Source organism: Manis pentadactyla, chromosome 2 (genome assembly GCF_030020395.1).
Source record: "Manis pentadactyla isolate mManPen7 chromosome 2, mManPen7.hap1, whole genome shotgun sequence".
Taxonomy (NCBI): domain Eukaryota; kingdom Metazoa; phylum Chordata; class Mammalia; order Pholidota; family Manidae; genus Manis; species Manis pentadactyla.
In genome coordinates this window covers 228,540,334-228,824,848 of record NC_080020.1, presented here as the reverse complement: position 1 = coordinate 228,824,848, position 284,515 = coordinate 228,540,334, and the positions used below count along the sequence as shown (strand labels likewise).

Below are 284,515 nucleotides of genomic sequence, written 5' to 3'. Positions count from 1 at the left end.
TGGACTCCACAGAGTCGCTGGTCTGGCGCTGGCCTGCCAGGAGCACGGGCTCAGAATCAGCCAGGACACTGTCTCATTTGGGTTGTAGACACAGCATTTTTGGGGGTGGAGGGTTACTGACATCAGTTGTGAGCTCTGGCCCTAAATCAGGGGACATATGAATCTCAGCTCTGCTGTTTATTGGCTGTGTGAGTTGGACCAGTTCCATGTAGGCCTCAGTTCCTCCATGTGGAGACAAAAGACTCTGCTCTATCCCTGTGAAAACTTCTAGCAACAGTTTCCTCAGCCTGGCAACAGTTTGGTGCATGCACTTTTTTCATGGGGAAAATGATTTCCGTTTTTTGGCTGGAGGCCCCCACTTCTCTCTGGCCAAGATGACTGAGCATCTTAAACTAGCCACGTAGTCAGCACAAGTGTGTTGCCTGAGGGTTTCAGCTCTGGGCAAGTTCACTGGATTCAGCAAGACCGAGGAATGACAATGGAACGTTCTTGTGGTAGAAGGCCTTTATACCTGGCTTTATTCTCCTGGCAGTAGGCCAACCACTAGAATCACGTCTGCATCCAGAAGCCTGCAGGTCCATAATTCACCTCCGTCTCTGCCTCCTTGCCTAGTACTGGGCAGAGCTCTCAATATAGTGACTCAGTCATTAATAGCTAATTGCCTATGGGTGTGGAAGCAGTAGCCTAGCAGGAGGCCAATTACATCATCAAGTAGTTTAGGTGAGGATCCTGGCCATAGGAACTTCCATTTTCCCCACAAGTAGGTCAGGTGAGGATCCTGGCCATAGGAACTTCCATTTTCCCCACAAAGAGGCAGGAGTACTTGCAGGGGGACTTGAATTCGAGTTGGGACTCTGCTTGAATTTGCTGTGTGACCTTGGACAGGGCATCTCCCCTCTCTGGCCTCAGTGCCCCATCTTTACCACAAGGGGATTGGACTTGCTGCCCTCCAGGGGTCCACCACTACTGCTTTTCGTAACCAGGGTTCTCTTGGCTGGGACTCATGTCCTGTGGTTGCAGCCTGCCAGGCCCCGGTGGGGGCCTCAGGATATGGCCACCCTGAAGCATGTCTCAGGAGGCAGGGGGGCCCAACTGGCTCCTCCCAAGAACAGCTGGTCATGAAAGCGGAAGATGGGGGTCTTGGAAGCGCAGGAGAGCAGACTGCACTCCTGCAAGTAGGGCCCTGGGTCCAGGGCTCATCAGCTAGGCAGGTAATTATGAGTGTGCTTTGTTCCCCGGCACAAAGGAGCTCTCAGAACTTCCGAGAGGCTCTGCTCCTCGCTGATTTGATTTTTTCAGAACTGGAGTGTGAAAGCCAGGCTGAACCTGCCTAATTGTGCCTGCGAAGGCTATTCAGAGAGACATTCTTGGAAGGAAATCAGGACAATTAGCTCTTGGCTGCGGGTAGAGGGGAAGCGAGCTAATCATGGTGAATGTCAGCCTGTTCCCGCAGGAACCAAAGGGCACAGAGTTGGGAGAAGAAATAGGAAAAGAGGCGCATCTGCTGGCTTGCCTCTCTTGGCTGGCTTAGGATCATCAGGTGGGAGCAGAGGCTGGACCAGGACGCGGAGAGCCTGGCCATGCTCACCTCAGGGCTCTAGGGCTGGCTGTGTGACTCGGCACGTCACTTAGCCCGTGGGGCCTCAGTTTCCCTGAGTGCTCTGCAAAATGAGCAGATGGAGCCCATTCACATGGAATGACAGGTGGGAACTGTGGGGCCCAGAGCAGATGGTGCTGGAAGGGCCTGGAGTGAGCATTCCTGCAGCCAAGTGCAAGCCCTGGTCCTCTGGCCAGTTCCCGCCACCTCACCCTGCCCCCCACCCCCTGACCCTGTTTTCTGCCTGGACTGAAGGAAAATTTTGAATTTTAATGGGAAGGCATCATCAGGCTTCCATGTCAGAGAGATGACAGTTCACATCTCAGCTTTGCCTCTGCTGAGCTCTGCGACGTTAGGGATACTCCTTAGCCTCTCTGAGTCAGTTTCCTAACTAAACACAGTACAGTACAGTGGTCTGACCCCCAGCCAGTGACACATGCTCAATGTCATTGCTCAGTATCAGGGAACTGGGGTCCATGTAAGTTCATTTTCCCCATAACCAAAGCTTGTGTGTGTATGCATGTGCATGTGGCTATTTGGACAGAAGTGCTTCTAAATGGGATGTGTGCTTCTCTACACTTTTTGAATGGATTCCAGGGAGCATATTCCAATATTTTTTTCTTTTTATTAAAGAGGAACAACAGTGTTCTAACAGTCTGAGTCTGCACCCAGGCTCTGCCCCTCACCAGGTAGGTGGGTGTGATACTCACTTTGAGCCTGGTTCCTTATTTCTCAATAGAGCTAATGATCACACTCACTTCACAGGTGCATTATGGGGCTTAAACTCTTTAACTCAGGGAGTGGCACTTAGTAACTGCTCAATAAAGTCTAGCATCCTCTTCATTATTACTTGATGGCTCGAGGTCATGCTGTGAAATCCACATGTGCCAGCAGGTGATAAACCATCCCGGTGGGCTGAAATGAGAATCAGGGCTCAGGTTCAGCCTGTGCTCACTGGCAGTGCTGGCAGGCTGGCATCCACTGAGATTGGCCTGTGTAAGTTGTTAAATGTTTTGGATACCCCACCCCGGACAGAAGAGACAGAACCCTTGGGGCCACTTCCAAACATGGGAACTTAGGAGATAGATCTGGGAGCAGCCAGAGAATTTGGCCCAGGGATAATACAGTTCTGCTGTGAGGGGCCCCTCCTCTTGAAGCTGCTCCCTGGTCCCAGCTGTCCCCTGGGAAGTGACGCTGCTATGCCTGCCTCAGCCTTTTCAGCCAGGCACACGGGGGACAGGCTGCCATGGCCACAGCCAAGAGAGGAAACCTCCTTGTGTCAGTCCTTTATCCCTGGCTGCTCCTCTAATCAAAAGCTTTACGTTCTGCTGGCTCAAAGGGAAGCCCAGGGCCGACTGCCCCTGACCAGGAGCCTGGGGAGAGGGGTGTGTGGAGCTGGCTGGGCTCAGGGACCAGCAGGAGATGAGCTTTCCAGTCCCAACCATTCCAACAGCCCCTCCCTGCTGCCCACCTGCAGGGAGAGCACGATTCCATCTTAATGCCTTTTCAATAGTCTTAAAGATGGCAAGCTCCATTCCCTGAGCAGAACAGAACAGTTATTTTACACTTCATCTAATTGATTTAAATTGCTCCTCTAAGTTAACCAGGTCTTGCAGAGCTGAGGAGGGGGTGGTGAGACCCGGAGACAGGGCAGCTTGCCTGGGAGAGATGCACTGAGGGATCAGGACAACATGGGGGCTGGTCAGAAGCCCAGTTGGAGGTGGTGGCCATTCTCCTTGGCCCTGCCCCCTCCCCACCCCCAAGTGCCCCCACCCCAGCCCTCGGATAACCTGCAAACCTGTCAGCCAGCTGGCTCCCGGCTCCCAGAAGGCTCCGTGACCTCCCTTGGGGCCAGGCTGTGACTAATCAGGACTCGTGTCTCTGGGTGGGGCGGGTCAGGGACAGGCAGCCACTTACTGCCTGGCGAATGGGCCTGCGTTTGACATCCAGGATCTCTTGAGTCCTCATTTAATCCAAACTGCCCAAGGAGGCAGATCATTAGGATCTGATTTTACAGCTGAAGTTGCTGAGGCCTGCTGGGAGGGGCTGGGGACTGAGGCTCACGCTGTTGTTTGTGGAACCTAAGCCATCACCACTCCTCTGCTGTGCCCTGCAGAGGTTCCGGGGCAGGAAGAGGCCCCTTGTTCTTGTGTGTTACCCCTCAAACCCTGATGCCCTGCAGAGTTCCTGACCCTGGCGGTGTGCTTTTGATTATCGTAGCCTGTCCTGGGGAAGCCTTCAGGAACTGTAAGGCAGGGCTCCCAGGACAGGGCTCCTCCGCCATGAGGAAATGGGTGTGTCTGCATAAGGACCACCCCTCGCTGTGTTGGGGCTGATGTCGGCAAACTCAACAGGAATGAGAGGTTGTACCTCCGCGAGATGAATGTAAAATTCTGTTTGATGCACGTGTACGGACACCTGTCAGAGGCCTGTCATGGGCTCCTTCAAGACGGCTCCGATGCCACCTCTGTGAAGTGTCCTGGTTGTCAGCCTTGTATTTGCCTCCCCCAGACCATCTCCTCGGCTGTGGACCTGGTTACAGGGAGGCCCCCCATGCACCCACCCCCAGTGTGTTGTACTTACCTTGGTTTCCCCGGACCTGCCCCGTGGTAGGCACCCAGTAAATGACTGTTAGATAAAAGAATGGACAAATTAAGGAATAGAGGAGCAAGGGAGTGAGTGAGAACCAAATGAGGGATGTGAGTGGGCCTCTTCCTGGAGCTGGGACCAGGCTTCCCTCTGCGTGCTCCCTGCAGGACCTCACGGCACAGCTCCGGAGACCTTGCCTGCCAGCCGCAGGGGGCTGACAAACACCTTTCTACCCAGGCGCAGAATGTAAATGCCATGCCGACAGTGCCCTTGACCATGTCGGACAGCTGGCAGCACTATGGAGAATGGCAGGGTCTGGGGCTCTCCCAAAGGCAGGCACCCTTGTCGGCAGCAGGTGGTGTGTGTCAGTGCAGGTCTGTGTTCAGGGTGGGGCTGCGTCAGGGCGTGAAAAGGGTCCACCTTGTCGGTCTTCTATACCACAGGCTCTGCCCAGTCCCGGGCGGGTACCAACAGGAGTCCTGGCTCTGCTGTCTCCTCTCGGACCTGGGATGGGAGGAAGTGGAGGCAAGAGCCGAGAGCCTGGGCAGGAGGCCTGGGGAGTGCGGTAGGGCAGGACGGGTCCCCATGGGGAAATGGCTGCAGCCAAAGTCCTCCCCTGCGGACCTGAAACTCAGGGCCCAGAGACCAAGCCCCAGACCATAGTGGGTCAGGCAGGGTGTGGGTTCCAGGGGGATGCAGGAAGCGGCCTTGCTGGCCAGGCCCAGAGAAGGCAGGTTGGCTGGCTCTCGGGTGAGGCTGGGCAGGGAAGGGAGAGTTGGGAGCAGGGCCAATGCCCCCAGCCTCTGAGCCAGTGTATCCGACCACCGTTTTCCTGGCTCAAGTTCTTCATGGCAAATATTTATGGCCTGCCCATTCCCATTTTCCAAATTGAAGATGATTGTGGCTGTTCTGATTTCTCCTCCAGTCCCACGTGAGGCCTTGGTGCCACGTCCTCTGTGCATTTCATCAGCCCTTTGGCCAAATGCCTACTCACCGAGAGAAACTCCCTCCCAGGCTTTCTTGGAAACAACTCTCAAAGCCACACATCAAACTGCTGAGAGGAAAAACTTTTCCTCTATGGATTTGGATTCAGTGATGGGGCCTGCCAATTTAGCAGATATTGACGGAGGAACAGGAGAGAGTGAAGTGCACACGTGTGCAGATGAGGCCTCAAAAGAAGTGCTTCCGTAACTGGGAAAGAGTTTACATACTTGGCAGCAAGGGCAGGGGCAGAAAGACCAAAGGGGCTTTTAGGGGAACAGCAGGAGATCAGGCAGTGGTGACCGCGTTGTTCATGCAGGTGGTGTTCTGTCTTATTTTTGGTGGGAAAACCTCTGCCAGGGGTGGGACTTACGGCAGTCCCATTTCTGGACGTACCTGCCTTTGGTCAGATAAGGGAAGCTCCAAAAAGGCTTCATTGTGCCCTGTTCAACCTCAAATGTCTTTTGTCTAAAATCTTCATACCAATTCTGGGGGTCCAAGAGGGTCCCCATACCACTCTCCCCTTCCTCCCCCATCCCTGTTCAAATGGCTGTAAAGGTCGTTGGCCTCCAGGCTGGCCTTGGGGGTCCAGCTTCCAGCCCTGTGCTGTCACTCATTCCCACCCTGTATTCTCTCCTCTTTTCCCATTCATCATCCAGGCATCCTTCCTTCCTTCTACCTATCCCCACCTGCACCCCCACCCAGTCATCAATTTACTCCTTCATCCTTCAATCCAACCTTTCCCCAGTAGCCAACATGTGCAACTGCACATGGGCTCCTCAGGCACAGGCTCCCACTCCCCGTCACAGAGCCAGGCACAAGCAGGAGCTCAGTATAGGCCCCTATTTCATTTTTTGGCCATTGGTAAGCCTTCTAAACCTTAGTCACTGACTTTTCTTTATGAATTATCCAGTTGAAGCCCCCTTTTAGGTGTAATTATAGATATACAACAAAAAGGAAAGATGTATTCAATTAACTACTGTGTCCAGAATTGCTCTTAAAAAGGGGACTGTCTTTATTCTAAGAAATGCTCTCATATATGCTGTGGAAGCATAGATGTCCCTGGTACCAACTCAACACAGAAGATTGAAAAATGCTCTGCCTGAGACCAGCTCTGGATTTGGCAGCATAGACAGTAAAAGATGAAAAGGCCAGTGTGAAGGGGGGTGGCCGCCGTGCCCCCTGCAGAAGGCATTCTGGCACTGGTACACCTGCTGCTCTTCTACTTTTAATCTTGCTGGCATGGCTCTGTGCAAACTCCCCCTCCACTGCCCCTCCGTGTCCACTGACTGCTGAACACTCTGTGTGTACGGACTTGAAGTGCAAGCTCTCTGAGCTTTGAACTCCCAGGAACAGGGACGTGTGAGTCAGTTTCCCACAGCTCTGAATCCTGAGAGGCCTTGGCTGACATCCAGTTTACAGAGTTGGGGTGGGCCCCACCTGCCCACTGCAATCCAAATTCTGGCTCCCAAGGCCAGGGGGCATCCTCAGCCCCATGCTGAGGGCCGCCTGCCTGGCTCTACCCTGGCTCCTCCTGCTGTTAAGGTCACCTCAGGGGAGATGGGAGCTCAGACTTGGAGGGAACAGGGTGGGGCTGCCTTTCTTTGCAGGTTTCCAGGCTCAGGGGTGCTTAGGAACCCCAGACTGCCCAGCTGTGAGCTCTTGCATCTGCCAGGACCCCTTGTCTCTTTCCACTGTCCAGAATGACCCATTTGCAATTTTCCCAGTTTTCCAACTGTCACATTTCCATCTTGGCTGAAACCTGGAATTTGTTTTTGAGGCTGAGCAGGTGGCTGGAGACAGAACATAAATATATCATGATTTGGGATTTGGCTTGCTTATCATGGAAACAAATGTCCTCCCTGCCAAGAAGGGGTTGCTTGGCCAGGTTGCTGAATAATCTTTTTCTGGCCTTGATCTCAGCCTGTGGGGGAACCAGGCAGCCCCCAGCCCAGCCAATGGGTGCTGGAACCAGATGGGGAGTTTCAGCATGAGTCACTGAGGCCGGGAGCGGGGAGCTGGATATGCAGTGTTGTCAGTCTTGTTTTCCTGTCTGAGGTGTGTGTGTGTGTGTGTGTGAGAGAGAGAGAGAGAGAGAGTGGAGAGAATATGATGCCAAGGAGATGATGTCTGGCTAGCAGATTAGCTCAGCTACCCTTGGTGGCTGCAGTCAATTTGGGCCTGTAATGGGGACAGACTGTGAGGTGGGTCCTTTAAGGCCTGGGTCTCTCCCCCTCCCTGCTCCTTCCCTCCAATCTACCTTTCTGCTAGAAAGAATCATGAGGCTTGAGCAGCAAAGAGAGCTGGTGACTTGGCCCCTGCTCCCTGCCAGCTGCAGCCCCCTGAAAGCCCGGAGATGAACGCCCGATTAGAAATCAGATGCCGGGAGGAAGGCTCTTCTAACACACCAGCCCAAAGCAGAGTGAGAGGCCGGTCGAGGCGACCTCCACCGCAGCGCTGCAGGGCTTCTTTGAGAGGCAGGGCCCAGACCTCATCAGGGGAAAAGAGGCCATCTAGAGCACTTTCTGCTCTGAGCAGACATGTGGAACCTCTCGCTACAGGCTGCGGGGATGCATGGACCCCAGGCAGTGAGTCTGCGGCAGGGCACTGCCGGGCATTACACGCAACCCGTTCGCTGCTCGCCTGCAGCTGGACCCAGCTTCCTCACGGGACCCTCAGCCTTATCTCCCCCAGGGCTGTTGAAGGGGTCAAATGAGTAATATGGAAGCGCTCTTGGGAGAGAGAAACACCACCCTCTGTTGATCTTCATGTAATAATAGGGCAGATGCACCAAAGCGAGAGAAGGGAGCAGGCTGAAGCGGGCAACTCTGCCCTGAGAAGCTGGGACCTGTGTGCTGTGTCTTCATTTTCTGACAGCTGTCAGTCAGGCCTCCTGCACGTGCTGCCAGGCCAGCCCTCAAGTCTCTCTTCCTGCCTTTGGCCCTTCCTGCAATTGCTCGTAAAGAGAGGCCCGTCAGTGACACAGGCAGGGGCTGGGCAAGGCGTCGGGCATGAGCTGGCACCGAGGCTCCCCACATGTGACCTGAGAACGAAAGAACGACTCGGGGAGCCACAGAGGACCCACCCTGGGCATTGAGTCAGAACCAGTGAGGTGACATCCCAGGTCCCTGGACAGCATGGGCCACGCAGCAGTTCAGGGGGTCAGTGGGGGCAGAGGCAGGAGCAGGCGCCGACCCTTCCCCAGGGCCAGAATCACTCCAGTTGTCTTTCTCATTAAAAAATATTGAGTATCAGCTGTGTGGCAGGAGCTGTCTGGACCCGGGTCATGGTGGCAAACCAAACAGAAACCCTGGCCTCCTGGAGTTAGGGAGAGGGGAGCGTGGGGAGCCATGGGGAGTCCTCAGGAGGAAGCTCTGCTTTGGTGATAAAGGCGTGGAAGACAACCTGGTGAAGGGCACAGGTTGGGGGGTGGGGGGGGTTGAGGTGCCCCATTGGCTGTGTCCAAAGATAAAAGGCAGCACCACTCCTTGGGGGGGTTAAAATGTATTTTAGTGTGAATATATTGAGAGAGGTGCACGGTGAGTAGCAGGACGTGGGTTTGCAACCAGGTGAATCTGGGTCCTGACCTTTGACAAGTTATTTACAGCTCCCCGGCTCTACCTGGGGGTGCAGATCCCTACGTCACACCATTCTGGGGAGGATCACAGGGACGATGGAGGACCGAGTGGACGGGCAGCAACGCACTGGCAGGTGATCAGCCCTAGGTGGAGCTGCTTCGTCTGCCCGCCCTGGCCCTGGAGGACCCGGGCGGACAGCGGGAGCAGAGCTGAGCCAGGCGCTCCTCTCCCCACTTGGCAGTGACTGATGGGAACCCAGCTCGACTCAGAGCTCGGGGAGAACACAGTGAGTGCCCTTTGGTTTCAGTTCAATTTTGTGAGCAGAAAGCTCCTGGGGCCGATAGATTTTTCCAGTAATGAAATTGTAAAAAGAATTGAGTTATGCCTCTCCAGCTTTAAAGGACAGTCCATGCCCTTTCCCCAGTCCTCCGCCAGCAGATGCTCACTCCCTGTGCTACGGCCAGGCTCTGTCCCCTTTTGACTTGCCAGCTGGCCTGTGGACTATAATCCTGTGGGGAAAAGGATTTGGGGTGTTGGCTTCATTACTGCACCCAGGACAAGAGATACAACTTGTGAAATAAAATGTGGCGACCCTTGTTCAAGAATTACTAAGAGTCTCAACACGATGCCAGCCAAATGCTGAGCCAATCATTGGGCCTTGGGCGGTGGCATGGGTCGCATGCCCATGGAGCTGCTCTCACTGTACCAGGGCCTACAGTGCCTGGCAGGGCTGTGGCTCCAGGACAGGCCAGCTGGGTGAGAGCCTGGATCTCCTCCCCTCTCCCGTGTGCACCCCTGCTGTCCCCCCATTCTGCCTTCTCTCTCCTCCAGGTGGCGCTCACGTGCACGGACTCTGGATGCCTGGGTTCAAATCCAGCTCTGCTACTTAGTCGGGTTGACTCCTGGGTCAAGTGACTTAGGCTGTGCGCCCGGTTTCCTCACCTGCAAAGTGGGAGAACAGTGCACACAGCCCACCCCCTCCAGCGTGTCAGGAGAGCCGGCTGGCCAGCAGCTGCGTGGCAGCCCTCTACAGGTGCTGGTCGGGATGCTGTCCTTTCTCCTCTCTTCTCCCTCCCCTTTCAGCTCCTCCCTTCCTTTCCTCTGTCTGAACTGCCCTTTCTCCTTCACTGCATCCCCATCATGCGTGATGGTGGCTAATCCTGGTCTGTTACTGCTGCCAAAAATCTAACGCTGGGGTCAGTGGGTCGCTGTGAGTGGGCTGGGCCTTGCTCTGCAGGGAGGCCAGCCCCAGCTCTCAACTCTGACGCCCCACCTCTCCCCTCCTCCCTCTGGCGGGGGCCTCGCCTACTGCGGGACCCTCACTGGATGTGAGCAGCCCTTCCCACCACCCCCGGGCGCTCTGGGGCACTTTGGGGCTCCCTCCACAATCAGTCTCCCACCTCAGGTAGAGGTGGGGAGCCACAGAATGATGGGGGCCCCCACCTGCTGATCTATTGCCTTCTGTTCTTGAGGCACAAACATGTTTTCTTATTTAAAAAGGTACATAAGGTATAATACAGCAGAGTATTTACATGCAGAAATATTAAGTGTTGGCTTGATTAAGTTTTACAAATACACACACCTGTGTGCCCCGCCGACCCTCCCAGGACGTAGGCAGAGGCTGGGCGCCCCGGCCATCCACTCACTCCCTTGGGGAGCCACTGTTCTGACCCATCATTATAGAATAGTTTTGCCTGTTCTAGAACTTCATGTCACTGAACCCTACAGGCTGTGAGTCTGGCTTCTTCTGCTCATCGCCACGTCAGGGAGGCACCAGTGTTGTACAGAGCACTGAATGTGCTTTCTAATTGCCACGTTATTGAGTCCCTGAAATGAACATAACACGACATATTAGTTCTACTACTGATGGACATCCAGATGGTTCCCCGCTAGTGGCTGTTATGAAAGAAGCTGCTTTTAACCCTGTATGCATTTTCTGGTGGTTCTATCCACCCACTTCTCTGGGGAATGCATTCAGGAGTGGGATTGCCAGGTCCTGGCACAGGCCCTTTAGCTTTAGTGGATCAGTGTAAATTTCCAGGTGCTAAAATAGTCCTGATCTTGATCTTCATGCACATTGTGTTACGTGGTCTGCCCTCTTCACTCAGCATTGCCTCGTAACTGTCTTATTTATTTAATTAAGGTGTCATTGATATACAATCTTACGATGGTTTCACATGAGCAACATTGTGGTTATGACATTCACCCATACTATCAAGTCCCCCCCACACACCCCATTACAGTCACTGTCCATTGGCATAGTAAGAAGCTACAGTCATTACTTATCTTCTTTGTGCTGCATTGCCTTCCCCGTGCCCCTGCTATATTATGTGTGCTAATCATAATGCCCCTTAATCCCCTTCTCCCTCCCCACCCCCTTTCCTCTGGTAATCGCTAGTCCCTTCTTGGAGTCTGTGAGTCTGCTGCTGTTTTGTTCCTTCAGTTTTGCTTTGTTATACTCCACAAATGAGTGAAATCATTTGGTACTTGTCTTTCTCTGCCTGACTTATTTCACTGAGCATAATATCCTCTAGCTCCATCTATGTTATTGCAAATGGTAGGATTTGTTTTCTTCTTATGGCTGAATAATATTCCATTGTGTATATGTACCACCTCTTCTTTATCCATTCATTTATTGATGGACACTTAGGTTGCTTCTATATCTTGGCTATTGTAAATACTGCTGTGATAAACATAGGGGTGCATATGTCTCTTTGAATCTAGAATCTTATTTTCTTTGGGTAAATTCCTAGGAGTGGAATTCCTGGGTCAAATGGTATTTCTATTTTTAGTTTTTTGAGGGACCTCCATATTGCTTTCCACAATGATTAAACTGTATTACATTCCCACCAGCAGTGTAGGAGGGTTCCCCTTTCTCCACATCCTTGCTAACACTTGTTGTTCCTAGTTTTTTCAATGTTGGCCAACCTAACTGCTATTAGGTGATATCTCATTGTGGTTTTAATTTCCATTTCCCTGATAATTAGTGATGTGGAGCATCTTTTCATATGCCTGTTGGCCATCTGAATTTCTTCTTTGGAGAAGTGTCTGTTCAGATCCTCTGCCCAGTTTTTAATCGGGTTATTTGCTTTTTGGATGTTGAGGCATGTGAGTTCTTTATGTATTTTGGATATTATATCCACATATATCCCCTTGTCAGATATATCATTTATGAATATATTCTCCCATACTATAGGATGCCTTTTGTCCTACTGATGGTGTCCTTTGCTGTACAGAAGTTTTAAAATTTGATGTAGTCCTATTTGTTCATTTTTGCTTTTGTTTCCCTTGCCTGAGGAGATGTGTTCAGAAAAAAAGTTGCTCATATTTATATTCAAGAGATTTTTGCCTGTGTTTTTCTTCTAAGTGTTTTATGGTTTCATGACTTACATTCAGGTCTTTGATCCATTCTGAGTTTACTTTTGTGTATGGGGTTAGACAATAATCCAGTTTCATTCTCTTATATGTAGCTGTCCAGTTTTGCCAACACCAGTTGTTGAAGAGACTGTCATTTTTGCCATTGTATATCCATGGCTCCTTTATCATATATTAATTGACCATATATGTCTGGGTTTATGTCTGTCCTCTATATTCTGTTCCATTGATCTATGGGTCTGTTCTTGTGCCAGTACCAAATTAATTACTGTGGCTTTGTAGTAGAGCTTAAAGTTGGGAAGCGAGATGCCCCCTGCTTTATTCTTCCTTCTCAGGATTACTTTGGCTATTTGAGGTCTTTTGTGGTTCCATATGAATTTTAAAACTATTTGTTCCAGTTCGTTGAAGAATGCTGTTGGTATTTTGATAAGGATTGCATTAAATCTGTAGATTGCTTTAGGCAGGATGGTCATTTTGACAATATTAATTCTTCCTACCCAAGAGCATGGGATGAATTTCCATTTATTAGTGTCCTCTTTAATTTCTCTTAGGAATGTCTTATATTTTTCAGGGTATAGGACTTTCACTTCCTTGGTTAGGTTTATTCATAGGTATTCTTTTTGATGCAATTGTGAATAGAATTGTTTTCCTGATTTCTTTTTCTGCTAGCTCATTGTTAGTATAGAGAAATGCCATCTGTGTATTGATTTTGTATCCTGCAACTTTGCTGAATTCAGAGATTAGATCTAATAGTTTTGCAGTGGATCCTTTAGGGTTTTTTATGTACATTTGCATGTCATCTGCAAACAGGTACCTTTTAACTTTTTCCTTATCAATCTGGATGCCTTTTATTTATTTGTGTTTGATTGCTGTGATGAGGACCTCCAGTACTATGTTGCAAAAAAGTGGGGAGAGTGGGCATTCTTGTCTTTTTCCCTATCTTAGAGGAAAAGCTTTCAACTTTTTGCTGTTAAATATAATATTGACTGTGAGTTTGTCATATATGGCCTTTACTATGTTGAGGTACTTGCCCTCTGTACCCATTTTGTTAACAGTTTTTATCATGAATGGATGTTGAATTTTGTCAAATGCTTTTTCAGCATCTATGGAGATGATCATGGGATTTTTGTCCTTCTTTTTGTTGATGTGGTGTATGATGTTGATGGATGTCTGAATATTGTACCATCCTTGCATCCCTGGAATAAATCCCACTTGATCATGATGGATAATCTTTTTGATGTATTTTTGAATCTGGTTTGCTAATATTTTGTTGAATATTTTTGTATCTATGTACATCAGGGATACTGGTCTGTAATTTTCTTTTTTGTGTGGTGTCTTTGCATGGTTTTGGTATTAGAGCGATGCTGGCCTCATAGAATGAGTTTGGAAGTATTCCCTAGTCTTCTACTTTTTGGAAAACTTCAAGGAGGATAGGTATTAGGTCTGCACTAAGTGTTTGATAAAACTCAGTGGTGAAGCCATCTGGTCCAGAGGTTTTGTTCTTAGGCAGTTTTTTGATTACCAATTCAATTCTGTTGCTGGTAATTGGTCTATTCAGATTTTCTGTTTCTCCCTGGGTCAGTCTTGGAAGGTTGTATTTTTCTCGAAAGTTGTCCATTTCTTCTAGGTTATCCAATTTGTTAGCACATAATTTCTCATAGTATTCTCTATAATTCTTTGTATTTCTGTGGTGTCCATAGTGATTTTTCCTTTCTCATTTCTGATTCTGTTTATGTGAGTAGACTCTCTTTTTTCTTGATAAGTCTGGCTAGGGGTTTATCTATTTTGTTTATTTTCTTGAAGAACCATCTCCTGGTTTCGTTGATTCTTTCTATTGTTTTATTCTTCTTGATTTTTATTTATTTATGCTCTGATCTTTATTATGTCCCTCCTTCTACTGATTTTGGGTCTCCTTTCTTCTTCTTTTTCTAGTTTGATTAATTGTGAGTTTAGACTGTTCATTTGGGATTATTGTTCTTTCTTGAGGTAAGGCTGTATTGCAATGTACTTCCCTCTTAGCACAGCCTTTGCTGCATCCCACAGATTCTGCAGTGTTGAGTTATTGTTTTCATTTGTCTGCATATACTGCTTGATCTCTGTTTTTATTTGGTCATTGATCCATTGATTATTTAAGAGCATGTTGTTAATCCTCTGTGTGTTTGTGGGCTTTTTTGTTTTCTTTGCATAGTTTATTTCTAGTTTCATACCTTTGTGGTCTGAGAAGCTGGTTGGTACAATTTCAATCCTCTGAATTTACTGAGGCTCTTTTTGTGGCCTAGTATATGATCTTTTCTGGAAAATGTTCTATGTGCACTTGAGAAGAATGAGTATTCTGCTGCTTTTGGGTGGAGTGTTCTGTAGATGTCTGTTAGGTCTATCTGTTCTAATGTGTTGTTCAGTGCCTCTATGTCCTTACTTATTTTCTGTCTGGTTGATCTGTCTTTTGGAGTGAGTAGTGTGTTGAAGTCTCCTAAAATGAATAGATTGCATTCTATTTCCCCTTTAATTCTGTTAGTATTTGTTTCACATATTTGGGTGCTCCTATGTTGGTTTCATAGATATTTATAACAGTTATATCCTCTTGTTGGACTGACCCCTTTATCATTATGTAATGTCCCTCTTTGTCTACTTTCTTTGTTTTGAAGTCTATTTTGTCTGATACAAATACTGCAACTCCTGCATTTTTCTCCCTATTATTTGCATGAAATATCTTTTGCCATCCCTTCACTTTTAGTCTGTGTGTCTTTGGTTTTGAAATGAGTCTCTTGTAGGCAGCATATAGATGGGTCTTGTTTTTTTATCCATTCAGTGACTCTGTGTCTTTTGATTGGTGCATTCAGTCCATTTACATTTAGGGTGACTATCAATAGATATGTACTTATTGTCATTGCAGGTTTAGATCCGTGGTTACCAAAGGTTCAAGGGTAGCTTCTTTACTATCTAACAGTCTAAACTCACTTAGTATGCTATTTCAAATGTAATCTAAAGTTTCTTTTTTTTTCTTCCTTCTTCTTCTTCCTTCTCTACTCTTTATATATTAGGCGTCATATTCTGTACTTTTTGTGTATCTCTTGACTGACTTTGGGGGGTAGTTGATTTAGTTTTGCATTGCTTAGTAATTCATTGGTCTACTAGCTTTACTGTGGTTTTATTTTCTCTGGTAATAGCTATTTAGCCATAAGGAGCACTTCCATCTATAGCAGTTCATCCAAAATACACTGTAGAGACAGATTGTGGGAGGTAAATTCCCTCAAATTTTGCTGATCTGGAAATTGTTTAATCCCTCCTTCAAATTTAAATGATAATCTTGCCAGGTAGAGTATTCTTGGTTCAAGGCCCTTCTGTTCCATTGCATTAAATATATCATGCTACTCCCTTCTGACCTGTAAAGTTTCTGCTGAGAAGTCTGATAGGTTTACCTTTGTATGTGATCTTTTTCCTCTCTCTGGTTGCTTTTAATACTCTATTCTTATCCTTGATCTTAGCCATTTTAATTATTACATGTCTTGGTGTTGTCTTCCTTGGGTCCCTTGTGTTGGGAGATCTGTGTACTTCCATGGCCTGAGAGTTTATTTCCTTCCCCAGACTGGGGAAGTTTTCAGCAATTATTTCCTCAAAGAGATTTTCCCTTTTTCTTTCTCTTCTTCTGGTACCCCTATAATGTGAATATTGTTCAATTTGGATTGGTCACACAGTTCTCTTAATATTCTTTCATTCCTAGAGATCCTTTTTTCTCTCTTTGCCTCAGCTTCTTTGTGTTCTTATTCTCTAATTTCTATTTCATTTACCGTCTCCTCTGCCTCATCTAATCTGCTTTTAAATCCCTCCATTGTATGTTTCATTTTGGATACTGTATTTTTCAAAGTTTCTATCTCTTTCTTAAAGTCCTCCCTGAGGTCTTGAATATTTTTCTGTAGATCCATGAGCATGTTTATGATTTTATATTGGAATCTTCATCAGGAAGATCGGTGAGTTCAGTATCACTTGGCCCTCTTTCTGGTGTTTGTAGGATTTTGGTTTGTACCAGGATCTTTTGTCATTTGGTATTTGTATTGATTACTCTGGAATAATAACTTTGTGTAGGTGGTACCCTCTAGTACCCAGAAACTCTCCTCTCTAAAGCTGCCCAGCACCTGGAGTGATGTCTGGGGTCACAGATGAGTGGCAGCAGTACTGTCCAGAGAAAAGAGCTCTTTCCTGCTTCCTGGCTGCAGTGCCTGCCTCCACTGCCAGGGCCAGTGAGCCGAGGTCTCAGGGAGGAGCCTCTGCATTATGCCCCTGTAGCTGCCATAGGCGGAGCTGCCCTCTTACTGGCCTGGTGCAATGGTGGGGGCAGCAGGTTTGCAAACCAATTCCAGCCTGGTGGTAGGAGCGGCAGGCTGTGTATCTCGGTGGTGGGCCTTGGTGCATGTCACCAGCCAGGGAGATGGAGCGCCTGTAGCTCCTGAAAGTTCCCCACCTGCTGGGTTAGTGTGCCAGGATGATTTTGTCCACTTGTCCTTTCTCCTGACCAGCAAGTTCTGTGTAATCATTGCCCCTTTAGCAGCTCTCTCACTGTTAGTAAGTCTTTCAAAGCACCTACCTTTCTTTTGCCCTGGAGCAGCTGGTTGTGGGTACCTGTTCTCCACAAGTGGCTGGAATCTCAGTCTCTCTGAATATTCCACCTGTCTTTGGTTTCCAACCCCACTAATCTCCAGAGTACCATGTAATGTGGGTTTGTGCTCCCAGAGCAGATCTCCAGAGCTGGGTGTTCAGCAGCCCCCTCCCTGTTCTGTTTCTCTTCCTCCCACCAGTGAGCTGGGGTTCGTGGAGAGTTTGGGTACTGCCAGATCGCAGCTTTGCTACTTTACCCTTTTCTGTGAGGTCTTCTCTTTTACCCAGATGTAGGCAGTCTGTCACAGTCTTCTTTCTGGTTGCTTTTTCAGGATTCATTGCATTTGCTGTATTTTCATATTATATGTGGTTTGGGGGAAACGTTTCTGTCTCATTTCTCATGCTGCCATCTTAAAACCTCTCATCTCCTCATAACTATTTTTTAAGTTAAGTCTTTTATTTGGAGAAAATTGTAGATTCACATGCAATTGTAGGAAATAAGCTATAGTCTGGTGTACCTGTTACCCAGCATCCCCCAGTAGTAACATCTTTCAAAGTGCTAGGACAATATGACAACCTCTGGATTAACCCCTGCAGTCATTCGGAGTTCCTACTTTAATGGTACTCATTCGTGTGTGTGTGTGTGCACACGTGTGCATGTGTGTAGGGGTGTGTGTTCAGTTCTGTGCATTTCTACCACCTGTGTGGGCTGTGGACCAACCACCACAGCCAGGACACTGGGTGCTTCCCACAGTACCAGGGTCCCTCCAGCTGGTTTTTTATAACCATACCCACCTCCCTACCCCCACTGCTCATCTATTTTCCATCTTTCCATTTATACTTTTGTCATCACAAGAATGTTTTGTCAATAGACTCAAATATTATGTAACCTTTGGGGACTGGCTTTTTGCACTTTGCCTCATACTCTCTGCACCCAGGTTGTGGGTGGATCAGTATGTTCCATGGCATGGATGTGCCACAGTATATTTACCATTCACCCTTTAAAGGACATCTGATTGTTTTAACTTTTTGCCTGTTACAAATAAAGCCACTGTGAATATTTGTGCACAGATTTTGTGGGAGCATAAATTCATACAAGAGTGCAGTTGCCAGGTCAGATGGCAGTTGCTGCATAACAATTTTTAGAGGATTCCAAAGTCATAGGTTACTCTGGCAATAACATATTCCAATACAGATATTTTCTGTGACCCTGAAGTCTTTATCATGACCTCCTCAGGGGACCCCCATCTCCCATTTCAGGGATTAGCACCACCCCTGTTTACCCCACGTCTGGAGACATTGCTTCTCGGGAGGGGGTATGTCATCCTATCAGCCTCCTTCTGAGAGTATCCCTACTGATGACCCTCCTGGGGTGGCAGAGCCTACAGGTTTGGGCAGATGATAAAGTGTGTGGATGCCCCTTTCTCCCTGGAGGCAGGACCCATGAAGTTTACAAGGTCCAGCTGTTCCCAGTTCTCTACCTGGGAAAATGTAGAGGGTGTAATGACCTGTTGTGTAGACTGAGGCCTTTGAGGAAATGAATAGTGTCCCACGAGAACTCCTTCCTTGTGGGAAGAGCTGACTTGGTCTGTTGAAAACTTGCTCACTTGCTTCCAACAGAAAAGAACATCTCAGTTAGCCTGGAGATTACTATAATCAAATTGTTTTCTTAACTATATAGATAGGCTGGGTAAGACCATTGTGATTGTAATAACCTGTACAGAAACCAGTAAGCAAATGGTTAAAAAAAATTCGAAGTCATTCATTATTTGTCTTTTCCTGCATAATACATGGAGTCCATGGGCCAGCCCATTTATATTCTCAATACTGGCCTCAAATGCCAGTTCACTGCTTCATGCAGCCACCCACCCTCAAAGGGGATGTGTCACTCTACCTTGACCCTTCCTCCCTACACAAGTTGTATTTTATGGGAAAGGGACAGACTTCATGCCTCCAGGTCTCCTGTGTCCTGCTCACTATGCTCCCAGCCTGGATGGTCTTCCCTCTTAGCCTGGAGATTGCTCCTCCCTGACTCCTCCCTGAACAGGAAGCTGCCCTCCTGCCCCCAACCCCTGTAGCACTTTGGGGCTCTGATAAAACATTTACAACTACCATCACCACCATGACAGCTATTATGATTTATTTAGGTTTACTATCTGTAGGAACCTTAGCACACATTATCACTTTAGAATTCTCATAATTGCTGATGAGGCAGATATATTTCTCAATTTCAAGGTGAAGAAGCAGGCATAGAGAGATTGATTAACTCCCCCAAAGACACCCAGCTGGTAAGAGGTAGATTGGGATTTGTCTGCAGGATGATAGGAACCCTCATCCCTCCTCTTGATCATTCTCACCAGAAGTTCGTTCAGTCTTTTCAAGAAACAACTTTAGATCCTGTTGCTTCTGTGTGTTTCTTAATTCATTAATTTGTATTCTTATTTTTCTTCTTCTCTTCTACTTCCTTTGGGTTTATTTTGTTGTTCCTTTTGTAACTTCTTGAGATGGATCTGAGTTGGTTACTTCTCAGCCCGTCCTCCTTTCAGCACTTGAGGCTAGGAATTTCTCCATCAGCACTGCCGTGGTTGCATCCCACACTTTTGGCTCTGTAGGAGTTTATTATGCTACTCAGAATTTTTTCTGATTTTCATACCGATCTCATGCTGGGATTATACTCATGGTGGAAGGACTCCACAGCTTGCTTTTTATGATACTTTTTTGGCAATGAGCAGCTCATTTTCACACCCATCCCTCCCTAGGGATCATGGTTCCCATTGCTCCCAGTCCCATAGCAGGGTGGCTCCCAGTTGCCGGGCCCTCCCCTGTAGGTTCGGCCAAGTTAGAGGCCATGAAACAGTAAGTGGGCTCAGGTTGCATGCCTCTGTGCCACCTCAAACTAATTTCCCACCCAGAGGTCATAAGGACAGCAGGGTGAGGACAGATTTATCATGGAGATGCCATGGAATCTGTTCCAATTTATCACAAAAATAAGCAATTCATAACTTTGGTGCTTTAGACATTGCTGCTCATGTATTCTGAACAGGGACCATATAATTTGAGACAGTGATCAGCCCACCACCTATGCATTTATGTTTTCCAGGGAATAAGGGAGGTGGTGATAAAGAATAAGTGGAGAGGAGCTGTGTGGATTACCTGCTCTTTGCTTTATGGTGGGAGGATATGCTTTACCTATTGCACTCAGAAGGCACAGGGTCTGTGTTTTGAGTGTAGTAGGCAGACTACCCACCATCTTGTCATTCTTACCCGCGCCTGAGCATTTCAGGTCCTGGCAGGCACCCTCACGGTGGGCGGAGCTGAATAACCTCAGACCATGGCGTCTGGGAAGCTGGCAGGCCAAAGACAGCATCAATGGTGGCAGAGCCTTCTGGGCTGGGGTCTCCTTGCACCTGGCCCACCTGGCTAAGCCACTTGTCTTGCTCTACACACAGAGCAGGGCTCTGTATCTCATTGGCTGATTGACTCAGAGAAGCAGGATCCTTCATATCAGTTCTGCTGACTTTTCTGGCTGAGAAAGACAAAGTTTAATAATATTAGGAATGCAAGCGTTCTTGCAGTCAGGTCTCACTGACCAGCACAGGCCTGGTGTTTTGCTATTTTAATCCCAGGACTCATAGTTCATAAACAGCCTCTGTTTTCCTCACCTGCCCAAACTCGGCAATCCCAACCAAACTTAAACCTAAAGTTTCTCCCTTTCCAAGGTCCTCCTTACTAACAATGTACACAGCCAACTTGCCTGGGAGTAGGGTGACCAGCTGCCCCGGTGGACTGGGACTGTCTGGTTTTAGCAGTGGAAGTCCAGGGTTGTGAGAACCCCTCAGACTGGGCGAACAGGGACAGCTGGTCGTCCCACCCAGGAGGCACCCACTCAGGAATGTTCAGCTTCTCCTGTGGTCTGAGGCAGGCAGGAGTGAGAGGGACCCAGACACAGCTGAGCCCAAAGGTTTGGCCTCGCGGCACCAGCCTGACATGGGGCTAAGATGCCCACCTCTCTTCATGGCTCTGTGCAGTGAGCTGGGGGCTGTGTTTGGGAGACGAGGTCTCTGTGTCCCAGAAGAGACCCCACCCTCATAAGGCGAACTGCTGCTGGAAAGATAGTGTTGAGTAGCATCACATCCAGGGCTGGGAGGGGCTTGGTGACCATCTCACCACCCAGTTCTTTTACATATGGGGAAATTGAGTTAGGAAAGGAAGGAATCCCCAGGTAATACTAATGGCAACCAGGCTTTGCTCTGTAGCATTTGTGGGCATTAGGATAGCATAGGTCTTCAGACAGGAACTTGGCTGTTAGCCATGAGAACCAGGTTGGAGGCTCAGCCAAAGCTCACCGGATGAATGGCCATGACACCAACCCGCTAATTTATAGCAAATTGTGCAGAGTGGGGTGGATTTGGAAGGTCTCTTTGAATTTTTATTTGACTAATAATTAATTTTTCCTTTGTATCAGTAAACAAATATTTTGGAGGAAAGATGGGAGAATGATTTGCAGCTGGTAAGCTTGGCTGCTGACTCCAGGATGAGACAGAGAGAGAAGCAGACGTTGATAGAGGAGAGAGAAGACAGACAGACAGAGACGGGTGGGGCGGCTGAGGGCATTAATTCATTACTCTTATTTTAAAGAAAATTAAATTAAAATTTTTAATTTAAAAATTCTGGAATGCATTGACTATATGCTTTTTAAAAACTTTTTTATAATGGGAAATTTCAAACATTACACAAATAAAGTAATGTAATTGGCCCAACTCACCATGTGCTTCTCAACAGGGATCAATGCATGGCCAGTCCTGTCTTATCTTTATCACCATCTATTGTCTCCTCTCCCAAATCTGGATAAATCTGAAGTAATTACAGCCTTATTATTTCATCTGTACATGTGATTGATTATATTCTCAAGTATACTGAATACATTCTTAAAAATACCCTTGGATATGTTCTTGAGAATGCAGAATTCTATAAATATGCATTTGGGTGCCCCGAGTGCCCTGTTCTCGCCTCTCAGCCTCCTTTCTCTGTCCCTTTGTCTCCTCTTCCTCACCCTCAGCCTCTCCTGTCTGTCCTCCAGTCTCTCCTAACCTGCAGACCTCCACCCTGACCCTCAGTCTCGTCTTCTGGGGGGTGGACGGCGCAGCCTGTGCTGAGCTGTCTCTGCCCTTCCTCCTCTCGCAGTGTCAGTTTCGTCCAGCTGAAGCAGCAGCAGCCGGACAGGGCAAGCTCAACATCCCTTAAATGTCCTTATGCAGTCAAACACAGAAGAGTTAGCCTAGATTTGGCAGAAATCTTCAAAATCTTAAACCCATCTGTTAGGAATCACTATAACGTATTAAGTCATTGGAATCAATGGTCATGGTGATTGAATTGCATTTTGCTGTATTGACTGAGAGCTGTGTGATCTTGGACAGGTCACTTTACCTCACAGAGCCTGTTCCCATGTCTGTAAAGTGGGGAGGTCAGGCTGTAACAGTGGTTTTCAAACTGCTTTTGGAGCAGAGTCCTTTTTTTCACCTCCAACCAAAGCCGAGGTGACCTCCAAATGTATAATAGTCAAAAGCAAGACCAGGGCCCAAGGGAGCCGGCACTGAAATCGGGCTCTCTGGGCTCAACTTCCAGCCTCTCTGCCTCAGTTGCTCATCTTTCTAATGGTCTGATGAGAGTTGAGAGCTTTCCCGGGATCAGATCCGTCTGTGGGGCTCAGCCCAGGGCCTGGCACATAGTCGGAGCTCAGTGAATGCCCGCCATCACCATGGCTTCTTGTGTCCTATCTGAGGCAGGATGGGGTCAGGGCACTGGGGTCCTTGCACACCATCCCTCTCCTCACCTCGAGCCAGCCTCCATCCTCCCCGGGGGACTGGGGACACCAGTCTTCTGCACTCCCTGTTCTCAGGTCCCAGAGAGGTGGTCCTCTGAACCATCCACGTCAGATGAGGCCATGGGCCTGGGTTCTCCGGTGCCACGACTCTACCCCTGGCTCCCAGACCCCCAAGGGGGGAGCTCAGAGGAGGTAAATGCCGTGCTCAGTGGCAGGGCCACTGACAAGGTCCCCATACAGCCGGCTCTTGGGGGTCTTTGCCCAGCCCGGTGCTGCCCACCCAGCCTTGCATGGCCCGCCCCTCCTGAGTCACTGAGCCTTCCCTGAAGGCTCCAGGACCAGAGGTGACTCAGGATTAGATAATCAATCCCCCGTGCTTCCCACTGCTGTGGAGCCCCGACTCCTCCTTCTCACCCGAAGGGTCCAGGAGAATGATCAACTCTGAAGTTAATTATAATTATGGACAACTGCAGCCTGGGTTGTCATAGAAACCTGTGGCACATGGCTTAGTCTGGGACTGCAGCTTCTCGACCTGGCAGCCACAGCCAGGGACCCACACCTTCCTTCCCACCCAGGCTGCATTTAGACAATTCTCAGAGAGAGTTTGAGAGGAGACCGTAATTTGCAACCATAGGTTCCTCTAATCCCAGTCATTTAAAACTAGCAGGAAATGCCTAGGCCAAGTGATCAGAGAGGAAGGCCTTCTTTGTGTTTGGATCTTGTTTTTGGCAGCTATGCAGGGAAATACAGGTGCTCTGAGGCTGGGGGATGGCCCCGTGTGAACCAGGCCACATGATGGAGGGTCACCGGGAGAATGGAACAGGCAGAGCTCTGGCCCCATGTGTATCTGCGGGACCCCAGGCAAGTCATTTCCCCTCTCTGAGCCAGCTTTCTGTCTGTAGAGAGGGGATGGTGAAGCCCCTATCCTCAGTTTGTCCTGAAAGATTCAGTGGGCTTAGGCACAGGCCAGCCACGTCACAGGGGCTTGACACATGTCAGGACCCCCTGCCTCACTGCTGTTCTGGTCCCTGCCTCTGACTTCAACTATTTGACTCAACACTCCCTGATGTAGTGATTCTCAAAGTGGGGTCCCCGTAGTGGCAGCATCTCCACACTCGGAAACTCACTAGAAATGACAGGCTCAGGCCCCACTAGACCCACTGAGTCAGATATCCCAGGGGTGAGGGGCCAGGTGATTGGCATTTTGACGTGTTCTCTAGGGGTCCTGAGGCCCCCTCATGTAGGAGAACCGCTGCTCTGACAATCTGTGGATGATCCCCTCTTGCCTCTCGCTGAGGAATGGCCTCCTCACGTCTGCTCTCAGCCCGCTTTGGGTGAGGCTGGGCTGGGTCCAGGTATGGGGGGCATGACAGCTGCTCTGGGGCCACCTGGGGGGCCTGTTTGGGGCCTGAGGCTCCCTCCGTGGCTTGGCTCACGCTGCTGTACAGAAGGCACAGCAGACATTTCTGTCTTGGTGCCGGAGGCTGGAAGTCCAGGGTCATGGTGCCGGCAGATAGGTTTACAGAGGGTGGTGTCCTCAGGCTATGTTTTCTCTTCCTCTTCTTAGGGCCCCAGTCTTATGACCTCATTTAACCTTAATCACCTCCTTAAAGGCCCCAACTCCAAATAGTCACCCTGGGGGTTAAGGCTTCAACATGTGAATTGTGGGGGGACACTAACATTCACCCACACCTGGCCTCCCCAGGCTCCATCAGTTCCTGGCACCTTTCTTCTTGAGGGCACCTGGTCTCAGGGCCTGGGCCTTGGGCTGGGTATGGGGAGGAGGGCGTTGTGGGTTGGGGCTTGGGTGCTCTACCATCCCCCAAACATGCCAGTTCTCTGACGAGAGACAGAGGCTCGGGCAGGAAGACAGCAGGTGGGCTGCCAGGGGCTTAGCGATGTGTCCCCGGCATCCCCGGCAAGAAGGTGTCTGTAGCGGTGGGTCCTCTGGAGGCTTCTGCTTGAAAAAGTCAAAGGCCCCAGTCCTGGCCACATCAGGAGGCTTTGTCCTAACCTGGAAGCACTAATCTCCCTGAATACCTGTATTTGTTGAGCATTTACTATATTACCATGATAGACACGTATTTCCTATGTCACTATGGGGGCTTTTCAGGCCTCAGAGCCACGAGGGCGGGTCCCTGGTACATTCCCCATTCCTCAGGTGGTGAACACTGGCACGGAAGGGCTGGGGAGGGCCCATGGCAGTGCAGCCGAGCCTCAGCCCAGGCACCGGCTGGCTCCAGAGCTCACCACCCCATCCTCTGGCCGCTGGGCTCCTCCCCAGGTGGGCAGAGTGCAGCCTCAGCCTCCTCCTTCCGCGGGCAGTGGCCCACTTCCGGGCACGGGCACAGTGATGGATTCCACCTGCTGAGAAGGTCGGGCAGATAAACAGTCTGAGAGGGAAGAGGGGTTTGAGGAGCAGTCCTGGAGGAGAGAGGAATGACTCATTGCCATTAAGCCGGAGCAGACTGGCGATTGGAAGCTAAAGGTGACAACGCCACACAAGGGATAATGGCACGGGCTTTGGATTTATGATTTCAGGACTTGAGCATCTCCTCAGCTTGGCTGGGGGCCAGTGAGCCCTGCTGGGGCAGAGGGCTGCAAGCAGACCCCTCGGTGGCTGGTGACAGCCTCCGGCACAGCCACTCTGTCCCTCCACCCGGAAGGCAGCTGTGTATGAGGAGCCCTCTGGCTGTGTGATCCTGGGCCGGGCATTTAAGTCCTCCTAGGTTGCATTTCTCATGTAAAGGGCTTGCAGGTACTGACTTCACATGGTGAGGACTGAGGGAGATGATGTGTTTAAAACAGCTGGCTCAGGGCTTGGTAACACAAGACAGGCTCCTGGTCTGACTCGCTTCCACTCCCAGCCCCTTGCCCAGTGCCTGGCAGTTGTGGGCGCTCAGGAAGTGTCTGTTCTCTGCCCTTTAAAGGGGCTTCCAGGAGGGCAGTGTCTCCAAGTCTCAGATGGAGCCTCCGCAGGGACAGCTTAAGCAGCTGGGTGGTGAGGGGCTGCTGAGCCAGGATGGCCCCTGCAGGGAACAGAGATGGCAGGGTGTGGGGACGAGGTCTGCAGCTGCAGCACTCACTCGTGGAGTGGCCTTGTGCACCCTGAGCCCCTGTGTCCTTAGGTAAAATGGGGCTGATATTTACAGGGCTGCTGTGAGGTGTATATGAACTGGTGCACAGGAGAGGGGCCCGGCACTGGCCCTGCAAGAACTCAGCCTCCAGAAGTAGGGCTGGTGGTCAGGGAAGCGAGGGGAAGGACCAGGGCAGCTTGGGGGCAGAGGCTGACTTTTTTCTCCCCCTTTGGGGGGCTTGTGAAGTTCTATTTACTGTGCTCAAAGGAAGCCTGTGGCTGTGGAGGGCTGTAGGGCCAGAAGGACAAAGGCCCTGGTTCCTGGAACTCTACCTCCATTTCCAGATCTGAGCTCCACTTATCCCCCTAGCTCTCTGTCGGGAATGACGATGAGGCCAGAGGGATCTGGTGGATTCCCAGGGACAGCTGAAGAGTGGTGGCAGATGGGACTGTGTTTTGGAGGAAATGTAGGACAGTACGAGGAGCTTGGGCTCAGACCAGGGGCTCGGGTATTGTTCTCGCTTGGTGCGTCCTAACTATGGCCACAGTGATGGGGGGACGGTGGTGATGGTGGTGATGACACACGTTCTCCCGCACATCTTTCCTGTTCTCTGTAGGTCTATCACTCACTTGCTCTTGCTGAGCAACGCTGAGGCCTCCCACCCCTGACCATGAGGGCTGTTTCTAACTGTGGAGGGAAAGTAATTCTGACATTTCCTTACAGAGAAGAAACCACTGGGATCCCCAGGCACACAAAGGCATGTGGGAAGGGCACTCTGCCTCCTGGGGCCCTGGCATTGCCCTCTGAGCTCCCTCCCAGCAGTGCTGAGGCAAAGAAGGCGGCACGTAGCTTGCTGCAGTCAGCTCAGCGCCTCCTGTGCCTGTCACGCCTGTGGGCCCCCCAGGGGGACCCCGAGACTCTCCAGGGGCAGAGTGTCCGGGTCAAAGCTGAGCTCTGCCAGCTGGGCTCTGCCATTTACAAGCTGTGTGACCTCAGGCATGTGCTTAACTACTCTGAGCCTCCCATGCCACCACGGGAGACTAAGATTGTGTCTGAAAGCAGTCACAGGGCCATAGCAATCTGTGTCACTGATGGGGCAGTGACTGGACCGTGAGCTAGACCCAGAGAGGCCGAGCTGGTGAGGTGCTGGGCAGAGTGGGAAGGGGTGCTGCTGGCCAGGTGCACGGGCAGGGGTGAGGTCACTGCCCACAGAGGGAAGGCTGGCTCCCACCATCTGAAAGGGGTGAGGAGAGAGAATGGGGCCTTCTTGGCTTTAGGGCACCAGGGAGCCCTGGTCAGGTAGACTGTACACTGATCAGCCACAGCCAGGCTCCCACCGACCAGGTTTCCCTGGTGGGTCTGGAGGGCAGGAAGCCAGGCACCTGCATACTGGGACTGACTAAGCGGCCTGCTTTCCCCAGGCCTGGGTGTGGGAGCTTCAAGCACTTCCGGGGCCTGGCTGCTGCTCAGGGTGGGGGCCTCGTGCTCCCCCCCAGCTGAGAACTAGGGGTGGGGTGGGGGCCTTGGTGCTGACAGCAGGGGCACGCAGGACACACCCTCAGTGTGGGGGCCCTGTAGCATAGAGACAGGAGGATGGCAGAAATGACCTTTTCTGACTCATTGACCCCTGAAGAATCTGCCTACTGCTTTGGGCTCTCTTCCCTGAAAGCTGCCTCCGCTGAGGATCTCATTAAGGCCAGAGTGAACACACCTGGAGGCGGGCCCCTGAGAGCCGCCGAGAGGTGAGTGGGTGTCTGTGGGCCGCTGTTTGCATGACCCAAAGCCCCCTGAGGCCGCAGCTCTCCCCCGTAACCCAGAAGAGGGGGCTGGGAGAGTGAGGGGAAACCGTTCCCCTGAGGTTCTCTCAGTTGTCTATTCTGTGAACCCCCAGGCCCCGGGCGGAAGGGCAGCGGGCTGACTGAAGCCTTGATGGGGTGGGGGTGCTGCGAAGGGCCGTGTGTCGTGTGTCATGAGGCTGCTGTGAAGGAGGATGAGAAGCACAGGGCAGGTAGGCCCCTAAGCTGGGCCTCCCAGGCTAGGCGTTCCCGGTGGGGAGACAGGTCCCCTCTCTGCAAGCTTGGCGGCTGGTGCCCCAGGCCCCGAGTTGCTGCTCTTCCCAGGATGAGAGGTGAGGGACTGCTCCCCATTCCACCCCTGGCCACCCACCAACCCAGGAGACCAAGAGGCAGAACGCACAAAGGGTCTTTGAGACCTTGAGGGCCTGGCTCAGGGACCTCCCCAGTCATCCTTAAGCCCCCTCCCCACCCCACACCCCGTCTGAGAGGTGCCCTAAGCCTCCATGGGCAACGAGGCAGCTGTGTCTGCCCCTGGCCCCTGGCCCATGATGCTGGGCCAGTCACCGTGAATTCCTTGGTGACAAGGAAGGGGACCAGGGCCCTAGAAGAACCCAGAGCTACTCACCCTGCAGTAGGACCCCAGGCCGCCCTCCAGGATAACAGCCGCTCTCTGCAGTAAGAGCCATTCCTGACCTCTGGGTGTAGAGTAGGGAGATGCCCATGAGAGGGAAAACCAGGTTCCCATCTCAGCCCTAAAAATTCTCCAGGAGAGTCACCTTCCCTTACGGCCTTACAAATGCTGCTGCCCACAGTCCACACGTGGCCCAGAGACACAGCTTTTGCTCATACACCTCAGAGCCAGTGGGTCTTTGCTAGAGGCCTGGGGATGACAAAGGTAGGCAAACACCTGGGTGAGAAGGGTCAGGCTGGTGCACAATGTCTGGTAGCTCCTCTTCAGCTGGGGCTCCTCTGAGCAGCAGGGCCCAAAGAATTTACAGCTGAGAGCATTCTGTGGACAAATATCTTCTGAAAGCTGCAGCTCAAGAGTTTAACAAGTTCCCCCCAAACTGCCACCCTGCAGGACTTATCAGAACCTTTAATGGGCCAGGACCTCTGTGACTCTCAGGTGGCAGTAGAGTAGGCACTGCTTCTCAAACCTAGGTGACTGTGGAACCCTCACCTCTTACAGCACTTGTGTGCTCTGGTTCTGGGGGATGTGCTTTGGGAAACCCTCCCACACCGCAGAGAGGTCATGTCTGGCTCCTAGCCTCGTCCACTTGTCACTGGGCGTTTTAATCCCTGCAGCATAGGAGCAACCTCAGGAAGCCCAAGTGGGAGAGACGCTCGGGGAGTTGAGCCCCCCACATCTGGGCCCTGGGGCTGGGTTCCTGGGTCCCTGCTTCCCGCCTGAGGATCCGGAGGAACCCTAGTTCCACCGCCACCAGGAAAGCCTGGGACTCAGGGTGACTGTGCCTTCCTGGAGTCGGTCCTGTGGGGGCTGCCCCCACCCTGGCAGGAAGTGCCTGGAGGTGGTGCGGTCAGAGCCTGACACCCCAGCTTCATGGAGCCTGTCCTCCCAGGGCTTGGCTTCTGACCCAGTGACTGACAGCCTGCGTCCTCCAGCGTGGGGCAGAACTGGCTCCTGGCCTCTGCCTCTGTGGCCCTGCTGCTGTGCAGTCCCCACACAGACCTGCCCCAGGCTGCCCTGTTGGCCCTGACTGCCCCTAGACTTATGGGGCTCTGGCAGAGTCCCTTCTGCAGAAGAGCTTAGGGGACAAGCCAGAGGTCTCAGGTGGGGGGCTCATGTCAGCCTTTTGCCATACCCCCCAACCCATGTCCATTCTCTGTTCTTCTCTGCCCTTCCTGGATCCTGGGGGCTGCCCTGTATGGACTTATCAGTGTCTCACCTGTCCCCCAGCACCGACTAGGTTTGGCCAGTGGGCAGCCCTGGCCAGAGACACAAGTGCAGGAGGAGAGGCTGGAATGTTCTTCGTCCCCCCTCCCCACCTCAGAGTGGCCATTTGGGCAGGGGCTTCTCGCTCCTGCTGGCCTTGAGGTGGCACCAGCTTCCCGCAGAGCTGGTCACCAGGAGCCTCAGCATCCCTGTTGTCCCCTCCATGCTGCTACTCCTCTCATTCCATGCTTTTCAAAATGCCAGCCAAGTGCCCTTCCTGCTCAGGGCTGGGGGACTCCGTTAGAACTGTGTGTGGGCACAGGACTGAGAATATCCTTCTAGCACATGTTCCTGAGGCCCTGCTACACGCCAGGGACTCACAGGCACTTGTGAGTCACAGACATGACCAGGCTTCCAGGATCTTCTTCACACCCAAGTTCAGGTTACATATGTCCCATACCCTGGCTGGGCAAGGCTGCCATGGGCAACAACAGACCTGGGACTTTGATTTCTCAGGAAAGCAGGCAGGAGTCACAGAGCAATCCCTTCCCATCCAGGGACAGGGCTGGGATTTATAAGAGCAACCACGAGATTGAAGCCACAAGACCGGATCTACTGTCAAACAGATCAGGGAGAAAGACACCCTGGGGGTCAGCAGGGACGGACAGCAGCTCTGGTGCCCCCAGACATTATATCATGGCCGGTCCTGGGCTGGATTGTGGAACCAAGAGGCATTTCACAAATTAAGATAAATCCTGTGAATCCTCAGCCCATTTCAATGCTTAATGCAAAACATAAACACATTAAAGGCATTTCAGAATCTGGAGGAGTTTGAATAATTCAGTCCCATCATCATTTACTCCAAATGCCTCATTTCATTTTGTGAGTCATCTTTGAAAGGAAAAGAAGAGAGAAATGAGAGAAATGTATGGTGGCAGATAACTTGGGATTAGAAACGAGAGCTGGAAACCTGGGCGCAGCCCCAGGCCAGTTTTGGAGTCAGTCCTAGAGAAAGCCTGCCCGGGAGGGTGCAGAGAGGCCTCCGGGACAGCACAGCCATGAATCCAGCTCTCTGCCTAGCCTGGGCCTCATCTGTGGGACAGAAATGGCGATTCTTGCTGCCCGGCTGCTGTGAGGCTAGAACGACACGGTGCGTGTGGATGAGAGTGGGCACGGGGCGCGCAGAGCGGCTGTTATTAGTGGCGCCCAGGACGGCCGTGTCCTCCTGCGGTGCCTGGAGCCAGCAGCGCGCTCTGCCTGTTTCACTGTTTTCCAGTTTCTGATACGTGTGTCCATTTCCCCACCCAGCCGTGGGTGAGGGCCACGGCTTTATCACCGTGCCCAGCATGGGCTGTGGTCTGAGCTAGTGCTGTGGTCCAAGTGTTTTCTCTTTTCTGATCACCTCCTAGAGCAGGGTTCAGGGGCTCCGGCTCAGGCACCAGGGCTTGTGCCCACATTCTGGTACTCAGGGCCCCCTCCCCCCCGCCGCCCCTGCGTCCTCATCCGTCCTGCCTTGTCACAGACCTGCCTCCTCACTTTCCTCCCTGCCTCCCTCATGTGGTGGGAAGGCCCTTGGTTTGGGAGTCGGGAACAAACCTGAGTTCGGGTTCTGGTTCTACCCTGTGTGTGACCTGGGGCAAGTTACTTACTTAACCTCTCGGCGACTCCGTCTTCAGTGGTGAATGGGGACAACAGTGTCTGTGGGAAGATTAGCGCTGGTCTCTGTGAGGTGTGTGGCCCACCAGAAACCCTCCCAAGGTGCTGGCAGCTGTGGTCATTGTTTCTATCTGCCATGTATTTCTAATCTTTCAGCCTCAGGATGCTTGTAGAGGCCTTAGGTGGGAGAGGCCCTTGTAGCACTGGCGGGGGGCTACAGAGGAGAATGAGTTGTGGTTTGGGCTCCCAGGGAGCTCGCCAGGTATGAGAGGTATGCACTGAAATGGCTGCCATACGGGGGAAGGAAGAGAGGGTGTGTAGCTCCGAGAGTCCTGGAGGTCTTCTCGGAGGAGGGAGTGATTCAGGTGGGCCCAGCAGATGGGTGCGTTTGGAGGCAGAAGGCTGGATATGGGAAGGAGGAAGAGAGGGAGCAGAGCTCTGCGGCGAATGGCATGGGAGGAGCCCTGGGGAAGGCGGGGCTCTGGCTGGGCTGCACCAGGAGCATCAGAGGGCTGGCAGAGGTGAGGAGGGGAGAGAGCTTGACCCGGTCAGGCAGTCATGGGGAGCAGAGTCACCTTAAATAAGGTCAGCAGGATGAGCACCTTGAGATGGGCGAACAGGTGTGGGAGGGCAGAGCATTCTGGGAGGAAGGAATTATGTTCAGCCCGAGATGGACGGGGAGCGAGGGAGAAGCTGGGTCATCAGGAGGCTTGGCTGAGCCCGTGCGGCGGACTCCCTGGACACCCCCAGCAGCCGTCTGCCTGTCCCTGGTGTTGCCCAGCAGCAGTGTGCTCAGGCCCAGGAGATGAACTGGGACCGGTCTAAGGCCGTCATGGCCGTCCTGTGAAGACGACCGGTTGAGAGCTGAAGAGGTGGCCTGGTCTGGCCGATGAAACAGTAGGGGGAACCTGCTGAGAAGGTTCTGGGAAGGGGCTTCCTCCCTGATCAAAGCAGGGCATCATATACATCTGGGTCCCCAAAGCTGCTCTGCTCCCTGATCCAAGGCCGCTCACCCTTGTGATTCTCTGAGTACCCTGCCTTCCAACACAGTCCTCTTTCCCCTACAACTAGGCGGACTGGGTTTCTGGTGTGTGCATCCCAAGGCCCTAACTGTGCCGCCCTCTGTGGCCAGACCATCTCACATCTGGGCTTTGGCCTCCTCCTCTGGCACCAGAGCCCAGCCCCTAGGGGAGACTGACCAGTGATAGATGTGGGAGCCTGGAATAGGGGCCCTCAGCTAGCCTGTGGGGTTAGAGAAGGCTTCCTGGAGGAGGTGATGCCTGCAGCATGTGTTAAAGGAAAAGTAGGCTCAGCCAGTGAAGAGAACAGTGGAGGGGACTCCAGGTAAGGGAGACATGGAAGGAAATCAGGTGGAGTGAGGTGACCTGGTGGGAGGGCTGCCGTCACTCTGTCCCTCGGGGCAGGAGCCAAGGCCCTGAGGGGGGCACTGGCGCAGCCAGCAGGCTCCCCAGCAGCCCTGCTCACACCATTCCCAGCCCAGGTCCAGTGCGGGGAGGTGGGGTTTGACTCTCAGAGGAGCGGCCGAGGCCATTAGGGACAGGGTGCGAATGGCTCAGTGCCCACTGGAGGTTAGACCTCAGGGTCCTCTTTCTTCTTCAAAGGGGAGTGGCACTGGGAATGGAGGCCATGGCCTTTCCGGATGAGATCAGAGGTGTCACCACATACCACTAACACTCACAGGCCCTGCTGAGGCCAAACACGTGCAGACCTTGGGAGGCCCTGTGGGGCCCAGAGGCGACAGAGGCATGGTCCCTGGGGAGGAGGCACAGCCTGAGCAGAGTCAGCTGAAGTGGTCAGCAGCAGCCCGGTGCCATCCGCTTAGAGTCCAGCCAACCTTCTCACGCACTCCTCCTTCCACGGCTCCTCTGTCCACATCTTCCCTTCTGGTCTTTCCGCTTCTCCTGAGTCTTGGCTCTTGTCCTGCTGAGTCCAGGCTGGCAGTGAGGAGTCAGAGACCTAGGTGGGATGGGAGAGAAGTTGGGGTAGGAGGTTGAGGTCTGAGCTGCAAGGAGGGGGCTCAGAATTGCTGATCATGTGATTATGGAACAGTCTATGCTGGGTGGAGAGTAAGCATGAAACGGGGCTGGTTTCTCCAATCACTGCCCTCAGATTCTTCTGCTCACTCTTCCTTTCCTAGCTCTGAACAGCATTTGGGGCAAACCCAGAGGTTTCTCAACACTTGCAGACACTAAAGTCCAGCTTACTCAGAAATAGTCTGACACTCAGTCTGGCGGGACTTCAGTGATGACCTTCTCCTCTCCCCCCTGTACCATGGACTTCAGCCGGAGGGACACGAAGTGGGGGGAGGGACTGTGCTTTTCCTTTCTGGATCTAACTCCTCAGGGAATGAGGCAGGAAGAGAGAGGTGAAAAGGGAGACGTGGGCCTTTTATTTTGAGGAATACAGAAGTTTGGATGTCTGAAGGAGCTGTGACACAGATGCTGGGTGAAAACCAAAGTGTGTGTGTTTTGTAAGTTAAACACACCTAACCTGTGACCCAGAAATCCTACTCCTCAATATTTATCCAGGAGAAATGAAAATGTGTTTTCATAAAAATGACTTAAACAAGATTGTTTAACAGTGCATGCATGATAACTAGAAAGCACAAATAACCTAAATATCTGTTAACATGTGAAAGAATAAACATGGATTGGAATATACTTGGCCATGAAAGATGTATGAAAGGAAGGTAGCTAGAATGCAGTGCCTGAAAATGTAAAAGAGGTAAAAAGACATGGGGTGATGTCTCATAGAGGATTAACTCGAGCTCCAGGAGGAGGTGATGCAGAGAATGGGGAGAAGCAGTCTTCAAAGAAAGACACCAACCCTCCCGTTCAGGAGCCACAACAATTCCCAGAGAGAATGAATTAATAGAAATCCACACCCAGATACCTCAGGGAGAAACTGAGGATCACCAAAGACAACGAGAAAGTTTCAAAAGCTGTTAGTATAACCAGACAGATTGCCCTCAAACAGCAGCACATTGATAGCCAACCTCTCAGCAGCAATAATGGAAGGCATGGTGCTGAAAGGAACTTAGTGCCAATTTGAATCCTAAACCCTGCCAAAATATTCTTCAAGGTTGAGGGCAAAATAAAGACATTTTCAGATAAAAACTGACAGCACTAAATAAAACGGACTCACTGAAGGGACTCCAAAAGTGTACTTTAGGAAGGAGGGGAAAGAAGGAAGGTCTGAGATGCGAGAAGGAATGGCTGTCCCAAAGGCAACTCATCATGTCCAAACTGAACTCACAATTGGTGCCCCTGCCTCGCCACCTCTGGGGTTTCTGCCCAGTGAATGAAGACTGTAAGTACACAGGCCAGAAACAAAGAAGTCATTGGCTGCCTCCCTCACCTCCCCATATCTAATCTCCCCCAACACCCGTCACCTTTGCCTCCCATCTCTCACCCGTCTGCTCCATGGCTACCCAGCTGCACCACGTGTTGCTAACAAACTGCAGCCAGGCTTCCAGCACCCAGATGCCCCCTCTGATTTGTTCTCCACGCTGCAGCTCGGGTGATCTTTATGAAATGCAAATCTGATCATGCTTCCCCTCTTTAAAACATGAAATAGCAACCCATTTTCTTGGGATAAAAACAAAAAAACTTTATCAAGTCTGCACAGTCCAGTCCCCACCCACTTCTCAGACTCATCTCTGCCTTCTCCCACTCCCAGCCCCTCTGGACTCCCTCAGTCCCTCATACGGGCCGTCCGTTCTGCCCACAAGGGCCGTTGCCCGTGTGTTTCCATTACGTAGAGGGCCCTCCCCATCTTCGTTGCCCAGTTAATGACACTCATCCTTCAGATCTCTGTTTAACTGGCACTTCCTCCAGGGAGCCTGCCTTTATCTCCCTGGTGAGGTGTGATCTGCCCCATTAAGTGCACTCACAGAGCAACAGTATCCTCATCTATGACACTTGTCACAGGAACAATCTCACATTTATTCATGTAATGAATTATGGTCTGGCTCCCCCACTGGGCTTTAAATTCCAAAAGGTAAAAGCCTCCCTCCTTTGCTTACTGATGTATCTCCAGGATTAATACAACTGTGGACACATAGGAAACATTCACCAAATAATTGTTGAGTTTATAAATAGTGAATGGTGTTTTCCATACTGGAATGCCCCTTATGTGAAAGTCTAGAATATGCAGATTCACTTCTCTTCTACATCCATAAAAATGCTGGTTCTTGTATAAATGAACTGGGAGTCTGTGCTATAGGAAAAAATTAGAAAAAGGAAGAATTGGGAAGAAGGAGGAAAACTTAGCAAAGCTAGAGTTGTGGCTTTTTGCAATGAAGCTTGGGGGAGATGCTGCAAGTCAAGGGGAAAGTAAGTGGGTGGATGGCAGGTGTCTGGGCTCCGGGGTTCCCAGAGCAGAGATGAGGCCACCGAGCCCTGGGGGGGAGGGGCCGGGACACTCAGCTTCGCCAGGCAGGTGAAATAAAGACTAACAGGAGCCTCTCCCATTTTGAAAAAGTACATCTCTCTGTGTTTCTGGGACTGGTGAGACCCAGGAGGAAGGAATAAACAATTCTGAGTCATAAAATCATTAAGGCATCAAGATTCCTCAAGGGAGGAACAACCTAAGACAGGCACAGTCGCAGGGGGCCATCTGGTGAGAAAATGGGGAGCAGCAGAGGTGAGGCTTAGAACCTCCCCCCTCATGTGCTGAGAAATCTTCTGCATACATGGATGTTTATTGCCCTCGTCTAGCTCGGATTAACACATAGTCTACAGGCACACACCTGATCATCTACATTTGCTCTCTTACAACACTAAACTCTGTTTTCTACCTTTATCTCGTATCTACCTACCACTTCAGCATTTTATTAAAAATAATAATAATAGAGAAATGTGGTATCCACATATAAATTAAGTTTAAAAATCAAATGAATATTCATATTTGAACTGACTGTTTATAGTTCATAATGCATGAACAAAACCGAAAGCTTCTGTGATGACTGCCCTTGCACTGTTCACCATGTAACTTATTCACTATGTAAGAATTTGTTCTCCATGTAAGAATTTGTTCGTTATGCATCAGAAGATTGGAGACTGACGAAAATTAGGCTTGGGGTGGATTAATGATTGTGCATTGAGTATTGACCCCCCTATACAGAAATTTATTGTTGTTAACAACTATTTGATCAATAAATATGAGAGATGCCCTCACACACACACACACAAAAAATATATATATATATATATATATAAACAGACTTCCAATTGTAAAATAAATAAGTAACCGGGAGGTAATGTATAGCATAAGGAATATAGTCAAAATATTGTAACAACTTGGTATGGTGATACCTGGTACCTAGAATTATCATGTATATAAATGTTGAATCACTGTGTTGTACACCTGAAACTAATGTAATGTGATACTGTGTGTCAACTACCCTTCAATAAAAAAAAAAAAATCATTAAGGCATCAAACATTTGGGTAGAGGCAGAGACACCCAGAAACATGCCCTCTATGCGCAGGTCACTTGCAACAAAGCCTAGTTCTTTCTGCAAGTATCTCACTGGCCCTCTTGGGGAGAGGGATTCTGAAATGGAAAGTAATTGGGCAGCGCTCATCTTTGTTAATTGAAGAGGAGTGAAAGGTTATTGATTCACTCTTTGTTTTATGAGCTGGTTTAATATTTTTGGTGACCAAAAATATTTTTATAAGGGTTTTCATAGGTGCACTTGCAAGCTTACTCTCCCCTGAGCTGCACAAACGTATACGCAGCTGCCTGTGGATAGCTCTGCATCCATGTTCCCAGACCCCTCAGACCCAATCACTCCAGCCAAGTGCTCCTTCTGCCGTGTCCCCAGCTCCAAATCTAGTCACCTAGTGCCAAGCCAGATGCCAAAACATGATCCTTGATGACTCTGCACCCCACCCCCATCCACCTGATGCCCAGACCACATGCATCCAAACTCCCTCCCAGCTCACCACGACCTGGCCCATCTCCTGCCTGGTTGCCAACCTGGTCTCCCCAACTCTGGTCTTACTCCTCCAAGGCCATCCTCCCCCCTGGGAGGAAGGGCAGGATCTGAGGGGAAGCTATTTCGAGCAGGAGACCCAGAGGTGTGAGTAAGAGATCAGGCTGGAATTTCTGGGCGGCCTGGTGACCCCCATGCCAGGCCTGCTAGGGGTTGGCTTTATGCCTCAGTCCATGGAAGCCCTTTTTCAGGTTTGGGGAAGTCACAAAACTTATTCATTCAATGAATATTTATCAAGCACCTGTTATATGTGCCAGGCTCTGGGGACATAGAGACAAATGCCTTACAGAAGCATTACAGAAATTCTGTTCCTTGACTTAAGTCCCAAAATTCTCACAGAGATCCCAAGGAGCCATGTCAGAGCGTGTCCATCAGTGTGGTGGCCCGCTGGTGTCCCCTGCAGGGGTAGCCAGGCAGTCAATCCCTGGGGGTGCAGCCAGGGCTGGATATTCAGCGATTGCCCTTGGCCTTCTTTAACCTCTTCCGTGCCTCTGGGCTGGAAGCCTGTCAACTACACAACCCAGGCTCCCCGGCCAGCCAGGTTCCAATCAGAGGCGGCCAGTGGGAGGCCCTGGCACCGGGTTAGAAGGTGGGTGTACTGGTTAGCTAGCGCTGCTGTAACAGAGGGCCACAGACTGGGCGGCCTATGCCACGGACTCCTGTGTCTCACAGTTGGGCGGCCAGAACTCCAGGGGGCTGGTTCCTTCTGAGGCTGTGGCGGAGACTGCGGCAGGCCTCGCCCCTAGCGTCCCGTGGTCTGCTGGCAGCCTTTGGCTGGAGAAGCGTCTCCCAGATCTCTGCCTTCATCTTCCCAGGGCATCTCTCTGCGTGGGTGTGTCTGTGTCCAAGGTCCCCTCTTTATAGGGACACAGTCACGTTAGATTAGGGCCACCCAACTCCAGTATAACCTCGCCTTAACTAAGGACATCTTGAGGATCCTTTTTCCTAATAAGGCCACATTCGCAGGTCTCGGGGGTTAGGATTTCAATATGGATGATTCTATTCAGGTTCAAGAACAGCAACACTGGGCTGTCCTCTTAGACGTGGGGAGAGCGTTTGCCCTTGGAAAGGGACTCTGGGACCCTTGGGATTCCAGCAAGGTTTCATTTTTTGATCCAGGAGTGGTTCTCAAGTGAGCTTGCTTTGTGAGAATTCAATTGAACTGAACTAAATTGTGTATGTTTCAAACAAAAATATTATACCTTGTGGTTTGTACTCTATTAAACTCTTTAAGATTTTACATACAAAATAAAACTCCAAGTGATTGCATGAGTGACAGAACTGAAGTGACTCAAATACCATACTTGGCTTTGAAAATCACCCCAGGTCCACCCCACACCAGGCCTCATGCACACACATGGGCCCCCAGGCAGCTATCCAAGCTCGGCTTCCAGCCTTCAGCAGCCCTCTCTGGACAGGGATCCCCATGGCCAGGGTGCCCCGGGGCTGGTCTGGAAGGGACATAGGCCCAGAGCAGGAGGGTGACTCGCTGCATGGGTCTAGGGGCGGTAGTGAGGGCCGCCAAGGCTGCTGGCCTGGGATTGCTTGCCTGGGAGCAGTGCAGGTACCAATTCCTGTTTCCTAGAGGGTAGGGCACCCCAGGGAGGGTGTAGGGCAAGGAGGCAGCACCTCCGTTGGGGGTTCTGGCTGTGGGTCTGGCTGTGTGTTTAGAGGCAGGTATGAGGCCAGGCCACCCTGCCTCCACCCGTCTTGGAGGCCAGTGACCATCCTTAGCCAGTATGGCTGAAGGTGGCATTCTGGTCCAGTCCAGGCCTCTGGCTTTTTTCATAGCTCTTTGCCTCTCACAGATGGTCTTTGCCAAGACATATCACCTTTAGCTGTAGGTTCTTCTCACTCTTCACAAAGACTTCTTGGCCTTTGCTTATGTGTGTGATCCAGCCCGGAGTCTCCAGGGCAAGGCTGGGCTCCCATGTGGCCTCCTTGCTGGGGGGCCCAGGAAGGTGCTCTTCCTGCTTGGGATCTGAGTGGAAGGAGATCCCCCCATTGGAGGGGCACAGTCCCGGGCCCCTGTGGTGCATTGGATACCCCAGAGAAACCACAGGTCCTGGGGAAAAGGGACCACATGCAGAGAGGAGGGGACAGAGCCTGACAGACCACAGGCTGACCTTTCCACTGCGGTCTGGGCCAGAGAACAATTCTGTGCTGGATAACCAATGTTGCATGTAATTGAAACCTCTGGTACATTTTCTAAGAAGTCATCTCTTTCTGTGGGACCTGGGCTCTGGTTTGTCTGAGCTTCGGTGCCCTCATCTGTTAAAGGAGGGTTGTAAGACCTGGCTGCCTCCATCTAGTATTGCTGGGAAAGTCCTCTGAAAAAACAAACCAGTCAATATGAAGACACATGACTTTCCTTACCTATGTATGGGCACTTCCAGATGTGTTCTGTGACGTGTGTGTGTCTCCATAGATTAATAGGTCTTCATAATTTAAAAAAAGATCCCTTGTTAATTAAGTTCATGAAACACTAGGCTAAACACAATTAAAATGTTATTGCAGGACTTCTCAGGGCCTTTAAAATGTTAATGTGTGTTGTAAATTGTCAGGAGAGGGGTATTCTACGGTGATATACCTCAAGCATAGCTATACAAAGAGGGGTGTGTGTGTGTGTATGTACCTGTTTGCGTGCGCACACGAGTGGATGTTACACCTCATGGGAAAAGCTCAAAGAAATCCTGTGGTGACTTTTAACAGAAAGTTGAGAATGCTGTTCTCACATGAATACTAGCATTTCCAGTAATGCAAATTTCACCATGCAAACTGAATACAACAAGATTCATTAGCTAGGGAATGTGCATTGGTCTGCTCTGACAGCCACTGCGTATACTGCCAGAGTGTGGGGGGCAGGCTGTGGCTCCCAAAGCACCCCCCACACACATGGCCGCTTTGAAGATTCTTTTGCTCAAGGGCTTGGTGCGGAGGGGGGTGGGAGTGGGGGTTTGTGGCTTCCTCTGCTTAAACTGTGCTTAGAGCGAAATTGCACCATGGAGACCAAAAGTGACAGAGGTGCCTCTGCATGCGGCGTGCAAAGCGCTGATGGGAAATAGGTCCATTTTCGTGGATTCTTTGGTTTGCTTTTGTTTTTGGTGAGTTTTGATCAATCAGTTTACTATTTCTAGAATGCAATTCAAAGATGCTTTTAGGGGAAACATTTAAATTTCTGTAAGAAGAAGACTATAGTATGTTGTTGTAAATCTGTAACATTCCAGCTCTTCACTCCTTATTTCCTGGAGAAACTGTTGTTTTCCTAAGGTGCATTCAATTACAGGAGGTTCCTTGGGTGCATACTTTGCATGATTCGTCATATTACAGCAGAGCAGACTGGGTGCTTGCCTCTTTGGGCTGCCAGGAAACTCAGGTTCTCACCGCTGCCTGCCAAGGCGTGGCCCTGCGTTCGTTCTCTCTCTCCACACCATTCTGTCTGCTTCTTCATCCGAACGAGTGGAGCCTTTCATCTAATTTTGTCACCAATACTAAATGGCCTTTCTATATTTTGACACACTGAATCACCACGTCTGAATTTGTTCCATTATTTATGATGGCTCGTGTTCGGGGATGATAAATCATGCATTTTTTTCAAGCCTCTGCCTCCTGGCAGGGTGCCCTCCTTCCTCTCCTGCTCACTCCTGTTTGAAGCTGGACCCCTGGGTATGGGGTTGCCCACTGGGAGCTGTGCGAGGGGTGGAAATGCAGATGAAAAGAAAGTTCTGGGATCTCCCAGGCCTGCAAGCAGGCACCCCTACTTAGCAGACAAATGGTGCTAAATGGCAACAAGATTCTGCAGGAAAACAGCATCGCTGGCAGCTGGGACAGAAAATAAGCACACTCGGCTTGAGCCCTGTGACCCAAGGCACAGGTGTGCCAGAGGGCAGTGCCCAGCTGCAGTCTCTCCTCTGGTTGAACCTCCAGTTCCAGTCTGGGGCCCAGAACAAGTGGCAAGTCTCCAGGGAAGATAAGACATTCCCACAGCTCACTGCCCACCTCCTCCACTTCCATCCCTGCTGTGCTGGGGCAGCCTCCCCGGGGACCCTCGACTCCCTTATGCTCCTGCAGCCATGGGCTGGTGGCCGGCCGGGCCTGGCGTGCCTGGGGCAGCGCCCGCCAGTGTCAGGGCCTCTCTATAGGAGAGGCTGTGTGGCTCCACGTTGCCTGGATTTGGAGAGCTCATTGGATGCCATACCCCGCCCAACCCAGGAGGTGCCCCTCACCAGCCCACCCCTATTTGACTTGGCGACCAGCTGCTTTTACTTCCCGAGGTCCTCCCCCAGGAAGCCTTCTGGGACCCTTAGGCTGGAGCAGGGCCCTCCCTGTCCCCTCTGCCCCCTGTCCCAACAGACACCAAATTATCTTTTACTGTCACCATCAGTCTGGGTCTGCCTGCCCCGCTAGGCTGGGAGCTGGCTGAGCGGGGACGGAACCTGACTCGCATCGCATGCCCCATGCCTCAGAGCACCCACATCATCACGGTTCTTCCAGAGCAGGCTTCCCACCCCCGGGAGTGCCCAGCCCACGAGGCTCTGCCCAGCACTGCCTGCTACTTCAGGCCACCCCGGCCAGAGCGAGGGGACAGCACCTGATGGAGCAGGATGGGGTCATCCCGATGGAAGGAGCCGCCCTGCTGTCTGACCTGAATTCGCTGAGCCTGTCAGGCTGGCCCCCTCCGTGCGGGACTCCGAGTCCCTGTCCGCCTACACCCAGCAGCTTCACCTCCAGCAAATGCTTTTCCAAGTGCCTCGGCCTTGCAGCACCTCGCAAGCCAGTCATGCTGAGGAGCACAGGCACTGGGCGTGGCCTTGGACCCCCAGCGCCGGATGTCATCCCAGGTGCTTTCAGGATCCTGGTGTCTGAAATGCTGGCTGGTCCTCCCAGCACTGCCCCTTGCCCCCACGAGCTCCCTATTTAGCTTTGAGCTTTGCTAAGCACTGACCACTCCTCTGTAAGCGTGTGGGGAATGAGGGCATCTCCCAGAATGACCTGCCATCTGAGACCCTCTCAGCTACCATTTGCTTTGGTCTTCATACATATCACCTCATGTAATCCTTGCATAAATGCAGCAAAAACTGGTTTATATAGGAGGCAATTGGGGCCCAGACGAGTTCAGGGCCCAGAGGTGGTGAACTTCAGAGCTGGATTCAAGCCCACATACATCTATCTCTGGTTGAGTGCACATGTCAGACTCCAGCAGCTTTCTGTGTATTATCTCTCTGATGAGACCTCACCACACCCTAGGAGGGAGGTACCATTACTGTCTGCTTCACAGGTAAGGAAATTGAAGCTCAGAGAGGTCGAGTAATTTGTTGAAGGTCACACAGCTGAGAAGTGGCAGGGCTAGGACTCCATCACAGTCCATCTGGTCAGAACTCTGTCCGCACTCCCTGCTGCCTCCAGCCAGTTGAGCAGCCTGAAGGGCTGGCAGCCACAGGCAGGCCTCACCTCTGACTGTTGGATGCACTTGGCACCACATGGTGAGCTGCATGCTCCTTTGGGGGGAAGCCCCGTCCGCCCCCAGGAGGAGCTAGCCCTCTTCTTGGCGAATCTTGAGCTCTGTCTCCCAGCTCCCCACAGGGCCGAGGCCAGGCTGCGCCAGGTGCAGGCTTCGGCAGAAGGGAGTGGTGAGGTTGTCCTGATTTCCCTGCGAAGCCATCGTTAGCATCAGGGTGAGGCAGGCTTGGGGGAGCTGTTGGTTCTGCGGATCAGCAAAGTGTGAAGGGGGTTCTGTTCTTGGTAAACAGTTTGGCAGTTTGAAGGGCAAACTGAGGCTTGACGAGCCAGAATAGGTCCAGGCTATTCCTCTGGAAACACTGGGGAAGGAAGGGCGGGGCGGGAGGTATGGGCTGCGGGGAAACAGGTGGCGCCAGCACACAGCGGGACTCAGCATGAACCGACTGTCCCTGCCACAAACGTTCGACCCTGTGGCAGGCGGCCGGACGGGCTCAGAGGGGCACTGTGACTGGGATTTTGGTCCAATGGGAGACGGGTACGTAGGCAGGTCCTGGAAGAGCAGTGGCAACACCCACAGTGAAAGACCACCCCACACCCATGAGGATGGCCAGAGAGGACAGAGCACGTGGGCCGGGGTCTGGAGATACTGGAACCTCTGTGCAGAAAACAGTACGACGGGCGCCAAAGAGTCCGATGTAGCTACTGTGTGATCCGTGAACTGGAATGGGTCTCTGCACCCCTGTGCTCACAGCGGCAGTGTTCACAGTAGCCCAAAGGTGGAAGTCACCCCAGCGTCCATCAGTGATGAATGGGTGCACAACAGGTGACATATACACAGCATATTATTCAGCCTTAAGGAAGAAGGGACTTCCCACACCTGCTACACATGGCAGCACCTTGGGTACACTATGCTGAGCGAGTCACCAAAAGGTACTGATTCTATTTCTATGAGGTCCTTAGAGCAGTCAAACTCATAGGAGCAGAAAACAGAGGGGTGGGGGTGGGGAGTGGGGAGGCCTTGTTAATGACCAGAGTTTCAGTTTGGGAAGATGAAACAGTTCTGGAGCTGGATGCACAACAGGTGAATGCAATTAATGTCACTGACCCGTGCACTTAAAAATGATTAAAATGGTCAGTTTTGTGTTAGATATTTTTTTTACCACAATACAAAGTACAATAGTGCTTGGGTGGCAATCTGAGGACAGGTTAATTCATTAATAATCCAGCGAGCATTGACCACACCTTATTGGGCACCCAGAGACATGCCTCCTAGGTGCCCCCTGCCCCGAAGCCCTGGGAGATGGTGCAGGCAAGGACGGAAGGCAGAGGGAGGGGCCTCCCAGGCCTGGGGGGCCAGGGAGCCCAGCTGCTTTCTGGGGATTTTTGCCTTTCCCATCAGGCCTCCATCAATAGCGCAAGTAATTTGGGGTTTGTCTGAGAAGAATGCCCTCAATCAGCCGGCGTCTATCATTTCCAGTAATGACTGTGTACTGCTCTCACCGCGAGATGCCCTGAAGCACTTATTTTCTCCACTTGGAACAGCTGATGGCTGCCTGCCTGAGCTCCTGGCCAGAGGTCACGGTTCCGGCTGCTCTTTTTCCTGCAGGAATTTAGCTGTCAGCGCCCGAGGAATCAGGGCCGTGTCGGGCTCTGTCTTCCGGGTCACCTGCTTGGCCTGTCAGGTCAGAGGCTGGCTGTCCCCTGTGGCCTCCCTCTGAGGAGAGACCGTCAATCAGGATGATGGCAATGAGGATGAGGATGACCCCTTCGAGATGGCACAGCCCTTTACAGTTTACACTGCATGCTCCCCATCAATATCTCATTCCATCTTCACAGCTGCCCTGGGGGTTCAAGGATTAGCCTGATTTGATTGTCCAGGTGAGGCTCAGAGAGGGTCAAGAATTGTGTCACCCAAATGGCCACTGGTACAGATGACACTCCACCCTGATGTGACTGGTTCTAGGATGGAGCTCACCCTGTCACAACGTGGTTTAGGGACTTTGAGTCTCAATGATGCACCTTTTGTCCTGCACAGAATGGTGTGACAAAGCCTTCCCTGCCCACCTCATGGCACAGTAAGATGGGCAGGAGGGGGGTGGATGGGACAGGCAGGTGCAAACTGTGGAGGGCCAGGAGACCCGCGAGAGGGTCAGGGACAGCATGGCTGTGCCTGTGCGGGGGGCAGAGTCAGATGCTGTGCTCAGCCTCACACAGGAAAGGGGGCTGGGGCCGGGACAACAGAGCCACACAGCAAGCAGTCTGCGTTTGTCATCAAGGGATGAGAATGAGTGGCTCCTTCTGGTCTAATCAAGTGAATTTCAAGTGGAAGCCAGTGTTGCCGAGGGCCCGAGTGGGGCCATGGTGGGGGTGCTGACCCAGCCTCTGGGAAGAGGCAGGAAGCCTGGTGAGAAACACATACCATTGCAGGGTGCCCAGCCTTGGGGTGCACAGCCGAGGGGTGTCTGGCCATGGTGCCTGCACCCTCCAGGGCTGGGGCTCAGCAGAGCTGCTCTCGTCCTTTGCACAGACCACAAAACCTGGCGTCATTCCGCAGGTTCCTCTGGCTTCCACATGGGTTAAATATGACTAAGCCGTTGCACTTGACTCATGGTTCATGACCGAGATAAATCCAGGCTGGAGGGAGGTGTAAAGGAGAGTTCCTAGAGGCCCCTGAACCCGGGGCCCAGGGCCCAGGCGCTTCCTAGTGTGGCCATTCCAGAATCCTCCCCATCCTGGGGACCGGCCCTCACACACTGTGGTCCTCATGCTCCACTCAGCTCAGAGTGGCCCCAGTGCCGCGAGAGGAGGCATGGAACCCGGCCTGCCACCTGGAGCCCCCAGTCCCCGGGTCAGGAAGGGCAGAACCCAAGCCAGAGAGTTGCCCCTTCAGCTGGGCCAGTGGGGAGAAGGCACGTCCCTCCCCGGGGGTTGCTAAGTGGTGCATCTCGTGGGCTCCCTGCTGAAGAGTGGAGCAGCTGCTGGAGGCAAACCACCCTCAGGGCGCCCCTCATTTGAGCTTCCCAATCCGGCTGTATCTGAATCCCACCGCCCCTGGACTTCCTGGCATCACAAGCCAGTGAATTCCCCTTTCGGCTTCAACTAGATGGAGCTGGGTTCCTGTCATTAGCAACCCAAAGTGTTCCAACTAAAAATACACTAGGTATTTTAACTTCTTTAAACCTTGTTCTAAATTATGTATCGCTCCTTTAAATATAATCATTAGTGGTTGGTAATAATTTATCTTCAGGTCTTTTAATAAAATGTTCTGTTTCATTGAAAACCCTAATTGAGTGGAACAGCGTTTAATAAAGGTGGCTTTTCTCCGGCAGGCCTCGGGAAGGCCTAGCTCACAGAGGAGGGGGCTTCAGCCAGGCCCCTTGGAGCCATCACAGCGCCTGCTGGGAAAGAGCCTGTGGGTGGCTGGCCTCGCAGGCTGGTGATGGCGAGTGAGAAGCACTGAATCCCACGCAGGAGGGCTGTGGGGCTCGCTGGGGCTGATGGTCCCAATCCAGTAGGAGGGGGAGGAAGGGGCACAGCTCCAGGTCTCAAGCATCCCTGTGGGTCAGGTACCATGCTGGGCCCCTTCGATTCATTGGGTCTTTTCATGCTCAACAGCTAGGCTACAGGTAGGTGTCATTGTCCCTATCTTGCTGCCAAGAACCAGAAGCTTGGGCCCTGTTGATATCTTTCCCTAGTCAGTGACAAAGTAGGGATGCAAGCCCCGGTCTCTTTGTCCCCATCGTGTCCCCCTGCAGGTTAAAGGGACATCCATCATCTGTCTGAGGCAGCAGGAAAGGGCTTGCAGTTCTCAGCCTAAGGCTGGTCAAGCTGAGGACTAGAGGGCTAGGTGCCTTGTCCAGGGGACCCAGGATGTCCTGGGACCCAAGTCTCCCTACATTCTGCCCTGGATTGAATGGGGTTCCCCTCCCCCAAAAATCTGTTGAAGACTTAACCCCTGGGACCTTATTTGGAAATTGGGTCTTTGCAGATGAAATCAAGTCAGAAGACATCACACTGGTGGGCTCTGACCCAACTGGTGTCCTTAAAAGAAGAGGAGAGAGACGCTGACGCAGAGGGAGACCATGTGAAGATGGAGGCAGAGGGAGGTGGCCTAAGCCTCAGAATGTCCGGGGCCCCCTGGAGCTGGAAGGGGCGGGAAGGATCCTTTCCTGGAGCCTGGGAAGGAGCGCAGCCCTACCAGCCCCTTGACTGCAGACTTCTGAAGTCCAGGCGACACATCTTGGCTGTTTGAAGCCACCCAGTTTGTGGCACTTTTGTTAAGGCAACCCTGGGAAACGAACACACTCGATATGCTCAGCATGACCTGGCCACCCGGATGGGCAGCAAGCGGACAGCAGGGCCAGGTGAGCAACGGGCATCTGGGGCAGAGGTGAGCTGCCACTGCCCTCCGCCTTGGGCATGGGCACGCTGCTGTGAAGATGACAGAGCGCCTTCAGCTGCCTAGAGGCTGGTGAGGCTCAGCCCACGGAGGAAGTAGTCACAGCAGCTGCCCCTGACCTTTCCTGCTGCCCCTCCCCAAGTGGCCCTTGAATTGTGAGCCCAGAGCGCAGGCACGCTTTCAGAGGTGGGAGGTGGTAACCCCGAGAAATACTCAGATGTTCATTAAGTGGGTATCCATGCATCTGGGCTGCCAGGCAGGGCCGCTAACCCCCCAGGAGTGTTCAGCTGTAAGGACCGCATTCAAGGCTGGCTTACACCCCATGCAAATGTGCCAAGGGGCACAGGCACTTGGCAGGGTGACAGGATCCCCTCTCAAGGGAAGTGGGGCTAAGACGACCTCTCTCTGCAGCTCCGCACTCAGAGAGCGATCTCGGTACCCCTGGTCCCTGAGCGCTGCAGGCTCACCCTCGCCCTCCTGACCAGGATCTGCACTGTCGTGGGTTCTGCATTGCAGACGTGCTGAGAACCAGGGAGGTGCCCTAGCATAAACTTTGGAGGTCCTGGCTAACGGAGGGCAGAGGGGGACAATGGTTAGCGTCGATCTTTGAAGGACCCTCTGGGGTAGGCACGGGGGATATTTATCTTCACTTTGTCGATTGGCAGACTCAGAGGTCAGGTGACATCCCAGCGGTGCTGCAGCCACAGGGTGGTGGCACAGGCCCTTCAGCTTCCAGCCCATTGGCCCCTCCGTGGGAACCCACTTAGGACCACCCCACACAAACCTTGGCTCTCCCCTGGGCCCTTCGCTGAGGAGTCCATGCCCACGGCTCACAGAGTGGGCACCACACACTAGGAGACAGGCCCGATTACCAATCCCACCTCACAGCCCAGGAGACAGGTCATGGAGCCCAGTGGTGAGTGGCCGAGTGACACGCAGACCCAGGCCCGTCTGACATTCCATGACGGAGATGTGGGGGGTCCTCTCAGTGGGCCTCCTTCCCCAGGCCCCGTGTGAGGGACTACCAGAGAGTGGGGGACAGGCCAGCGTGAGGACGGGGAGCTGGGCCTGGGTGCGGCCACTCTGGGCTCTGACACCAACTGAACTTGCACCTGAGGGAGAGAAGCTGACGCCGAGGAAGGAGGAGGGATTAGGGCTGCTCAGCTCCCCCTTCCCTTCCTTCCTCTGACTCCGGATGCCCCTGGGGAGGCAGGGTGCATAACATGGCAGGTCTGGGCTGGGAGGAGAAGGCAGAGAAGGGGCTCTGACCCCAGCTCTGCGGGGCGGCACATGGGAGCAGGCCCCACGAGTCACGTGGGAAGTCAGACCGCAGATCTGCTTGACCCCCCAGAGATGGAAGGAAACGCACCATGACTGGACAAAGTCATATCCAGATTATGGTATGAATTTAAAAGTGATTTTCCTTAGCTTTGAATTTCCAGAGTGGCCCCCCCCGAACAATGAGTCCTTCCCACACCAGAGGCTGTGGCTGGTGCCCATCCGAATGGGGCCTGGCAGTTCTCACAGCTCTGGGGGTAGGTGTTACCCCTCCCCCAAGAACAAGCAAGGAAATTGGACCCGAGAGGTTGGGTGACCTGGGCAGCCTTGAGCCTGGATCCAGGCCCAGGCTGGCTGACCCAGAGCCTGGTGCCCCCCACCTTGTGCCTCTCTTGCCCCCTGTGTCTCCCCTGCCCTTGGGTAGGTTAGGGAGCCTGCAGCTCTCTGGTGACCACTCTTGACCAGAGGAGCAGGAGGGAAGCAGGCCACTTGGAATCTCCCATTGGCTCCTCCTGGGATGCCCTGTGGGCCTGTCCAGTTTCACCTCACCGAATCCCATTCTCTTTCTCTTTCTCTCTCGGTGGTACATGAAGAGGGTTTTCTGTAGGTCCATTTTGCTGGTTGTGAAGCATGAGTGTCTTAACACAACATAATCGGGAGGGCCAGTCTTCCTGCGGATGTGTCTAGCCCTGGTCCTGGGGAACTGGGCCCACCTGCCCTGCCCCCTCATGTTCCCCCCTCCCCCCGGGCCGCCAGCTATGCTTTGTTCCAAGGCCACCTTATCCCCAGCCCAGATCCTGCTGTTTGGATGGGAGGCCCTGGGCTGAGGCCCCTGCCCCACTCACCTGGAATCTTTCTCCCATTTCCCCTGCAGAGCTGGGGACTGTTTCTTTGCTCAGTGGACACCACAGCTCAGGGACCTCCCTGAGCCACCTCTCTGCTCTGGGTGAGGACGGCCAAGACACAGCCCTGTCACAATCCAACCAGGTTTGCTTTACCTTGTGACACTCCTAGGCCTCCCCAGCTCACGAAGGTCAAAGGGCAGCTGGGGCCCAGGCAGGCTGCTCCCCAGCCTGACCCCATGGCCTCCTCCATGCCTCTAGAATGTAGTGGACTACCTCATGGTAGTCCAGCTGGGAGACATTATGTATGGCCTTGAACTTTGCAGCCTCTGAAACACCATTTCAGCCATGACCTAGAAATTTCTGAACTATTACAATCTTGTAAGCATCCTGACTTTCTCCAGTGCTGTGGTGTCCAGTGACTTCCTCTGGTTTCACAGTTGATTTTGGACGATGGCTGTTCACCTCCCTTTGCAAGGTGGGACACAGTGAGTGGATGTCCCTCCTGGTCTATCACCGGCCCTTGGCCCTTGGCTACCGCCCAGTGAGGACTCCCCAGTCGTCTCCTGAGCTGCCCTTGCTGCTCACTTGGCCACAGCACCCTGGCCAACAGTTCTGGAGCAGCAGACTCCACAGGGCGCATGGCCTTCATCAGTGGGCACCAGTCCTGGTAGGCTTGCCCAACAGCATTCTCTTTCGCCCAAAGTCCTCTGACTTGGGGTTTCTGCCATCATTTCACAAGTTACACAAACAAGGTGTTCCAGTTTTCTATTGCTGTGTGAAAAATCACTCCAAAACACAGTGGCCTACAACACCAACACAGTTTAGAACACCATTGATCATTCTATGATCTCTCATGGTTTCTGTGGGTCAGGAGTATGGGAAGGGTCCAGCTGAGAGGCTCCAACCTGGGCTCTCATGTATCTGCAGTCACACATGCCTGGAGTCAGAGCAGCAGAGGCTGAAGGCCAAGGGGGCCAACCAGGCATCTCCCTCTTTTCTTGAAGTGTCAGGGCCTCTCCATGTGGTCTCTCCTCACAGGCTGGTGTGGGCTTCCTTACAGCATGGCGGCCTCATGGGAGTCCAGCTGCTTATATGGTGGCTGAGAGCTTCAAGAGCAGATATTCCAGTGAGCAAAGGGGAAGCTGGCCAAGGAGATGGCTGGAGGGGTTCGAGATGAGGTAGGTGTACATTGTGTGAGGCGGGCTTGAGCCCAAGGTGACCCGCCTGGACAGGCCGCATAGCCCCTGGCCTCTCAGCATCCCCCTGGGATAGCCGCCACTGACTCTCTGCTGGGGAACAATGGCATGTGTCGTTCCTGCCACGTGTGGCTCTCTCTCCACTTACTCCCAGGCCTCTGGAACGCTCTTCAAGCTCTGCTGCCACGGGCTGGTTTATGGCGCTGTTCAGTCATCTTCTCCTTCCTTATCTTCTGTTTTGTTGTTCTACCCATGATTGAGAGTGGCGTACTGAAGACTAAATTATTATAATTATTGTGGAACGAATATATCTTTTTGGGAGACAACGTCAATCCACAACGCCCCCAAAGATACCAATATCAAAATCCTTAAAATCTGTGAATATGTTACCTGAGGTGGTGACAGGGACTGTGCAGATGAGATTAAATGAAGGATCTTAAGAGGAGAAAATGATCCTGGAGTGTCCAGGTGGGTCCGAGGTAATCCAGGGATCCTTATAAATGAGAGGGGGCAGGAGAGGCAGAGGCAGAGAAAGAGATGTGCGGACAGAGGAGGTCAGAGGGCTGCGGGGCATGAGCCAAGAGGGCAAACCCCAGAAGCTGGAAAAGGCAGGGAAGCTGATCCCACCCTGAGCCCCCAGAAGGAGCGCAGCCCCGCCGCCCATCTCTGCCCTCCGCCTCCCAGAACACCAAGAGACTGTGTTGTCTTTAGCCACTACATTTGTGGTAATTTCTCACAGCAGCCTGTGGAAACCGATCAAATGCCCATGGCACCAGGGCCCCTGGGATCCGGAGGAGGCCCTGTTCCAGGCTGTGAGGAGTTCTCCATGCGACCTTGGGCAACCTGCTTCCTCTCCACCGTGTCATCTGTCTGTAAATGAGGAACGTGTCCAGATTCTGGGGCTCCCAGACCATAACACCCCCTCTCCCAGCCAGCCAGGACCCGCAGAGAGTCACCAGTTTCTCGTCATGTCAGGGAGGACATTCACAAGGTAAGCAACTGCCATGCATTCTGCACGGCTTCCTGAAGGAATGGGCATGGTTATGCGTGTCCACACGGAGGTCAGAACTTTACAGCAGACACACTTCAGGAAAAACTCACTCCACAAACATCGTTCTCACTTTGGTGCAAGCCACCAAAAACCCCTCTTTCTCAGGCTGGAGCAGGTCGGGGGCATCTCCCAACCAGAGCCAGCTGCTGCCCGGTTCCCTCTTGCCCCCAGGAGAGACACACGGGCTTGTTAGGTTCCCTCACCCTCAGTCGGGTTCTGTTGCTCCCTCCCAACCATCAGATACAGTCAAGGTCACCAATTGCAGCAGACGGAAACCCATCCAGAACTGTGGGCCTGACTTTGCGGGAGAATCGGGGACTAAAGATGTGGGGCCTGTCAGCTGGGAACTTGCTCCCCTGGCCCCTGCTAGCCTGAGTCTGGGGATCTTGGGGATCTTCCAGAACATGCCTCCCACCTGACTCTCTCCCTAACTCACCCCACCCCCCAAGGCACTGCCTGGCCCGTCAGGGCTGGGTTAAGCCTTCTCTCTGCTCTACAGCTGACAGCTTTTTGCCCCTGTAGTAAATGATCCCACTGCCTGGTTTGTCCCCTCTGCTTCGAAAGCCCTTACTGTCTGTCTGCCTTTTCTTTTTAATTGGACCTCCACTTCAGGGCCTGGGCTTTGTAACTGGTTGCCTGGAGGCTTCCTCACTGTGCTCTGCGCCAACCAGGACAGGTCGCTGTACAGGTGCCCTACAGGTGATGGGATCGTGCTGCGAGGGCCGGGTAGGAATTTGAGGTGTTTTGAAGGCTGGTTGTTCCAATGTGGTAGCTCACGGTGCGTTTATAGCAGTGAAACTGACCCGCTCCAGGTCTGGCCCTGTCCCCAGGTAGGCTCCTCTCATCCTGGGCCTTCCCAGCTTAGCTCAGGGGGTCTCAGCCCTGGTTCCTGTGGGCGTCGCCTGGGACCCACCGTATACCAGCTGAGTCAGCCTCTGGGGCCGGGGCCTCTGTATTGGCATTTTTCATTTCCTGGTGATTCTCGTGCACAGCCAGGCTTGAGAACCAAGCCTGGAACCTCCTCTTTGGGGACTCCACACCCATTAGACAGATGCACGGACTGCCTGACCAGGCACCTCTGCCTCCTGCCCTCAGCAGAGTGGGAATCTATCCAGGGAGGCAAGAAACGGTTGCTCCTGAATTGAAGAAGCCTGCTTGTGCCACAGACCAGCCTCCGATGGGTATTTACCCACAACTTAATTGGCTCTTTATCTCTGGTCAAAAAAAAGCACCATGGAAGGAACAAAATAGCAGCAGAGTCAGAGACTCCAAGAAGGGACTAGTGGTTACCAAAGGGGGGGGGGGGGGCAGGTGGGGAGGGAGGGAGAAGGAGAATGAGGGGTATTATGTGTAGTACACATGGTGTGGGGGTCACGGGGAGAACAGTGTAACACAGAGAAGGCACATAGTGGATCTCTGGCATCTTGCTGCACTGATGAATAGTGACTGCATTGGGGTATGGGTGGGGACTTGATAATATGGGTAAATGTAGCAACCACATTGTTTTTTCATGTGAAACCTTCATAAGAGTGTTTATCAATCATACCTTAATAAAAAAAAAAGCACCATGGGAACGCTGCCTGGGGGCAGGGGAAGGGCATGCCTTTCTGCTTATGAACTCCCGTGTCTGTTAACCAGCCTGTTGACCCTCCTTCCTTCCCTGGGCCTCCGCCCTTGGGTGTGAGTCAGGACTCCAGGTGGCACCAAGGTGCCCTCACTTTGCCCCCGTGGACCGCTCAGCCTAGAGCAGGCCACGTGCTCTCTTCCCAGCAGAGGCTCTCAGAGACAGGACTCAAGCCCGAGGATCCTAGTCAGGCTCCAGAAGGACTGGGCCCAGAGCCAGGCCCCCTTGGGACACCAGGCCGCCCAAGAGGGGTGGGTTCCCGGGCCCCTGCTCAGACAGGCTTTGCCCCAAGGCTGTGACTGCAGGCAGGAAGTTGGGGGGAGGGCTCGGGGGCTGGAGCCCACCATTCTCACTGGCAGAGCCTCAAGGGTGTGAGGGGGGCCAGCCCCACCTTCTTTGTGAAGTGACCTGGTCGGGGTGGGAGACTGCACTGGGGAAACGGAGGTCTGGCTACCCCCAGGCAATTGTGACCCACGGTTTGCTCCCAGTGAAGAGCTGCACCCATGTGAGTATCAACCAACCATTGCTCCTACCGCCTACCTCGAGTTGCTCAGCAATGTGAGACACGATCACTGCTGGGGTCCAGCCAGGCACCTTTCTCATGGCCCCCCAAGCACCATGCACCCTCTGTCCTCTGTGCAGCACCCACTGGCTGCCCAGCCAGCCCTGGGGCTCACATCACTCAGTCTTCCTGCTTGGAACTTCCCATTCCATTACGTTCCATCCAGAATTGTTCTCCCAGTGTTTAGGATTCTCCCTATGGGACTTTTAGTCCCACAAGAAGAAAGGCCACTTGGTGTCATCCCAACCACCTATTTGGGCAGCATGGAGAACGTGTGAGTGATGCGGGCTCAGACACACTGAGTCCAAATCCGGATTCAGTCCCTTACCAGCCCTGTGAGTCCCTTGTTATTCATCTTACGGCAAGTGACACCCTCTGTAGGGGACACTGCATGCTGGTCCCCAGATCTCTTTCCTTGTCTTGGCCCTACACTTCCCAGCCTCCTTGCAGGTCAGTGTGGTCACGTTGAGTGGGTTCTAACCAGTGGAATGTGAGTGGGTGTGATGTGTACAATTCCCATGTCAAGGATTTCAGGAAGCAGGTACGCCCCCGCCCAGCTCTGCTGTCCTTCTGCCAGCTGAATGCAGACGACTTCGAGGCCCTTGTGGCTGGTGGAGCCCCAGGATGGAAGGACTTGGGGTCTCCGAGCATCCACCTTGAGTGGGTGTAAGTGAGAAGTAGACTTCTGTTGCCGTCAAGCCATTACACATTTTGGGTCAGTTTGTTATAGCAGCTTAGAGTTGTCTTAACTAACACACTGCCTCATAGTGATGCCGGGGTTCTTGTTTGCGGAGTTAAAGAATGAATTTAGCAAACACCCAAGGTAGGAGACCCAGGGAGAGGCTTTTATTGAGAGATACAGCGAGAGGACAGAGCTCCTGGCTCACGCCAGGAGGGGACTAGAGAGCCCGAAATGGTGCGATGCCTAGGGAATTTATTGGCAGTTGAGGATTTTTGGGAACTGGATAAAGGGCTTAGGGATGTCACTTGTTAAGTGGTCCCTGAATATTCAGAAATAACTTAACACAAGCAACTCCCTGCTCTGATGGTTTCTCCCTGAGATACCAGGGTCTTGGTCTGGGAGCATATCAAACAAGGCCGCCTGCCCCCCAAGGTGGGCTGAGGTATTGTTTGCTAAAGAGCAATTTAAGAATCTTATTTCTTAACTCCCTGGGTGTTAAAATGCAATCTTATCTTTAAGGTGGAATCCTTCCTGCCTTTTACTATGTTGTTTACAGCTGGGTCTGCGTGTTAAATTAGTTGCCAGTTTACAAAATCACCTCATCAGGTCTGAAGGAGGAAAGACAGCACATAGGCCTGGGCCTTTTAGCATGCTAAAGTGAATCTTACACATGATTACAAATGATTAGCATAATAAAAACATGTGCTACTCTTCTTTATCTGGAGAATATTAACTGATCTTACTGAAGAATGACTCTAGAGCTGAATGTTTAACACAGAATTTTGGTAGGGGGTTTCCTAGCATGTAGTTACATTGCTCTGACAGCAAATATCGTGCCTTGCTTTCTCCAGAGGCCCTGACCCCTACTCTGTCTTAAGCCCATGGTCCCTGTCTCAATAGCATTGTTGGGAAGATGAAATGAAGCATGTGAAAGGGCCTGGCACAGAGCCTATAACACAGAAAGTGGGGCTACTTACTAGATGTTAATCTATTTCTTTCCCAATTAATAGTAATTGTTCCCAAGTACATGGATAGACATAGCCTCAGACCTTTCCTATGACTCTGGTTGATGGCTTAGCTTATTTTATAGTTATATTATTAATTAATATGAATAATATGCATGAGTATATTTATTCTATAATTCATATGCTTAGATACTGTTAGGAACCCAGTCCTTAAGGTGCCAGTATCAGATATTCTGTGTTCAAAAAGCAGTACCAGTCAAAGAGCTTTGGGCTGCAAGTGACAGAAAACCATTTCAAACTGGCTCAAGCAAAATACACAGTTGAATGGTAAATAACTACATGAACAGGGATTGGTAGGCTCACAAGGTGTCACGCAGGTATGGCTGTACCCAGGCACTCAGCTGCTGCTTCAGAGGTCTTTTCCCACCTCACAGCTCACCTTCCCTCTGCTGTGGTCACTCTGCAAAAGTGTTCTCATGTGCAGGGGACAAGCTGGTGCCAAGGAGTCCTGTGGTCACAGCCTCCCACTCAGCACCCAGCTCTGAGAGAAAAGAAAACCCCTCTCCCAAACATTGCAATCTGAGGGTGGATATTTAAAATTTGAGTTTTATACATTCTGCTGCAGAGATTGAGGCTCTGCCATTATTGTCATGAAGCAATACACTGAAGTCTCCAAGCTCCTTACTGAAAACCCACACACACCCTTATTCTTGTGCCTCAGGCCAGCCAGCCAGAAAACCAGGTCACAAGGGCACAAGCTGAAGGAACTGGAAAGTTCTAGGCTGGAGAAGGGATGCTCGAGGAGGTCATGAGGACTGTCTTCAGTCTGTGGAGAAACAGCCCATTTCTATGTGCTGTGTGGTTCTGGAAGGGAGCAGAGGATGCGCTCAAGGAAGCAGAGGAAGCAAATTTCTGTGAGTCGTCAGGTCATCCCAGTGCCGGAAGGGCTGCCTCAGGCTGGTGAGTGTCTGTCAGCAGCTGCGAGGGTGGGCAGCACGGAGGGGCACTGCAGCTGGAGTCAGGAACCGGGGGCGGGATTCGAACCAGGGCTCTGCCATGGACCTCCCGAACCCAGAGATTTTATTTGTCCAGAGACTAATAACGCCTTCCCTGCAGGGAGATCGCATGAGGGTAACTGGGATGGAGCTCTGCAAACAGTAGCACACTAAACAAAAATGATTCTACTCAGCCCAGGGAGCTGCAAGGTGAAAGGCAGCAGGGGCTCAGGGTCAAGCTGTGTGTGCGCGTGGGCACGTGTGCATGTGGGGTGGGGGTGGGAGGCACACGTTGTGGGGAAGTCAAGGATGCTCAGGCCAAGAAGGGGCCTGCTGGCCTGTGAGCTTTGGGATGCTGGTGGGGTGTCATTAGCCAGAACTCTCTGGAGGCCTCAGATGAGTGTCTTTAGACTCCTGCAAAATGCCAGGGCTGGCTCCCTACCCTCTGCCCTGTGGGGTGGGGTCACAGCCCCCACAACAGGAGGGGGAGGGGGCAGAGACGGAACCACGGTCACAATAAGGGTCAGTGCAAGAAGGAGATGAGTGCTACGGGGGAAGCGTGTGCAGGGGGTGTCACATACTCACCTGCCCAAGGAGAAACCAGGGCTCCAACAGGCACTCAGAGGATGTGGAAGGATGAGTCCCAGTGAAAGCTTCCAATCAGAGACGATGCCGCTGGCCTGGCTCCTGTGGACTCCCCTTCCCCAGCTGTGGGGAGGGGACTAGTGCAGCGGCCACTGGGAAAAACAGAGGCGGGTGGGAGCGGGGGAAGTCCTAGTACAGGAAAGTCAAGGCCCAGGTTGTGCCAGGAGGAGAGAAGTCCTTCTGTGGGAGACCCGACTGAGCCACACCCTTGCAGGCAGAAGCCAGGTTGCCTGAGGCCTGCCGACTTCATTTTATCAAACTCTCAGGAAGCACGAATTCATGTGGGCGGCCCTCTGGCTACTTCCTGTTGTCTGGGCTGCAGGCCAGACCCTGTCTACATTCCTGGGAACGTCCTAGAATGGGGCTGTAGGCTGTTGAATCAGGCAGAAGGGGGTTCTGATACCTATTTGGCCCCAAAGGTGGACATTCAGTGTTGGGGGCCTTCGATTCCTTCTCTGAAAATGGAGAACATGACACATCCCCTTAGGGTGAGGGTCAAAGGGGACAACCACTAAGGCATCCAGCCCGTGCCTGGCTTGGAGGAGTTGCTGAGAAATGCCCAGTGTCTGGGGATGTGGATTAGAGGGAGTAGACCTTGAAGCCCCTCTGGACGTCTGGATTCTGGCCCTGGCTCAGCCATGCACGGGTTGGGGTCCTACAGGTGAGCCCTGTGATCTCTATGGGACTAGGTTTCCTGGTCTGCAGCTTGGGGGCGGGACGGGGAAAGAGGCACCTGCTCCCAGATAGCCGGCTGCCCCCTGCCTTCTGCTCCAGGTGGACGGTTGTCCATTGGGCATTTTCCAGTCCCAGAAGGGCACTTCCCTGCTCAGCCTCCCTCTGCTCCTCCCTTTCTCCTCCTGCATCCTCCCAGGATCCCTACAGCTCTGGCCACCTGCTCCCACAGCTTCCGGGAGTCCAGGCAGGCCCTCAGCAATGCCCGCCTCTGGGCATTCTCCAGGGGTAGCTCTGTCTAAAGATATCCACATGGGCCAGCTGGTCCTGATCCGCACCCATCTCTCACCACTGGGGACCCATCTTCACCCAGATGCAGAGATCCAGGACCCCCAACCAAGTACCTCTGTACCCAACCCCCACTGGGTACCTCTCCCATCTCTCCTTTCCAGCCTTGTCCAACTAACTCATGGCACCCACCACACAGATGGACCATCAGGGGGATGTTACAAGTCCAGGGAGGGCTGGGGAGAGGAAAAAGCAGGCCTTCCGGCTGCTGGGGGTGTAAGGGAGCCGGGTGCCCTGTCTGCCGTGAAAGGTGCATCCCAAATCCAAAAAGCATGATGCGCACAAACGTGGGAAGGTCCTGTGGAGTGTATGGCTCCTGCTGAGTGCAGGTAATGGGCTGACGTGGGTGCGGATGAGTCACGCACGGCTCCGGGACAGATCCTCAGGAGTGTCCTGGAAAAGCACAGAGCCATTATTTACAGGGCAGCGTGACGCCAGCTCTCTGTGACTTGGTTTGTTGTTGGGCTGTGGCTGCTGCATACATTTCTGAAAATGCCTCTGGGAGGTGACATTTATCAAATCAAGTGCTTTCTCATTTTATTCCCCAAATACATAGACAATTCTCTTTGTAGATAATGTTGCCAGCATGCCGGCCTTGCGGCTGAGCGATCTGATTGGAAAAGGTGCCTTATCTCCTGCCGACAGAGGAACTGGCGGCGCAGCTTGTGTGATGTAAAAGCAGGCCCGACCCCCTTCATCTTTCCTTTTCTAACGGAGGCAGTGCCAGTGGTGCTGCGGAGGCGGTTGGAGGGTCCAAGTCCTGTTGGTGTTGAGCACGGGTAGGAAAACCCCAGCCACCTCGTCTTCCTGCAGCACAACCCACCCGTGTGCAGGCAGCGAGCTGGAGGCACTGGGCTCCTCAGTGGGAGGGGTCTGCCGCGGGCAGCCCCTGCCCATCCACGGCTGCAGGAGGGGCTGTCAGCCCTGTGACCCCACCCCAAGCTCTCCGTCCCTGCCACCGTTTGAGGAACAGCTGGCGAAAGGGAATGTGCAGGAGTGTGAGCCTGCTGCCCTCCTATGCTCTGGGGCTATTCCGTGAACGACACAATGGACATTTACTGCACTTCCTCTGTGTGCTGAGCCCCTGGGCAGGCTCTATATGGTTGTCCTGCTTACACAAAAGGAGTAGATTTTGGTCTCCTCCCTATTTATGGGCAAGACTCTTTCCTTGCCCAGGGTCACCCACCTGCTGTTGGGCAGAGCCGGTGCTGCACCCCCTCCTCTGCACGCGCTGCTCAGCACTCAGCCTTCACACGGTTGCACTGCTCCTCCTCCGGGCTCCCGGGGCTGCTGACTGTCCCCTGGAGGGCTGGGGACCCCACGGGGCTGACCCTGGACCTCAGGACTTGCTGAGGGGCCCTTGGCAGAACTTTGAGATAAAGGGAACCAAGCTGTTGAGACTCGACTTTCAAATTCCTCACCCCTGACCTTTGGGGAGGCACCCCTCTTCTTTGGACTCCTCCATAGGAGGGGCCCAGAGGGATCAAGATGGCCTTGACCTCTGGCTCCTACTCCCACAGCTGTAGGGTCTTGTGATGTTCTGTGAGAGGCCAGAGGCCAGTCCTGGGAGGGAAGCTGGCTCCTTCAGAGCCGCCTCTGAATGACAAGGGCAGCGAAGCCCTCTGTCCTCTGGACGGCCCCGCGTGATGGAGGAAGATCGGCCACACACCCTTCACTCATTGGCTGCTCCTCACCTGTGCTCGCTGAGGCTGCCGGGAGGTACAGCCAGACCCGAATGCCGGGTCGGCCATCAGAGACCGGATGTGAGAGCCGTGCCCGCTGCCCCTCCCGGAACCAGAGCCGCTCCCTCCTGCCTCTCAGCGGGGAGTGGTGAGAGCTGCGGCGGCGGCGGCGGCACAGTCGGGGCCGCCTGAGGCCTTCCTCTCCCTGCTGGTGAGAGCGGCCAGGCTCAGGCTGGCGGTGACTGGGCCGGGGCCTTCAGAACCGATGGCAGAGTCATCCAGAAGTCTTGCCGCCTCGGACGCGCCTGTTTCTCACGTGGCTGGGTAGGTGACGGCGATGTGCCCTGGGGGGTGCTGGCGGCCAGACACCTGGCCTCCTCCCACCACGGACGGCGCCTTTGGCCTTGGTTTCCCTGAGGCTCCCTCATCCGGCCTGGGTCCGGGAGAGCCTGAGCGTCCGGCCTTCCTCGGGGCTGCTAAGCCAGCCCCCGACCCCACCCTGCAGAGGAAGGTCAAAGGGTGTTCTGGGCCAGGCAGGAAGGACCGGGCTCCTGCGGCAGGGCAGGCCCCACCCAAACCATAAGGCCAGGTCTTCACACAGCCCAGCTGAGGGGACAGCTTGCTGCCAGGCTGAGAGGCCTGATGACACATCTTGGTCCCCAAAACAAGTTATCCTTTTTGGCCAGTTCCCAGAAAGCCCCATGAAGTCCCCTTCCTCCGCAGCCCAGCCCTGCATAGGGTCTTCAGGTGATCCAGGTGGCAGGGGTGGCTTCCTCGGGGGCCCTTCAGATCCGCCATGCGGGAGGCAGGGGGCACGGTGCCTCCATGGGCTCCCACCCCACCCCCACCCCAAGGTGCTTGGGCTTTTTCCATACCTGCTTAATTCTCTTTCAAACAGAAAGGAAAAAATAGCAAAGCTAGGGTCCCAGAAGCTCTAAAAGGTTTTCACAGGCTCTGAGCAATTAGGTGGCTGCGCTGTGGGAAGTGGCCAGAGCTCTGGAAGAAGGCGCTCAGGGAAGGAATGGTACAGGCAGAATTTTCCATTACATCCTGGTCCCCAAATGGTGTGTGTCCATGCGAGTGGGCCCCTTGGAGCAGGGCTCACACTGACCCCCATGAAGGCGCCCCAAGCATGATGGCTGAGGCGATGGCCACCCACTGGGGAAGCACAGTGGGTCGCTGCTGGCAGGAGGGGGTGGGTGCACCTGGCTCAGCCCCTATCACGGCCTACTGCCTGCCAGCTGCAGAAAGCGTGGGGGTCAGAGGTGGCAGCATGCCCTGCCCTGCCAATCCCCACTTTCCTGGGGGCTAAAAGAGGCGGAGAGCCCACCCTGAGAGGTAGCACCCTGGGGTACTCCTCACCTCACAGGCAGGCCCTCGACCTCACAGTGCAGGTTTCACAGCCCAGTGGACAGCTGCCCGGGCCAGGCTCAGAGCAGCACATACCCACACCCCGGCAGGACAGACCAGGGCAGCCTGAGAGTGAGAGGCCGGCGGCAGCGTCCTGGCAGATGAAACTGGCCACATCCTTTCTCAGCCTAGCGTGAGTGTAGCCAGGGGGTGCCTGGCTAGAAGGAGCTGGAAAGGGCAACTAGTGCCATCACCCCCACGCGAACACACACCATTCACTGTGCGGACACACACCATTCACTGTGTGGACATACACCATTCACTGTGCAGACACACACACACATTTTAAAAATCCCCACCAGGGAAGGAGAGGGCTGAGCAGAGGCTCTGCAGGGAGGAGCGGACGGAGCCCACTTGGGGACCTGGGTCAGCATCTCCCGGTGGGAGGGAAGAGGGGCTGAGAGCTGGCGATGAGGGCCCAGGAGCCTGCAGGGAGTGGCTTGAAGCTCCCGCCCTCCCTGGTGAGGAGCCACCCTGGACAAGCTGAAGCTCTGCAGCCCCAGGCCTCCCTCTGAGCCCATTTTCTGCCTGTGTGTCCTTGTCCCCTGAGCCATCCTGGGGCACCACCCTCCCACCTGTCCAAGTGGTCAGGATCAGTTCTAGGGGGGGCAGTAAACAAGCTGTCCCAGCACTAGGCCCTCCCCGCCCCCCAGGCTCAGGTGGGGTCAGGTGGGGCAGTGGTGGAGAAAAGCCCCAACAGGCAGCCCTGTGGATGCCAGGCCCTTCCTGGGGGAGTTTGGCCTGACTGCTCTGCCCTCTGGTCCTGTTAGTTGCTGGGCACTACATTCAAGGCTAGGCCGGGAGGGTCCTGTCCCCTAAGCCTCTGGCGAGACCCCCTACACAACCAGCCTGGGGTGAAGGGCCACAAGTCTCTGGGTGGGGATGTCCTAAGCCTGTTCCCGGGGAATGGATGCCTCTTCCCTTTTAAATGTCTCCAGTGATTAAAAGCCCAGCCTGAGGGCCACAGTTTTCCTTTTCCAGAGCCCTGGCCTTGGAGATGAGTCACTATTTGCAAGCATTGTCGACTCATGCTCATGGCAGGGCTTGGAGCACCACTTCAGGCAAGGCAGGGGGACTGGGCAGAGGCCTCAAGGGTGGGCAGCCTCCCCCAGGGCAGAGGCAGGAGACCTGGTCCGCAGGCTCTGAGCAGGCTGCCCAAGGCCACCAAAGGTGCCCGGAACAGGCTGGGATGAGGGTGAAGAGAACTCCGGGACCGGCGAGCCTGGAGCTCTGGGGCTGTGAGTTGCTGGTCCTCAGGGCCACTCCAGGGGTAGGGCTCACAGAGGGGTGATGGGGGTGCAGATGTTGTAGGTGAGCTAATCCACGTGCAAGCCCACTGGGTAAAACCAGTGCCCTCAAGAATGTCCCCATTGACCTGCCCTCTAATCCCCGTCCCCCAAAAAGTATCTTTGTATCCACTCACATGGCCTCTTCTTTAGACACCTTGTAAACCAGAACAACAAGGGCACTTCCAACTCAACCTTGTATTTCTAAGAAACACTCAAATTCATGTGTAGCGTTTACCAACAGCAGATCAGACCCCACCTGCGCTGCTGAGCACATTGCCATTGATTGCCTCGCCCAGCCCGGCCTGCAGCCATGGGCTGAAGAAAATAAAAGGGGTTTCTACATCTCCCAATTATTAAACGGGGTGTTGTTTGCTGTGCATGTCAGTGTGTGCTTGATGCTGTGATGTATAGACAGGGGGTGACCCCACTTCCCTTTCATTCTCGGTGCTGAATTGAGGGATCCAGGGTCAAATTTTAGTTAAATCTTGGCCTCGTTGTACAAGCCCCTCTGCTTCCCCTATTACGAGGGAGAAGGCTGAAGCAGAGACCACTCAGGCCTATCCCAGCCCTGGACCTTTCTGAAGGACACCCAGGCCAGTATTCAGCAGCCAGGACTCCAGGAGGCATCAGCTGAGCAACTCCTTGCTCGGTATGGGCCCCACCCACCCCCACCCTAAGTCCAGAGCCAGACCTGCAATATGTGGTGCGGCCTGGCTCTGCAAAGGTGGGTGTCAAGAGAGGGGGCTCTCCCAAGAAACTCCATTTGACCTTCACTAAAATTAGGTCCCAAGTCCCTCGGGGCAATTGAAATGAGGATGAAAATGAGAAAGCAAATTGAGGGCATTGGAAGGTGTTAAAAATATGTGTATATATTAATGGAAGCCACAAAACAAGGGCTCCAACTGGCCAGTGAAGTGTTCACGCGACTGTCAGTAGCAGAATTAGAGGGTGTGGGGCGAGAAGGGTCCCGAGGAGCACCTGCATGTCCCTGCCCCTGTCCTACAGACAGGAAAACTGCCCACAGAGGGTGGCGCTATGCCCAGTGCCACACACACAGTGCTGCTAGAGCTGGGGCAGATGCGGGCTCACCCCCCGCCAGGAAGTCGAGCAGTAGGAAGGACCCTCCGGCCCAGCACACCCGTCCCAGTTCCTGAAGAAGACAGGCTCCGGTGGGGGAGGAAGGGGATGTCTCTGCAGACCCTCCTGGCCCCTCAGTGAGGGCCACAGGGGCCACATAGTAGGTACCCAACACACCTCGGTTATGGCCTTCATTATTCGTATTGATCAGTGGAGCAGAGTGACATGAGAATGGTGTTTGCAGATGGCTTCTCCTCCCACACCGAGTAGGGGCAGAAAGGCAAGCCTGGCCTGGCATCGGGATCGTGTGGGCCAGGCAGGGGCCAGGTGGTGCTGTAGAGGAGGACAGGGGCAGCGTGGAGGGGCTGGCTATGGGCGAGTGGGTGAGCAGACCGAGCGGCACCTGGGGACATGGACACGGCGGCCACCAGGGCAGTGAACGTGACCTCTAACTGACACCTGCCAGGGCGGCACTGGGCTTTCACTCACACTGTCCCCATCAATCCTGACAACAACCCAGCCACCATCCCTGTTTCACAGACAAGGACTGGGGGCTGGGGTCCCTGTATCTAGCCATTCTTGGGTTCAGCAGCCCTGGCATTCCTGAGCCTGGGAGCGCCTACCACCCTGGCCCCCACCCCACCGCTCAGCCCATCCCCTATCATGCTGCCCTTGATCTGAGCCCATTTCCCTCCCACTGAGGCTCTGGGTTCAGTCTTTCACCTCCTGCTTGTCTGCAAAACCACCCCTGAGCGGGCCCCTCTCCCAGAAGCCTCACAGGGGAAGGGCCCTGGCAAGCAGTACCCCTGCCAGCTCACCTGGCCCGGGAGTGAGGCTGGGCGTCAGGCCCCTGTACACCTCGGCTTCCTTATCTGTGAAGAGAGCTTATGAACAGTCCCCAAATGCTCTTCTAGCTATTCTCTGCAGGTCTCTGGGCTCCGCCCTGCCCGTGTGCTGGCACAAGAGGGCTGCTCTCAGCTGCCGGGGTAAGCGCATCCCCACTCTCTCCCTGGGCTAAGACAGGCTTTCCCGCAGCCTGAAGGGGGCAGGGCCCCCACGAGAGGTGTCCCCCGCGGCCTAGGACAGCTCCCTGGGCTGCGCGCCCAGCTGGGCCTTGTCCCCCTTGCCTCCAAGAAGGCGCAAGGAGCCCTGGTCGGGCTGCTCCCTGGGGAAGACGGTCACGGCTGGGATGACACGGGAGCTCGGCCACTCCCAGGTGGGACCTGCACAGCGTGACCACAGGCACTGACAAGCTGGCAAGATGCTTGGTCCACGTGTCCATCCCACAGCATAGATGGAGCTCCTGCCGGGCATCTGGCCCCAGGCTGGCAGGAGGGAGAAGCAGGGCAGCACAGCCCTGGGCCAGGAGGTCACAGCCTTCTGGAGAAAGAAACTCAGGGAGAGCCATGAACCTGGAAGAGCCACAGAGGGAGGGCTGAGGGCTCTGGCGACCAGAGTAGGAGGTCATTCCAGGGTGGGGCCTGGAGGGCTTCTCAGAGGAGGTGGTGGTGGCCTCCGGCGCCCTCTCCAGATGTGATCCGTGGCTCAGGCAGGACAGAGATTAGTTCCCGTTAGATTCAGAGAGGTCGTGGGACTTTTGCAAGGCCACACAGGCAGGAGGAAGACAGCAGAGCTAGAGCCTGCAGCCCCGCCTCGCCCCACCCTGAGATGGGGGCATCCTAAGGCATTCTCCCCCCTCACTGCCCCTGCCCCCACATCAATCACAGACTCCTGCCAGGCCCACTGCCGAAAACAAAACTAAAACCACGCCTCCCTCCCTCCCCGTCCTCGCCCCCACCTGATCATTGGCTCCCAAGAACCTCCCTGCCTCTGCCCTCGCCTCTCTGCCGTCTATTATCTCCACAGCAGCCAGTGCACCATGTCAACATCCTAAATTAGATCGCCTCCCTTCCCTCAGGCGTCTTTGATCACAGTAAACCCCAAACTCCTCACAGCATCCTGTAGGCGGCGCCTGGCCTGGTCTCCCCTCCCCAGCTCCTCTCCCGGCTCTGCCTGCTGTCTTCCCAGTACCCAAAGCTGCCTCTTCCTCAGGGCTTTTGCACTGGCTGTTCCCTCTGGCCAGAATGCTCTTCCTCCCTTCACAGGCTGGTCCTTCCTGCCAGCTGGGTCACAGCATCACCTCCAGGGAGGGCTTTTCTCTGACAGGATCTGTAGGGCTGGAATGTATGGAAAGCATGGACAGTAAGGATGACTGAGGGGAACTGCAAGAAATGTGGCTGCGGGAAAGTCCAAGGAAGCCCCACCCATGCCCTCCCCGCCCCCGGCGTTAACATCTCACACTACCGAGTAACAGCAAAGCCAAGCACCTGTCATTCACACAATCCATAGAGCGTGTTCAGAGTTTACCAGCTATTCACACGCTCAGTGTGTGTGAGGGGGTGCACACTCTTTGTGGGCATGTACACGATTTGTCCCCTTGCACGTCCACCACCACAATCAAGATACTTGATGGTTGCCATCTCTTGTAATGTCAGTCCTTTATAGCCACACTCAGACCCTCCCCGGCCCCAGGAAGACACAATCTGTTCTCCATCTCTGTAATTATATTATTTCACAATTGCTACCCAGCTGGAATCACATGCAGTGTGTATCCTTTGGAGGTTGGCTTTTTTCACTCAGCGTAATTTCCTTCAGTTCCATCTACATTGTCCTGTGTATCCACAGTTCATTTCTGTTTATTGCTGCAAAGTATTCCATGGTGTGGATGTAGCCAGTTCAGCCATTAACGGGTTGGTTTCCAGTGTGAGGCCACCGTGAATAACAGAAGGTATTCTGGGGACAGTCACAGAGGCTGCTGTACGAGGAGCGGATTCACAGCGTGCCTTGGGGCGGGTCCAGGGAAGGAGGGTGGTGGGTCGCAGCTGGCTGCTGGTGGGAGACCAGATCCAGGTGAAGTCACTGCGGCTTGCTGAGGGGGGAGTGAAGAATAGAGAGGAATCCTACAGCAGGCAGCAGAGCCCTGGACTCTTCCATTTGTTTGAGCTCCTGGAGGGCAAGGTAGGACCCAATTTTTAACCCAGGGAGGCGCTCAAGTACAGATTTGCTGACCGGGCAGAGCTGGGAGGTGTGGGGGAGGCAGGGCCTGTGCTCGTGGGGCAGGAGCCTGCAGGCCTGAGTGGCTGTCCACCAGCTCCTGTCGCCGTCCCAAGTGGAGGTTCTCATGCTCGAGTGCACATGACAGCCGCCTGGACGTCCAGACCCGGTCCCGCGGACTCTGATCCAGAGGCTGGACTTCCCAGGCCTGGGGCCCCGGAGGCCACCTGGCCAACAAGGTGGGTCTGGTACCCGTGGGCGGAGGTGCCCTGGCTGGCTACAGAGGCCTGGGGGGTGGGGGGCACGAGGGCCCAGGCACCAGAGCCTGCAGGCTCATGTGGTGGTGCCCCGGGCACAGAGATGCCCCCACAGGGGTGGCTCCGGAGGGAGGTGAGGCCCCCTGTCTGTCCCTAGTGGAGAAGCCCAGCACCCAGGGAAGGGCGGGAGCAAGGAAGGTGCGGTGCTGGCGACATTCACTGTGAAGGAACCCCGCTCCAGCATGGCCGCTGTGTTCTACTCGCCTGGGGAGCAGGACTGAGCGCCTGGGGAGCAGGAGTGATCCATTGGCTCCCAGCTTCCAGGATCTTCCTGCCAGTGGCTCGTCCGACCCGTCTCACGACCTGTACCAGAGCACGTGTTGCACTCCACATTGCAAGCAGGGTGACAGTGGGGGACGGCTGGGGGACTGGCTGCAGGACAAAAGCTTACTGGGCAACAGGGCCGAAGGCTGTGCCAATCCCAGGACAGGAGGGACCCTGCCCACCCAGTGGGCCCTGCACCTCCTCCGGGAGCGCTGCTTTTCTTGAGAAGGTGCCAGCAGGTGGTAGGGTTCAGACCTTGTCACCACTGGGTCATGGGCACAGCAGGTCACTGGGAACGGGAGGGGGAGCAAAGGGGCAGAGGTCAGAGTAGGGGGCTATATACAGGGTAGCCAGAAAAAAATTGAGGATGCCTAGATAAACTTAAGGTTCACATAAACACCAAGTATTTTTTTTGTATATGTCCCAAACAATGCATGGATGTCCTGTATTTTTATTTGCTAAATCTGGTAACCCTGTGTGCAGGACACCAGCCAGGGCATCTATTGGGTGCCTTTTGTATTGCAGATACTCTGCTGAGTAGACATTTTCAACTATGCTCTTTATTCTATTAATAAATATTTATGGAACACCTATTACATACTGGGTCCATTCTAAGGGGAGATAGGTGTTCAGCAGTGAGCAAAACATACATAAACTCTGCCTTCTTGGCACTTGCATTTGAGGAGAGGGGCAAGAAATAGACAAAAATTGAATATGTCAGGGGGTAAAAGGGCCAAGCAGAAAATACAGCAGTCTATTGAGGAAGAGGGGTGCTCTGTTGCCAACCTATGCAGGGCAGAAGGAAGCCTTCTCTGATCAGAGACAGGCAGGAGGTGAGTTGGCCTGGGGGAGGCACTGCAGTTAGATGGAATAGCAAGTGCAAAGGCCCTGAGGAGGCCGTGCTGGGAGAAGAAGTCAAAGCACAGAGGCTGGAGCAGAGTGAGTGGGAATGGGTGCTAGGAGGCAGCTTGGAGCAGGGGCCAGACCTTGTCAGACTTTGTGGACCGTGGCAGGGAGATAGGCTCTAAGCACGATGGAACCTGCCGGAAGGTTTCAAGCCAAGGAGCGGCAGGACCTGCCCTACAATTAGAAGGCTGATCGCAGTCAGTCCTCACAGCAATGCTCTGCTCACTTTACAGCTGCCCACATGAGGGCTGGGTACCCCGAGGGCATGCGTGCCCTCCCTCCTTGCCGAGCTCCAGAAGCAGGTAAAGGGCAGGGAGTCCAGGGCAGCGGGGATCACTGGCAGCGGGAAGGAAAGGCTTGCCTGAAAGCTGCTCATTCAGAGTGAGAAAATGTCACTGCCCACCCTTACCAAGTTAATGGGCGCAGGGGCAGGGCCGGCCATCCTCAGCAGGGCCATAGCACCAATGACAGGGCCCTGCCCGTGCCACCCCTACGCCCGCTGAGAGCAGTGTGGGCTCCTGTAGGGTGGGCGTTGCTCCCACCTTCCTGACCAGGTGATGGTTCAGGAGCCCCTGCAGCGTTGGCCCAGACCCAGCAAGGGCTCTGCAGGGCTCTTTCTTCTCCCTTTCATTTCTCACGCATTTTTAAAAATTCATGTTTTTCCCCACAGACGTTTACTGAGGGCCTGATAGGTGCAAGGTGCTCGGCTAGATGGCACACACAATAAACAAGATCATTTCAGACCACGCCAGTAACTGCGAAGCAGCTGACAGGGTGGGTGACCGCAGATGGGAGGGTGTCAGGCGGGGTGGGTCGGGGAAGCCCTCCAGGAAAGGGAGCATCTAGAACAAGGGAGGAGCCGGGACAGGGCAGCAGGGAGCAGGCCCTGCGATGAGGATGCAGGCGTGAGGCCCAGGTTCCTGGGGAGGAGTGGGGCAGTGGGTGCCAGGCTGAAACTGGCCTCTGGGACTGCAGTGTTCACTCCTGTGGGTGATCCCACGAGAGGCAGGGTCACCTTGCAGTGGCCAGCAAAGCCCAGATCGCCCAGGCCACCTTGCCCTTCGTGCCCAGTGCTATTTCTGCAGCCCTGTTTCTGGTCCTGCTCAGCCTGCCGATGTACCCCTAATCTCCCAGTGAATGCCCCTGGACTGATGAGAGCCTTCCTCCTCCCGCAGGGGTGCCAGCTCTGACTTTGAACCCCTCCCGAAACATCTGCTTTCCTGGCCCTTTCCCGGCTTGGTGGGAGTGTAATGAGTAGGCGGATGCCATCCCTGCAGGGCTGGGGTGGGGCTCAGAGCAACCTCTTGGCCACTCCCACTCTGACCCCCAGGCTTGGCCAAGCAGGCTGAGGTGGCCAGGATGGTCTTCCTCGCCCTTAACTGGTAGATTCACCGCCAGCTGCGGCGGGATGAGTCACTGAGGGGTGAGAGTTGGGGAGGCTGTATCCACCAGCCACCTGCCTGCAGCCCTAATGCTGAAAGGGCTGCCCCCTGCCCCCAAGCGGGCCCAGAAAGGAGATGTGGGGAACTGCTCAGTTTCCCTTGAACTCTCTGGGAAGGAGCTGTTTGCTAGGCTCTGTGTATGAGGTATGTGCGTGCAGTGTGTGCACATCGTGTGTGATGTGTGTGTGGGGGGTGGAGTTTGTGTGATGGTGTATGTGTGGTATGTGCAGGCAGTGTGTGGTGGATGATTGCATGTGTGCACGTGTGTGTGTCTACCTGCTGTGTGGCCCATAAAGGTGGCAAGCATAGTCCCTGAGCTGCAGGCCTCTGGAACCCTGGGGTGGACCAGGGGGTCTGTGCTGGCAGACAGGTCGGGGCCTCCTGGGTTCCCCAGCCGGAGGGCACGCAGGCTTGGAGCATTAGCTGGATTCTGAGCGCGTGCCCAGGAGGGTGTTCTGGCAGGCACAGAGGGTTCTCTGGAATGTGCCAGAGGGGCATTGATATTCCTCGGTGAGTGACTCCTCCCCAGTGCTCGCTGGCTCGCTGCCCCACACACTGTGTCCTTGATCCCCAGGTCACCCTGGGACACAGATCCTCGTTTGCTGATTGAGAAACAGAGGCTCGGGGACTCAGAGCCTGGGTGGCAGAGCCCAGACTGGCCTTTCCCTCTGTCACCTCTGCAGAATCTGGGTTCCTACTCAGCTGCCATCATCACCTTGTGCCCGGCTCTGGGGTGGGCTTCCGCCATCTGAGGCCTCCTCACCGTCAGTTCGCTTGACTGGTGAGAACACGAGGTTAAGGAAGCCAGGGAATCTCTTCAAGTGACGCTAGGGAGCGGAAGGGCCAGGACTCAGTCCCTGTCCAATTAACTCTGGTTCCCTGGAAGCTCTCCCGGAGGACAAGTCACGTCAGGGTGGGCTGAAGGCTGAGTGCTTCCGTGGCGGAGCGCAAGGTGGGAAGAGCAGCCCGGGAGAGGACAGCAGTGCGGAGCCAGTCCTGGGGCAGCCCTGCTGGGTCGGCGGCTAGAGGAGGGAGGGTCCCCGGCGCTGAGCAGCCGTCGCTGTGGGCAGGGGCAAGTCAGAGCTGCAGCCAGGAGCATGGATCCTTCCACATGTGGTGCTACACTATTTTGCTCCTAAGAAGAAAAGGAACACTTGCTCTAGTCAGCTGAGCGTGCTCCTGGGTAATCTGCCACACCGGAGCTGGGAGGCACCTGCCGGCACCCACGGCCCGGACCAGAGCCCACGCTGCCCTCTGTAAAGCTGGCCCTACCTGGGCAAAGCCGGCTCCCCCATCAGCCTCTGGCCAAAGCCTGATGCCCCCAGTTTGCCCAGAAACAGTCCCCCACCTAAGGGAGGGATGGGGAGAGCATCAAAGTGGGGGTGGAGCTGAAAGCAGGCCGGGGAGGAGAGAGGCATGATGGAGAGAGGGCATATCCAGGGCCATGAGGGGCAGGAGTGGTAGGTGGCATGCAAGGCACCCCCTTTGTTCCTGTGCTGCAGGTCTGCCAAAAATTGAACTCGGTTTGTTCCCTGGCAGCCCAGGGAGGGCTGGGTGCAAGCAGCACCAGGAAAGACCAGGACTCCTGCTCGCATGTCTCATGGGGGCTCCACCACGGAAGGGGTTCCACTCCCAGCCCAGGATCTGGGACCCAAGGCTGTCCTGTGCTCACTCAGCCATTCATTTCTTCATTCAGAAGCCATCTCCTCTGAGCAGCGCCTTGTGGAGCCCCGGAGGTCAGAGTACCAGGAGGCCAGGGCCAAGAAGGTGGGTGCCCCTCACTGTGATCTCAGGAGAAGCCAAGTGCAGGTGGACCCAGTGTACCCCTAATGCAGCTGGTGGGGCGAGAGAGGGAGGCTGAGGATGAAATGCCTCCACCCCAGATAAGAGGTAACAGGAAGGAGGTTCTGGGCCTGGAGCTGAGCAGGCAGAAGACCCTGGGTCCCCTTGCAAGAAATTCCAGAACTAGCTTAGGACAAAGGAGCAAAGACTTCTGGGTCGAGCTGAGGTCCTGGGAGGAGGATGCTTACAGGTTTGCAATGATGGGTTGGTGGGAAGGTAAACTAGGTGAATAGTGGAGCGCATAGACACCTCCGCTTTTCTGCATCTGTGTCTCAGACATGTATTAGGGCTGTCCAGGGAAACAGAACCAATAAGGTGTGTGTATGTGTGTAAAGAGAGAAGGGCTTACTTATTTTGAAGAATTGGCTCATATGATTATGGAGGTTGGCAAATCCAAAATCTGCAGAGTGAGTAGGCAAGCTGGAGACCTGGCAGAGCCAATGTTCATTCAACTCTGCAGGCTGTCTGCTGGCAGAATTTCTTCTTGTTCAAGCAAACTCAACCTTTGTTCTTTTCAGGCCTTCAACTGATTGGAGGAGGCCCACCCACTCCATGGAGGGCAATCTGCTTTACTAAATTTCGCTGAGTTAAATGTTAACATTATCCATACAAAACTCCTTCACAGAAACATCCAGAATGTTTGACCAAGCATCCAGAGTGTTGGGCACCATGACTCAGCCAAGTTGGCATATGAAATTAGCTGTCATGTTTAGATGCAGCTGTGCTCTGAGATGGAAATCTGATTGACAGGGAGACAGACCAGTATGACTGAAAGGGAAGCTAATAGGCTTGATGCTGAAATGTACCCACCAGCGGGGCGGCTGTCGTCATAGGGGGAGCAGGAGAGCTGCAGGGAGGGTGAGAAAAGGGGGCGGAAAGCCACAGTGAGTGCAGACCCACTGTGTGCGGCTCTTCTGCAGTTCAGCAGAGACTGTTACCCATCTGTGGCCCATGCAATAGTGCCCAGCCACAGGGTGTCCCCAACACTGCCTCCCGCCACCCCCAAGTCTGGGTCACTGTCACTCTGCTCAACCAGCCAGCTCACAAGCAGGGAGCCCACAGCCCCATCTGCAGCGCCATCGTGGTCATGCCCTGCCAGCCCTGGGCCCCCTCGCCTCCCACACCCTCCTGGCCCTGGGGCCCTGTCTCTGCCCTGTGCTGACTGGACAGCTGAATGTGAGGCTGACTTCTCTCACTGGCAATCCCACTGGATGTTTCCCCTGCCCTGGTCCCACAGGCATGTAGACAAGGGTGGGGGATAAGGGCAGGTTTAGGGGTCGATGATTCTCCAATCGTAATGCCTGAAGCTGAAGACATAGCCAGAGGCCAGTTCTGGGGTGCCAAGATGGAAGTCTGGGCCTGAGGCGGCAATCCGAGAACCCAGGCGGGGAGCAGGAGCAGGTGGCTTCCAGGTGGACAGGGATGCAGGCAAGTCTAAAGCACGGAGGAACCTGCTGGGGAAACAGGCTGGCTAGGGTTCTGCAGACAGCTGCAGGTGCCGGCTGTGGCCTCAGGGTTCCCAGGACAGCCCAGGCAGATGCCCCGGGGCCTGGGGAAGGCCCAGGGAGACCCTCCCTGCCCCTTGTCCCTCTCCCTACACCCACACTAGGGATCCAGTGTCCTTGCCCCTGCAGGGTTTGCCCCAGCTCTCCATGCCATGACTGGGACCACGGAGCAGCTCCCAGGTGTGGGGGGCAAGGTCACCATGGTGACCAGCAGCCACGAGGCCAGAATGCTGAATTCCCCAGACCCACTTGCCTGATGGTGCCACTGGAGCCTTCTAGTGGAAATGTGCTTTGTGGCAGCTCAGCGCCCAACCAGCTCTCCAAGGCTAGGAGTCCCCGGGCTCCCCCCCCACCTAATAGATGGGCCATTGTAGGAGGTGAATGCGAGGAAGGTGTTCTGATCTCTCAGGGGCGCGGCTGTGCATGCTACCAGGCGCTCACTCTCCGCCATGCCCACAAGATCCCCTAACTGGCTGAGGCAGTAAGCCTCAGGGCTTGGTACTCCGCTCTTATTCTCTCCTCATGCTGTCAGTCCAAAGGCCCCAAGTGGCACTGCATTCTTCCTAGAGTTTTGCTTTTATGATCACGGGTAGCATTTGATGGGATGGATGGAACCAGGCTTGGGGTGGAGAGTGACTGTGCCAGTGATTCTGGAGCTGGGTGCATAAGTGTGCTAGAATCTGTAATGAGCTTACCATCACAGGCCCAGACCTGAAATACCAAGAGCAGACCTGCGTGACTTCGTCCACAGGCTGAGAGCTAGGACTCCTGGTGCCACGAGCATTACTGTCTCCACCCCATCCAGCCCTTCATCCCTCCCCATGGTCATCACCTTGCTCTCGTCCTCTTGTTTTGGGTGGGCATGGCTTTGTACCCTCCTACCTTATCTTATCCGATGTGACCCCAAGTGCATGCACGTGCACACACACACACCGGGACAAGATACATCCAGTGACATACAATGCAACCGGAGCCTCACTGGATGCACATCGCATGGGGACAGCATGGGCTGCCTGGCCTGCACGGAGGCTGCGGGGAGGTGCACAGAATGGAAGGCAAGTTCTGCCACAGAGCCTTGCAGCCATCATGCTGTTCGCACCACTCTGGGCCCACCCTCAGCTTGTTTTTGAACCCCACACAGAAATACATCAACATCCTACACGGTGTTTCTGTCCTGAGCTAGGATCCCCACATCCAGCAAATGCACCTTCTTAGAAGCCTGTGTCTGGCACACAGTGTGATGGGCCTCACTACCCTGACAGCCCTCTGAGGATGTCTGGAGTATGCGCCCCAGAGTTCAGGGAAGGGTCTTACCTGCCTCTGTGTCCAGGAAGATGACAACCCTCTTCCTACCTGGGGCCAAGTTCTCTGTGGGCCAGGAAGGCCCTGTGCTTCTGGGGAGGGGACTCTGCTCTTCTGGAAGAGAGGGGCTCCATCTGATGGGGTCACTGTGATTACTGCTGACCATGTCCTAACCGCGAGCGAGTGCGCTCATAGCGCGCACAGAGGGGAAGCAGTTTCAATCTCTGCTGAAAGCGGAGTTGTCCAGGCTGTGCTTAGAACTTCCGTGGTGTCAAAACCAGAACTTCCTGCTCCCAGATGTGGGAGTTCGAGCGTCTGGTGAAATGTGTCTGTGCTCACACTTGTTAGATGCGAGTTCCTGCCCATCTCCTCCGGTGCCTGTGGTGGCCCTGTGGGCTCCCCTGCAGCCTGCAGAGCTGCCATCTTCTCTGGGACCCACTCCCAGCTCCCCTCTGCCAAAATGCTTTCAAAAAATGTTAAGGGGAAATGTACCTCATGTGGCCTCTTATTAAAAAAGAACCAGATGCCTGAGCACGTCCTAGAGGAGGCCGTTCCGCACAAGGAAAGGAAGGGCAAGACTGTGAGGCTCACGATTCCCTCAAGGCCTTGCCCTTGTCCTAGAGCCGCCACCTGCCACCAGCAGGCTGGCCTCGGGGAACTCACAGGTGGGAGGGCTCTGGTCCACGAGTGATGCCTTGACCTTTAGCTTCTCTGAGCTAGGAGGCAGGCATCAAGGACCTTGGCTTCCTTCTGAGAAACACCTACCTTTCCATACCCCTAACTGCCTGATTAAGGAAGACCAGGAGCATCAGGTGGACAGCATGACCACAAAGCTTTACAAACTCAAACAAAACAGGTGGCATTGTCATGCATCTGTCCAATACAAGTCTGCTATGTCAGACGGGATTTAACTGAACTAAATGGAATTTATTTATATGTGCAATAAATATTTGTTAAATGTCTACTATATATGTATTCCAGACTGACCAAAGCAACTACTATCCTGGTTTGCCTGGGACTGAGGGATTCTGCAGGACCCGACTTTAAATGCCAAGACTTTTAAGGCAAACCCTGGCTGAGGGAGAGGTCTCCAGCCTAATGGAGTTTCCATGGGAGCGGAACAGTAGGCAGGAAGAGAGGAAGCCTGGACACCACCAGCAGTCCCCACCATCCCTACCTTTTAAATGTGATTTTTAAGAGGAAAGTGTGCCCAGTCATCCTTCTGGGCTTGGCATGCTGTGGCCAGGCAGGCAGGTTCCTGGTACCACCTCGCACCATACAGCACAGGAGGAAACAGGACTTCAACTGCTAAGTTGGTCAGCAATTTCTATTTCTTAAGCCACCACAACAAACCAACCTGTGTCAGCTTTGAAGCAAATGTGCCCCAAGGTCACACACCTGGGACCCCAGAGCAAGTCCACCAGTGTCTTCTCCCAACCAGAACGTTTGCAGAAACAGCCTGATGAAATGGTCTCATGCCAAATATCGTGCATGTGCTGAGTGAGGTGACGGAGTTTGCCTGGAACCCCAGAACCTTCCTGCCTGGCAAGGGGCTGAGCCATCTTTAGTCCAGGTCTGACTCGGGGCCAGACCTGGGGGCCCCAGTGTGGACACAATCACCGCCTCTCCACCTGTGGCCCCAGGATAGGCCCAAGGAAACTGCTGATGCCTCTGTCTCGCTCTCCTGCACAGCCCACAACCCCACTTCACTTCCTGGGTCCCCACTTTGAGCCCCAGGAAAGCAGACTGTGGGGTCCGGGAGGTGGAAGGCTGACTTTAGGATGGTCCCTCCTGGCCTCAGGCACCTGCACATGGACATCTTGGGAAACTTGAGGCCTGTGCCGGGGTCACTGTGTCCCAGGCTTGTGGGGAGGGCCGGCAAAGTGCCTTATAGGACTGTCTCTGTGGATCCTCACAGCAGTGCCCACGAAGGAGGCACCATCAGCACCACCTTTTGGAGGAAACAGTCTGAGCGTGCTTGCGCCAATTGCCCCGAGGTGACGCTAGTATTGGGAAAGCCAGGATTTGAATCAGCTCTTGCTTAGTCCAGAGAACCTTCTGGCGTGAGGCTGTTGTTAAATCTCAGAGCCCAGGCCCAGCTGGAGAGATCTCAGGAGGCACCTGAGGGCAACAGAGAAGCCAGGATCTCCCAGAATTATGTCCCCCAAGTGCAGTGGACTCTCTCTGCCTCAGTCTACCCAACCAGGGACATCAGCTTTGAAGATGTGTAAGAAAAATAAAGTGAGCCTTCCAAGCTGCATAGCCACTTTCTGGAAGGATGCTCAATGCCCATATTTTAGTGCATACCTTGACTGTCTGCTACCCAGGGGTGGGGTAAATGGTGTTGGGAGGGGTGCCATTAAAACTGTTATTGCTCCATTAAATTTCTCTAGGAGCCCGAAGAGCTTACATCAGTGGAGAGACCTGCAATTGCAGCTGAATGATTTTATTGCCTTTTAAACAATCCTACATTTCTGCAAAGCCCCATGGAATGCTTTCCCTGTCTATAAATCATACCATGCCTCAATTTTCCTATTTCCCCATCCCAATTTTCCTCTCTCCCTTTTGCCATTTTTCACCACCCCTGACTGCCTTTGGACATTTTTGTTGATTTTGTAGTAAAGCCTCAATGAACTGCACTTTGCTGAAAATACAGGCTTTGGGTTTATTGATCAAAAATTGGATCAAGGTAAAAAGCAAACTGGACTGGAATCAGAATCAGGAGACCAGGCCTGAGGCCTCCCCCCACCTACTGTGTCCTGGATTTTCCTACAAAAATGCTCTTCAACCATCAGTCATCATCACATCCTGTGTTTTTTCTGGGTGAAGCATGTAATACTGGACAATACTTTCTGATTGCACACCTATTGTGGAAAACTTAACACACATTGATTAAGCAGGTACTGTGCTATGCCTTGGAGATACATGGGTAAATTAAGCCAAGTCACCGTCGTTGAGAAAGCATAGAGGGAGTCCAGGAACATCTTAAAAGCCGGGATCCTTTCAGCTGCCTGAGGGAGAAATCCAGACCAAAAGGCCTCTTGCTGGGCTCACGTGACTGGGGAGCGCGGGGTGCCGGCCTCCACCAGCCTGTCGGCTCTCAGTCTTCTCCATTCTTCAGCTCTGCTCACCTCCTTGGGTCAGCCGCACTCCCTCTCACCTCAGACATGCCCTAGATGTAGAGCGAAAAGTGGCTGCTCCCAGCCGTAAGTCAAACCAAAAAGGAAAAAGAACCTCTCTTTCAGCAGGCCTGTATGACCCTCATAAAAGAGGCCTTGTACCAGTTAACTATTGAACCTAAGCCAGCTTCCATAAAGTTCAGGGGCTGGAGGGTGTGCATCAGCTCCCCTCTGAGCCCGGGCTCAGGGCTGCTCCCTGTGTATGTGCTCTGGACCCGGGGACCCCATGAGAGGGCAGAGGCCCCAGGGGGGAGATCTCTTTGTGGTGGTGGGGAGGGGGTGCAGGAGCCTGGATGGGAGCACAAAAGATCTCTCAGCCAGGGCTCAGAACTGGGGCCTCTTTCTCCCACCTAATTCCATGGGCCAATGCAAGTCACCTGGGGCCACAGTCTGCATGTGCCCCCCGACCCCAGTATTTACGTTGAAATCCTAAACCTCATGGTATTAGGAGGTGGGGCCTTTGAGGTGGAGTCCTCATGAATGGGCTTAGTGCCCTTATAAAGGGGGCCCCGGAGAACCCCCTTCCGCCGCGTGAGGGCACAGAGGACAGACGGCCGCCCAAGAACCAGGAAGCAGGCCCTCACCAGACACTAACTCTGTCGGCACCTTGGTCTTGGGCTTCCCACCTCCAGAACTGTGAGAAATAGGCCCCTGTTGTTTAAACCACCTCGTCTGTGGTGTTTCTGTCATAGTGGCCCAAATGGACAGACACACGCCAAACCCAAATTTAATGTGATTGCAGAAACTGCAGTCACCTGGCAAAAGGTATGACTAAGGTGTGACCCTAAGGTGAAAGATTGAGGTCACCTTAATGGGTCAGGTCAGGTCTGAGTCACAAACCCACCCTGAGGCAAGGGAGAGGGGCAGACGCTCTGATATACGGGCCCCCAGAACTGCATGAAAGAGGGAAAAAGGGGACAGCTCCTGTGGATAAAATGAGAGTTCCTGTGGCCAGGATTCTCACCTGGCCCTGGCTGACTAGCTCACTGCACACCTGTGAGCAATACATGGCTGTTGACTCTATATAAAGAGCTCCACCCAGGGCTCTGGGCGCAACACGGTGGCAGGGCTGCAAGGCTGCAGGAGAGCAGAGCAGAGGCTGGAGTGGTGGCAGCACCAAGGACAGAGGCCCAGAGGACGGCTGTGTGGGATGACTGAGCAGAGAGGCCCGGAGGACGGCTGTGCAGGATGGCTGTGTGGACAGAGGGGCCCAGAGGACCCCAGAGGACGGCTGTGTAGACAGAGGGACCCAGAGGCACAGACCAGCTTGCTGCATGCAGACCCCCTCTGAGTGAATGGGATTTTAGTGACTGACCTGCCACTGTGAGAATAAAGTTGGGTATAACCCTTTCACCCCGAGAACGTTTTGCTGTCATTTTCTTTGGTCACACTGAATCCATAGTGAACTTGCCCAGGGCTGAAACCTATTGGCAAGACAGCTCCCCAGCTGGAAAGGGGTGCTGGGCAGACAGCCCCACAAACGTCATTTTAGCAAGGGAAGTAATGGCCTCCAGGGACTAAGGGGGACATGAATTTGGGGCTATGGGAACTTGGGGGAGGCAACCTGGAGTGTCCTGGGAGGCCCCTCTGGAGTGAGACCCTCACACCCGGTCTGGACGGTGGGAGGAGGGGACATTTAGACAGAGGCAGCCAGGTGTTCCCACGCGTGAAGTAATCTCTGTCCAGGGAGAGTGGGCGCCTGGAGCCGAGGGTGGTGTGGTGGTGAGGAAGGAGACACAGGTTGGCAGGTGGCAGGCAGATCACAGAGGGGCCATGGGCCAGGGGACGGGGTTCAAAGGTAACGGAAATCCCTAAGGGGTTTCAGGTGGGGTGTGACGTGGTCCCCCAGCGTGGAGGATCGTGGGGGTGGGTGCTGGGGTAAAGCCTGGGGACCAGCTGGGGGCGGGGCGTAGGAGGCCACATGCAGGGAATAAACAAGCACCACCGGGCCTGAAAGTGGCAGGAAGCAGCTCCTCTCTGACGGGAGGTGAGGGAGCGGGCGGAGTCCTCACTGACCTCAGGTGGGAAGATAAGGAAACATTAGCTGCTCTCGCAGTTGGCCGGCAGCATCGCAGCAGCTCATGCCAAAAGCTTACTTGTTCATGCAGTTCAATGTGGGTGTCCCCAGGGGCAGCTCTCTGGGCAGCCAGCTGTAAGCCACGCCTCACAGGCCTAACCTTCTCCCATCTTGGTGAGCTACCCTTTTGGACCTCCCCAAGCTCACCCTGCCGGTCGCCTCCCCTCCAGCCCACTAGAAGGACAAAGGAGACTGGAGGAAGAGGAGGAGAAGGCTTTCATGCACCAGGCCTAGAAGAGCCATAAATCATTTCTGCCCACATTCTCGGGCTCCACCCCCTGTGCATGCCCACACCCACTGCAGGGGAGCCTGGGAAATACCATCTGACCACGTGTCCAGGACCAAGAGGAAATGGACTTGGTGGCCAGCCTGCAGCCTGTGCCACACCAGGTTTTTGGCTTGGGGAGCACTAGAGCAGGGAACACCCGAGGGGCTGGACGTGGTGGGGGATGAATCTGAGGATCAGTGAGGTGCCATCTGGGTGAGGACATTGGCGGGAGTGAGGCCATGGAGGTGAGAAGAGCAGAGGGAAGAGCCCAGGACTGAAACTTCTGGGGCAGCTCTGAACCGAGGAGGGAGCTTTCGTAGGAGACTGAGTCCAGGGAGCGTGGGGACCCTGGGAGCCACTGCAGGTCTTGGAGCAGAGGAGTGAGTCAGCAGACCCCTTGGAAGGAAGAGCACCCCTGGGGGCACTGGACGGAATGGAGGGAAGGGGGTCTCAAGGCCCAGACTCGTGACACAGGGAGGGTTTGGGTCTCACTAGTCTTGTGTGGGAGCTTATTCCTTTTATTGAAGCTATTTTTGTTTCCTGATTAAAGCCAAATCCACTGAAAAGCTTCTCATTAAGAGAAAGCTCCAGACTTTAGAACTGGAGAGAGGACAGTGCGTCTGGACTCAAGTTAATGGAGGTTTCGCTGTTTCGGGTTTCTTTACTTTGTCAGTAAAATATGATGGTTGATGTTTTAGCTTTCAGTGAGAGGGGAGAATAATTGATGAACTAGTCGTAAAATCCATCTTCTTTGTCACTAATTGAGACCTGACCTATATTTCCTTTCATTTTCATTCCCTCATTTGTCATACACCTCCTTTTTCTATTTTTGGGTTCTCTGGTTTGTCCTTTATAGGCCTTTTGGGAAGCCAGGTCCCCCATTCCCACATGTGTGCCTCACATCGCTCTCCTTTGGCCATGTTTGGGCCCCCACAAGCCCCCAAAAGGGGGGAATCGTTGGCTTTTAGAAGTTGAACTCAAAGCCGCCAAGCTCCAGGCAGGCGCAGAGTCACCCTCTGAGGAAGTTCCAGAGCCCAGGTCAGCCTGTGGGCCCAGCGCTGTGACCCGGAGGCCACGAAAGCTCTGCTGGCCCACGGTTTGAGGCATCTGGGGGTGGCGGGTAAAAGACTAGAGTCCAAAAGTTACGGGATTTCTACAATCAGCTGGGAAGGGACTTACACGCTCCAGATCTGCCCTGTTTTGAAGGTCTCTGGTTAGGGCCTTTTTGCTCTCCAGTGCAACCCGATTCCAAGCCTGACAATTGTCAGACGCCTTCCAGGGGCAAGAGGGGCTGGAGTCGGCCTCTGGGTGAGCAGCGGCTCTGCCCCTCATGGTTTTGCTGGCACCGCCTCCTCCAAAGGGCTGCTTTGTTGAGAGCTGTTGGTGTCGTCCTCACTGGACCCTCACTTCATGATCCACTCAGCCCGTCACATTGGCCCCTCCAGAGCACAGCAGTGTCCTGAGTGGGGACACGTGGGCTGTGGCTAATCATGGCTTTTCAGACCTGGGGGTAATGTCTCCATGGCTAATGCATTTGTTTTCTATAGCTGCCATCACAAATTACCACAAACTTGGTGGCTTTTACAACATGCATTCAAGAGAATGAGAAGACAAGCCACAGGCTGGGAGAAAATATTGGCAAAATACATGTCTGATAAAGGACTGTTATCCAAAATGCACAAAAACTCTTGAAAGTCAACGATAGGAAAACGAACAGTCTGATTAAAAAAATGTGCCAAGGACCTAAACAAAGAATATATGCTGATGGCAAATAAGCAAATGAAAAAAGGCTGCACATCATAGGCCATTAGTGAGTTATAAATCAAAACCATATTGAGACACCACTATGCACCTATTTAGAAAGGCTAAAATCTAAAACCCTGGTGGGACTAACTGCTGGGGAGGATGTGGAGCAAGAGGAACTCTCGCTCATTGCTGGGGGCATGGAAAACAGTACCGCCACTTTGGAAGACAGTTTGGTGGTTTCTTACAGAACTTACAAAACATACTCCAAAAACATATGGTCCAGCAACTGCACTCCTTGGTATTTACACAAAGGAGTTGAAAACGTGTCCACAAAAACCTGCATGGAGATGTTTATAGCAGCTTTACTCACAACTGCCAAAACTTGGATGCAACCAAGAAGTCCTTCGGTAGGTGAGTGGGTCAATGAACCGTGGTACATCCAGACAATGGAATATTATTCAGCAATAAAAAGGTCAAATCATGAAAAGACATGAAGGAACCTTAAATGCATATTCCTAAGTGAAAGGAGCCACTGTGAAAAGGCTACATATGTATGATTCCAACCACGGTGTATGACATTCTGGAAAAGGTGACACTATGGAAACAGTAGAAAGGTTGGTGGTTGCCAGGGGTTTGGGGAGGAGGGGGAGGATGAATGGGCAGAGCGCAGGATTTTTTTGGGCAGTGAAATGACTGTGTACGATATTATAATGGTGAATACATGTCATTACACATTTGCCCAAACCCACAGATAGTGCCACATCAAGAGTGAGCCCTAAGGTGAACTGTGGGCCTTGGGTGACAATGATGATGAGGTGACACATGTCCCACTCGGGGGGATGTTGATCGTGCAGGAGATTGTGTGTGTGAGGGCGGGAGTCTGTGGGAAATCCCTGTACTTTCCTCTCAATTCTGCTGTGACCCTAAAACTGCTCTAAAAAAGCAAAGTCTATAAAAAAAAAAAACCCACACATTTATTCTCTATAGTTCTGGAGGCCAGAGGTTTGAAATGAGCTCCACGAGGTAAAACCAAGGTGCCGGCGGGGCTCAGGGGAGCCCCGTTTTCCTGCCTCCCCATCTTCCCAGGCTGCCCGGCTCGGCGCGGCTCCTTCCCCCACCTTTGAGGCAGCACAGGGCGTCTGCCAATCTCTGCTGTCTCCGCATCACCTTTTCCTCTTGGTAAGGGCTCCTCTGCCTCCTCTTACAAGGAGACGGGGGCTGTATTTAGGGCCCACTCCGATGATCTGGGATAATCTCACCTCCAGATCCCTAACATCACCACACTGCGAAGGCCACTTTCTCATATAAGGTAACATTCCCAGGCTCTAGGGATCAGGGGGCGGACACCTCTGGGAGCACAGATAGATGGGGCCCTGGGGCCCCACAAAAGCCTTCCAGCAGGCCAGGCAGGCCAGAACCCCCCCTGGGGCAAGAACCCCCTGCCCTTACGCACTAGGGTCAGTTTACAGCTCCAGGACCCCGCCCTGCCCAGTTCCGGCCGATCTAAGTTTGGAGCCCAGAGTTCCAGGGCTGGGAGGACTGTGGAGGATTTCTCTTCCGACCACAGAGGACACTGAGGTGGGTGGGACTGGCTCAGAAGCACTCGGCCCATCAGCACAGGGTCCTCTTGACCCCAGGACCCACACATCCACTCCGATGCACAGCTCCAGGTCCACACGTGGGCAGGGCCTCTCCCAGGGAGGCTCTCTCATCCCCACCTCCCAGAGCGCCTGTGGGAGGTTGCCCCTGGGGACTCTGGTGTCCTGGAGGCTCCCAGGATCGGGGAAGGGACCACACCAGGGACAGTCTTTCCTGGTAGCCAGACTGGGGACCCGCTCTCCTTTCCCACAGTCCAAGGAAAGGACGGGTCCAGGGTGGAATCCCCTGACTCCGGGCCAAGCTCTGTTCTCTTGGGTCCCTTGCCACGTCTCCCAGAGCTCAGAGGCTTTGCCAGGCAGCAGCCGCACTGCGCTGCGTGCTCCTGCCCTCTTCTCACCCTGCCCTCCACCTGCTCCCAGGAATGGGTCTCCGGGAACAAGTTTTCCTAAGCTGCCAGGGCAGAGCCAGCTAGCCTCCTTTCTCCAACATCTGGGGGTCATTCCGTGCCTGGTGCTGGGTCTGGGGACAGGGTGATAAGTGTACAAAAGACCCTCCCTCCTCAAATGCCCGCAGGCAGGTGGTGAGGCAGCCCCACAGGCAGTGCAGCAGCTTGTTCCTGGGCAGTGTACACACACTGGAAGGAAGGGTGGAGGCTTGGGGAGCGGTGGGCGTGGGCAGGCTTCCCAGGAGCCCGGGAGTGAGGCTGGGGCTGGTCCTGCAGGGCTCCACCCCACCCTGCCCCAGCCCTGCTCCCCAGTCTGGGCTGCGCTGACAGGCCAGCTGACAGGCCCTCGGGCTGAGGGCAGTCTGTGGCCTCCTTCCATGGTTGTTGTAATGCAGTGTTCCCGGGTCCAAGAGGCCACCTACTGCAAATGCCCCTGCCATCGAAACAGGGCATGGGGGAGGGGACAGACCAAAAGCGGTTGGATTAGGTTAGAATTTCACAAATATTACCCTGTGTGTTGGGTGGAGGGAAGTGCAGCTTAGTCTGAGAGATGTATATGAAGATGAGGTATGAAGCCAGCCACGCTCCAGAGTGTAGTATGTGGTTCTCAAAGTTTGGCCCAAAGATACCCTTGGGGATCTCCCAGACCCTTTCAAGGGATCTGCAGATCAAAACTGTTTCCATAATAGTAGTAACTCATTATTATGCTTTTATTTTTCTCATTATTTCATGATTGTATGGTATTTTCCAGATGTATGCATTATTTTAATAAATTAAATGCAGAATCCTTTATCAAACCAGACATTAAATATATTTGCAAAAATCAAGAAGATGCGTCTCTTCTCACCAAATTTGTTTTGTTTTGTTTTGGAAAATATGGTTTTAAAAATTTTAAATATGCTAATATGTAATGGACTTAAGTGAATTAATAAAACATTTCTGAAATTTTTCACATCTAATACAGTAAATATTGATAAATATACCCCCCATACATGAAGCATCTTTGAAGCCCTCAATAATTTTTAAGAGTAAAGGGATCCTGAGACCAAAAAGTCTGAGCATGCTGGGCCAGACCAGCCCTGGCCACAGCATTACGGTGATTGAGATACAACCGGGGGACTCTTGCACCAACTCCCAGCGGGAGCAGGACGCAAGCGATGGGCTTTGTCGCCAGGCCCACGTAGCTCTGGGCAAACCAGTTCATCTCTCCACCTCTGGCTCCTCCTCTGTGCAGGGGGAATGCAGTTCCACTCCAGAGCCACAGGCAGGACCCAGGAGAGGCGTGGGGACGAGGAGAGCCTTGCTGCAAAGCTGTGAGCTCTGTGCAAATAAGGACTCCATCGCCTTTCCCATTGCTCTGCATGCTTCCCTGAGTGCCAGGAACATGGCACCAAAACTATGGATCAAGAGGCCAAAAGCACGGAAGTTGCGTAAATGGGTGGCAGACAGGGAGTGGCCTCACATCCCCCCACTCCGCCCCAACATCGTCGTGGGCCGTTTTTGGCCCCCAAACCTGGCAAAGCCACATGAGCCAGGGTTTCGGATTTTCGAAGGTGGGAAGAGAGGGCAGGGGGGCAGGCACAGTGGACGGTGCTGACGGGCCCAGTGACCTCAGGTACATCCTCCTTCCAGGGCCTCAGCTCGACAGCTGCGAAATGCCAAGGTTGGAGTCTGTAGCAGGGCTCGCAGTCTCTGCGGGGGCCTGGGCCAGGCTTCTGGGGGCTTCTGCAGGAGGAAGTGCCCATGGACTGAGTCCATAGGGCTGCCTGGCTCTGTTGGCAGATGGCCAAGAGCCGGGTTCCCCTGAGCCATGCCTGCCAGCCCGTCTGGTGCCAATTCCCTTCCTCTGGGCATAGGAGCCTTAGGCCAGCCCTGCCCAAGACAGCCTGATCCAGATCTTGCGAACCTGGCATCTCAGCCTGAGTGGGAAATGTATGCATGTGTGTGTACATGTGCGTGTGTGTGCCCTGCCTCTGTTTACACTGGAAGGACTTATCTAATTGGCCTCTCTTTGTCCTCAGGAAAAGGGCAGAGCCAGACACCTCCTGCCCCAGGGGGAGGGCATGTCCCTGAGACCAGGTCAAAGTCGGGGAGGAGGAAGTGCCCCTTAGAGTCCTGAGCGCCAGGCGGGTGGTGAGGGCTCCCAGTGTGGTGCCCATGCGCCCTGAGGTGAAAAGGCTGTGAGCAGGCCCTACTGTGCCCATGTTTCTCCATTTATATATCACAGGCGCACGTGCCTGCACTCATGCGTTACGTAAATTATGAACCGAAGAGGAATGTGAAGAGGATGAAACAAATGGTACAGAGGAGCTATGTTTTCTGACAATGGGCTTTCCCCCACCCCACCCTGAGAGGGCCCGTGCTCCACTTGGACCTTCTGAGGGTCCATCCCTCTAAGACCTGAGCCCAGTCTATGGGCCAGCTCTGGCTTTGCTCCCCGCGGGAAGCAGCAGCCTTTTCCTGGCCGCATCCTGGCCGCCCCGAGGTCGGCATCCTGCCAGGACCTCTCGGGGTGTGAGGCCCAAGCCCCCCACCCCACCTTACAGGCGCAGCGGGCACCCAAGCGAGTCCAGGCCTGCCGGGGGCTGCGGGACCCTGTCCCACTCTAGGTGTGCGTGCTCACTCTGTGTGTGTAGCCCACACTCCCTCTGTTTCCTGTGAGCACTTCCGTTGTGAGGCTTAGATGGTGAGAGGGCTCACACTGTAGCCTGCGTTTTCCTCCCCAGGAATCAGGGTCAACGCCCGCAGCAGAGCTGGCAGGAGGAGATGGCTGCCCTGAGGCACAAGGTTGTTTGGAAGGGGACACAGTGCTCAGGGCCAGGCCCCACATGCTCCGGGTGCGGGCCCAGGGCTGTGCCCAGGCTGGGAGTGCGGGTCGCTCCCCAGGAGCTGCTTTTCTCTGTTCCTTTCAGACTGTCAGGCTGATTCATATTTTCCAAAAGTCCTGGTGACCACACCATCTCTTTATCGCTCCTGTGGTCGTGGCTGGGTTAAAAGTTTTTTCCAACTTCCTTTTACTCTTTCCAGCTGATTTAACTTTCCATGCTCCAGGCCACATCACACACCAGCCGCTCCTCCCAGGTAGCTGGGACAACACTGGCTCATGCCTTGGTGTGAGGTGCGGGCTCTGAGGGGGACCTCCAGCCCCTCTTTTCACAGGGATGGGAGCTGAGGCCCAGGAGGGGAGAGGCCAGGCCAGGCGAGGGGCCCAGGGGCCTGCTCTATCATAAGGAGGGCTTCTGTTCTTTGACCCTGGGCTCCTCACCATGGCCGAGCCCCCGTCCCTCCCACGGTTCAGGCAAAGCGCATCTCTCCACCCCCACCTCTCTTTGACAGAAAAACTCCTCTTAGCCTGTCAGGACTTGGCTGGGGCAGTCCTGTTCTGGACGCCCCCTGGGACGTCCCAGTGTGGGGTGGATACCCTTTCCTCCCTTTAGGGTTGAGTTGTGTCCCCCCTGCATTCATACAGTGAAGCCCTGATCACTAGTACCTCAGAATGTGGCTGAATGGAGATACGGCCTTAGAAGAGGAGATTGGGGTAAAATGAGGTCACATCACTAGGCCCTAATCCAGCATGACCGGGGGCCCCGTAAGAAGAGGAGATGAGAACGCAGACACAGGACAGTCGTGTGAGGACAGGGAGAAGGTGGCCGTCTGCAAGCCAACAAGAGGCCTCAGGAGAAACCAGCCCTGTGGACACCTTGATTTTGGACTTCCAGCTCCGGAGCTGTGGGGTAATAAATGTCTGTTGTTTAAGGCCACCGGGTCTTTGGCATTTTGCTAAAGCAGCCCAGGCAGACTACACACTCCCAGATGCTCCCTTCTCCCGGCTTCCTCCATCCAGAGGTTCTCTTTACTTTGACGTCTCCCTCACTGGATGGTGACTTCCCTGGACAATTCATCTCTAGACCTTCGGCGCCTAGGTCTTCAGTGTTCGGGAAACGCTTGTTGAAGTGAACTAAATTTTTCTTGGCCTAAACCCACATACTTTATATAGCTCCTAGGCTCACAGAGTGAACCAGGAGTTGTATAAAGAGGAAATAAAGAGTGGGCCTGGGTATGCAGACTCTTCGACCCTCTTGAGGGTTCCAGGGACACCTAATGGCACATCAAGCTCCATTTAACTGGTGCCCTGCAGTCCCTGACGGTGCCCTCTAGTCTCCCTGCTATGCCTGCGTCACTGGGCGACTACCCCTGATTGTGGCTGTCTACCTGCCAGTGGATTATGTTCCCAATCCATTTATGTTAGCCGTGCTTGTTGTTATGACATTGTGTGATTAAATATGCTTAAGTGGATAAAATATGAATTCAAAGAGAATTTTTCTACTAATACTAAATTAAATGCTTTGGAAAAGGTTCATTGAAGGTGAGTTGCCTTTAAAATATTGCTGTTAGATTAAGCTTGATAGGGTGGCCGGTCTCCACAACAACCCCTCATGCTTGTCACCTGTTGGATGCATGCCTTTGGGTAACCCTCTCCCACGCTGAACCAAGACTGATCTGCAACACCAGACGCAGTGAAAGTGATGCTGTGTGTCTTCTGGGGTGAAGTTATAAAAGGTATTGCTGCTTCGGCCAGGTTCTCTTGGGAGACTTGCTCTGGAGAAGCTGTCACTCCATGGGGACACTCAAGCCTCCCAGGAGAGCACCGCATGGAGAGAGGCTGAGGCCTCCCACCTACATGTGGGGAAGCAGATTTGGAAGCAGATCCTGCAGTCCCAGCCCATCCTGCCCATGCGGGCAGCCCAGCCACCCAATGGCTGCAGCCTCAGGAGAGGCCCTGAGCAGACCTGCGCCATCCAGCCGCTCCCGAATTCCCAACCACTGACACGGTGAGAGCCAGGCCGGTGATTCTTGTGGCTTCAAGGCAGAAAGCCCTGAAGTAATTGTTCCACAGCAATAGATGGCTCGCACACAGAGGAAGGCCTCTGCAGAAGGATCATAGAAAAAAATGGTAAAAGTCTGAATGGGGCCTGGGCTCTAGTTGTATCACAAATGTTCCTTAAACTCTGCTCAGATTTAAAATTAGGAAGTAGGAGTCACAAGAGTATGGTGGCCCGTGCTCAGAGAAGGCCTAGCTCCTCCACTGAAGTAGACTGGTTAATATACTTTGTATGATTGTGGATAAAACGAGAGTTCCTGTGACCAGGATTCTCACCTGGCCCTGGCTGACTAGCTCACTGCACACCTGTGAGCAATACATGGCTGTTGACTCTATATAAAGAGCTCCTCCCAGGGCTCTGGGCGCAACACGGTGGCAGGGCTGCAAGGCTGCAGGAGAGCAGAGCAGAGGCTGGAGTGGTGGCAGGGCCGAGGACAGAGGCCCAGAGGACCGGCTGTGTGGGACGGCTGTGCGGACAGAGGGGCCCAGAGGCAGAGACTGGCTTGCTGCCTGCAGACTCGCTCTGAGTGAACGGGATTCTAGTGACTGACCTGCCACCTGGAAATAAAGTTGGGAATATCCCTTTCACCCCAAGAACGTTTTGCTGTCAATTTCTTTGGTCACACTGAATCCACAGCGAACTTGCCTGGGACTGAAACCCATTGGCAAGACAATGATTCAAGTTCAAAATGAACATTTTAAGGCATGGTTGAATTTTTTAAAATAATTTTTCAATTTGGAATAATTTGACCCACTTTTTGGTGAACTAAACCAACACCAGTCCTGGAGCTCAGGAAAAGGAGTGTGTGGGGGGCATTTTACAAATACAAGCGGGGGTCCCTTTGTGCAAGAAGCTGAAAGGTGCTCTGTCAATCAAACATCAAAACATTTGAATTATACTGTAAATGTCCAATGAGACAGCTTTACACAGAAAGGGCCCATAATAAATCCTCTGACCTGGTCTGGATTCAGGTCCTGAAGTGACTTAAAAGGGTAAACTCAGAACACAGGCAGCCTTGGCCAGAAGAGAATTCCAGCCGAGAGTCGTTTTCTGTTGAGCTGCTGTCCCCACTCAGCTGTGTGCCTGAAGGGAACTGCACGTTTCCTGCGTTAAGTTTTACAAACTGGGAAAGGGCTGGGAAGAGGCCTGGCAGCTCCGGGAGCCCCGGGAACAGCTGCTGCTGGTTTCCAAGCCTCCAGGCTCAGTCTCTGCTCCCCATGGCTCAGCCACCTCTTCCAAGGCCCCATTCTTGCGGATGCCCACAGCTCCCCCTGTGCCCTTCCCTCCCTCACCCTCTCCCAGCAAGCGGGGCACCATCCACCCACCTCCTGAGCCAGGAGGCCTGGGCTTCTTGCCTCTTCTCTCCACACTCTCCACTGTGGGGCTCCGGGAGAGAGAAGCAGCCGGTGGCCAAAGGACGTGAGTGCCCAGGGGTTGTGGACTGAATGCTTGCTTTCCAGCCCCCACCAAATTCACACGCTGAAGCCCAGTCCCTAGGGTTTGGAGATGGGGCCTTGATGGAGGTAATTAAGGTTAAATGAGGTCATAAGGGTGGGGCCCTGACCCAACAGGACACTGCTTATAGTCTCCTTAGAAGACACCCTAGAAAGCCCTCTCTCTCCCTTTCCGCCTTCCTCCTGTGTGACAATGCAGCAGGAAGGCAGACTTCTGCAAGCAGAGACAGCTGCCAGCACCCTGGCCTCAGACTTGCAGGGCCCAGAACTAAGGGATGTCTGTTTGAGTCATCCAGTCTACGGTGCTTTTTTGTGGCAACCCGTCATATTGTGATTTTTAATAATGTACATTTGGTCTTTGTTTCCCATTCCGCCACCCCACTTCCTGGCACAGAGCACCTAAAACCCTTGGAATTTCCTGATAAGAGAGAGAAAGGTGTGTTTTGTTATTCATAACAAGTGCTTTTCAACTACACCTGAATTTATGTTCACGTGGTGACTTTTTGGAAAACCCCTGAGACTGGGTGCTGGTTGTCTCAGAAACCAACCTATATTGGAAGGTTGGAGCTTCAGCCCCGTCCCCCAACCTCGGGAGAGGGGAGAGGGCCTGGGAAGTTGTGTTCCATCACCAATGGAGAATGATTTAGTTCAGCCACCATTATGCCTACATAATGAAACCTCCGTAAAAATCCCAAAGGACGGGGTTTGGAGAGCTCCCAGGCAGGTGGAGGTGCTGGGAGGGTGGCGCGCCTGGAGAGGGCATGGAAGCTCTGGGCCCCTTCCCACATTCCTTGCCCCAAGCTCCTCTCCCATCTTGCTGTGTCTGAGGCATGTCCTTTTCTAAGGAACTGATAGTCTAGTAGGGAAACTGTTCCTGAGTTCTGTGAGCTGCTCTAGCAAATCAATCAAACTGGACGATGGGTTCGTGGGAACCTCCAATCTATAACCGGAGGGGATCAGAAGCACCGCTGACAGCCTGGACTTGTAACTGGCATCTGAAAGGGGCGGGGCAGCCTTTTCTGCTGCTGTCTCCAGGTAGGTGGTGTCGGAACTGAACTGTGGGGCATCCAGTTGGTGTTGTAGAATGGCTTGATGTGGGGAAAACCAGCGCATTTTAGGAGCAATTTTCTGTGAGTAGATGGACCTGGGGAGTTTTTCTTGACACAGCCCTAACACACCAGGTTTGTACCTGATACCAGGAGCCAGAGTAGAATTCAATTCTGCTTCCAGCACAGCTGCTGACTGCCTGGCCCCAAAGCAGCAGTATGAGTGTCCAAGAGGGGATGAATGAGCGCCGGGCCCGCTGGTCCAGACACCTGCAAGGATGGAGCAGCTGGGGGGTGGGAGGCCCTCTGAGCGCAGGGAGGGCTCCGTGGCCTTGCTGCCGGTTGTCCACCAGCACGCCCCAGGTAAGGGGGTGCCCGGGCCCAGAAATGGGTCTGGCAGAGTCAGGAAAGGCAGCGTTGGCACAGCTGTGGCTGTGGGGCAAACAGAATCTTGCGCTACCCTCTGGGGGACACCACGTCCACCTCTTGACATTCCTACCCCAATGACTGCAATTATAGGGTGTCACCAAGCACCACCTAGCTCAGAGACATCTTCCCATCATTGGCCACTCCCGGGCCCCACAGGCCCCCTGTTTGGCTGACTGGTCTCTTGGGCATTGAGGGGAGGCATCCACAAGTGCCCACCTGTGGCCAAGGGTTTGCTCAGGAGGGCTGACCCTGCAGCCAGCTGCTAGATGCCCCAGTTTCCTTGTCCCTCTGACTTCGCCCCAGCAGCTCCTTGTCCTGCTTACCCCTCCATGTGGAACCTCTGGCTGGGTCAGCCCCCGGCATGGGGGCTGGGGGAGCATACCACCTGCCTCCCATCTTTCACCCTATCTTTCCCCAAAGCCCCACTCTTTTTTCTTTCACAGCCGATCCTGAGGGTCTAGCTTCCCTTTCTACAAAGGCCAGGTTGGCTTCGCTTCCAGAAGTTTCCTGGATGAAGGGGAAATTATTTGCATTTTTCTCCTGGGAGCTGCTTCAAACCCTGGAATGGGCTGGATCCTTCTGCAACAAAGAAAATGAAGAGGAAAAAAAACCTGTAGTTTCCATATCAAACCAGGTTGCTTATTTACTCCCTGTCTCACGTCCTTAAAACATTTGCTGTGTGGGCCCTGACAGTAAGCAGGGCACACAGAGGGGAGTAGAACTCTGCCTGGGTGGAGAGGGGCACAGACTGGCCTCCTGGCGCCGAGGTAGTGCCCTAGAAGGCTGCTCTGGGCCCCGGTGACTCCGGGGCAAGCACAGCCCAGTGGCCCAGCATGGAAGGGGGTGGGCTTCCGAGCCCGGCAATATGACCCAGGCCTTGAGGCCTGGTAGCCAGGGTGCTTTGGAATTTAGGGGAGGGGAGACTCAGAGCCGTAAGATGCTTTCCTTCCGGAAGTCCTGGTGCCCCCACACCTCTGGAACTCGGAACCGTGGTGGGGCTGAATGGAGGCTCCCTACCATGCCCCAGGGCCCTTGCCATGAGTGTGCAGGGAACTGAGGCCTGTGATGGGTTTGCTGTGTCACAGCCAGGAACGGATGCTGGGCTGAGTACAAAGCCACACTGTACCCCCTGGCAGGCAATGACGGACCCCAGGCAGCCAGCTGAGAACAAGTGCAGCTGTGAGGCAACCTGGCACCCAGTGGACGGAGACCTCTGCAGGCTCCATTCCGGGCTGAGCAGCTTCCCCCACCCCCAAGACCTGAGCTCCCCCCACCTACACACCTGACAGATTTCCCTGCTCCAGCCTCAGATGCTCCAGGACAAGCATCTTCCCTCTGTCAACCCAGTGCCCTGATTTTTGGTTTGGAAAAGATAACCACAGACCCTATACCAGCTGGTACCCCATGATGTCTACGGGGAAGCAGATCAAGTGTGACTTTCACGACTGTCCCACCCCCACTGCACTCACCTTCCGAAGTTTCCATCTTTTGTAGAACTTCCCACAGGCACTCATTCATTCCCCGATGCCGGTGTGAGTGAAGCCGATACAGTTCATCCTGCCTTCAGAAACTGGAGACAGGTTTCAGGACTGAGTGACCTGCCTCAGGGCATGCAGCAAAAGCAGTAACTTGTGTTTGTGTTGGAACTTCCATGCGTGACCCACAGTTCATTGCTTTTCCTGCTGCCACTGTGCCTCTCTTGCAAGAAATAAAACTTATTGAGCAAGTGCACCCCCTGGGCAGGGACCTCACAGGACATAAACGGACCCAGCACACAGAGCCACTGTGTGGTGTGTTAAGTGCTCTAATGGAGAGGGGTACAAAGTGATGTGGGGGCAAGGCGCCTCCTGTGGGGCGCTGCAGCTGGGCTGGAGCAGGGAGGGCTGCGGGGGGGGAACAGCCGGAGCAACTCTGTACAGGTTTGAGAGCTTGGCGCCTGCAGGCGAGGGACAAGGCGTTTGGGGAGGCAGACCACTTTATCTGATTCTTGAATCAGCTTCAGGAGGAATGTGGAGTTCTAATCCCTGCTTTTCAGAGATGCGGAAACCCAAACTCAGCGATTATGCAACAGGCCCAGGGTTACACAGCTGTGAATGGTTTATTGGAAGCTCAAGTCCAGAGGTCTGACCCTTGGTCCAGGGACAGCATCTCAGAGATGCAGGCCCCTAGAAGGCACGCAAGCTCCCGCTGGCTGGCTGGCTGGCTGGCTGGCTGGCTGGCTGGCTGGTGCAAGTGGCAGCGCTCTCTGCAGGAAGCCTGGCTCCAGTGCTGAGTCATTCTGGCTGGTGCGGGGGAAGGAGGAAGGTGAATACCCAGGCTGCAGTGATGGCTCGGCCCTTTGCTCCCCAGGGCCCCCTGGGCCCCTAGCAGCTCCGTGGGTCCTGCCCAGCTGTATTCAAGCCAACCCACCAACCACTGCAGGCCTAGGGAGGCCCCATCCTTCCCTCAACCACTGTGTGTTTACTGGCTGGGGCTTTCGCATGGCAATGATGGAGACCCCTCAACATGCTCTCAGGATGAGGCCGGGGGTGCAGGCAGGTAACCAGTCATTGCAAAGCCTGGCTGGAGGAACTGAGGTGAGCTGGTGCTGGCTCCTAGAGAGGTGCTGAGGGGAGGCGACTTTGAGCTTTGAGATGAGTTCCGCAGGGTGAAAGGTACTTAGTAAGTGGAGAGATGTGGGGGGGCTTTCCCCCACATGGGCAGGGCTGTGCGGCTACAGAAGGCGTTCCAGGGTGGGTGGTGCAGACTGGCCTGTGGCCGGAGCCTGGCTTTCTGGCTGTTAGGGGTCTTCCGACTTGTACTGGGCCCTGATTTCTCATCAGACTCCACTTTGATCAGGTTCTAGGTGAGCTCTTGGGCCAGGAAGGCTGGTGGGGCTGGGGAGGGATTCTGCCTCGGAGCAGCCAGGGTGAGAGTGTGGGAAAGGCCTGTGATGTCCTAATGTCTTTACTTCGATCAGAAGATAGAAGGTCTGGGTACAAACCTGTGGGAAGCTTCCCGCCCTGAATATTCCTATCTGAGTGTAAATCTCTGGCTGGGGGATCTTTCTGGGGAGCAGGCCTGTCAGAGAAGGGGAAGCACAGGGCCTCACTTGTTTCTCAAGGACAGGCCCTGGCCCTCGTTTGCCTGCACCCTCAGCAGGGCAGCTAGGCCCAGGGCCACGGAGGATTGGCAGGCAGTGCCCTGTTCCCTCCGAGCTGATGTCTCCTCTGGCAAACAGGACAGTGGGGGCCTCCTGGGAGGTGACAGAAGCAGGAGCAGCACCTGAACCCAAACGAGCAAATCACATCCCCCAGAGCACCGTCCAGCCCTCCCAGCCCTCCTCAGCCCTCCCAGCCCTCCTCAGCCCTCCTCAGCCCTCCCAGCCCTCCCCGGCCCTCCTCAGCCCTCCTCGGCCCTCCTCAGCCCTCCCAGCCCTCCTCAGCCCTCCTCAGCCCTCCCAGCCCTCCCCGGCCCTCCTCAGCCCTCCTCGGCCCTCCTCAGCCCTCCCAGCCCTCCTCAGCCCTCCCCGGCCCTCCTCAGCCCTCCTCGGCCCTCCTCAGCCCTCCTCGGCCCTCCTCAGCCCTCCCAGCCCTCCCCGGCCCTCCTCAGCCCTCCCCGGCCCTCCTCAGCCCTCCTCAGCCCTCCTCAGCCCTCCTCGGCCCTCCTCAGCCCTCCTCGGCCCTCCCCGGCCCTCCCTGGCCCTCCTCAGCCCTCCTCGGCCCTCCTCAGCCCTCCCCGGCCCTCCTCAGCCCTCCCCGGCCCTCCTCAGCCCTCCCCGGCCCTCCTCAGCCCTCCCAGCCCTCCTCAGCCCTCCTCGGCCCTCCTCAGCCCTCCCTGGCCCTCCCCGGCCCTCCTCAGGCCTCCCAGTGCCCTTGCAGTGGGCAGCCCTGAGAAGGAGCAAAGCGAGGTGCTTTACTGCCCGAAAAGCTTTCAAGTTCTTTTTCTAGCTGGTGTCCTGACCAGCCTGAAAACAGTGACGTCCGGTGCCTCTGCCCCACGGCTTCGGGCAAAGCAAAGGGAAGAGGGGCCAGGACAGTGTGGGTGGGACCAAGAGGGGATTTGGTGGTGTCAGGAGACCCGGGAGCAGCTTGGGCCCGACTGGCAAGCCTCATGTTCCTGATGGGGCCAATGCCTGGCTCTGCAGGTCCTGAAGCTAAGAGCAGCAGAGACCTGCTTTGGGGAGCCAGGGTGTTGAGCTGTCAAAGAAGCTGCATCCCTCCAAAGCTGCCTGCTCAGCTTCTGCTGGACCTTCCACGTGTTTCTGGATTCCCTGGGGACGTGGGCCCCTCACGCCTGTGAGGCTGTGCTCTCGGATCCTTTCCCTACCTGTCTCTTAAGCCCACCCTTACTGGGGCTGCCTTTCCACGTACCAACTTGGCAACGCCTCCCTGAGTCCTGGCCCTTCCTTATTTTAGATTCATGGCGACCTAAAGACCCTGCTCAAAAGACATGAACTTTAACATGCTTCTGAGCTACTCACATTTCTCTGCTCTCTGAACCGCCCACTGTTTCTAATAGTCTGCCTTATTTTACCAACAGAGGCTGAGGCGTCTACAGCATTCAGTGCCTGGGCTTTGTAACAACCGTCTCCTCTACACTAAGAGCTTTTCTCTCTACTTGGTTTGAGGGATGTGTTCCAAAAGGCTGAGGTTTCTGGCACTCTGACTTTTCGATTAGCTGGGCATTACCATAAATCAGAATCCAGACCTAACAACAGATAAAATGAGGGGCATAGGAAACTTCAAGGTACTTTTTTATGAGAAATATTTTGAAGTATTTTTTGAGTACAGAGAATAATACATCAGACACAAATACTGCTGCAATAGAATTGCTGTCAGGACATACTGGCTACTGAATTCCAAAAAGAAACGCCATGCCTACCAGCAGTCACTCTCCATGTTCCTCTACTCCTGTGCCTGGCCATCACTACTCTACTGTCAGTCTATGAATTTGTCTACCCTGGACATTTCATATGGCTTCTTTCACTTAGCAAGATGTTTTTCAAAGTTCACCATGTTGTAGCATGCATCAGTACTTCATCTCTTTTAATGTCTGAATGATATTCCATCATACAGTAGACCACATTTTGTTTATCTTTGCATCAGTTGATGGGCTTTGGGGTAGTTTCTACTTTTTAGCTATTATGAATAGTGCTGCTATCAACATTCATGCACAAGCTTTTGGGTGGACATATATTTTCAATTTTCTTGGGTATATGCCCGGGAGTAGAATTGCTGGGTCATATGGCAAATCTGTGTATAATGTTTTGAAGAACTGCCAAACTGTTCTCCACAGCCCACACACCATTTTATATTCCCACCAGCAATGTATGCATGTTCCAGTTTCTCCACACCTTCCCAGCACTTGTTCTAGGTCATCTCTTTGATTACAATAACTCTAGGGGGTATGAAGTGATCTCATTATGGTTTTGATTTGTATTTCCCTGATGACTAAATATATTGACCATCTTTTCATGTGCTTATTGGTTCTGTGTGTATCTTCCTTGAAAAAATGTCTACTCAAATCCTTTTCCATTTTTAAGTAATGTTATTTGCCTTTTTTATTGTTGAGTTGGAAGAGTTCTTTATATATCCTAAATAGGAGTTCCTTATCAGATATATGATTTGCAACTATTTCCTCCCATTCTGTGGGTTGTCATTTCAGCTTTCTTGGTGATGTCCTTTGAAGCACAAAAGTTTTTAATTTCGATGAAGCCCAACCTGTCAACTTTTTCTTTGGTTGTTTGTGCTTTTTATGTCACATCTAAGAAACTATTGCCTGATCTAAGGCCACAAAGATCTATGCTTGTTTTCCTCTAAACGTGTTATAGTTTTGGCTCTTACACTATCCATTTGATCCATTTTGAATTAAATTTTTGTAAATGGTGTGAGGTGGGGGCCCAACTTCATTCTTTTACAAGTGGCTATCTAGTTGTTCCAGCACCATTTGTGGAAAAGACTGCTCTTTCTCCTATTGAATTGTCTTGGCACACTTGTCAAAAACCAATTGGCCATAAAGTGTGAGGGTGTATTTCTGGACTTTAAATTGTATACCATTCATCTATATATCTCTCCTTAGGCCAGTACTACACTGCCTTGATTATGTTTTTACCAGATGCAAATTAGAAAGCACATTTCTTGCTTGCCTCAGAGGACTGTCTAGGCCAGTGATTCTCAAAATGTGGTCTCCTGACCAACAGCATCAGCAACATCTGGGAACTCTTTAGCAATGCAAATTCTCGGGCAATCCCCCAGACTTTGTGAATCAGAATGTCCACAGGTGGTGCCTAGCAGTCCATGTTTCTACAAGCTCTTCAGAGGATTCTGATGTACACTAAAGGTTGGGATCTACTAGTCTATATTTGTACCACCCAGATGATAACCACTGGTCACATATGGCTATTAAGCACTTGAGTTGCAGCTGGTCTGAATCGAGATGTGTTGAAAGTTTAGAACACACTGAATTTCAAAAACTTAGTGTGGAAATAAAAAAGCCTTGCAAAATGCCTCATTCATAATTTTTCAATTAATTACATGTTGAAGTAATAATATTTTCTATATATTGAATGAAATAAAATATATAATTTTATATATTATATAAATATATAATTTTTTACTCTTAAAAATGTGCCTACATATGTGGATCACATCTTCTTTCTGTTGGAATTTGGACGGTTGGCTTGAAAATGGAATGAGAGACATGTGGGGGTGTTACTTGCGCCCCACATTCGTAGTGAAACAGTTTCAGGCAGATCTTCACCTACTGTACTGCTCAGGAGTGCAATTTTCCAGCAGAGAAGCCATCAGGAGCAGAGCTGGAAAGGCAAGCAGCCTTTTCTGGTTTAAACTGGTTTGAAACAGCAATCAAAGCGGCTGTTTGTGTTTGGCTGTGGGTTTTGCGCTTTACTGTGAGCATTCTGCAGTCCAGCAGACTTTGGGCTGCTTCCTGCAGGGTGCACAAAAGGGAAGAGATGTCAGGCCTGGCATGCAAAAGCCTGGCATGCAAAGCCCTGGGCTGGGGGCTTCGGCCTTGTATTCAGGGGACTGTCAGGCTGCTGCGGTGGCACCCTTTTTCCTGTCCTGGGTAACCATTATTACCAATGGATCACAGGAGGCTTGCAAGCAGGCCTCATCCATCCAGCCGTGCAAACCAGCAAAGTTCTTCTGCCCTGGGGGGGGCTCTAGTCCACCCACCCCAGACACTTTTGGTGGAGCTACTACTCCAGCCACATACAAAGCCTTTCCCCTTTCCTGGGGGCCCCTGAGCCCCTCTCCCCACAGGCACCCAAGTGCAGAGTGCTCATGAGGAAATGAGCTCAGAGAGGGTAGATGACAACTAGAGCATATAGGAGTTGGGACCCGAGCTCAGGTCTCCAGACTGAGAGATTCACTAGGATGGTTTTCTTTCTGCATTTGTACTTAGTTAGCTTTCAGTGGTGATGCTGGCGATGATAATGTAGGTAACAACTTGTCATTTATTGAGACTCTGTCATTCCATAGGCCTTTCACATACATTGCCTCCTTTATTCCGAGGCAGACATTAATATTCGGTTAAAAAATTAGGACATTGGAACCCTGGATTAGGGCTCGATCAGGGTTGCTAAAGAGAATATTCTAGGCTTGCTAAAGGAGAGGGAGGAGTTAAGGAGGGAGGGAGCTAGTCTTTATTTTTTAGGACGTACAAAGTTGTTCATTTAAGCGTCTCACCACCTGAAGAGGCAGGTTAAGGGTTTAAGGGACATCCCCAGGGTCCTGATGCAAGGGACTGTAGGAGCTGGACCCATAACATCAGGTCGGCCTGGCCTGGAGTCCTGCCACCTCCCCTGCACCTCAGGGGTGAGCACAGCTCCTGGGCCCTTCCCACAAGCCAGACTCCCCTCCACATCCTCACTCTGTTCCCCAGGAGCCAAGGCTGGGCAGAGGGGCCGGGGGCAGGCAAGGGGGCCGTGCACTGCTCGGGAGCAAAGAGAGGTTGTGAGGACAGGGTCTGGAGGTCAGAGGGCCCAGTCGGCAAATGGGGTGGGAAATAGAAGATGAGAAGATACATCGGGCATGTCTTATTGGTCAGGCTACCATAACAAAATACATGACACCCGGAGGGCTTAAGCAACAGACATTTACTTCTCAGCATCTGGAGGCTGGAAGTCCAAGATTAAGCTGTTGGCCAGCTCAGAGTCGGGTGAGGACTCTCTGGCTTACAGATGGCTGCCTTCTCGCTGTGCCCTCACATGGCCTTGGTGGAGAGAGGGAGTGATCTCATTCTGTCTTCCTCTTCTTATAAGGCCACTAGTCCTGTTGGATTAGGAGTCCCCCCCTTATGACATCATGTAACTGTACTTACCTCCTAAAAGCTCTATCTCCAAACATAGGCACACTGGGGCTCTTAGGACTTCAGTGTATGAATTTTGGGGGGACACAGTCTCCCCATAGCAGGGCACTAATTTATCTTACCTCCCTGGAGCTTGCAAGGATAAAGGGGAATGGGGGAATCTTATCAAAATGTACCTTTGAGTCATACTCTCTGGATGACCCTTCGGCCACAGCATCTGCTTCAGGGGCCACTATGGACACTGGTGGACCTCAGGGGTAAGCAAGGTGGCCCAATGATCCAGCTTCCCACCTCCGATCCACCTGCAAGATCTGGCGACTCTTGCCACTGGTGCTGCCAGTGGTTGTCTGTTTCCTCTGCTTTGAGCTTCTGGGGTTTGGGGTCAGGTGGGCAGCCAGGGGTGCCATCACTAGCTTAAGGGAGCATCGCCTGGATTATTCCTGGCCACCACACTTCTCCCCTCTGTAATTAAAAAATAAACCAGAAGGATAGAATCAAAAGAGGACCTGGAAAAAAAAAGAGGACCTGGAAACAAACTGGCTCTCACTTCCTCAAAAATTCAGGACCATGGGTTTGTGAGCTAGAACCACGTTTATCTGAAAGACCCTTTCTGGTAAAGTATACATCCCTAGCCAAGTTCACTAAAGTACTACAAATAGCTTTTTTAAATGGTAACTTTTCCAAAGTGTGTGTGGGCCCAGCACAGCGACACAGAGTCTGGCTGTTAGAGCTGGCTGTCACCATTCTAATATGTGATCCTGGACATTGCATTTCTCCAAGAATAGGTTTCCTCATCTGTAAAATGTGGGAATAATCTCAAGAATGTTAGAGAATGCATATGTAAAAGTGCTTCAGAAACAATAACATCATTGAACTAAGTCAGATATAATTAAGAATAATCAGAGTCACTCCTGCCTTTAAATGTTTACAGCCATCGTATGGAAGAAACTGTATACATAGACATCTGTTACTTAGTATATTGTTCCCCCATAAAGATGTTGCTGTCCTAACCCTGGTACCTGGGAATGTGACCTTATTCAGAAATATGGTCTTTGCAGATGGTCAAGGTAAGATGAGGTCATTAGGGTGGGCTCTAATCCAGTACGACTGGTGTCCCTATAAAAAGGGAAATTTGAACACAGAGACAGACACGCACAGAGGAAAGACTGTCTAAAAACACAGGGAGAAAAGAGGCCATCAACAAGCCGAGGAGAGCTCTAGGCTACAGAAGCCAGGAGAGAACCTGGGACAGGCTCTCCCTCAGGGCCTCAGAAGCAACCAGTCCTCCTGACACCTTGATCTCCAACTCCCAGCCTCCAGGACTCTGAGACAAAAAATGTGTCATTTAAGTAGTTTCTTACAGCAGCCCCAGGAAACCAACCAGGCACCCTACCTGAATTTGCTTACTTGCTCTAGTCTATCAAGTGCAAAAGTACTTATGGAGGACGTACTGCGTGCTCTCCCTTACTGAGCTTCACGGGGAGTGCTGAAGGAGCAGTAGAAAGGAAGAGGAAGAGACCAGGACGCACCTCACCCGAGGGAGCTGAGAGAGTGGAGGGCCAGGTATTGCTGAGCTGAGCCTTGATGGATAGGTACGTTCCAGATTGGAGGGGAGAGGGGCAGTCTCCCCTGTGAGAGAACACCCTGGTAAAGGCTCAGAGGTCACTCCAGAGGTGGGGTCCAGAGCCTTCCTGTCTGTTTTTGCACTTCCCCTGAGCTTTCTCATCCCCCCACCTTCCTCCGGCTCATGTCTACCATGCTGTCTCCTCCTCCTCATCTTTCAAACCCCACGAAACTGTCACCTGCTCTGTGAGTCTTCTCGGTCTCTCCCCATGAGATGTTTTGGTGGATGGTCATAGCTGGTCATCCATCTTCCAGGCCTTGATGATGGCAATCACCGTGCTTTATGTGGACATCTGCTGCCCTGTGCCTGAGCTTGGGAGAAGCATGCACTGTGGCCAGGCACTGTGACATGTTCACCAAAGTGACTGTTCTCTCCCGGCCCAAGGGAAGACTGATTCCCAGACTCTTCTGCATCCAGGTAGGTCCTTGGGGCTAAATCAGATCAGTGAATGCAGGCGGATATCACGTGTGCCTCTCCCAGGCCCGGCTCCCGATGAGCTCCCAGAAGCCTGGCTAGCACTCTCCACTCTCTTTTGCTGGCTGAAAGTCAAGGGGCCAGAGGAGGACTTCTCCCAAGCTCAGGCACAGGGCAGCAGATGTCCACACAAAGCATGGTGATTGCCATCATCAAGGCCTGGACGATGACCAGCTATGACCATCCACCAAAACATCTGAAGGAGGGTGTAGAATCTAGATGGAAGAGGCTGGGGTTCCTGAAGGCTCGTGTGGAGTCCTTTATACCCTCCGACCTGCACTGAACCGCAATCTGGGTGAGAAAAGGAGTCGTATGTGTGACCACAGCAGAACAGAATTTACCCCACTAACCCAGTAACTGCAGCCACCTTGCTGATGGGCCAGGCTGGGCATCTGCTGAGGGCTCCTCACCTGTAACCCTACCCTCTGCCTGCATACGCTACAGGAAGCCTGGGCAGTGATCCTGGCCTCTGCTCTCTGCTGAGGAGGAAGATGGTGCCCCTAGGTACCAGAGCTGGCTCCCTGTGACATCACCACAGCCCGCTACTGCTGACACTCATAGTCATTACTGCGTTTAATCCTCACAGGGGACCCAAGTGACTAACTCCCTCTGGGTTTGGTTGTGCTGTTTGTTGAGAGTGGGATCTGGGCTCAGATCACCCTGCCTGCCAGTCCCCAGTCAATTCCCCCAAATCCGCCCACTATCATTTCTCTCCGCAACCTCCTGTGTAGTGTGAGTTCACACACTGTGTTTTTGTGAAGGAGGATTTGAAGGAGGATTTGAGTTTTCCCCTGGAGATGCTAGAAAGACAGTTTGTCTCAGCCTAACACTAACGCCCAGCTCCACATTTATGCCTGTTTCTGTGGTTACCTTTCTTTGGGGATGCTTGAGGTGGGTGGTGGGGGTAGTGGTGGGGGTGTGTATGTATTTGCTCTTCCAGGGCCCAGATATTCAGGAGCTGCTGGGGTGAGGGGCCCTGGGAAGCAGCCCCTCATTCCTTTCCTCTCTCGCAGGTGGCATGTGCAGGAGGATGGAGGAGGTCTGCAGGCAACACGCACCTGCCTCCCGGAGACAGGCCACCCATTCCTGGGACTGAGATGTCAGCCAAGCCCCTTCTTCAGCAGACACTGAAGACCCACAGCACGTTGGGGAAGTAAGGGCTGGAAAAAAGCCCTCTCCTCCATTTTATAGGTGGGGAAAACCAAGGCGAGGAGTCTGAGGGACTTGCCCAAATGGCCTTGTTACCATAGGCACAGAACTGGAACCCAGGACCCCCTCCCACCTCCGGCCCGAGCTTCTTCCCTGAACTCTGGGGGGAAGGAGTGGTATCTGCTCATAGGACAGGTGGTGGGGTGCCAGAGGGGCCTGGCACGCTGCACCTCTGGGCCACCGCGCCCGCACTTCCTGCAGAGGGCTGGGGAGGCGGGGGAGCGGCCCGGGGTCCAGCTCTCCCGGGGGCAGCCCGCCGCCTTTCTCACACCCACAGGCCAGAGGCCAAGGGTTAGGGTTGCGGAACCGGTGCTCGGCTCCGCTCCTGCCTGAAATACACGCTGGCTGGGGCCGGGTCAGGACCTCGGCTGGGCCCACAGGGAGGTGAAGAGGAGCGATGGGCCAGCGTAGAAGGCGCCGAGGGCCAGGAGGGGGCGTGGCCAGAGCGGGGCGCGGGCGGGGCTACGTTTGGGGGCGGGGTCGAGCCGGGGGCGGGTCTGCAGGAAACTTGAGTGCCCGCCCTGGCCGTGCGCCCCTCCCCCGGCCCCCGCCTGCGGGGCCCGCCTTCGCTTCCTTTCCTTCCCCCGACTGGCAGGCGGGCCTCGGCGGCTGCAGGCGGCGGACGGGCGGACCGGCGGGCTGCTCCACCGAGCTCCCTCCCTCGCTGCTGGCTTCCTTTTGTCTTTCTGGGCGGCGATGAGCACAAGGCCGGCGCGGCGGCTGCGGGCGCACGGAGGCCCGAGCTCCTAGCCACCCTTCCCGGCCTCGGCGCGCTCGTCCCGGGCAGCGGCCCGCGCCCGCCCCAGCGCCCGCGGCGCCGAACTTGGGCTCGGCGAGCCGGCAGACCTCCGCCGGAGCAGGTAGGGAAGAGGCGGGCTGCGGGGCTGCGGGGAGTGCCGGCGTGTGCACCGGCTCGCGCTTCTTCGGGCTCTCTGCGTGTGTGCGTGTGCTTGTGTGTGTGTGTATGTGTGTTGGGGAGTGACTGTTTCTCTGCGCGGTGGAGTTGTGGACCGAGGATGGTGGTGTGTCCCTGGAATGGCATGTCCTCGTGGGGATCCATGTGTGCAGTTCGGTGTGCACATTTTGGGCTGCGTTTGTGGAACCGTGTGTCGGGGCGCAGTTGCTGGTGCGGACCAGTGCGGGGCAGGTGTCGTGTGTGAGCGGCTGTGCGTGGGGCGCTGGTGGCTGGGTGGGCGTGGGCGGTCCAGCCCTGCGCGCAGAGCCCGCGGTCCCCGCTGGCCGGCGCAGTGCGGAGCTCCAGAGCCCTGGGGGACAGTTGGGATCCGAGGTGGCTAGCCCCGCCGGGGTGTGGGTCCGCGGGGCCCACGTGGGTCGCCAGTGAGCTCTGGCCAGCGGAGGGTGTCCGCGCGGCGACCATCGCCCCTTTCTTCCCAGGCCGTGGACAGACCCCTGCTCGGGAGTTAGGAGCCCTGGCATCGCCGTGACCCGTACCGCGACCTGGGCCAGACACACCACCTTACCGGGTCGCGGTTTGCTTCTCTGTCAAATGGGGGCAGTTCCTCCCTCGGGGTCCGTCGTGACAGTTAAAACGAGAACGCGCTAAAGATGGCTGGTGGCCCAGTGCTTAACACATAGTAGGTGCTACGTTAATTGAATTCGCTTTCTCTTTTTAAAACAATCCTTCTGTTCTTTATGGTGGATGGCGCTCTTAAATCCCCCCAACCCCCTCGTGTGTTTAACGTTCCTCTCACCGCCCTAACTTAACCGCGCAGCACAGACATTCGAGAAAGTTTAGGCTGCGAGGGCGCCGCCTCCTCTCCGCACCTCGCGGGCGCCGCCGCCTCGGGTGCGCAGGGGCGCGCAGTGCCCGGCCCCCGCCCTACCCCTGCCGCACAGGCCCCGGCGCCCGAGCGAGGGTCCCTTCTCTGGCTGCAGGCAGCGTCTGCTGGAGTCGGGAGCCCTTTTGTTCAACAAGTGCCTAGTCCCTGGTTGTGCAGCTCCTAGAATCGAGAGCCCCGGGGTGAAGGTGGCGCTTCGCGCAGACCGCTCCCAGGGCATCCGGGTGGGCATGGTCGCGCCAAAGGCTATCTATCCCCTTTCTTACCCGCCGACACCCGTTCCCCCTAGAGGAGGGTGTTTGCCAGGACCTGCGCTGGGCCTTGGCTTTGGACACCCTCCGACCCCACCCCCATCCTTCCCATCCCCGCTCCCTTGAGTCAGCGTTACGCAGGAGGCCGCCGGCCCGCGTGGGACCCTTCCTCCTAGTCCCACATCTTAATTTTTAAAATATTTAGTTTGAAAACAGCTACTTGTAACGTTGAACTGCAGTGAATGTGTACACAGCTCTAACCACGATTACCTCTCAGGACGATTCTGCCAACCGCACATAGGGCTTGCTCAGACCCAGCGGGTCACAGGCTGCCCTGCCCCTTCTGCCCCAGCCAGGGGTTCCTTCCCTGCATCTCTGGTTTCTTCCTCTCAGAACCCTTCCCAGTCGGAAAAACGACCAACCTTTCACTAAGGAAGCAGCCGGCTGAAGGTGCGTGACGCTCTCAAAATGGAGCGCAGGCATGGAATGGGCAGGGGCAGAGGAACATGGGCTGGGCTGCATTTCCAGGTATCAGGTGCTCCCGGTTGATGTGGTCAGGAAAGCTGGAATCCTTTGCAAGCTTTTATGGCACGGGAGCAAAAACCTCTTTGGTTCCTTTGATTTGTCTTCTGCTAAGACCAGAACCCTGAGGTCTCAGCAGTGGTGGCAGCAGGGGGGCCTGGATAAGCTAATTTTTCATCCTGATTTGGTGTCAGGGGCACACTTACAACACAACCTGTTTTTTCCATTTCATAAAATGATTTTAATATCCTAAAGGGGGAAGGGGCTTTTGATTTGAATCTTAACTATCTTCCCCATAATCAGATTCAGTAATATGAAGAAAAAAACTCAGTCTGGCTTTCTCAGCTCAGAAGACAGATCAAAAGCTGGGGTGTTTTGTTTATTTGTTTGTTTGCTTTTTTTTCCTAGTTAAAACCAGCCCTTTGTCTCAAGCAAACCAGTGTTTTGGCCCTAGGTCTATTTCTGTTTCACTTTTGAAAGTGCCTGTAATTACTGAGCTCTTGAGGTTTTATTGGAAAATGTGCCAGAGGGAAGGCCCAGGGGCTCAGCCTCTGGCTTGCCTTGGATGCAGTTCGAGCCTTGCCTGCTACTCTACGGGTTCCACATTTACACTCTTTGTAAGGTGGAAAATAGATGTCAATGTGTGATAATAATTTGGGAGACTTGGCATTGGGACTCAGATACTTGGAAGGTCGTTTGACTTGTGGAGAAGAAACAGAAGTAAGCCAAGCCCCCAGAAGAACAGAGCATTGCCCAAACTCTGGTCAATGATCCATTCATGTCCAACAAGCCCTCTAGAGAGAGAGGCTCTAAGAGAAATGAAAGAGCTTGGACATATCCCTTCAGAATTTATCTTAGTGCCCCTTTCTGGCCGCTGGGCTGTGCAGAATTAGAAATACAAGCTGTCGAAGGACAGGGAGGTACACTCCCTGCCAGGGCCTCCCAGCTCCGCGTCCCCAGGAGCAGCTGTGGAGGCGCCTCCTGCAGAGGCAGTATGTGCTGCTGGCGTTCCTCTGCCCTCACCCGCTGCCTTTGGGGCTCCATTTACACAGGTCCAAGAGCGGCCAGGCATGGAAGCACCATGTCGGGTGTTTGTGCATTGGGCGGTCTGTCTCCTCCTTGCTTCCCCCAAACTAATTCTAAGACCTCGTATTGACACTCAAAAGTGGCAAAGTGCCAAGGTCACTTAGGAACCAGTGATAATCCGGGATACTTATAAAGAACCCCTGAGTTTCTTTGGCACCAAAGAGTAAGCTACTTGGCAGCTGAAATTGTATCTAGACCAGGATCAGGTTTGTATTAGAATTTAGAGTTCCAGCAAGTCTTAAATTAAACCATGCTTGCTTGTTGTGGGAGAATGCTTCCCATTTAGGAGTTGACAGCCCAGGCTTGATGGGCGATTTTTTCTAGTTTGCCAGCCCCTGTTGTCACTGTGCTTGGGCAAGGGGGGACTTGTAGGCTTTTGTCACACCCTAGTTTGGGACTTAGCATGCTCCCACTGTCTCATTGGGTTTCTTTAGGTTTTCATGCCCACATGTAGGACAGTGCATCTGGGGATCTCAGATGGCTCTGGTCCTCTTCTCCTTGGGTCGAGTTTCTAACCAGGCGATGACAGAGGGTAACTGTATGTGGCGTGGGCCTCAGAGGTCCTCTCAGTGCCACTTGCACCATGTGGAAAAAAATGTTTCCTTCAAATCACTTTCTGCCCAAACTGAAAAGGTTGGAATCTAGTTGCATGGGTTTTACTGTAACTTGAGGTAATTGATACAGTTTGACAGGTGGAACATTTCTTAGACACTGATGAGCAAGGCCCTGACGTCTAAAGAATTTTGTTTTTAATCATCAGGGAAGCACAGTAAATCCTCTAAGCGGGCCCTACCTTGGCCATGTTGTTTCAAGTATGATTGGTTTTCAGAGGCAAAGCTTCCTATCTCTGCATTCAGGAGGCACTGACTGACTAGAGACGCTGCCCGGAGGCCTCAGGCTCTCTTCCTGTCCCAGTCCCCCACCCGCCTGCATCAGGACAGCAGACACGCCTCCGTGGGGCTCTTCTCACTTCTTTATAAAACAAGTGCACTCCCTGTGCTTGCTGACCCAGTCGCTGTGTTCTCTGGGCAGTTCTTTCTTTCTTTCTTTCGTTCTTTTTATTGTATAGTTGATATACAATCTTATATTAGTTTCAAGGTATACAACACAGTGGTTAACCAGTTACCCACATTATTAAATCCTCACCTTAGCTAGTGCAGTTACTACCTGTCAACATAGAAAGATGTTACAGAATCATTGGTCTTGGCATTCGTTTCCGTTTCTTTTCAACACCAGAGGTGGAAGTCAGGAGACTGGTTGGTGTGGGTTGCAGGTGGGGAGGTGCCCGCATCAGCCCCGCCACCTCATTAGCTGAGCGATCCCTGAGGGGAGCCTCAGTATCTGGTACCGCAGCCAAGATCTTCCCGGGCCCGGTGTCTCCTTCAGCAGGGGAGGGCCCTGCAGTCGGGTACTATACTGAGCGCCCTCCTCCACCTGTGCTCACGTCTGTGCATCGGCAGGTGAGCCGACCTGAGCTCTCCCAGGGATCAGAACCAACACAGCAGAGCCCAGAGCCCGCACTGCCCCGTCCCTCGCTTCTACCTGTTCTGGTGCGTGACTCTCACCTGCCGCTCCTTGCAGCTAGAATCTCGGGAGGTTTCTGGGCTCTTGCGCCTGCTTCCTCCACCCATGAACGTCAGCACCCCTGTTGCTCCGGCCCCTCCTCCTGTTCCCCAGGCCCCACCTCCCTCAGAGCAGAGCCGTCCCATCCTAAGCCTGGAGCTTGACCTCTAGTTCCTTTCCTTGTCAGGCTGTCCCCGGTCAGCGCTCAGACACTTTATCACGTCACTCCACTCCTGCCACCCCCGGGTCATTCTCTGTCCCAGTAAGTGTCCTTCCGAGCACCTGTGTGTGCCTCGCACCCAGCCAGGCTCTGGAAGCTGGGCAAGAGACTCTCCCTGGGCTTGGTGTTGGGCTGGGGGTGCCGATCGGTTTTCCTTCCTAGGCTCCTTTTGCAGATCTGCCCCAGGGCCTCTTCCGCGAGGCCGTCCCGAGTCTCGGCTAGGACTGATGGATTGCTCCCTTGTTGCCGTGAGGTAGCTGGGTGCTCGGCTCCCTGTGGGGGTGGCGTGCCCTGCCACGCAGGACCCGTCTCGCTAGCCCCCACCCCTCACCCAGTGCAGCGCTGGGCACACATGCAAGGCTTGTTGGGTGGACTGAAGGAAGTTGCTTCTTTCCTGTTTCTCTGTGAACTCCTGAGTATCCAGTGGAGTGTTGGAATTTAAAATACAGGGAGTGTAACTGATGTGGGGCCCTGCCATGTGCATTATCTTGTCGTGGCAAGAACATGTGAGGCAAATGGGATCAAACCCATTCTTTGAATGAAAAAATGGAGGATGCCCCGAGCTTAACAAGTAGCCCAAAGCCATTAGCAGGAAGTAGAACCAAGAATTACAGCGGGCCACTTTCTCTCCCATCCCGGTTTGGTAGTAAGGATTTGCCCTTTTGTGGCTTTTCCTGGGTTGATGTTTAGTTTCTCTTGTCATTGCTTACCAAGCAATGGAAACTCCTTGTAGGGCATGAGTGGCACAGGACACGTCTTCATTTTCTGCAGGACCTGGCTCACAGCTGACCAGGTTCGAATGACTCAATCTGAGTGCGTGTACATGTAGTGAGGTTTCCTGGTGGATAGAGGGAGGGAGTGTGATTCCATGCCTTGTGAGTTTCAGAAGAACCTCTCTTCTTGTATCACTTTTGTTCTTTGAGGAAAGTAGCAGAGACGGAGACCCCCTGTACGGGTGTGCAGCCCGAGACCCCCTGTACAGGTGTGCAGCCCGAGACAGCATTCATGCCCAGTGGTGCAGGTAGATCTGGGTCTGGTGCATGGACCACCGGGTCGCTAATCGTCTCTCTCCCACCAATGCAGAGAATTTCATGGTGGACAGCAAGAGTGTCTTGCTTCTTTCTGAAGGATCAGGATTGTTAGACCCTGTTTATAAAATATCCCAGGGGAAAGGTCAGGGGTGAAAGGTCAGGGGTGTTGGGGTCAGGCAGATCTGGGTTTGAATCAGTCTCTGCTCTGTTATTTGTTGGCTAGGCGACACTTTCTGAGTCTGTTTGCTTATGTACAAAAAGGGGCTCTAGGCCCACCTTAGACAATCCCATGGAACCCGGATGTAGAGTACCCAGCCGAGCCTTTGGCTGGCCACATGGCTGTCGTAAGGGTTATGGCTGCTATTGCTGTTTAAACGTTCTTGAGTGTCAGTGTCTTCTCTGTCACTAAGTATTTCTTCTAAAATTCTGGTTTGTTCAGCATACTTTGACCCAGACTGTAGTAGTAAGGCAGTAAATGTGAGAGCCTGGGGGTGTGTGTGAAGCCTCCTGAAAGGGAGCTGGTGAGGGTCATTATATGGGGTTTGGGGAGCTGCCATTTTGGATTGTCCCAGCTCATGTCTTCTGCAAAGCATCTCCCAGGGTCCTGATGCAGCCACGATGTCCCTGAACTTGGGGGTGGGGGCGGTGGAGGGTGCTGAACGGAGAGATCTGCTGGTTATTTCTCAGGTATAACCAATCCCGACCTCTTGGCCCTTGCCTCCACACACTTGCTTGCAAGCACATACTGAGTTTGGATATGTGTGTGCTGGTGTGCCAGTGGGCTGGTGGGGTGCTCCCGGGAACACCGGCAGGGTGATGGTAAGTGATGGTTCTGTGCAGCGGCGTCCATGGATCACAGTGCTTTTTTCCCTCCAGTAGCAGAATGCTTGGTCTCCGCTTCCTGTGCATTTAACCAACAGTTTCCAGAAAACAGAATTGACAACAGCTCCCCACCCTTCCCTGTCACTCCCATCCTCTTAGCTGTACAGTAATCCATTTTTGGAGGGAAGTGAGAACCTCTCAGAATCAATCAGCTGGGTTAAAAAAATGATTTCCGATGTACAATTTTCTGTATATATGTTTGTGGCTGGACAGTCACTCCTGCCAGAGTGAGCATGGGATGTCCAGGAAAGCCTGCCCCAAATGCGGGCTGAGGCAGGGTCGTGGGCGGCAGGACTGGTGGCGTGTTTGTCTCTCTCTCTCTGCCCTCTCCAAAGTGCAGGGTGGCGGCCGCAGGAACAAGGCTTTATTAAAAATCCTCATTCGTGCAGTGCCAATCCCGTGCTTGGTGACACAGCCTGGACAGTCTGGCTCAGCTTCCAGGTGTGGGAGACAAAATGTGGTGGCTGCTCTGGCTTCTTTCCGGTAAGTGAGGGTACAAACAGGCCTCAGATAATGCAAAGACCCAGCTTTCCTTCACGTTGGACCTTCGGCACGTATGATCCATTTTTATTTTTCTGGAGAGCCTTGCTCTCTTCTTTTTCTCTGAAGATGGAGTAAAGAACTGCTGCTTTTATTAGCATGTGTTCCTGGTGATACGCTATTACCAGACCTAAAGAACAATACGGCCTGGCTGGTTGTCATCAGAGCTACTATAAAGTGACAGCTATGCATTTGGGGATCATTCTCACCATTGTCGGCGGGTTTGGGGAGGGGGGGCACAGTGGGGGCGAAGAGTTCAGGTTCTCCTCAGCGAGGGACCCCAAAGCCGGTATAAGGATCCCACTGTGGCCTGCGGCCCCCTGCCCCTCGTCCTGTCCTGGGCCAGGCACTTCCCTGTGCATCCACATCTTCCTCCTCCTGGTCACTGTCACCATCCTCCTCTTCCTCCTCCTCATAACCGTCATCAACACCACCGCCACCGTCAGCACCACCATCAGCACCGTCACCATCACCACCACCACCATTACCACACCACCACCACCACCGTCACCACCACCACCACCACTGTCACAACCATCAGCACCACCATCACCACCACCACCACCACCACTGTCACCACCGTCACCATCACCATCACCACCACCACCATCACCACACCACCACCACCACCGTCACCACCACCACCACCACCACTGTCACAACCATCAGCACCACCGTCACCATCACCACCACCACCACCACCGTCACCATCACCACCACCACCACCACCATTACCACACCACCACCACCACTGTCACCACCATCACCACTGTCATCACCACCACAACCACCGTCACCAACACCACCACTGTCACAACCATCAGCACCACCATCACCACCGTCATCACCACCACCACCACCACCACCACCAGTCACCACCGTCACCATCACCATCACCACCACCACCACTGTCACCACCGTCACCATCACCACCACCACCACCACCACTGTCACCACCACCACCACCACCACCATCACCACCATCAGCACCACCGTCACCATCACCACCACCACCACCACCGTCACCATCACCACCACCACCACCACCACTGTCAGCACCACCACCACCACCACCATCACCACTGTCAGCACCATCAGAACAGTCACCACCACCGTAACCACCGTCAGCAGCAGCAGCACCACCACCACCATCACCATCCTCCTCCTCTTCCTCCTCCTCATAACCATCATCACCACCACCACTATCACAGCCGTTACTGTAACCACCACCATCACCATCATCACTGTCATCCTCACCCCCTCACCATCCTTATCACCATCATCACCTTCACCACTACCACCACCACCATCTAGTCTTAACATTGCTTCTCAAATTTCAGGCCAGTGCTTCACGTAGCCTATTTCTGCTGAACTAGCTGTTCTTTGCAGGGAAGGGGGGATACTATTAGGGTAAAGAGGGGAGTTAGTACAGGATGTTGGTGGGCATAGAGAACCCAAATGGGTGGTTGATGGAATGTTGCTCTGAAGTGGCCTTATCGCCACTGATTTGGAAGATTCTTGGAAAATCCCCCCTGTGAAACCTAATTTTATACATTGTCAGGTCTAAGGGATGCCCAGATAGCCGATAGAACATGATTTATGGGTGTGTCTGTGAGGGTGTCTCTGGAAGAAATTAGCACTTGCATCAGTAGACTGAGTAAAGATGCTCTCCTAACGTGGGTGGGCATCTTGCAATCAGCTGAGGGCCCACATACAACAGAAGGGTAGCAGAAAGGGGATTCCCTCTGCTTTGGCTGGGACGTCCATCTACTCCTGTCCGCCGACATCCATGTTCCTGGTTCTCAGGCCTTTGGACTTGGACTGAGATATAGTTCCTGGTTCTCCAGCTTGTAAATGGCAGATTGTGGCACTTCTGGGCCTCCAAAATTGTGAGAGCCAGTTCCTATAATAAATCTCCTCATCTATTAGTTCTCTTTTTCTGGAGAACCTTGACTGATGTATCAGTCCTTCAGACCCAGGAGAGAGTCGGTGGCGCCCATTCTCTTGAGCTCCCTTTACCCCTGCAAGGAAGACAAATTGGGCTCCTGGCTTAGCCTCCAGGTCCTCTGCTGACCTTCCTTTCCAGGGCTGGTTGGGTGCTGTGCTTGTCCACCTCTCCAGGGCAGTGGGCCTTTTTGCAGGACCCTATGGATTTCTCCCTGGTGGCCCACAATTCCTGGCACAGAGCCTGGAATTCAGTAGATGCCTCGATGTGGGATGAACCACCACCCTCTTCCCTCAACTGTAGGATGGTGGGTAAATTGAATTATTTAAACTGAACAGCTTTGTGGAAGGTTCTCACTTTGCAAGCCTGAGTGTGATTGGGCAGGTCAGTGCAGGAGTCACATCCACTAAAGTTGAGGACAGTGATCTGGAAGCCAACAGGGCTTTATGGCTGGTGGGGTGACCCCCATCCCATTACTAATGTCTGGATTTTCCTGTCCAGATCTCAGTGTCCTCATTTGTCAAATGGAGCTCCGGACTAGATAACCACTAAATTCTCTGTCAGCTCTACAATTCAGGAAAAATGTTTAAAAATGTAAACTTGAGTTGTAGGGCACATCCAGCATAAAGCATAGAGAGAATTTTCATAGCTAAACTGGCTGCAAAAAAAGTGAACCTCTTAGAAAACAGACACCTTAACTGCCATCTTAAGAGCTAGCATCATAATTCAGAAGAAGCTGATGATACCGACAGAGAAATTCGTGGAGCACAGATTGGAAGGAAGGGGTAGGGCCAGGAGATAGCAAAGTTAGGGCGGTGAACTCTGTGCTCCATCCACCCACCTGTCCATTCAACACTTCATTACAACTTCTTGTGCCAGGAACAGAGCTGAGAGTAAGAAGACGGGCTAAGGCTACAAAGGAGGTGAGTGATTTCAGCGGGGTATTCGCTGTGGGAGCTCAGAAGAAGGTTGGTGGTTGAGCTAAGTTCTTAGGTTCTAGATCTGGTGCTTTATTTAGAAGCTGCTTGCGATTCCTTTAAGAGGCCATCAACCCAAGGAAAATGAGTACGGAGGACGTGGCCTTCCCCATTGTAAGGGTGCAGTTCTGGGCTCCTGGGAGGCCGCACCACTGATTCTCTAAGAAACTGGTGAACTGAGCTTCTTGTTTTGATTAATTATGAATTAGAGAAAAGTCACAGTTAGCAGTATTATAGAAGACAGGTAATTGTGTTATTTACAGACAAAAGTACATGTATTAATGCAAAGTCCTGAATTAATTCAATTAATGGATTACTAAGAAATCTTTGAAATGAGCATCTTTATGGCAGTACAGTAGTATTTGCCAAAAGGAGTTGAAAATAGGCAATTTGAACATTTCTCCTAAATATGGGCTGGGAAGCAAGATATAGAACTATACAGACAGTTCATGTCAGTTATGTTTGGGGAGGGAAGAAGTCAGAGAAAACAGAGGAGAAGGAAATATACCAAACTGTTAACAGTGGTTGAGTCTGAGGGGATCATGATTGCTTCCTCTTTCCTGCTGTTTCATATTTTTCTACATTCCAGTGGGCATGTAGCACTCTTGTAATCAGAAATTAAAAAAAAGGTCTTAAAAAGGAACCCAAGAACACATTCTTCTGATAATCTCGTTTACTCTCTTAATTTGCTTAGCAAACTTTCTTTTTATGGTCAGACTGGCTGGAATCTACAAATTCCATACTTGTAATGCTTTGAATCAGAAATTTGTCGTAATGTATCATTAGAATTTGCTGCTCTCATCTAAATTCAATACTACGTAACTCTATTAACTGGGATATAAAGAAAAATGTTCCAAGTCTTCCGAGACGTTCACCGCCCCAGCGTGGTAGCGCGTGGTTGTTCGGACCCAGAACGTGCATGAATCTGGGCTTCTGCTTTGGTTCTCGAGCTGGAAGGAGCCCTTGCGGCTCCTGCTGGGTGAACCTTGGGGATTTCAATGAGGTGGTTTGATGGGCTTGTACCACCTGCCCCCCCTTTCATCTTCCACTGGTTTTCCTTCTTCAAGGGTTCAGTGGCCTCTTCTGGGAACAATGTCCTTACCGTTCGACTATCAGGCCGATGTTTTTCAGCTCCCTTTTTGAAAATAACTTCTGTTCCCCATCCCTACCCTTCCTTCATGACCCCCTGAGAGTAAATCTGCTGCTCTTCAGCTCCTGGGGGTGGTCTTCGCCCCCTGCCTGTGCTGTTCCTGCCTTGGACCTTGGGCTGACTGTCTTCACTCACTGGCTGGTCAGGAGGGCCATCTCAGGCCTTGGGAGGGTCATGCCTGGCTTTCTGTGGCCTCCCTCCAGAAGCTTCTTAGGCTGTTATTCCCGTTGTTTTCCAGAGCTTTAATCTGTCTTTGTCCAGGATATTGAGTCAGCAGTAGACAGCTAGGAAGATGAGGTCAGCCATCAGAGAAACTAGCTAATATGAAAGATTAATTTCAGGATGAATGGAAGACAGAGGTGCTGGGGGCTGGGTCTTCTCTGCAGGCAAATAATATTGCTATGAAATGTGAGAAACCAGAGATTGTCTTTGCTATTAGCTCAGTGTCTGCTTATAGTTTCTTGGGTTAGAAATAAAAAAACAAACAAACCACATCTTATGATCTTCTGTCCATATCTGTGATCTTGAAAAAGAAAATATAATCGTCAGTAAAATTCCATACACATCTGGTAAATTATTTCAGGAGCTGTACCATAAGGAAACCATATTTAAAAAAAATTAGTATGGCTCCAGTGTTCACTTGCTATTTTTGAAAGCTGGGTCCTCGGGTTCCTGCAGATTTGCACATGGGAGCAGGTAGGAAGCTCTCCAGCACTGGAAACAGGTACGTTACCATGGAGACCAGGTGTGTCCCTGTGGTTTCCCAGGTATCCCAGTCATCCTAGAAAAGGAATAAACCTCACTTTATGAGGTGTTTCTGAAATTGTGCATGTGAATTAAATTTTCCTAAACAAAAATCATGTTTTATTGACTTACAATAGTGATTTCTGACATCATTTTGCCTTCCTTCCTGTTTGCTTAATTATTATCACTGTGTACCCCTCCCTTTCCTGCCAGAAATGCTACAGTGCATCAAGGGAATACCTATCCAAAGCAGCCAGAACAAAGTCTCTAATAAAGCTGGGAATGCTTTCTTTAGTGTGAATGATTATTACCCCATACAGTTCAACAAATCAGTTCAATATTTATATCATATGCCAAGCCGGGCTCTGGGCCTGGGGATAAAATGGTGAACAGGATGTTGGGGGCCCTGCCCTTGCAGAACTTACTTATGGCTGTGACCCAGGACAGGTGAGCCACAGAGGGGCCGTGGGCTAAGCCACTCCGGCTTACACGTCAGCCACTGCCAAACCGCAGGCTGGGAAACCTCAATGTCCCGTGGGGGTAGGTGGGCTTTGTTGGAGGGGTGAGACAGCAGCTATTTTGTTTGATTTGTTCTTATTCATAGGCATCTTCCAGAATATAGAACAGGGCTTTATTAGTCCACTTCCCCTAATTTTATACACTCCCAAAATCCTCTTCATGCATATTCTTGCGTCCTACCCCATCTAACAGATTCTAAAGGTAGTCACTTGGTGGTTAACTGTGTGGACAGCTCTCTGCACTTCCTGGGTCTTGTCAAATGCCTGGCAGTTTCCTTTCTCCTGTCATCCTGTTCGGCTTCTGCATCCTCAGACCTCACAGTCACAGAGCCCCCCGCAGCAGCAGCGGCAGCTGCAGGACGCAGGACACCACTGCTGTTCCCACCAGTGCTGCTTTGCAGTGGCTTCATCAGCAAAAGGCACGTTTTCTGCCCTTCTGTGTAAGCTGAGGCCTAGCGCAGCCCCGCTGCTGGATGGCTCATTTTGCACAAGCTCGTTAACTGGAAGGGACCTCAAGAGGGCTTGTGACAGTCTGAAGAGGCTGCTGGTGGCTGCAGTGGACGTCCAAGATGTTGAGAAAGTGGCAGACTCCAGCCCCTGTGTGCACGGCCATCTGCCCAGGGAGGTTTGGTCTTAAAGCCACAGGAATGCTGTGATGTGGACAAGAAAACAACACTCTGGCCCTAAGCACTGTGGCCTAGAGACTCCTGCCTGGCTGAACGCCAGTCTGGAGGGCAACTGCAGACTAGAGATGTCTCTCCTTGATGTAGGACTGACTTCCTTACCACCTAATGGATAGTGAATAGACAGTCCTTTTAAAAGGCAAAAGTCTACTTTTGAAAAAAAAAGTCCACTTCTGTGGATTCTGTCCCTGTCTTTCCCTTCCTGAGGCTTAAACAGCAGCTGCCACCACCACCTTTCGTGTGCAGGTCCCTTGGGTCTGCTGGGGCACTGCCCCGGAGCACCTGTGTCCTCATCCATGAAATGGGAATTATAAAGCCTCCCTCCCAGGACTGTCATAAAAGCAGCCATTAGACCTTGTGTAAACGCCAGAGCGCTGTATAAATATGAGAATCACACCACCAGTCCCTGGATATGCACATGACCGTGCAGAATGGCAGGCTGCCCTGCTGGGTCTGTATGCCACCCTTGTGAAAATTGAGTTTCGAGTCTTCTGCTCTTTTCCTTTCCCCATCTGGGGTCACCCTGTGGTTTTCATTTTCCTCCTGCAAGATGGCAGCCCGCAGAAGAGGCTGGAGGCCGCATCGTCTGCGCCCCGCAAAGGAGACAGCAAAGGCCATTTATAGCCTCTCACTGGTGCTCCCCAGCTTGAGAGCTGCTCCTTTGTCCATCAGTCAGGCGGGGAGTAACCAGCTGTTTGTGTGCTGGGCAGCCTGGGAACTTACTGCTCAGATGAAAAACACTTGTTGAAACACAGTCAAGCTTGGCTCAGTCAGAGCATGTATTTATGTAGAGAGCAGCTTCACTTAAACTTGCTCCCAGATCCCCACCACCCGTGTGGTCGCCTCTGTTAGGGACTGGAGGGCCCAGGGTGGGGTGGGGTAAGGACTTGCCATGCAAAAACTCGGCCTTTTCTCAGGACTGACCTGCCTGACCAAGTGGAGCTGGTCTTGGGCTGCAGGTGCACCCTGTTGTAGGCCTCCTCATCTTGATTCCTGTACTTGAGGAGAGGACCCCCCCCCCACTGCCCGCCCCGACTGGTGAGTACCTACGCATCCTTCCAGAAGCGAGTGGGGCTTCTCATGCCCGATGATCCCTCTCCTTGTAGGTGCCCTGAGCACCTGTACTCCACCATCAGGGTTAGCAGACCTCTCAGAGGGAATGGCATTAAAAGAGGAAGTCTTTCTTCCCAGCAGGCAGAAAGCCCTGGGGAGCAGAGACTGAACATGCTCCCATCACCTCTCTGTTCTGCGTTGGGCTTTGCATCACGCCTGTGGAGGGTCCTTGCGGTTCCTGCGTATTCAGGCAGTTACAAGGGCCGGCCCCCAGATGAGGCCCCCCTGCGCCCCTTATCCTTATAGACCCAGAGTGCCTCACCTTCTCCAGGTGGGAACTGCACTTCACTTGCAGTGAAAATAGCATAAAAACTCAGGTGACTGGCTCTGTCCTAAATGCTGTGCGCTCAGGCAGTGAGAGGGAGTTCCCATTCCTTCATTCAGCGGAGTCACCGGGTGCCCACCCTATGCGCAGGATTCCTCCAGGCACGGGAGGTATGTCAACGGAGGAAAAAAAAAAGACAACAAAGTCTCGGTCCTCTTGGAATTCACATACACGTCGTTGTCCACCAGGCACACCTTGAACTACACAGAAATGCATTCCAATCTTCTGTGATTCAAGAGCCATCTTAAAGATGAACTTCTTGCAAAAGGTCCTGCTTGTCTTCCCAGAAAAGAAAAAGAATTAAGCAAAATGTACATTCAAAAAGTCAGGGAAGAATTTTTCCAAAACATGAAAATTTAAAATTATTAGCTTTCATCTTGCTGTTGTAAGGGTCCTATTCTCTTAAGAACTCACCCACCCTGTTGTTATTAAGGGTGAAATCAAGATGGGTAGTTATGTAAAAGCCAATTAGAGTAAATTAAATGCAAACACTGTTTTCATTTTAATGTTAATTTTGAGAACCGGATCAATCAAAGGTTGTGGAAATGCCAAAGTTGTTAGGACTTCGGTTGCCATGACAACAGCTCTGTGTCGAGTGGTCTGTTACTCCGAAGTTCTCTCTGGCCTGGCTCTAGTGATTGCGTTTCTCCAGGCAGGGGTGGCGCTCTCTGCAGTCAGGTCTGGGTATACAGCCCAGCTACCTGTTTCATGACCTTCGGCAGGAAAGTCACTTCCCTTCTGCCTCAGCGCCCTCACTTTAGGGACAGCCACTCTATGGCTGTGAGTGTAATGGCCACTCAGCACTACTCATTAATTATTAGGAGCCCTGGTTAGCCTGCTGGTTTTCAGCCTGCATTTTGGGGCAACCAGAATAATAGAGATGAGGGAAGGTGAAGAACCTGCTCCCCAGCTTTACCTGTCTTAACCGACCTTTGGTGAACATGACAGTCTTTGTTATCTTGGCTAATGGCCAGTGAATACCTGCCCACCTGGGTTTGGGGTGGGGGAGGGTTGTTGGAATTCAACCCACTACCTGCAGTAAGCACGTCTTCTGGGGGTTTTCACTTCGTGGACGAGCTCCCCAGCCATCATTTAAGTTTATTTATTCTTCAGGTTTACTTACCCAGCCTTTGGGTGATTATTTTACAGATGAGGGATTTACAGACATTGGGATTTAGAAGGTGACTTGTCCAAGGTCTCAGGGCCCTCAGGCGGCTGTGCCAAGATTGCTGTGGACTCCCCAGTGCTGGACAGCATTGCTACCATCTCCCAGGCAGGCCTGGGGCCTATGCTACTCGTCCTTGCCCTGCACCTCCCGCCACAGAGGCCGCCTGAGAGTGGGTCCCATGCCAGCATCTGGCTGACCAGGCCTCAGCCTCTAGCTCGGGGCCAGAGCTGCCCTGATGTCTCTTTTGAGGTATCTCTGCAGAGAAGCTGCCTAACACAGTGTGTGTCACGAGCCAGAACTGCAAGTGTGTGTTAAACATCTGCTCTTCTAGCTGCGAGGTGGGCCTGGGAATGCCCACAAAGGTGTCACCTGGCTGACTCACTGGTCCCTGCCCTGTGGTCCTGGCTTTCAAGCTAAATTGGGGCTAAATAGTGTCTTTGTGGGGGCCTTGGTCTGGGTTCTTGTTGAGTGAGATCCGACTGCCCTTTTCAGCTCTACGGGAGACAGTTGTTGGGAAATGATGCAGCAGTTGGGGATTTTTAAACTCTGTGCAGGAAATAGGTTGTTGCACTAACGTTTGACCTGCTGCAGGGCTGTCTGAGAGTCCACCTGAACGTGAGGCCCTGGAGAGTGCAGAGGGCCACGGGATTGAGGCTGGATGTCTGCCACAGGCTATTCGTCCTCTCTCCTCCGTGGCAAGAGCCCATCTTGGTCCCCGGTTGCCTGATGGGTGCTCACTGAATACCTCCTGGGCAGATAAACCCAGAAACAGCAGGTTGCTCTGGAGGACAGGTTCGCTTCCAGTCTTGCTTGGCGGGGGGTGTAAAGTTCAGCCATATTCTCTTGGGGTTGCTTCTCGAAGTGAGTGTGGAGGGGGTCTCTCTGCCCCCTTGGCTGAGGTGCCACATGGGAATGCTGCCCAATCAACTCCAACACGTTGCTGGGAATGGGGTGTTGGCTCCAGTGTGTGTGGAAGGAGGCTGTCGGGCTCTTAAAGCAGATGCTGGGAGCCCTGTGGTCGGTCCTGCTTCGGGAACCTGACTGGCCCCTCAGGCAGTGGTGGCTGGACACGTGGGCTGGGAGTGAGCTACTTGGGTGTGGGCTGGCCCGCCTGCCTTCCATGCCCCAGCCTCAGTGCCCTTACCTGTGAACTAAGCCCTGGCCAGCTTCCCGGGTTAGGTTGAGAATCAAAGGGGAGAATGTGTGAGGCTGGCTGAAGCCTGTTGAGCTCTGCACGAGGGACTCTCATTCCTTCTCAGCAGCAGCACTGATAAATATATGAGACACGTGGTTTCTCCCTTGGGGGAGTTGGGGCGGTGTCACCCAACACATACTCTGCCCCGTATAGCATGCTTGTCCCCACCCCGCGCACTCTGAAATTGGCTGGTGCTTGCTGACAGATGCCCCAGGCTCCCGGCCTGGGCTGCTGGCCACCATGGCCTCTGGCCCCCCAACCCCCCTGTGTTCCAGCTGGGCTGGACCGTTGCCACCCTGCACACGCATCGGGGTGCCCTCTGGCCTCCAGCTCTTCGTCTTTGCTGTCTGTCCTTCACCAAGCTAGAGCAAGCTCTTCCTCCAGGTGGCCAGAGCACGTGGAGCTCACCCTGACTTTCGCTGTAGGCCCCAGCTCTTAAGGGGGGGTGCTGCTGCCTGTCCCCCAAGGACACAAGCCTGTCCAGCGTATGGAAGGCCTCCTGTCACCTGAGTCCACCTGGGATCCAGGTCACCTTCCCCACTACTCCTGTGATTTGCAATTGGAGAAATACTTTGTGTTTCCCCAGATTATGTTAGACAGAATTTCAAAATGTGTACTTCATGGCTCGCGGTTCTGTTACCCCCAAATGTGTAAAGTGGCTCCCCAGGTACCTACTGTGGGTGAGCGGAGCTATAGGAGGGGCCATGCTGGTTGCTGCTTTTGGGTCCCATGCAATGGCTAATGGTGGCCTCGGACTCTGGCTCTTTGCTCCTTGGCCCTGTGAGCTCCAAGCAAGTAACATAACTGCTCCGAGCCTCAGTTTCCTCCTGTGCAAATTACACTGACCCAGGGGGCTGTCAGGAGGGTTACATGGGCAAGTGTATATTAAAGTGCTATCTTCATGTTCGTTACTTTACTAACGTCAGCTCAATTGGCTTTTTCCTGATTTATTTTTAAGACTGGACAGGAACCAATTTTCCACAGTCATCCGTGGGTGTTAAGTGCTCTTACCTTCAGTCAGGACTTAATTTTGGCCCAGAGCCTTGTCTGATTCCCATAGAGAATGGTGTGGTTCAGCTCCAGACTATGTGAGACTTAATCCTCTGGGTAACGTTCTTTGCAGAGGGTGCTAAGGCTAATGACTTACTCTGTGAGGTTCACCAGTGGGTGATTCATGGTTACCCCCAGACCCATAACTTGTCATTTCTTGACAGAGGTACCAGAAGCCCCATTTGTAATAGCCTGTTCGGTTCAGTAAGTGACAATGACTGAAGTTGAGGCCATTTCTGTCCATGAGCTCTTTGTGTAGTTTTGGAGCATCCTGGCTCAGTGTGACGTGGAGGGACGGCCAGGGGGCAGTGCCATGCACTTGGCTCTGTGTGTAGTCTCCTTTGTCCCCCAGACCCTCCCCACAGTAGGTGGGTGGTGGTGAGGATCCCATTTTACAGTGGGACACTGGGCCCAGAAGGGTTGTGACTTCTGGGGATTTGCAGCTCTGAAGTGACAATCTGCGTTAGAACACAGGTGTGTCTGAGTCCAGCCTGGAACAGTGCCTAGCATGGAGCAGGGCCTCCGATACTCAGGTTGACCCAGGTCCGGGTTACTCTCTACCGGAACACTCTCCATCCCAGACATTTGAGCCTCTGGGGAGTTCTTGGGGGGAGATTATGGAAACAGCTTCCTGGCCCCATCCCACCTCTCCTGCATCAGGGACACTGGGGGTGAGCCTCAGAAGGCTGCAAGCCCCGCCTGGGGGTTTCTTGCACCCAGAAATGAGAAACCCACTGGCTCAGCTTTGTGGAATTCAGCCCCTTAGCAGTCTCATGGCAGGCAGGGTATTGGCCCCCCAAAGGGCCCACACCCTAATCCTGGGAGCCTTGATTATTACCTTACACAGTGAAGGGCTCTGCAACTTGATTGAGGACCGTGACATGGGGAGGGTGTCTTGGATTATCCTGGGGCTGAAGGGGACAGTGCCATTGTGAGTCCCTAAAAAGGAGGAGCCTGTCCCTGCGGTAGGCAGTCCTGTGGCGGTGTGACAAGAATGGGCGGATAGGTGCAGTGCAGGGCTGCTGCCGGCTCTACGGATGGAAGAGGTGCCACGAGCCAAGAGATGTGGGCAGCTGGTATAGACTGGAAAAGGCAAGTAAGCGGATTCTCCCCGGGAGCCGCCAGAATTGGTGCAGCCGTGCGACATCCCGTGCCAGTCTCTTCCTCAGCACTTGGCGCTTTCTCTCCAGCATTGCCCCCTCCTGCCATCCTGGCGCCTGTGTCCCATCCCTGCCCTGGTCCAGATTCCTGGCTTCCAGGGGGCGTCCAGGGCCTGCATGATCCCAGCTCCAGGAACTCTGAGTTAATGATCCCACTAACAAAGTTCGGGACCCCATCAACTTGGCCTTAGGTTTGCTATGTTTTTTCTAAACATAGTGGTGGCAACAGGCCCTGTGTCACTGCATGGGGGTGGCTGCGCCCAGCACCGCGGGCTACCCGGAGTCCGGCTTTAGAGTTAGCCGAGTGGTGCAGAGGAGTGCACGCTCCCCTTCCACCTGCACATGTGGTCTTCAGCCCTCAGAACATTTCCTGTTATTGCAGTCTTGGTCCTTTTGATTTTTTTTTTCTTTTAAACTAAGACTCGACTTTGTACAGTTTCTGTGGTGAGCTAGACGTGTTCGTTTTCAGAGTGGCCTGGTGATCTCCACGTGTGTGGGGAGGGCCTTGTAGTGCGGGTCCGTGGGGCCTGCTTGGTGGTCTAGTCTGGATACTTCCCATGAGGAGGAGAGGTGATAACTCTTGGGTGGATGCCTACCATACAGAAGGCTCTCTCGGGAATGTTCTTATTTGGTCCCTTAAGGATAGACTTGGGAGCATTAGCTTTGGGGGTGGGGGTGCTCAGTCCCAGCTGTCCATCCCAGCCACTTGCTAGGTAGGTCACTTCCCCACACCACTCAGTTTCCCTCTGACCAGGCTGTGGAACTGATGGTAATGTATTCTCTCCCAGCTCTGGAGGCTGGAAGTCTGAGGTCGGTGTCTCACCAGGCTTGGTTCCTGCTGAGGCCTCTCTCCCGCGGCCGCCTCTTTACTTGTCCTCACATGACTGTCCGTCTGTGTGTGTCTGTGTCCTCATCTCCTTTTCTTATAAGGACACAAGTCAGATTGGATTGGGTCCACCCATGTGACCTCATTTTAACTTACCTTTTTAAAGAACCACTCTCCAAATACAGTTGCATTCTGAGGTCCCGGGGTTAGGGTATCAGCATATGAATTTAGAGGACCCTCTTCAGCCCACAGTACATGAATGATAGTGCTGATGTAAGGTTGGTAAGGGATTAACTTAAATGATGATGTATTTAAGGTGCTTAGCATGCTCAAGAGGTGGTGACCGGTACTAACTAAGGAAAAGGAAAGGGAATCTCCCTTGAGTGCCTCTTACATCCCAAGTCTGGGTTCTTGCTAGACATTAACTTAATTCACACAGCAGTTTCTGTCTATGCTGTGTTTCTCAAAGGGTGGACCCTGACCATCTACCAGAGAATGCAGATTCCTGGGCCCCACGCCAGGCTTTTCTGAGTCAGAAGTTGGGTTGAGACCTAGGAATTTTGCATTTGAAATAAGTATTCCAAGCATACCAACTGTGGTTTGAGAAACCACTGCTCAAAGCCTGGTTGGTTCTGCCTCCAGATGTGTTCCATCCATGTCCTTGTCTTGGTCTGTCCTTGACCCTCGCGCATGGCCTGGGCCGCCCCACTTCCCCGGCTGGCTCCGTTACCGTCTCGTGCGCCTCCGACCCATTCTCCTCCAGGCTGCAGGCACCACTTCTCTAAGCCACACACAGCTGTACCGCCCTCCTGCCACCTGCTTCGGGGGCTTGCCCCCTGCAGGGCAGCCAACGCTCTGGGGACTGCCTGCTGTCCTCTCTGCCACTCTCAAGTGCCTGCAGCCTCAGACTCTGAGAGCTGCCTGTCATCTGCTGATTAAGGCCATCTGTCCTGCCTCCTCAGCTTTGCACACGCACTTCCTGCCGCCTGAGGACCCTGCTGGCGCCCCTCCCACCTGCATTCTCAGGCCCAGGGCCGGGCCCTTGTTCAGGGCCTTTATGGCAGAAGGGACCATTGCTGAACCAGGGAGACACTCAGGAAATCTTCATTGGCTGAATGGATACAAGAAGTGAACTCCCGCTAACTTCTCAAGGCCGCATCACAGCCAGTGGCAAAGCTGGGATGGACATCCTGCCTCCTTAGGTGTGTTTTGAGGCCAGGCTGTGCCTGGGGAACTTTGGACTATCTGACTGTGCTCAGACTTCCACAAGTTCACATGTTTTGTACCATTTTCTGTCTCCTCTGTTCATAGCACTGTGTTCTCTCTGGCTGCTCCTTCCTCCCCCTCTGACATGGTTTCTGATCTTCTGTGGACTTGGAAATAAATAAGCCGCCATCAGTTTGTGAGCTACACTGGCTACCCTGTTGTGGCCCTGGCTGAGCTTGCCACCTGTGCCGGTGAAGTGCCCTTGTCAGAGTGTGGTGAGGGAGCCTCGTGTCACCTGTTGTCATTTCATGAGCAAGTACCATGTCACCTGTTGTCCTTTACCAGGGAGGCCTGTGTCATCTCTTGTCATTTAATCAGGGAGCTCTTGTCCCCCGTTGTCATCTCGGGAGGGATTCCTGTGACACCTCTTGTCATTTCACACCCGTAGACTTCTGGCTGTGCCGGAACGTGCTGCACACCTGGGCTGCCTGCCCGGAGCTTTTGTGCCCCACCCTGCTCCAGGCAGGTCGGGGTGGCGCTGCTCTGCTCGCCTGAGCTGCCGACCCCCAAGCCTCTGTGTGCCCCCCACTCCAGGAAGGCCGGGGTGGGGCTGCTCTGCACACCTGGACTGCCCGCCCTGAGCTCCTGTGCACCCCACTCCAGGCAGGTCGGGGTAGCGCTGCTCTGCACACTTGGGCTGCCTGCCCTGAGCTGTGCACCCCGCTCCAGGCAGGTCGGGGTGGGGCTGCTCTGCACACCTGGGCTGCCCGCCCTGAGCTCCTGTGCACCCCACTCCAGGCAGGTCGGGGTAGCGCTGCTCTGCACACCTGGGCTGCCCGCCCTGAGCTCCTGTGCACCCTGCTCCAGGCAGGTCGGGGTAGGGCCGCCCTGCAGAGGAGCCACAGGGATGCAAGAGGTTAGACACCACGGGGAGTAACAGCGTGAGCAGCTCTATCTGTTTTGCTGTCGCCCCACACCCCCATTCTGTTGAGGTCCTGGGGAAGTTTCATTTTAAGAACCTCAACCATAATGTTTGAAAACACTACTGTACATGATTCCTAAGGCCCTTCCAGCACAAACCTTCTTTGGCCTGTAAAACAAATCCCTTTATAATTGTAGGTGTGTTCACTAGAGGTCACTGAGGTCAGGTGGCCTGTCCCAGCTATCCCTGAGAGCTGTCACAACTGTGCAGAAAGGACAGGTGAGCGTGGCTGAGAGGGAAGGCAGCTTGGGTGCAGCTGGGGGTCCCCTGGGAGGCCAGGGTGCAGGGGCAGGGGGAGGGGACTGGCATTTGTCCTGGCCTTGAGCATCCGTGGCGTCTCCCACTGGTCACCTGTCCCCTCTCTGCTGCCCAGTGGGTAGGGACTTAGCTTTTGGGAGCGGGGTGACATGTGGGGGTGCACTCCCAGTCTGACAGAAGGTGGCAGATGCCGGAGGCTGAGGCACCGTGGGGTTCTGTGGTCAGTCAGCAAGAGCCCCGGTAGGAGGCCGCCATCGTCCGGCTGCTGAAACCAAGTAGTGGTAACTGGCTTTCAAAAGAGTACTTTAGATCCAAAATACCTTCTTGAGCTCAAAGTTTAGTTTGAAGTGCTGATTTGCCCCATGCGCACGGAGATGGGCTGCAGGATTGTCTTTGTGATGGGATTAATCTCAAACTCCAGTGTGTCCTGCTTCTGAGGGCCAACAAAGGCCCCTCTCACCCTGACAGACAGATGGACAGACATGAATGTGGAATGGCTCATTTATGGCAGAACGGTGGTTCCTTAACAGTCTTCTGCTTCTCTCATCTCCCTGCCTTCCCCTTTATGCGGAAGGAAGATGGCGAAGGGCATTGTGAGGGAAGTGACTTGCCCGAGGACACAGAGCTCGAGGCGGTGCCTCCCCCACATTCTTCCTGCTGTTGACGTCCAGCAGTTGCACAAAGGTCATCACAGTCTCTGACCCTTCCCTTCCTAACACGTTTCAGTCCCACCCACCCAAGCGGTTCCCACTGCCTCTGGAACCACCCGCTGACCCAGTGGCTCTCAGGAAGGCCTCCTTGGGCCCCCACCTGCCCTGAATCCTAGCTGCTCGGGGTGGGTGGGCAGCGCCATGAACGGTACAGAACTTACCCTGGCTCTTGTTGACGGGCAGGAGGCCTTTCTGCTGGGCTGCGGCAAGTGGAGAGCGCAGCAAAAGGCCAGTGGGGTTTGCAGTGGAACAGCAGGGTCGGGGGCTCGGTGGGTGGAATTTTACTGAGAAGGGAGATACCGAGGGTACGTGTTCTTGCAAAGCTGGCCTAACAGGAGTTGTGTTAAAGGCAGTCGAGGACCCCTGCATCAAAGGTGGAGATGAGGAGTGCAGTCAGGGATCGAGGGTGATCAGATATGAAGGGTGGGCATTCTCCCGCAACTGGACAGGCAGGCCCAAGCCAGGAGGGGCCCTGTGGAGGCCTGTGGGGAGGAGGGTTCCTCACGAGGGCTGGGCTGGGAGGTAGTAGTAAGTGTGGGCCATGCTGGGCTTGGTCTTTAATCAGCCTCTTGGGCAGGTAGACGTAGACAGAGATGCTTCTCTTTGTAAAGTTTATTTGTTGCCTGCGATAAAAGCAGCGTGTTTTCACTGTGGACTCCTTAGGTGGAGAGGAGCATAAATCAGGTGGTCATAATGAATTGTAGATGCCTGTGCCTCTGCTCTGGGAATTGGTTTGGCATTTTGCCTTCTGCTGCCTGCTCTCTGTGAACCCTCTGGGGAAGTCCAGCCTGCACTGGGGGTCAAGGGGCGGCACTCCCGTCTCCGCCTCGGCAGCCTTCAACACTGGCAGCGGAAGCCGGTCCCTCCAGGGATGGGGGCCGCTGCCTCCCAGGCTGCTCCGGGCTGACCTCAAGCCCTCACCTGGCCTCCCAGGAGCTCCCAGGACTGTGTCCTGCTTCTCCGGGTGGCAGGTGTTTTCCTGCCTCCCACAAGTCTCCTGTAAACTGGAATTCCTTGGTGCTCTCACAGTTCCGATGTTCACCTGTGGCCATTTTATTTTTGAGCCTGACTTAATTTTTGATGAGATTTTTTTTTTTAAAGAAGAAGTCTATATCACTTTGGTAGGATTGGAAAGCATAGAGGAGCAAAGGAGAAGAAAAGAATTCCCCATAACCACCCAGCCCCCTGTGTAGCTCTTGCTAGCATTCTCTTGTACATCCCTCGGGACTCATTTCTGTCTACGTAAAGGTGTTCATGAAGTCCATTATCAGAAACACCTTCAATCTGTAAAGGAATAAAAGAGTGTCCTTTGCGTCCAGACTTCATAGATGAGCTCTAGACAAATGTATTAGAAATGTAACTTAGCAAAATTTAGCAAAAATAAGATCATATTTTCTTTTCTTTTTTTTTCATTAATTGTTCTATAGAGACCTGTGAACATGACAGACCCAGCCACCCCCTCCCTCCTGTCTGCTTTCCCCGTCCCCCAGGAGCCCCTCTGTCCAGGGGGTGGGGGTCATGGCCAGGCATGCTTCAGGCTCTTACCACCCGTGTCTATAGCCTTTTTAAATAACACATTCGTTTTTATGTGTTGGAAGTCGTCACAAATTCTAACGATAACTTTGACAGCTTGTACAGCACCGTTTGTGAGCTTCATCATACAGATACAAAGGCATCGTTCATGGTCTTCTTTTTTGTTAACTGCTGTGTAGAATTCCATTGCCTGAATAAGCAACCATTTCCCCTTTTCCTGAGTTAGGTTGTTTTCATCTTTCCTCCATTGCAAAGAATGCCGTAGTGAACACTGGATTCTCCTCGAGTACTGTGGAAGGCAGCCCTGGACACGGCACCCAGTGTGATCTCTACATTCTGGTATTCATACCCTTGTGTAATCACCTCTCCTTGGGTTGGGTGTAGACTGGATCCATTGATTTGATTCTCAGAGATACAAAATAGCAGAAGGATGAAATATCACTTCTGACATTAGGTTGTAAAAAGACTGTGGCCTCTGTCTTGGGCGCTTTCTCTTGCTCTGTCCTGGGTTGCTTGCCCTGGAGGAAGCCAGCTGCCACGTTGTGAGGCAGCCCTGTAGGGAGGCTGCCAACAACCATGTAAGTGAGTTTGGGAGCAGATCTCTACCCCCCACCCCCCATGCCAGCTGAGCCTTCAGATGAGGCAACAGCCCTGACAACAGCCCAACTGGAGTCTCATCAGAGAACTTGAGTAGCTAAGCTGTATCCAGACTCCTGACTAAAGAACCTATGAGGTAGTAATGTCTGTCATTTTACACTGCTAACTTCCTGGGGTGATTTGTTACACAGCAGTAGGTGACTAATACAGCACACCTTGGGAATTCCTGTAGACATCCAGAATCTAACAGTAGAGTCACTGGATCCTGTGGTATGCTTGTGCTTACCATTACTATTTCTTACTAAATTGATCTCTAGGGTGTTTGTGGCAGTTTTGTCCCTGTTATACAGGGAGAAGCAATTGCCTTTTTCCCTATTCCTCTCCAGACCTGTACTCTCTGATATTAGCCTTTTAACACATGTATCTGATGGGTGTAAAATAATATCTCACGGTTCTTTTATGTTTTCCTGAGTTCTAGGGAGGTTGAACACCTTCTCAATGGATTTCTACCCTTTCTGGTTTCCTCCACTGTGAAGTACATGTGTGTTTCCTTTGCCCAATTTCTTTCTGGGTAGTGAATCTTTTTCTTATTGACTTATAGATATTTTATACTCTGGAGACTAATCCTTTATCAGTAATACTGTTTTATATTCTGCCTTTTTAAGTTAACAGCATACTGAGAATGTTTTTCTATGCCAATATCTACATAATTTTATTAGCATTCTGTTGTGGAGATGTTCAAGATTTTGATCCTTGAACAACATAGGGAGTGCTTGGGGCACTGACCCCCACACAGTCAAAAAATCTGTGTATAACTTTGGCCCCTCCAAAACTTAGTACTAGTAGACTACTGTTGACCAGAAGCTTCTCCGATAACATAAGCAGTCAATTAGCATGTATTTGTACGTTATATGTATTGTGCACTGTTTCCTTACAATAAAGTAAGCTGGAGAAAAGAAAATGTTTTAAGTTGTTACACATCTCAAAACATTTTTCCAGTATATTTACTGAGAAAAAAAAAATCATGTAAGTGGACCTGCACAGTTCAAACCCATGTTATTCAAAGGTCAGCTATATATGTGTGTATATATATTTATACATACTGTAATATTTAGATATAAATACATAATATATAGCATGTATGTGTGTGTGTGTGTGTGTGTGTGTGTATGTAACTTATATATGTAACTTATTTAGCTGGCCATTTAGGTTGTTTGCAGTTTTGCAGTAGCAGGAACATAGCTGTGTATCAGTCAGCTTGGTTATGCTTTATAACAAATGACTCCTCAAACCTTTGTGGTTTGCAGTGACATAGGTTTCTTTCTTGCTCAAGTTGCATGACCGTCAACTGTTGGCTAAGGCTCTGATCTACACCCTCATCCCTCTGGGACTCACACTGGCAGAGCAGCCCGATAGGAGACATCGCTGGTCTCATAGCAGAGAGAAAAAAGATGGTGGAACCACTTGATGTATTTTAAGCTTCTGCTCAGAAGTGGAAATTGACATGTACCACTTGTCAGTTCCCTCATGCTTCCGTGGCTAAAGCAAACTTTGTGGCCAGGCCTGATGTCAGTGGAGTGGGAAGTATAATCCGCCGATGGGGAGGGCCAGTGAATAGTTGGAGCAATACAATTTACCACCTGCCATGATAGCATTCCTTTGATGAACCTCCCTCACCCCAATTGTGTGATTATGCCTCAGTATAAATTCTAGAAGAGTTGCTAGATTAGGAATATGGACATTTGTAAAAATTTTGCAATTTATCATGTTAACTGGGCTTTAACTGTTTACTGCATTTCTGCTGTAAAATTATAAGAAATTATTAGTCTTGATGACCATTTTTAAAGGGAAAAAATACTATTACTTGGAAATATCCCACTGAACACACACGTCCCCCATGCCCACTGCTACGCCCCCCCACTGTAACAACTTATCTAGTTTGATAGTTTTGTGAGATTTGGTATTGCACTGTTGTTTTACAAATGAGGTGCTGAGGATCAGAGAGGTTGAGAAATTTGCTCAGGGACACACAGCTTGTAATGAGAAGCCTTGATTCCTGCCTAGTCCTGGGCTCTTTCTCTGCCACTCTGGCCTTTGGAGGCTGTGACTAAAGTCTTCTTAGTCTCTTGGTTCTCACCTCCCCCTGCCCCACCTTGGGTTCCATTTCCAAATGTGCCCAGTGGCTGGCTGGGAAGGCCTCCAAGAAGCCCCAGGCCCAGGCCCAGTGTTTAGGAAGGCTGCTCAGAGCCTGCTTTCTGAGACGAGCCAGCCATGGCTGCACTGGCCTAATCTGTATTAAGGTATCGCTGACCATCTTTGGACTTGGGGAAGGGATTTACTATTTTTAGAAAAAGATAAGGGAGCCCTGTGAATCCTGTTAGTTGGCAGAATTGAAGAGATGTGCTTGTTCATTGAGGAGGGTGACTTTCTTAGGAATGGTGCATTTTAGACCAAGTAGACTGATTTGAGTGATGTTTGTTTAAGTGTTGAAATTTATGTAAACCTCACCCTGGGTTCAAATTAAATAACAGGATTCTTTAAAGCCATGCAGACCTACAGGTGTCTTGTAGATCTCTAGACCACAGAAGAGGTTGAGCAAGGAATAGCACTTTTGATTTTTATTTCTTTGAGATTGCAGTGACATTCTGTCATCTTTGAGTGAGATTAATCATTTTCTTAGAGCCTGCAGTTTATTCATCTGTAAAATGTACAAGTCTCCCCCACCTGCTTTATATGATTGCTATGAGGAGCTCGGGAGATCTCACAGAAGTGTAGTGTGAACTGCAAATGCATATACTATAAATGGATCCACCCTTATGGCTAGAATTTAAAAAATGGACAATAACAAGTGTTGGTGAAGATGTGGAGAAATTAGAACTCTGGTGCACTGCCAGTGGGAATGTAAAATGGTGCACCCACTTTAGAAAAACAATTTAGCAGTTCCTCAATTAAACATAAAGTTACCATATGGCTCAACAATTCCATTCCCAGTATAAAGCTAAGAGAATAGAAAACACATGTTCACACAAAAACTTGTACATGAATGTTCATAGCAGCATTATTCATAATAGCCTAAAAGTGGAAACAACTCAGATGTCTATCAATTGATGAATAGATAAACAAAATGAGATCTATCCATAGTGGATTATTATTCAGTGGAATATTATTCAGCCATCAAAAGTAGCAAAGTACTGATGCATCATTCAACATGGATGAAACCTGAAAATATTATGCTCAGTGGAAGAAGTCAGACACAAAAGGCCACATATTGTATCATTCCCTTTGTATGAAATGGCCAGAACAGGCAGATCTAAAAAGACAAAAAGTAAATTAGTGGTTACCAGGGATGGAGGTGAGGAGGGATGGGGGTGGGGATGACTGCTAAAGGGTATTGGGTTCTTTTCAGGGCAATGAAAAATGCTCTAAGTGCTCTAAATTAGATAGCAAGGATGATTGTACAGCTGTGTGAATATACCAGAAAAAACTTGGAACTGTATATTTCTAAAACAAAGCAAATACTGGACAGTATTTTGGCAAATTGCTAGGAGGAAACATAAGGGGAGAGAGAGCATTGGAATCAGACAGGCCTGGATATTAGCTGTGTGGTTTTTGTTAATAGATGCTTAATCATTTTGAGCCTCAGTCTCTCCATCTATAAAGTGGGGATGATTCCCACCTGGTAGGGCTGGAGAGCCGACTCAGGGAGGAGATGGCTTCGCTCAGCACTGGCAGATGCTCATGGAGTGGAAGCTGTGATTGTGCGGCCACCTCCTCTGTGTCCAGCTCTGTGTGGACACCAGGTGTATGAAGGTGGTAGGCACAGTCTTGACCAGTGGGGCAGACCCAGGCACTGAGTTGACTTGGAAAGACCCCTGGACGCAGGTGCTTGGAGGGTACCGTTTGGAGAGCCTACCCCATGTACAGATCTTCCTCAACTTACTTTGGGGAAACCCCTTCTAAGTTCAAAGTATTGTTAAGTTGAAAACGCATTTAATATACCTAACCTCCCAAAGTTCATAGCTTAGCCCAGCCTACCTTAAACATGCTCAGGACGTTTGCACTAGCCTACAGTTGGGCAAAATCACCTATTTTGCAATAAAACATTGGATGTCTTGTGATGTACTGACTGCTGTTCTGAAAATGGAGAACAGAATGGTTGTCTGGGTACAGAGGAGTTTTCAGTGTACTGGTTGTTGGCCCTTGTGGTCACCGGCCGGCTGGCTGGGGGCTGCTGGGGTTGCCATTGCCCAGCGTCATGAGAGAGGATTGGACCGCATAGCATATCCCAGGGACAGATCCAAATTAAAAATGAGAAGTCTGGTTTCCAGTGAATGTGTATCACTTTCACTCCACAGTAAAGTTGAAGCATCTAACTCGGGGACCATCTGTGTTTCGTCGAGTTCTGCAGTGTGCCCACAAGGCAGGTGGTGGTGTCTCCACCCGACCGAGAGGCAGCGACACGTAGGAATAGGGGCAGAGGCTACCTGGGTTGGCAGCCATGGTGAAGTGCTCCTGTGGGCTCTTTTACTTAATAATAGCAAGGAATACAAGCTGGTGTTCATTGAATACTTACTACACACCAGCCACTGGTGTCCAAGGCTTTACTTGTAGCTCTTTAGTTCTCAGAGCAGCCCTACTGCCCGCTGCAAGGCCAGCGAAGGCCCGAGCATATGTTTGCCAGGAAACACTGGGTGGGGCAGTGAGTGCTGAACAGAGGGAACAGATGTGCCTTGGGTGTGAGGGGCTGTGGGCTGGGCACCCACCCATCTCCATTATACCTGTCTCCCTGTTTTGTATATGTTGGAAACTTTTTATAATAAAACATTTAAGAACCAACGACCCGAAGAGGTAGGTGCTATTATCCACATTTTACAGATGGGGAAATCAAGGTACAGATTGCGCAAGGCACACAGCAAGACTGAGACAGCTTGCTACTCTCTCATGGATGGCGGGGCTTGGCAACCGGACAGGCAAAGCAGGTCCCCGGGCAAGGGGGCCTCTTGAGGTTCCTGCAGACCAGTTCTTTCTACAGCCCGAACCATTGAGGGCTGGCTCGCGTGTTACCAGTTAGGGCTGCTCTTCTCTCCTTTCCTTGTCCCAAGTGATCGGGGCTTGACAGGTGTGAGGGAGGTGCTGGAGATTAAGGAAGGGGGTCGTTTCCATCTGTCCCTAAACTCGGGGATTCCTGGTTCTTCTGGATTTAATGGTGTTGGCACGGAATTCTTCACGTGATTATGTTGATCTGGGAAAATCCGGGGGTATGTGACATCACTTTGTTTCTCATACTGCCCTTTCACAAATCTGGGATCAAATGTGGGGAGAAGGGGTACACCTGCACCTCTCTTTCTCCCCTTCTGGCCCATCCCCTGGAGCAGAAATAAGACATAAACCTGAGTGTGAACTTCTGCCCCTTAGCCAGCTGTGTGGCTTTGGAAAAGCAGTTTATCGTCTCTGAGCCCAGTTTCCTCATTTGAAGAGGAAGGATATTAACACTTTGTTTACTTCTCATGGGAGCTGCCTGGGGTGGCCTCTAGACTGCTCTGAACACGTGCGGTGCAGCCATCGTAGCGTAGGTTCTGCTACTAAAAACTGCCACAATCCTGATAAGGATAATGTTCTCCAGGGGTTGGCAGAGGAGCGTCCTAGTTATTAATGTGCCCCATTAATGTTGGATAACTCAGAATGTCCCTTGAAATGGTAGAGGAGGTGACTTGGAGAGGCCAGCTCCAGGTGGGAATGGGAGGGCCCCAGGACGGGCGGCGCTTCATGGGACCCATGGAGATGGAGGTTCAGAGGGGACCGAACTTGCCAGGGCCCTGCTTATGGCTCCGCACCTTTGCTTTTACACTCTCACCTCACTCACATGCCGGGGCGGGGGGGCTCCTTTGGGGCTTAGTCTGTTGTCTGAGGGCCATCTGAGAAGACTGTCTGCGGCCTGCAGGGCTCTGCGAGTCGGCAGGTGGCCCTGCCCCTGCCCGGCTAGCCGCCTCCAGTGCCTGCTGCCCTTTTCTCCCCGTACCTGCAGCCCAGTCCTGTTTACTTTCCTCTGGGTAAAAAGGAGTTTTATACTCATGACAGTTTGATTAAATTAACCCTCAGACTTCTCTAGACTAACTCATCCCCCCACCCCGCCTCCGACATCTGTTACGAATTCTCAATTCTGTACTGGATATGTGATAAATTCTGAATAGATTACATGTAATAGCCACAGAACTAAGCTCCATAGACTGCATCTCGGGGCAGTTTTCAGTGAAGTTCTGCTTTCAGTGGGCTGTCCTGGGCAATTTTTCTTAAAGGCAAGGTTGACTACCCAAGGGTCTAGATGTATAATAGAAATTGTGGCAGAGACTTAACTATAGGGCTGCCGGCAGGCCTTCTCTGTCAGGCTCTGCTCTGACCATGGGGTAGGGACATTGTGGGGTCTTTAGGCAGAAATGGTCTCTTAGATGTATGGAAGCTTCCGGAAGACCAGACACCTAAATGGGAGCTGCTGGCTTTATACAATTGGAAAGTGATTCCATGGCTGTTGGGTTGTGCTGTCAGGGGCCTGAGGGGTGGGCGGTGGGGCAGGCGGAGTAGGCAGGGCAGGGGTCTCTGCTTGATGTGACGGCCTGTTTCAAAGGCAACACCTTCTGGATTACCCTGGGGAAAATTCATATACTTTGAAAAGATCCCGAAGTTTGGAGTTTAAGGGGTCCTTCATTTCAAACCCATGCTCTTTCGCTCAGATGGGAGTTTGTAAGATTTAAGACAGACTTGTCATGGCTGCTGAGCTGTCACTGACTCATTGAATGAGCTGGGGGCGGCCTGGGCTGCCCAGCTCCAGGGGGCATGCCACATCCTCTCCAAGGCACCCCTGGATGCCACGGCCCTGCCTTCCATGTGCAAGGCCAGACAGCTCTGGGGCCTGGGTACAGTGGTAAAGAACTGTGGTCCCTGGCCTCCGGCCTGATGGGGGAGGGCAGGCGTAAGTAACACAGCCTGCAGGGGGAGTGCCCAGGGAGCTCCCGGAGGGACTAATTAACTCAGCCTGGGAGGGTCGGGACAGGCCTCCCAGGAAGGCACTCTTGCCTGGGCTTTTAAGGGTGCTAGATTCTTGGCGAGGGGAAACATCGGGGTGAGTGCATTCTAGGCATAAGGAACAGCATGTGCTAAGGAGCCTGGGCTGTAAAGCGCCGGATGTGTTTAAGCCTCATGATAAGCCCCTTGCTCTGACTCTCATTCTCTCTGTACTTGAATTTTGTTTTGTCACTGGGCAGGGAGAGGCACACTGTGTTCCCGGGCTGGGCTGGCCGCCCTCCGGAGGCTGGCCAGAATGTTCTTGCCTGGCCTCTGAGGAGTCTCCCCCTCTGTCCCGTGGCCTCCATCCAAGCTGTGCGTGTTAGTGGCCATTTTCATCTCTTCCTGCCATGTCCCAGTCCCCCTTAGGGACAGGCTGAGCTCAGGCCATGGTGTGGCTGAGCCATGCGAAAGGAACGCTTGGAGATGGGCAGCTCCTGATCAGGGCCCCCATGGAGTGAGGGTAGAGGAGGGCCGATTGCCTTCTCCCTAAGGCCAGGGTAGGGTCTCAGAGCTTCATGACGAAATTCTTCTTCTCCTTCCTCTTTGCACCCCTTCTCTAGACTGTCCATTGTTCTGAGGACTGTTCTCCCCTTCTGTACCCACCCCAGGACCCCACGAGGCCTGTCCCATCCCTAAATACACCGCAGTCATTACTTATCCCTTCTTCCTCTGTCCCTTCAGCAAGAAGGCCTGCCCTCAGAGTAGTGGCTCTCTTGGTGGTAATTCACACTAGTGAGTGAAGGACGGGCGGCACCCTTTCTCCCCCAGGACTCCTGCATGGGGGATGGGTGTTTGAATGGGGGGCCACCAGGTGGGCAGGTGCGCCAGCCTAGCACCTGCCTGCAGACTTTGACATACGCCGTTCCTGCTGTTCTTGCCATTCCCAGGCGTGTCCTTTCTTTTGCTTCTGCCTTTGGAGGCTTCTTGAAGTCTGTAGCCTTTTCAGGGTGAGGAGTGGCTTTGGTGGTGGGGTGCTCTGGTGAATGGGTTTACAAGTCGCAGCAGCAGGCCCTGGACTGACATGGCCGCTGCCCGTTCAGAGCGATCCAGCCAGAACAGACAGGAACTAAGCTCGGACGCCAGAACCCCGAAGCACCCTCGCGCAGGGGTGTTTAGATTGGCCGCTGATGGCAGATAGAGGCTTTCTGCTGTACCCCTGTTGTGGGGATGAGGGAGTGGGGTGCCAAAGGGTAAGCGGAGAGAGGAGTGACCAGAGAAGGAAGAGAAGAGGGCTCAGGCCAGTCTTTCTGCATTGCCAGTGCAGAGCTGGACAAATGGTGCACAGCCACCCTCTTCCTGAGCAAGTAATTTCAGAGCAAGGTGCTGGCAGGCACGTGCCTCCGGGGCACCCACTGCTCTGGGCTGTTGGGACCATTGGCGGTCCAGTTTTCTGAAGTGCAGGCCACTTAGAGCATGGAGGGCTGCGTCGTGCATCTGCTCAGAGCCCCGACCTGTTGCTTCTTAACTAGGTTATTGAGCTGCTGAAGGACCAGGAATGAAGGATCCCTTATTAAAAACTAAGCAAGAAACAAAAAAGGCAGACCAAGCCAAGCAGAAGACTGAGTGCCATGGTGAACTCATCACCCCTGCGGCTTTGATCTTGGAGGACTGGGGAGCCATGGTCTTTGATGTTTGCTGTCTTGGGGCGTCATCACCATGAACTGTCTGTGCAGGGAGTGCTGGGCTTCTGAGCTGAGGATTAATTATGTAACAGATCTCAGGTCCCTGGGCAGGCGGCTGAGCCAGGAGGGGGCCCTGGAAGGCTGCTGCCCAAAGGCCCCCAGAGCCTCAGGGTTAGCCCAGGGCCCATTTATCTGGGAAGCAGGATGAACGCACATCTGTTAGGCGGAGGCATTGAATGGTATTTCTTAAATTCTGTGGTTATTGTCTTGATGGAACTCCAGAACAGCTTCTTGGATATCACTCTGCAGGTCCCTGAAATGGAGCCCCTTGCAAAGAATTGAAGAAAAGCTATCGGGGCATCTGTAGCCGCTATTATACCATCTGGTGGCTCAGAAATATTTTATAATCAAATGAGTAAGATGGGCTTCTCACCCACCATGCACGCATGGCTCCGCCTCTTTCCTCTCCTCCTGATGTCTTTGGGAAACCCAGAGAAGCCCTTTCCCAGGAGCGAAGACGCCGGACCCTCAGTTTGGGCCACATGTGTTCACTAGCTGGTGAGCCTGGGCGCTGGTCCTCCACTGTTTGTTCCTTTGTGACATGGAGGTGCTGTGCTCGGTGCTGTTAGGTGAATGAAAAGGAGGTCATGCCTAAGAGTGTTCTGCTATGGTGCTGCTTACTACTGCCATAACAGACTTTCAAAAATTGTATACTTGAGCTTTTTCTGAGTATAAATGTGATATATGCATGTTCACTTAGAATATTCAGAGAGTGTAAAGAAACTAGAAAACAAATTAATAACATGTAAAACCACTCCCTGATGGGTAAGCCCGGAGAACATTTGGGGAGATGTTCTGAGAGGCGGAGCCCACAGATGGCCTGTACACCCAAACCATGAGCAGTAATCGTGGACATAAATGGAAGTGCGAGTCTGTGGGCAAGTCTGAGTGTGTACTCAGAATGGGTGTGTGCATCTGTGTGTGTGTGTGTGTGCACACGTGTGTGGTACCTTGGGGCCCTCAGGTCTCTCTTGGTTGGGGCAGGGCCCCACAGCTTCCTGGGCAGGGCATCGGCTCTGTTCTGTTTAGGCCCTTCTCCAAGGGGAAGCGAGGGTGCTGGTGTGAGGAGGGTGGGGGAGCCCGACGGGCTGGCCTTGCTGGTGTGTTTCCCAACAGTGCTGAAGACAAGGTGGTCGGGCCTGGTGGAGGCCTGGCCAGAAAGCTCTGGGACGCGGCAGGGGAATCCTTGTCCTGGGATTGCCAGGAGGTGGAAGGAGACAGACCTGACTGGTCATCCACCCCATAATAGCCCTCATGCCTCGTTCAAGATGGGCTTTGGGAGTCTTGCAGGACGTGTTCCTTCATCCTCATCTGCTAAGTAGTCTGCCTGGCCCCCACCCCACTCCTCCCCTTGTGATTTTGTCCTCTTTGAATCTGGAGGCAGTTCTGTCTTCTAGAGACAGTGAAACAAAACAAATCTCCAGATACCCTTGAGGGTGTTTGTGTCTAAGTCGTCAGCTAGTCGGTGTAATGATCAGTTAAGACTGTCCCCCACTGGCATAACTGAGCAACCGAGCTGAGAACCACAGACCCAGACGGGTGTGTATTTATACTGATTGCTGCTTAGAGAGTATTCCACGTTGTCATCCTCAAGCAGAGCTAAATGTCCTTTATTTTCAGCTTCATAGTATAAAAATGGGACATGGCAAGTGTATCACTTTCTCTTCCCACCCCTTTTTTCCATGCCTATTACAGCCCCACATCCCTCAGCCCCCAGAACATGTGCAGACACTGGCCCTGCCCTCCCTCCCCCTCTCTGTCCTCTGGTTGGGCTCCCGAGCACTCTAACGACATTCAGTATTAAATATTTGTTCCTCTTTCCCTCTGCACCACCCCCACCCACCCGCCCGCCCGGACGAGTTTCTAAGGGATTCTATGTTGCTTGTAGAGCGGTGCAAACTGTTTTCATCCTCAGAGGAACAGGGTGTCATAGATAAGCCCGAGTATCGCATTACTGGAACTCACTTTCAAGAGTTTCTAGCACCCTGGCCGTGGGTGCTGGCCATAGAAGCCGGCACGCAGGTCAACCTCCATGCGGAGGAATGTCTGAGCACCTGAGCCCTGGGGCCCGAGTGGTGGGCCACGATCTGCAGGATGACTTCACACCAGGAGCCCACCCCTCTGAGCACCTCCTGGGCGCCGGGCTCAGCCATGTCAGAACCATGTGGTGCAGGTGTCCAGGGAGAAAGCTGCTTGGATCACAGTGATTTTCTGGCAGGTGTAAAATATGCATCCCAACACCTGATAATGCTCATTATCCCTAAGCTCCAGCCACAGCTGTGGCTTGAGACAGAACAGAGGCAGGGGGACATCAGTTTTCAAAGGGCCACATCCATCACCCTTCATTTGGAAGTGCCTCCTGCTACCCTGGGGTTCCACGATCTGATTTGGGGGTGGTGATCAAAATAACCACACCCTTCCCTTCCTTCAAGCCCAGCTCCACCTCTCTGGGCCCTTATGCTGGCCCCCGTTCCCTGTTCCCTGAAGGTTTAACTGTACCATGATTATCACGTCTTTCCATGGCACTGAGGCCATTTATCTGTGTCTGAGGGAGGTCAGGAATTCCCGGAGGCCTCCTTCAGGTCCCTGGGACCCAGTGTGTGCCTAGCACAGAGCACAGGCCAAACTGACTTGCTTTCAGCTCCTCAGTGATGTCCTCGTTGGTTCAGGTGAGGTCCTGGTTTAGCAAACTATTTCAAACACAGGAAAACGTCATGGAGATGGAGGAGGGCACATGTTTCAGTAGCCTCTGCCATTTCTGAAACCCTGGCCTGCAAGAAAAGGACCCATGTCCTGATAAGCCATCACAAGTGCATCATTCATTCTTTCATTCTGTTTTTTAGACGCCTGCTGAAAACCTAGCATGGTGCTGGAGAGGTAGATGCAAGATCAGCAGTGGAGAATTTAGGGACCATGAAATGGAGCTCCTAACCCACTTATTTTGTATTTTTCAAAGTAGAAACATTGTGTCTTTAAAACTACTCTGAATTCTGACTTTTTCCTAGGAAATCCATATTGCCTGGTGTGATGTTACTTGGACCTGTTTGGTCAGTGGTCTTGCTGTATTTCCAGTAGCAAGCCTGTCTTTGAAAGTGGCTGAACCCAAGGACTTATCTTCATTTCAACCAAATGAAGGAATTTAGTTCAATGTTTGTTAACTTTTCAGTGAAAGCAGCAATGCGCCCAAGCCCAGGAGGCCTGATTAGCTTGTTGTTCTGTGTTGCTCCTTTTCTGTATTTCCTGTTTATTTACCTTTGTGACATTGGGGTAGTTTACCGACTCCAGGGACTATGCTGGCCAGGGCAGTATAGCATTTCTGCATTACTTCTCATCATTAGTAGGAAGTAGTGGAATCTGAATCTTAAAAAAGAAATGTTGTCACATTTTCTCTATTATAAAGCTAATCCGTACACATAAGAACATCGTGGGTAAATGAAATGGTAAAAAGGAGACAGAAAAAATTGCCTAGCTAATGCACCTGCCCCAGGCAAGCCCCACTGTATTTCTGTCCAGAAGCCGTTTTCTGGTCGCATCAGCCTTGGCAGTGAGTTGCTTAATTGAAAACAGTTATTAAAGAGGAGATCATAAAAATGATACAAACGTACCTTGAGCATTTTATTTGAACATGAGACATCTCATTTTAACGTAAGATATGCATTCATTCCCCTGTCTTCTGATTTAAGGCCAAGGCCTTTCTTTCTTGGATTATGGGCCCACCGGATGATGTGTGCATTACTTTTTCATATTGCGTTTTCCTTGATTCTGTTTCTGTTTCTATCAAGCAAGTAGGAACCGAGTGCCCAGTACTTGCAGATTTCCACATACTGCTAATAATTTTTTTTTTAGCTCTAACATTTTATTTATTTTGAAATTTCAAATGGCATTAAAAGGAAGGTAGGATATTTTTGTCAAAAAGAGAAACAGATTTTTAAAAGGTTAAGAAACTCTGCTCCATTCTCCACCGAGAAACGCTGGCATTTTTATTTGTTTGTTTGTTTCTTTTTTTTTATTAAGGGATTATTGATCTACAATCTTATGAAGGTTTCACTCGAGCAACATTGTGGTCACTATATTCACCCCTATTACCAAGTCCCCCCCCCACATACCTCTAATAGTATGCAATTATTTTGTCCATGCCTAATTTCACACTGATCTTCCCCAAACATTCAACTCTTGTTTCATAAAAACAATTCCTTTTAACTCCTATTCCTGTGATTTTACATAAAATTTAACTAAGTTATGTGATTACGTAAGTACTTGGTATAAACAGCTGTGAGGACAAACCATTGAGTCCTGGTGAACTTGGAGCAGCCCTCCCCCCCCGAGGGTCCGACAGGCCCTGTGAGAACATTTAGTGTGATTTCCTTCTCTTAACTATTTGGAAAAGTCTCATAATGTTATGAATTCCAGGCTGAAGTTTTTTAATTTAAATGTGCAACAGCTAACATTATACTTAACGGTGAAAGACTAAAAGCTTTCTTTCTAAGATCAGGAGCAGGAAAAGGATAGCCACCATTTCCACTTCTGTTCAACACTGTACTGGAGGTTTCAGCCACAGCAGTTATGAAAGAAAAACAAAGGACATCTAGATTGGGAAGTAGGAACTAAAACTCATTTGTGGATGAGATGATTTTATACATAGAAAATCCTAAAGAATCCACTAAAAAAACTGTCAGAGCTTATAAATGAGTTCAGCAAGATTGTGGGATTCAAGACCAATATAGAAAGAACGAGTTGTATTTCTGCATACTTGCAGTGAACAATCTGAAAGTTAAATTAAGAAAATAATTCCTTTTATAAGAGCATCAATAAGAATAGAATGCTTAAATATATTTAACAAAAGAAGTGGGAAACTTACATTCTGAAAATGACAAAATATTTTGAAAGAAATGAAAGACCTAAGTAAATGGAAAGACATCCCATGTTCATGGATCAGAAGGCTTAATATTGTTAAGATGACGTTGCTCCCAAATTAATCTATAGATTCCATACAACCTGCTATGAAAATTCCAGCTAGATTCTTTGCAGAAACTGATACGCTGATGCTAAAACTCATATGGAAACTCAAGGGAACTGGAATAGCCAAAACAGTCTTGAAAAAGAAGAACTAAGTGTGAGGGCTCATACTTCCTGATTTCAAAACTTATTACAAAACAACAATAATCAAGACAATGTGGTACTGTACAAGCATAGACATATAGATCAATGGAATCCATGGAATAGAAATGGAAATCCAGAAACAAATCGTCACATTTACAGTCAATGATTTTCAAAGGTGGCAAATAATTCAATAGAGAAAGAATAATTTTTTCAACAAGTGGTGCTAGTACTACTGGATAGCCACATGCAGAAGAATGAAGTTGGACCTCTGCCTCACACCGTTTACAAATATTAACTTAAAATGGATCAAAGACCTAAACTGAAGAGCTAAAACTATAAAACTCTTAGGAGTAAAATAGATATACATCTTCTTGACCTTGAATTAGGCAATTGTTTTTAAAATATAATATTGAAAGGATGAGTAAACAAAGAAAAAAATAATTGGACTTCAGCAAAATTAAAAGCTTTTGTTCTTCAAAAGACACCCGAGGAAAGTGGAAAGACAACCCACAAAATGGAGCACAATATTGCAAAGTATATATATTCTAGACTTGTATCTAGGATATATAAAGAATGCTAACAATTGAATAATAAAAGATAAACCAGTTTTTTTAAAAAGGCAAATGATCTGAGTAGACATTTCTCCAAAGATATACAAGGGACCAAAAAGCACATGAGAAGATGATTAATACCATCAGTCATCCGGGAATGCAGACCAAAACCACAGTGAAATACTACTTCACAGCCACTAAGATTTCTAGAATCAAAAATTCAGATAAATATAAGTGTTGATGAGGATCTGGAGAAATTGGAACCCTCGTAGGCCACTGATAGTGATGAAAATGCTGCAGCTGCTTTGGAAAACAGCCTGTGTGCCTCACAAAGTTAAACAGAGACTTAGTTACCATATGTGAACATATTTTTTACTTTGTTTAGGAATCAGGATGGAGTCATTTTTGTCAGACAATCAAAAGAGTTGGGTGGACATTGTTGACACAGGGCCAAACACATCCTTATGCCAATGTGAACTTGAACTTTGAACTGTGATAAACCGCAATGTCTCAAGGACCAATGTGACCAAATTCTGCTGACTGCGACCTTGCAGTTTTTCAGAATACCAGCTGCAAACTGTAACTGTAGTTCTAAGATTTCCCCCAGCGATCCTTATTTAACAAGCACCCTCACCTCTTATTGCACTAATCATAATTTTTAACAAACAACTTGATGATTTTTCTTAACCTTGTGGTTTTTTGCCTTTAAAAGCTTCCTCCATTTTATAGTCCTATGGAACACAATTCAAGTGCGTCTGGAATCTGTGTCTCCTGGGCTACAGTCCTAACAAACTCTGAATAAAGCTTGGTGTAGCCTGACCAAGATATTTGCTTCTTTTCTTGGTCGACGTGTGATGCAGTAATTCCACTTCCAGGTGTGCGCCCCAAAGGAGTGGAAACGTATGCACACGTGAAAACTTGTGCATAAATTTGGAAACAATCCGAATGTCCATCAGCTGATGAGTGGATAAACAAAATGTGGTCCGTCCTTGCAGGGGCGTGCCGGCAGCGAGGAGTGAAGTGCTGTCTGCGCGCTGCAGCGCCGACGAAGCCTGGAACACTGCCGCGCGAACGGAGTCACGGAAGACCACACACTGTGCGTTTGCCCTCATTTGAAGTGTCCAGAATGGCAAATCCACGCAGATAGAAAGTAGTTTTATGGTTGCCTAGGGCTGGGCTTGGGGGGAAGTAGGTGTGGGGTTTCCTTTGGAGGAGATGAGATGTTCTAAAATTGATTGTGGTGATGGTTGCTCAACTCTTTGCAACTGTTGAGTTACACACTTTAAATTTGTGAGGTGTGTCGTACATGAACCGTATCTCAATAAAGCCATGATTAAAAAGACAAAACTGGGAGCGCTGTTGTCCCTCCACACCCACTCCCTGGCGTGTCCCCTCTCACCATCTTGGGTTTCTAGTGTGTGGGCTTCTGCAGGTGTGGGGGGGCCCTCCTTTCCCCCTTCCTAATCTCTTTAAGCCCCCTTTAAGATGTGGAACATGCCTTGATCCCCACCCGCCTATCACTGAAACTTCCATTCTGGTCTGGAATTTCTTTTTCCCTCTCTCAGCGGGCTGATTTCCCTGAAGGATTGTGTCTGGATCTGAATTAATTACCTAGGAGGCAGTTGACTTCATCCTTGTCGGCTGCTTCCACTGGCACAGGCCATGTGTGCTGGGGCGAGACCCAGGCCTGTCGCTTCCTCTGCAGCCCTCTGGGGACGTCTGGGGTCCAGTCCGAATGCCAAGATGACAAGAGTGCCCGCAGTACCCAGCTTGGGCCGCAGAGAGGTGGGGACAGGGCTCTGCTGGCGCTCCCAGCAGGCACCACCTCTGGTGTCTCAGTCCTGCCCAGGCCTCTGCCCAGGTATGGAGCAGTCCAGTCATCCGCACTCTCTGAAGCAGAATGAAAAGAGTCTTCTAGTCTTTCTGACCAACTCTTCAGAGGAAGGTACCATTAAAAAACTTCCAAGCGGGTTAGACACAGAGACTTTCTGATTTGACCTGGTCACCGGAAATGAAGACTCCTTTTTGAAAATTCTGCTTTGCCAGTTCTGCAAAGAAAGGGTGGTTGGATGCTTGGTTGACGAGGTTAACCTGAGGGCAGAGAAAATGTTCAGTGTCTGGGCGGGTAGGCAGCGAGTGAGGATGCACTGCTGCCTGGCCATTGATGAGCCGAGGGACCTTGGAAAGGTCACGTTGCCTTTCTGCCCCTCACTTTCCTCATCTGTCAAGGGGAGTATTTCTGCCCTGCCAGCCTCCAAGGTTTGTTTGAGAACCAACAAAGGCCTATGCAAGCTTGTGGACACAGGATCGTGATGTCAGGGTGGCAGGTCCCCTGTGCCCCCTCACCTCTTCTGTGGGCTTCCCGAGGCTGCAGCCACCTCTGCTTTGCTCTTGGCGCTGGCCGAGGGCCTAGGAGTGTCACACAGGTGCACCTGGGGGTCTGCAAGCGTGAGGCTGGGGTCAAGAGAAGTGTGGGAGAAATTTTAGGACTCAATTAGTCAGGGGGACAGTGGCTTCCAGATTTTAGGCTCCTGTGAACTGGTTGAAATTTTTAAGAAAGTTAGGGCCAATATAGGGTTGCTAACTTTAAATTTTGTCAAATAAGGAAATAAAATGTTATTATCTATAATGGTTCCTTTATAATAAAAGGGCCATTTTAATAGCAACAGTTACAAGGAAAAGTATAATCTCAGAGGGAAAGACAGGCCTCTGGATGGATACCTTTAATTATAGAGACACCCCGACACCATCATTGTCCTCTGTGCTGTGTCCACCCCGCCCTGGTGTGCAGTAGCCCTGGTCTAGGGGCTCTGGGTCAGGGCCCCACAGCTTGTGGTGACTTAGAGAAGACAAAATTGAGGTGATAGGCTTTCAAGTAGGTCCAGATTCTTGGTCCATCTATTGTAGAAAAATTTAAACATATGCAAATGCGGCAAGAATAGTAGAATGAATAGTGGAAGCATAAAGAAACTGGGTGGAGAGCACCTGGGATGGTTTTAGTTGGGCCCAAAGGTGAAGACATGAGTGCATCACCTCTTGGCCCTCAGGGGGATGGCAGAGCCAACACTTAATGATTCCCTACCCCTCTGCTGTTGAGACCGCTGCTCTAGAACTAGGCCCATGGGCCAAATCTGGCCCCCTGCTTGTTTCTGCGAGTAAAGTTTTATTGGGACAGCCACATTAATTGTTCATTTACGCCGTTGTCTTTGGCTGCTCTTGCTTGGCAGGCAGAGTGGAGGAGCTGGGACAGACACCCTATGGTCTGTAAAGCCCCGAATATTTACTCTCTGGCCTTTTATAAGTTTGCTGACCCCTGGCCTGGAACGTGGAATGCTGGAACCCGGGAGGAAAGGAACTTTTCAAGAGTTTTTATTCTAAGTGCTCACCAATGCCAGGATCTGCTTTACTATAGTTCTGTGAACTGATCCCACATCTGCTCCGGGCTTCCGTTTCCCAGCAGCTCGGCGCTCACTTCCCCAGTGGCAGTGCATCCCAGCACCGTGCACCTCCACTGCCTGGTTGCTCTCAGCCTGTTTGCCCTGAAGCTCCAACTCACAGATCCTGGCTTTCATTCCCTCAGCGGACGTCTGCTCCCTGAGCTCCATGCACAGCCCCTAAGCCACATGCTCATCTCGCCCTCTTCCTTCATTCCACAAATGTTTTCTAAGTGCCTGTACCTGCCAGGCAGTTCAGAGGCCTGCGGGGGGCCCCCTTAGCCAGCACTGGCCATATCACACCCCTGCTCACCTGAACAGAACCTCTTATATCTTCTCAGAAATTCTGGGCTGAAACCGAGACTGACCTCACCAAGTTAAGGTCAGGGTCAGTGTCAGCCGCCTTGTAAGTTCACTGTCCTCCTTGCACAGAGGAAGTAAACTGAGGCTCCAGGCCTCACTGTACAGCCAGAGACCGAAGCCCAGGACTCAGAGCCAGGACCCTCAGCTGTGAATCTCACATTCTTTCCATGTCCCCCATTGTCTAAGCAGGGACAGGGGCTCTAACTGCTTGGAACTCCTTTTACCTTCTTTCTGGGTTCTTGCATAGGCTCTAGGGATGGAGAATAAGGGGGCTTATGTACAAGTGCTCCAGATTTTCCAAGAGCATCTGACCCTAAATATGCAGCCCCACGGGTGGGCCTAGTGTGAGAACTTGTGATGTGACCTTTGTTTTGCAAACTATGATCACCTCTTCATAGATCCTTCAACTGACAACTCCACTGAGCCTTCTTCTTGTACCAGGTGCTGCATTAGGTGCTGAGGAGGTGGACATAGGGAAGACAGTATCCTTGTGCCCAGGGAACAAGTGGAAGGTTAGAAGGCAAAGAGGGCAGTGCCCCCAGCCTTCTGAAGGCCCAAGGGAGCAATGGGCACGGCCTTCCTCGAGTGACTGGTGGTGGCAAGAGGATATTTGAATTGGGCTTTGAAGGGTGCATAAGAGTTTGCCAGGCTAGCCACATAATTAACTGATTGCTAAAAAGTAAGTGAGGAGCCATAAGGGGGTTTAGTCATGACAACTTTCCTGGAGACTATGTGTGACTTTTAAGTTTACGCAGTGACAACCTAGGACTGTCTGGGAAAATTATTAACTCTGACTTCCTTTATTATCTGCTTACTGCCCAGGGCTCAGGGAGATTGAAAAGCTAGTTTTGCAAAGGCATTGAAAGATTGAACTCTATGTAGACATATGCACTTTTCTAAACAGATGAAGAATGTCCTTATTAAGGTTTCTTTTGGCTCCATGTAGAGGGCCCACAGGGCGTTGCTCTGAGGGTCTCAGAAATCAGTTCCTATGTTCTTTTACTTGGAGATGGGAGGGCTGAGGCATGGTGCTGTCTTGGAGAGGGTGTTCTCTTCCCCAGGAACATTAGTCATGAAACAGTAATTCACCTCAGGAACTCTACATAGTGGGACGGTATTGATTTGTGGGCCTTTTGGCAAAACATACTTGTTCATAACTGGCAAGGGAACCAGCCTGAAGACACTCTGTGCAAAGCCTGACTCCTTAGTCACAGACGAGGTCCTGCCCTGCTCTCCAAATATGGGGGCAGAGAGGTGATGGCAGGCGGTGCAGGGAGTTAGAGACAGAGAGAGGGAGGCAGGGAGGGGAGAGAATGGGGTTTGGGGAGAGACGGAGAGAGAGGGCGTCACACCCGTGCACGGAAAGCTGGGCAAAGACGCCGCAGGGAGAGAGAGCTCGGGGTGCTGTAACCCCGGAGTCCCCCCTGCACCTGCCTCTCTCCATCTGAGGGGGAGCTGTCCCTGGAGGCCACCTCGCTGACCGCTCTGCTGGGACACAGTTCCGTGTGGGCCACCCGGCCAGGCGACGCGCTGGCTCTGAGAAACGAGGGTGCTGGACTGAGACCCGTGACTACTTGCAGCCTGACAGCCTGTCTCTGTGGCCTTGGGACCCTTCTCTGCCTTCTGACGGTTGCGGTGGGGAGCCCCCTCCTGCCCTCCCGCCACCACTGAGCTTTCCTCCTGCATCAGACACCATCACGGGCCCTGTGGTCACCTCGGTCCCCTTGATGCCCCAAGTGGGGAGAGGCTTGGCACCAGTCGCTGACACCTCTAACATGCTCACTCGGGCCGGATCCTTTATTTATCTGTTCGTTTATTCATTCACTCAGTCATTTGCTCTTCTGATTCCAGCAACAGTGCTAGAAGACAGGTATGATTATCTTGTGTTTTACACATAAATTGACACCTGGCAGGGTTAGGTAACTTGTCTGGGGACACACAGCTCCTAAGTCCATGGTGGGAGGTCCTTCTAGCCTGGGGGTCTGGTGGTGGCTTTGAGGCCTCAAAGGACAGGCCAAGGAGAAGCTTGAGGTGCGCCTGGGTGGGGGAGGATGAGGGCTGCTCTGTGCCCGGTGCCCAGATGGGGGCATAACACACTGTCCCCTTCATCCTGCTGCCACTCAGAAAGGCTAAGTGGTCTAAGGTGTAAAGGTAGGACAGGGATCCAGTTCTGTCTGCTCATTGCCAGTCCGTGCTCTGTACGCCACACCGCCCCGGGGCTTGGCCAGCAGGAGAGGGCACCGGTGTTGGTGTCACACAGCGAGGGGCAGATGTCCTGAGAAACCCTTCTCTTTGTTCTCCTGGGCCTGCCTGGCCACCCCAGCCTCAGCCCACCCACTCCTCCAGGCGCGCTCCCTCGGCCTTCTCCCTGCCCACCCCTCTGGGCCTACCACGGTCGGGGTGGCACCTCCACCGGTGCCCTCCCAGAGCCCAGCTGTGTATCCTCATCTGTAGAGCTGCTTAAAGCAGTGGCACTCTTGCCCGGTGGGAACCTGGCCCAGGAGCCGTATCCTGAGGTACCGGGTGGCCCATGGGATGGAGGAGGTGTGCTGGGAGCACAGGAGGCCAGGCCTCCAGGGGCAGGGGGCGGGGAGAGGGGGTCTCGGCAGGGATCGGCCACTTGACAAAACTGCCCCCACAACTCCCCCAGGCTTGCTCCTTCCCAGACGGGCAGTTTCCTTATTATTCTGCAGTGTTTTCTTCTCTCACTTCTTCATCTATGGGGTGAGCTGTGGGATGTGAGGCCTGAGTCCCCTCCCTTCTGGGGTGCTGATGAACCACGTGATGGAGGCAGGAGGGGGTGGACCCAGGAGAGGCTTGTGCTGCGTTCCCCCCGAGGAGCGTACCAGAAGGAGCAGAAATGCCTCTGGCACCTGTGTTAGAGCACCTAATTTGAGATCCAGCATCGAACCAGATGTTCTTTTAAACATCCTGACCTTCCCTCCCCATGGGGTGTTTGCAGAGCAATGCGATTTGCCGTTGCTCTTCCCACCTGCGGTTTCGAGAATAAAATCAAGAGATTGTGTTTATTTCCCCCCCACAATGTCATCCACAACAGTAATAACAACGAAACTGTCTCTCTTAGGAAACAGCAGCAACTTCTTTACGCAGAGAAAGCATGCTGGCCGGAAAAGAAAGGAGAGGAGAGGAGGCTGAGCGGCTGCGCCGTGGGCCTGCACCCAGGGCCTCTGCCCCGTGGTGAGGTGCGGCGAGGACCTTGCGCCACAGCACCTGCCCGTCGTCTTCCCCCAAGCCTGCTTCCTCTCATGTTCCAAACACAGGATGCCTCTCAGGGGCTTGCTGTGTGCAGCCCTGATGAAAGGAGCCTTTCTCCGAGGCCGCAAGAAATAGGTAGAAGGAAAGAGTTCTGGTTAAACGTGGCCCTGATTGTGACGACTCCGGGCCCATCTTATAAACAGAGGACAGAGGAAATGTCAGATTGCCAGGGTAGCTGGATCAGGCCCTACTGTTTTTTGTTTTTTTAATAGAAAGTATGACAAGAGAAACAGGAATAAATCAGTAATGTCACCACCTGAAGAGCCTTCTGCTGTCTCCAGAAATTCCAGTGACTGCAAGAGTGGCCACACAGTGGGCTGAGAGGCAGGCTGGCAGGAGTCAGTGCGGCTGCCTTTTACCTGGGTTCCTCCCTATCTGTTTTTCTTTCCAGTCCCTGCAGGTGAGACATTGTGGATCTACACGGCAGCAGTGACGTCCAGGAGTTGGCACGGGGAAGCTTTCTCTTGCCCTCTGCCCTCCTCGGCCCGCTGAGCCACGTTGTTGCCCTGCTGGTGGCAGCAGTCGGGCCAGCTCCTTTCCACCCTGACTAAGGGGCCCCATCCTGGGAGTCCAGCACTCCCAGTAGGGTGGATGATTTATTTCCATATTTGTAGGTGTGTTAATGCACACGGGTAGTGCACACAGGACTAGTCCTTTGCAGAGAAGGCTGGGCCCCTTGGCCATCTTCCAACAGGTTGGGAGACTGAATTTGCTTTTTACTGCTTCCTCATCACCTGTTCGTTTGGTATGAGGGCTGAGCAACACCCTCATTCCCTTACTCATTTGCTCCTCTGTTCTTTCTTCATCTGTCATACCGGGTCTCCTGTCAGCAGGTGTCGGATACTAGCAAAGGCTCCTTGTCTCCCGAGGGCAGTCTCTCCACACCTCCTTCCGTTTTTCTACCTTTGAACTTTCTTAATTGAACTTCTCATGATTTATCCATCAGCCTCCGTCAGAAGAGGTCTCCTGGCCTCTAGTATGTGCTGTGCATTTGGGGATCTTTGGAAATAGGATGGTTGGATGTGGCCCTGCCCTCGTGGGGAGCATCACACAGCCCATTGGCTGGGGGACTGTATTCTGTAATACTGAATCAGGATGGTGAGGTGACCCTGCAAAACCTGGTGTGGACGGCCACACCAAGGCCCTGCTGCATTCCTCAGAAATTTGAATCAGTTACCCTGTCTTCAAATTATTGGAAGGGAGAGCTCCCAACGGAGGGTCTTGACCAGCTCCAGCTTGGCTGGGCCTTCGTCCCCTCTCTTCATGGGTACTGTCAAATCAGTCATGTTTGGGGACTTGACATGATCCATTCACCCATTATTTTAAACTAATTTCTGAAGCTATGTATATAATGCTTAACATTATGCTTAAGGCCCTTCCCATGGTATAACTGCTATTCTATTATTAGAAGTTTAGGATTTCTTTTATGGGCCATTATCTTTTGATAATAACACTAATAACATTTCTGTAGCTCTTGCAAAAGCTTGCTAAATGCTTTCATATACATTAGCTAATTTGATTCTCACAATAATCCTATGAACTGGGGTTACCAGCTCTCTTTTATAATGAGGAGACAGGCTCAGAGATGGCCTGTAACTTGCTCAAGGTCACGCAGCGAGTTAAGGGGTAGAGCAGGGGCCCTCAGTGCAGGTTCACCTTGATTCTGTCATCGGATTTGGGTTGCTCGACCAGTGTGTCTTCACTGAGTGCGTGCCCTGTGCCTGCACTGTGGAGAAGGGCAGTGCTCGGGTGGCGGCTTGGGGGGAAGGGTGGCAGCCCTGGGTTGGGGGGACCCAGACAGCAGGAGCAGCCCGTGGCAGGTGTGTAGGTGGGTGCCCCAGGCCATCAGGTGGGGCGGCACCGGCAGGAGGGTAGTGTGACAGCAGGTAGAGCTTCAGATGCCTCTGGGTTCAGCCCCCCAGAGAGGCCAGGCTGGCATTCTCGGGGCTTTCCTGCTGCAGAGGGACGTCTGGGGAATGTGAAGGGCCAGGCTTCCGGTGGTGGAACGAACAGGGAAGGACCGTTTCTGCTTGTCTCTCTATTCCTTTTGATGAGCCTTCATTCTTTCAGGAAGGAAAGGTGAGCTGGGGTGGAAGGAGGCCCAGGCCTTCTGTTCTGCTGTCAGACGCTGCCAGTTGGCAGCCTGACGATGCAGGACATACCAGTCCCAGGCTCTTTATCTGCAGATGCAGGATCCCATTTCTGCCGCTGTGGGAGAGAAGGGAGGGCAGGCCCCAGGCTGCACAAAATGCATGCAACTTACAGAGGGATTCGCGGCCTTTCCCTGGCCCAGACTCGGAAGAGGGGAGCTGCCGACACCGGGGGTCCTGGGTGGATAGAAGTTCCCAATAGTGGGACTGGTTTGAACAGTGGCTTTTGCACAACCATGGCCTCTGTTAGAAGGATGCCATCAGACAATTTCTAGCAGAGAAGAATCTTAGAGGACAGCGTGGCTGAGGGTTTTCAGACCCAGAGAGGGAAAGTGGTTTTTCCCAGAGTCACATGGCCTCAGAACAGCATTCTCACTCTAACCCATGCTCTGAAGTTTTTTTCCTGAAGTAGACTTGAAGATGAGAGGGTTTTTATTTTTCAAAAATGCAGTAAAGAGCTGAGCATTGGAGAATGGCTGTTTATCCGAGGTTGCTGTGGCACCATGGCAAGGACTCCGACTCTGGAGAGGTTGGCGGTGCGAAGTGGGGGACATGCCCTCCAGGGAGGCTGGCTGGAGATTTACCCCCGGCATCCCTGCTTCTGCAGCCCCCTAGCTTGGGTGGTGCTAGAGAACCTTGGCACTTACTTGGCTGTTTATAGGAGCTCCTGGACCTTTCAGAATGTGTCAATACACATTCCTACCTCTGGCCTCTCACGTAGGCCATGCCAGTTCTGTGACAGGTGCTGGGCATTGCTGTGTTTCTGAAAGCCGTGTCCCACTGGCCATCAAAGCTACCAGGGGGTTGGCAGACTAATGTGCAGACTCTGGGGTCCTCCCAGACCTACTGATGAGGAATCTGCATCTTAAACAAGCTCCATAGGTGGCTCCTAGGTCAGCAAGCTGTGGGCACCCTGACCCAGAGCCGGGATTAGGTTGAGATCCCACCGGCCTCGTGGGCTGCCTGACCTTGGCTGAGCTCTTTACCATCCCTGAGTTTTGGGTTTCTGGTCTGTCAGGCGGAGACGCCACACCTATCACTTTAGGTCATGATCACCTAATGTGGAGAAAGTGGTGCCCAGTGAGTGGGGGCCTTGAGGGAACTGCTAAGTGACAGACTGGGCAGAGTGTGATTTGGGGCAGAGAGGGGGATGCAGATGCCTGGGCTTTGGGGTTTCTTGCCTCAGAAGGTGCCTGGCCAGGGTTGGCAGGGTCTCCTGGAGGAGGGGGGCCTGTGGGAAGGGGGAAGAGGCTGCATTTAGGGCCTCAAGGCTGCGGTTTTGGGGAAGAGCCTTATGATGCTTAGAGAAAATGTCCTTGCCTTCGACCCAGGTGTGCAGGCTCCCAGAGTGCAGAGCCCCAGAGGGTGCTTGGGGGGCAGCAGTGTCGAAGCTGGGCCCGGAGTCCCCGCGCTCACCCTTGAGCCAGGGCTCCCAGGAGCCTGTGGTTTGTTTCCTGTGGGGATGGTCTAGCCTGAGCACAGGAATGCACAGACCCTTCTGGGTGTGGCTGCAGAAGGCCTCGGAAAGGGGTGTATGGCTGGGAATGGGTTGCCAGAGGGCCAGTCTGGGAGGGTCTGTGCATGTGCTTACAGGACGTAGGGCGGGGTGGGGAGAGGACACCTAGGAGACCCATCAGAGCAGTCCCGGGGCTCCTGCTGGTTGTTAGGGGGACGCATCCCTTTTCCTTTCGCTTCTCTAACTGCGTCCTTGCCTCGGCGTCCCCCTCCAGCCCCTCTGCCCCCTCCAGTGAGTGTAGCTCCCCATGAGCAAGGGCTGCTTGAAGGAGAGGAGGGCCCATTCCACTCCCTCATGTGTTCCCACAGCTCGTCTGTTTGGCTGGGCCTTGGACACACAAAGCCGGCCATCTCCCAGTCCACGTGCTCCCATGTCGGTGTGCGGTGACTCAGGTGTCACCAGGTGTGAGCATCCTGGCCTCTCTCACCACCAGCCTGGAAATGATTCAGCATCCCAGGGAGCTGGACCAGAGGGGTTTGTGTTCCCCTGCCCTACATGCACGCACATGCATGCGCACACACACACACACACACACACACACACACTGTGGACCGTCCATGCCACACCTGGGCCCCTGGAGGCAGTCGTGGGCTGGGCTGTCCCCGTGTTCCTGAGCTTGGTCATCCTCCTGGTTTACAGGTGAGGGCACTGAGGTCTTTGGAACCAGCACTTGGGTTCCCCACCTGTGCTCCCGCTCCTCCTGGGTGATGCTCTAGGACAACAGGGTCCTGGGTGTCTCGGTGTGTGCCCACCCACGCACCTGCTCCAGGCCCTTCTTGTGTGTGTGTGTGTGCACACGTGTAGGGTACTTTGCGAGAGCCTGAGCCCCAACTCTGTGCATGGTTTTGGAAACAATATGTCTTCCAGTGCTGAGGTGCCTGGCTCAGAATGTCTGCTCTGTGAACAGCCTTGAGTCCACGGGGAGGTGGGCGGAGCTGACACCAACCTGGGGAAGGACAAGCTGTATTCCCAGGGGTGTTGTCTCTGGAGGTACAGCCAGGAGCCATTGCTTCTCTTCCTGCCTGGCCTGGGTGGTTCTCCTTCATCCATTCTGCACCATCATGTGCTCTGCCCACCGCCCTGGTTTTCACCTCTCTCCCGTATCTGCCGCAGAGCCTTAGTCAGGGTAATAACCACCAGGTGCCAGGGCCTTGCAGCTCATCCCCACCTTGCCGAGGCCCCCACTCATCCAACTGGCCTTTCTGTCTTCACCTCACAAAGTAGGCTCCCCAAGGGTGCAGAGTGAGGGGAGAGCGAGCCATGGGTTTGGACCAGTCTCTTCTCCCTTCCTCCCAGGGCGTGCCGCACCTGCTGGGTGGGAGTCTGCACCTTCTGTGTCCTGCAGGCCCTCCCACTGAGCTCAGTGTGGACCAGGACGGGTGCTTTGTGTACCAGAGGTGCTCACTGCTGGGTCCCCATAAACAGCACAATCTCACAATTGAATGAAAGTCCTGGTTTTCCAAGAGCATGTCTGCCTGGCACCAGGGAAGCCACCCGTGCCAAACGTTGGCATATGGCCCCTCCTGGTCTGCTCCTCCCACCTGTCCGGCCCATCAGCAGCCTCTGATGCCCACCCAACCTGTCCCTGGGCCCTCCACGCTGTCCTGGTTCCCACTCCTTGATGTGGACATTCTGCCATATGCATCTCTGGGCCTCCAGCAATGGGTCCAAGGAGCCCTCAGCACCCAGTAAAGGCACTAGCAGTTTGGTTGTTAGATGGACAACCCTGGAGCCAGGTGAGCCCTGGGTTTATCTCATAGGCATACTTTTTTAGGGGGGCTGCATCAGCCCAGGACTTTCCTGGGGGGAGGCAGATGCCCGGGCCCTCTGTGTGAAGGTCGGGGTGTGTGGCTGGGTGAGGGGTGCCTGCAGCCATTCAGGGCAGCTCTGGCTCTGCCTCTGCTGTGAGGATGGTCTGACCAGGAGCCCAGCCGAAGCCCCCAAGTCACACTGGGGAGTTCAAAGGCCGTATTTTGGTCTAGATATTTCCAGTTCTGCCAGTTTATTGTCCTCGGTCTGGGACTTGAGGACAACTTTGTCATTACACATGCTTGCACTTCCTGTATGAGACGTTTAATCCACAGAGTGGGCAGATAGTGGTGCTGTTTTCAAGGGGGCACTTTGCTATCATTATTTAAACTAAAATTTAAATTTCCCTTTTATGGAAAATTCATAAACTTTAGAGAGAAACCAGAAAAGCAAAATAATAACAATAACAATCACCATAACCCTGCCTCTTGGTTTAGATGTAAAGTTTAGGCTTCCTGGCATAAATTTGTCAGTGTCAGAGGTCTTGTCCCAAACCACCGGCCCCCTCACCAAAACTTGTACAGGGAACCCTGGAACCCTGTGCTGAAAGGGGTCAGTGAAGCTTCACTAGGGCCCGGGCAGTCCTCTGTCACTTGCCCTGGGCCCCTGTGCTGTGCAGGACCATCATGCTTTATGGGGTCCTTACCCTGCCTGCCCTGGGACTCTGTGTGTATGAATGTGCTTACAAACGTGTGTATATGTGTGCATCTGCACGCACAGGCACATGTGTGTGCTGTGTGTGTGGAAATGTGTGTTTATACACATGCGTGTGTGTGCATATATGTGCATGGTCTTTGCACACACATGTGTGCCGGTGTGAACTATGTGTACGTGTGTGGGTGTACATGTGCACAGATGCATACCTGCCAGTGTGTATGTGTGCAGGCACCTGTGTGTCAGTGTGATGTGTGTCTGTGTACATGTGCATATCAGTGTGTGTGAGTGTGTACATGTGTTAACAGGTGTGCATCCACATTCACTAGTCTGGAGCCCCCAAGGGCAGGGTGGGTTCCTCTCTGTCCCCAGCCCTGGTTGGCCTTTAATCAAGCTGTTAGTGGAGCTCTGGCGACTGCCTGTGGCCTCCCTTGGGTGCCTCTGACACCCCCAGACATGGTGAGCGCTCATTCCCCCAGGGCGGGGTGGTCCGTGGCTTTTCTCTGGCAGCCACCTCTGCACTATTGTCAGTATTTACCTGTGGCCCTCGCTGACTCCCCTGGACCGTGTTCCCGGGACCCCACCCGGCTGGGGTGCCCTCAGGAGCAGCCTCTAGCTCAGTGCCGGACACCGGGGCTCAAGGTCAGTGGGTATGTGCTTGGGCGCAAATAACGATGTGTTTACTGAGCTGCTCCACTGCCTACACCAGCAGCTCCAGATGACATTTCAAGAATTGAATTACAGCGTTCAGTGCTTGCAGAATCCAGGAATAGATAATTGGATTATATCTGTTGGAAGTCATTGCCACAACTGCTTTTGTCTTCCTAGCCAACATCTGTCCTGAGTGGGGATAGACAGCAGAGGAATGCCAGAATGACTGGAGTTTCCCAAAAGCATGTCTCCTGGCTGGCAGCAGCCCGTGGTTTTTTCCCGGGACCCAGGAGAGTCTGGGACGGAGGCCGCCTCTGAGCAGGCCCTGGCAGCCCAGCCTGGTGCGTGGTGGTCTCACCTTCCACATGGCAGAACCTGCCTGGCATCCGACCAGCCCACTAGGGGGTGGTGGCTGCAGCAGAGACCTCCCCTCCATCTCTGTAGGGCCAGGAAGAGGGGGCACCGCGTTTTGCCTTGGAAGTCACATAATGCTGGTGCCTGATTTCCGTGCCCCGTCTCGCCTTGTCGGGGCTGTTTCCTTAGGGGCTACCGCTTTGCTGGGGCCCTGGCAGCTATCGTGGCTAGCTCTTCCCTCAGCCCCTTGGGAAACTCTAGGTTTTCCCGGATTCATGATATCAGGAGACTCTGTAGAGGTCTCAGGATGCCCTTCTTGTCCCTGCAGGGCACCTGCCCTCCTGCCTTCCCAGTCCACTGCAGTGGCAGGGGTGGGTGGCTGGGGGCCAGGCGGGTGGAGCCACATGCCCTGTGCTCCCATCTGGGTCCTGCCTGGAGCCGAGGTGGGGTGTGAATGCAGAGCTACATGCTGCTGCGGAGAGGTGGGGGCTGTGGATTCCCCTCCGTCAGTGAGACAGGAAGCAGCTTTAAACCCCTGCTGCTTCCAGAAAGAAGTGGGCATCGCTAAGGGACTTGGAAGGAGAGCCTGTCCTGCAGGAAGACAGCCCTCAGCCCTCCGCCCCTTCTCCTCAGCTCTGCTGAGGCCCTTCCGTCCATGCCCCCTGCCCTTGCTGTCATGAGGAAGTCAACTGGAGCCTGGCATGTGGCGTCAAGCTGCACGAGGTCTGGGCCTGTGGCTGGGCCTCCGTTTTTGTCTCCCACGTTGGACTCCACCCGGTGCTCGGCATGGAACCGCGCGAGTGTGACCATACTTCTGCCTGACACATGAGAATCAGGCCAACACAAAAGTCAGGTAGCTGATTGTTAAACGTGCTTTTATAGGTGCATGCAGTTGTGGGTATGTGCGCTTGTGGGGATCCTGGTTGCTTTATAGTTCAGTTCTGTTGCAAGCATTTGTAAACACCACTGAAGCCAGAAGAGATTTCAAGAACTGCAGGATCTGTCCTGACCCCAGGGCGCAGGGTGTTCTCAAGGCTGCACACTTAGGGCTCAGATGATGCGGCTGCAGTGAGAACAGGGCGGTAGGGGGCAGGGGGCATCCATCCCCTGGGCCTTCTTGGAGGCGGTGGCAGTTAAGCAAGCCAACTCTGTCTGTTGGAAACTGTTGCCAATTCCCTGTTCATCAAATAATAATGAATATGTTGTGTTTGCATCCACCAGGGAAATCTGCAAGTGAGTTAAAAGGAAGCGTGAATTCAACCAAACCAGAATTGCTTATACTTTAAGAAGTTCAACTTATGATTTTTGAACAAGGAAAAGGCTGTGGCCTCATTAGACCTCCCCCAGTGTGTCCTTGAAACCTTTTTACTCCTTGAAATGTGCTTCTAACATTTTGGAAAAAACAACTTTTCCTTCTATTTATAGCCTTATCTCTATGTGCAGGGCGTACCTGGTCCACTTATCTCCAAGAAACTACTGGGTTGGGCCCCAGGGGGGCCTGGGGACTCAGGTATTGCTTGGCATTCTGCCCAGGTGGGGCCTGAGGGCTTGTCATTTGGGGGCTGCAGTGGTGATAGCTAAGTCAATCTGGGCTCGCTTTTCTACCTCATTCCTGTATTTCTCCTTCCCTTTCTCCTTCCTACTTTCCCATCTCAAACACCACCTCTGGTTTTAATTCAGTCTCCAACAGGTGGGGCGCGTGGCAGGGGGTGGAGAAGCCCCAGGTGTGTGCCCACAGGTGCATGGCTGGAACTTGGGGCAGGGGGACCTTGGGTTAGGATTCTGGCCTGGGTTGCTGCTGGCCTGTTTTGTGAATTTGCCCCCAGGTGTGGAAGCTCTAGGTCCTTGTGCACAGAACCGGACTGTCTTCTCTGAGGAACAGTTTGATTGGCGGGAAGAGGCTCCCAAGAGTGGAGTTGGTGCTGGCCTCGAGGCAAGTTGAACTGTGTCTGACCCCAGCAGGGTCCCAAGTAGGACGGAGCCGTGACTATGTGCTGGCCCCAGACAGGCTGCCCTGTGACCCCTGGGCCCTGCGGTTAGGCTCCAGGTGATACGGTGACTGCTAGCACCGGCCTTTTGCAGCCACAGGAGACCACTGGGGGGCACAGTTCAGGGGCACCCAAGGAAGTACACCGGAACCCCATCTGCTGTTGCGAGACCCCAAGGGTCGGTTCCTCTGCCGCCTGCTGCCCTGCTCCTGCGGGTTGTGAGAGGCTCACAGGCAGCAGCCACGGCAAGAGAGGATTTGAGCCCCAGTTCTGACCTTCCTGCTAGCTTCAGGCTGACCTTCAGCCCGTGCTCTCTCTTTCCCCACCTCTGAGGCAAAGGGGCCCGTCTCAGGCTGTCACCAGAGTGCACGTGGTGCTGCCCCTTTGCCCAGCGGGACCCGAGGCAGCCCTGGTGCCTCTCGGAGGCCAGACTCATTGTGAGCTGACAGGCAGAGCAGGGGACGCCGGGAGTGGGGGAGGACTGGGGTGACGGGGGAGTGTTACCTGCGGTCCTGGAGCCGCCCAGGAGGTTGCAGAATGGTGGGGAAGGGTTAGGTGATGGCGTGTGGTGTGTGGCTCTGCTGTGTGCAGTTTGGGAGTACGTGAGTCTGGCTGGCCGCTGGGCAGGAAGGGAAGTAGCCATCAGCCCCTGTAGCTGGGCAGATGGCGCAGCCGAGGTTCCTCTGGGTTTGACCTGTGTTTGACCCGTTTTATGGTTCCCCTCTGGGAAGAGCTTTTCTTAGCAGGACTTCGCCTTATTTATTCACTCTGTGGCTCTTTGCATTCTCTGAAGCAGAGTTTCCCCTGGGCGCTGAGGCCCCAGTGGCCCATTTGGTTCTGGGTGGGCAGGGGCTGGTCTCTGGGCTGGCTGCCCACTCACTTCCCTCAGCCCTGGCCTGGGAGTCCTGTTTTGGTAGAGAGAGGGGTGAGGAGGGAGAGGACCATGGAGAGACTGAGCTCTTCTTCCCACAGTGGTGACGCTGGGCAGCCTCCCCCTCGGCCTCTGTTCGTCTGGAGACCAGCCGAGCAGATGGCCACACGCCTGACCTGGCCCTGTCTGGGGAGTCCTCACAGCCGGGCCGCGGGCCGGCCCTCCCCGGGGTGGCAGCGTGCCCGGACTGCAGGGCCTGGCTGTGCTGCGGTGTCCCTTTGCTGCCCTGGGGCACCTGCTCGGGTTTGGTCCTGTTCCCACGCAGGAACCCCCTGTTGGCAGCGTGGAGCCCTCAGGCGTCAGGCTGGCCACCCTCCCCTGGGTGGTGACAGGCCTGCTGGTGTGTGGACATGTCTCTCTGTTGGAGGACACCTCCTGTACCTCCTCCTCCTCTGTCTGGTGAGGTTTGAAGATGAAGGCGTGCACCACGACAGGCGTCCTTCTCTGACAGCACGAGAACAGCACGCTGAAATGTGGGTGCACGGTGAGCACGTATCTGTGTCACCGGATGGTTCTGATTTTACTTGTCCTGTTTCTGATCATTTTTCGCCTGGGGCTAAAGTTGCACTTCCCTGGTGTGAGCCGCACAAAGGAGCCTATGCTGGCTGAGGACCGGGAGATGCTTGTGAGGGGCATGTCACCGGGCTGCGGTTTGATCCCATGTGAGTGTGTGAGCACCCACTCCCTGCCCTCCATCAATTATTAAGCACCTTCTGGGTTCCAGACATTGTGTTCTGTGTGGGAGTGCATGATGGGTGAGGCGTGATGCCCAGGAAGCCACAGTTGGGTGGGGGTTGGCAGACAGGTGAGTGTATGGGTGGGACAGTGCCCACAACCCCCTGGCCAGAGGCTGAGGCTGCTCCTGGGGAAGGTGGCCAGATTCAGGGTCCCCAGTTGCCTCTGGAAGGCCCTCCTTTGCCCCCACCCCTCAGTGCCCACCCTGGTGGGAAGTGCTGTAGGGATCTCCAGAGAGTGAGTGGTGCCTGGCTGTCCCCCAATTCGGCTTTAATTTCCAGAAAAGAAGGTTGAAACAGGTAACATCAGGTGGCTCAGAGCAATCGCCTCATGTCAGGCTGATAAGACAGCAGGCCTGCGTGGCAGAAGATGCCTGGGAAGAGTGGCAGTGGGCCACGGGCCAGGGGGCTGGGTTCTGGGGAAGGTGGGTGGGCAAGACTCCCAACAGAAACGGGAAGCAGGCAAGAAGTTGAGGCCTGGAGCTGAGGGGCTTGTCCAGGGAGGGGTCACCTCACAGGGTCCTGGTTCATGAGGCTATTGCAGCTTCTCCGTGAATAAGACATGAGGTGGGTGGAGGCCTTGAGTATCATCATTATCATCTGACTTCATAATAGAAAAATGAAACTTTAAAGTGATCTAAAGTGACAAGTGGCAGGAATGTTCCCAGAAACCGGAGATTGGGTGTCACATAGCACCATCGATGATATCACACACAAAATCCCCTGGAGATAGTGGGTTTTAATGTTTCCAGATGTTAAGCCAAGGGCAAAAGGTGCCTATATTCCTGGGGTACTGGGGGTACAGTGTTCACCACCCTACACTGCATCTGTTTCCTGGGTGGAGCCTCGACTGCCGTCAGATGGAGCCAGACACCCAGGACCCGAGGGCCCTTCTCACTAGGATCCCCACCAGCCTTGAGAAGTAGATTCTCCCACCTGGTCCTCAGCGTTCCAGAACCAGAAACGCCTCCCAGGCCAGCGTGTCTGGGCCCTTGGGCAAGCTGGGAGCTAGCTGGGCCCAGCAGCACCACCCCAGAGATTTGTGACGTCTTCATTCTGGGGGACTTCTCCATTTTGTCTCCAAGGGGCTCACTGGGGTCTCACCTTTGGACCAGCGGTCCCTCGGGAGCTCCTAGTCCAGACCCGCCTTCCCCCCGCCTCCCCTGGGCTCCTGCAGGGTGAACTTTGTAATGCGTCTCAGCCTCAAGTCTGTGTCTTCCTCTCGGGCCTCTGGGCAGAAAGCCTGGACATGTCCCAAGTCTCCTTCTCTCCTGCCTGGCTGTCCCAGGAGCTTGTGGTCACCTGGCCCGGTTAGCAAGTGCTCCCAGTCCCCACAATTCTGCACCTCCCTTCCTTCCTTCAGGGTGCCCTAGATCTTCTCCTGAGCCTCTGGGCCACATCCTCCAGGTCAGTGGGGCAGAACGCCAGAGCCGAGGGGACAGTGGACTGCAGAAAATGCTCATTTTAATTAGAAAAGTTATATAACAACATATGAGAAAGTTAGCAAAATACAGGCCAAAAAAAAAAAAGTCACTGCTGGTGTTCCTTCCTCTCACCCGTGTTCCCTCTGGTCTTTTGCTTGTCGTCATTGCAATACCAGCACCTATCTTACAGGGCTGCCCGATGACCCCCAACCTGGCAGTTTGCAGGTTTGCATGGGGAGCTGTCTGTTGGTGGGGGAGCGCAGGTGCAGAGATGGAACCCATCCTGCCCTGGGCTGCTGACCATCCAGACAGGGGCACCGCGTCGTCATTCATGGTTTCTATAATAAGCTGTTGTTATGTTGGGTTGAGCGTGAATTCTGAGGTCGTCATTGTCCTGGATTTAAGCCCCAGATAAGCCTCTTAGCAGCTGTGTGACTTTGGGCAGGTTTGATGACTTCTACACGGGTTTCCTCCTGTGTATGGCGGGACAGTACCTCCCTGAGAGCTGGAAAAGAAATGGGACCCAGGAGATCTCCAAGAGAGTGCCTTATGCAAGACAGGTGCTCAGCAAACGTTGGTTCCGTCTCTGTCCATCTTTTGTATCTGGTAAAAAAACGATGGAATCGGCTGAAAAGCTATCAGTGAAATAATCAGTAGACTGGTTAGAAATAGTCTCATTAGCCTTACCACTTACTAACATACAATTTTCCCATTCTTGTGCTGTAATGTCATGTTGGTGCTACCCAACTGTATATACTTGTCCAAATTCACTGAACTGTATGCCTAGAAAGAGTCAATTATATTGTATATAAACTATACCTTCAAGAACTTGACTTTATTATAAAGAAGTCCCCATTCTTAATGCCAACAAAGCATAAGAAAATACCCAGGTCTAGCATTATGGAGACTATGCCAACCTCGATGAGGGAAAAAAAGACATTTAAATATTTTGTGGCTTTTTTCCCCCTTGTTGCAAAAGTTAAACACGTTACTGCCTCACACAGCAGGTTCGTTCAGTGTTTATGTACCAGGCACTGTTCCTGGCTCTGAGGAGATGCCTGAAAAATAAAATAACAAACCTTCTGCCTCAAGGGGGAGGCATTTGTGGGGTGACCAATAATAAACATGGTAAGTGAATAAATTGCACCAGGTGTCAGGTGTCCCTGCCCAGGGAAGGCACTGAGCATGATATTGCAAGGGGTTTAGGGGGATCAGAGGGAAACTTGCAAGTTTAGATAAGCCAGTGGTGGCAGACATTAAGAAAGTGATATTTGAGCAAAGCCTGGGGACCGCTGCAGAGGAGGGTGGCCTGGGCACAGCCAGTGCAAGAGCCGGTAGGAGTGGGCCTGGCAGGCTCAGGGAGCCGGAGGGAGAGCACTTTGAACAACCTCAAAAGTCCGACTGACGAAATAAGCCCTCCGAAGCCAGGCCAGCTCCACACTACACTGTCTTACAGTTCCTAGTCATGGAAATGTCACAGAATGCAAGTTTTATTAAAGTTTGCCACAGTGAGACTATATTTTTTTACATCCTGCATGGTAACCAATTTAACATAAGAATTTATTGAAAACATTCTTCTATTTTATTAAAATCATCCTTTGTGGCCCAATTTTGCAGGCTTTGGCAGTATTCCATTCCTGGGCATACACTATGATTTATGTAACTGATGCCCTGCTGTTGAGTACTGGGTCCTTCTAGAAGGCTCCGTCAAGAGGTGCGGGGCAAGTCAGACAGTGGAGGCCATGCCTGCTTGCCCTGAGCGGCCAGGTGGGAGGAGGCCAAGCAGGGCCACACCCAAAGCACAGTACTGTGTGTCTAGACTTGGTGGGCACTGGGTTTGTTCTATCTTTCCATTGCCTTAGACTAGAGGTACTTTGCCCAGAGAGGGGTGTGGACAGCAGGGAAAATGTCTCTGCCATGGGCCTGCGATCTGTTTCAGCCTTGCGGACTTCCGTGCAATTAGGCAGCCTTGCCCGCTGCGGCAGACGAGTGCCGGCCGCACTGGACCCCGCCACCCACCCTGCCCACAAGTCTCTCAGGATGTGTTACCTGCTTCTGACTGTGCTGAGCGCTCTCCTCTCCAGCGGCCTCCAAGCCCCCTGCAGTTTCTCCTTCCTGGAAACTTCTTCCTCCCTCCCACAGCCCTTCCCACCCCTGCCCGCTGTGCTTAGAGAATATGCCCCCAGGGCGGGGCCTGATGCCACTTCCCACTGCAGGACCCAGGTCTGCCCGCCTCTGTTCTTCTTACCCTCAGCTCGCGTGCGGGGTTTGACACCGAGATACTAAAGTGGGTGGCAGAAGGTCTGTTCCTAAGAACTGTCAGCCCGGGTGTGGAAGGTAAACATGCAAACATATATGAACCTCCAAAGTCATCCGGGGAGCGGGCAGGGCATGCTGGGGGAGCGGGTGTGGCAGTGGTGTGTGGAGGGAGGCTGCGGTCCAGGGAGGCCTCTGAACTTTGGGCCGAGGCCTTAACAGAGCAAGGTGGTCGCCTCCTGGCCTGTGGCCTCTGGCAGCCTCCTCTGGCGTTTTACCGCATCACCACTCTGCAGCCGCCTTACCCAGAGCAAGGTAGAGGAAGATAGAGATTTCACGCTTGGGTTTTTATATTCTGGGGGGCTGCTTTGAAGGGAGGTGTGGGTCTCATTTGTGGAAACAGTTAATATTTCGGAGGCACACGGGTCCAAGATTCAGCCGCAGCTGTCATTTTTGCCTCCCGTTCCCAGAGAAGGGTGCTGCATGGCCCAGGACACCAGGGGTCGGTGGGGCTTGCTGTCGCTGGGCACCTGTGCAGGAGAAGCATGTCCTTCAAAATATTTTTGGTCTGGTTATGTATGTAAATGCTCATTATAAAAAGGTGAAAACTGCAGAAGAGAGGAAAACAAATGTAATCTGCTGTCCTACAGCTCAGAGAAATCATAGCCAGGCTGTGGGGCCCTTTCTTCTAGTCAGTCTGTATTGACAAGAGGTGAAGAGACAGAGCTGTGTTGTAGTTGGCGTCACAGTACATCTCCATGCACCTTTTCCACTTAGTATCGTGTTGCCCCTTTCTCCAGTGTCATTAAGAGGTATTTGTAAACTTACTTTTAATGGCAAAGGATTGGGCTTGGACACGACTCAGTCAGTCCAGCCTTCTTATTCCATGGAAGCAACCCTTGCAGCCCAGCCACCTCCTGGGGGCAGCAGGGCCGAGGGGGGAGTTGGGGCTGCATTCCACCCTTATGTCCCCCCCACCTGGCCTCTCTGCCTCCATGCCCTGGAAGTGTGTTTGAGTCCCCAGCACACAAGTCCTGATCGTTCACCTACGCAGAAGAGTGACTCCAGGGGCAGGATTTGGAGGCCAGCACTGCTGCTTACCCCTCTGCCTGTTTGCAAACTGTCCTTCACGGTTTCTCAGAAGAATTGTAAAGAAGAGTGAGGTGTTACGTGTGGGAGCTACTTTGAAAGGGAGGTGTTGATGGTGCAGGGTGCCAGGAAGAGGTCTGAGGGGTGCCGCCCGGGAGGGCACAGAGCCCGGCCTCCTTTCCCGGTGGCCTGGGCTGTGGACCTGGCCCTTCAAATTCACAGGGTGTGGAGTGATGGGAGCTAGACGGTGGTTGGTAGATGGCTTCATAGACAGTCCAGTGGCCCAGCCCCGCCGGCCTTGAGTCACGGATGACAGGTGCCACGTGACTTCGCCCTGACCATGTCAGCATTTTCATCTGCCATTTAGGTGGTGTGGCGTGTTTCTCAGATTAGCTGAGGATAAAAATCTGGAGAGCTATTGAATTCCAGAAGCTCTGGTAGGTTGAAAGGATGAGCTGAAAATAAGATGAAATTTCACAGGGTTAAAGGCAAGCTCTGTGCTTTGGTTTAATATAGATTTGTTCATTCATGAGTGTACAAAGGTGTGGGAGGCTTGCATGCGCCCTGGAATCAGCGGCTCTCCCTCTGCTGGTCCACACAGGCTGCACCCCAGCGCATGCCGAGGTCAGGAGGGCCTGGTTGGGGGTCCTGGGGACCAAGCGCCCGGGAGCCCCATGCACCCTCCTGTAAGGGGAGGCGGACTTCTGCCCCACGGCCCCCTGGAGGTCCAGACAGGAGTTGTAATCGCCTCAGAAAAGCTTGGCATAATTTTAATGGCACAAGTGCCCACAGCACTGAAGAGGCGTATAAAGAGCTGGTTGTGCAACTCTGGGGCTGTTTTTCCCATTGCCATGCTAAATTAGAAATTAAAAAAAAAAATCCAGCTCTCAGTCAGGAAGTACATGAGGTTTGCTTGGTCTGGAGACACCAGGCGCTTACACTCTGGGGATGGCGAGGAGGTGTGGGGCAGGCCGGTGGAAGAGCCTGGGTTCATCCCGCCTTGAGCGGCACAACAGCCGTGAGAACTAGAGGCTATTTATGCACAGGTGCAGCTGCAGGCAGGGCGGTGATGGGTGGGTGTTTGCTCAGCCTCTGGGCTTTTTCCAGTCAGGCCAGTCCCGCTGGAACAAGCCTGTGGGCCCTGGGCCCAAGGTCTTCGGGCTGTGAGCCACTCAGGCCCCTTGCACACGAGAGCTGGGGTGCTGCCCGCAGCTGCCCGCTGACCTCTGTGGGGTGTCGGTGGAGTGCCTGGTACTGCAGGGGCTGAGCTGTCCCTGCCTGGGTGAGGGAGCTTCTTGAGAAGTCCCTGGCAAGGCTGCTCATTCCCTCCCAGCCCTGCATTTCCTTTCTCTCTGCAAGGCTAACTCTTACTCATCCTTCAGGTCTCTGTTTAGACGTCACCTCCTCTAAGAAGCCTTCCCAGATCCTCAGGTAGGGCTGTAAGCCCCTCTGGGCCCACCCTCTGCAGCCTGCACTCTCCCTCCTCAGGGCACATGTCACTTTGCCCTGTAGTCTCTGGGAGCACGTTTGTGAGCTCCTTGAAAGCAGGAGTCATTCATGTCCACCGCTGCATCTGTGACACCAGACAGTGCCCGGCACATACAAGAGTTCAGTTAAATGTATTTTGAGTAAGTGAAAGAACACATAAATGACGCTTCTTCCCGCAGAAAGACCAGCTGTCACCCCAACTAGAAGGGTCAAATGTGAGAATCGAGTGGGGTTCTTGGTAGGTCTGGGTCACCTGGGTCACTGCTTGTGCATGGCCGAGGCAGCCCCCAAGTCCCCACGGGGGCTAGTGAGTGGGACAAGAGGGCCAGACAGGCAGCCTGATGTCCCATCTGCGGTGTCTGGGTGCCTCTGAGTGGAACACCCCCCCCCCCACACACACACACTGCCCCTGGCAAGGGCATCTAACTGATACCAGGTAGGCCCTTGACCCAAGCCAGGAGCCACCTAGGGGCTCCTTAAAGGATTCCTTAAGGATCTGATGTGCTTTGAACAACAGCACAGACACGAGTCAGCTGAGCCCCTGGTCTTACCAGGGACCTGGAATCTCGCCTCCCACCTAGTGGCTTCTGCCTTCTCGGGCCTGGGTCTCCGCGTGGGGAGGACCGAGTGACAAGGTCGGTGTGGCACCCTCTCCAGGCCAGCACCCCCCACTGGATGGCGTGGGTCTTCCACCCTCCTCCTGGCTTGGCACTGCCATAGACTCTGACATGGCAGGCAGGCCTAGGGACAGCGCTTGTCAGCCCACCTTTCCTCTGAACAGCTTGGGGTGTCCCGACACCCTTTGTATAAACTCCTGCCCAGGTTTCCCATGTCCCCCAAATCTAATGCCAGCAGAGCTATCTGATAGGACATTTGAGACTTTGGTCTGCAGGAAACCCCCCATCCTGTGTGATCTAAAAGAAACAGGGCTCAAAAGCAAATGCCCCCATGTGGAATGCCGCTCTGAGGGCCGGGCTTCCGAAATTAACCTACCAGCTAGTCCAGAGGCCACAGGCGTTGCCCCCCTGCCCTGCACGGGGTGGGTGTGAACCTGCGTGCCCAGAGGTCTCCACAAACCAGCCAGTGGCAATGCAGCTTCCTGCTTCTGCCCAGCCACACAGCTGGCCCCTCAACATTCATCCTGAACTCTTGAAACTCAGGGGTTTCCTGAGCCTCTCCCTGTTTAAGAGAAGCATGGGGGTGTGGCGTGGCAGTGTGCCCGCAGGGCCTGGGATCCTTTGTTTGGGATTGAGGGGTGTGCTTCCGTCAGTGTACCTCTTGCCACTAGGTTCTGTTTGCCAGTCTAGAGATTAACCCCAGAGATGATGTCAGAATGCACATACATTGGGGTTTCACGCCCTCGGCACTACCGACGTTTTGGGCTGTGTGATTCTTTGTTGGGGTGGGGAGGACGTCCTGGGACTGCATGGTCTTCAGCCATATCCTTGCCAGTGGACGACCCCCTGCCCATTTGAACCAAAAACATCTCTGGACACTGTCAAATGTTCCAGGAGGCAAAATCGCTCTCAGTTGAGAAACATTAACTCGTGTGTTTGTGTGCATGTGCATGTATGTGCCTTTTTGTTGGTAGTTTGGGTGGGTCAGCTCGCCGTTGGCCAGAGTCAGCTTCCTGCTAATTGGCCACACCCTTGGAAACAGGTTTCCCAATCATAAGCAGAGAGCTGAGCGACTGGCAGCCTCCGCTCATGGGGCAGAGTTGGGAAGATGGAGGCGCCTAGACTGGAAGGTCACTTCCTTCCTCGGTCTGGTTGGAAGGCCACTTCTTCCCTTGCAGGGGTGTTGGAGGCCTGCAGATGTTGTTCTTGCAGAAGACCCCGTATGGAAGGACAGAGATTGAGGGACAAAGGCAGCCTACTCACATCACATGGGGCAACTCTGCAGAGAAGGCTTTCAGTCAAATATCCAGCAAGCAGCAAGAGTTACATCGAGTCACGTATGCACCGTTTTATGCGTGCTGACCATGTGGCTCTATGCCAGGTGGTGTGCAGGGCCCCAGTGTAACATGCCATCCCTTCACTGACCCCTCCCATGTGGGGCTACAGGCACAAATCAGCGAATTCCAGCACATTGCATGAAGGGGAACTGTGTGGTGTTGTAAAAGTGAGCGGCTGGGAGTTTGGGGCAGCGGCCCTGAGCTGGGAGGGGCCCTGAGCTCTGGACATTCAGCGGGCATCCTAGGCAGAGGCAGTGGGCCACTGGTGGGCCACAGCTCAGCATTCCTAAAAAACCTCACAGACTTTTCTTCCCAGTTGTGATGTGAGCTAAGCAGACCAGAATCAAAGATTTAAAAGCAGAGACCAGAGGTCGTGCAAAGACCAGTGGTGCGTGGCTCTGCTGAGCCCCAGTGTATGAAAGTTGCTTTGCAAATGTTCAGTCACTCTTCCCTACAGCCCATTGGAGGGAGCACCTGGGGCTACAGAGGCTGAGAATCTGACATTGAGCTGCCCAGCAGTGCAAGGCCAGCCCAGCTGTGATTGTGATACAGGGGGTGTCTCTGGAACCAGAGTACTTCTGCCTGGTGGCTCAGGTCCTGGCGCTTGTGGGAAATGCAGCATCCTAGGTTGAGCACCGGAGGTTGTCTGGGCCTGGGAACCTGCATGTTAGCAAGCAGGCCAACTCCAGGTTTGTGTCCCTGACCGTAAAGATGAAGTCAGATCCTGAAGGGAAGCATTTGGGAGGCTGTGGGGGAAAGGTGGCTCCCTGGAACCCAGTGCTTCCAGCAAATGTGCTCTGCACAGAAGCCCCATGTCTCCCAGGCCAGGCCAGGCTGGGCAGGGCTGTGATTTTCCATTTGATGCTGGGCTGATTTCATAGTCTGGGGATGCAGAATAGAAAGTGTGGGCAGATCACTCTCTCCATGAGGTGACGGCGGAGTCCCACGTCTGCTCGGCTGCACGGTGTCATTGATAGGATTCACTGAGCCTTGTGGGTGTTTGTGGTGTTTGCAGGAACCCAGAGGCTGCACATTTGTGGGGAATGAATAATTTATTTGTGTTTTCAAATGACTTACTCCTTCATCACAGATACGGCAGCCGAGCTCTGCATGCTCTGGTGGCTACTGAATAAGTGGCTTCAATAGGAGAACTTGCCTTAATGTGCCAGGGTCCTGGACGCCTGCTGCCAGGCTGTTGCGTGCAGGCTGCGTTTCAGGGGAGTCTGGTTCTACTCCAGTCTAGGCGCTTTCCTTTCTGTCTCTTTGTGGGGGAGTCATGCTTTCCTTCCTGGCTGCCTGCTTCAGGAAGCACGGCCCTGGAGCACGAGCGTCATCTGGCAGCTGGGACGTAATGCCAGCAATGTGGGAGAGTGCTGTCTCGGGAGAATGGCAGGACTTTGTTCCCCTTTCTGTATGTGACTGGCTGAAAGCCACATGTGGTCATAGTCACCCTTAAAGATCCCTGATTTTCACAAGTGCCATGCCTGGGTTGCTCGCCCCACTCCCCGTGGTGGGCTCCCTGATGCCAGCCTCCACACTGTTGTCCTGCCTGCGAAGCTGATCTTCCTTCAGCCAAGACCATTGCTCAAGAGCCTGCCATGGTTCCCCGCTGCTGAAGCAACCTGAACCCCAGGGTCCAAAGCTCTCCATGATCCAGCTTTGTCACTCCTCTGCAGCCCCATCTCACATCTCTTCTTCCTCTGAGCTGCCTGCTCCCTGAGTCATTCATCAAACATTGACTGAGAGTCTGCCACACTCTAGGCACTGCGCAGGGCCTGGGAGACAGAGCAAGGCCTGCCCTCCGAGCACTCAGTCTAGAGGACCAGGAGACCCAGCAGATGGGTTAAGGCAGACCTCACAGACCCCAGGGCCCTGGGAATGGTGGGGGGTAGTGGCTGCATGGGAGGGAGTCTCAGAATTTTAGGCATTTTTGACCTGCCGCACTTGGTGGCATTGAGGCCTGGGTGGGTACCTGGACTGGGGCTGGGTTGTCAGTGGCCTTGAATGCTAAACCACAAGGGTCTCCTGGCTGGGGGACAACCAGGGCCTTCACTAGGGGCAGGAGGCTGCCACCTGGAGTCTGGGTTGAGAAGACCACTGCAGGCCCTGGGCAGGAGCCCCTATGCGCACCCACCCTTCCCACCCCTACAGGGACCCCACCTCAGGCCCCGCCTGTGACACCGCCTGGCACTTCCGTTGCTTAATTATACTTAAATACTTAATGAACACTCCTTTCCTTGCTCCTTTATCGCTCCTTGAGGGCAAAGTTAGTCTCTGGCATCCGTGTGGCCTGCAGGACCAGGTGGGGGCTGACTAGCCGGCTTTGTGACCTTGGGAAAGTAGCTTAACATTTCTGAGCCTCCGTTTCCCCATCTGTAGGTGGGGACGATGATTGCACAAGTGGGATGGTGTGTGAGTGGGCCCAGCAGTCCTGAGGCAGCGCCTGAAATAATACCTACTGATGTTGAGTTTAGGCCTAGGAGCTTTAGTGGCTCCGGGAGCTTGTGACAGGAGGCAGCCCAGAAGGGAGGTGACGTGCTCAGGGCCACATGGCGACACATCAGAGTCCAAACCTGACACACCGTAGGCCACTTCCACACGGAAGGGGTGCTCCCCTCCCCACGCTCAGCTTCGGAGTGCCTGAGCACCTGCTGTCCTGGAGGCCCCAGGCCGACCTCATCAGGGAGCAGGTTTCCTGTCCTCTGGGGAAGGGGACCTGGGGCGGCTGGGGTGGTGAGGGAGCCCCTCATGCCCCTCTCCCCACAGTTACTTTCTTGAGACGTCTAAGACGGAGGGAGGCCCACCAGGCCTACGTCCTGAGACCAGGGAGCAAGGGCCCCATTCCACAAGGCGTGGCCCCGCGCCTGGCGACACCGTCTGTGGACTGGTTTAGAGCCCCGCGTCCCCTCTCACCTGCAGCCCTACAGTTTGTACGAGCGCTGAGCGCAGTGGTAGGCGAGTCCCCTGAGGCGGGGCTCTGCGTCTCTGTGTCTTAGTGCCTCGGTGGCCAGCTGGTGCTCGGGCCTCGGCGAGGGGTGCGGGACGGGGAGGCAGATAGACCGGCCGGAGCCCAGGCCCACCTCAAGCCTGGGGCAGACTCCCTCCTCAAAGGAGCAGCAGCTGAGTGGGCAGCGCTGGCCGGGCCAGGTGGCCTCCTTTGGGAGTGGTGGCACCTCACCCGAGCTACTGAGTCGGAGTCAGAAGCTAAGGGTCTCCTTGTCTTCCTGGCCCTGAGTCTGTAGGCGAGGCCCGGAGCTTCTCTGGGCCTCAGGGTCCGCCCCCACCCATGAAGTGGAGGTAAGACCGAGAGGCTTCTGGGCTTTCCTGCCCTGTGGCTTTCCAGAGAAAGAGCCTATTGACAGCTGTTCCAGACCCTTCCTCTCAGTCCTCCAACATTGTTATTAATAAAAGTCTCAGAACATTTAAGAGAGAGTCCTGTGGCCCAGCTTATGGGGCAGGTGACTAGCAAGGGGCAGGTGACACAGCCTGAGCCCCTGCCTGGATCTGCATCTCTGGGCAGCCCAGGACGTGCCCGCACTGCTCCAGGAGGTGGGCCTGGCCCGTCCCCGGCTCCTGATCGTAGGGGAGACCCTCCCCTCGGGACCTGTTTGCTCAATTACAAAACGCAAGGGTTGGATGAAGTGGGTGGATTTCTTTTCTTCTTCTTTGTTATTCTTTGCTGCTGAACCTTTTTCCTCCCAGGGGAGGTCATGGGTGGAGGTCCGTGTCCTGGAGGTGAGGTGGCCCTGCAGGGGTGTGGGAGGCCTGGCGACCTGAGGCTTGGCCTCCGCACCCGCACAGGCCCCCAGGACCCACAGGCGGCTGGAGGCTTCCAGCCGAGGGCTGCCAGGGTCCTGTCAGCTGCAGAAGCTGCAGAGTGTGAGGCTCATTCTCTGGCCCAGACAGACAGCTGACGGTGTGTGCGTCCATGAGCAGAACGTGCCCCCAGATAGAAATGGCTGGATCTGGCTTGGCTTTCTTGCGCTCTGCCTCCCTGGGGCTCACCACTGCTTCCCCCTGGGGCTGCCTCATTGTTCTGATGTTGGCAAAGGTTCTGCTTTTTCTTTCTCTGTCCAGAGCAGGAGGTACCTGAAACACCGCCTGAGAAGAATGCTGTCGTGGGGTTTTATGGCCCTTGGTGCAGGGTTGGCAGCATCAGGGAGCTATGGGGGTGGGGGCAGCAGTGGCCGGGGCTGGGGGGTTCCAAGAATTCTGTTCTTGAGCAAAGAGTCATTTAATTTTCTTTCCTGCCCGTGGAGAGTCAAGAGCGAACAAGCTTGAATTTTATGACTCAAGAAAGTGCAGCACTGTGGCAAGTGACCTGCCCCCATGCAGCAGTAGGAGAGAGCTGGAGGGTCACAAGGATGTCCCCCTTCTCTGCCACCCGGGGTGTAGGGGATCTTATAATCCCTTTCCCCAGTGCCTGGTATTTTTGTAGCACTCTCTGATTTTCAAAGTTCTTCTAAAAATATTGCTTGAAAGAAAATGTGAGCTCCTTGTGCTAGTCTCTGAGTCCCTGCTCACCACTGACGTCATCTTTTACCACCCCTGCCTTGTTTGCTTTGCCTTGGCCACCATTACCTTCTTGCTGCTCCTTGACGATGCCAAGCACATTCCTACCTCAGGGCCTTTGCATGTGCTGTTCCCTCTGCCTAGAGCCTCCCCTATAAGTCTGTACCTTCCTTATCACGTATATCCCTGACTCAGGACTTTTCTAAGCAATAAAACTAGAGTTTCACCCTCTCCCTTTGTCCCCTGGTAATCTTTATCAAATCATTTCATTTTATTCTTTCCCTAGCAGGTATCACAATCTATACTCATTTTCTCCATTTCTGTGTGGGTTGTTTTTTTCAAAATGCCTAGGTGGGAGAGTCAAAAGATCTCTAAAATGCTAAGCAGTTTGGATTAGAGAAAAGTCTAGAATTCCAGATGGACCCCTATTTTCTGAAATCTATTTCATGTCATCTTGTCCTATAGTTACTCCAGGAAAATAAGAAATCCACAGCCAAACAGATTGGGGGGAGCTGGCCTACTGTGACTCTCCCTTGGGGATTTAGCACATAAATCTTTGGTCATAAAGATTCATGTTAAATAAATAAGTCATATGTTAAGGACTCTGAGAAGTCCTGCAGTCAAGAGTCCAGTTTATGTTAGTGGAAGGAAAAAATTTCCACATTTACGTTTCCACAGAGCATCTCTTACCCTTTATATTTTCTAAGGCACAGCACCCAAACGGGTTCTTCTTGGCACACATTTTTGGGAATGCTGTGTATAAATGAAAGAAGGAAGGTGAAGACATTTAAAGGTCCTCTAGTAACAGAATGAAGCCTGGAGAAAGATGAGGTTTCAGTCATAACTTACTTTGTGAAAAATTTAAGGCATCTTGTGCTCCACATCACTAGTCATCAGAGAAATGCAAATTTAAACCACAGTGAGATATCACCTCACACCAGTAAGGATCACCACCATCCAAAAGACAAACAACAACAAATGCTGGCAAGGATGTGGAGAAAGGGGAACCCTCCTACACTGCTGGTGGGAATGTAAACTAGTTCAACCATTGTGGAAAGCAGTATGGAGGTTCCTCAAAAAACTCAAAATAGAAATACCATTTGACCCAGGAATTCCACTTCTAGGAATTTACCCTAAGAATGTAGCAGCCCAGTTTGAAGAAGACATATGCACCCCTATGTTTATCGCAGCACTATTCACAATAGCCAAGAAATGGAAGCAACCTGTGTCCATCAGTAGATGAATGGATAAAGAAGAGGTGGTACATATACACAATGGAATACTATTCAGCCATAAGAAGAAAACAAATCCTACCATTTGCAACAACATGGATGGAGCTAGAGGGTATTATGCTCAGTGAAATAAGCCAGGTGGAGAAAGACAAGTATCAAGTGATTTCACTTATCTGTGGAATATAAGAACAAAGAAAAACTGAAGGAGCAAAACAGCAGCAGACTCACAGAACCCAAGAATGGACTAACAGTTACCAAAGGGAAAGGGACTGGGGAGGATGGGTGGGTAGGGAGGGATAAGGGGGTAAAGGGGGCATTACGATTAGCATGTATAATGTGTGGGGGGGGCATGGGGAAGGCTGTGCAACACAGAGAAGACAAGTAGTGATTCTACAGCATCTTACTATGCTGGTGGACAGTGACTGTAATGGGGTATGTCAGGGGGACTTGGTGATGGGGGGAGTCTAGTAAACATAATGTTCCTCATGTAATTGTAGAGTAATGATACCAAAAAAAAAAAAATTAAGGCATCTTGGATCAGTTAGCACTCTGTTGAAAGTGATGGAAAAACTTTCAGAGTGGTTTAAAGCAAAAAAAGGGACCGTGATATTCACAGTACTTTACATCCAGGGTGGACGTGGCTTCAGAGGCTGCTGAATTCAAGGATCAAGCCCCGTTTCCCTCCACCTCCAGTGCTGCCGCCATCCCGAGGCCTCGTCCGGTCTCTGGAATACGTCCTCTCCTTTGTGGCTCTGGATTGCTGCTTTTCTAGCCGTTGGCTCTTTCACGATCAAGTGCAAGGGGAAAGCGACCGTCTCTGGTGGGATAGTGATGCAGGCCCTTTCAGGTCCAATGAATTGAGAATGGGGGCAGTGTGGACCCTTAAAAAGAAACAGGATTGTTGAAGAAGAGGAAATGGATGGTGGGGAGGCACCCAATCAAAATGTCTCAACAGTACTCAAGTGCACCCCGTGGCCTGTTTTTCTGTTGTGTTAACAGGCAAAAAGAGCAACAGCCCTTAGATTAAAGTCTAAAGGTATGTGTGCTCACTCGAGAGGCAAAAGGGGAGAATTCCCATCCTGTACTGGAACAAACTGGAGAGAGATCCTGGTTGGAAGCCATCACTGGAGGAATGGGAAGGAAAGCAGAGCTTTTAGAAACAAGAAAGTGCATGACTGTTGAGGTCCATGTATTGGGAATGTGGGCCTACGAGTTTGCATGAGCAGGAGCCGCCAAGCCGAGAGGAGCTGAAGATGGCAGAGAAGAGAAGAGAGCCCGTGATGGGCCCTGGCCGACCCTCCCGGGATTTGGGGCTTCTCCTTCTCCCAGTGTCTGCTCCCTGGTTTCCTGCACTCACAGAGTCACCGGCTCTCCACTTTGCCAGTCCTTCTCTCCCTCCCAGATCTCCAAGCAGCTGTCCCCACGTGTGGTCACGCGTCCCTTTATGTCTGTGGCTTAGTTCCGGGAGTGTCCTTACTTCTGGCTCCTGCTGAGAGGAGCAAGGTAAATCAGCACTGCCTGTCAGTAAGGGGGCTGCGTCCCTTGCCATCTGTGGTGCTGGTCTGAGTGACTCCCTTCTCCCCGCCCATGTCAATACTTCATTGCAGTTCAATCTGTGTGTGTTTATGTGCATTTTTAGAAACTTTTTGATCCCCTTCACTCAGTCCCCCCACCCCCGTTTGTGTCTTGTTACTGGAAAGTAAGCCCTTTGAGGGCAGGCTGCTTGTCAATACTCAGTGTTCCCGTTGCCCGGCACATAGCAGCTCCTCAGCAAATCAGTCCAGGAAACACATGGCTGACACTGCAGGGTGCAGGCTGGGTGCCAGAGACATAGGGGGTCTCCGCAGCCTCCCTAGACAGATGGTAAAACCACGCGCAGGTGAGGAAACGGGGGCTCAGGGAGCCTAGCCAGCCCAGGAAAGTCAGGGCCTGCCCAGCTCCAGAGTTTGCTTCCCTGTTCCCCAGGTGGAAGATGCCCATAGGCTGCAGAAACAGCACCAGTGCTCAGCCAGAGTGGGGCACTCTGGGAAGCCGCCGGTCTGCCTGGTGGGCAGGGGGTGGCTGCAGGGTGACAGTGGATGCCTGACTTTCTTCGTTAAACTTTTCACTGAAGTGTCACTCACATGTGCTTCAGTGCACGAATTGTAAGGCTGCAGCTTCGCGAATGTTCCCCAAATGGGCAAGCATGTGTGACCAGCACCAGAAGCCCCTCATGACCCTCCGAACATTGGCGCCCACCAAGGGTAGCCTCTCTCTTCATTTCCATCACCATGCATTCTTTTTGCCTATTTTTTTTTGGTTTAGTAAATGGAATCATACAGGATGTACTTTTCTGTCTGGCTGCTTCATTCAGTTTTATGTTGGAGATTCATGTATGTTTTGTGTTGTTGAGGTTCATTCTGATTGCTCTGTGGTCTCCCATTGTGGGAACACACTGCAGTTTATTGATCCATGTATTGCCAGTGGGCACTGGGACAGTTGCCAGTGAAGGGCTCTTACAAATTGTGCAGCTATGATGAGCGTGCTCACACATTTTGGTGGGGACACACCTGTCTTTCTGTTGCGAATATATCAGAGACTTGAATTCCTGCCTCATGGTGTGGTCGTCTTTGGTAAATACACCAAACAATTTTTCAAAGTGGTTGAAAATAATAGGCTCCTTTTGCTTTGTGATGAGAGCTAAATACTTTGGTAACAGGAGCAGGTGTTGGGAGCACAAGAGGACACTGTGAGCCCTCTCGCAAAGAGGGCTGGTGCTGGGTGCCGGTCATGGCCATTGGGGCCCAGGGCTTAGCTGATTGTTGCCCTGGGTGGGTGTCCCGTCCAGCCCTGCCCCTTCTGTGAAGCTTGCAGCCTGAGTAGCCTCCTCTGTACTTCTTGGCTTCCACGTTATGTTCTGTGGCTGTTCCCAGGCTTCCTGCTGCTCCCACCCCCCACCCCCTGGTGACATCTGCAGGACACACAGCCCCCTCTCAGTTCTGGAATTGAGCAGTGGATGAAAATGCCTCTGCTAAAGAGGTCATTGTGCAAAATGTCTGTGTGAAGGCATTCTGTGAGCATCTGACTCTGGTAGAATTAGTTAACCTAAAACCACAGTCACGACAGAAATAGTCATAATCCAAAAACCATCCATCTTTGACTCCAGATCCCACTATATTTTTCTCCCTGAGGGACTTGGCTTCCTAATTAAGTTGGATTTCAGGATATATTAAAATAATTTTTCAGCTCTGGAGTGCACACCCGCCCTGATGTAAATTGGCAGGACAGGCCACTCTGTTTCCTGCAGATCGGAGTTAGTGCAGAGGCCTGTGCCTGGGTGTGAGGAGGGTTGAGCACTGGGAGGAAGACCCTTTTCTAGCTGCCTTCCCCCTGGAGTGGCCAGCAAGAACGATGGGGATGGGTGCTGAGCCCTTCCAGGCCTGGGCCACTAGAGGATAAACTGGTCCCAGAAACGGCCCTAGAACTAACCTCTTAGGTGGTGATCTCAGTGCCCTGGGGTGGCTGCCGGGCCATTTCAGGAACTGAGCCAAGAATCCATGGACCCTTCTGGATGGGACTGAGTATGTATCCTGTGGGACTGGGCTTCCACTTCCCCAGCAGATCGGACCACCCCCTCGCATGCAGAGAGCCCTTAAGCCCGAGAGCCTGTGACTGCCTGCCCTGACGTTTGGCTTGTATCTGAGTGACCCCATTGGGCCTCGGGCTCCTCACAGGTGGGGCTGGTGTCCCTGCACCTAACACACATCTGGCACACAGCCTGTGTGTGGGGTGTGCACTTGGGGTGGGAGGTGGAATATCTCCAAGGCAATTGAGCCGCGTGGCCTGCAGCACATGCCTTGGGCACCGTGTCCCCAGACTTGAGGCTGCCGGGTTCCCCTGGTCATGAGAGCTGACTGGTGAGCACCGAGGCCTCTGTGTCCCCCGGCAGCAACGCTGGGCAGGCCTGCGGTTCGCCTCCCTCCTCCGAGGGAGGAGTCTGCTCTTCGCCCTTCTGGCCTTGGGGTCAAGAAGTACAGGACATTGGCTTAGATTCTTTCTTTAAAAGACAGCTTTATTGAGCTATAATTCATGTACTGTGCAGTTTACCCATTTAAAGTATACAATGCAGTGGTTTTTAATATAGTCACACATATGTGCAACCATCACTACAGTCCATCTTAGCGCGTTCCTATCACCCCAAAAGCAAATCCCGTCCCCTTCAGCAACCACCTCCTATTTCCCTACCCCGCCATCCCCCAGACCTAAGAACCACTTTCTATAGATTTCCTGTTTTGGATATTTTATGTGATGGCATCATATAATATTTGTCCTTTTGTGTCCGGCCTCTAAGCGTAGTGTTTTCAAGCTTCATGTGTGTTGTAGAATGTGTCAGTACTTCATTCCTTTTTATGGCCAAATAATATTCCATTGCACATGTATACCGCATTTTGTTTATCCTTTCATCTGTTGACGGACATTTGGGTTGTTTTGGCATTTTGGTTATGAAGAATGCTGCTGTGAACAGTGTGTGCAGGTTTTTGTATGGACATATGTTTTTCTCTTGGGTACATAACTGGAGTAGAGTTTCAGGTTATGTAATTGTTATGTTTATCATTTGAGAACCTGCCAGACTGTTTTCCAAAGTGCCTGTATCTACCTTCTCCACAGCAGTATATGAGGGTTCTGATTTCCCCCAAATCCTTGCTAACATTTGTATGATCTGACTTTTTGATTCTAGAAATCTTAGTGGGTGTGAAGTGGTATCTCATTGTGCTTTTAATTTGCATTTCTCTGGGAACTAATGATGTTGAGCATCTTCTCATGTGTTTATTGGCCTTTTGTATATCTTCTTTGGAGAAATGTCCATTCAGATCCTTTGCCCATATTTTAATGGGTTATTTGTCTTTCTGTTGAACTGTAAGAGTTCTTTATATATTCTAGATACAAGTCCCTTATCAGATACATGATTTGCAAATTTTTGCAAACCCATTTTGTGGGTTATCTTTTCATTTTCTTGTTTGTGTCCTTTGAAGCACAAGTTTTAAATTTTGATGAAGTTCAGTTTATCCATCTTTTCTTCAGTTGTTTGGGCTTTTGGTGCCATATCTAAGAAACCTTTGCCAAATCCAAGATCATGGATATTTACCCCTGTTTTCTCGTAAGAGTTTCATAGTTTTAGCTCTGACCCATTTTGAGTTAAATTTTTGTGTATGATTTGAGGTGAGAGTCAAACTTCATACATTTGCATGTGACTCTCCAGCTGTCCAGCACCGTTTGTTGAGATCTTCTTCCCCATTGGTCTTGGCACATATGTTAAAAATCAGTTGACCTTAGATGTGTGGGTTTATTTTTTGGGTTCTCAATTCTATTTCATTGCTCTGTATGTCTAACCTTATCCCATTGTCGTAGCATCTTGATGATTACTGCTTTGAAGGAAGTTTTGAAATTGAGAAGTGCGAGGTCTACTTTGTTCTTTTTCAAGATTGTTTTGGTTATTCTGGGTCCTTGGCAATTCCAAATGAACTTAGAATCAGCTTGTCAGTTCTGTAAAGGAGTAAACTGGGATTCTGGCAGGGAATGCATTGAATCTATAGATTAGTTTGGTAAATATTGCCATCTTGACAATGTTAATTAAGTCTTCTGGTCCAGGAACATGGGATATTTTCCCAGTTGTTGAGGTCTTTAATTTTTCAACATTTTGTGGGTTTCAGAGTAGAAGTTTTATACTTCATTTGTAAAATTTATTCCTAAGTATTTTATTCTTTTTGATGCTGCTGCTAGTGGAGTTGTTTTTCTTAATTGCATTTTTGGATTTTTACCAGAAGTGTATAGAAATACAGTTGATTTTTGTATATTGATCTTATATCTAGCAACCTTATTGAACATGTTTATTAATTCTGTTAGGTTTTTGTGTGTGTGTGGATTCTGTAGGATTTTCTAGATGTAAGATCATGTCATCTGCAGATAGAGATAATTTTAATTATTTTTTTCCAATCTTGTATTTTATTTTCTTGCCTTCTGATTAGAACCTATAGTATGATGTTGAACAGAAGGGGTGAGAGCAGGCATTGTCTCCTTCCTGGTCTTAGGGAGAAAGAATCCAGTCTTTCATCATTTAGTATGATGTTAGATGTTAGCTTTTCACAGATACCCTTTATCAGATTGAAGAAGTGCCCTTCTATTCCTAGTTTGTTAAGTGTTTTTATCATGAAAGGGTATTGCATTTTATCAAATGCTTTTCTGCTTCTATTGAGATAAACGTGATTTTTGCTTTTTGTTTTATTGATATGATGATTTTTTTTTACATTGATTTTCAGATAGTAAACCAACTTTGCATTCCTGAGATTAATCCCACTTGGTCATAGTGTATGATTCTTTTTATTTTTTATGTCACTAAATTTGCTGTGCTAGTATTTTGTTGAGTTTTCTTTTTGGCATCCGTGTCCATTAAGGATATTGTTCTATAGCTTTCTTCTCTTGTGAAGTCATTGTCTGGTTTTGGTATCGGGGTTGTACTGGCCTCATAGAACAAGTTGGGAAGTGTCCCTCCTCTTCTGTTTTTTGGAAGTTTGTGAATAATTGATATTAATTCTTTAAATGTTTGTAAATGCTAGCAGTGAAGCCACCTGGACCTGGCATTTTCTTTGTGACTAATTTTTTGATTATTAATTCAATCTCTTGCCTTGTTATAGGTATATCAAATTATCTATTTATTTATATCAGATTGTATATTTCTTCTTGAGTCAGTTTTTGTACTTTGTGTCTTTCTAGTTGGCTTAGATCCTTACAAGTATATTTTCTTTGCTCTCTCAGTCATTGTTGACATTTATTGAGTTCTTTCTTTGTGCCAAGCAGTTTTTTGTGCATTAGCTCATTTAATCTTTCAAGAACTTGATGAACTAGGTAGATTGTTATCACCTCTATTTTACCACTGGGAAACTGAGGCAGAGAGAAGTCAAACAATGGGGCAAGGTCACATAGCTAGGAAATAGAGCTAGGATTAGAGCCTGGGCAATTCGACCACCCAACCCTCTCCCCTCTCCCCTCCCTGCTCTGTGCTAGGGGCCCAGAGTGCAAGAATGGGTCAGACCTGGCCGCTGCCTAAGTCACTCCCTAGAGTGCCTGAACCTAAGAGAGGATGGTGCCTTAGGCCCAGCGTGAATGAGGGACTGGGGAGATCAGGGGGAGGGGGAGAGCCCCATGGGGATGACGGCATGTGAAGTGGGCCTTGAAGGAGGGTCCAGTGCAGGGGCACGTGTGGGTGAGGTCATGAGGCTGTCCCCTCCCAGGGGGTTTTGTCTTCCACCTCTCTTCTCTCCCAAGTGTGCAGTGATGGACGTCACAGAGAACCTCACCCTAAGATGCTGATGCGCCACGCGGCAGGAGGTGCTTGGAGCAGTAGACTTGTACCTGTGCAGGTCTGTGTGGATTAGCCCGTCCCCTGCAGTTTGCTGTCCTGGAGAGGAAGAGGCAAGCCATTTGCAGGACAATTGCTGGACAGAAATCAGGAGCAACCAGACATAACTCAACATAATTATTTCTGCATAATGACTTCTGGTACTTGATTCCTGTCTCAAGCGATGACTGCAGTCTTTCTCTGTTACAGGAGAGCTCGTGGCCCGGGAGCCCCTGTGGCTTACTGATAGAGCTGGGAGGAAATTTGCAATTCAAGTTATGGAGTGTTCCCGGGTCACCTGGGGTCCAGAGCCTTGAAGGCCTCTGGAATGGCAGACCCTCCTGCTAGGAACCCTGGTGTCAAGCTGGCCCAGCCTCTGAGGGATTCAGCCCACCCACTTTGTCCCAGATGGGGAAACAGAGAATGACAGAGACCACAGGAGTGTCTGAGGCCCAGAGCCACGTGGCATGGAAGCTCACCCAGGACCAGAGCTTCTCTCCTTTTCCGCCTCTGCTCTCCCCAGCACCCAGTTCTCTTCCCGGAGGAGTGGGTGTGTGTGTGAGACAGGAAGGGTTGTGATGGGTTGTGTCCCCTGTCACTGAGCTGGCCCCTGAGCACATTGGCTGTGCAGGGCTGTGCCCAGGAGGCGTGGGGCGGGGGCGCAGCAGGATGGGGGTGGGCCTTTGTAGCTAGACAGCTGACTCACCTGCAGCCAGTTAAGACCCCCAGGCATTAATCATGCAGTGTGGCGGAAGGACGTGTCCGGAGGGCAGCATTGTGCCCAGCGGGTCACAGGCCTGGGGCGCACCTGCTTCAGCCCCTGAGCATCCTCTCATCTGAGGGGGTGCTTGCTCCCTGCATTCCCACAGCCTTCCATAAGTGCCTGGGTTAGTGAGGGCTTCTGGAAAGAGCAGAGCATGGGTTTGGGGATTTGTGTTTTAGGCATCCCTCGTAGCCGTGTGTGGCCGCGGCAAGTGACCCCTAGTCTGCTTCTCTGTGAACTAGAGGTTTGAGGGGGCTCTCCCTGCTGGGGCCATTTGTGGGGCAGGATATAAAAGGATGGCTGGACACAATGTTTCTAGCACATTCCGTGGCTGCTCTGTTACTGACTCTAGCAGAGGTGGGCTTGGGGAGGGCTCTTGACCCTGTCTGGCACTGATTTTTCCTGAGTGTCAAAGCAGGGCTCACAGAGCCGTGAGATAACAGCTGACATCATTGCCTTGAAAGCGCCCTTCAAAAGTATGGGGTGAAGCAAGCACAGAGGATTTTTAGGGCGGTGAAACTACTGTGTGGGATACTGTATGGTGGTGACGTGTGTTTGTCCAAACCTACAGAACGTACAACCCCTAGAGTGAACCCTCACGTGAACTATGGATTGGGGTGGGAACGCGTATCAGTGTAGGTTCACTGACTGGAACTAACATGCCGCTGCGGGTGGTGGGAGATGCTGACGGTGGGGAAGGTCGTGCCTGTGGGGGCAGGGTGTGTGTGGGAATTCTGTGTACTTCCTGTTCGGTTTCGTTATGAACATAAAACTGCTCTGAAATAGTTAAAGAAAGAAATGTACACACGGTTGACCCTTGAACAGCTCAGGGGTTAGGGGATCTGCCCTCCACACAGTTGAAAACCTTAGTATAAATTTTGACTCCCCAAAAACTTAACCACTAAAATAGTCTTCTGTTGAGCTTATGGTGGTAAATCATAAAATTGACGAGTAGCTACATATATTTTATGCATTCATGACATACCTTTTTCTTAATTTTTTAAAAAATATTTCAGCTTTGTGGTTCATCTGAGTTTTTTGAAATTGTCCCAAATCTCCAAAAAATTTTCCAGTACATTTATTGGAAAAAATCTACATATAAGTGGACCCGTGCAGTTCAAACTCGTGTTGTTCAAAGGTTTGAACCCTGTGTACAGGATGCTGTCTTGAAGTGCAGTGACCTTCCAGTGACATTTCTGGGGGGAAGATAATGTGGCTTTTGTACTCCAGGTCTCCAGTCCTAGCAGTGAGTTCAAATAATGTGATTGACATTTGAAGTTTTATGTTGGTGAAGCAGGGTAGAATTTTAACTCTGAGAAGGTGCACTCTGCTTCTAGTAACATCCATGCGATTCATTCTGGGGCTTTAATTTGTCAAATGTTGATTATTTATCGAACACCTGCTGCATACAGGCTCTGAGCCAGAACCAGCTGCACACAAATGAAGATGACAGCTCTCCACCCTCATGGAGCTCATGTCAGTGGCGGGGAGATGCAGCCCCTCATTCCTTGGGAGCCAGGGATTGCCGCCGGCACCTGCACTGTTCAGGGGCCAGCTTTTCTGGGGTGAACGAGCTCCTTGGTTCCCGTCCTCAGGACCACTTTATATCCAGTGGGTGCGTATAACCTGTTGCTATGGAAGGAAAGAACCATTCATTGTAAGCAAATAACTGGGTGATGTGTGTAGATTAGGAAGTAAAATGGGCTCTCAGGTGAAGCGACAGCATTTAAGGGAGGCTGGGGGTTGAAGGAAGGCAGTGTCGTCTGGGGGCGTGAGAACCCAGCCTGTCTGGGCTCCGTCCTGGCTCTGCCGCTTGGAAGATACCTGACCGTGAGCAAGTAGTTAGCTTCTCTAAGCCTCAGTTTCCCAGCTGTGAAGTGGGGTTAATAATTATGCCTACCTCAGAGGGCTGTTGGGAGGATTAAATTGGGTAATTGCAAATAAATGCATAGATAGCTGTTGGCAGGGCACCCAGCATTATAGGGGCGGTGCTGCGAGAACAGTATCATTACAGAATACGGGGCACTGGAAAATGTCGGGTGACCCAGAATACAGGGGACTGGCAGTTCACAGAAGGGGCTGAAGGAGGAGGTCAGCCCATCAGCCATGCATACAGGGTGTTCGGATCGCTGTGCCAGAAGCCAGCAGCGATGGTTGAAGGTGGGATTAGTCAGATGTCCACAGCACTTGGGTTTCTCTCCTCACAGTGACCGTGTGACTCTGTGAGCCGCTGGCTGGAGTTCTGTGGTGTCCTCCTGCGTGCAGGAGCCAAAGCTTGGCTGTGGAGCTCCCGTGAGCCTGCCTGGGCCGGGTCCTGGCCTGCATGACTCCCTGGGCCCGTACAGTGACCTGCAGGTCGGCGTGTTAGATAAAGCCGCAGGTGGCGTAGTGATGGGCCGCAGAGACTCAGTGATGTTGCCAGCGCTTGAATCCGGGTTTGCAGCCTGCAGAGGCCACTGGCCTTGACTGTCTGTGGTTCTGGCTGTGGTAGCCACCTGAGGGTGGTCAGCATCCCCCTGGGAGGCTTCTCCCATCAGCACTGTCGGGGGGCTTCCCTCCTGGGGCCGGAGGTGCCCATGCTCATGGCCTCTGCCCTAACTGGCTGGATGGGGGCTGGGAGCTGGGGGTTTTCTGTACTTAGTGTGGGGCTTGCTGTACAAAGCTGTAGTTCCCCCCGCTGCCCCATAGGCACATGGAGGGGGGCGGGCTCAGGGCTGGGGGTGTCTACACCCCGAGTGACCTGTCGGTCCTCTCTTCCAGGGCATGGTCTAGCAGCCCAGACAAGGACGTGGAACCAGCTCCCGAAGTTCTGACCCCTGCTCTGTCTCTGTCTCTGTCTCCACTTGGCCTTGGGTAAGTGGCTCTGGGAGGCCAGATGGGCCTGGGAGCCTCGGGGCAGGTTGGGGGAGCCCTGCCCCTCTGTGGGGTCCTGCCTACAGTGGAAGGATCAGGGAAAACCAGGAGTAGGGGGGCAGCCTGCATGGCACCCCAGGAGACAGGTCAAGAAACTGAGGCTGGGAGGTGAATAGAACCCAGCCAAGTCCCCTGGTAATCCTGGTTCTTATCCTCAGTTGGCCGGGGCTTCCTGGGCGGATGGTCCGACCTTGGGGACTCGGAGGGATAAAGGGCAGACGCGGAGGACAGTGCAGGTCAAAGGCAGAGGGACAGGTTCCGTCCTTAAGTTTCTCCTCCATTCTTGGAAGCTCCCAGCCCCTGTTCCCCAAAAGGAAAGAGCTGCCCCCCGGGGTGAGTGTGGTGGGGCCCTCACTGCTCCCCAGCCCTTATCACCGTGGCCTTGGGGCCCCCCTCCCAGGGCAGCGGATTTCCCTTCACCCCCAAACCAGGGTCCGCAGGGCTGTAGTGCCCTGTGGCTGGCTCCAGCTGTAACCCTGAAGACAGGGTGGGAAGTGGGTGGGCCTCGCCCCTCTGAGGGGGGCCCCTGGCCACCCAGACCCTTGCCTCTGAGCCACTCCCCTCCTCTACCACCTCTCTTACCAGGCCCCGCTCCACGCAGGCAGGCCCACCTGCGCTTCAGGGATGCCAGGGTTCCAGGGCTGAGCCTCCCTGCCCGGCGCCCCCCCCCCCCTCCGCTCTCACCCAGCCCTCCCGCGCAGCCGCAGGGCAGCAGGCCCACCTGGCGGCCCCCAGAAGGGGCTTCAGACACCCCCTCCTCCCGCCCCACACCGCCTGCCAGTCTTCTCCCCGAGCCCCTTTGCGTTGCTGCCCTTCCTCGCCCCCAAAAGACTGACCCAGAACCACAGCCCCATCCCCTTCCGCCTCCAGCATAGCAAGGCCCAAACCTGGAGCCCAGCCAGGCCCTGTTGCCTGGAGGAGGGTAAAGCCCAAGGTAATTAGCATGACCAAGAACCCTTGTTCCGTCTGAATCCACCACCCTCCACCTGCCCTCTGTGGGTTCCAGGGAGGCACTGGTGAGAGCAAAGTGCCTGTATGGACGGATGTGCCCGTCAGAGCCCGGGCTTTGCTCGGCCGGGGCCCTCGGCCTGGACTGCCTTTCCCCATCGTTAGCGGAGCCACCCCTGTGCAGCCGTGCACCTGAGTGCAGGGGCTGGCCGCCTGCCTGGGTCTGCCCCAGACAGCACCCTTTGCCATCTTTATGGCCCTGCCGCCCCCCAACAGGACGTGCTGGCCGTGTACTGAACGCGCCTGCCACGGGGCCAGAACGCAGCTGGCTCTGCTGGAGAGTCTCTCGCTCATGAGCTGAGTGTTCAGTTCCGGTCCAAGCAAGGAACCGGGCGGGTGGCAGAAAGGCCTCTGATCCTGGATTTGTGCCCTCCGGGTCCCTCTGGGCCTCTTAACAGCCCCCCTCAAGCCTTGTCCCTAATCACACCTCCCTCTCGGGGGTGGTTGCAAGAGGAGAGCTAAGAATAAAGTGTCCAGCGGGCCGCCCAGGGCCAGGGGAAGCCTCGGCTGACCACAGCTCTCTGCCTCCTCCTGGGGGCCACCCAGTAATTCTCAACCATGACTCTCACTGGTCACTGATCCTGCCCTGCGCTTGCTCCCTGGTGCTGGGTGCCGGGAACAGCAGCTGAGGCCAGGGATGTGGGGCCAGTTGCAGGAGGCAGCCACAGGGCAGGGCCGCAGGGGCTCACCCAGCCAGGCCACGCCAGCCAGGAGAGCCTGCCTTGGAGCCCTCCCAGAAAGCCCGGAAGTTCTAGGCCCCAGAAGCCAGAGGGCACCTCTTTGTAAATCTCATCTTCCCACCCAGAAGGAATCATTTTTGAGTGCTCGGCCGTGAGGCTGAGATTTGAACCCCAAACCCACTGAAGTGTTGCGACTTTAATTTCACAGGTTGCCGGGTGCCCCACATGACACCCTGAGGGCCCTACAAGGGTCAAAGGACAGATGCCAAGCTGCTGATTTCCTTGGGGGACACCCTGCAGATATGTCTTGGCAGGTTAGACCAGCAGGCTCCCAGCCGACCCTGAGCCGGGTTGCTTCCGTGCCGGGCACAGATGCCACGGCATGCAACTCTCCCAGATGACTGTCGCCCACGAAGCCCCCATCCCGTTGGGGGGGGTGCCCCCTGCTGGGTCTCCCTGAGGGAGGGGTGTTTCTCCCACTGCCTCATCCTCCCCTCTCTCCTCTCTCCTGCTCACCCTTGTGAAAATGCTTGCGTTCACAACCCCTGCTGTCTAGGACCAGAAACGCAGGCAGAGGACGGTCAGCAGCTGCGTCTCTGGGCTTTTCTCCCCAAGTAAAGCAGGTACAACTTCATGTGGAAGGCACTGCTTCCACTAGTTCACTGGCTGCCTGCTGGAGCTGGAAAGTGGGAGGGAGCAAATTGGGCCCTGCAGTGCCTGGGCACCGCCTGCCTTCAGACACCCCAGCTGGGGGCTCTTGGGCTGACCCGGGTGCACAGGATTGCTGCCTGGCCAGGCTGGGTCCTCCCGGGCTGGTAGCTAGGCGTCAGGATGCTGGAGCAGGCAGAGGTGTCCAGAGGAGGCCGGGGAGGTGATCTGTGGTGTCTCTTCCCATCCCAAGGCCCTGGGGTATTTCACACATAGAGCAAATGTATGTGTGAAATGACCCCCTCTCCCCTGCCACCACCACCGCCAGAGACGAGGAACTCCACGAGTCAGATGGGCCTCTGGCACATAAACATCCTGTGGGTGTCCTGGGTTGGGTGATGGTCAGTGCAAGGACCCCTTCTCTGTGCCCTTCCCCCGTTGCTGGTGGATGGCAGGATGTATTCCCTGCCTCCTCCATCTCTGCCTAATCCACCCCAGGCACTGGGGTAGAGGCACCTGTGTGCCCAGGCCACGGGTCCCCGTGACCCCCAGAAGTCATGCGTCCATTTGCTCAACAAATATTTACAGGAAGTTTCCAGTCTCTAGGCTTCCAGTGAACAAACCAGAGTAAAGCTTGGCCCCAGGGACCTTGCATTCTAAGTGGAGGGGGAGAGACAATGAACTCAATGAAATACAGAGAAAAATCAAAGTAGAAAAGGAGGATAAAGAACATGTTGGGGCTTCAGTTTTGGAGGGAGTCTTGAGAGAGGGCCTCACTGAGAAGTGCCTGGAACAAAGGCCTGAAGGAGGAGAGGGAGCAATTTTATGTCTGAACAGCCAGTGCAAAGGGCCTGTGGCCGAAGGGTGCCTGAGGTGTACAGGATGAGCCAGTGGGCCCGACAGATGGGAGGGGTTGCTGATCGTACATGAAGGGCAGGGCATTCACCACCCTAACCCAGTGAGCAGCCTCTCAGCGCAGCCAAAATTGCACTATACTGGACCGACCTCCCAGGTCTTTTAAATAGTGATCCCTCCTCACACGTTTCAAAGAGAATAGTTGCTCATAGAGATTTGTTTCACTAGTGCTTCTGGAAGATGTTAGAGAAACGGGCAGGGAGATTTGCAGTTCTGCAGGGGAAGAGCCTGAAGAGCATGCCCCCGGCTCACTCTCCTCTGGGAGGTGGGCTTGTAGCCCCTATAGTCTGCAGATCCCAGGTGGGCCTCTGAGAGGGCCAAAGTGGAAACTGCTCTCGTTTTGAGGCAGGGTACCTGGAAAGGGGAAATCCTTCTTGTGTTGTAAAGTTGAGAGTTATTTTTAGAGTGACTGGGGATGACTTTGCAATATCACTTCCTATTGGCGTCCCCTTCAGCCTTCAACCACAGAGGCAGATCCTGCATGACAAGAATTGTGGGCAAATGCATGTGCATGCACACACACACACACACACACACACACACACACACACACACACACACACACATATCGTGGGTATGCACAACTTGGCTCGCATTCTCACCCTCTGTGGTCAATGAAGGGCCGGAGACACTTGTCCTGGCCTGTTTGCAGGATGCCTGCCACCACCGGAATCAGTGCCCTTCAGATCCCTGAGCTTCCGCTGGGGGCTTCTGCATAGGTGCTGTATGTGTGGGTCCCAAGGAGTGAGACCCAGCACAGGCTCACCACCTGGCAGGAGGGCAGAGACAGAGGCAGAGAAATGATGGCACTGTAACCACCAGCCAGTCTTTGTGCCTCGTGGGGGCACAGAGAGGGCAGCTCCACATGAAGTGAATGAATGAATGAATGAATGAGTGACTAAGCCATGGCCCCAAGATTCATTACTTGTTGGTAGGTGCCTCAGAGCCAGGTCTGAGCCCCGCCAGGCTCTCCAGTCTGCATCGCCAGCCTCTCAGTTTGAGCGCGCAGTGAACCTTCTCACTTCCCCAGGCACCAGCACAGTCCCGGGTGGGTGACCCAGATCTCACATTTTCTGTCCTGTTGACCACTGGAATATTCTTGATCATGAGACCCCACATAAAAGCTTGTAGCTCAGAAGTCCTCGCTGGGAACATGTTTAACAAATGTTTGCTCTGTTGGCTATTCCTAGGATCTCAGAGGGTCTCCACTTAACTGGCTTGTTCGCTGAAGTTAGAGACTATCTGGGTCTGAAAATCTCTGATGGAAAATTCAGAGACCTGGGGGCACGAGGAAGGTGGGCCCTCAAGAGTACGCTGAACAGTGCCGGGGGGCCACAGAGTCCCTGTGCAGCTGCAGCGGCCAGGAGTTGGGGTCGTCTAGAGGGTGCGCCCTCATCAGCCAAACCTCCTCCTGCCTGCCTCGCTTCCTTCCTCCCACCAAGCACCGCGTCCTTCCTGTTTCAGGCCCCGCGCTAACTGGGTCTGGGATTATTCCTGGCTGTGCGCAGGGTAAACGGACCTCAGCTTCAGGGGCCTCGGGGAAAAGGGTCAGGAAAGGACCTGGGCCCCGGCCTGAAATTCGGCCGGAGTCCGTTGGTTCATCTTCCAGCCCTGCCTCCCTTCGCTCCCCTTCTGCCCCCAGCACTAGGCACAGAGTAGGAACTAATTCGGTGTCGAGAAGGAAAGAAATTCGTGTCTTGCCTTCCAACTAGACTGTAGGCACTTAGCGGACATCTTACACGTTTATGTATCCCCAACATGATTTTCACTTAGTAGGTGTTTGCTTAATGCGTGTTGATCAACACTTTCCGTGTGTGAGTTTGGGCCCTGCAGAATCTCTGGCTTCTGGGTTATGATTTAAAGAATAAAAACATCAAGGGGCAGCGTTTATGAGCGTCTGCACTCCTCATTACAAAGAAACACACTCTCTTAATGACAACTCGAGATTGTAGTTGCTGAGGCCACCAAGGGGGAGCTGGCACGTCACCATTTGTGTGCCTAGCATTTTAGCCAGCTGATGCCATTTTTATTGAGAATGACTTACTGTTTTTAGGCCTTCCCAAAGACATTAAACATGAATCAAGTAGCATATGAGATGATTCACTGGAAGTTTTGTTCCAACTTAAAAAAAAAAGAAAGAAATCTTTTTGGATTAGTGTGCTGAGCCATAAGCAATACCGAATAGGCATTTGGTGGCAGCCCTTCCTTTAGGAGTGGACTTTGCCCTGCAGACAGAGCCATTTGTCAGAGTGTACAAAGCCCCAGGGGCCCACGTGTCTTGAAAATACCTCCTAAGTCTAATATTTATAATGGCATTTCTTACAGACAGTTTCTATCCAAGATATCTTAGAATGTAGCCAAACCTCATTCATTTGGGGCACATGAATTCAGAATCTGGAAATGGTTCATTTGGGGCCTATGAATTGAGAGTTTAGTCATCACTCAAGCAGGAGCCTGGCAGGACTCTAGCTTTCTGCCATCCACTGGGAAAAGAGCTAAGCGAATGTCTTTGCCACCAAGATCCAGGGAGAATGACACAAATCCCAGCTGAGGGAGTGCACTTCTCAGGAGCTGTGGAAGCCTCCCCTTGGATAGACCCCTAGGCAGCTTTAGGGCTGGGATGTGCCTCAGGGGCCACGTTGTCCAACGTAGGGGGAAGGATAGCTGTGGGGCATGTGCTTACCCAAGACAGCCCAGCCTCCAACTCTGTTCTGAGTTTGGAGCGACAGATGTGCCAGTAACAAGATTCTTACCTGCTCGATACAGACACCCACCCACTCCCCTACCCATAGCACACTGTTGTTCTAGTCCATACCCTTTACCTGAAGGAGAATCCAGAGGCACTTTTCCAGGTGTTTTTGACTCAGACTTTACAAATTCAAACTGCCCTTCAAGTAATTAGTCTGACTTCCTAGAGTTTGATGGTATTTTTTCTTCTCTGCTTGCTGCCCTTTCTCCCCACACCCTACCTCCGTTAATCTGCCCATTGGTTCTGTACTGACCTGTGCTGGTCAGCACCATCACACTGTGGGTCCTGTCACTCCCCGTGGAGGTGCCTGGAGAGGGGCCAGGCTCAGGGCTGTGGGGCAGGGGTGAGGTTCTCGCCGGTGGCCTCCCCAGAGGCACAGACTGTGAGTCACTGAAACGGAGGGCTGTCTGGGTTCCCTGTGCCCCCTGGACAAAGTTCTGGGCTGTCCCTCTCATGCTGCCATGCCACATGGCCCCCTTCTCCCCTCAGCTGGCAGCCCCAGAGGCTGTGCCGCGCCGCCCCCAGACCTCTGGTTCTGGCTGTCCTCCTCCGTGGTAGGCCCGCGGCCATCCCTGTTCCCACCTCAGGGCCCAGTGTGCTTCGCGGGGGTGTAAGAGAGCCGTGGAGTGGGTGTGTGAATAGTAAACAGGGCCTGTGCTGTTTTCTCTGATAAGACAATTTCCAAGTGAAATCCTAGTCATTCCATACACGGGTGCGTTGGAACGGCCTTTGCCATGAGATCCTGCCACAGCCAGGGGGCTCTGTCCCACTGGAAGCCAAAGAATAGATGGAGGCTTTCACCCAGTCAGTGGTGGGGGTCAACACCAGTATGGAGGGAGGAGGTGTGGGGTGTGTGTATGTGTGTGTGAGCGTGCACGCATGCACACACGCACATCAGAGGCCTACCAGCAGCTGCCCTGTCCTGCATGGGTCCGGGCTACCAGCTTTCTCAGAATGCTGGGGGTTATTCTGGGCCAACTCCAGACCTCTCCCTCAGTATCTGTGAAGTTCCCGGTCCTGCAGGGAACCCGCATGCCAGCTTAAATGGTCCTGAACCAGTTAGAAGCCTCAGACCCCCCGGGAGAGCCCTTCGTCTCTCTGAGGGGCCCTGCCTCCCCTCTCCCCAGAGTTCATGGTGTCCCATGGCCAGCAAGCCAGGAGCAGCTCCTCCTGATCCTGGGTCACTGCCGGACGTGCCCCAGGCAGGGTGAGCTGGCTGCAGGCTCTGGCCCGCACGTAGGGCTGGCTGGCTGGCTTCCTTCCGTCCTTCCCGTCATTTCCTCTTTAGAGACCGGGGTGGGGATTTCACTGACCCTGCCCCCAGTATGCGTCCGGGCCGCTGGGATCCTGGGCCGTCGGCCCACGGTGTGAGGACAGGGTGTTCATGCTGCTGGGCGTGCAGGTGGGACGGTCCGTGAGGAAGTGCAGGAAACCCCACCGCCTGGGGCCAAGCCCAGCCTCTGGCCTGCTGTTCAGTGCTGTGATCAGACTCATTAAGCACATCCTGCATTTCTTGTGTCATAAAGCTGTGCCATACCTCTGCATACTGTCTGATGCTCTACATTTGTCAAAGTCCTTTTGCACCTTCATTTTCTTTTATCCTCACAGCTTCTCTGTAAAATCAACATATAGGGACTGTTAGTCCCATTCATAATCAAGGGAAATAAGGCTCAGAGAAGTTAAGAGACAGCAGAGACCATCAGGCTAGGTGGGGGCCCAGGAGGAGCCGGGGCTGGCCATTTACCCGATACCTGCTGCCCACGCTGGCCCCTCTGTAGACATGTACGCAGCCACAGTCCCCACTGCAACCCCCGAAGCTGGCCTTCTTCTGTCCCCTTTACAAAGGAGCAGACAGGCTTGGTATGGCACATCGGGACGGGAAACTGATGATTCCAGGGCCTGGCCCAGCGCCCCCTGCACCTCCCGTAAGCTGCCCATCTGGCCCGGGTGTGATGGGCACTGGCCCCGTCGGATGGGTTTCCCTCCTGCCAGAGCGGAACGTCATCCTCCGGCGGGGGGTGGCTCCCATCCTGGCCGGGAGCTTCAGTGTGCAAGTGCAGACTCACCCAGTCGTTTGCCACACAGATCTTTCCCACAAGGGCTCGGTTAGGACTTGAGTCATTCTGCAGCCAGGCGCAAGCAGTCAAGGGAAATTTACTCCCACACGAGCGGCGGCCGGTACCCCAAATCTCCATGTGTAATAAGCACAGCTGAGCCGGGCCGGGGGCCCCTCCGTGGCTCTGTCCCCTAGGGCTGACCAAAGCGGGGCCAGATCTGGGGGGATTGTGGGGCACTCTGAAAGCTCAGCCCAGCTCCTGCCTTCAGTCCAGTCTGCTGTGGCCTCTTGGATTTCCTTCAAAAGAGCAGTTGGCTCGTGGTTGGCCCCAGATCCCCGAGAAGGGGATGCTGGGTGATTCGTGTTGACTTGTTTCAGCTTCAGAATTTCTTTTCTGCGACTGAACAGTGTTAGAGTCCCTGGGTCCTTGGCAGGTCGGCTCACTGGGTGTTTCATGGGGCTCCAGTGTTTGCTGGTGGGGGGGGAGGGCATTACAAGCCCCTGCCTTTCTGTCCTCTCCTGCTTCTGTCCTTGACCGTCTCCTCCTGCACTCCACATTGCCGCTGTGGCATTTGGGGGTCTCTCCCAGCCTTCTGGCTGTGCCACATACTGCTCCCTTTGCCTACCTGGAGAGTTCCTGGGGCCTTTAATTATGGCTCATGCCTCCCATCAGACCTCCCAGCCATTGCCTGTAGTGGGCCAGCTCCACCCCAGCATCCCTGTCCTTCGTGAGGAAGCCCTGTTGCACACCACACCCCCTGTCAGATGGGTGTGCTGGGCTTACTTTGGGCACCTGGGAAGGATCTCTGTGTCTTGTTCCTTCAGGTGTTCCCATGCCTGGGGGCCTCAGAAATGTTTGTGGGCATAAGGGCACAAATTCAGGTTTGGGGGCCTGCCACTGTGAACCTCAAGTTTGCCTTCAAAGCACAGAGGCTCCAGGCAGAGAAAGCCCTAGGCTCTGGGGCCAGGACTGCACACGTGGCTGCCCTGCCCGCTTGCTTCGGCCCACCCCTCACCAGGTGCGGTGCGGACCTGCTTCCCACCTGCTATCCAGCACCCTTCTCTAGAAACACAAAACCCACGTGTGGATGGATATACATGGTGATTTAGGCTTTAAGAAAAATCACATGCTCTTGTTTTTGGTCCTGCCTCCATCCTTTTCCAGGGGCACTTGCAGGCTCTGTAAGGGGAGCGTGGTTCTCTCGGGCATTTGCTCTTCCTCTCCCCTCCTGTCCCCAGAGGCCCAGTCATGTCCCTCCCACTAACCTACCTTCCTCCCCTGGGGAAGCAGCTCGAAGTGCTTCACCCCTGAAGACGAATAGCAGCACCTTGGGCTCTAGGGCACCAGATCAGCTGGAGGGCAGCGGTCAGCCCCTGGGCTGAGGCCCGCAGAGCACGGAGTGTGTTCACCAGCAGAGGGAGTTGACGGCACTGGTCTGGTGAATGGACCCCTGAGTCTGACACAGCCCAGGCCCCCTGTTCTGCAGTTTGTATGCCAGTAAATGGAGCTCTCAAGAATACCAAGTCTGAATTACAGGATATTCCTTCTCGGAGCTTCCAACCTGAGCAAGAGAGCACTTCACCAGCCTGATCCCAGACGTTCCTGCCTGTATCCCCGATCCTGGAAGACTCGCAAAATGTTAGAGCAGGAGGGTCCTAGAAGAAGCTCTTTCACTCATGCATCTGGCCATTCAAGCGCTGTGCGAGGGCCCTGGAGCGCACAACCGTTCTTTCAAATGCATTTACTGAACTCTTACCATGTGCTAGGCTCTGTTTTGGGGATACTGTGGTGAACAAGGGAAGGCAGAGATACACTAAATATATCGATACAGTGCCCAGTAGAACTGGGATGACACGAGGCAGGGAGGACTAGGGCATGAGGACAGATGCTGCTTGTGATGGGGTCCCGGGGCAAGGTGCCCCCAGGAAGGTTTGAGCAAAGACGTGACCATTGACTGTGCCTATCAGGTACCGTGGGGGAGGAAGAGCAGACCAGGTGGAGCAAACTGCAAGTGCAGAGGCCTTGAGGCTAGAACATGCTTAGCGGCCTCTCCTGCTGGTGTGCATGAGCTGTTTTCCTTCCTCAAGGAGCTTACAGTCTAATGAGGGAAAAGCACAAATAAATGATGTAATAAAATTTGAGGTCATAAGAGAAATAGGTTTTTAAACAATGCAAAGGGAAGAGCAATCATAAGGGGTGCTGGGAAATGTATGTGTGTGTGGAATATGATGTGACATTAGATTGGGTGACACAGAGCTGGGGTTTGATGGATGAATAGGAGTTTGGGCGGCAGGCGCAAGCAATCGCACGAATGAACCAGCGTTTTCAGCAGCTCATGGTATATAGGGAGAGCCACCCCAGTGCCCTCTTCCTGCTGCATTAGCAGTTTCTGCCAGGGAAAGAACATTCTCGGAGATTTGCCTTCCTTTTCTCCGCCTCTTCCTTTCCCCGACCTCCTCGAGGGCATCTCAGCTTCAGGAGAGTGGAAAAGGAGGATGGCTCAAGATAGGGAGCGGCTCTCCAGGCCTTGCTTGGCCGGCCTGACTTCCTTCCTTCCTGCTTTCCTCTCCTTGCCTCTCCCCCTCCTTCAGTTCTTTACGCTTTTAAAGCTTTGGGGGTAATGAAGATTTTCAGCTGCTTGCGGATGGGAGCAGAAATCAGGAGGGTTTTCTGTTGAGTTTCTCAACCCAGTTCACTGGCCTGGAGCCCACCCAGCCGGCAAAACTGTGATTCTCATGTTTCCAGGAAGCCCTCCGACAGTGGGCTCCTGGAGGTCAGTGGGCTGAATCTGGATCCAGGCACACCCCGTAACTGCCCGCCTCGGTGGTGCTGCTGCTGACCTCTTTCCCCAGGTCTCACCCAGGGGCTTTGGCTATTCTCCCCCGGAAGGAACACCCCCTCTTGGCCTCTCGCCCCTCAGCCGTGCACCTTAGCCAAGACAAAGCATTTATCATTTCACATGTAATCAGGACAGAAAAATTATTGAGAGATTTTACATTCTTTCCATATTAAGTCGTCAAATGATCCAGTGTGTATTTTACTCTTAAGGCACATACATAAATTCAGACCAGACACATTTTAAGTGCTCCGTAGCCACATGTGGTTACTGTATTGCAGAAATCTAGCTTATAGACAGGCAGCCGCGAGGTGGAGTGGGCGTGGTGGGGGCGGGGGCGGGAAGCCGGAGGGCGGGGTCTCAGCTCCGGTTCTGGGGAGCCTGCCCGACTGTGCCCTCTAGCGTTCTTCCTGCCGCACTGCAGCCTGGACTGCCCCACCCGGCTGCCCCTGCACAGGGTCCCGGCAGCTGTCACAGATCCCCTGGGACAGAGTGCCCCCCACACTCACCAACCCCAACCCCCACCTCAGAGCAGCTGCGCTAGAGTCAAGGCTGCAGGCAGCTTGCCTCTCACCTGCTTGCTTGGAAGAAGGAAGGACACAAATGCAGTCAGTCCCTCTTCTGCCTGGGGCAGGGGCTCAGCTCTAGGAGCAGCCTTGTTTGTGGGTCACCGGGGAAAAGAACCAGGTCTGGTGCTACATGAAAAACACAGCCCAGAGCGCCTGTTTTCCACCACCCCGTCTGCCTCTACTTCCATGGTGTATGCCGCACAGAACACAGGCTCATCTCCAATGAGCCCTGCAGCCCCTGGAAGTTCAAGTTCAGGGCAGACACCCCTCCGACCCCATTCTGAGCTTTGGTCTTTTATAGGGAGTTCGTTCCCCCTACCTCTCTCATCATCTTTCCTCCAAGTGTTTCTAAGCCTGGTTGGCCCAGCAAGCTTGGAGATCTGACTTGATGAAAACGTTTTAGAGTAATGGGATGAAATGTGGACCCAGGCCATCAGCCGACCCGGAGCTGTGATTAATGGGACATTCCAGTGGCTCCGAGCAGCCTCCCTGAGCCGTTGATGGAACTATGCCATTAAAAAGGCTTTAATTTGCAGGCAATACTGACTTTGGGTTAAATATTTTCATAGAGCTCTTCAGCTACGTGTTTACTTTTTCTTTTTTACAATTTAGCACATTAAACAATAGCAGAGTAACTGAGACCCTGAGAGATGGATGTAACTCCCTCCTCCATCTTTCCATTACAGTGAATTAAAATGTCATCTGCGATGCTCTCTGAAAGCTGGTGCTTGTCTGATTGAAGCCCTGCTTGATCATGAAGCTTTTTAAGCCAAGGAAGAGATGGTTCTAACTCTGAATTGATCGCCCTCCCCAGCACGCCTGTTCTTCACCCCATCTGTCCCTAGAGATGAAAGTAAGATTTTCTGGCAGATGCAGGTTGGGGTGTCTGCCTGACATCAGGGCTGGGGGGGCTATTTCTGCTGGGAAACAGGAGTGGTGGCTTTATCTTTGCAGAAAGGCTTTTTGTCAGTGTCTTTCCAGCCAGCAAATCATCAGTAAGGTTGGTTTTTTGGCTTGATTAATAACAGAGGGGCCACTGAATGCAGGATTCCACCATCCCCGTTCCTATGAGGCCATGAGCTCAGGCCGAGAGCTAAAATGAAGTCCTTTGTACTGAATATTTCTTCTGGGCCTTTGCTAAGCCCACAGAGGCCAGCCAGTGAGGAACTGGGAGTGCTTGGGGCCTCATTCAGCATTTGTGGGCTCCATGACAGTCGCAGTGCAAGCTCTCCTGGTGAGGTTTAATGGCGAGGGAGCTGAGGTGGACGCCAGCTGGGAGCACTTCGGTGGCCCTCATCACTGCCCTCCGACCTGGGCAGTGAAAGGGCCCCAGGGAGGTCACAGCCCCGCCCGCCGTGGATAATGTGTGTCCCGCAGGAGCTTCAGGTCTCTGTCTCTTAGACAGAGATGATGCTTCCTTCCCAGTCCCTGGGATCTGCCTTGTCCCTCCTAGAAGTGGCCAGTGGGGGTCAGCTCCAAGTGACTTTTGAAATCCTCTTCATCATTCAAGTTTGATTCCCACGTGCTGCCTAGGCCCCCCCATGGGAAAGAATGATTCCTTCTTGGAACCCCCTCTTCATGTCATTTTTGCTGCTCCATCTATACGCAGTGTGTCATAAGCAGCGAGGAGCCCTGAGAACCCAGACCTGCAGTCCTAGGCATTCAGAGGAGCCAATGGACTGGAATATTCTGAGCACCCAGCCTGGCACCAGGCCCTGAGAACACTCCTCAGAGCAAAGACAACCGGCATTCCCGGGCTTAAGCTCTTGGAGAGCACTGGCAAGAGGACACGCATGCACAAGCGTGCACACAACTAAATGACTGAGGACACGGTGATGAGGCATGCAGATCTGCAGATAGCTCGTTTCCAGATTCTTCCAGGGGATGCTGTACCACCTCCCCAGATTCCATTGCCTTTCTTGGGAGGGGCCACCCCTTGTGATGAGCAGCTCCTTCACGTCACGTAGGGACACAGGAATCTTTGACCCGGGACCTCCAGACCCACGGATCCTAGACCATCAGCCCAGGAAGGGGGTAAGGAACATTGTTGTCCTGGAAGGAGACCCTCTTATGCTCCCCATTCCTCCCAGGAATATACACCTTTTAAATCATGATAAAGTACAAAATACAAATAACATAAAATGTACCATCTTGGCCATTTTTCAGTGTACAGTTCAGTAGTGGTCACTACATTTACACTGTTGTACAACCAACCGATGTAACTCTTTTTATCTAACTAAGTTCAGCTGTGCTTTTAGGAAATTTCTAAATACATAAGCCCTCAACTCCGGATTTTTACCCTGTACACTGGTAAAAGTACATCCTTGGAGTTATCTTAAACTTTCTATGACAAAATTAATGTTACCAACTTCAAAATGGTTATGTTATATACCTGTTAATTGAGCTAACTGGGCATGGTCAAGAAATTGGACAAGAGAGGTGGACTGTCCTATTTCGGAGCAGTGGGGGTCTCCATAAAGGAGACTGGAAAAATCAATGAAATATTCCTACTACATTGTTCTCAGATGTGTGGTCTCCTGTCAGACATGATTTTGACAGCTCCAGATTTTAACTCAACCTTCAAGATAATGGCAGGAAAACATGTTTTTCCATTCATGATTTCCCCAAAGTAAAACTTATCTTTCTTGTGTCCTGGGCATATCACTCAGTTTCTCCCAGCCTTGTCTTCTTCCCTGTTCAGCTGAGAATGCCGGGCCTGCTGTGCCAGCCTGCCAGTGTTCAGGGTCGATTATAAAGGTCTGTGGTCAAGCTCAAGACAGACTAGTCACATCCCAGTTCCACTAGCTGTGGGGCCCTGCCTGGCCAGTTCCTTCCCACCACCATGTCTCAGTTGCACCATTTGTAAAATGATTTTTACATCTGCCTTTGTTTTTGTGTAGAAATTACAGTGGCCATTTTTAAAAAATCTTAACTGGGTTTCCAAAGGCGCCAAAGTTGAATTAGCTGCATGTTAACATCAGGGCTTTTTTGGGCCTCCCAGATCATGCTAGCAGGCCTGTGCCACCCCAGGTGCCAGGGTGGGTCAGAGAGCTGGGTGGAGGGGCCATCAGGGATTCCCGTTCTGTATACTGTGGACTGGGTCTCATGTGATGCATCAAGTCCTCCATGGAATAGGGGCCATGTTTGTTCTTGTTCTGGAACAAACTGCATTTGGAGAAAGAGCCACGTGGCAGCACATTCACAGCTGGGCTTGGATGGTTGGATGGGTCAGGGGCACTTCCCAGCACTGACCCTGCCCTTGACTTCACCCCTCCCCCAGGAAACCAGCAACCAAGTTAGGTCGAGATTTGCTGGTTTCCACTTTTTAGGACTTTCTAGGTTTAGGGATTGTAAACCCTGACAATGTAAAGATAGTGGTTCCCATGACAGAAGCTGACGTGGATGGATGGAAAGGGGAACTAATAGCCTGTTATTACAGAGGCAATCTAGACGCTCTATGTCAACTTGCTGGATCAAGAAATGGAGGCTTGGTTATTTTTTGTGTGTTTATTTTTTGAATAGAAGTTACACAGAGTTTGACATTTTTACATTTCAAAGGATTTACAGTAGAAATGACCATTTGACCCTTGTCCATCAGCCATCTCTCCCTCTTTAGCCAGTTATCATTTCCTAATAAATTCTTCCAGGCACATAAGCACTCATGCATACATCGTTTCCTCTATTTTTCACAAATGGTAGCAAACTCTGTATGCTTTTGTGCATCTTCCCTTGTCAGTTAAAAATACATCTTGAAGATTATTTCTCATCAGTAGGTAATGGCGGGTGCCTGGGTGTTCATTACTCCAGACAACCACAGGGGAAGCAGGATGCACACGGGTTGTTTACACAGGTGGGAGTGTCTTCAGATAGATCCTAGAAGTGGGATCCTGGGTCAGAGTGAATGTGTGTTTGTAATTTTGAAAGATACTGCTGAACTCCCTTACACAGAGGTTAAAAGGGAACTTTATAATTTAAAGTCACAAAGAGAACAAGAACAATGGTATGTATGTATAAAACTAATAAGAGCTGGGAGGGGGAAAGGCAGGCAGAGTAAGTGCCAGGAGACGAGGTGAACTACATTTATTCTCCTTCCTAATGGGGGTTCGGTACATGCTGTTTAGAATTCATAAATGTGGAAACAGTTCAAAGTGGTTCCCTCTGGGACTAGGGCGGGAAGCATTTTATTGTCTGTTCTGTGTGCTTCGAAAATTACTAAGCCATGTTCACGTGTTGCTGTTCAAGTCAGAAAGTGAGAAGGTGGGGGTGACGGCTGTGTGGCTGTGTAGTATCCCCACCCCAGGATCGGTCTCGTGCAGAGGCCGTGTGGAAGCCACTGTGAGAAGCACCGTCTGGGCCCCCGCAGGTGCCTGAGACCCTGCTAGAGACACTGGGGACATCACCTATCACTGAGTGCTAGTTCTAGATCCCCCTGCCCAGAGGAGTTTCTCAGAGGCAAAATTGAGAGAGGGTGCCCTGAGTTTCTGGATGCCTGTTCTAAGGAGGAAAACAGAACATGGTACCCGAAATAAAAGACCTAACTGCCCAGAACACAGGGTGTGGGGTGCAGCCGGCATGGCAGCTCTGCCTGGAGCTGTGGGGGTGAAGACAGTGGGGAGTTGATCCTTAAATCGAGTACAACCCCTGGTGGGCACCTGACCAACACCTCATTCCACTGACTTAAAGTTGCTATTTTTATGTTTACACATTCTCAAAGTAAGAATGTGTCTCGCGGTGCGAGGGTGGGGCCTCGGCTTTCCTTGCAGTGCGCGGACTTCCGCCCACCTTCCCACGGGGCCTGACATCTCGTGCGCGGGGGCGGCCGGGCCGGGCCTCTCCTCTCCAGCCTTGGTGCGGGGCCGCGGGGACATTCTCAGGCCTGCCCGGCGGCCCCCCTGCCCCGGCGGCCCCCGCTGACGCCCCGCCCCCCGCCCCGCAGGTGCCGCCGCGGCCGCCATGGGCAAGCAGAACAGCAAGCTGCGGCCCGAGGTGCTGCAGGACCTGCGGGAGAACACCGAGTTCACGGACCACGAGCTGCAGGAGTGGTACAAGGGCTTCCTCAAGGACTGCCCCACCGGCCACCTGACCGTGGACGAGTTCAAGAGGATCTACGCCAACTTCTTCCCCTACGGCGACGCCTCCAAGTTCGCCGAGCACGTCTTCCGCACCTTCGACACCAACGGCGACGGCACCATCGACTTCCGGGAGTTCATCATCGCGCTGAGCGTGACCTCCCGGGGCAAGCTGGAGCAGAAGCTCAAGTGGGCCTTCAGCATGTACGACCTGGACGGCAACGGCTACATCAGCCGCGGCGAGATGCTCGAGATTGTGCAGGTGGGCGCTCGGTGGGCTGCCGGGCAGCGGCGGCCGGAGGCCTCGGGGCCGCCGCGGGTCCCGCCGAGGTCTGCGCCCGCCCGCCCACCACGGCGTTCGGTCATGCCCAGCCAGGTCGCCCCAGCCCCCCTCCCGCGCGCACACGCGGTGGTGCCAAGAGCCGACGCCCGTCTGTCACTTGCAGCACAGCAGGCCCAGCTTACGCGCTTCTGTCCGTTTGGGTATTCGTGACCCTATGTGGGCTCATTCTCTGCATTCCACAAAATCTGAGGCTCAGAGAGGTGATTTCCTAAGAGTTAACGGATCTGAGAATTATAATTGAGAGGACCCCAGACACTTGCAGAAAATACCTGCCATGGCCTTTTTGAGTCCCCGAAGTTGGGAATGCAACAGCTTGTCACGTCCCCAGGATCATGCAGGTATAAAGTGAAACATGTTAGTGATCACAGAAAAGTGGTTCTGTGGTTCCTATCAGAGCGAATCACTTGACGAGACCTCTTTTCTTTGCCTTTGTTCCTGTCCACAGCTCTGACGGGTAGATGACGCTGTTTTCCAGAAAGAAACCTAGTTTAGTTCACTTCACCGGGTGCCAGGGCTGCATGGCCCAGTCCCAGGAGGACGTGCTGTCCCAGGACAAAGCACGCCCGGCCCGGATAGGCCCTGACACTCACGCTGTTGCGAGGCTGAAGGGAGGTGGAGCCAGGCCTGGCCAGCACCCCTTCTGCAAACGGGGAAGGGGTGGGGATGGGGAGACATAATAGGCAATGGGACCCTCACACGGGATCATTCTTACTTTTTAATGCCCTGCTTTTAAGGTTAGACCCCTGCTGTTCTTAGTCTGTTGTTTCAGGAATGAGAATATCAGTCAAACCTTTTCTGCACAGCAGCTCGTGAAAGAGGCACTGCCCCTGCTCCCTTACCAGTGACTCTGATGTGAGGCTGGTCACTGGCCTCATCACAGCCCCTCAGCACACGCACGTACACCCACCACTGCTTGGGGGCCCCTGCCCGGGTGAGGCCTCTCGGACGGAGGCTCTCAGGGATGGCCCGAGGTGTGTTGAGCCCTTAGATGGCAGTGCCCTAAGGAGAAGGTTCTCCCTTCTGCTGGAGAGACCTGTGCCATGCTGGTGACCCTTCTGGGGCTGGTTATATGGTTCCTGTGGGGTGCAGCGGCTAAGTCTTTTCTTTTTAACAACCACATAGTAACATGCTCACAGCTCAGTGTGCAGTGTGATGGGCTGTACCGGTGTGCCTGAGTCACCACCCTGTTGAGTTAAGGAGCATTCCCACCCCCAGGAGGCTCCCTCACGTGCCTCTGGGGCACGGCCCACATCCCACCCCATCTTTGACTGTTACAGTGGGGTCATTTTGCCTGCTCTTGAGTGTCACGTGTGTGTGTGGCTTCCTTTGCCTACATGCCATCTGTAGTACCCACCAGCGTTATTATTCTAGTAGCAGGGAACATGCCTCTGGCTGGGGAAGGGTCCTGAAGGCTGGTGAGCATCTCGACCTCTCCGTGTCTTGCCGTGGGCAGGGCAGAAGCTCAGAGCTGTCACATCTGCCCAGGAACATCCCAGAATTTCTGAGCCCCTGCTTCTGTGCCCCCTTTGCAGGCTATATACAAAATGGTATCCTCTGTAATGAAAATGCCCGAGGATGAGTCTACCCCGGAGAAACGAACTGACAAGATCTTCAGGCAGATGGACACCAACAATGACGGTAGGGGTGGAGGTGTGGCCCCCGCATGCTTGGGACACTTCCCTCCCCCTCTGCAGTCTCTCCCCAGTGCACCCCGGCCTTGCCTGGCCACTGCAGCTGTGCTGAGGGTGGGGTCAGCACGCAGAGCCCGGGAGACCTGGATGTGCGTCCTGGCTGGTGCACGCAGGGAGTCCTGCCCAGAGCTGTAGTCTCCTGGGCGCTAGAACTGGAGACGTCAGCCCTGCGGGCATGTCTTAGGGAGGGGAGGCAGGTGTGCTGATGGCACCAGGGCCCTGGAGGGCGTTGGGACCAAGGATCCCAGGCTGTGGGCACCTGGGAAGCAGGTTACGCTTTGTTCACGTCATCCTGAGAATGGGAGGCACCCTGGCACCCCAGTGCCCACGGGGGCTCTGTTGGGATGCACTGGGCTGCAGCAACTATGCCAGGGCCTCTGGGGCAGAGGTGGCGGGTCCTGGGGGGCAGCAGTGGCTGCAGTACTGTGAGGACTTGTCCCGTTTCCTGCTCTGCATTAGCTGTGAGGTCCTGCAGGAGCCACACTTCTTGTAGCTCTATCAAGTGCAGTCCCGGAGTCAGGTTTGAACAATAAAGAAATAGGACATTTAGACAAGAAAAGGTATCACCCCCGGGGTTGTGCTGGAGATTAAAGATAGACTAATGCACAAGAAAGTGCTCTGAAAACTCTCAAGTGCTGTAGCACAGATGAGATAAAGGCCTGAGCCTGCAGGGGGTGGGGGCTGCAGTGTGACCACAGGCCTGCTTTGAAACAGCACAACAGTTTACAAAACACATTCACGCTTTTGTAAAGCAAGACAGGCTCTCGCCTGGCACTGCCTTTACGCTGATCTCACCTGGCACTGCCTTTGCGCTGATTTTAAAACATGTCTTTTACACTCCAGGGTAGTAAACGCAGGCTTTGAATTCCGACAGAACTGCCCTGTTTCTTGGCTCTGCTGAGCCCCGGTTTACTCCTCTGTGAAATGGGGATGATAAATTCAGTCTCATGTGGCTATGAGGATTCAATGAGATGATTTCCAGAAAGCTCTTAGCACAGTGCTGGGCACTCCACCCCGACCCTCCTCTGCCCTGACCTGCTGGGCCGCCCTGTGCGCCCTCCCCGGTGGTTTGTGAGCTTGCGTCTGCGCCCCCTGGGACAGTGCACTTGTCCTGTGAGCCCTGGGGTCCATCTGTCCCTAGAGTTCAGGGAAGGGAAGGATATTGGAGAAGAGAAGGGTGAAGGCAGGGCGTGGTCAAGGGCAGGGCCCTCATCCTTCTCAGAGCACCACTCAGGAGTGGGCTGGCCCCACACTTTGTCCCCTGCCACCCTAGGAAAGCTTGGGGCTCTGCCTGTAGTGTCAGGTGGCTGACGGGCTTTCTCAGGCGCACCGTTTCCTATTACTTCTCGGCATGTGGGCTGAGCCTGGCCAAGCGCCAGGAGCACCCTGACTTTTGCGCTCATTTTAAAACATGTCTTTTACACTCCAGGGTAGTTTTGTTTGTTTTTTTCAGCTTTTACACTGATATTTATTTTAAACCCTTCTCCAATTTCTCAGGGAACTTGAGCTAGCTGTACCTTTGCTGTCACCTGCATGTGCAGGACTGAGCAATCATATCCTCATACTCCTTGTACAAGATATTCCCATTTGCCTCAATCAGAAGGATGCTAATGGGAACATACTTATAAGGGACACAGCACCGAGGCTGGAGGGTGGAGGAGTGACCAGCGAGAGTCCCCAGCACCCGTAAGGAGAGTAACAAAACCCAGTAGTCCCTCTGCATACTCAAGGGGTTCCTCTACTGAGGGCGTGGCTGTCCCCACCCTTCTCAGCCCATCCCTTAGCCTGGGCATCTCCTATGGGCAGCCTGCCTGCCCCCTACAGGGACCCATGGAGGGGTGCCCCTCTGGCCGTGGGCTGGCGGGAGGTCCCTGCCCCACAGGTGTGTCCTGTGCAGGGTGTGCAACCCACTAACAGGGTGCATCCTCTGGTCCAGGCCTTGGCTGAAGCCCTCAAATGCATCCTCCCCATTAGTCGTCCCAGCAGCCCTTTGAGATGAGTCCCACCTGAACACCTGGAGACCCTAAGACATAGAGAGGTTGGTAGCTTGCCCATGGCAGCAGAGCTGCGAGCCCTTCACAGGCTCCTCCCTCGGTGTGCTGGGCACAGCCGCTGGCTGCCATGCTCCCTTCCTGCGTGGTGAATGTCACTGTTCTCTTCTCCGCTGCGGAGCCTCAAAGGCAGAGGTGAGGTGAGAAGCAGGCTTCCCCAGGCACAAGGCGCCAGCACAGAGCCTGCTTCCAGCTTAGTCCTTCCCCGGGTCTGCATCCTGGCAGGGGGTTGCTGGGCAGGGCATGTGTCTGTCACTGGCATCGGCTGCTCTGAACTCATATTCTATAGCACATTAATTATAAAGCCACTTTCCTATCTTTGTCCTACAACCAACCTGTGCAGGAGGGACAGAGGGTGAGGGCGGCCCCAGCTGGACCCTTAGCGCTTAGCTGTCTCTCTTTGATCCTTCCAACCACTCTAAGAGGCAGATGCCACAGAAGGCGAGTCCCCAGCCTGAGCAGCAAGGCTGTGCCACTGGCATTGGAGATAGCCAGGCTGGGCAGGCAGGAAACCAGGCCCAGGACAGGGACTCCGGGGGCCCTGACTGCCCCGGGCCCCCTGCCTAGCCATGGCCCACTCACCCTGGGTAAGTCATGGATTAGAGGCAGAGCCCACATTCTTTCTGGACAACTCACATCCTTCCTAAGTAAACCGTGTGGCAATTCCTAGAGGGATTAAATCAGCCCAGCAGCCACAGCTACTTTCTCACCGGGTATGTCCTTTGAGTTGCCTGATGCTTTGCTGTGAGCAGTGAAAGCAAAAAGCATTTTTCTGGAAGTGCCCGTGAAGTGAGTGGGGCCTAGACAGTGTCCAGCCCCAGGAAGGCTGGACTTGGACCAAAGGGGGCGTCCCTGCCGTGGGGGCATCCCCGTGCTCTCAGGAAGGGCACAGAATGTGCACGTTGGCTGACTCCCGTTTCTCCTGTCCTCCATCCTGCAGGCAAACTGTCCCTGGAAGAATTCATTAAAGGCGCCAAGAGTGACCCGTCCATTGTCCGTTTGTTGCAGTGCGACCCCAGCAGCGCGAGCCAGTTCTAAGGGGCTGGGCGTCTGGACAGCCATGAGGAACATGGGCTCGTCTCACCGTTTCAGCTTTGCTTGCAGAAGTGGATGCCTCCCCAGTCATTCCTGCTCTCTGGGCCCCATGACCCGTGCACCTGCCCAGCTGGTGGCTGCGCCTCCCTCCTCTGGCCTCCTCCTGCCCCTCCTGGTCCCTCCCAGGGGGGTGTTCACATGCAAGGCACACAGCGTTCTCACTTCCAGGGCACCTCCGTCTGGGGGAGCCCAGAGGACAGTGCCGAGGTTACTGGTGGGACTGTCTGAATCGCGCCAAGACCAGCTAATTTATCCTGTGGTTGCAGGTGGCTGTGGGGAAGGTGGGGACAAGAATGGAGGGAGTGTAGACAGGCAAACCCTCCCCATGCATGGTTCCACCACGCTTGTTCATCCTCTGACCAAAGCCGCTTGCACGTATATATACTGTGGTCTCCTTTCTATTAATATATAAATTATACATACGTATGGTGAAGTGAACTGTAATGTGTAGGTCCCGTATTTAATGCCTCGATTGCCTTTGAAGCGTGGTTCCCTGTGGCCTGTGATCCCTCGAGCCTGGTTATTTTGTGGTATTTATGTACTCAATCTGCCTGTTTCAAGAGGAAATGCATGCCTGCCCAGAGCCGTCCATGCTGTGAATGCAGGCGTCCATGCAAGGTCTGTCATCCCTGTTGGCATTTCCTGTATTAAAATGATGAAATAAATGAAATTCTCACTGAGTTTTATGTTGGCCCATGTGAGCCCCACTTGGTCCCCCGGGGTCCTCAGCACTCAGGGAAGGTGGATTTGGGGGGTCCGGCTGCTGTTTGTAAATAGCCCCTCCTGCCTCCCTGGAGCCATCACTGTGTCTGTAAATCTCATGCAGCCTTTTTTCCGGTGTCTGCCTAATGCCAAGAAATATTTGTGGAAATAAAAGATGACTGTTCTTGGCAGCTTTGACCATCGCGCGTCTGCTGGTGCCCCCGACCCCCAGTTTAATCACCAAGGAAGCCACACAGCACATACCAAGCCGGGACACTGGAGCCCGGGGATCGGCACCTGGCTTCTCAGCCTGTGGCCATCCGGGTGCTTCTGGTGCCAGCAGCTGCAGAAGGGGCCTCACCCATCCGGGTGTTTGGCTCATGTGCCGAGGAGTCTGAAAGCGCATTGCAGGCATGGCTAATAGGGCAGCTGAAGAGTATCACTGAGGCCCCCGGGTTCCTCCACCTTCCCCACCGCCTTGCCCACAGCCTCATAGTCAGCTTTTGTCCTCACACTTGTCTCCTGGGGTCCCCAAAGGGCTGCTGCCATGCTGGGCAGTACGGCTGACACAGAGCATTGCACGGGCAGGAAGAGAAACAGGCCAGCCTTCTGCTCTTTCTTGACTCCCTGCCACCCCCCATCCCTCACCTCTCATTGGCCAAAACCCAGGCCACTGCCTTGGCTGAGAGTGTGGGGTGACCGTGACAGGCCAAAGTGTCCCCTTGGTGGAGGAGGGCCCGTCTCCCTCCAAGGGCATGGCACTGGGAGGGGGCCGACGGGATTGGGGTGTGCTTCCAGGATGGGCACGAACCATATCTCAGACCTGCCCACAGGCCCTGGGAACTCAGTCTGTCTTCACCTGTTTCCGGCACGTGATGGGCAGGCAGGTGATCAAGGCAAGTGGGCGAAGCATGTAGCTCCGAGCCAGCTCGCCGGCTGTCAGGAACTGCCGCTCCTCTGCTGGTCTTAGTAATTTAGTTTCTTTTTGGACTCCGTGCCTCTGAATGGAAACGAGGAGCTCACCTGTGTGTGCCTCCCGAGCCAGTGGCATTACCAGAGGCCAGTTCATGGTGAAGCCCCCCATGTGCCCACAGCCACAGATACCCTGATGGGCAGTACCACCCAGGTGGGCTGGGTCTGACTTGCTACAGAGTGGCAGGTGCTGCCTTGACAACTCTGCCTGGCCTGGAGGACTCTCCCTCCCAGGGAGGGGCTTGAATCTTTTACACCAGTGTAGCTGGAACTGGCAGAGGTTAAACCCGTAGCGCTGCTGGGGAGCGCTGCCGTAAGCAAAGGGGGGCGTTGCCCTTAGACACAGGTGGGAATGGCCGCTGTATGAGAAGCAGAACCAGTAGGAGATGATTGATAGAGATTGATAGACAGATGAGCGAGAGAGAGAGGGCGGTAGACAGAGGTAGACAGATACAGAGAGAAGGAGATTGATTACAAGGAATTGGCTCATGTGGAGGCTGAACGGTCCCAAGATCTACAAACTGGAGGTCCGGGAGGTTCAGGCTGGGTTGAAGGCAGGAGACCAACATCCCAGCTCAAGACTGTAAGACTAAGAGCAAAACCTCCCTTACCGTTTGCTCTACTCAGCGCCCCAGTGAACCGGGTGAGGCCCACCTCACTGGGAGGCCAAATCTGCTTTACTCAGGCTGCTAATTCAAATATTAATCTCATCCAGAAACACCCTCACAGACACACCCAGAATAATGCTAACCAAGTATCTGGGCACCTGTATCCAGTCAAGTTGACCCTTAAAGTTAACCACAAGCAGCTTCTGCCCAAATACAGACGATGTAGATCTGGGTCTCCTAGTGGACAGGAGCTCACAGAAGTCAGTGAGCTTCAGGGGGTCCACTGATGCCTAGAAGGAAGAGCAAGCAGCCTCAAATACGGTGTCCATAAGCCAGGAAGCCTGGCTCATCAGAGGGGCACAGACCCCAGCACTGGACTCACAGCTGTCTGGTCCAAGCCACCTCCCTGGCAGGAATCCTAAGTTGTGGAGCAAGCTCTTCCAGAGCTGGTGGGAAGTCCCTGTTCCTGCCCCTCCTTGGTAATTTGCAATCTAGGCCTGGGCCTGCCCCTCTTCCTTGTACCCCCATCCTCCTGCAAGAGTATCATCCTGCCTTCTCTTTGCCCCAGGGGAACCCAGGCCCTCTGCCATCCTGCACGGGCACCCCAAGTTGGTTAAAGTTTCTTGGAGTGTCCTATGTATCCCTCAGACTCTAGATAGCAGATCTAATAATGTGTGTGTCTAAAGCAGGGCTTCAGGAAAGATGACCCTGGTTTAGTTTGCATTTCTCATGACTGTGCCCAGGAGCCCTGTGGTCCTGCCCAGGAAACAGGATCTGAATGAGGGGTGTGGCCCAGCCCTTCTTCCTGCAAATGGACCGATCCCCCTGCCCTGGAATCATGGCTCCATGGACCCTTCCAGCTGTTCTGACACCCATGCTCAGAAAACACAGCAATAAGAACAACTCTTGAAACTTGAAAATGTTTAGAATCCAAGAAAGGAGGCTCTGGGCTGTGAAGGGGAGAGTGTGAGAGAGGATATTATATCCAAGAGGCCAGGATCAACCCCCATGAGGGCAGGACTGTCACCTCCCGTACTGTGGGCCCTGGACCTTCATTAATGCAGCCCCCAGCATTTTCTGTTTGGGTAGGGTGGCCTCCCCTGTAGGAGCCAGTGTGAAGTCACCATAAAATTCACCTCTGTTTGTTGAGGGCTTCTTGGGACAAATTGCTGAACACTTTAAATGTGCGGTGTGATCTAAACATGCCATCAACCTACATTATGGTAGTACTGCCTGGATGGACAAACCGGGGTTCAGGGAAGGAACTGGCCCCAGATTCTGAGAAAGGGGCAGCAGATTGAGGATTTGAGTCCAGGATAAGCTCCAAGGCCCCGTGTTGCATCTTTTCCCAATCACAGAGTGGCCTTTATTCTGTAGCTGGCCCTAGACCCGAGATCCACGCTTCCTTGTCAGCCCTCTGCAGCCAATCGCAGGCTCCCAAGTGTCTGGGGAAATGAAGGAGCTTGTCCCTGGGTCCCTGAGCAAGTCTTTGAGGGGACCGCGTTTTGGCACCGAGGCCTTGATCCCCAGACCTGGTCACCTGGAAGGCTACTTACCTCCCCACGATCAGCCAAGGTGCATCCTCCAGAGGGGTGAGGCCGCAGCTGTGCCCACGGGCCTCTTCTCTTCTCGGGGCCAGGCTCTGGGTGCTGGCTGGTCGCCGGGAGGCAGGGCCATCGGCTTTGCTCCCCCTCCTCCGATGCTGGAGTGGGCCTGAGTGGGCCTGCCGGCGCTGGGCTTCTGGCCAGGATCACAGCTTGCAGAGAAGGGGGCACAAGTTACTGTGGCTTCAGACCCAGGAAAAGTGTTGGGGAAAATGAGCATTTTCCCCATGAGTTCATCCGTTCCCCAAGGTGTCCTGGAGCCGCACTGCCCCAGACTGAAGACAGCTATGAACTAAGTCTAGTCTACCTGGAGGAGCTCGCTGGCCAGAGCAGAGACTTAGGCATCCAGGAGGAGAGAGGTCAGCTCAGGCCTGGGCCTGACTGCCTTTAGGGGAACATGCAAATGGGCCGCTGTGGGGCGGTGGGTAGGGTGTGGCCAGCAAGGCAAATGGCCTTGTTCTAGTCCCGGCCTGGCCCCCTACTAGCCACCAGCCTTGGGCCATCCTGATGGCCACAGCAGCGCAGTGGCCTGACATGCCGGTTCTGGGATCTGGTTTCCTGTTGGCTGTGATAGGCCAGGACCCCTCAACACCTCAGTAGATCCAGGCCTGGCGTGGGACAGGTGGAAGTGGGGTCCTCGATGCCTGGATGCTGTGGGCAGAGCAGGGCCTGGGGCCTCAGCCAGTCTCCCTCAGGCTGGGTGCAACCCAGAGGCCCATAGGGAATCCGGGTCCCCCTTGCTGGCCTGCGGGACACCCAGAATGCTTCTTAGAGAAAGAATAGGAGATACTGGAGATGCAGGGTGCAGCAACACTGTGGGCCTGGGCCTAGAGGGCAGGGTGTTTACCAAACAAACATCCCCCAGGGTGAGTGTGGGGCATAGCCAAGCAGGGCACTGCCCAGGGCTGAGGCCCAGAGGAGCCACAGGGTGGGCAGGGCGCCAGGGAAGTGGGTCTGACTGGCACAGGGTCCTAGTGAAGAAGGGCAGCTGTTCCTGGAGGGTAGAATAACACTCCCATCCCCATCACCTGTGGGCTCTTTCCAGCAGCTTCCAGGACTGTACTGGTGGAGGGGGGCCTCCCTGGGGCTCAGACCTGAAGAGAGCCACCTCTAGGAACTTCCAGGCCATCTGACTCCTGCAGTTTGAAGTGGCACATTGGACCCCCACCTGGCCGGGTCTGGAGAGAGAGCTGTTCTGTCCTGCCTGTGGGCTGTGAGTGCCACAGCTCAGACACCCTGTACAGGTGGTGCCCTCACTGCTCGCTGCACAGACGTTCCCCAGCATTGACGTCCTGCAGTTGCTCACTGACGGCACTTTACAGTTTAAAGGGCTCCACCTGCAGGCAGCAAGGAACCAGGCAATGATGGGGAGGGGTTGACACTGATAGCCTGAGGTACCCAGGCACCAATGCCTGGAGACCAGTGGGGCCTGGACCCTGGCCTTAAGGGTGGCCCAGCGAGTGGGGGGGGGTCCATGAGAGCAGCACCCCTCTGCTTCCCCCTTCAGTGGGAGGCTGAGCCTGCCACATGGCCAGGGCGGGGTGCAGGCTGTGAGCAGCGCCCCCGTGAAAGTCTGGAGGTCAGGCCGCCAGGCAGTGTGGGCTCCTCAGGAAACGCTGGGGCCTGACTCAGGACAGGCAGGGGCAGCAAGAGCACAGGCCGCAGCGGGCCAGCAGCTCTTCACGGGGCTGGGGCAGCAAGTGTGTGGCAGGAGGAGCAAGGGCTGGGCATGGGGTGGGCTTGACCTGTGGAGGCTCAGGAAGAGTTTTGGGGGGCAGCAGTCTGGTTGGGGTTAAGCTGCCTGGAGCCCTGACCTACCTCAAAGCCCTGATACACTGTTGTGGTTGGCTCTGATCTCCCTCTGAGGTGCACCACGTTCCTGTCCCCACAGCCCCCATCACCATTGGGGTTCTGCAGATGCAGGGTCCTCAGCATTTGCTGAGTGACCGACTGGCTCGCCGTGACAGCGCGTTGCGGCGCCCAACTCTGTGAAGGAGCCTGACGCACGAGGCGCTGCTGCCCCCTGGTGGCTATGGCTTGGAGGGTCATCTTGGGCTTGGTGGTCAGATCTGTCACTTGGGCCTGCTGGATACAGAGGGTACCTCCATTTGACAGATGAAGAGACCGAGGCCCAGAGGAGCGCCTGATATCCCATGGGTCACACAGCTCATAGAAGCTGAGGCCAGCTGGCTCCTGACACCCAGGACTTGGAGGCCTTGTCAATAGGGTTGTCCTGTTAAATTTGAATTTCAGATAAACAACAAATGATCCTTCTGTATACTTATATCCAATGCAGTATCATATTTTTACCTGCTAAATATGGCAACTCTACTTGCCAAACCATGGAGCTGAGCCTGTATGGCCCCAGGGCAGGTCAGAAGCTGCAGGGGCCAGGCCACATTACAGGCCACCCTGAGGGTTTGATCATGACCCTCTTCCCATTCTAGAAGCAGCAGTGAGGATGGAAAAATAGCAGTAAGGATTTCTCAGGTGTTTTCACTCCATGCACTAAGTTCTGAGCTTCACTGATCCTCCCTCATAACAGCTGCCAGGTTAGCACACACAAGCCTCCTTCCAGCGGGGGGTAGGCCGAGGTGCGGCTCTGTGGCTAGCAGGCCAGGCTGGACTGGGGTTGTGCAGCTCTGGGCCTGTGCATGACTGCAGCTCAAGGTGCCAACCTCTGCAGGGCTCTGGAGGCACAGGTGTTCTGGGAAGCCTCTGCTGCCATCCTCAGAGGGGGAGGAGACTGGGCAAGAACGAAGACCAGGACCCATATCCCAGTCCTTGGTGAGACCGAGGCGGCTCATTCTAGCCAGGGTTCTTTTTCTTCAGGAAGTGGCCAGGAGCAGAGGCTGGTCTGTAAAGCAGACTTGTTTACTCCCAGGTCCCCTCCTAATTCACTGGCTTACCTTGGATGAGTCACTTGGCCTCTCTGGGCTTTACCCCATCTGTGAAGAGTCTGGGAGAACTCAGCAGTCTTTTCTTCAAATGACATCCTACCTTGAAGCCTGACGTATTTATTTAACTGAATGAAGCAGAGAACAGAGCCCTCTTGCCCTCAGCCTATCACCCCCAGGTGCCAAGGCTCCTTGGGAATCCTGGTTTGGAAAAGGTTGATCTCACCTCCAGAGGGCAGTCCTCCAGCAGTGTCCAGAGACGGCTCAAACCAAGGCCCGCAGACCCAGGGTTGGGGAGGACATGCTGAAGGCATGGGGTGGTGAACAGGAAAGATTTCTGGCAGAAGTGCCTAGCCAGCAAGAGAATAACCCAAGAAAATCTAGTAAGCATGGAATCTGCATAGTGACGCAAGGTCATCACAGGAGGGCTCACTGTGGGGGCGGCCGTCTGGTGGGATGGGCCCGCTGGAGCCTCTGCCGTCCCCACTGGCACTGGCCTACTGGTTGGAGTGCACTTCACCTAATTGAGTGTAGTTTCCAAGCCCTTAATACGTTTTGAGTAGAATGCTTCCTTTTTTTCAGTCCAAACTCAGTGTTGCCACTAAAGAGATTATAATTCCTTCCCTTCCGAAGTGGAAGCCTTATTTACCAAGACTTTAGACTTGGAATCCTAGTTTACATGTTGGTACCTAGAACATACTCAACTCCAATTCTGTTATTTTGAACCTGAGTAGTGGGCATTAGACCCTGAGGAACTAGAAAAGGCTGCGCACACAGTAAGCAGGACCAACTATAGGCTATAAATTTTCTTTCCCCTCCTCTGCTTGGACTCATCAGGCCTGTTTTCTCTGTGGCTCCTAAGAAGTCTTACTGTTCATGTTCTACAACTTAAAACCTTATTCTTGAGCACAGGAAGAGGAACCAGAGCTGGTGACACCAAGCCCCAGTCGGGTTGAACACCCAAGGGAGAGGTGACGTTAGCAACCACAGCAATGCAGCGCCCGAGAAACCCAGAAGTCACTTCCTCAAGCCCTTTGGCAGATGTACTATTTAATAGCATTGGTGGGAAGGGCTTAACTTACTCCCTAGGATGAAGGAAGCCACAGCATTTCCATGTCCTCCAACCAAGCTGGTCACAGTGCTGCTCACAGGACCGAGTGGTGGCTGATGGCTTACAAGACAGCTGGCTCTCACACGGCCTTCCTCCTCACTGTGCAGCCACACCCAGGATTCAAAATTCCAGTTTTGGGGGGTAAGTACTGAGAGCCTGCCACCTTTTTAAGGAGTGGCAGTACAAGTTGAATAAGAGAACATAAAAGGCCAGTGGCCAAGGTCAGAGAAGGTAGGACAACTGTTACTGAATTTATTAAAATAAATTGACTACCGAATATAGTACATTCCTAACTTGTTTATACCTATGCAACTTGTCCTGGGAGCAAAGTCAAGGTGGAAAAGAAAGTATCTCTGTAGGTAGGGCTCAGAGGGCCTCAAGCACCTTCCCTGGGCACTGGCCAGGACAGGAGCAGGCCAGTTATTAAGGGCTTCTGGGCACTCCTGCAAGTTCATTGCTGCCCCCATGGACATCCAGGGTGGGCTGAGCCACTGTCAGCAGGAGAAGGTATCTCATCCATCCCTGTACTTCTACATGCATGTGGGCTAGGTTCACTATTCACTAGGAGAATCTACAGCAAACTTTATAAGGGCTCTAGTGTTTGAAATAAAAATGCCAAAATGAGAAGGTATTGCCGTGGCTTTTCAAAATATTGAAAAACATCACTTCTTAAGTCCTCTTGAGACAATTTTTTGAGCCTATAGGGAAGAAACACCAATTCCCACTTATAAAACACATTCAAGGGTGAGCCATTTGGAAAGGACACAGTGTAAGAACTTCCCATTGCCTAATTATTTCAAGATACTTTATTTTTAAAACGGTCACAACACTAAGCTTTTGGCCCATCCTGCCAGTGTACAAGCTACAAATGCTTGCTCAGCAGCCAAGGGACACTCTTTAGTAGCATGATTGAAAAGTGAATAAAAATCCATATAAAACAAATATTCAAATAGTTTCCATAGGAACACAGATAAGTGTGACCCCATCTCCTAGTCTTCCATATTGTTACATCTGTGCCAACCCTAGTTACAAAGACATTTTAAAATTAGCAGTAATTAAGTTAAATGGTCCCCCCAAATCCCGTAATTCAAGCTAAACTCGCAGTTAACAGCTACAGGAACAGCATCTACACATTGATGCTCGCGGAAGCACAGGCCGCCGGGTGGCGCTTCATCCCACTCTCCCAAGCACAGGACACAGGCAGCGTGCCGACATCCTGCTCCTCTACTTCGGGTGGGAAGTCGTGGTTCCGGATTTGCTGCATCAGTTGCCTGAGAGACAAAAGTGGCAAATTCAGAAACCCTGAGTCACGCTTAACTAGGCAGTTTCACTTGAGACTAACTTATTCACGAACGTATTTATTTGCTTGATTACTATGCCACCAGGCAGCAATTCAATCTATCTAAAAGCAAGCACTTCTTCAGAACTTTCAGTAAAAAGGAAACTACAAGTTATGTGCACTAATTTAAATATTCTAGTTACATGGAAATTTCTAATCTTTTAAAAAATGGCTATTACACCTTAGTAAAAATCTGAATATACAGATCAGTATTACTGAGGGATCTTTCTTCCATTTGTCTATATTTTCTTAAATTTACAGAGCATAGATTCTTAATGTGGGGAGAAAATAAGCTATTTTTAAAAAATATTATTAGTATTTAATCCTAAGCAAACCTGTCTTACTCAGCCAGACAAGAGCAGGCATAAACCCGAAACGGCACCTACTCCCGGCACCACAGTGCGCACTGCCGTCACTGACCATGTCGGCCCTGACATCACGTAGTAGATCGTTGGCCTCTGGAAGCCGTTGAACGTGGAAGCAGCAGCCACGGTGTAGGCACCCATGTTTTCAAAGAGCATCCAGTCACCCACGTGCATCTCCGGCAAATCGCAGCGCTCAACGATGCGATCGAGACCATCGCAGGTCGGTCCCCATATGCTGGATGAGTAATACTTCTCATCTGGTTTGGGTCTCTGTATTTGAGGGAGAAACATGTCTAGTTACACTTGTTGTGACCAAATATCTTAACTATCACATATACTATGTTCAGAGGTACCTTCTGCAGAAGGGGCTTCACGTGTGCATGATCATAAAGGATGCAATTAAATGATCCATATACTCCATCATTCACATAATACATAAAGGTGTGTTCACTGGATTCATCTTCATCTAGAAAGGCAGATTAGTCTCCGTCACTTTTTGTACCAACTTCCAGTTACACATGCAATGATTCATCCTTTGTACATACCATCAGAGCCTGTCTGTTCCTTTAATACAAGTTTTTTGGCAATGATATTAACTGCGAGTGTGAAAGCTGATGCAACATAGTATCTGCCTGGCTCAGCTATGATTCTCACTCCTGAGTCTGACGCAAAATACTTGTCCAGTGCGGGGTTGATTACACTGGTGATCTATGAGAGCGAGACAGAAAAGCAGTCAGTCGTCAAGGGGCGCTCACACAGAGAAAGAGCAGTGCTCTACGGCATGACCCGATAAAACCGAAAACAGCCTTCAGCAGAGGGGCTTATCAGGAAGCAACAAGAGCAAGAAAACCCGATCGTCTCCCTGGCCACCAGTCTGCATATCCCTGCGGTTTCATTTTGATTCCCCACTGCATTCTCTCCCTCTAAGATGTCACAGGTACGATTTCATCAAACAATAGTACAAAATTTATTAGCACTTGCTGAGGTATCAAATTACCTAAATATTTTTATCAAATACATGCCAAAAGGATAAAAAATTTCTATTCTGCCTGCCACACATAATTTCAGTATGAGGGAGGACCTATTTTATAAACCAGAGGACCATATAATAGCTTCTTAAAATTCGGAAGTGACCAGTCACTTAGAATGTCTTAAGGAAAGGAGATACAAATTCTACCTAAACACATTTGGGGTAATGATGTACTAAAGTAAGTGTATTCTCCACTTCCACAACAACATTGAAGTAATTAACAGTTTCCTAAGATTTGGGGGGAAATTGAATCCTTTTAGTGCAGAAAACCAAAGGATATTAATTTTAAATAGCACAGAAGTCATTCAAAATTATCACACCAACACATTTACTTTCATGTTTGTAGTCTCTTTTGGTATTAGTTAAATCATTTAAGTATTGAAATATTCCAAAAAGGAGTTTGCAAAAATAACTATAGAATATTATAGTTCTGTTATAAATTACCTCTTCAAACTTAAGCTTTACATCCTCAGATCCAGGGAAGCCACCACCAATATCAAGTAGATACATGCTGAAACCAACCTCAGCCTAGAGTCAAGAAAATTAAGTCAAGTGAGTAACCAGACTCTTAACAAGTCATGAAAAATGTATAAAGCAGATCTATAAGTCTCTATAACATGGGATGACATCTACAGGTTAATTCCAGAAACGAAACTAGTTATTGTTAGCCCTGCCCCCACCCCATACTTGCAGTCTATATACTCACTCCCATGTCAAAGACACAACGGGCATCAGAGATGGCCTGCACGAAGGTCTCAGGATCAGTGCAGCCACTTCCCACATGGAAGCTGGGGCAAAAAGTAAGGAGAACATGCTTGTATTTCTATTTCTGAAGACAACTATTCACAGTGGGAGAAAACCTGTAAAACCTGCACTAACACTGTGGCCTTTATGCTATACCACGGTCTCACCTGACACCAATGACATCGATATTCAGCTCTCTTGCCCGTTCTAGAAGCAGCCTGCTTGTTTTGAGTGTGGCACCAAATTTAACACTGAGGCGACAGACTGCTTTGGAATCATCAGTGGCAATCCGCAAAACCAACCTAGAAGCCAGAAAGGGGATCAAATTTCCCATGACAGAAGATCACTTACAGCCAGTTAAAATATAAAATCCTTGGCTCTGATACTGTGGGTTGAGTCTAATATCGTTTTATTAATCAAGAGGGTTTAAGCTATTTCTTACTTTGTCTCTGATGCAGAAGGCTTTTATGCTTTACTAACATACAAAAATTCTAACTGGAAATTTGAGTTTGTTAATACCCAGATCCTGTTATCCGAGGCGTAACTCACTTTGCCTTTGGATGTGCCCTGGCAACTTTCATCAGCTCAACTTCGCTATCAAAAGTCATCATCTGGACTCCATTATTGGCAGCATATTTAATCTGAGATACTTGTTTACAAGGATTTGCATAGATAATCCTCTCCGGCGGCACCCCAAGACTCTGCACCAATTGTATTTCAGTCTGAAAAAAGGAAGAGGTGTTACAGTATGCATACAGACCTAATAATGAAAGAAACAGAAAAATGTGAAGCTGCCATCTCCCCCAACCCCCCCTTCATTAGCATCTATTGCCCAAGAAATACAACCGTGATTGGCCCTGTTGGGAACACCAGGACCATTTTACAATCATTTTCAAGTCCTGTGTTTTTGTTCACCTTGCTGGCACAGTCGAATCCTGTCCCGATGGCAGCTAGAGTCTTCACTATGGTTCTGCTATCATTGCATTTGACTGCATAAAAGGGGGTGACCCGAGGAAGAGCTTTTAACCATCTCAGATGCTTCTTTAGAATGTCTCCCAGGTCCGCAACATAGAAGGCATCCTTATCATCCTATAGTAAGACGGGATAGAGGGAACTCATTAGCAGCCTAACAGTATGTCCAACATGCAGCCTCCTTTTTCTTTCCCATCATTCCCAATGAATCCTACTCTTTTTAGACTAGTCACCAACATGAATCATCACTGTCACAGGACAATCCACAGCCAATTCAATTCTAAATTCCCTAACAAGACATGTAAGTTCCTTTACATTTCCTTAAGACCCCTCTGAAGTTTCGCACTCATCTGCCTAGCACTCTCAAAGCTGTACTGCCAGCATGGGCTTTAATATACTTACAGAGGAAGAAACTTCATTAATTTTTTGGTCCAGAATGTCCTTGGCAGTAAAGCCTTCATCAAGGAAATGGCAGTCAAACTCTTCATTACTAAAGTTGTTCATGGTTTCTGATGTTCCTTTGAAATGGAACAAACTGAAAACAGAGTGGAGAAATTTACTCAGAAGTCGTAGCAATACTTATTAAGTAATTCTTAACAAAAGTAACTGGCAACAACCACAAATACTTACATGGAAAACTAAGAGATGAAATTTAAAAATACTACTGTCAGCTTCTCACAGAGCCAATTCTCCAGAATTCCAAGTCCCACTGAAGCGGTGTGAGCCCTCTGCACAGCTGGGAAATGTTCTGATGAACACAGAATTTGCCCTCTACCCTAGGAACACATGAAATTGAACAATCAGGAGCTGAGTGCATACAGCATGCATGGCCACTCAACCAAGCCCCCGCCCCCTGCCCCACCACAGCTCACTCATAGATCCTGTGAATCCAGTTACACGTAGTATGTTAGTCACATGATTCTAAAAACATCTACAGTATCTGAGGACACTGCAGATTTAACACTTTAGGTTCTTTCCAAAGCAGCACACTAAAATTGTTTCATAATACTGTATTGTGTCAAAATACGCACTTCAAATATTTGTGCTGAAACATGCAGAATGTAGGTTTCAGCTTTTCTGCACTTAGTTCAGTAATATGGAAACAATTTATTGCTATTTCTTACTTTCACCAAGTCTTATACAGAAAAACTTTTAGTGACTAAGAGGCGGCATGGAAATGTCTAAGGCTCAACTTACTGATTGCTATTAGATTTCCTGAGAATTTCATGAGCTAAATTTCATGCATTTTTTAGCTACCCTCTTCAGATCAACACAATGTATTACAGTTGCTGTATCTGATGAGAAATCAGCATTCTTGCATCAGTCTTGCCTACCAAACTAGCAATTCTGGGAACCCCAACTGTCCTTATAGGCATTCTAATATTTGCTTAGCAATGAATGGGAGTAATTTTTGGCTAACTTGATGAATAACAAAAATAAGCAAGCACAAACGAATTATGAATAAACAAAAGCAAAGCTCATAACAATCAGAGCTACTGTCCTTGGTCTTCATAAAGTTTGACACTGGTGTAATGACAGTTGTCCTTAACTTACTGGTTTTAACCTATTTAATTTCTGCCAGGGAGGGTTTTCTTTTCCACTGTGCAACCCGCTTCAGTGCCTGCAGCCTATGGGCACAAAGGCCAGGCAATGGTTCGGGGCCACAGTTTTTGCTCTGGCATGGGGCACTATGAGAGGCCCAGGGAGATGGGCCTGCCATAAATCCAAACCCATGCATGGTAGAACTTGTTGTAAGATTTGATCTAATGTGACTTTCTGGCACTGTCAACCTCCTACATTGCCAAAAGAGGAAGGCAAGAGACTTAAAGCCAGCAAACCAATTTTGTCCATATAAATAACATTTAAATAGGATCATGCAGTGACAGATTGGGTTATTTAGGGTCCTGTTAAGTATCTTTAAGGCAGTGTTTAGGCGTAAACTTGGAAAGTTTTTATTTCTTTGAAATACACCACAATTAAGTATTTTTGCTTTCCTGTACTTTTTAGTAACTTGCAATATAGAGAAATTTTACCCAAGAACACCTTTTTGGTGTTCTGGATAGCTAAATTACTCAAGATGATGAATGATTAGCACAAGACAGCCTTCTCCTGCTATGAAATTCTTTACTGCCAACTGGGTAATGTTAGAAGAGATACACATTGAAACAAACCGAAAAAAATTAAATTCACTTAAAGTCAACCCAATTATGCCCAAATTTAGGTTTGAATAAACCCGACACATTCTTTGTCCTCCCCAGACATTTGCAAGAGGTTCTGCTCCCCACACTTTGAACCAATTACTTAGGATTCCCAAACACAATCAGCATTTTTCGAAAAACCTGAGGCTGGCTCCACCGTTTAAGTATACTCGTCTAAACAGGGATCTTAATATTTCCAGGCTTTTCTTAAATGACTAAGTCATTCAAAGATTCCTTAAATAGACAATTCTAAGCGACAGCTAGACGAGTATTTATCACGAATGCTACTACAAGGCTGTTATCTTAGGGGTAGCAAGTCCGGCGCGTTTCTATATAGTGTCATTTGCTCTGCACACGTAGTAAAAATAAAACCTAAAACCAAATTCCAGGACAAAGCAGAACGGTTCATCACACCCTTAACTAGAGGGAGAAGAGCGAAGGCAGCCGGGACGTGCACGGGCTCGCCTCACACCTCTCCTGCACCTGCTACCGGGCTGGCCGCATGGGTTTGAAAAAAAAAATAGCGGTTGGAGGAACTACCGGGCCTCTCAACAGCTTCCGGCTCAAAACCGTCCTTGACGTGGTTCAGAGGCGAGCGGCGCCTCCAGCCCGGGCTGCCCGTAGTCGGGGCACCCGGGGCAGGACCCGCCGCAGGGTGCGGGGCCGCCGCCGAGCCCCGAGCCGGGGTCGGCACCCGCCTTCCCGGGGACACCCGGCCGGAGGGCAGCGCTCCCCAAGGTCAGGGACCCGCGGCGGGCTCTGCGGCCACGTGTTCCCGCAGGTCCGGCGCGGGGTCTGCCCGGGCCTCCCGCCCGTCCCGGGGCGCGGGGACACGTGGCCGGCCCCCCTGCGGCCTCCCGGGCGCGCCCCTCTCACCTCAGAGCGCACGGGCGCCGCGGGCCCGCCCCATGGAGACGCCGCCACCGAGCGCGCAGGACCGCCGGCCGGCCCCGTCAGCCGCCCGCCCGCCGCCTCGCTCCCTCCCGCGGAGGACCGCCGGCCCGAGGTGGCGCCGGAGCTCTGGCTGAGGGGCGGCGGCGGCGGAGGCTGAGGGGACTGACAAAGCCGCTGGGCCGCCGCGCCGCTACTTATAACGCCGCGCGTGTCGTCATGGAGACACACCAGCTCAAACCAGCCGCGATCGGTTCCGTCCGGGCGTCCTCAGAGGGAGGGGGCGGAGCGCGGCGGCGGCCAACCCGGGGGCGGCGGGGCGGGGGGCGCGGGCAGTTAAACGTCAGCGCCTTCGAGCACCGCCCGGCCCGCCCCCCGGCTCGGCCCCGCCCAGCCCTGCGGCAGCCCTGCGCACGCGCACGGCGCCCCAGGCCCGGCCCCACGGGCGCTCCTCCGGGGCCGGGTGCCCGCGGCTCGCCCGCCTCTTAGCCTGAGGCTAGGAGTCCTCGCTGCAGCACTGCCGAACCAGCTGCTGATTGCCCGCGAATTTAACCATCCTCACCACGCACATCTGTTCTTCTGCTTGGCAGTAAATGCCTCGTGCCCTCGGGCAAAGAAAGGAAATCGCGGGCGGGGGCGGGCCACGTGGGCCCCGCCGGCGGACTCTGGCCCCTTCTACCCGGAGTGCCTGTTCCTGTGGAAGGGACCTGGGAATGGAGCCGAGCACAGGCAGGGGCAGGGGCGTGCCGAGGGTGAGCCCGTGGGCCGCTCCCGGGCCACTGTGCCAATAAACTGCAGGAACGTGTCCGGGTGCCTTCCGACTAGACGGCAGACCGCACTGGACACGCGAAGAGACACACCTTCCGCTTATTAATCTGGAGACTTGTTGTAAGGGCGTTAGGATCAGGGGTAGGAGGGCAAGGGTCCGCAGGCCTCCGAGCCACTCCACTGCCCTTCACTGTATTGGATGGCTCTCGTCAATGACTAGCCGTTTTTAAGGGTGGCTGCTGTTTAGCACTATTTGAGCGAATTATGTTAGGTCCAAACACACCGACAGCTACTCTATGCAGTGAATTCATGTGGCAAAAGCCGCGTAGGAAATTGGTTGTCCCTAAGTGCCGTGACTGGTAGAAGACTACCTCTCTGGGGTGCAGGACACCCGCTACTGCTTGCCCCATGGAGGGGCTAAAGGGATTTGGGGCACTTCTTTGTCTTTCATTTTACCATTCCTTCCTTTGATGACAAAACCCAATAGGCAATTATGTCCCACCTTAGGGTGTGGGTTGTTACCCATCCACGCTGCTGGTAAGGATTTAAAGACCATGTGAAACACCCTGCCCAAGTCATCGGTGCACAGGGTCCTGGAGGAGTTCAGGGCTCTAGTCTAAGCCCTCTCCTCTGGTCCTGACCAACTTGCTGTGTGATCTTAGGTAAATTACCTCCCTTCTCTGGGCCTCAGGAAGATGGACTAAATGACCCAAGGATCTTCACAGCTTTAAAACTCTTGGGCACACCCTGATCAACTTTATTTTTGCATAGTTCTCGAGCACCCACCTGGTACCAGATACCACTGGACTAGGGGGAGGGAGAGGGAGAGTTATCTCCACCGTAGCAAATGTAATTCCTATGGGGATGAGATTAACAATCCCACTGGAGAACATTACAACCCCCAATACTAAATGGGCTGGTTTTGATTCCCTGGTGAGCACCCTGGTATTTGTCCCCCTTCTGTGAAGAGACATTTTGTTCCAATGACACATTCCAGAAATCTCACGTGTCCACTGACAAGAGGGTAAGTCTGTCCGCAATGCCTGGCTTCCATGGCACGTGGATCAAAACAGTTGTTGGGAGGTGAACACTGTCCCCACTATGTGGCCTTCTCCCAGCAGAGAGGACTGGATGTCTCAGCATGTGGGGTCCTGGTGGCAGCCTGGTGTGGAGGGAAGGGCAGCCAACCCCCGTCCTGCCAATGGTTTGCTGCTCTGTGACCTTACCTACCTCCCTGATCCCCTGGGTCGGCTATTAAGGAAAAGGCTGGGGCCAGATCTACGTCCCTTGCAGTTCAGTTGTGAGATTATATTTTAGATTTAGACGTATTAGCTGGAATGTAGAGGTGAGTTCTTGATTCAGGAAGCCAGGTGGTCTGTCCCTCTGCTGCACACATGTGGTCACCCAAGCACTCTGCCTCTCCTCCTAGCCCATCTCAAACAAAACAACTCCTGCCCACATGCCGCACTTTCCTCTCTGGGTCAGGCCTTGCCCAGATGGCCCATCTGACACTGATGGGAAAACAGGAACGAGGGAAGGAGGCAGCAGACTTCCTGGAGCGCGGGCCCTACTGGCTGCAGGCCCACTCTTGGAGAGGCGCCTGGCCTCAGGTCTGGGAGTTAGCAGGGCCTGAGTCATTGAACCCAGCCACTACAACCTGGACTTGGGAGAGAAATTGGCGCTGACTAACCCTGGCTTTATTCAAATGCATGGCGTTAATGTCTTTCTGCAGGTTTTCAGCACTCTAATCCTTTTTTTCCCTTAGAGAAAAGCAACAGATCTTTAAACTATGTGATGCCCAGCACCTAGAAGTTACCCTCACATGGGGATGCGGTTTTTGGTGCAGAAGCAGTAAAGGAAGTGAACAAAACATAGAAAATCATCTTGGATATGCTAACAAGATCACACCCTAAGTGCGGGGGTGCCAACTCCAGTGTTTTTAGCTGCCTTCAGCGCCCAGCTCATTAGGAAGCCCAGGGCATCATGTGCCCTCTCTGGTCTCAGGCTCTTTCCATAAAACCCTCTGGCTGGGTTGGACTGGATGAAAACTTATGCTCTTACATGAAGTTCTGAGAACCTCTAACTTCTTTTACAAAGAGAGCTCTGTATAAATCTGCTGACCACATTTTCTGAACCAAAAATGAGAACATGTCTGATGAAGGAGGTGTTTTTTTCTTAATTAACTTATTTGCACAAAAGAACTTGAAAAGGTATGTAGTGATTACAAATTTAAGGAGTCTCCTTTACTATAAAGAATTAAATGACATAAAAGATAATAGCAAGTGTTCATGTATCCATGTACTCATGGCTATCATAAAACTGGGAAACTAGACACACAGAACTTTTTGGAAAACGGGTTTGTGTTCTGTCCACGTGTCTGTGGTCAGATGCTGCTGCACTGAATTTCTTTCCAGAAGCACAGTAAGAATTGACTATGGAGTGTGGCTCATAACATCCAGCTACATGAGGATTTGAGGAGGTTAGCACCTGTCCCAAAATGTTGCCATTTCTCAGGACACCTGGGTAATGAGAACCAGTCACAGGACACTCTAGTCATATGTGTTTGCTTGACCAAAAATAGTGTTCTGAAGCTCAATTGCTCACCAACACTCTAGCCTTGCCCTTGAGTTGTTTTACATGTTCTCAAAAATTCAATCCACCCTCCAAGGCGGAAAAGTGTGCCGTCTTTGCCAATATCCAAATAATGTGCCCCAGGCATAGAGAGCTTCCGGGGAGGCCCTCTTTGCTCTGAGCAACCCAGGCATCATCAGAAAAGTGGAGCGTCTCCAGAAGTACCTGTTGGAAGCTGAAGACACCCATGTGTGAGTGGAAGTCCCAGGATGTTGGTTTTATAAAGTGTTGTTGCATCACTGCCCCACCTTGCCCCCACCCTGGCGTGGCTCCCTGGGAAGTGGCTGACACAGGGGCCATCTGTCAGGAACTGGGACAGGGCTTCTTGGAGCCCAGCAGGGCCCTGGGGCAGGTCCATGGCCACACAGTACATTGCAGAGAAGAGATAGCCTCTGCCCAGAGGCAGAGAAGCAGGAGTTTATTTGACTAGCAAATTGATATTTTAGCGACGCTTTGCTTCCCACAGTCTGCCTCTTCTGGGGACCAAACACAAGTCCCAGGAAGTGTGGGCGGAACCAGCGTTCAGACGTGCCGTCTTCCTAACACATGGGCTGTGAGCAGACCCAAAGGTTTCAGATCTGACCTCTTGACTCATTTATGGAAAACCTTTCACTGGTGGTCCTTGGTCCACAGGGTAAAGTGGACCCCTTAGCCTGGCACTCAAGACCCTCCGAGGTCTGCCCTGCTCACCTTCCCAGGCTCATCTCCTGCAAGTCCAGCCCTCCTAGACCACTTTGTTCTGCAGACCCTGCGCACCAGCCATCACAGCACATGGCCCACAGTGTGACCCATGGGCGTCGCAGTAATCCGTCCCTGATCCCTTTGAAATCAGGCCCATGTTGTACTTACCTTCCTATGGCCAGTTTCTGGCTCAGTACCTGGCACACACAAGTTAGTCAGTATTGTTAAAATGAAACAAGTGCTGTCCTGAGCAATCTATGATTTGTGGGTGCTGTATGACTGATTCACTCATGGGAATTTCCCCCTGTGCTCTCTAAAATTAGAGGAGCATGGAATTCTGAATATTCTTCCTTTGGTCACTCATTCAACCTTCAATACACATTTATACTGAGTGTCTCCTACATGAAGTTAGGTGCTCAGTGAGGAAGGACCCTCTCAGGCTGCACTATGGACCAGGTTCTTGGGGCCCAGCGGGAAGCTGATGAAGCCCAGTGAAGCCTGACCTTCCAGCCACGGTTTAAAGAAACCCGCCTCTGTTGTTCTATTTTCTTCTAAGCTCCTGGTGACTATCTCTAACCCAGCATGCCACAGCAGCTCAGCTGCGTTTTGCCACTGCCCTGTTTTTGTAGGGGCCCCACCCTGGTGGGGCCCCACCTCTGGGAAGCCCCAAAGCCTGCAAGAGTTCTTCTTGTGGCAGGGAGCCGCATGTGGAGGGCCCTTGCACAACCTAGGCCTTCTGGAAGGTGTGCGTTCTGCCTGGGGGTGGTGTGAGCGCCATGGTCCTGCCAAGTTAAACCCAGGCTGTCTGTCCGAAGCCTGTGGCATCATGCTGGACCGAGCCATGGGGGGTCATGGGCACAAGTCAGCCATGTGTCTGGGCTCCCAAGGAGAGACTGCAGGAGCATCTGAAGATGACGCTCATCGTCTCCCTTCAAACAACCTGTGGGCCTTTGTTCTAGGCCAGCCTCTCCAGCCGCCAAGGAGAAGAAGATGCGCCAAGGAGGTCTCTGTCCTCAGGGAGCTCGCAGACCATAGGTTTGTGCTCTGTATGGTTTGGTCACCAGGACTGTGGGCACATAGGGTGCCACTGTAAGGGCCCAAGGTTTGAACTCTGCTCTGGGTGTTAGAAACAGTTCCTGGAGAAGCCTGAGCTGGGAAAGGCTTGTCCAGGGCAGGGATGAGTTGGGGAGGGGCCTGGGGCATCCAGGGCACACAGAGAGGTGACCATGCACGTGCCTCCTTCACTGGAGGCTGTGAGGGAGGTCGCGCTGGCGCAGCCTCTGACTCTGGAAGCCACCCCTTTGCTGTGCAGACAATGTAGCTCTGGCTTCCACTGCGTCCGCCATCAGCCCAACCAAATCCTTGCTGACCACAGGACCCCTCGATCTTGGAAAGCGAGTTAGCTGCACTGTGCAGGCACAAACACCGTCCGCTTTGGCACGTCATGTATCGCTGTACCACCTAGGGCCCCAGCAGGCGACTCAGGCAGCGAATTTAATGTGAGAACTAGTTGCAGAGATAACAGAACATCTAATGGCTGCAGGAAGCTGTCGTCCCTCATAGGGCTGGGCATACAAGGGAGGGAGGGGCCCCAACAGCACTGTGGCCACCTGGGGGCTGTCCAGGGGAACCAGAGAGAGGAGCTGACTGGAGGGGGCTGGGACCATCAAGCGGAAGCAGCCAGTGCTGAGGACGCTGCTCAAAGCAGAGACAGGAGGAAAAGGATCCAGCTTCTCCGTCCTCCAAAATCCTTACGGTTTTCCCAATCGGAACCTATTGGCAAGAGTCCTGAGTGGTGTGGTTTCCAGGGCTCAGCCCCCATCTTCACATCTCCGCTCCTCCCTGGGAATAGAGCAGCAGGACCCCAGGAGGAGACGGGGGGTGGGAGGGAGATCAAGCAGGTTGATGATGGACCCAGCCCCCTTATGAGCGTGGCAGCCTCTTCTTCCTGCCCACTTGGAGGGCACCTCCTAAGAAGGTTGTGGTAAGCACAGCGTTTTGGTTCATAGTGGCTTAAGCAGTAGGGAGAGCGAATCATCTCACAAAACAGGAAGTCTCAAGGAAGGGAGGCTCCAGTTTCATTCATTTAGAGCCTAGGAACACCACCAAAGACCCAGGTTCTGTTCATCTTTCTCACCTCCATGTCCAGGGTGTGGGCCCGGCTCCTCTCGCGGCTCCAGACGCCTGCCCTGGCTCAGGGCACTGGGCAAATAGAGCAAAGGCTCGTGGAGAGAGGGAAAGGGTGTCTGTTCCTCTCTGTCTCTTTTCATCCGAGAAATGCCTCTTCCCGGCACGCTTCCCTTCCTGTCTCACTGGGTGGAACGTAACACACCCTGCCTTCTCCATCCCTAGAGAGGAAGGCAGGACCTCAGTGGTTGACTTAAACAGATCACTATTCACCCGCTAGCACTGAAAGTGGGCTCAGGCCTCCTAAGAAGAGCACGGCTGCTCAGAAGATGTTATCAGTTATGAGTTGCATTGTGTCCCCCCCAAAATTCATGTTAAAGTCCTAAGCCCCAGTACCTGAGAATGTGATCATATTTGGAGGGAGGTCCTTTACAGAAGTAATTAAGTTAAATGAGGTCACTAGGGTGAGCCCTACTACAACAGGACTGGTGCTCTTATAAAAAGGGGAACTTTGAACACAGACGGAACAGAGGGAAGATGAAGATGTGAAGATGAAGAGAGAGGTCAAGATGATAATTCAATGAGCCAAGGAACTCCAAAGATTGCCAGCTAACCACTGAAGGCTGGGAGAGAGGCCAGAATAGATCTGCCCTCAGGGCCTCAGAAGGAACCAGTCCTGCCCACACCTTGACCTCAGGCTTCTAGCCTCCAGACTTGTGACAGAAAGTTTCTGTTGTTTAAGCCACCAGTCTGTGGTACTTGGTTACAGCAGCTCCAGGACAGTCAGTGCTCCCAGAACAAAGTCCGGGTCTGCCTGCCAGAGGGAGGAGGAGAACGGCGCAGGACAAGGGGCTTGGGGCGGAGCCTCCAGCAGTGCCGCGGCTGCAGTCAAGAAGGAGGTATGTGTGCAGGGGCTGAAGACATTCAAGTTATAACAGAGTTTACAAGGCTGTGATCCACAGGGCTCAGCCCCTGGGTAGCGTTGTATTTAAAGACAGTCCTACCAGAAACCCTGTCTTCCCTGGTGTCGCACACATTGAAGGAGAGCCCCGTGCATCCCTGAACTGTCTCCATCATCTGTCTCCGGCAAGTCAAACTCCCAGAAGCTGCTCACTCACCTCCCTGGAAGATATTTCCCTTTCTTCCTCAGCAAACTGTCCCACCTGTGCCTGTGACGGCCTTTTCTCGCTGGGCCACTTGCCCCACAGCACATGCTTCCCATGCACCCCACCTTCCCTATTTACACAGACCCTTGGGGCAGCTGGTCTGTATTCTGACTGCTTTTCAGAGCATGGAAAGGCAGAGGGCAAAGCAGGCAATGCCTCCATGGAGAAGGGAAAAGGGTGGCCAATGGGATGAGACACAATTGTTCAAAGATTATACAGTGAATCCATTAGGGGCTTACTGGAAAATATGGAGGGGTCTGACATTTCAGGGTCTGAATACATGTTTTCACCAGTAGTCCAGGGAGGCACTACTGTATAATTATTTGTAAATGTCTTGAAAATTCAGCATACACCCTATACATCAAAGGTCTCCTCTTATCTACTGCCTCTCCCAGGACTGCACCCAAAAATGCTTTCTGAATTGGGGCTGCCTGCAGGCAGATGAAAGGCCAGGTTCTGGAGACCAATGTCCAGGAAGGGCCCCACTGGAAGCAGAGGCTGCAAGAGTTACAACCAGCTGGACAAGTGAAAAGAGAAGCCAGACAGATTGGATTTTACAAAGGCGGCTGCCACAATACGCTGACCACCCCCCACACTTGCCCCCACCCCCAGAAGAAGCGGAGTGGAATCTGGGCAGGCCTGCGACATGTTCAGACATATAAACAGTGGTGTAGGCTGCGCAGCTTCTGTGAGAATCTGGGTTGCTCACCTTTGAGCCCTGGGTTACCTGGTAAGATAGAAGGCTACCCTGGGGCCGCAGTGCTGGGAGAAACCCCAGGCCACATGGAGACACCCATATGCAGGTGTTATGCTCAAAGCCAGGCTGAATCCCTGCTGACCAACAGGTAAAATCCCGCCCTGAGCCATGGAGTCACTCACTCAGCCACCAGATCTTCCCAGCTGATGCCCCAGACATCATGGAGCAGAGACATACCTGGCCCCACTGTCCCTGACCCACACAATCTGTGCACATAATAATAGGTGGTGGTTTTATCCCACTAAATTTAGGGCAATTTGTTATGCAGCCATATAAAACTGAAAGAAGCAGCTGTAACATTCCTATGAAACAATTCTTAGCTGGAAAACAATTCTTACTCTAGAAAGCAGCTCTCTCTGGAAGAACCCAGCTTAGGGGTTGAATATGTCATAGAATAGTCATCAGGAGAATGGGCTCTGGAGCCAGAGGTCATGGAATTGAGTCCCAGCCCTCTCTGGCAAGTTCACTTCCCTGAATTTCAGTTTCTTCATCTCTAAATGGGGGAAATAGCAGACGCCACTTCACAGGGTTGCCATGGAGATTAAATGAGATAATGCACAGTGTCAGTGTTGTATCGACTGCAGTTGACATCTGAAACAGAAAACTTTCTAATGTAACAAGATTGTTTTGTAATAACTTATGTAAAAACCAGCAGCAGTCATTATAGTCTTGATTTGTTTAGGTTTCAAACAAAAGATCATTTTAAAAGAAGAAATTGCAGTTTTAAAGATATCATTCCAACTAAAACATTTGATGTATGAACTAAAATTTATAGTTACAAAATGGCTAATCTCACAGGTGGCATTTTTACTGTTTAAATTTTCAACAACAAAACTGCATATGCAACAACAGAACTGAAATCATTCAAGCTCTGCTCCCTGCATTCACAACACCTGAGATACCCTTTTTATTTCAAATCTGTCATGGTGGTTGAAGACATGAATTGTTGCTGGGCTGAGCCCAAAGGGCGGGGTCAACCGTTTGGGACTTTCAGTGCTAAATCCAGAAAAGTCCTAGGCGATGAGGGACAAGGTGACCAGCCTATCCAAGGATTACAAACCCTGAAAAACACTCAAAATGAACACATGTAGCCAAGTCTGTGTGAACCAGGGGCCAACAGTGCAACGGGGAGTTCTCGGCGTTAACTGAGGTTCAGAATCCAGAGTTCTTGAAAGGGCGAGTAATGAAGACGTGTAGTTCACATATACATTATTGAGACTCAGTCATAACCACAGCCATTGTACAGAACAAAGGAATTTTCTTCAGGGAGGAGTATTTTATCAGTGACATTGTTTGGAATCAATGGTCATGGTGACAATAACAGAGCAGCTTCAGTCGGCTTGAGGGTCATTTTTTAAAGTTGTCTACAAAAAACGCAGGTCCTTCCTGCCTGCACCTGGGGCTCAAACCACAGCTCCTGGCGAGCCCAAGTTGCTTGCTCTCACTGCAGCTAGCCATGGGCTCGTTCTTGGGGAAAGTGTCCACCTCTGTGAGTCTGGGTATCTAACTGTTATTTTCTAGGGCTGTCAGACACAGGATTTTGTGGGGCTGTTTTTTTGCAGGATCCTGGGGTAATACAGTGCCTGGCTCCGACCTGATGTTTGGCAGGGGCTCAGCAGCTGTCAGTCGTTTCTCACATCTGCTTCTCCATCTACCCTGGAGACTCCCTCTCCTGAATACCTAACCTTTAGATCTGCCCTGATTGCAATTCGCCTCACCTCAAATCAGTGAGGCTCAGTTACTACATTCCTGCAGGTCTGTTTGTTTCTGGCCTCTCTGGGATCTCTTGGCCATACCTGGTCCTGTCTGGTTTCTGCTTCTTTGACAAGGTGGTGGGGTATTAACATTCAGGTGTGTATGCTTTCCTGTCACCCTAGGAGGTTGCACAGTCCTTGGACAATGGGGCTGTTTCCCTTCACTGTACCCATGAAGAGACCCACCCCCAGGATCCAAGAAGGCCCTTGTTTCTGATGTTTGGGGTCCCATTCCAAGCAGACTTCTGGTGCTGAGAATAGGATAGACCTGGGGTCCCAGATGACACGAGTCGAGTGTGAGTCCTGGTTCGCCTGGTAGTCACCCTGGCTTGCGCTGTTGTTCTGGCGTAGTGAGTACTGGCGCCCCCTCACTCTCAGCGTGTCATGCTTGGTGGGGAAATTTCGTGGTTCCCTCCCTCTAGACTATTCTTTCTCTTTGCTCAAGGGCTTCTCCTGCACTCACCTTCTCTCCCACTGCCTCTCCAGATGTGCTGCCTGCACCTGGGGCTGTGCTGAACACCAGCCTCTGCCATTCCCCGGCCAGTGTCCTTCCGGGGACTGAGCTAGTGGCTTGATGGCTGTACTATGCTTTCAGCCGGAAGTGGCACTTTGCGAACCGTGAGGTGGACACCTAGCAGGAGGAAGCGGAGATGCCATGCGTTGGCTAGGACCTTCCCAAATGTACTTGTTTAGGCTTGGGTTGGGACGATGGCTCTTCCCTATGGTAGCAGAAGTCTAAATCACTACCACGTTTACTTAGCACAATTTGCCAATAAGTATCAAAGGCCTTAAAAATGCCATGTCTTTTAATCTAGTAAATCACTTTTAGGACTCTATCGTAAGGATATACTCTTAAAAATACATGAATTATGCACAAAGGTATTCACAAAAATGTCATTTATGCTCAAAAGCTGGAAACAATCCAAATATCCAACATGAATGGAAGGATAACAAAAACATTCTGCTGTAGCCGTGGGATGAAACAGTATTCCATCTTTAGTTATATCTATGAATAATTTCTAATGATATGGAGAACTGTGCTATATTGTAAAATGAAAACATGCATTTAGAAAATTGTGTATCTGTGAAAGTTTTTCACTTTTTTATTATGGTAAAATATACATATTATAAAATCTACCATTGTAACCGATTGTAAGTGTGCAATCCAATGACATTAAGTACAATCACAAGGTTGTACAGCCATAACTGTTAACATTTCTGGAACTTTTCACCATCCCAAACATGCTTTTATGTAAATATATAGGAGTGGATGGAATTTTTATCTTCTTTTTTTTTTTTTATGCTATTCTGTATTATCAAACTTTTGATCAAAAGGCAAATTAGTTTGTTGATTTAAAACACATGTAAAATGCTGTCTGATGGGAGGCACACTATCTTTATCTTCAAAATAACATTATTAAGCACCCCCTACAATAGTCTGGAATGATTTTGGATACTTGTATTTGCTTCAGTGAAATTCATCAAGCGAGTAAAGAAGCGGAAGTTCAGATCCCCTTCAACATCTTTAGGATATGTGCACATACATCAACAACATGGATGCTTATTAGATTGTGTTTTCCCCACCAGGCTGAGTTCTGAGAACAGGCTCCCTGTCTGTGTCTTTCTTGTTCCAGGTGCTGTGTCCCCATGTGGTGTGCAGGGTAATTGTAATTGTGCAGAGGATTTTAGTAAATGTCTCTTGAGTATGTACGAGAAGTCCTATACTCTCTGAATCTCCTGTAGTCCATTCATTGTACAAAATTTATTGCAGGCCCTGTTCTAGACATTTAGACACTATACATTTAGGTTCACTTCTTAAATTTCCAGCTGAATTTGATGGTAAATGATCACAGAATTTCAGTGTTTTGTTTTCCCTTTTCTGACTACACAGAGGATGCCCTGGTTTTTCTCATGCCCCATTGTACTGGCGAGGCAGCTCCTCTTTCCTCCTCCACCACCCTTTCTAGAGCACCTGTGCCTTGCACAGTCCAGAAATAAATCTACCCTCGGGCTCAAGCTGTTGGATGTAGGTGCAATACTGACCTAAACCTGCTGGGCAAGATTCCATCTGCCTGGATTGTTGACTTGTGTGCACTGGAGTAATAAGGCCTGGAGGCTGGTCAGCCAGGGTCTGCTGTGTGCAGGCTGCTGAGGGAACCATCAAGCCCGTGTGGGCAGAGAAGAATGATACCCATGGCCAAGAAAGCAGAGAAAAGGGACACAGGACAGGAATGGGGAACCACCCCGGGCTTGTGAGGGGCCAGTTTCAGACCTGTGGGGGCAGAACTGCCTGCCTCGGTTTCATGCAATTTCCCCAACTCCTTAGACCAAGTCTCCCTTTGCTTCACCTGGGTCACTTCAGTTCCTTGAATGCAAACACGCCCTAGGAATAAATAGGAACATTTTCCTACAAGCATATGACTTGATTCATAATAATCTCATCATGATTGGATTTCTAGAACCAAAAAATACATGCAAAGTGCAAAATAAGAGGTTGCCTGTAATTTCTTTGTGACTTCAGAGTGTCCCCGTGAAGAGAGGTTGACACTTTTTCTGGGTAGCCCGAAGTGACAACATGCTGCAGGCTGCCAACTCCCCCCTGCAGGATGGCGCACAGTGTCCCAAGCTCTGGCTTTTCTGACTACATCTAGACTTACAGACCCTCACATGCTCACAGGGTTCAGGCCTTTCTGACCAGTTCCCTGCCCTGGGTCTAGAGTAAACGCTCCCATCAATAGTGGTCACTTCCTAGGCCAGCACTGTCCAGTTCTGCCATGAGGGGAGTGAGCCATGTTTTCACCATCCTGTATGGCAGCTCCTAGCCACAGTGGCTTTTGAGCACTTGAAATGTAGCTAGAGTGACTGAGAGACCAAATCTGTAATTGTATTTAATTTTTATTAGTTTAAAGTGAAATAGCCATGCATGGCTGGCGGTTACATTGGACATGGCAGCTCTAGGCCAAAGTTGCAAACATTGACATGAGATGCACAGCTAGTGACATACCCAAAAGTGCGTGCCTTTTGAGGACTACCTGAACTTACCAGGATCATGATCCCCTTTCACCCTGGCCCTTCAAGAATTGTGTTCTAGGGGCAGGACTCTGGCCTAGGACAGGATATTCCTTGGAAAGTCTGTTAACTCAGCACTTCAGAAGCAAGTGGCAATGGCTCTCTAAGCCACAGGCTGTGCATCCTCAGTGCTGAGCTCCCAGTGGAAGAAAGCGTCCCTGTAACTCTCTGATGAGGTGTCATACATTGCCAGAGTCTGAGAGCCACGCCATGACATAATTTCAACTTTTAAACCACTTTTTCATGCTGCTAGACAAAAGATAATTCTTCCTGCTCATAAAACAAACCCCTCATTACACCAAATGAACTCTCACCTAACCATTACTTCTGTGAGACACACACTGGCCTCTATGAAGGATCTGGAAAGATGCTGAGCTGCAGATTTGAAGCACAAGGGAGGTATGTGGGGCACTGTCACACCTCTGTGAAGTCACACGTGGACAACTCCCGGTGACATCACTGAGCGCAGTTCACAGAGCAGCCTTGTGGCTCGCTGACCGCAGTGAGAGGTGGCTCCCTACGGCTTAATTGCACATGTGCACTTAGGCTGGGGAGTAAGAATTACAGTGCTCTGACCTGGGCACTGCCAAGAGCTTTAGCCAAACTGTTTCCCTTTTCCAAACTTCCCTTTTCCTGTCTATAAAACAGGAGGGCCAGACCACTGACCTGATGAGCAATAAGGGTTCTTACAATGCAGATTTTCTTCAGACCTTAAAGTGGAGCACAGGGAGGGAAAAGATTTGTGCCGTGAGGGGAGTGGCAGGCTTGGGCAGGGCGCTGGGCTGTCGTGCACAAGCAGACCTTACTTTTGTCACCTTGCAAATGCCAGCTTCATGACCCACCTTCACAGGAAGTCAACCAATAACAGGGTACTAGTCGCCAGCAATCCCAGCCACAAAGAAAGAGCCTTTCTCCTCTAAGAAGGGCTTTGGTGTGAGGCAGGCAAGCTGGGGTTCAGATCCCGGCTTCGCTGTGGATCAGCCGTGGGACCTCGGACAAACCACGACTTCTCTGTGCCTCAGTTTCCCCATGTGTAAGATGAGGATAACAGTATCTATCTTACAGTGTTGTCATTTCTTTGCTTCCTTCATTTCTGTCTTTAATGCACATAAAATAACAATTAGTTTGTATCAGGCAGAGTTGATATTCGAGTATGAGGACCAAGCCAGTTGTTGGCGTGTTGACTGCAGCCCTGAGCCCTCTAACTGCCATCCACCCCCTCCCTTGGGGTCCTCCCTTCATGATTTGGTGAAAAGCAAGCTTTTGCTGCCTGTCCCTCGGGGCCTGTGGGACTCTGCTTCCATCTGATTGGCCAGTGTCTGGGTGATACCTGTTGTTAATTTTTTTTAAATTAATGAACTTTACTTTTCAGAGAAGTTTTAGATTTATAGGAAAACCGAGCAGAAAACAGAGCTCTCCAATACCCGCCCCTCCACCGCCCAGTTTCCCCATTATTAACATTTTGCATAGCGTGGCACATTTGTTACAACTGATGAACCAATATTGAAACATCAGTGCATATAGTTAACTACAGTCTGTACTTTCCCCTAGGGCTCGCTTTCTGTGTTATATGGAGGTTAACTATTTTTGATAGCACCTTTGGTAAATAGTGGGTAAGGCTCACACCAGACACACACTGCCTGGGGGCTTCCCACACACCTCATTTAATCCCCACATGGCTTATGTCTGTCAAAAAGAGAATTAGGAAAATTTTGTTTGTTTGACAAGTCTGCTGCCCTAGAATGGAATGTCTTAGTTGAACAGTAGGATCATCTGGGGATGATTTTAAAATATGCCAATGCCCAGGCCCCAGCCTAGACTATTCAAGTAGAAACTTCTGGGGGGAGTGGAGCCCAGGCATGACTAAGAGCCCCTGCGGTGATCCTCACATGCTGCCGGGGATGAAGGCCACTGCCCCTGGTCCTGCCCTTTGGACGGAGGTCTAGGGTGCAGGTGTAGCACTGGGGGCTTAGGAGAAAGGCAGACTCTCAGGCAGCACCCCAGACCTAGTGAACCAGAACCTGCAAGCTGACAAGACCCAGGTGATCTGTGGGTTCAAGGACACTGGGAAGCCAGGATACAGAGCAGAGGTCTTCGTCTTCTGGAAGTGAGAACTTCTATGTGAATACGATGAGTGACAGCATGTGAACTCTCCCTAAAGTATCGGGGCTCCCCATCCCTTGTAAGCCTGCCCGTATGACAGGTAATGGGGCCCTGCTCTACGCCTACGTGTTTAGACATTCAAAAACTGTCCAAGGTCTACATGAAAAAAAATGACATGTGCTGTGATATCATCTCTGTATGGCACTGCAAGCATATAAGCACAGAAAGGGAGAGGGTATTTCTTTTTATTTTTATATTTATGAACTTTTAAAAAGTTATGAGAAGTTTCTCTTTTATTTTATTTGGGTCTTCTTTTTGAGTTCACCTTGTTTGGTGAGGAGAGTTACTATTCTGAGGTGACAGTGGGTCTCAGCATTTGCAAGCTTATTCATTTTGTCATAAAAAATGACAATAAAACCCCAGAAGAACCACTGTCTAAAGTTGTGTGGCCACACTCCCTACACTTACTTTTTGACATTTACTTTGTGTTTCCAGTGCACAAAATGCTTTGATTATGTCAAAGATAAAGAAACTGAAGTTCAGGGAAATTCCGTGGTTCCCGTCAAATAGCAGAACATGAATGTGGGCCTTCTGATTCCAGGTAACTGCCAACTATATACTTCTTCAGATCCATAGCTGAAGGGCAAGCATGTAGTTGATGCCCAGTAACTATCTACAGGCTGAGTGAGCAAATTAACAGTAGGGATAGTTGTTCTCTGATTCCCCATACCATGATTTCTGGAAAGTTCTTGTGATGCATCAGTAGAAATGACCAGGCATGAAGGCCTCACCTGCCCCCAGGGCACCAACTCTATCTACTCCTTTCAATGTATGTAGGCCAACTTGCAGACTCCAGCCAGCCGGGGTGAGCTGTGAAGGGGCTTTACTGTACATGCCTCGCCACCCCATGCCCCAAGGGGCACACTTTTGGCTCAGCACCCTCAGCTGTCTTGCATGTGAGAACCCAGAGAGAGAGATGGGGCAGGCATAACTCTAGGGAGGCTGACGGTCCTAGGTGAGCAGGTGGCATAAGACCTAGCGTGCTTGTTATTTGGACCCACAGTACCCACAGGCTGGCGAGGTTAGGAAAAACCAGGATCTTGGTATTATCTCAGGGCCATTATTTTCTATTAGTTTTCACTGACAAGTGTGTAGAATTCCACACACATGAGCTGACTTGGTTGGGTGGGCTATTTTGGACAACTGGCTGCCTTTCATGGCAGTGTTTCCATAGCAAAATACCCCCAAGTTCCAAATAGTTAACTTCCAAATAAACTATCTTAAAATACAGCCCACTCTTCTTAGCTCCAGAAACAGGGCACCACGTGAGAGGGGCAGCAGGTGGGTGACCCTTGCTGCAAATAACACCACATATCATCTGAAAATAGCTACATGGACCCCAATTCCATCCAACAGATATCAACAACTAGGCAGTCATCACCAGTCCCTCCTGTCCGTGGACTAATGACACCATGCAGAGGTGTCTGCATCCTCCCTGGAGGGACGCCCCTTGGTGGGGGGAGCTGTGTGCCCCAGGCACCTCACTGAGTGCCCCAACACAGGAGAAAGAGCAGCCCGGCAGGATGAGGGTGGGGAGTCCAGGCAAGTGATACGGTGTTTCTGTAGGACAGACCAGCTCTGCACACAGATAATTGCTACCCCGGGTAGGAGATGTGAGGACACAGGGCTCTGAGGACGAGGCTGCGGCAACAGGTGCAAGGAGGCCCTATGGGTGAAGGAGCACCTGCGCCGGGCTGTGAATGAACGTCCCTCCATAGCAACAACAGTGAACAACACATCTGTCTTGTGCCAAGATATCCCTGTTGATGGGCCTGGTCACAGAGTCATGGTGTCAGGAACAGCTGGTGTGCAGCTGGGGAGGTGCCTGAGGCTGCGGAGAGAAGGCGGCAGTGTCCCCAGTCCCCCTGAGGGCACAGTCATCAGAGGCAGGCGGGGCTTCCACCATTGACCTGAAAGACGGCATCTGGACCTTTCTGTGGCAGCCTAAGCCTTCCGTCCGTTCTGCCGCTGGTGACAGCGAGGCTGCCTGAGCAATCACGAGCCAGGGAGAAACCCGGGCCTTAAAGTGTGGTAAAATCACCCAACGTCAAAGTCACCACCTTGAAGTGGGGCATCCCGCAGCGTCCAGGGCACTCCCTGGGCTGGCGGCCAGCACCGCTCTCTCCCTCCAGAGCCCCGTCTCCCCCTCCCCGGAAGGAACCCGGGTGTCCCTGAAGCAGCCTGGCAGTTTAATGGGGAGAATTCTCCTTGACAGAAAGAGGTAGGGGAGCCAGGTCTCCCGGCTGAACACTTGCAGCCAGTGTCAGCCCAGCCAGAGGCGGGGAGGCTGCCCGGGGAAGGGGAAGGGGGCTTGCGCAGGGCCAGGTCTCCCCAGGGGAGAGCCCTCCACCCCCTTCATGGCCTGCCCCGAAGGTCTAATGGGGGTGGGGGTGGGGGGGACAGGTTTTCGTAGGTGGGGATCTTACACAGTGACTGAAACGGTGTTTTCAAAGAATGCTTTGTGACTAGGGAGGATGTTTACATATGGGGTTTAAACACAGAAGGTGGAATACAGATGAATGCACTTGGGGCCCAATTTTGTTGAGGGAGCAGGTGAGGTGAAGGTTACTTTGGAAGGAAAAGCATAAAATGTAAACTGCATGGCCTGTGCCTGGTGGGAGCCCCCGCTGGAGAGGTGACCGGGCCGCCTGACCCCTCGCCTGGCCCCTCAGCTCTGAACGCCGCGGGGCTGGTGCACAGGATCTGTGTCCACCAGGCCCCAAGAGCTCAGGAAACGCTACGTATCATTATTATTGCCCTGAGGTGGGGGTGGGGGGGTGATTTCAGATGGTGTTTGTTTTTCTCTTCATAGTTCTCTGGATTTCTCACATTTCCTATAACAAGTTAGTTCTAACTCTCATGATTTTAAATAATAAATGAGATTCTTTTAACAACGAGAGGAAACAGCCTTGCTGTGGGAGATCTGCTCTTCTAAGGCACTTGGGGCTGAGCCCGTGTCTCTTCATTCCCTTCACCCGGGAGGAGAGGCCTGGCAGCGGGGCTGAGCTTGGTGTTTTGGGGTCATTTTTGTGATCTGGCATCGGTGTGGTACTTTACACTGGATCCCATGGGCCATACGCAGGTGCGTGCATTTGCACGCACACACACATGCATGTACCATCCTTACTCTCCAAGGGCCCTGGCTGATGTTTCAAGGCCGTGTTTGCTGGCCTGCACCCTGGCCTTGATGTTGGGGGACATTCTGAGGGTGCGCCTCACAATGCTGGCCCAGAGGGGAACCAGGCGGATCCCAGGTCTCCCTTCTGGCAAGGAGGAAACTCCCCTGTCCTCACAGGCCTCCGTATTCTTACTGCCAGACCCTCCTCCCCAACCCACTGGCTCCTGTACTCCACAAGGCACCTTATGTCAGCCTTGCCGGCTTCTGTGGGGACCCCGGCTGGAGGCTTTGGGTGCAGGCAGCCTTTGCTCAGCATGGCGGAAGGAGGTGGGCCAGGCCACTAGCCTGCTGGAGCAGAAAGAGGGTCAGTCCAAGAGAAACTTCAGTACCGAGCTGACCAAGACCTTCAGTGTGTCTGGGGAAAGTGTTCTCCTGATAAATGGAAATTCAACAGTCGTGCCTGAGAAGAGGTGAGACCTGAGGAGCAGGAAAGATGGATGAAAGGGGAGCCCACAGGTAAAGGGGATGGGGAGTGACATTTCAGATACTGCTTAAAACTTAAAAGATGTATAATGATTCGAATATTTTAAAGAGATAACCCAATGGAAAGCTGGATCAGTATCTCCCAGATCTGCCATATCTGAGGGCAGCCTGGCTGTCCGGCCTGGGTGACTGCACCCAACATGCACCTGAACGGCTGTGCCTGCCACTCACCTAGTGGCTCTGCGGAGGGGACCCTCATCTCCCAGGGCTGAGCTGGCAGCTCTGACGTGGCCAGAGCAGGCCGGAATTCTGGGACGTCAGGACCTGAAGGCCGCAGGCTGGAGCACGGTGGGCCCATCGCTCCACTTCAGAATCTCGGAGGGGTCGGAGTCTCAGGGTCTGAAAGCAACAAGAGCGCCACCCACGGCTGGTGAGAGGCAGGGCTGCGGGACCCCTGCCGATCCTCTGACGCTGGAAGTTGTCCCATAGGGCTGCAGAGAGTGGCTGTTGGGACTGCTCCGGGCTGTTGCAGTGACCCGGGTGAGGTGTGGCGGGGTCCTGAGAGCCTGAGGCGGATGCTGGTGGAGGCCACAAGGACGAGAACCGAGTGGTGCTGGTGCGGGCCATTCAGCTCCGTGAGGGCACAGGAGACAAGAGGGCAGAGGACTGACAGTTACTGAGCACGTTCTATATGCCAGACCCCGCGCCGTGGACTGGTGTGTTCATTAACTTGTTTAATCCTTGCAACAACTCCTCCTGCTGATGAGGAAACCGAGGCGCAGAGAGGCTGGGGCTTGCCCAAGATTAACCATAAGTGAGTGCAGAACTGGAATTCAAATCCAGGCTTGCTTGACTTCAGTAGTCATGTTGGAAGAAAGTGAAGCATCCTGAGCCACTCCACTGTCACAAGCCCGAGGGAAGGTGTTTTGCTGCTGGTGGTGAGAAGCCATTGAGTAAGGGAGAATGGGGTGGGGTGGATAGCCAGTGACAGCCTCCTTCTGGGCACCCTTTGGGAAGGGTTTCTGGAGGAACCATACCCCTCTCTGAAATCTCCCTAGGAGAGGCCCTGTTTAATTCATGCACCCAAGAAACAGAAGCTATTAGCTTGGTTCATGATAACAATCAAAACTCTTCACTCACCTACTGTTGCCCCTTGGAAATGCTACTGCAGGATCAACAACCCTTCCTGCAACACACGTGGACACCAGATGGTAGCTGGCTGAGGGACAAATCACCCATCTTGAACTATAACTTGTTAGGAATCCCAGGTCTACTGTGTGACCTTGGACATGCCAATTCACTTTCTGAGCCTCAGTTGTCCTCATCTGTAAAATGGGGATAATAATTGTCACTCACAGGGTTGTCATAAGAATTAATTCTGACTGGATGGTACAGGCAAGAAAGCTGCTGTCACAGCGCTTGGCACACAACAGCTGCTTGGCTGAGTCCAAATATGAGGGAAATGGGAGTCAACTGGCTGGGACAGTTTTGTGGCAGGAGCATTCTGATCTGAGAAGTGGGTTGGCAGACTTTGCTCAGCTCATCTGAAGGCAGGCTAGTACCCAGGGGTGGGTCCTATGAATCAGCCTAAATAATTCCCCATAATGCCTTTAAGCCGTACAACATGTACTTAACATGGGCGCTGCAATTGATTGAGGTCTCCCCACCAATCACGGCCTGGGGCCCAGGGAGGCCAGCAGGGCAGCCTCAGTGGGCCAGGCAAGGCCTGAGACAGGCGTTTTGTGGTCTTGTTCAGACTTAGCTACTAACTGCTTTGGGGCCTTCGGCAAATTACTTAACTTCTCAATGTCTCACTCGCCTTATCTGTAAAATGGGGATAATAATACTTACCTACCTCACGGGGCTTGTTGCAAGAATTAATTAAAGTTTATGGAGTGCTTTGAGATTCCTGGATAAAAGGCCCTGCAAAGCTACAAAGTATTATTATCATAATCCAGTAGGCTATAAAAGATAATTCTGCAGGAAAAGGCAAAAATTTAATTTCCATACAAGCAGAAACAAAGGCAGATATAGTCAGAGAAAGTTAAAAAAAAAAAGTCTGGAAGATAATTTATATAATTTTTAAAAATTATAACATGTTTTCTCCCTACCGATAATCAATGCAGCATGATAATTACAGATTTCAGTCATAGGCCGGCAAATAATAAGTGTCTCTAATGAGTGTGCCAGGCCCTGGGTTAGGGACTCTCGGTGAGTTACCTCCTAGAATCCCGCCACCACCCCGTGAGGTCCGACACACAAGGGGACGGGTCCTGGAGGAAGGCCGGCACCTGCCCCACCTTGGCCATTGCTTATGATGCTTGACTCTGAGGAGGGGGTTGGTGACATTCTGATTCCTCTTGGCAGGTGGTCTTTCAGCAGATTTGAGATGTAACCACAGGGGGGATCTGAGCTGGGCCCGGATCCGGTTGTCTGAGGAAAAAACTCTCCTGCCATCCTGCATTCTAGCCCCTGTTCCAATAAGCATCCTGCAAGGAAGCCACCCACCCCGTGTCTCCAGGCTTCTTTCTTCATAAGGAAAAGGGCAAGACCATCTCCAGCCTCCACTGAGCTGGCAGGAGAGTCAATTACCTTCTTTTAAAAAAACGAATCGGTGATAAATGGATAGAGCTTTCAGACGAGAGGCCTGTGTGTGGAAAGTTCTTTACTGCTGCCCCCATTCATCCTGACTTGATGCCTTTCCAGACTGGTAATTAAATTCCAGGCTGGGGAGCCCTGGGAGGGGGTAGTCAGTACAAACCCAGGCCCTTAGGATGGTTCCCTGCTGGGGAAGCCAAGGCAAGGTGGGACAGCCATGGGCTTGGGTCCAAGGAGACCTGGACTGACTCCAGAGCTGCCTCTGTTCGCCATGAGATTTGGGGCGAGCGCCATAACCCCTGGGCCTCTTCGTCAATGCATGTAAAACACCTGATTGGGAAAAAAAGGTGATTTTTAAAATTCTTTCGTATATTAGGTACACAGAGGAATGGGAGAATGCAGGATAGGCAGAACAGTCATATCATTTCACAACTTATCTGGCAAATTAAAAAGAAACATTGAGACTTGAAAATTATAACGTGAAATGAGTGGGGAGCCATAGGAAAGTAAAGGCTGTGTCTGCCCTGCTCCTCAGGACCCTGTGCATCTGGGGAGCAGACTCTGCTGGGGGTGGGGCAGCAGGGAACATATAGAGGCACGCCCAAAGGTGGGGTCCTGGGAGCGCAGGCACGGGGACAGCCATGGGGCTGCAGCCGACCCAAGCTGCTTCCTCTGGGCTGCAGATGGTGATTTCCCCACAAAGAATCTATGAGGCGAAGAGTTAGGATCTGAAGTTTACCTTCAAGAAATAATTTCCCTCTAAATTCCCTTCTTATGAGAAAAAGAGAGAATGAAGAAGTCTTTCTCTGCGACGCAGTGGCACACAGAGAACCAACCCCTCCCTCTGCATCCCGGAGCCGCCTTCTGGCAAGGATCTGAGTGGGAGGCACAGGCTTTGAGAACACCTGGCAATCCCAAGGCCTCTGTCATCTCCCAGCAGGGCCAGGGAGGGACCAACTCCTGGTGACTCGGCCAGGGGGGCTGCCACCCACCAAACATGGGCACCCAGAGGCGGCCCACAGCTTTCTGCAGGGATGGACCCCAAGGAGAGGTTGGCACAGATGGATGGGAGGAGGGGAATCCAGGCTATTGAATTCTCGGAATTGGAGGGGTTATTTGAGTGTGGGAAAGGACTTTTGAGATGGTCAAATTTTACGGAAAAGAAAAGCTGAGGCCTAGAGAGGCCGGGGGCCTTTCCTAAGGTTGCACCCAAGTGGGAGAACACATTCTCCCTGGCGAGGGAAAGACAAGTTCTCTCTCCACATTTCCACTGACTCTATGACTTGGGGGGGCCTCGTGAGCCTCAGTTTTCTCATCTTCAAAGCCAGGGTAACAATAGCTCCCCGGACTGTCCCGCAGGATTGCGAGGCCACAGCAGTGGTAAGAATAGAAATGATGGCTGGGAAACCCACTAGGGAGCTGCAAGCCACGTGGAACTATCCACAGAGGGCAGGGGCAGGAGGGCAGGGTCCGCCTCCGCGGAGCCGCCGCCACCTTCCCTTCCCCTCCTCTGCTGGGGGCTCTGGTCCCCTCCCTGGGTGAAGCCGGGTGGGCACCCCTCCCTGAGCAGAGGCAGGCCCTGTCCGGGGAGGAGGAAGCAGGTCAGGGAGGTGACCCCTGCTCCTGACCCGTGCACACCAGCTCTCAGTCGGCTGCTCTGGCCGCTGCTCCACCGTCATGCGGCTGCTGCCTCCTAAGTGGGGAAGACACAGTGGTTGCTGCTGATAGTGTGCGTACATGGCGGGGTGAATGTTGATACTGTTAGAACCACAGTTCTCAGAGTTAAGAGAGAGGAGACGCCAAAGAATGCCAAAACTAAGACCGTGAAGTTAATGCTTCTGGACTCATGTGTTTCTGAGTCTGAGGGTCCCCTGGGGGACTCCAGAGAGTTTGACTGAACCCTGCTCCCTGCCTGCCCCCAGCTCTTTGTCACTTCCTTTGCTAGTATTATAGTCCCGGGGAATAAAAGGCTTGGTTGGTTTCTTGCTTAAAGAAAAGCAACAGTCTGGAACCTCTGAAGAAGATGATCACTGCCTGTCAGTTTTGCTGCTGACATTTCATGGCTCTAAAAACCAAGGGGGATCAGCTAAGCAGACTCACACCAAGCTTTGCTTCATTTAATGGTGCCCAGAAGCTACATCTGGGGTGACACTGTTCTGATACATTTCCGCAAAGCACCACCCGGATGACTCTCCCAGAATGAAGAGTTGTATTCACGTTCTGATCCCTGCCTGTGTGGCTCAGACTTGTCACTCTGATACTGTGATCATTTGTGGTGTCTGTGAACCTGCTGTGGGCTGGGGACTTCACATACATCATTCCACTTCATCCTTGACCAGCAAGACCTTGTGAAGTGGGGATTATTTACCCCATTTGCTCAGGGGAGGAGAGGGAAGTATGAAGATGCTAAGGGACCCAGCCCTGGATCTGGCTGGGCAAGAGTGGCTGGGTTTTCCCAACAGATTTCCCAAAATCAGATGCTGGGTTTTCCCAACAGACCCCAAGGCCCCTGCTCTTCTGAGCCCTGGGTGAGTTACAGAAAGCATGGCCTCCTGGCTCTTTCTAAATGTGTGAGACAGGGTGTGCGTGAGTTAGGTCAACAGCAAAAGGAATTTGTACAAGAATGGATTCACATGGTCCCATCCTACCCCAGAGGAAGACAGAAATGTAGACACTGTAACATTAGCTACCATTTATTACCTTGCCCTGTGCTGAGCACCACCTACATTAGCTCATTGGATCTTCACCATGGAAATGGGATAGGCGTCCTCTACTCCACAGGGGGGAAACTGAGGCTCTGAGAGATGAAGTGGCATGCTTATGGTCACAGAAATGAGGGGGTGCAACTCCAAATTAGACTGCAGTACTGAAAATTGGTCCCTGTGAATGGTGATCTCCATCTCAGCACTACAGGCTAGGAAGAGGACACCAGCTGGCTGCAGGAGGGAACGATCTCTGACAAAGGACATTTCTGGATTGAAGCTGTAGGTCCCAAGTTTTGTTTACAGCTAAAGAATAGGTTTCATGTTCTAGCCCAGTGGTTCTCACCGGGGGTGATTTTGGCCTCCCAGGGGACATTCAGCAATGTCTGGAGACGTTTTTGGATGTCACAATGGGGAGGGAGCTGTGCTTCTGGCATCTTGTGGGATGCTACCCCACATCTCTGTGCAGCCCCCAAGACAAAGAATGGTCCGGCCACAGAAGTCATCAGTGCCGAGGTTAGGAACCACCGTGGTCCAGGCCCTGGAGAAGGCCTCCCTCTCCAAACCCATTTCTCCTGCTTATTGGGCTTCTCAAACACTTCGTTTTCAAGGGAAGATCCTAAGCCACCTGTTCTTAAAAGTCTCCAGTGTCTCCATTGGCCGTGGAGCCAGATCAGTTATAGTGACTCTTTCATCTCTCCAGGAGGGTTGGGTGTTGGGAGCTGGTGTTTGGGAACACCACGTGATGCCAATTATTCAAATGGGCTTCTCCTCTGACAATCCTGTTCTCTTCTGAACTTCAAACATCTTGACCAGTATTAATTTAGCAGCAGAGCATCTCAGGGAGATTCTATCTGCTCCCAAACCAATTAGTTTAACTCCGGGAAAGTTTACCAAACATTCTTCTTTGATCAAAGAATTAATTTTTTTCAAAGTATGTGATGTTTTCCCCTTATGTCTTCCTCTGACATTGATTTATAGACCAGAGCACATACCATTTTTGTAGATTGGCGTTTCAGAGTTAGGCTTAAACTACTGCATTTTTCACATTTGTTTCTATAACATGGTACAGAGAGAGGAAGAATCTTGGGGCTTCGAGCGAGTGCTCAGAGATCAGAGTCCCAAGCCCCAGGCTCTGCCAAAGGAGAAAGGATGCCAAGTCCTTTGTGGCCCGGATGAAATGGGGCCCCTGCAGGGTCAGCTGTGTGATGGTCTTTGTTTGAATTGCTCTCCAGTCCCTGAGTGGCCCCACTTCTGTCAAATCCACTGTGAGGTGCTGCCACAGAGGGAGGAAACACCATCTGTGCCCTAAAATTCACAGGCCAGGGGCAAGATACACAACCCAACAAACAATTATGGGGCTTTTGTGTGTCTGTGTGCTACAGGCCTGCCCCACTATGAGGGGTCTGAACCCACCATTCTCTCTTCTGAACATTTGCACCTGTTGGTTTTTTCCTGGTGAGGCCGACTCATCCTTCCAGACCCAACTATGGCAGTGCCAACTGATCCAGGAAGCCTCCCCTGTCCCGGCGTGGCCTGTGAGTCCACTGAGCTGGCCAGGCTCCTGAGCACCTCTCTCCCGGGGCCCAGGCCACTGGGCACCAACCCTGTGTTTGTTTTTCTCTCTCCACGCCCCGCCGCCCAAGTGGGAGCTCAAGGTGTGGGCTTTTTGTGTGTCCTCAGCACACAGAAGATACTGGGTAAGTATCAAATGAATGAATGAATGAATGAATGAACGGAATTTGTGTACATAGGCACACGGACAACAGGAAGGACCAGTGAAGAAATGCCAAGGGAGACAAGGAGTGCTTTTCAGCTAACACTGTGTCATGACTTCGTTTGTCGGGGCAGTTCTGGCATTTTCCCCCCTAGAACAATGCTGACCAGCATCCGGTCAAATAAATTAACACCTCTTCCCACCATGACAGATCCATTTTGTGGGAACAACGAGTTGGCCCTGCACGCCAACCCCACCAGAGACCAGAACTGTACCTGCCTGTGAGCAAGGGGTGGGGTGCACTCAGCTTCCCTTTCTCATGACAGCTGCTGCCCCCATCTGACCCGCCAGATTTGTAATGAAGGAAAACAAAGAGGAGACAGGAGCAAAGGGAGGGGAGATGATATTCTTCTTGCTCATATAATAATATACAAGTTTTAACAGCACTGCTTGAAAAAACAAGAACATATTTTATACAGGTTTTTGCATTCTAGTTTTCTCAAAGAAATCAATAGTCATGGCTCTAATTTATTCTTATTAATGGCTATGTAATATTCCAAAGTGAGAATTACTATGCTTTATCCAACCCTCTCCTGTTGATAGGTATTTTACATGGTTCCCACAGTTTTCCAAGGCTGTGATTCTTGAATATATAGCCTTATGTACAGATGCCTTCATTTCTGTGTGTTAGATTCCCAGGTGTGGGACTATTGCTGAGCTGAAGGATATATATGTATTAGTTTAATGGATGTTGCCATATTGATTCTTAATTAGGCTGTAACCAGTGACTGAGTGCTCATTTCCCCATATCCCTAAGAGCAAAAGGTGTTATTGTGTTTTAAAATTTTGTGAGTATTATAGTTGTGAAGAATTTCCTCACTGTTAATATAAATTGCATTTCCTATACTACTGGAGTTTTGAGAATCTTAAAAAAAATTGTTAGTCACTTAGATTTGCTCTTCTGTGAAATGTTCCTCTATGTCCTTCATCCATTTTTTTATTGGGTGATTGTCTTGTCAATTTGTAAGAACTGTTTGTATATAATAGATATTAGGTCACTGCCACCTGAATTGCAAATATGTATAATTGACACCTTGTTCAAGGTGTCTTTTGCCATAAACAATTTTAAATGGCTTAATATTGATAAGTGTCTTTTAAAAAAATAGCTTCTGAGTTTCATTTTTGGGTAAAAGGATTTTCCTACTGCTAAATTATGTAGCCTCCTAAAAAAAAAAAAGAAAAAATAGTTCTTGTGAGATTTTTGTCTTGATTTTTTACTTAAGTTTTTGCCTGGGACTGATCACTGTATAAATTATAATACTGAAGGTTTTTTGTGTTATATTCTTAAATATACTGGGATCTATTTCTGCATTTTCTATTTGGTTCTAGAACTAGTTTTCTTTTCCTATGCCAAAACCATATCTAAACAGAGTGGCTTTCTGGTGTGTCCTGACCTAATAATGCAATTTCCTCTATTCTTTTTTAAAAAGTTGGTATTCTTAGGGAATACTCTTTTAATAAGATTTATAATTATTTTATCAACTTATCTGTCCCTTAAAAAAAAAACTCTGTTAGGAGTCTATTTGGAATTGTATTAAATATATATATTTATTCTAGGAGTGTGTGTCTTCCCATCCAAGAATAGGGTATGGCTTTCCCTTTAGATAGGTCTTGGTTTATGATATCTGGTAAGATTTCATTGTTTTTATATAAGACATTTTTCTTTCTTGTTATACTATATTCCTAAATATTCAATAGTTTTGCTTGCTATTGTGAATACTTTTATTCCATCTCTAGTTACTTTAGACTAGAATAGAGAGAAGCTGTCAATATTTGTATATTTGTCTTGTATCTAGATATGTCACCAAATATGCATTAATTCTAGTCACTTGTACTAACTTCTTGGGTTTCTAAGTATATGGGCATATCATCAATGAAAACAGATTTACCTCCCGTTTTTTCAAGGTTCAAACCAGCTTTATAGTTTTTTTTTCTTATCTTATTGAATTTTCTGAAACTGTCAAAACTATGTTCAATAAGAATAATAGTGAGAGTATCATCCTTGTTTGGTTCCTGATTTAACTAAACATGGTTCAAGATATTCATTTAGAAAAAAATTCTCTGTTGGTTTTTGGTGAATGATCTTTATTTCCAAGTTTCCACAATCTATTGTTTAGAATTTTTTAGGAAAAGATGATAAATTTCTGTCAGATGCCTGTTAGGCTCAATGTGTGTGTGTGTGTGTGTGTGTGTGTGATTTTTTTCTTTGGATTCCTCTAATTTTGTTTTTCAGGAAGAGACTTCCATGTCTAGAAATTTACACAGACATATAATCTGCCCCTCATTCTTTCTTATTTTAATTCATTTCTATGGTTTTTTTCAAAGACAAAATCAATCGAAAAGTTGTTTGATATGATGGAATACTGTATCATTTAAAATATACTTTCAAAGCCTAATTTCATGGGAACAGAATCATAAAATAAGTTAAAGTAGGAAAAAACTAGGATGCAAAATCACATACAGCATGATCCAATTCTTTCGAAAAGAAATACCCATCTATACACGAAAAACCTTCAGAAAGGAAATACAGTGTTAATAAAGATATAGATGATTTTTATACTGTTCTTCAGAGTTCTCTGATTTTTCAGTATTTTCTACAATAAACTTGTCATGCTCTTATGATCAGGAGGAAAACCACATTTAAAATTTTGAGATGTCAATGACAAGAATCCTGTGTTTCCTTCAGAACCACCCAGTGTTCTCACAGCACAGCCTGGTTTGAGCACAGTGGAGAGATGAAGCTCACAGATTCTGCAAGGCTCAGGGGCCCCATTAACACCAGTGGTCCCATTATAGGGATCCACATTACAGTATTTTGATTAATCCAAGGTCCCTGCCCTTTCTAGCACTTGCTGCCCCTTCAACCTACGACAATGCCACCTGGTAAGAAGTCCTCTGCAACCTAGCCTGGGGGTGTTGGAGAGAAATCTGAAATGAGGGCCTGGAGACCAGACCAGCCCTGGCTCTGTCCTGTTCATGCTGTGTGTCCTTGGGCAAGTCACTTGGCCTGTCTGAGCTTTAACTCCTTGCTCATCAAAAGGAGGAAATCATGTAGCAAACCAAATGAAAAAATACATCAAGAGGATCATACACCATGATCAAATGGGATTCATCCAAGGGATAAAAGGATGGTACAACATTTGAAAATCCATCAACATCAAGAGGATTAGAGATGGCAGCATGAGAGGTGAGACAGAGGCTTCCTCTTAAAACTGCATATAATACGAAAATATAATTAATACAACTAATCCTGAAAGAGCAACAGGAAAGAGGACTGCACCCGACTGCATACACCTGGAGAAAAGAGCAGACCTCACAGAACAGGGTAACCTACCAAAGCCGTGGCCTGGTGGGACCCAAGCCCCTTCTCCCACCCCAGCTCACAAGTGGGAGGAAGAAAACAGAGCAGGGAGGGAGTGGAGGCCTAACTCTGCTGAATACCTAACTCCGGAGATCTCCTCTGGAGCACAAACCTACATTTCATAGTGCTTTCATGGTACTCTCGTGATTAGGGGGTTAGAAAGCTAAGACAGGCAGAATTCCTGGAGAGACTGAGATTTCAGCAGCTTGTGGAAAACAGGGATCCACATCTGGCTGCTCTGGGACAAAAGAAAGGCAGGCAGTCTGAGAGACTTCCTAACAGCAAGAGGGTTGCTAAAGGGGCAAGGATTGCACAGAGATTACTGCTCAGGAGAAAGGACAGGTAGACAAAATTGTCCGGGTGCACTGTGCCCAGCAGGCTGGGAGCTTTCATGATTTCCAGGCACTCCAGCTCCCTGGTTGGCTACACAGCTCCAAGGACCCCCTCCGTGATAGGCAGCCTACTGCGCCTTTCTCCCAGCCAGCCCCACCTGGCTTGCAAACCGGCAAACCCTACCCTGGCATTAGGCCAGCCAGAGGGAAGATCTGTCTACAGCAACTACAAATGCAAAGCATAGAGGCTTATACCTGTGTGCTCGGCCCACTGGTTCAGGCAGTGGAGGCAGGCATAGCAGCCGGGAAGCAGGAAACAGCTCTTTCCTCCCCCCAGGCACCAATACCACGTCCCTGCAATCCCCAACTTTGCTTCAGGGGCTGAGCAGCTCCAGAGAGTAGAGCTTCTGGGCACTAGAGGGCGCCATATACAAATATGAAACGCCAAAAGAACCTGGTTCAAAATAAAATTATTAATACAACTCATGAGAAAGATTTAAATGACATCGACCTCAAGAATCTTCCTGAAAGGGAGTTCAAAATAAAAACCATTAACATGTTCGTGGAGGTATGGAAAAATATTCAAGAACTAAGGAATGAAAACTGGTCGGAGATTGAATAAAGAGCACAATGGAGGTTATTAAAAGCAGATTAGATATGGTGGAGGAGAAGATAAAGGAAATAGAAACTAGAGAAGAGGAATACAAAGAAGCTGAGGCACAGAGAGAAAAAAGGATCTCTAGGAATGAAAGAATTTTGAGAGAACTGTGTGACCAATCCAAACGGAACAATATTTGCATTATAGGGATACGAGAAGAAGAAGAAGAGAGAGAAAGGGATAGAAAGTGTCTTTGAGGAGGTAGTTGCTGAAAACTTCCCCATTCTGGGGAAGGAGATAGTTTCCCAGGCCATGAAGATACACAGATCTCCCAACACAAGGGACCCAAGGAAGACAACACCAAGACATATAGTAATTAAAATGGGAAAGATCAAGGATAAGGACAGACTGTTAAAAGCAGCCAGAGGCAGAAATAAGATCACATACAAAGGAAAGCCCAGCAGGCTATCATCAGACTTCTCAGCAGAAACCTTACAGGCCAGAAGGGAATGACATGATGTGTTTAATGCAATGAAGCAGAAGGGCCTGGAACCAAGATTACTTTATCTGGCAAGATTATCATTTAAATTTGAAGGAGGAATTAAACAATTTTCAGATAAGCAAAAGGAGAGAGAATTTACCTCCCACAAACCATCTCTACAGTGTATTTTGGAGGGACTGTTATAGATGGAAGTGTTCCCAAGGTTTAATAGCTGTCACAAGAGGTAATAAAATGACAGTAAACAAATTAGACAGCTAATTACTAAGCAAATGCAAAATTAAATTAACTATCTCCAAAGTCAATCAAGGGATAGACAAAGAGTACAGAATATGATGCCTAATATATAAAGAATGGAGGAGGAAGAAAAAGGAGGAGAAAAAAAAAGAACCTTTAGATTGTGTTTGTAATAGCATATTAAGTGAGTTAAGTTAGACTTTAGATAGGAAGGAAGTTAACCTTGAACCTTTGGTAACCATGAATCTAAAGCCTGCAACGGCAATAAGTATATACTTATCAATAATCACCCTAAATGTAAATGGACTGAATGCACCAATCAAAAGACACAGAGTCACTGTATGGATAAAAAAAAACAAGACCCATCTATATGGTGCCTACAAGAGACTCACTTTAAACCCAAAGACATACACAGACTAAAAGTGAAGGGATGGAAAAAGATATCTCATGCAACTAATAGGGAGAAAAAGGCAGGAGTTGCAGTACTTGTATCAGACAAAATAGACTTCAAAACAAAGTCACAAGAGACAAAGAAGGACATTACATAATGATAAAGGGGTCAATCTAACAAAAAGATATAACCATTATAAATATCTATGTGCCCAACACAGGAGCACCTACATATGTGAAACAAATACTAACAGAATTAAAAGGGGAAATAGAATGCAATGCATTCATTCTAGGAGATTTCAACACTCCCCTCACTCTGAAGGACAGATCAACCAGACAGAAAATAAGTAAAGAGACAGAGGCACTGAACAACACAGTAGAACAGATGGACCTAGCAGACATCTACAGAACTCTACACCCAAAAGCAACAGAATACACATTCTTCTCAAGTGCACATGGAACATTTTCAAGAATACATCATATAGTAGGCCACAAAAAGAGACTTGGTAAATTAAAAAAGATTGAAATTGTACCAACCAGTTTCTCCAACCACAAAGGTATGAAACGAAATAAATTATGCAAAGAAAATGAAAAATCCCACAAACATATGGAGGCTTCACAACATGCTCCTTAAATGATCCAATGGATCACTATCACTGACCAAATAAAAACAGAGATCAAGCAATATGACAACAATAATTCAACACCACAAAATCTGTGGGACGCAGCAAAGGCCATGCTAAGAAGAAAGTATATTGCAATACAGGCTTACCTCAGGAAAGAAGAACAATCCCATATGAGCAGTCTAAACTCACAATTAATGAAACTAGAAAAAGAAGAACAAATGAAACCCAAAGTCAGTAGAAAGAGGGACATAATAAAGATTAGAGCAGAAATAAATAAAATCAAGAAGAATAAAACAATAGAAAGGATCATTGAAAGCAGGAGCTGGTTCTTTGAGAAAATAAACCCCTAGCCAGACTTATCAAGAAAAAAAGAGAGTTTACTCACATAAACAGAATCAGAAATGAGAAAGGAAAAATCACTACGGACACCACAGAAATACAAAGAATTATTAGAGAATACTCTGAAAAATTATATGCTAAGAAACTGGATAACCTAGGAGAAATGGACAACTTTCTAGAAAAATACAACCTTCCAAGGCTGACCCAGAAAGAAACAGAAAATTGGAACAGACCAATTACCAGCAATGAAATTGAACTGGTAATCAAAACACTACCTAAGAACAAAACTCCTGGACCAAATGGCTTCACCATTGAATTTTATCAAACATTTAGTGAAGGCCTAATACCCATCTCCCTTAAAGTTTTCCAAAGAGTAGAAGAAGAGGGAATATTCCTAAACTCATTCTATGAGGCCAGCATCACTCTAATACCAAAACCAGGGAAGGACACCACAAATAAAGAAAACTACAGACCAATATACCTGATGAACATAGATGCAAAAATACTCAACAAAATATTAGCAAACCAAATTCAAAAATACCTCAAAAAGATCATCTATTATGATCAAGTAGGATTTATTCCAGGGATGCAAGGATGGTACAACATTTGAAAATCCATCATCATCATCCACCACATCAACAAAAAGAAGGACAAAACCACATGATCATCTCCATAGATGCTGAAAAAGCATTTGACAAAATTCAACATCCATTCATGATAAAAACTCTCAACAAAATGGGTATGGAGGACAAGTGCCTCAGCATAATAAAGGCCATATATGATAAACCCACAGCCAACATTATACTTAACAGAGAGAAGCTGAAAGCTTTTCCTTTAAGATCAGGAACAAGACAAGGTTGTCCACTCTCCCCACTTCTATTCAACAAAATAGTGGAGGTCCTAGCCACGGCAATCAGACAACACAAAGAAATAAAAGGCATTGAGATTGGCAAGGAAGAACTTAAACTGTTCCTGTTTGCAGATGACATAATACTGTACATAAAAAACCCTAAAGAATCCACTCCAAAACTACCAGGTATAATAACTGAATTCAGCAAAGTTGCAGGATGCAAAATTAATATGCAGAAATCTGTGGCATTCCTATACACTAACAATGAGCTAGCAGAAAGAGAATCAGGAAAACAATTCCATTCACAGTTGCATAAAAAAGAATAAAATACCTAGGAATAAACCTAACCAAGGAAGTGAAAGACCTATACTCTGAAAACTACAAGACACTCATGAGAGAAATTAAAGAAGATACCAATAAATGGAAACACATTCCGTGCTCATGGATAGGAAGAATTAATATTGTCAAAATGGCCATCCAGACTAAAGTAATCTATAGATTCAATGCAATTCCTATCAAAATACCAACAGCATTCTTCAACAAACTAGAGAAAACCATCCTAAAATTCATATGGAGCCACAAAAGACCCCGAATAGCCAAAGCAATCCTGAGAAGGATGAATAAGGCTGGGGGGATTATGCTCCCTAACTTCAAGCTCTACTACAAAGCCATAGTAATCAAGACAATTTGGTACTGGCACAAGAACAGACCCATAGATCAGTGGAACAGACCACAGAGCCCTGATATAAACCCACCCATATATGGTCAATTAATATGTGATAAAGGACCATGGATATACAATGAGGAAATGGCAGCCTCTTCAACATCTGGTATTGGCAAAACTGGACAGCTACATGTAAGAGAATGGCACTGGATAACTGTCTAACTCTATTCTCAAAAGTAAATTCGAAATGTATCAAAGACCTGAATAAAAGTCATAAAACCATAAAACTCTTAGAAGAAAACATAGGCAAAACTCTCTTGAATATAACCATGAGCAACTTCTTTGTGAACATATCTCCCTGGGCAAGGGAAACAAAAGCAAAAATGAACAAGTAGGACTATATCAAGCTAAAAAGCTTCTGTTCAGCAAAGGACATATCAGTAGAACAAGGCATCCTACAATATGGGAGAATATATTCATAAATGACATATCTGATAAGGGTTGACACCCAAAATATACAAAGAGTTCACACACCTCAACAAACAAACAGCAAATAATCCAACTAAAAAATGGCAGAGGATCTGAACAGACACTTCTCAAAAGAAGAAATTCAGATGGCCAACAGGCATATGAAAAGATGCCCCACATCGCTAATTGTCAGAGAAATGCAAATTAAAACCACAATGAGATATCACCTCACACCAGTTAGGATGGCCACCATCCAAAAGACAAACAACAGCAAATGTTGGCGAGGATGTGGAGAGAGGGGAATCCTCCTACACTGCTGGTGGGAATGTAAATTAGTTCAACCATTGTGGAAAGCAGTATGGAGGTTCCTCAAAAAACTCAAAATAGAAATACCATTTGACCCAGGAATTCCAATCCTAGGAATTTACCCTAAGAATGCAGGAGCCCAGTTTCAAAAAGACATATGCACCCCTATGTTTATCGCAGCACTATTTACAATAGCCAAGTAATGGAAGCAACCTAAGTGTCCATTAGTAGATGAATGGATAAAGAGATGTGGTACATATACACAATGGAATATTATTCAGCCATAAGAACAAAATAAATCCTACCATTTGCAACAACATGGATGGAGCTAGAGAGTATTATGCTCAGTGAAATAGGCCAGACAGAGAAAGACAAGTATCAAATGATTTCACTCATCTGTGGAGTATAAGAAGAAAGAAAAAACTGAAGGAACAAAACAGCAGCAGACTCACAGAACCCAAGAATGGAGTACCAGTTACCAAAGGGAAAGGGACTGGGGAGGAAGGGTGGGATGGGAGGGATAAGGGGAAAAGGGGGCATTATGATTAGTGCACATAATGTAGGGGGCGGGCAAGGGGAAGGCAGTACAGCACAGAGAAGACAAGTAGTGATTCTATAGCATCTTGCTACACTGATGGACAGTGACTGTAATGGGGTATGTGGGGGGGACTTGATAATGGGGGCAATTTAGTAACCATGATGTTGCTCATGTAAGTGTATATTAATGATACCAAAATAAAAAAAAGGAAAATATATATTATGATAACCAAAAAAGCACACAAACCAAAAAAAAAAGGAGGAAATCATGTTTGGTCTTCATCATACAGTTGGTTGTGTGGACCTAAAAGACTCCATACAGATGGGGCTGCTTTATAAAACACTGAGTGTAGTACAAACCTAAGGGATTGTTCTTGCCTCCACAGCTTTGCCATCATCTGAGCAACCTGATTGCAAAACAGTTCTTGTTTAATTAGTTCTTCTGAGTAGGTCAAATAATAATAATAATTACTGAGAGTGGTAATCATATCAAGGACAGCTCACCATGCTTCTGTTACATAACCCACGCTTCTCTCCAACGCCCTGATTTGAAAGCCTCTCCCATTTGTTCGCTCATGACTCAGGGATCACGGATCAATCCTGTGCTTGGAGAAAGGCCTTCAGCTCCTTTTTTCCGTGAGGTGAACAAGCAGCAGGGATGTCATCCTTGCCCTGGTCTCTTCACACCCAACCACAGAGTAAGTATGAATGGGTTGCTCAACCCGCCTTGAAACATAGGCCAGCATGGCTCTGCATACAGGCGGTGCCATCAGCTGAGGGGTTTTACATAGGCCAGGAGGAAGGGGGGATCGATACTGCACATCACCTGTTCTGTCAGCCAAAATGCATTTAAAGCGCACCCACCTCCCCGCACCCAGCACAGATTCACCCTGAGGAAGCGACTAAGGTCCCGTCCAAGGTCCCTTTCTGCCACACTTCCTGATATCCCTGTTCTAGAATCGGTTCTTTTCTCCAGCTTTCCAGGTGGATTCAGTGAGGGGCCTGGGCCCCTAACCAAGTTCCTGCAGCCAGGCTGGGCCTCATGCCGCTTCAGTCCAATGTTTCATCCCATGAAATCTGGTTCCAAGGAAAATCTCAGAAGGGACTCCAAGGGGCTAAGGGGGAGCATGCTTCAAGGAGTGTAGGGGTCTCAGGGTGCAGGCCCAGATGCTGCAGCTGGCAGGAGGCAGAGTGGGCCAACCTCCCTTGTGGTCCCATCTGCAACACCTCTTTACCTGCTGGAACTCAGAGCAACCCTTAGAAGCCTCTCTCCTCCTGCATTTCAGGGGATGATGGCTGCTTACAACTTTTCAGGTAAATCAAATCATGCCACCTTCCCAGGAAGGATTGTCTTGGTCACTGAGCTATTTTCATTCATTGTGCTGGTACTCAGGGGCCCTGTCATTCTTGACACTCAGGCACCTAGTTTGATAATTTTTTCTTGCATTATTTTGTGCATTATTTCTTTCTCTGCTTCTCTTTCAGGATTTTTTTTTTTAATTGGGCCTCCTGCCCCAGACCAGTTTTCTTGTCTTTCTTTTCCTATACCTTCACTTCACTTTTTTGCCTTACATCCTGGGAGAGGTCCTCAATTTCATTTTCCAGTCCTTCTATTGAGTATTTCATTACTGTTATCAGCTTTAATTCCTAATAGTTATATGTTGCTTTCTGAATATTTCTTCTGTCTCCCGTCTGTTTCTTGTTTCATAGGTGGAATTAACATTACTTGTGGGATTTCAATAAGAATGATGTTTTTCTTCCCCCTGCATAGATGGTTTCTTCCAGCTTATTTGTTTGTTTGGGTCTCTTTGTTTCAAGGTCCTGGGACCCTGGCTGTTGGAAGAGTGAGGTGCTAAAGCAGCAGCTGGAAGTCCTGGGCAGGCAGGGCTGTAGTGTCATTTTCCTAGGCCCTTTTCTGGGGCAAGTCCTCAACTACACCTATATCTTTAGGTCTTTTATTTTGGAGCTGGTGGGAATTCCAAAAGGCAGCCTAGTATGAAGATAAAATTGGGGCTTTTCACTAATTTTTTCCATTTTAGAGCCTGGCTGCAGACCCACATACTGACAATAAACATTTGAGATTCACACAGATGATCACTTTGTAAAAATCAGACTTCCATCATGCCTTCACTAAGAAAGAAAGATGCCCCAGAATGTGGGATCAGACCAGATAGTGCCAACTGCACCTACTTTGGAATTTCTGGTGGATGCATGGAGTCTCCCCAGCCACCTAGGGCAAGAACCCAACTCAGTTCTCTCAGCTCAAAGAGAAGGTGCTGTATGTACCTGGTGTCCAGACATCAGTGGGATGTCAACTGCCTGGCCAACGGGGTTCCCTAGAGAGCCTAACTCGGCAGGAAGCCCCCAAATGAGGAATCAGGGCAGGATCTCCAAGGACTCACGGCTACTTCCGTGAGGAAGCTTCCACTTGCTCAGGCTCTGGATCTAGTTGACAGTATGTCTGGTGTCTTCTGTTCCGACTGGTCTTGTTTCTGCCCTACAGGAAAACTTCTGATTACTTCTGTCCCTGGAGATGCTGTATCTCAGGAACAGCACTCTTAGTATTCCCCTGAGGCTCCTGCGACTGAGTCACGGTTCTCCCAGTTTGCAATTCCTATCTGAAAGTGCTGCAAGTTGCCTGCAGGCATTGGAAGGCGCCATCCAAACCAAACATTTAATTTAAAGGTTTAGCCCCCAGGAGAAAAGAGTATTATTATTATTATTATTTATCAATTAAGTATTCCATTTCTGAACCTCTGGGTACTCATAGAGCAAACGATGCTCCCATTTAAGCACCTAAGTTCAAGCTAAATGTCCTGAGTCGCCAGTTTGGAGCAAGGGAATGACAGAGGAGGAATGAGAATTTCTAATATGCCCCAAATCCTTGGTTTCCAGAGAGGAATTTTAATTCAGGACATGCCAAAGGACCCATCAGGTCCCAGAGCACTTGGAGTGTACTCCTCAGTGGAATTAATAGTTGTCTTGTTCTGCAAATTTAAACAGAAGCCCTAGAGTCAGACCTTGGAGGCATGGGGCTAGCCAAGCCTGGGTCATTGCCTTGATCTAGTTCACAGTGTCCTGGGGGAGGCAGGCAAGTCAGCACAGGATCAGCATGCTGGGGCCGATGAGCAAGCAGGTTGCAAGAGGTCAGCATGGTGACCACGGATGACCAAGGGTGCAATGGGGCCCCAAGGGGGCAGCCCTCCTCTCTTGCCATGCAGGCCAGACTGGGAAAACTGCATTCAGGGGCTCTTAGCTCCACCACGTCAGTGGGACCTGGACAAACAGGAACACAGAGGACCAGCTAGGAAGCTGAGGGGCCTATAATGATGTCCTGTGTGTAACCTTGTGGGACTGCAGTTATTTTGGCTGGAAGGAAAAGGCTGAGGTAAGGGGGAGAAGGAGAACATTATTGAAAGAAATTAAAGAAGACCTAAATAAACAGAAAGACATCCCCAATGGACCTGAAGGCTTAATATTGTTATGATGGTGATAGTTCTCAAATCAATCTACAAATTCAGTGCAATCCCTATCAAAATCCCAGGTGGCTTTTTTTTGCAGAAATTGACAAACTGATTCTTAAATTGATATGGAAATTCAAGGGACCCAGAATAGCCAAAACCTTACTGATAAAGAATGAAGTTGGAGGATTCACACTTCCAAATTTCAAAACTTACTACAAAGCTACTGTGATTGAGACAGCATGGTACTAGCATAAGGATAGACATAGAATAGAATTAAGAAGCTAGAAATGAACCCATCACATATGAGCACTTGATTTTCAATAATGGTGCCAAGACAATTAAATGAGGGAAAGAACAGTCTTTTCAACAAACGGTACTGGGACAGCTGGGTAACCACACATAAAAGAATGAAGTTGGATGTCTACTTCACACCATATATAAAAAACAACTCAAAAGGGATCAAAGATTTTTAAATGTAAAACTATAAAACTCTTAGAAGAAAACTCTTAGATGTCTTTGTGACCCTGGGTTAGGCAATGGTTTCTTAAATTTAACACCAAATACAAGAGACAAAATAAAAAAATAGATAAATTAAACTTCATCAAAATTGAAATGTTTTCAAATCAAATTTTACACTTCAACTATCTCACAATTCTATTTTTTAATTATAACTCATTAGAGCTAGAAAAAATTAAAATTTTTGTTCATCAAAGGACACTATCAAGCAAGTGAACAGACAATCCACAGAATGAGAAAATATTTGCAAATCATAAATTTTTTAAGGGTCTAGTATCCAGAATATATGGAGCTCTTTCAGCTCAACAGTAAAGACAAATAACCCAATTTTAAAAATTGGCCAACACTTTGAATAGCCATTTCTCCCATAAAGATATACAAATGAGCATATGAAAAGATGTTCAAACCTTAACTCTTAAGTAAATGGAAATCAAAACCACAATGAGATACTACTAGGATGGTTATGATAAAAATAAGTGAACATGGACAAGTATTAGAGAGAATGTGGGAAAATTGGAACCCTCATACATTGCTGTTGGGAATATACATGGTGTGGCTGCCTTGGGAAACAGTTTGGCAGTACCTCAAAAATTTAAACAGGTTCCGTATGACTCAGGAATCCCTGTCTTGAGTATATACACATATGTTCACCCAGAACTTGTTCACTTATGTTCATAACAGCGTTATTCATAATAGCCAAAAAATGGAAACAACTGAGAAGTCCATCAACTGATGAATGTACAAACTGTGGTTTGCCTACCCAGTGGAATATTACTTGGCAATGAAAACAGAATGAAGTACTGACTCATGCTACAACATGGACGAACCTTAAAAATATGCTGAGTGGAAGAAGCCAGACACAGAAGACCAGGTGTTGTAGAATTTCTACTTGTATAATTCCGTACTATGAAAAGTCTCAGATAGGCAAAGAAATAGAAACCGAAAGGAGATTAGTGGTTGTCCGGAGCTGGAAGTGCAGGCATGGAGAGTGATTGCTAATGGGCATGGGGTTTCTTTTCAAGGTAACAAAAATATTCTGGAATTAGGTGGTAGTGATGCTTACCAAGTCTTGTGAATATATTAAAACCACTGGTTATACACATTAAAAAGACAATTTCATGGTACATAAATTCTATCTCAATCAACAACAATAAATAAATAAATAAAGTTTGAGGGAGAAGGAGCAGCTGTGGGGTTTGTGTTTATGCCTGGAGGGCCGGCACAATTGCCAGAGAGATTATTCACGCACAGGGCTGAAAGAGAGGGTTGATAAATATAAAAGTCCTTTCTGACCCTAAAACACTATTAATTTGATGTCAGTCAGGTTAAGAGGACCTATCGTGGGTGTAGAGTAGATGCTCAGAGGAATGACTGCAGATTCAGCTGACCATGAATTACACCCTCCTAGGCCCCAAGTCTTGTGCTGTCTTCAAGGTACTGAACCCTTTAACCATAGGAAGCAGGTGTCTCATCCTGGAAATGACTCGACTTTCTAGGTTAGGAGACAACATCTGTCTTTCCTTGGGCTGTCACTTTGTTACCCAAGTAACAATAAAACAATGAGAACTGGCCCTCGAGGACATGGGCCCTGGGTGAGAACCGTCTGGCAATTTCAGGAGTGTGGATGCTACTTGCACGGGGCCTGCGTCACCTTCCCTGGGAGCATCTACCTCGCAGCAGGCCTCTGTTTGCACTGCTCACCAGCTGACTATTTGCACAAGCCCAGCAGTGACGCTCAGATGGGGTGCATCCCGCGATGGCAGGCCTTTTACAGATCACATCCTGGGAAGAGGGGAATGCCCAGGAGAGAGGATGATTACTTAACAAGATGTATAAATAGTCCCATTGATTTACCAGAAACCAGCAAGGCTGAGCCATGTTTACAGTTGCAGAATGTGAGATGGAGCCGTGGCCTTGGCAAGCTCTGGAAATGCCCACATGGCAAAGGAGGCCCCTAGAGTTGGAGACACGCTCTCACAGGAAGAAGATCATTGCAGCTTTTCATGAATTCAGGCTGCCGCAGTCTGTCATGGGGACTGACCCTTGACACCCTAGGGTTTACCTGAGGGAGGCAGCACCACAGGCTCCCTGTGGACTGAGGCCTGTGCGACCCAGTGGGAGTCACCCTCACCCATGTTGATGTGTTTGGCTGTATGCCAAGAGCTTCCACGTGTGCAACCCAGCCTGAGATTGGTAATAACCTGACGCGTCTGTGCCCATTTCACTGATGAGGGAATTGAGGACTGGTGGAGCTGGGACCAGATCCCAGGTCTTCAGACACTTGCTCTGGAACTCTCTCCATGAGCCGTTGTGCGTCACTTGAGTCATGGGTGTCCACAGTGTGAAAAGCCCAACACCAGGGAATTGGGGCCAGGCTGGCACGGCTTGTGGGTGTGCCCCATGGCCAGGACAAGAGGGTCAGAGCCCTCGGCAGAAGGGGGCTGCATCTTCATCCTTTCCTCTTCCTTCAGCCTTCATCGGCTCCTTCCGCTCTGCCTAGAAGCTCAGCCTGCCCAACGCCCAAATTAAACTCTGCCCTGGCCCCTGCGCCATCTCCCTCCCGCTTCTCCATTTTTTGCAGGATCCCCCACACCCACGCCATCTGGGCCTCATTTGCTTCTTACCCCCTGGTAGAGCCGCAGACCCCGCTCAGCTCTGGCAGAAGCCTCCAGTGATGGCCGTGTTGCTGCGTCCAGGGAGGAAATGCCACATCTGAGCAATGCCTGTCCCACGGCCGTGCTGCTCCTGACCTCTCCTCCGCCTTGGTTCCCAGGACCTGCTCTCCCCTCGGCCCCACTCACCTTTTGTGCTCAGATGTCCTTGACTTGCCTGCTGCCCTTCTAGCTTCTGAGGTTCCTCTTGAGTGACCCTCTGCTTCCCTGTTGTCACCTCTGAGCTCATGGTGCCAACCTCTGGTCCAGCCATGGCTGAACTGTAAGCAACTGCTTCCCAGAAAGTTCCAACAGCAGGTCCATCAGGAGCCAAATTCAGCCTTGGGGATCCGGTCCATGAGCCCTGCCCCCCCATGCTCAGCCTCTGCAAATTGTCCGAGCCAGGGACTGGAGGGCCTTCAGAGTCCCTCCCCACTTGCATCTCATCAAACCCTGGTCCTGCTGGTTTTACGTTTAAATGTCATGAGCCCTGGGTCAGTTCATCCCCTTGCAGGAGGTTCCCCGCTGGTCTCTGGCTGGCTCAGATCTCCCTCAGCTGTGAATGAACCTCCCAAAGCACACATCCACTGCAAGTCATTCTCTCACCTGTTGGAGCCCCTGGGGCCCTTCCTCAGCCTCAGATGGACGCCAGCTATGCAGGAGGGCCTAGCTACCACCTGGCGCCTGCCCAGCCCTGTGACCTGCCACTTCTGGCCTCACTGGCCTCACAAGTCATCGCAGTCTGGAACTGCCTGGGGTCCCCTCTGTCCCCTGCCCATTTGCTCAGGCTGTTCTCACTGCTTGCTGCCCTTCCCTACCTTGAACTTGGCTTCAGACCCAGAGTGGGCGCCATCTCTTTATGGAAGCATCTCTTGTGGGCACACCTCCCTCTGACAGATAAACCACCCATCTCTCTGTTCTATTAAACCAGATGCCCTGAGAGAAAGGCTCTCCTCATCTCCGGTCCCCAGCCTGCCACAGGCTCAGTCTTGGCAAAAATTGCTGTTCAGTCCGTCCCATTTCAGGCACTTGGTGCAAGTGCCCTGAACCAACCCCAGTGTTGGCCTGACTCAGACTGTGACATTTGTTTACCTGTTTTATTATGGAAAATCTGAAACTTATGCAAAGTAAACAATGGCATAGTGAACCCCCTATGTGCCCCTCACCCAGCTTTAATAATTCTCAATGTTTTTCCATTTTGTTTCATTTTTCTCACCATCTATTGCCTACCAGCTAGATTATTATTTTTTTATAATTCAAAGATTGTGTTGCTTTTTCTTTCTATTCTCCACACTATCATATATCATTAAAAAGTGCATTTGCATTTGGCCGCTTGACCAATAGTAAAGGAAAAGGACAGTCGAGCATTATTATAGCAATCCATGGTGGCTGTTCTATGATGAAGCTCTGATTCTGCATCAAGCACGCAGACATTAAGGGCTTCATGAAGTGTTACCTCATTTAACTTAAAATGCTGCAGAGTGGGTGCCATTATTGTCCTCATTTTACATCCGATGAAACCGAGGCTCCAAGATTCTAGAAATGGGCTCAAAGTCACAGTTAGCCAGGGGCGGAGCTAACTCCCAAACTGATACCCGGCCTCAACACGGTCCACCTGCACAACACAAGCCAATGACTACCTGAAGCTGGCCCCTGGGTGTCTGGTGGCTGCTCACAGAGGCCAGCTGGGAGGGAACCCAGATCCCTTGGAGCCCTGTGTAAGCACTCCGGGCCGCTCCAGCTCAGGACACACGCTGCTCCCGCCGCATTCCCCGTAACGCTCGCGGTAGGAACAGGAGCCAGGGGTGCCAAGACAAGATGGGGCCCGCCAGCTGTTTGGGGAGGCAGCAGGGAGTTACAGTCATGATGCATCACTGGTGGAGGCTGGGGCTGGGTTGGGGCCAGGCTGGGGCGTTGTCCAACGTGTTCGGTGGGGCGACAGGCAGCTGGTGTGTGGGCTGGGATACAACAAGGCTGCTGCGGCTGCTGGGTGGCAGGGCGACTAACTTTCTTCCTCTGTCAAGGGCCTCTGATTTCTCCACTGCAAGAGTGGATGGGTGTGGCAGTGCCCATGGCCAAGACAGCCAGCTGGCACAGAACGTCAGCCACGCCACAGATCAGCCACCTCATGCAGCTGCCGCTCACCTTAGCCTTGGACCAGAGGAACTGCTAGGTTAGTCCTGGCACAGAGCACGGTGGGGGGAGACAAAGAAATGCAAGGCAGACCCAAAGACAGGGCATCCACTTGTGAAGAAGGTTTTCTTCTTCTGACCTAGAGGAGGAGGGAGGTGGAGTAAGGAAGTGATCCTGAGTACCTGCTGGCTGCCAGGTGCGGTGCAAGCACCTGTATCATCTCACTGAGTCTTCACTACCTCCCAGTAAGATGGGTATCATTTGTTCGTTCATTCACCCTTTCAAATCTTTCTGAGCACTTCTTTGGTGCCACCACTCATATTGTCGTTGTACGGATAAGGACACTGAGGCTCAGAGATGACCTGCCACCCACAGATCGGCAAAGCTGGAGCTAGCACTCACAGCTGGTTTCCTGGGAATCGGAGGGGACGGTGCCCCTGGGAAGATGAGGGGAATGCCTTTGGCCAGGCACCCCAGCACCGCCCCTCGGATCGCATGGCCAGCAGTGGCCCAGCCCGGACCCTGGCATCCAGCCTCTGGCCTCTCCCCTGCCATAGCAGCTCCCTCTACCAGCAAGGTCTCACAGGGGCAGGTCACCAATGGACCCTTCAGCAAACTCTACGAACTAAAACTGATGTTTCTGGTCTTACAGAGAAGACTGGAAGAACTCTTCTAGAACTGTGAGCAAGCCAAGAGCCCACTAAGGGGAAGTTTTTTTTCTGTCTTACAGAATTATAATCTATTTTTTTAAATTAAGGTGTCATTGATAAACAATCTTATGATGGTTTCACATGAGCAACATTGTGGTTTCATTGCCCATCAGCATAGTAAGATGCTGTAGAGACATTACTTGTCTTCTCTGTGCCATACTGCCTTCCCAGTGACCTACCTACATTGTGTGTGCTAATTATAACGCCCCTTAATCCCCTTCTCCCTCCCTCCCCACCCACCCTCCCCAACTCCTTCTTCCCTTTGGTAACCGTTAGTCCCTTCTTGGAGTCTGAGTCTGCTGCTGTTTTGTTCCTTCAGTTTTGCTTCGTTTTTATACTCCAAAAGTGAGTGAAATCATTTGGTACTTGTCTTTCTCCACCTGGCTTATTTCACTGAGCATAATACCCTCTAGCTCCATCCATGTTGTTCCAAGTGGTAGGATTTTGTTTTCTTCTTATGGCTGAATAATATTCCATTGTGTATATGTACCACCTCTTCTTTATCCATTCATCTACTGATGGACACTTAGGTTGTTTCCATTTCTTGGCTATTGTAAACAGTGCTGCGATAAACATAGGGGTGCATCTGTCTTTTTGAATCAGGGATCTTGTTTTCTTTGGGTAAATTCCTAGGAGTGGAATTCCTGGGTCAAATGGTATTTCTATTTTGAGTTTTTTGAGGAACCTCCATACTGTTTTCCATAATGGTTGAACTAATTTACATTCCCACCAGCAGTGTAGGAGGGTTCCCCACTAAGGGGAAAATTTAAGAAAAAGATTCTAGAAAGAGCCATTGAGAAATGAAAGCCGCTGCCTTAACAGTAGCGTGGTCCCCATCATGGGAGGTGTTCAGGCAGGGGCAGGTCAGCCACCTGCTCAGATCACATCAGGGAGAATTGCGTGATGAGGGGACTTTTCAAGGATGAAAACTCAAGGTGAAACTCAAGGATTCTGATTTGTTTGACAAACCCATTAGGTCACTGCATCAAGCCACTGCATGAGAATTGCTTACCATGCAAATGAGGATCACCATACCCAGGCCCCAAGCACAGCCAGGAGCCCGGAGAAGAGGGCCCTGCACGGGGGCAGGAGGTAAAGCATGGAGGCAGGTGGGCCGCAGGTGCCTCCAAGGAAGCCTGTGCTGTGCCGCCGGCCTCCCCCCGCGGCGGCCTGCGCGTGTGCTGCTCTGGGAGCCTGGGCAGGCTCTCGGCAAGGCGCGCCCATCTCCCCGCAGCTCCCGCCACCTCGGCCCGGGGGTTGTTGGGGGCAGAAGCCGGGCGGCAGGGGGCTCTCCTGCAGCCCAAGTGCCCCAGCTTGCTGTCCTGGTGGCCACAGCCGGGACAGGCTTCTGCACCAGCTGGCAGAGCTGCCCCCACCCCGGCCATGCTGAGTGCCCAGCACGGGGCCCGGCACATGTGCCCGGTGCATGGGGGTTGAATTCATTCCTGTAAATGACATGGATGAATGAACAAGACACACAGCCCAGCTACGCCCTTGGGCTCCTCTGGGCCCCACAGTCCAAAAGTCACTCAAAATTGCCAGGAACCCCGAAGGCTCCTGCAGCAGGGAACATTCCTACCAGTTCACCGTGGGAACTGCCTGCATACCACGCTACTGAGGCTCTTCTTGCTGATTTGCACGTGTTCTTTATGTTGGAGGATGGTGACAGCGACGGATGTGACATGCTTCTCAGCAACAGCCGGGGTCTTGGAGTCAAAGACCGGCGGCACCTTGCAGGGGCCCTTTTTGTCCTTCCCAGGGTTTGACCCCACTGAGGGGGACAGGGAAGGAGTCCCGTCAGCTGAGGTCCCCCTCCCCCAGAAGCACCCCTTTTCAATCTGTTTTACATCTTGAGGATCCCTGGTGAGACTGCCATTAAGTTGTGGTTAAAAAGTTGGGAGCACTTCCGGCCGCACGTGCTCATTTGGCTGGTGAAGAAGCCCATGCCTGCACTAGGAGTGAGTTGTTCTGGGTGCACACACACACACACACACACACACACACAACCATGCTGCATACATACCCACAGCACACCCACACCCACACCCGTCACTCACCCACGCACACGCACATCACAGACACAGGGCTGCAGAGCACAGTGCCTAGTACTGGCTTTTGTACTGGTGCTGCAGCCTCGGATATTGCTTGACTTTAGCCTACCTCAGTTTCCCCACCTGTAAAGCGGGGACAACACTAGTGGCCCATCTCTCTGAGGGCTGCAGTGAACCATACCTGAGATAATCCATGTGAAGAGCTTAGCGGAATGCTGAGCCCAGTGTTCAATTAAAGTTTATTATTATTACTTAGCATGGGGCCTGTTCACGATTAGCTGTTGAATCAACTTTCCTCTCCTTCCCAGCCCTGCAGACACACAAGCCCAGGAGCCACTGGGCCCAGGTGCTGAGCACCCCCTTAGTCAGAAGCCTGAGTGGAGACTAAGACCGGTGCACCTCCTTCCCTCCAGGCAGCAGTCTCAGTGGCCACAGGCCTGGCAGAGCCCCAGCCCAGGAGGCAACCACCCACCTTGCTGTGGGCTATGCCAACCAGATAGACAGGGGCAGCAGCCCGCGTTTGCCCCTCCCCTCCCCTCTGCCTGCCCCCTCCTCATCCGCAGTGCTCATCTTCCCATGGCCCGGATGTCCCCTCGCTCTCACTGCAAGGCTGGGGCAGAGTTGCATGGGAGCCAGCATCTGGTTCCTGGGCCCTGCCTCTGGCCCACCCTTGTGCTTCTTTGCTGTCCTCAGGGTCTCTGTGGTCTTCAGGCTGGGGTACATCCAGTTGTGGGTGCATCACGGCCTGCAGGACGTGGGTCTGATGCCCAGCACCCCTCCAGGCCCACGGACTCCATGTTTACAGCCTGGTCTTGGACCCCTCACTGGAGGTCAGGTGGGGAATCAGGAATTGGGGCAGGCCACCTGATACCTGCTGTTTGCCCCCTTCAGAGGGGTGATGGGAGGAAGGCTGAGTCTGCTCCTGCAATGCCTCCTGGCAGCAGGCCCCGGCGCTGGTCTGCTGGGTGGAGCACGAGCAGACAGCTGGGCCCCATCCTCAGGGCGCTTGGTGGGCACAGGGCTCCAGCCGGAGCACTAGGGCGCCCCTGGGGGAGGTGAGAGGGCCACTGGCCAGTCCCCGCAAGGCAGACCACAGGCCTCCACACGGCGGCACCCCTGCCCTCCATCCTGACGACCTTGGGCTCCTCTCAGCTATGCAGGGGGAGGCCTGAGCACAGCCTCTGATACCTGGGCAGGTCCTTCTGCCATGTGGAAAGACCTGTCTCCTTCTTCACCACGACAACCAGCCCTGGGTGGGAACCCCCTCCGCTCTGAGCAGCCCACCTGATGGGCATCCCACACGCCCACTGCCATGAGGAGGCACCCCTGAGGGGCTCTTCAGCACCCCCACTTCCGTCAGTCTCCTTCTTCTTTGCTGGACACAACCACACATAAGCTTCTCCCAAGGTCTGAAGACTCCTTTGCCTTCTCCTCCCTCAGCCACTGCCCAGACACCCGACCCTTTACGCTTTGCACCTTAGCAGGCCCTCCCTCGCCATGCCCTCTGCCCCTGGCTTTGTTTTCCTCTGGGTCCCTGGCCTCCTAGAAGCCAATTGGGGCAGAGCCCTTCCACACATCCTTTCCTGGCCTTGCTGCCCCACTGCTGTCCTGAAATGCCCCTCCTTCAGCATCAGGGGCACTGGTCTGTCCAGCTGGCATTGCCCTGACCGGGCTCCGTGCCGTCCACCTCACCTCAGCTGCCTATGTCAGCCCCTTCCCTGGACCCATCCCTGGAACATTAATGTTTCCAGAGATCCCAGGCACTCCAGGTCTCGGATACCATAGGGACCCTAGCGATTTCCAAGTTGAAGTCTTTCCAGGCCTTCTCTCCAGGCTTTCTGCAGGCCCTGGACCCACAGATTCACCCACAGTAATTCAGTGACCGTTTTCCTGCAGCTGAGCTTCAAGGAGTCTGCAGGCAGCCCTTCCCTGGCCCCTTTCCCCATGGCCTGGAGTCCTCAGTGCCCACTGGCACGTGAGCCTCCACTCCCACCTAACTGCCTGCCAGTCCTGTCCACCTCCCCGAGTCACTCTTGCGTCTGTCCTTCAAACTCCCCTCCTCTCAGAAGCCCTGCTCTAGGGGCCCCATGGGTCACCTTGTCTTTTGTGTTCCCCAAACCCAGGCCTCCCTGCTGGCGCCTGGCCCAGCCCAGGGCCATCTGCACACCCCTCCTATTTCCCTCACTATTCCCCCCACCTCACCCCTACTCACAGCGCTCCCAGAGCAGCAGCCTATCTGACACAGCTCCATGTCCCCAGCCCTGGGCGCGGCCCGGCACACAGGGGCCAAGCTGGGCTGGCCAAGAATCTGGGCTGCAGAGGGAATGGGGGTCCAGAGAGGGAACCACGGGTCGACAGCAGGAAGAATTAAACCCCTCACAATTAGGAGCCTGAGAACTTGGTCGAACCTGCCCAGGGCGGCCGTTAGTGTTCCGATTAATTAGTGAACTCGGTAAAGTGCTTTGAACATGAAACACACTACATAAATGCTAAGTATTATTATTAAAAAGTAAGAAGTTCTCTAATATGCCGGGCTGGAGAGCCCCAGGCTAGTCTAAATAAATGAATGAATGCAGAAAATTAAGTAATTAAAAGGTGATACTTCAGGATTTGCAAAAAGCCGAAAGGACCAAATGGCCGCATCCTCACTGGGCTTTGTGGACACCCCGCCCTGCGGGCCGCCCTGCTTGCGGCCACCTCTGGCTGGCAGGTGGGCCCTGGGACCGCCTGACGTGGTGTGGTCAGCAAGGGGTCTAGGGAGGGCTGGGGATGGCCAAGAGTGACACCGGAAGTGGGGCAGGGTCCTGGGAAACACCGCCAGGCTTGGGCTGACAGGCTGCTGGGGCCTGTGGGTCAGTGGCGCGACCTTCAGCAAGTCAGTCCTCCCCTCCGAGCCTCCGTTTCCCCGCATGTAAAGGGGAGGGGCACGTACTGCTCTGGCACTGGCGTCCCCCCTCACCCCTACTTACTCGCTGGAGGGTTCTGAGCTGAGGCGGAGGGAGGGGGTGTCACACAGCACCAGGCTCCAGTTCTGCCTTCCTCCTTACTAGCTGGGTGACCCATGTGCAGGTCATGTGCTCGCACTGAGCCTCGGTTTCCTCTTTTGCCAAATGGGGATGGAATATTCCCCTCACAGGATTCTTGTAGCTAAGAAATGAGAACAAGGTACAGTAGCACATGAAGAGCTGCAGAGACTGTACATGCGCGAGGGTCTGTGGCTGTCTCATCCTCCCAGCTTGAAGCTGTGAACCGTTTTGGATTCTTCCCTCCTCTTTCCAGAGCTCTGTCCTGGAGTCAAAGGGCCAGGCCTTCGCTGACCTGTTTGTGACTTTGGCCTCTCTCCACCTTTGTTGAAAGGCGATGAAAATTCCCACTCTGAGCTGTGCTGTCCCTGGGTAAGAAGCCCTCAGTCCAAAGTCAGCCCGATGGTAAGTAAACACTAGTAAATAAATATTTGTTTTCCTCCCCAGGAGGCCAGCAAATGTCAGCCACGTTGCATGCACATTTTCATCTAGGCTGAGCTGAGGCTTGGAGAGACAAGGACACTGTCCCAGCCCCTCACCCAGAAGCCCCTCGGGGGTGGAGACCCACTATACAAGTCCCGAGGGACATGCTCGGAGGGATCCAGGCTTGTGCCAGCCTGCGAAGAAGCAAAGGGGGTGGGAAACCGGCAGAAAGTCAAAACACCTTGGCCTGAGATGACAGCCGAGCAGAAATGGCCCGGGAATCTGGAGTGCCACGCTCAGACGATTTGCCTCAGGTCGCTCATCTTGGTCTGGCTGCCTCTCCAGCTCACCCAGCGCGCGGACCTCTTCTGTAGTTTGCACGAACTTTCAGCTCAGGCACAGAAAGCTGGCCAGAGACCTGGGCTGGCCTTCCCTACTGTGACCTCCCGTTCCGGCCGGTGCAGGTTTTCCGAGACACGGTATCCTCACATTGGTCCCTAGATTCCCCATCACTATGGAGAGGGAAGAACCTGGCCTCGAAGAGCACTAACCCTGAGTGTGGAGGCTGGCACTGTGATCACCCAGGGCCCAGTGTCAGTGAGGGGCACCCAGGGCTGCTGCCCCAGCCCCATCCTGCATGCCCACCGCTCGGCCTGACTCCCGGCTCTGCCCCACCTGGGTTCTGCTCCTGCTGCTCCTGCTTTTCTCCCTGGGGACTCAGCAGCAGGGCTGAATGGGGCCAGGCCTAGGCATTGCTCCCCCAGGGGACGGCTCAGACCCTCCCTTTAGCGCTGTCTGTGAGGCCGGCTGGCTGGGACGCCCGCAAAGCAGATGAGGAAACAGGCATGGTGAGGTGGCGGACCCTCCCGAGCTGGGCCTGCAGGACACCTGTGGCTGGCTGGCCAGCCTCCTGGGAGAGCAGAGGGGACCAACTCTGAAGGGTGCCAGGCTGGGACTCGGCACGGCATGACTCTTCAGGACAGGCGTCACACACGGCCACTAAGCCTCTCGGAAGTGCGAGGGCTGCACACAGCTCCCAGCTGGCCTGGCTGCCCCATACCTGGGCAAGCCTATCACCAGGCCAACCCACCAGTGGGCCCCCTTTTTTCAAGGTAACAGACTTAGTTGGAAAGTTTAAGGGACATTCCAGGAAAGAAGGCTATTTTCCAGAACTTCTGTTTTGGAGGATCAAATTTAGATTCAGAATCTCAGGAACCTGAGGCTGAGGAGCCCTTGGCAATAAATCACCTGGTCGAATAAATCCCAAGCCAAGAATGGTCAGCTGTCAAACATACAGATTTCCGGGCCCACCACAGCCCCCTGGCCCAGAACCCCTAGGGCCAGAACCAGGAATCTGACTGGCTACAAAATTCCTAGAGGAGGCACGGTTTGGGGGCACTAGTTTTTGAGGACTCGCCATCTGGCCCAAGCCCTCTGTCTTACAGAGCAGTACCCCAGGGCCCAACAAAGATGCCTGGCTTCCAGGGGCACACAGTTGGCGTCCAGGGAGGGTCTGCCATCCCATGCTGGCCCCTGTGCCCTATCCCTCTGCACCTGCCCACTGGGCACCCACAGACAGTAGGGAGTGGGGACGAGCCAAAGCGGCCTTGCATTCAGGAGATCGTGGCACTGCTGGGAGCTGGCCCACAGCCTGGCACACTTAGGTCCAGTCAATATTCCTGATGACTGAATGTAGACAGAGCACTGGGCCCTGGCCAGAGGGAGACAGGGAAGGTTTCCCTCAAGAGATCACTCTGAAGGGCCTCATCAGCAGGGCAGAACTTTACAACAAGACAGCAGCAGACATTCTAGTAAGGTGGGGAGGACCACAGTGAGAGGGAATGCTTCTTGGTGTTCAATACTAGCAGGAGGCTGGCATGCGTGCAACATAGGTGCGTGTGGGAAGCAGGCCAGGGAGGGCTGAATGCACTGGAGGCTCTCTGAAGGCAGGACGTCTGTTTTCACCACTGCTGTATCCCAGTACTTAGAAGAGTGCCTGGCACATAGTAGGTATGCCTATTTGTTATATAAATGAATGAATGGACAAAGCTGGAAAGGTAAGTTGGGGCCAGGTTTTGGAAAGTTGCCGGAGCTTGTACTTCATTCCTTGCATACAATGGAGAGCTTCTGAGTAAGGGGTGAATCAACCTCATTGTGCTTTGGGAAAATCACTTTGGTGGCTGATGTGCAATGCTTGACAAGTGTGTGCTGAACTGAATGGCTCACATAAGTCCGCTGACCCTGAGGGACCCATGTGACTCCCAGGGGCCCAGGCATCAGCCTCCGGGTTCCCACTGGCAGAGGCTGAGGCAGATAATCACCAGCTTCAAAGTAGTGAATCACAAGACCAGCAAGCTCTGGTCTCCAGGCCCTGGGACCAGACCTGGGAGAGGACAGCTTTCACCTTCTCCCTACTCACCCCCAACCAAAGGCAGCTGGAGCGACCTTATGCTCAGATCAGCCTTGATGCAGCCCCAGGAACCCCACTGTCACTGAGTCCCAGAAAACAGGGGCCAGGACTTGTACTTAAACATCCATAATGGAAGTGCAGTCACATAAATGCTCTCATATCAGCTAGTGAGAGCATAACTTAGCAAAGACCTTCCAAAAAGGAATAGTGTTCCCAGGCTTTGACCCAGGAAACCTGCTTATAAAGTACCCTAAAGAAATAATCAGATGTAAGTAGAAAAATGTTCATCTAGGCATTGTTCATGATAACAAGAAACTAGGAAACCACTCAAATTTTTAACAACAGGGTAATGGCTAAGTAATACAATATTTTATTAAGCACCTATAAAAACTGGGTTTGAATGAATGTTTAATGCTTGGAAAAGATTTATGACAATTTTAAGAAACAACTATAAAGCTGTGTGATTCAAAATACATTAAAATATATATACACCAAATTAAAATGGACTCTGAAATAGAAGGAAAAGAGAAATCAATAAAACCAATCTGACAAAAAAATCTTTGAAATGATCAACAACATTGACAAATCTTCAGGTAGCCTGAAGAAAACAAGAGACATCACAAATTACCAAAATTAGGATGGAAGAGGGGATATCCCTGCTGACTCTACCAAAATTAAAGAAACATAAGGAAATACCAAGGAAAACTTTATGCCAACAAACAGACAACTGAGATGAAAAGGAAAAATTTCTAGAAGCACAAATGACCAAAATAGATTTGAGAAGAAAGAGGTCATCTAAACAGACTTGTCACATGCAAAGAAAGTGGATTAATAATTTTAAAACTTCCCATAAAGAAAAGTTCATATCCAGATGGCTTCACTGGTGAATTCTACCAACCATTTCCAGAAGAAAAAACGATCTGTCACAAACTTGGAAAAAAGCAGAAGAGGGAACACTTGCCAACTCATTCTATGAGTCCAGAATTACCCTGATACCAAACCAGACAAGAACATCACAACAAAATAAAACTACAGAACAATATTTTTTACAAGTATAGATACAAATTTCTCAAAAAAAAGACAAAACAAAACTGGTAAGCTGACTCCAACCACAAATAAGAGGAATCATACCGTGACCAACAGGGATTATCCCAGGAATGTAAGAAAATCAATTAATGGAATACAGCATATCAACACAATAAAAACCGAAAGACACATGAGCAACAGACACAAGAAAAACACATTTGACACTTACTCATGAAAAAACCCTCAACAAATGGGTAACAGAAGGAAAATTCCTCAACCTAATAAAATGTGTTTACCAAAACCCTACAGCTAACATAATTCATTATGAAAGACTGAATGCTTTCTCCTTATGATTGGTAAAAATGCAAGGATGTTCACTCTCACCATTTCTACTTAGCATTCCACTGGAAGTTCTGGCCAGTGCAATCAGGCAAGAAAAAGAAACAAAAAACATCCAGATTGGAAAGAGGGAAGCAAACTGTCTTTATTAGCAGATACATGATCCTGAATATAGAAAATCCTAAGGAACACACACACACACACACACTATCAGAAGTAATGAACAAGTTCAGCAAGGTCACAGTTTAAAGATCAATATATAAAAATCACTTAACAATCTAACAATTAAGTGTTAGGTGAAATTAAGAAAGCAATTTCACTCACAATGGGATCAAAAAGAATGAAATACTTGGGAATGAAATTAACAAAAGAAATATAAGTCTTGTACACCAAAACTACAAAATATCCCTGAGGGAAACTGAAGATTTAAGTAAGTGGGAAGATGTCCCATGTTCACAGATTGGAAGACTCAATATTGGTAAGACATCAGTTCTCTTTGAAGTAAACTATAGATACGGTGTGCAGTCCCTACCAAAATCTCAACAGGCATTTTTTTTGCAGAAATTGACAAGCTAATCCTAAAATTTATATGGAAATATAAAGAAACCAGACTAGCCAAGACAATTTTGAAAAAGAAGAACAAAGCTGGAGGACTTATACTTACCAATTTCCAAATTTATTATAAAGTTACAACAATTAAGACAGTATAGTACCAGATAAGGATATGTATATGTGCATGTGTGTATATACACATACACATATATGTATATGTATATCTACCAATGGAACAGAATTGGGAGTCCAGATATAAACCCTTACATTTATGGCCAATTGATTTTCAACAAAGGTGCCAAGAGAATTCAGTGGTAGGAAGGAATGGTTTTCAAATAAATAGTGCTGGACATGTCAAAATGAATTTAAACCCTTAAGTCACACCTTAAACAAAAATTAACTCAGAACAGATCGCAGACATAAGTATAAGAGCTAATCCATAAAATTTGGGGGGAAAAACATAGGATAAAATCTTTATGACTATGAGACAGGGAAAAAGTTCTTAGAAATAACACAAAAAGCGCAAGTGGTAAAAGAAAAAAACTGATAAATTAGACTTCATCAAAATAAAAAACTTTGGTGCCTCAAAAGATAGCATTAAGAAAATAAAAAGACGAGCCGCAGACTGACAGAAAATATTTGTCGATCGCATATCTGATCAAAGTCTTGTACCCAGAATAAAGAACCCTTACAACTCAATAAGAAAACAAACAACCCAATTAAAAAATTGGCAAAATATTTGAATAGACACTTTACTAAAAAAGATACACAAGTGGCTTGTTAGTCATTACTGAAATGCAAATTTGAACCACTTTACTCTGAGATACCACTCCACACTGACTTGAATGGCTGTAATTTTTAAAACTTGCATTTCTAAGTGCCAACATGGCTGGTGGGAATGTACAATGGTATAGCCACCTCAAAAAACCAGTTTATCAGTTTCTTAAAAGTGTAAATAGAATTTTACCATATGATGCAGGAATTTCCCCATGGGAACCTACTCAAGAGCAATGAAAACACATGGCCATACAAAAAGTTGTACACAAATTTTCATAGCTGCATTATTTATAATAGGCAAATAAGGAGAAAATCCAACTATTCATCAACTGATAAGTGGATAAACAAAAGTGGCATATCCATATATTGGAATAATACTCAGCAATAAAGAGGAACAAAGTACTGATTCATGCTACAATATGGATGAACCTCAAGAACATTATGGTAAGTGCAATAAGCCAGATACAGAAGATTTCGTATTGTAAAATTCCATTTAAGTAAACGTCCAGAAAGGACAAATTTATAGTAAGCAGACCAGTGGGTGCCTAGAACTAGGGGTAGGAATGGAGACTGACAATAAATAGGCCCGAGGGATCCTCTAAAAAGGACAGAAATGTCCCCAAACTAGATTGTGGTGATGGTTGCACAACTCTGTAAATTTACTGAAAAGCATTGAATTGTAATCTTAAAATAGGTGACTTTTACTTATGTTATACTTCAATGAAGCTGTTAAAAATGTATTCAGGAAATATACATGTAGAAAAGGGCTTGGAGGAAATAAGCCAAGATAATAACTTCTTTTGTCTTTGGGTAATAGGACCATGGATGATTTTTATTTTCTCCTTTATTCTTTTCTATATTTTCTGAATGTTCTACAATGGGTGTGTAGTTCTTGGGTAATCAGAAAACCAGTGTGTGTGTGTGTGTGTGTGTGTGTGTGTGTGTGTGTGTGTGTGCATGTGTGTATGTGTGTGTGTGTGTAGCAGAATGTGAGGCAAAACTTGTTTATTGTTTGTTTTGGTGAAGAAACTGTCATTTTGACTTTTACAGTTGCCAGATGCTTCTATAGAGCAGGAAGAGCAAAGCACATCCCCTTTATTCCGGGCAGAGGCCTCTGAGCTGGCCTGCGTAACTGTGCCCATGGAGGAGTCATAGGTGTGCACTGTCTTGACAAAGGCTTTTCCTGGAAGCAATTCTTGAAATACAGAGTGCAAGGGCACAGGGTGAAGGGGTGGGCAAATTCATAAACAGTGGGAGAAACTTCCTGCAAGAAAAGGGATGCAGAGCTTCATCTCTTTTATATATTTTAAGAAAATCTTCATTGACTACAACCTATGTCAGAAAAGGACACACCTAATAGACGAACAACTCAATAAACTTTCATAGGGTGAAACTGGCACCCAGAGCAAGAAACAGAATATTCCAGAAGCCATCTGCCAGTCACTAACACCCCCAAGGGAAACCTCTCATTTAACTTCCCACGCTGTGGACCCCTCTGCACTGGTTTTGAACTTTACACAGATAAAAGCAGGCCGCATGTTCTGTTTTGCTCCGATTCATGTGAGTCACGCACACTGCTGGGAGAATCAGCAGTTTGTCTGCAGTGCTGTCTTCTGGTCCTTTAGGGGAATGTACCCAACTTTCTGATACATAGTTGGGTTACTTTCAGTTTTGATTCCTATGAGAATTCTTTCTCGTGCTTCCTGTGTGTACACCGCCGGGCATGTCTTAGGAGCGGGATTGCCCAGCTGGAGGCTTAGCTTCGGTAGATCCTGCTGAACAGTTTCCCAAACGATTATACCCGTTTTCTCTCCCACCAGCAGGTCATGACCCTTCCAGGTGACCTAAATCTTCACCAGGTGTTGTCTGTCTTTCTCCTTCTCACCATGATGGCGGGTGAATAGTACAACCACACTGTGGTTTCGCTTGCATGTCCTGACGGTCCATGAAGCTCAGCACATTTTCATTTGCTTACTGGCCACTGGATTTATTCTCTGGTGGGGGGCCTCTTCAAGTCTTTTGCCTATTTTTCTATTGGCTTGTCTACTTATTACTGATTTGTGGGGATTTTAAAGAATATCTTCTGAATACATATCCTTTGTCAGGAATATGTATGGCAGGTAACTTCTACTCCGTAGCTGGACTTTTCCCTCTCTTAGTGGTGCCATTTGATGAATGGAAGTTCTTAATTTTAATAAAATCCAATTTATTCGTTTCTTCCCTTTATAGTTACTGCTTTTTTGTGTTTTACAAAATCTTAGCTAGTCTCAAGACCATGAGGATGTTCTCCTAATTTTTCCTTCTGAAGGCTTTGTTATTTTGCCTTGCACATTTAGATCTGCGGCCCATCAGATGATTTATGTAAGTGTATGTACTGAAGGGAAATTCAACACCATCAGAGCCTCTGAGGTTGGGAGAGATGAGATCTCACTAGGATGGAGGGCCCTTGGCTGGGTGTGGCTGGGCAGGGAGAGCGGGGGGCTGGCTCAGCTCTTCACAGCATCCGACTGTAGACCTGGCCACTGTCCATGGGGACAGAGGCTATGGGGCAGAAGGAGGGAACCCAGAGAACCCACGGTAATGCGGGCACATGCACCTTTAGTTTGGCACACTGCCGAGGGGGGCCGTGGTGCCTGTGTCCACAGAGAGTTGAGGGGACGTCACAGCTGAGTGGACTCAGGCAGAGGCTCTCTCCCCTCTGGTACCCTGAGGAGCCACCTCAGGCTGGCTGGGCACCCTTGCAACAGGGTCAGCAAAAGCGCTGGGCTGCACGAGAGCTGCCCTGGGTGGGGTCCTTCCAGACCATGAAGAAGCCCACGAGGCCGGAAATGGGACCAGCTTCTCACTTCTCTGCACTGCAGGCAGAGGTGTGGACTTTTTGGACTGAGTCCCTGAGGCTACTGCAATTTCGTGTATGGATGGATGCTCAGATGACTAATTTGAATATCAAAAGGAGACGTGGCTGAGGAAGCAGGTCGTACCAGTGGTGTATATGAATAAGTGAATTACTCTTCAGGCCATCAAAACTGTGTTTTTGTGTGACTCAGGGGGAACTTCCTGAGGAAGAGGTAATCCTCCCCACCCAGCCCACCAAGTGAACACCTGCTTTGAAAAATATTATCCAGGGTGAGTTTCCACTAGAGGATATAGGCCAGAGGAGAGGATCGTCAGACCTCCTTCTTCAAAGTGCTCAACATTGTGTCAAGTAAAAATTTGCCTTCCAGAACTTTCCACATGGTCTCGGATGGTTTAGTTAAAACACGGAGCAACATACCAAAGAAGTAACAGATAAATTTAAGCTTTGTTCTCCACTGCACAAAAAAGCCTTTTCTAATAGCTGTGCTTGGTTTTCTTCCCTGACCTCAACTCTTCCAATCTACTAAACAGGAAAGCCCCCCTCCTCCCCCCTACCCCCCAGTACTTGGATGCGTGGGGGAGCAGGGCCCTCTGTGTTTGCTCTCTCCTTTTCCATATGACAACCACTGCCTGGGGCTGTGCCTTTCTCTTAGGTCACAAAGGTAGTCAGAAGTCTGGAGGAGGTTTTCTATTCTGGTGCAAAGAGGGTGGGCCTTAGGGTGGATCTGCAGGGGCTGAATTCCCCCCTCCTGCAGCCCCACCCCTTACTGCTGACTCTGTCATTTCCTACTAACTGTGAGACTCTGGGCAGGTCCCTAATCCTCTTAACCTCAGTCCTCTCATCTGCAAAATGGGGACAATGCCTATCTTATAGAGTTATTATGAGGACTAATTAGTATAATGAATCTCAAGAGTCCAAGTCTTTTTAGACTACAATAGGCACTCAATAGTATTAGTAGTTATTACATTTTAAGCTAGTGTCTCTCATGGGCATAGGTGCAGAGCCCACCCATTAGAACAGTCCAGAGTGTCAGAGCATAGGCTTTGGCTCAGCCTTCTTTGGAAATTCACATCACTTGCGAAGCTCCATTGTGAAATATTGAAACATCGATGTGGAAGAAAGGAAGACAAAGCCCAGACTCTGAATCAACCTGTAGGTGTAGCGTTTCAGAAACTCTACAGGAGGGTGGGCCCCGTGACTCACCGCAGTGATCCTTTTACTTTTCCTAGTGACCAATCTGATTTTTCCATTACGTGGCAATGATTCACCATTTGCTGTCAAATTATGTAACTGGGGCTCTTTTGATCTGTTGGGGTGTCTGTATATGTATTTTTATTTCAATGCTGGGAGGCTTTGGGGAATATTGTTTTTCACACACCCTGGTACATGCAATAATGAACACTTGCTGAAATGCCATCCCTGAGAATGAAATAACCTGCCTCCTTCTTCTCTAAAAAGTGGATAGCCGAACAGTGGATTGCACCCTGGTCTGTGAGACCCTGGCCCAGGCTAGCCTCGCCACAGGATCCCTCTGTGTTCTGTACATTCTCAGTTTCTGCACCTTAAAATTAGATGTTTGATTATATCAAACCTAAGCTTTGATAGTCAAAGAATTTTCAAAATTGAACATTTCTCTATTAGTCATTTTGCGGAGCAAGAGTTCCCAGAGTTTTTGCTATCAAACCCTAAATTCATATAGCACTGCAAAGGTGGTCATGGATAGTAAGCTAAAGGGCAGGGTTGGGAGGAACAATGGACTTCTGTTGACACCTTAATAACAAGTTAATCTAATTTTGGAAGAATAGGGTTTCCATCATTTCCCTTGTGCCATGAATAATAAATGAGAGGCTCAGGATATACTGGTACCTTGACTGTCACTCTTATCATGGCCCTCAGCAGACCTAGGCCAGGAAAGAATAGGCTTTGTGAAGGCAGTTTTGCACTTGCACTTGCTCATCCCCTGACAGAAGCTGCATGTTCCAGGACAGGCCAAGTAATATCAGTCATTGGATATCACTGGACTACCCTGTCAGTAAGAACCAGAGCTGTGATGGGCACTCAGAGTCTCAACATCCTTTTCACTTTTTATTTCTCATCCTTGGCATTTGTTGGACTTCTTAAATCTTGGATTAGCATCTTTCATCAGTTCTCAAAAATTCTCAGATATTATCTCTTCAAATAATATACCCTTGCCCCCCTTCTCTCTTGTTACCCCTCCTGGGACTCCAGTTAAATGTGTCTCAATATTCTCACTCTATCCTTCATGTCCATGAACCTCTTTCAAGATTTTCTTCTTTTTGTCTCTCTGTGCAGCCATTTGGATAACTTCTTCTGAGTCATCTTCCAGTTCACTGATTCTTTCTTTGTCTATATCTAATCTTCTATTTAAACCCATCTATTGACTTCTAAACTTCAGTTATTATAATTTTCATTTTCATAAGAAAAGATCTATTTGATTCTTTTACAAAAATCTGCTGGGCAAGTCTTACAGTTCTCAGTTTCCTGCAGATAATTTAAAGCTTGTATTTCATTTAACATAATAAGCAGTTTTATAACTTGTTTCCTACTATTCCATTATATGAAAGTATTTGGGGGTCAGCTTAGCTGTTTTTATTTTCTTGCTTATTCTTGCCTCATTTCTCTATGTGCTTCTTTATATTTTATGGAGTGCTGCTTACTTTTTTTTTTAATTACTCAGTGGGATTTTTTTGGGGGCCTGGGGTGAATGTGACTTCTCCCAGAAAAGATTTGCAGTTGTTTCTGTCATGCACCTAGAAGCACTTCTACTCCAGAATTATCTACATCTAACCTTGCTTCTTGAAGTTTTTGAACCCTTCAGGGTGATGTGAATTTGGGCTACCAGTCTGCACAAGGATTAATATGTGGTTCCAACTTCCCAAGATGAGTTTTTCCTCATGAGTTCCTTAGTGCCAGGAAACTGTTCCTTGTAGTCTCTAAAGTAGTGGAAGCAGGGATGATTTACTTCTGTTTCACATGAATATTGTGTGTGTAGACCTTTAGAGTTTTGGCATAATAGGATGAATATCTTCTAGTAGATTCCCCACCTTACATGGGTCCTGGGCTTTGAATTCTGATTTTCTTCCAAGAATAGTGATGAATGTACTGGTAGAGAACTAAATCTTGAAAAACTTGAGAAGAGACAAGACTTTTTCAAATGAAATATATGACACTCTGCCACATCAGATATAGTATTTGCTCAGATTAAATATCATGGAAACATAAAAGCTACCAACCTTAGAGAACTTTAGGGGTTTTAGGCAAACGAGATGAATCAGTTCGGAAGCTTTCAACTACAAAGAGTAGAAACCTGAAAAATGGCGCTTATTTTTCTGATATAATAAGAAGTATAGAACTAGACAGTTGGTGGTATTGAGTCACCTGCCCAAGAATGCCTTTGGGGTGGGGGACAGTCTATTTCCCCTCTGCTGTGTTGACTTTTCCTCATGCTAATCATCTCATCATTATAAAATGATCACTGTAACTCTAGACATCACATTCATGTTTAAAGCAGTTAAATAGGGAAGGGCAAAAGTTATATCTGTCTATTTTATCAGGGAGGCCAAGGCTCCCCAGACGTCCCCATGCATCTC

At 51.6% G+C, this 284,515-nt stretch overlaps 3 protein-coding genes, 1 long non-coding RNA gene and 1 other non-coding gene across 7 annotated transcripts; 3 read left to right on the top strand and 2 right to left on the bottom strand.

Annotated features, from left to right (window-relative positions):
* Nucleotides 1-90,464: 90,464 nt before the first annotated feature.
* On the top strand, nucleotides 90,465-102,976 carry LOC118910609 (uncharacterized). The gene is made up of 4 exons (XR_008996023.1): nucleotides 90,465-91,549; nucleotides 100,221-101,266; nucleotides 101,396-101,618; nucleotides 102,337-102,976. It is a non-coding gene; the product is annotated as an uncharacterized LOC118910609 (long non-coding RNA).
* Nucleotides 102,977-103,096: 120 nt separating this feature from the next.
* HPCAL1 (hippocalcin like 1) lies at nucleotides 103,097-208,208 on the top strand. 3 transcript variants are annotated; one of them, XM_036881684.2, is made up of 5 exons: nucleotides 103,099-103,392; nucleotides 185,675-185,767; nucleotides 202,226-202,620; nucleotides 204,234-204,339; nucleotides 207,384-208,208. In XM_036881684.2, exons 3-5 carry the CDS (start codon nucleotides 202,243-202,245, stop codon nucleotides 207,479-207,481), a joined length of 582 nt encoding a protein of 193 aa, XP_036737579.1. In that variant the 5' UTR covers nucleotides 103,099-103,392; nucleotides 185,675-185,767; nucleotides 202,226-202,242; the 3' UTR covers nucleotides 207,482-208,208. The 3 variants fall into 3 exon arrangements, with proteins under 3 accessions (XP_036737581.1, XP_036737579.1, XP_036737580.1); XM_036881685.2 differs by lacking the exon at nucleotides 103,099-103,392 and adding an exon at nucleotides 125,606-125,687; XM_036881686.2 differs by lacking the exon at nucleotides 185,675-185,767 and having other exon boundaries at nucleotides 103,097-103,392.
* Nucleotides 208,209-216,223: 8,015 nt separating this feature from the next.
* ODC1 (ornithine decarboxylase 1) lies at nucleotides 216,224-220,651 on the bottom strand. The gene is made up of 11 exons (XM_036881806.2): nucleotides 220,513-220,651; nucleotides 220,285-220,417; nucleotides 219,826-219,999; nucleotides 219,460-219,632; nucleotides 219,078-219,212; nucleotides 218,873-218,954; nucleotides 218,611-218,694; nucleotides 217,682-217,844; nucleotides 217,490-217,602; nucleotides 217,192-217,406; nucleotides 216,224-216,703 (listed from the first exon to the last, which is right to left on the bottom strand). The coding sequence occupies exons 2-11, from the start codon at nucleotides 220,384-220,386 to the stop codon at nucleotides 216,559-216,561; spliced, it is 1,386 nt and encodes a 461-aa protein (XP_036737701.1). The 5' UTR covers nucleotides 220,387-220,417; nucleotides 220,513-220,651; the 3' UTR covers nucleotides 216,224-216,558.
* LOC118910620 (serine/arginine repetitive matrix protein 3-like) lies at nucleotides 220,518-223,475 on the top strand. The gene is made up of 2 exons (XM_057497453.1): nucleotides 220,518-220,658; nucleotides 222,958-223,475. Exons 1-2 carry the CDS (start codon nucleotides 220,634-220,636, stop codon nucleotides 223,458-223,460), a joined length of 528 nt encoding a protein of 175 aa, XP_057353436.1. The 5' UTR covers nucleotides 220,518-220,633; the 3' UTR covers nucleotides 223,461-223,475.
* LOC118910636 (small nucleolar RNA SNORA42/SNORA80 family) lies at nucleotides 221,481-221,618 on the bottom strand. The gene has a single exon (XR_005024082.1). It is a non-coding gene; the product is annotated as a small nucleolar RNA SNORA42/SNORA80 family (small nucleolar RNA).
* Nucleotides 223,476-284,515: the final 61,040 nt, after the last annotated feature.

Bases quoted from the DNA above. Each gene is read 5' to 3' on its own strand.
- HPCAL1 (XM_036881686.2), top strand. From the start codon at position 202,243: ATGGGCAAGCAGAACAGCAAGCTGCGGCCCGAGGTGCTGCAGGACCTG. The intron at 202,621-204,233 runs GTGGGCGCTCGG...CCCCCTTTGCAG, and splicing joins AGATGCTCGAGATTGTGCAG to GCTATATACAAAATGGTATC. The intron at 204,340-207,383 runs GTAGGGGTGGAG...TCCATCCTGCAG, and splicing joins GATGGACACCAACAATGACG to GCAAACTGTCCCTGGAAGAA.
- ODC1 (XM_036881806.2), bottom strand. From the start codon at position 220,386: ATGAACAACTTTAGTAATGAAGAGTTTGACTGCCATTTCCTTGATGAA. The intron at 220,000-220,284 runs GTAAGTATATTA...GTCTTACTATAG, and splicing joins TTAATGAAGTTTCTTCCTCT to GATGATAAGGATGCCTTCTA. The intron at 217,603-217,681 runs GTATGTACAAAG...CTGCCTTTCTAG, and splicing joins GGAACAGACAGGCTCTGATG to ATGAAGATGAATCCAGTGAA.
- LOC118910620 (XM_057497453.1), top strand. From the start codon at position 220,634: ATGAACACAGAATTTGCCCTCTACC. The intron at 220,659-222,957 runs CTAGGAACACAT...GCCCCTCTCACC, and splicing joins CACAGAATTTGCCCTCTACC to TCAGAGCGCACGGGCGCCGC.